The sequence below is a fragment of the Lepisosteus platostomus genome, chromosome 26 (assembly GCF_059453375.1).
Source record: "Lepisosteus platostomus isolate fLepPlt1 chromosome 26, fLepPlt1.hap1, whole genome shotgun sequence".
In the NCBI taxonomy this organism is placed as follows: Eukaryota; Metazoa; Chordata; class Actinopteri; order Semionotiformes; family Lepisosteidae; genus Lepisosteus; species Lepisosteus platostomus.
The window spans coordinates 6356006-6644363 of record NC_142636.1 but is presented as its reverse complement, the minus strand read 5'-3'; the positions used below and the strand labels follow the sequence as shown (position 1 = coordinate 6644363).

Sequence of the window (288358 nt, the reverse complement as noted above, 5' to 3'; positions counted from 1 at the left end):
GAAAGATCATTAAGCTGTCATTCTCCCACCTCTCACATACAGAAAGATTTCCTACAGGATGGCCAGCCTTTGCTTTCATGCCCAGGTGTGTTCATTTCACCCAAACAGCTTCTAACTGAGCAAGAGTAGCAGGGGAAAACGTGTTCATTATTCAAAACAATAATCTCCCAGTGTGTTCAAAATCCATGAACTCAAATACATTACAAAACAAAGTGAAATTATTCCCACCAGAAACTTCATAAAATCCTCACAGCTCCACTTTGCCAGTTTCATCTTAACGTTAACATTAATTCTGATTGTCAACCATCGACAGCACTCTCACCTTTAGGTGTAAAAACAGACATCCCATGTTCAGCTGAAAGGCCAGTGAATTTATGTCCATTTTGGAGTCTGACAGTTCAGCCCAATCCTACATCCTGTAGGGAGACCGAGTATCTGAACACTTCTAAATCAGGATAAAAGAGGAGCTTTTACCCTTTTTATCCTGATATTTTATTAATATCACAAGGGAAAGACATACTTAAGGAAAGTAACACGAGGCACTTGTTAAAACCACTGGGGCAGAAGTTGAAAAAGCATTTACTTCTGTGTTTGTGTAGTTGTGTGTTTAGACCATTTCTTTTCCCCCACATTTTAACTGTTGATGTGCCCATTCTTGGTCTGTGTAGAGGTCATCATTGCTGCCTGACAGCACTGGGGCCCTGGGTTCAATCCCTGGGGTGCTGTCTGCAGGTAGCTTGTATGTTCTCCCCGTGTTTGCTTGGGTTCCCTCTAGGTGCTCCAGTTTCCTAACACAGTCCTGTGCTGGTGGGTTAATTGGCTTCTGGGTAAAGTGGCCCTGGTGTGGGTGTGTCTGTGTGTGTCCTTCGATAGACTGGTGTCTCATCCAGGGTGTGTCCTGCCTAGTGCCAATTGTTTGCCAGGAGTAGGTTCTGGCTCCCCTGTGACCCTGAATTGGAAGAAGTAGTGAGATGATACTGTAGACAGACGGATGAACTCAATTAAACTCCAACTGGATCTCCAGGACCGAGCCTGGGATCCCATGAGATCAAACTGAGAAACGCCGGGTGGTGCTGTAGTCTGGATTGCTCTGAAGTCTGACACAGTGCTCCTAAAAACGTACCTTTAACTGTCCCCCTCTATGGGTGACAGGGCCTTCTCCTGTTATGCCCCTAAGCTCTGGAACTCTCTCCCCAAGGATATCAGAGAGTCACCTTCTCTAAACTCCTTCAAATCCAGACTCACGACCTTCTTCTTTAGGAGAGCCTTTTCTGAACTGGTTCTGTTCTTTACCCCTGTGCTCCTACTGTACTTAGTACCACCATCTACTGTCTCCTCTGTGTATTCTCATCGTGTTTATCTTGTGTATTTTTTGTTGTTGTTGCTGTTGTCATTCTGTAAAGCGCTTTGAGAAGCCACCTTTAAAGGTGCTATATAAAATTAAGTTCATGATTCATTTTTATTATTAAGTCAATTTATACTTGTGCAGTACTTTTGTACAGGTAGTCCCAGGTGAAGATTGCTCCCAGCCCTCTGTGTCTCAAGGTGTTTTTGTTACCTGCTGTATGTACACAGGTTTTGTGAGTGTCTTGTTAGGGATCTCCCTTAAAAGTAGGTGACAGATGTGCTTTTGGGTGGGACTGTTCTGACTGTTCCTGCTAAATGACCACTCCCAGGTTACTCTCAATCTGCAGGTATGATTTTGCCTTTTGTTTTGGGGTCCACATCCAGCCCAATCTTGTATTTATGAGGTTGTGTGGAGTCTTCGATACCCTTTAAACACTTAAGGAGGTTGTATTCATATGCAGATGTTGCTTCTTAAATAAAGAGGTTTAGTTTGATTAGGTCACATTTCCCTCGTTCAAAAACTGTGACAGGATAGTCAGATGTGTTTTCCTTTTTTAGATGTCTCCAGGAATTCTTGGTCCCATTTTTCTCCCTTTCCTTCCTGTGAGCTCCCATTTGTAGTTTCCCATTTAGTTTTCCAAGTATTTGTTGCATCATGGTCTTCTCTAGTTTAAAAATGCTTTGTTTAAGAGAAGGGACAGTGATTTCATCATTGTGGAGTAATGGGCCAACCCTGGACATTCTCCCCAACCCCCACTCTCCCGGGAAAACCGCTGTCTGATCGGAAGATTGGATGTGACAGGGGCAGAAAGAAAAGTGATTTAATTTTCAGATCATTGCGTTTTTTTTTCCTATGTAAACGGACAGGTCTGACTGCTGACGAATTTAAAAGCTCGTCCCGACCAATTCATGAGTCAGACTCTGCTCCGACAAATCCAAGGCATGTTCACTGCCCGCACTGTCAGAGAATGTTTTACACACCATCTGCAACCCAAAGACCAGAGGCGTAGGTCATTCCAAGCAATTTGCAGGCCTACATTAGGATCTAGCTGCTGTAATCTGGCAAGGGAACAGAAAAGTGTAAAAGCCGAGGTTATTGTCGTAGTTTGACCAAACCTTAATAATGATGGAGAAGAGAGAGTCGAAAAATGAGTTTTACTGAGGTAACCCAGCTGCCTGTGCAGAACGACAACCTTCTGTAAAGGATCCCTAATGAGGAACGAGCCGATAATAATAATAATTGCTTAAGCTTATATAGCGCTTTTCTGGACACTCCACTCAAAGCGCTTTACAGGTAATGGGGATCCCCTCCACCACCACCAGTGTGCAGCCCCACCTGGATGATGTGATGGCAGCCATAGTGCGCCAGAACGCTCAACACACACCAGCTCTCAGTGGGGAGGAGAGCAGAGTAATGAAGCCAGTTCAGAGATGGGGATTATTAGGAGGCCATGATTTGGTAAGGGCCAATGGGAAATTTGGCCAAGACGCCGGGGTTACACCCCTACTCTTTTCGAGAAGCGCCCTGGGATTTTTAATGACCACAGAGAGTCGTTGATGACTGCTGCTTTTAAAGAAAACACCATTACTAACACTAGTAACATTCCTACTCGCAAGCTTTTCTTTAACACTTTTTTTTCCAGCTGCCCACAATGCGAACACGTATTCACTCCCGCACGTGTGCTGGAACCTCTCGTCCTCTCCTCACCCATTCAGGATTCAGGATCCAGTGCCCACAGGGAATTCACCCTGCTCTTCCGGACACACGCCAGGCCCGCCGTGACCCCACTCTGCCCTTTGCTGTCGGAACTCCTCGCGGATCCCAGCTCTTCCATATTGATCCCTGCTTTTTTCGAACAATTCTTTAATCGTATTGTCCCTTGCATGCACTAAAACTCAGTTGTTCAACTTCAACTCGGGGTCCAGAGCTTATTTGTTTGTTACAACAGGCTGGAGTAGAGTTCTCTGCCCTGGGCCTCTCTCTCTCACCCATTTCGAACTGCCGCCAACAGCACTGGGAGCCATCAGCCTGGGCTGCTCAGTGTTGCTGCCTTGCCCAGGACCTCTCCCAGAACCCCGCCGGGCAGCTTGGACTTCCATGCGTCTCCCAGCACTCCCAGGGCAGCTACAGCTGACAGAGAGAGTTCGGGCGGGGCGGTGAAACAGAGGGACTCACAGCTCCCGCCCAGAAGGACAGCAGCTCACAGTAGCTGCGGGCACCAGCTGACACCCTGTCAGAGTGGTAAGTATATGTAAGTAGGCACGCAAGTGAGTGAAAATCGGATGAACCTCCCCCCCGAACGTGTGTCTAAGACAAAAGTCTGGGAATTATAATTCTCAAATCTCAGTAGTAAAACTCAGTCTCAGTAGTTTCTTTCCAGTGTCCTGTGATATCAAGTGAGGGTGGGGAACTGGAGAAACCAGAGCAAGTTTCAACACCTGTTGCTCTAGTTACAGTGAAAAATGTTGTAAATCAACTTGACTTCCAGATGTTACTTCTTAACACAGATAAATAGGATAGTATTTTGCCTTCACTCCACGTGTAGTTTGGACCACAGTGTCTGACTTTTTTTGTGGGAGACACAGTTTTAGTTTAGTACTGTTTTATGTATGTTTGATTTTACACCCAGCAAACTGGAGATCTCCAGCAGCTAATTTTATGTCTCAACAGAATACAGCAGCTCCTGTACTACTCAGGATCACCTCTTTAGAGAGTTTTGAGTCTGTCTCGCTCCGGAGTGACCCGCTGCAGGCACACACAAAGACGAACCTGGTCAAAGGTGGCTAGTGACATGACCCAAGCTTGTCAGGGTCATTCTCATGACATGTGAGCGACAGAGGTCAACCTACACTAAGAATGCCATTACTGGTTGAGCAGGTCCGCATCCCCGAAAGGGCATTTTTCAAGCCAGATTAAAAGCTTTCCTCTCAATTCACATTCTCTGGTATTGAAAAGAAAGAATTTTAAACCTTCAGATCTGACTCCAGTCACTCACGGTGGCTATGCACGTCTAAGAGAAGCAGACAAGACCTAATGATGAATACTGTACATTCCCTGTTTTAATGATTTAATAGTTCTGCTCTTCTTTTTTTTTTCTTAAAGACATTTGTTAAAAATTGCTGTCTGTACAGGTAGCATGCTTCAGACCCAGATGTTAGTAAAAACAACATTTCAGATGAACATGTTTAATGTTTTGAGCTAGTTCTGATAGTTTTCCTTCTAAAGCCCATCGAAGCCTTTAGAATGTGACCCTTTGACACCTTGTGGTAGCACCATGGCATCATCCATTACCTGTCCACCCCATCTGGATACCTGTGACTTTTAACCCCGGTTCTCTCCCGGCTGCTCAGTCCATGCTGGAGGTCAACAGCCCCTCAGGCAGAGAGATCACAGAGGGCAAGGAGAACTGCATTGCTGCTTGGAAATGACAATGCAACTCGAACGGCTCTTTTCTCTGGTTCTCCCTTTCAGTTTGCCACCTGAACCTTGATGTGGTCTGTCCAAACTGTTTGTAGACTCACGTTAGACCAGTCTTTGCTGCTAGTGGGGGTATCTAAATCTACTCTGAACAAACTGCAGTATGTCCAGAATTCAGCAGCCCGAATCCTGTCCAGGTCTAGTGCAAGTGTTCACATTACTCCTATCCTGGAGTCCTTGCACTGGCTTCTGGTCAAATTCCGTGTAGACTTTAAAATCCTCATGCTCACTGTCACACAATGGCCTGAGCAAGGCCAAAGTAGATCCGTTTTTTCCAAACTGGCTCCGCCGCAAAAGCACCCAAGAAACAAGTGCAGTCTATTACCAGTGCTCCCAGTCCCCAACAACCCCACAACCCCACAACCCACAACCCACAACCCACAACCAACTCTTGAGCTGATGAGCCAGCTTAAATTGCTTGTAAGCCCCTCCCCCTCTGGAGCAAACCATTTCTCTACTTCAAAGTGTTTTTTCCCCTTTCCATAAATAACCTTTGAGAACTGACTCACCCCAGAAGTACTGACACCAAACAAACAGTGAGTAACATCCATTTTGAAAGCGCTCTCCATTCACACCACAATACTCACTCATACCTGTGTTTAAGTATTTGAATGTATGTGAAATTAGGTATGTTTATGTACGTGAATGTATATGAAATTAAGTAATAGCAGTTACTAGTCAAGCCCTGCGTGTGCACCCTCAGGAACTTATCTAGCAACCACTCAATGGAAGGTGTATGAATGTTGTATTTTCTGTGCTATCTGTACCCCGTGACAGACTCCTCTGTCACACTCACCTATACGGCTCTGCATGTCTTGGCACCTCAGTACCTGTCTGAACTATTATTACCCTACTCCCCACTTCGCAACCTTCGCTCTTCTAATTCTGGTCTCCTCACTGTCCCCCAAGCCCGTCTACATTGTATGGGTGACGGGGCCTTCTCCTGTTATGCCCCCAAGCTCTGGAACTCTCTCCCCAAGGATATCAGAGAGTCACCTTCTCTAAACTCCTTCAAATCCAGACTCAAAACCTTCTTCTTCAGAAAAGCCTTTACTGAACTGTTCCATTCTTCACCCGTCTGCTTTTCTTAGTACCACCATCCACGGTCTCCTCTGTATATTGTAATTGTCTTTTCATTTTACTTATTGTTCTTATCATCCGTAAAGCGCTTTGAGAAGCCACCTTTAAAGGCGCTATATCAAATAAAGTTTATTATTATTATAGTGCTCTGAGATGAAATGCAGAAAGAGAACACTTTATAGCTTGGGTAGAGTGAAAAGTCGGCGACTGTGTAGTTCTTTAAGACTGCTGTTAGAGATGATTTCTTGTAGAAGCTCTCAGGTTAAAGATTATCTTACCTATTAGGTCTTTCCTTCCAATAATCTGTTTTTCTAATTACTTTTGCCATGAGCCAGAACTGCATTTGTGAATAAATACAACTCTAAACACGGCAGATACTATCACGCGCTACAAGGGTGTGTCCTTCATGAGATTTCTATTAATCAAGCAACATCACAGGTGAGGGAAATTCTGTCCATCTGGACCTCCAAGTCAACTTGCCAGTGTTGAGTTTCTCATAGGAAGCTTCTCAGAATCCAAGCACCGACATTGGTGATTGTTCTGTGATTGATCAGACCCTAATTGCTAGCAGTCTTTCATCTTATACAAAGGACGAAGGTGGAAGACCAATGGTACAAACACTTGTTAGAAAAGCTTTCAGCTCTGTAAGTGACACCAAGAAGTGCTACTTTGAAAATATTGCACAAATCAAGGGTCTTCATTGTGATGCCTTGTGGATATGAAAATGATTTGGTGGACCAGATAAATGTGAAGTCTGTGCTACTTTTAAGTATGTCTTGTTAAGATAAGTTTGGCTGCCCACAGGTGTGCTTGAATTTAATCTCTCTGTGGGTAGCAGCTGGCATACAACACACAGAAGGAACGAGACGTACAGTAATTCCATCTCTCTGGCTAAATGAACACCTTGGCAGAGCAGAGGCTCTGTGGCTAAGGCTCTGTGCCTGTGGCTGGGAGGTTGCTGGTTCAAATCCGGCGGCCGGCAGAGGAATCCTCCTCCGTTGGGCCCCTGAGCAAGGCCCTTAACCCCAGCTGCTCCAGGGGCGCCGTATAAATGGCTGACCCTGCGCTCTGACCCCCAGCTTCTCTCCCTGTCTGTGGGTCTCATGGAGAGCAAGTTGGGGTATGCGAAAAGACAAATTCCTAATACATGAAACTGTATTTGGCCAATAAAGTGATCTGATCTTAAGAGGGGAAAAGAATATTTGAATGTAAAGAATGGTATGATGGGAGGATTAAGGTGGACATTGTGAAACTCCAAAACAAGGGTAGATTCAGCACAGAAAGGGGGATGGTTTTTCACAGCCTTGGACTTGAGTCGAGAATCACAGTATATGGGAAAAGTTCCACATTCTACTCAAGTGGAGAAACACAGCCAAAAGGTTAAAGTGGGGGACCACGCCCCCTCAGCTGAGGTGAGGCCCCCTGTGTGAGGTGGCCCTGCTCTTAGGTGTGTGAAAAAGACAAATTCCTCATACAAGTAGTTACATATGGCCACGTGAGTCGAGAATCACAGTATATGGTAAAAGTTCCACATTTGACTCAAGTGGCGAAACACAGCCAAAGATAAGTGATCTTATCTCATCTTTGTCCCCTTGACACTGTCCTGCTCTCTGCTGTGGACTGCCTGGGCCAGCCATTCACCCCCTTGAAATTCTTCCCGAAAACACCAATACCACCAACAACTCAACTACCTTCTTCAATAGCTATTTGTTTCCTAGTTGTGACACCCAATACCAATTATCATGGCCCATGGTCCAAACATCCGGGGTCACTGCTTCGCACATCGGGAAACAAAGAAGAGGTTCGTTTACAATTTTCAACGACCAATTACCCCCATTGAGATGCCCGGCGGACAACAGCGCAGGTGAGAAGTTGGGCAACACTTCCATGTCGTCATCTGGCAGCTTCACAATAAGTTACTGTGCGTTTGCTGAGAAAGAGCTGCGCTCTCAGAGACCACAGCTGCCAAAGGCTTTGATCTGTGACAAAAAGCACAAGGTCCCTGGCACAGAACAATCTCAGATACAAATGCAGCGCCCATATAAGAATTTGTGTGTGCAAATCTTAAATTTACTGTGCCTTTCCCATGGTTGTGATATGCTTTTGTGCACAGCTATGACATCCCATGTTGTGTACCACTCTTTGTCAGGCAGTGTGACACTTTGGCATGATTTCCCTGCACTGTTCTAGAGACAGTGGCCTTTTGAATGGATATCTCTGTAACCTTTTATAGATCACCATGGAAAAACTTTGTTGTGCAGTGCTAGCTAGTGCCTTTGTTGAATGAACAAAGCCACAAAAACTTTCTCTCACAAAAGCAGTTTCAAGGAGAAGCTGCTGTCATTGACGTTGTCCATTCTGTAGACTAACAGACTCCAGAAAATCAATAGCTATTTGTTTTTTAATGATGGTTGTCTGTCTCTGTGTTATTGTGGCATTACACTGTGCTGTCCTTGTGTCCACATACAAGGGAAACCCCCTGACTTACAGGAAGTTATTGTTAGATTGATAGCAACACACATGGAGCACAACATCAAGAGTACAGATTTAAGCAGAAAGCAGACTCAGACACAACAATTCTTAATCTAAAAGCTCAGCTTAGTGTATAATAAAGGGCTTCAAGCGCATGACCATGCAGAATAATGACATATTGTCATATTGTCTCTAGATGTCTCTGAGACTACATGGGCAATGATGACCAATATTCCTAAATATATTCACTCACAAGATTTACATTATACCTAGTCAGTGCTTCATATCGATCTGTTGATATTGAGAAGGGAGAATTACAATATGAAGTGATCCCCTTAAAGACAAGTGATTCTGCTTTTGAGGACAGATAAACACCATTTTAAGGTCCAGGCTATGACCACTCATGAACAATTGAACCATTGCTGCCCTACTCAATCTGAGCTAACACACTCTCTGGCTAAAATATTGGGTATCCCAACCAAACAATAGGTTGGACCCCTGCATTCAGCAAGGCCAGATGCAGTATAACAGGGCTTCTGGAATATTTCCAACCCCACTCTGTTGGCAGGCTCATGTTGAGTGATGAAGGTAAATTCCTATATGAGTGAACTCTGCACCAGCTCCACAGTGACTGAGGTCTAATTTTCTGCTGTTCAAGCTTGTCTCTGATAGAGAGTGCACACTTGAATGAGACGTCCCCACAACATTGAATGTGAAATAAAAAATGTTTTGCAACATCCAAACAAAGTCCAAACTCGACAAATGCAGCTTTTGTCAACAAAAAGTATCAAACTGCTGAATAGTCATTCAGCTATTTTATACTGTACATTTTTTAAGTCTAAATCCCCTCAACTTCGAAGGACTTTAACTTCCTGCTTTTCTTTCAGACCGATGATCCCCTGCAAACAGAGATCTTTCCGTCCCACTGCCTTCTTCACAACTTTGTCACTGGAAAATCGTTTTTTTTACCACGAAGGGCTAGGCGTGAGACAAAAGCTACAATGCCCTGTAGCTCTCTGCACATTGAATTTGACATCCATGCATTTCAACTTCGATCTGCTGAGCACAAACAGAAGGGCTTGGAAGACACTTGTCAATGTAAACACATGCAAACAACAGTAGAATTGAAATCATATATACTCATACCTGAGAGCTGGTGTGTGGGGAGTGTACTGGTGCATCATCCAGGTGGGGCTGCACACTGGTGGTGGTGGAGGGGATCCCCATTACCTGCAAAGCACTTTGAGTGGAGTGTCCAGAAAAGCACTATATAAGTGAAAGGATTGTTATTATTATTATTAGACCTCTGATTGTGATCACTCTTTATTTTAAAAGCCCAAATCAAATGCACTTTAATGAAATGGTTTATACAAAGTAATATCTGGTAGCATGTATCATACTGTACATTGCTTCACCCTAAAAAGGCATTGAGTCAGTAAGATTATATAGTTTGTAATGCTGTTTATACATTACTTAGCAGAGGCTCTGAGCCTGCAGACACAACTGTATCTCCTACCATTTCTATCAGGACCCTGTAATACAGTATTTGAAAACTGGCCACCACAGACCCCTCACCCGCACAAAGACTGAGGGCACAGAGAATGGCCTGGAATCAGAATGTGATAGAAATTCTGGAATGTTTTACCAGCTGTAAATAACAGATGATACAATAAAATAGGCCTTAACATAAGAAGACACTCGGAAAAAGTATAAACCATCATTTTATCAATCAAATGTAGTAGAGATTGGTGACTGTTACAAATGATATTTACCTTAGGATGCTAAGGTGACACAGACTAATTGCAGCACAGTGATAGTTTTGAACTGAATACCCCAAATTTTGACATAGTAATGGTTCCCAGGCCCTACGAGAGGGGGGGCCAGCAGGCCATTTGGCCTCACCTCACACAGGGGGCCTCACCTCAGCTGAGGGGGCGCGGTCCCCCACTTTAACCCTTTGGCTGTGTTTCTCCACTTGAGTCAAATGTGGAACTTTTCCCATATACTGTGATTCTCGACTCGAGTCCAAGGCTGTGAAAAAACGCTCCCCTTTCAGTGCTGAATCTACCCTTCTTTAGGAGTTTCACGATTACCGCCTTAATCCTCCCATTCCCTCTTCCCAAACCATGAGGGGGCCTCACAATGTGAAATGGCTCCGGGCCTCATCTGAGCTCTCGGAGGGCCTGAGGGCTCCACGCGCTGTACCTCCCCGGCTTCTCGTCCTGTGGTGCCACTGAACCCTGACTGAACACCACAGACGCGTGGAGGAAGAATTTTAGGAAATGTGACCTCTTTATCGGGATGTAATATGGGATCGTATCGCTCTGTAGGCTCAAGCACAGAAGGTGTCGAAGGACAAACTGTCAGACATTCATATACAGGGTCTTTGAGAAAAGGCTATTTTCTATTTATCTTATTCACAGAGTTGGTCAGCACAGGACGTGCTGGGTCACAATGGAACATCTTAGGCGTTATTTCTTGTCCCCGCCAAGTCAAACAGTTTGACGATTTGAATTCACAATCTGAGGTCCTAGTGCTTTCAGAACAGCAGATCTGAGACAATGTGGGCACACACTGCCCTGGTTTCTCTACTGTGCGGCTCTAACGTCACTGTTTTTCATGGACGAACTGACAGACAAGCGAAGATTGGTATGGCAATGATTTCAAAATCTGAAAAGCAGAGAGCCTGCAGTCAGAGTGGACACTGGAAGGACTGTTACATGCGAGAATGCAGAACTTGAAAACACAATTGACACTGATCAGTGAACAGTGATCGGTATACCAAGTAGTTTCTTTATATATAAGCACCCCCAATCCAGTGCATACTTAAAGGCCCTGTTACTAAGTCATATGCAAAGAGTTGTGTTTAATTTTTTATGGTGGGGCATTGCATGGAAGCTACTAAGATTACTACAAATAAAAATAACAAGTGCAGTTTAGTGTTCATGTGGTTCAGCAATGAGACCTTCAGTCATTTGCTATACTGAATGGCTCTGTGATTCTTGATGTGGCTGCTGGGTGTAATTAGTCTTGTTCGAACAGCTAAATGTAGCAAAACATTGTTAATATTAATGCTATGTGACTCACCAGATTCACATGAACTTTCTCCCACATTAATATTGATCATGTTGCTGTGTATCGTAAGCAGCTCCTCATTAAGCATTTATAGGGAGATAGTACAGAAGGCAGTCAGCATGCAGAAAGTCCCCACTGCACACCAGTGCTAGTATGAGCTGGGATGAGATTGATTCCTACAAACTCTGGATTGCTATTATTTTGTTGTTTTTACAGTAGGGCATGAGCAAACGTTAGTGCAGTGGTATTTTAAGAACACTGAACCCCTCAGTTTTTCTCTCTCCATCTCTCCCTATGACGGAGTGCATTTCTAAAACAAGAAACAAGGTTTTCATCCAATTTCTGGTAACTTTGTTTTCAGCACTCCTCAAGTGAAAAAACCTTAGAATAAACTCCTCATGTTCCGCTAATGACCACTAGTAACCTACCTTGTGCAGAAGTACAGAGTACTCAAGGAAGTACATCCAGAACTGTGGAGCTCCTACTTACACAGCAGGTGAAGGCTGTCTGGAACAAGCTGGGCAGCTGTATTTGTTGGAGCTTTTCCCTGGAATCTTTTAGGAAAATGCTCATTCTGATCCTTGGATAATTAGGCTGCTAGAGCCCAAAACACCTGGTCTTATTTGTAAGCTCTTATGTTCTTAGTGAACTATATGTCAGAAAAGAGAATTAAGAGTCATTGCATGTCAGTTAAGCAGACATGATGTCTGCTTAGACATCTTAAAAAGTGTCTCTGAGCAGAAAACTCACAGTGGGATCGACTTTATTACCATTTTCTGTAGCATTTCATCTGACACCAGATGACACCACTGGTGACACCACAGACACCATTTGTAGCATGGTGCCAGAAGAAAGGATTGTGCCGAGCTCTATTCATGCTGCTGTTGGCTACTGTATGTAAAGTGTCAGTATTGCAGTGAGAACCTCGCACCTCAGCTTTCCACATTTTTGTGAAAAATTGTGTTTCGAGTCCCCTCTCAGCTGGTCGTTAACCACTCGAAAGTTCTTTCATTTCATTTTTCTTTATGAATACATGACCAAAACCCTTTCCAAACCTTAGCAAAACCTTTGAAAAAAAACTTATATCTGATCGAGAAAGATAACAATTATCTTGGAAACCTTCAGTGCTTGATACGTTACCCCCTTTCATGATGATCTTTTGAGATTTTCAGATGGTACGCGGGATGTGTAGTGCCCAGTCTGAGCCCAGTCGTTTCACTTCATCGTCTTTGCCAGGTCGTCTTAATGGGGTTTAAAAATGAACAGTATTTATGAACGCATTTCAGCCCCAGAAACCCCCAAGAGAAACCCAGAAAGAGGCAACAGCTCTGGTTGACTATGGAATAACTCAAGTGAGCAACAGGACTGGCAGAATGGAGCCATGGGCTTATTTACTTTAGTCTGATAAATAATTCATTTTTAACTATGTGTTAGCCTAAAATCTAGAATTCTGAGGCATATTTTATCCAGCTCTATTCCCAATAACATACAATACACTCGTGTGAGTGGGCAGGCTGTAATCAACCACAGCAGCCCACTGAGCCAGACATCACCCTGGTTTCCATGGTGTCATGTCAGAAACGTGGTGTGAACAGAAATCACACAACTCCTCTCCTCCCTCCCCCGGAGAGCTGGACAGTCCATCACAGGGCCTAAGCTCAGTCCCTGGGGAACTATCTGTGTGGAGTTTGTATGTTATCCCTGCATCCATGAAGGTTTCCTCCGGGTACTCCAGTTTTCCCCCTCAGTCCAAAGATAGGTTTAGTGGTTTCTGTATAAAGAAAATGGCCCTGGTGTGAGTGTGTGCGTGTCTGAGTTTGTATCTGCCTGCCCTGCGATGGACTGGCGTCCTGTCCAGGGCGTATCCTGCCTGTTGCTCTTTGCTTGCTGGGATTGGGCTCCGGCTCCCTCCTGACCCTGTACTAGATAGAGTAGGTTAAATAATGCATGGGTGAATAGAACAAACTGTTATACATGGGAAGTTGTGCCTTTCCTATGCTTTGAGACTAGAATATAAAGTGTAGTAAGTAAAGCCCAGATATTAGCCTAGAGACTTAGGCAAGAACAGATCCTGGTTTTCAGAGTGTTTCAGAGGTGGACTAGAACAACCGGGATAAAGTGCCTTGCTTGAGGGTACAACAGCAGTAACCACAGTCAAAATGTGGAATCCACCATCTTTCATTTATGAGTCCAGAACCCAAGTCATTGCTCTGAGCTGCACATTTCAAACAAGAGTTGAGGACTCAGAGGGAAAATGTCAGCACAGATGGCTCTCCTGCAGTGGGACTCTGAGATAGGTGCAACACTGGGCAAAGAGGCAAAGTACTGTGCTAACTCTGACGCTGACTAACCTTGAACAGCCACAGGGGTCGCTGCTGAGCTCTGAAACGACCAAACGGCTGGAACCTGCAGCAAGCTAATACAAGTGCAGCTCTGTGAAGGTGTCCTGGTTGCGTAACGACTTCCAGAATCTCAGGCTCATAAATACACTGCAGTTCTGTAGCAGTAGCAACAGCTGAGGTGCTATTGCATTAACTTCACAACATTTCGTCTGTGTCGTACTAACCTGGTTCTCAGACATGCAGGTGAGTTCAGTATATCCCTCCATTGTCCCAAATCATTGTCTAACAAGGCTCAGGGTGAGGGATCTCAAACAAAGCAATACTCTTCTTCAATGTATCTCAGGATGAAGGAGTGAGAGGTTAATATGTCCCAAAATCAGAGAAGCGTCTTCATTAACACACAAAGGCATGATCTTCAGTCACTAGCACGCCCTACCCTACACTTTCAAGAATGAAGGGCACCATTATGCATTTTCTATTACATAACTATCTCTTCATAGATATTCGAAGGATTCAATTGGTTGATTTTAGTATTTATAATTCTTTGATTGCCTGTATAATTGAATCTGATAGAATATCAAATCTGATCAGTAATTTCAAACGATATGTTTTTGCTCTTGACTCATATTTGCTTTCAGGGAATAAGTCTTATGACATTTACTGGAAGCTGGTAGCTAGTTTGAAGTGCTTTATTGGAAATCATTCCTCTGTAAATGTAAATGTTGATGAGGCCATGTGTAATTAGCATGTTCCGGTACTGGTTGTTTTCTCTCTATTTAATACACGCTCAGGGACCCCCGCTGGAGATTATCTTAGGGCCATTACTGGGCACAATGTCTTTGAGTCATGTCAATGTTAAAGAACTATACACTGCCCCTGTCTAACAAAATAAATCTGATCTACTCTGCCAAAACTGATCTTTTCATGGGAAATTTATAAATATTCCATCTCAGATCCAGATCCAGGAAAATTTGCTCTAACAAATACCTAAAAATGCAATACATTTGAAATAGTGGTGGCTCCCTTCACCCTCTAAAATAGCCGAAATCTGCTGAATTTTGGGGCTCCCAGGGTTATGTGATGGGTAAAGCTGCTCGCTTTGAGGGCATGTTGATTCTGGGACATGACTCTACGTCAGCTGTGAGATAGATTCCCAGACTAGAGACTCACAATGTTACAAAACGTCTTTCAGGGCCCTATGCAGACAGCACAATCCGGAAGGGAGTGAACAGACACGGGGAGGAGACAAGGAACTGGGCTGGTAGACGAACAGGGGGGTGTGATGAAGGTGTTTGGGGGGGGGTTGGTCCAGGCAAACAGTCAGAAGGGAGTCCGAAGGGAAATCCAGTACAGGCAGAAGTCCAGAGCCGGATGATCAATCCAAGACGAACAAGACAAAGTTAAAAGCCGGAGTGGGATCCGGCGAGGGGTCAGGGAGAAAAAGGGGGAACGGGACCAGGCGCTCCAGGTCCCGGACTCGGCTGGTTCAGGACGGCGAAAGGAGGCGAAAGGAGGCCAATGCCCTTGAGCCGCAGGCGTAGGGCGTAGGGCGTAGGGCGTAGGGCGTAGGGCAGGCCTCCAGGCGTCTGTGTTCCAATGCAGAGCCCAGAACAGAGTGAGCGTCTGGCTTTAGTAGGGAGGCTCGGACAGGGAGCAGGTGCACAAAATCAACTAAAATGTGAACGAGCCAGAGCCCCCTTAATGGGGAGGGATTACAATCGTGACACGCGATAGGTAGAGTCCGGGTTAGTCGCCCAGAGTTCTCCCAGCTCTCACTGGGGTGACCCCTGCACGTCAGGCGGCATAGACTGAGATGAGTTATATCTCACGACATCCGTTCCCTCACTGCTGAGCCAGGAGCAGAGCAGACACAGGAAGTAAATACGCCACACAACAAGACACACCAGATGGACATGAACAATCACAGGGAACTAGGAAAAGGACAGAAGTAGAATGCCCTCTAGGAGTACAGGGCGTGTCAGCAGGGGAGAGGAGAAGCCACCCAGACTGTTTTCCGTGATCCGAAGTCGAAGTCAAGTCAATATCCAAGCCCGAGAACGATAGTGCACAAGGGGGAGTCTACTGACCAAAGCTCTTCTCGGGACCCGAATCCTGAGCACTGGAAAGCTGTTGAAGTGTGCTTAAGCAGTCTGGTCCCGGGAGGTGTGGTAGAAAGAGGGAGCAGGAGATTGGTTAATTAGTTGTGCCTTGTTAGATTGGTCAGGCTGGAGGACCGTCTTTGATCTCATGACACTGCAGCGGCCTGAGCTCCTGCAGAGTACTGTTAGTGGAAGACGGGCTGCTCCTCTGATCGGCGCTCAGCCTCCTGCCAGCTGCAGCAGAGCTGATGGGAAGAGACATCAGGGGAATGAGTCTCCACATCCTCATTCTCCCCCTGCAGAGCATGAGCTGCTGGGAGCCAAGGCAACTGCCGATCCCTAGAATGGGTGGGCACAAGATGAGAACTCGTTATTGAGACAGAAATAGTGTTCTCCTGTGACGGATCTTGATCAGAGAGCTGGAGACTGGAGCAGCAGATGCAAATACTGTATATGAAAAGCGATCATTTAGTCCAAATAAGAGCACAGGGAATGAAGAAGAGGGATACTCAATGAGAAAGGCTCAAAACCACTGCACTGTTCTACGTTTCAAAACGAGTGTGTGACACTAATGCTAGAAACTTTTACCATGCGGGATCATGACATTTTCATGATGTGACAGGAAAAGAGAAAGAACACATCATAAATTGAGACATTACAATTTTCGACAAGCTATTCCTTCATGCAAAACATTCAGTTCTGACTCCAGAAAGGATATCTGAGGCCTGTCACTGGAGATAGAGTGCTGGAAAACCTGGCCCCTAAGGGATTAGAGTCAACCTCAATTCAATTTGATGTCTCCTTTATTGATTCTTGCCTGTTGTTGTATGCCCCAGAGGCTCAGCGGCTCATCCTTGTGACTGATGTTCACGGTGAAGAAGCAAGTCCAGCTCTTTTTACCAGGCCTGGGTGTGCGGATGTGAGCCTCAGAGGAGCCTCACCCCCTTCAGCTGGCTGAGAGGGAGAATCATGTATCAGGCAGGAGGAGGAGTGAGGAGCATGGTGCTTCTGCATCAAGGGTATCACTGTGATTGTGTGTTGCCTGAGGAGAGCTACGGATGTGTTTGCTTCCACTTTAAATTTTTTAACATGTTTGAGTAACCCCTACAAACAAGCTTCTAACAACAGTTTTTGTCCTTAACACACAATCTTCTCTTTTCTTAACCTTGCGGGAATGGTTGTATAGGGGTATTGCACCTATTGTATCATGGAAATCAAGCTGCATCCATAGGAAATGTGGAAGTTCTGTCACAAAGCGTCGATCAGGACCCTATGCAGACGGTAGAATACGGAAGGAAGTGAAACAGACACAGGGAGAAGACGACTGGGAACTGGGCAGGTTGACGAACGGGGGGGCAGATCCATCCAGGACAAAGAGAAGTGCAAGAGTCCAGAGCCGAGGTGATCCATCCAGGACAGACAAGACAAGGTTTAAAACCGGAGCAGGATCTGGTGCAGGGACGGGGAATAAACGTGGGTTAACGGGGCCAGGCGCTCCGAGCCCCGGACCCAGATGGTCAGGATACCGTGGTGAAGTAGGCAGGCTTCCAGGCGTCCATCTTTCTGAGCCCAGAACTGTAGGAACCTAAATAGGGAGGGGCTGGATAGGAGGCAGGTGCACAAAATCAACTAAAATGGAAAAGGCCGGAGCGCCCTTAAGAGGAGGGACTTACGATCGTGACAAGTTTGGCCAAACAAACTAGTAGTGAATGCAGCCAGTTACTGTGTTTTAATGGTGGGTTTACACTTGTAGGTACTTCCCAGTTCATACGGATGCTGAATATCCTACAGTAACATGGAGAGCAAGACTGATTGTAATACTGCCAGGACTGTTCACAGATCCCTTGTACATAAGTTAAGAACTAATTCCATGGCAGATCAAATCTGCAGATCTACCTGTTCTCCAACGTTCAAACAGCAAATGATCTCGACAATAAAGCACAAACTAGACAAAGCAGCTTATAATCAGGAGTCAAAGATAAAGCTTCAGTATCTCTCTTGATTAAAAGTTTGAAACATGTTTTGTAGCTGTAATTTAGTTGAAGTCTGAGTGTCCTGCTAAAATACATAGAATCTGTGGCAGAGATCTGGGCAATTGAAAGAGAGGTTACATTAGGACTGAATAAAAACTTGAGTCCCCAATAGTTCGTAAAGACTGCAGTTGCCATCTGCCTCTGTCTCAGGCACTGCTGTACACTGTGTACACAAACTGCTCTATTGCGTATCCGTCTGACAAGTGACCTTCTGAGATGTTGCTGCCATAGAAAGTGCAAGGAAGAGTTCCTACAATTACTCCAGGTCTAAATGCAACATAATACACACACAAAAAGATCTTTAAAGTAAGAGGAGTTCACAACTTGATGCAGGATTTCGGAAATTTGAAAGACATTGACAAACTCTCCCTGATGGACTGCAAGAGAACGAGAGCACAGCTGGAACACAGAGAGCAAGCAGCAGCTACCCAGGGTGGTGGGTGTCACGAACAAACTGCCAGACTAGGTTACTTGGGAACCTTTGAGAAATGGCTGGATGAGCTACCCGGATCAATAAACAAATTACTACCAGACGGCCACCAGGGGTCAGATGGCCGTCCCTCGGCTGTCTGCTTTCTAATGCTCTCACGGAAAGAGACGAGAGGACGGCCAGCTTGGCTGGAGTGGGCAGGATGTGGGAGTCAGGGGCGAGACTGGGCTCTGATTCTCTCAGCCTCTGCCCAGGCTGAGTCCTGGACTGAGGCTGGTGACCAGGACACTTGCACTGTACTTCACACCAATAAGACACTCAGACTTTATGGAGCAGGACTAGATTCTTAAACTATTGGTGGTACAATGAACTGGCACCTCAACAGCATTTTACTGTATAACATTGATTACAGAAGCATCTTTCTGTAATGTGGTGTTTTTACTGAGAATTCACAAGCTTGTTATGGAATATGACTTTTTTTCGCTTAACCACTTTATCGTGGGTTGGCATGGTGGCACAGTGGGCAGCTTTGCTGCCTCACAGCACTGGGACCCTGGGTTCAATTCCAGACCTGGAGATCTATCTGTGTGGAGTTTGCATGTTCTCCCCTTATTCTTCTGAGTTTCCTCCTGGTGTACCAGTTTCCTCTCACGGTCCAAAGACATGCTGGGAGGTTGATGGGCTTCAAGAAGCATTAGCCCTGGTGTGTGTCTGTGTGTGCCCTGTGATGGACTGTATTGTATAAGGTGGTCAGAAATGGATGGATATTAACCAGCTGGTCATCAGCTTTGTTGGCTTTTCACTAGGTTATAACATACCCTCAGCTTCAATGGAACACTCTAGCCAAATAATTAAAGTTTAAAATCTCATGCCCCTGTGCAGTATGAACATTATTTTATATATACTGAACTTTGCCGACATATTGTATATTGACTAATTGTGTCTACCATACTAAAATAAAGTTTGCAGATTTAATAAAAATATGGGGGACTGTAAATGCAACAGGCTTGGCAAGGGACTTTGACAAAATCAATTGGATGAGGAAGATACTGTGTAAATATAAAGTTAAGGTTACTAAGTGTAAAGGGATCCACATCGATGGTAGGAACATGAGGTACACAAATTACCTGAGTGACTCAGAGCTGCAGGAAGATACAGATTAAGGAGTTAATATCGATTCTTCTACCGTGTGTGCTCATCAAGTCAATAGGGGGGAGCAATAAAAAGACCATTGTTTGCATTTATAGCAGTTTCCTTGTGAAATTTCATTGAAGAGAAGTTACACTCAAGCTGTAGAACTCTTTAGTAAGACCTCAGTGTGAATATAGCTTGCAGCTTTGGTCACCATGCCACGTAAAGCACTTCAGAGCATCAGAAAGAGTTGAAATGACATGTCCTTCATTTGGAAAAATAACATTTCGGGGTCACAGTATCGTGCCACGCGGTGATTTCCGTGGGGCCCGAACGAATGTCTTTCTGCACGCAGGACTGTGTTTACTGCGTGGGAAGGACAGAGCAACAGCTGCTCATCGCAAAGTATCTCTCCTCTGGCCTCCACGATGGGACAGCAGCCTGGCTGAGGGGGTCTTCAGGCTGCACACGAACAGCTGAGCTACTGCAATTCATCCCACCATGCCAGTCTTACATTTTCTATCTTTGCAAGAGGCAAGAAATGATGAGGTTACTAGTAATTCGAGAAAAGGTTTATGAACTGCATAGATTTCATAGAATTGTCCCTCTTCTCACATATTTTAGACCTAAAGCTTCATGAAAGCCTTAATAAAAGATAACCTAATTAGACATATAACACAAAGACATAGGATATACTTAGTTTATTCAATTAAAAATCTATCCAACAGTGTTCAAGTATGTGAACCCTTTAGATACAGTGACTGGTGATTCAGCAGGAAGTCCAGGAAAATTAGACAATACCCGTAACCATGACACATGCCCCCAATCCACTGTAGTAAAATATAGTGAACGCATGTAAAGACACAGTAAAGCACAGCAGCACCAAGTGCAAAAATACTACAATCAATTTCCCAAGGAAACGAGGAGAAGGAAAGACACACTCATGGAAAAGAAGGAAGATAACATGAAAAATAGAGGTACTATTGCAAAAGAGGAATAAGCACCAGAAACAGAGCTTGATTTCAAAGAATCAGCCAAGAGCTCCTGGAGAAACAACACGGTTCTTATTCAAGCGGTTTCTGAATCACGAGAGCTGTGCGGGGTGAATTGAGCCACGCTACACTCACAGCTGCTACAGCACACAGCCACAGCGCAATAAAACTTGCATGAGCAGAGGATGCTACTCCAGTGTTGAGTGAATTCCATTTATAGGTGCCAAAGCCGTGTTTCGGCTGAAGCCTGGAGGCTCAGTATTGCACAAGTGTGAGAAGCCTGAAGCAACACAAAAAAATAAAAGAGACATCATGCTCGACCAGCCAAGATTTTTGCTCCTAATCTCCTGCTTTCTTCTGTTTCCTTCAGTTTGTTGTGATATCTTGTTTTTTTAGGTCAGAAGGAATGTGGGCAAGCACTCTTGAATAAGGGGGATTTTTATTTAGCTTTTCTTTTAAAATAGCGTGCACAACTGCAACTTGTGGTGCTTTAGTTAAGATGCTTATAACATCACTTTTTCAAATCGAATCAAAGTTTATTTATCAAATGCATAACAATATGGCATGCAGCAGTAGTTGCTGGCAATGAAATGTCTTTACTTGCATTAGGAATTATCTTTTCACATACCACAGCTTGCTCTCCATGAGACACACAGACAGGGAGAGAGCCTGGGGTCAGAGTGCAGGGTTGGCCATTGTACAGCACCCCTGGAGCAGCTGGGGTTAAGGGCCTTGCTCAGGAGCCCAACAGAGTAGGATTCCTCTGCTGGCTGCGGGATTTGAACCGGCAACCTTCCAGCCACAGGTGCAGATCCTGAGCCACAGAGCCACCACTCCACCCCTTGTTAGCTTATTAACCCTTTACAATTTCTTGCATTAGGAATGATCTTTTCGCATACCCCAGCTTGCTCTCCATGAGACACACAGACACACAGATAGGGAGAGAGCCATGGAGCCTAACCTCTTTCAGTCGAGCTCTGGAGATCAACTCCACACTCCCAGCTGAGGCAGCCTGCAGGTGTACGAGTATTGTATAATAGTGTACAATTCTTCTATAACGGGTACACACACAGGTTCATTAACTTACGGAACAACAAGTACTGAAAGCCTTGTGTGAAAGAACAAATTTTATTTTATGCATTTTGAACCATCTTCCAACGAAAAGAGGGGAAGAACAAAACCAATAAAGATCAAAACTAAGAACAAAACATTTCAACAGAAAACAGTAGGGCCCTTTCCTTTCTTTCTCCCGATGGCTTGCAATCCCGAGTCCAGATTTATCTGTTTTAGTAACACTGTAGTGCAATGTCGTGATAGTTTGGAAACGGTTTTCTAGATAGCAAAATAACATAGCTTCACAATACCTAGAATACAGCAGGTGGACGATTCCTATAGAAAATTCTCCAGGTTTATGCAGGGCTTTTATCTCTAGAAAAGAACACTTTCCCTAGGTGTCTATCTGTGAATGATATGGGTCAGTGGCGCCATCAGTCAGTCTGAATGATTATTGTCATTGTCTGAACTGGCAGAAGGAGCTTCATGTTTAAACTGTTATGTCCAGCCTCTGCACAGATAAGTGTTGATGCAGGCTTTCTAACAATGCTGATTACATGGTATTGTCTTTGGCTGACCTGCATCAGTGGTTCTCACTCAGTCATCGAATGCTGTCACGCACACATGGTCCACCCTGGTTTTTTGGGTCCTGTCCAAGTAAGGTCCAACCATCCTTCACTCACGGGTCATGGACTGTGAGGGCAACAACACCCTTGTGGAAACAATGCCAGCATTTCCAGTCTGCGCTTTTTTGGGGGCCAGCAGGGGCTTTTCATCAGCAAACCCCCAGGTGCCAGTCTGTAGAGGACTGCAGTGTGAGTAAAGAAAGCCAGTGACAGCAGATAGCCATACGCCTTTACACTGATAGTGGCAACAGAAGCAGGAGTTCCATTTCCTAGGGTCTCCATGCCCATTCCAAGTCCTGCCATCCCCACTCCAGCAGTCCAAGGTCTTTGCATAACAGGTTCACTGCACAGGGTTAGGAGCGCATGCAGAGCCCAGGAAACTTGCAGATGTCTCTTTCTTGGAGCTCTGAGTGTCCAGACTGACTGGTTAGCCCTCTGTTTGTCTGAAGCATGGACACGCATGGCTCTTTGCACTGTGCCACGGCTCCAGCCCTGCTCTACAGCCCTTCTCAGGGCTGTCATGTCATGCAGGATCTTCAGCGGTGGGAGAGGTGGGGCCTGATGACCACCACATGGGGGATCTTGAACCCCTGTGTCAAAGCCAGCGCTGTAGCTGCACACACTGCTTCCACAGAATGAAGTGGGAGTCCGCAGGCACGTATGTCAGTGCTGCTGTAGCAGGGGGCTGGGGGGGGGAGGGGGGGGCTGGCAGTGGCGTCAGTGTTGGGGGGGTGGGGTGGGGGTGTGGTGTCGTCAAGGCCCGTTTTCGTTGTAGTGGAGGGAGAGGCCCCGGTCCCTCTGCACGGGCATGTAGGGCCAGTTGTAGCTGGACCCCGACAGCAGCATGTCCCGCAGCAGCGTCTCGATGGGCGTCTTGCCCACCAGGCGCACGAAGAAGAGCTGCTCGATGACGGGCGAGGAGACGATGCGCAGGGAGGGCAGCCGCAGGAGCAGCCTGCCGAAGCGGTTGGGCTGGCTGGGGTACTGGTTGCGGACGTACTCCTCCAGGGCGCACTGCGACTTCTCCTGGATGCTCTCCACGTGGGCCACGTCGGACAGACCCATGGCGTCTGGAAGCACAGAGGCAGAGGGAACAGACCGGGTTACAGCAGCAGGTCTCCACCCTGTCACTACAGCCAGACTCGCAGGTATTCCCCTGAGCCCAGTCTGGGTCTGATGATCAAACGTCAGCACCTGTTTGAGAACCTCCCTGGGATCTGAGCTTCAGCTGCATTGCACTTGTACAGGAGCGCATTGGTGCCCTGTGTCATAGGACCTGTGGACTGTGGAACACTAAGCATTGGTGGTGGTGGAGGGGAGTCCCCATTACCTGTAAAGCGCTTTGAGTGGAGTGGCCAGAAAAGCGCTATATAAGTGTAAGGAATTATTAATTATTATTATTAAACGTTGGTATTTAAGAAACCATGAGGAAGACAAACCCACAGGCAATGACAATACACACCAGGGGGCGCTATACTGGCTCATTGTAATAACCCTTGGTGGTCGTTAGTTACATTGATAGCCCCCGAGATGTTCATGAACACATGTTCCTGGGGGCACCATTTCTGTGCTTATTGTTCTGCTGTTAGCAGATTACATCAGACAGTTGTTTAAAAGAGCAGCGAACTTCACAGGCATCCCACAGCTCCTGAAAATTGAGAAGGGCGATCTCGGATTCCCCGATTATAAGCGCGAGGGGTCAGTCAGGGTCATTCCAGCCACCTGGGAGAGCTAGAGGAAACTGGAACCCCCCTGCTGAACCAAGAATGCTGATTATGGGAGTATTCAAGACTGTGTCATTGCCATCTGTGTCTGCGCGTCATTGGTTAGTCGACTGCTAAGAGCTCGGACAGCTAGTGTCAACAGTTTGGGACACAACCCGGGGATAGATTGAACCGAGTGGTGTTTGGAAGATGTTCTGACAGCTGTACAACAGCAGTGGGCTAATTCTGAAACCAAGGACAGAGGGCAGAAATTTACAAAATGGACCGAGGGAGGGTTGACGCTTGCCGGTAGACATACTTTCCACTCTCTCAGCCCTTACCTCCCCCTTGTCTGTTGTAGGAAGCAGGTCAGTTAAGGAATCAGCAATGACAAGGCCCTCTGAAGGGAGGAGAGAGACCTGCAGCCCTTTTTCTCCCACAAGTTTCCATAAAAAAATATATTTTTTTTGGAAAGAATACAAGTCTGTTCGGGTCTGTCAGGTCAGGTACAAGTCTGTTCAGGGTGACGCCATGTGCTGCCTCCCAGTGTCTCACACTGGGGCCCTGGGCTCAATTCTGGACCTGCGGTGCTGTCTGTGTGGAGTTTGCATGTTCTCCTCTGTGTTCTCGTGGGTTTCCTCCAGGTACTCTGGTTTCCGCCCACAGTCCACAGACATGCTGGTGGCTTAATGGGCTTCTGGGAAAACTGGGCCTGGTGTGAGTGTGTGTTTCAGTGTGCGTGGGTCCTGTGATGGACGGGCATCCTGTCTAGGAAGTACCCAGCCTTGTGTGTGTAAGATCAGGCTCCCCCATGACCCTAAATTGGAAGAAATGTCCAGAAAATGGATGGATGGCTGGATAAGAAGAAAGCAGGGGTGTCATCAATGTCTGGGCTCCTTGACCCGGGCTGGGAGTGGGGATAGTGGATTAGGCGGGGTGGGGAGCGTGCTGAGAGGGAAAGTGTCTGTCTGACCCTGTTAGCTCACGCTGGCTAGCCCCAGCAGGGCTCTGCGGTGCACTGGAGCGGAGGTGAAGAAGATAGGCAGATCAGCTAGCTGCCCCTGGCTACAGGGGTTATGTAGGTCAGGGCAAGAGCTGGAGAATCCTGGTAGCTATTCCTCGTCATGTATAATTCAGACATCGTGGGGGGGCCAAGGAGGGGGCTGTGCGAAGGGGAGGGGGGTGTGAGCAGGGAGGAGGCTGCTGCTGGTTTCTATAATGGATAGCAGGGTGAAGAGAGAAACAAGAGCCGAAACGCATTCAGCAGTCCATTTGGAAGAGTGCAGGCTTCAGCAAGCACAGGCAAAACGTTTCTGACAAACAAAGGAAAAGAGGGATTAACCAGAAAAGCAGAGAATCAACCGTGTTGGACACCCCACGAATCTGGGTCTGCCTCCACAAGAGAAACCACTCTCGGGCTTTTCTGCACATTTCCTCTTAACTATTTCATTTACGGCTGTCTCCTCTAGCCTTGCGCTGCTCCAGAGAGCTGTCTTCAGAACAGTCTGTGGTGCAAATACCTGCAATTTACATTTTAAAGTCATGCCTCTACAGTTTTTTTAAAGCACTGCAAGGTTAAGATATTCATTATATTCAATTAACAGCACATAACACTCGCTGCTAAGTTTAAAACATAGTGCAGATTATAGAACCAATTTGTAGTTGGTATTTCTTTTCCCTCCTGTTTTGCACTTCACTGCTCTGATGTTTTCAGGAATTCCAGGGGTTAGTTTCCCCGATTTCCAGCAGCACAAGACGCAGATTCTGGTGTAAAAGCCACCTCCACATGTTGGGCACATACTTGACGCCTTACTGTTAGGAACAGCAGACGTTGGAGGCTCCCAAAATATTTAAATGATCCATATCTGGTCATTTTCAGCTTCAGCACTACAATTCATACAAGCTTGTACACCAGAACAAGAGTCCCCGAGCCTGAAAAACGTAAAATGAGTCACTAAAGTAAAGCTGTAGCGAATGACTGGATTCCATGTGAGCAGTTTTATTGATTCTGTCTCTCACCCCTCTTCCTTGCTATCCTAATGCACCGTTCGACAGCTAACTGCAGAGCCTTAATACACATCCGCACTACGCACTTTTCACATAGTCTACAGGTTTTATTTTCCTTTTGGTCTCACTGCTCCATATTTATTTCTTTTCCCACAACATATTTGCTGTTCCTGCCGTTTCCGTTGTGTGGTGTTTGTCTGTTGTACTGTGTGCGTCCTGAGAGACCAGCGGGGTTGAGAATTCCACTGTACGTGTTACACATGGCAATAAACTACTCTCCTCTCTACTCTACTCATTCCGTCAGCATCTGCTTCTGAAAAAGGCCGAATCCTACAGGGTGGATGTGAGAGAGAGGCAGGAGGAAGATCGGTGAAGCACAGGCTTCAGTGTGCAATGGCTTCGCATCAAATTGCGCAGATACCCTTCCAGCCATGCCCTTACTTTCAGATTTTTGTTGTTCAATAATGCATCTGTAATAATGCATTGTTAAATAATGCATTGTTAAATAATGCATTTCTGTAGCTCTCTAGAATTAGTTTGACTATTGTCTCCTTTTGCCCATAGCTTTTCCATACCCATGCTGCATTGCAACGAGAGTGCAGGTGCCAAGCCCTATTTCCCACAATGCTGTAGGACCATCCTTCCTCCCCCTCACAGAAGGAGCTTACCGGAAGTGAAGAGCACGATGGCCTTCAGGCAGGAGTACTCGGCCGTGTCCACCTGGAGGGCTTTCAGCTTCTCCACCTGCTCCTGGAAGACGCGGATGTGGTCCATGAAGGCCACCACGCGCTCCGCTGACATGGGCGAGGCGTGCAGGCCAGCTGCCGCCAGCAGGGGCGCCACGTGGAGGGGCATGGAGCACTGGGCCGCGTTGAGCACGAAGAGCTCGCTCCAGGACATCCGCAGCAGGGACACCTGCACACAGGAGAGATTGCAAGATGGGGTTCTACAATCTTCCCTTGTTGTGTTGTGCCACACACATGCTCGCTCTCTAAGCCATCGGTGCAGACGGTGATACAGCAGGGTTCCTACCACCCACTGCTGAAGTTCAGTAGCTATTTGGATGCAAGTGAAAAAGTTTACTCTCTATTGGAAGAGACAGGAATAATGCAGTTATTGCTCATTGTTCCTCAATGAACAGAAGACCTCAAGTAAGCACACGGTGCTGATCCTGCAGCTGGATGATAGAAAACCATGGATTTAGCAGTACTGCTGCTGCACAAGGGTCCGATGCTCACTGCCAGCTGGAGTCACTCTGAACATACAACCCACCCTTCTAGACCTGATTTATAATATGTGTTAAGAGATCACTTTATTGGCCATATACAATTGCTTGTATTGGGAATTTGTCTTTTCGCATACCCCAGCTTGCCCTCCATGAGAGAGGCATACAAAGAAGGAAGCTTGGGTTCAGAGTGCAGGGCCAGCCATTGTACAGCACCCCTGGAGCAATTGGGGTTAAGGGTCTTGCTCAGGGGCCCAACGGAGTAGGATTCCTCTGCCAGCCATGGGATTCGAACCAACAACCTTCCAGCCACAGGCGCAGACCCTTAGCCACAGTGCCATCACCCTGCCTGTATACAGTATATTACAATTTGAATAGGGCTATGGGCTTTTTTGACTTTGAAGTCAGCAATACTACCCCTATTTGGTTTTTTGCTCGCCTAAGTATAGGATCAGTCCTTAATCTCAGTTTAACTACTGAGACCTCAATGCCAGGACAAGGTAGAAAAGGAAAGGGCCTTGCTTTTCTTCATATGTCAAACCTCTTTGCCATTTTGCATGCTGGGAAAAGAAAAATCACGCTCACAGCAGGGCTAGCACTGCTTCAAGGAAAGTATGACATACTGCAAGCTCACCAGGGCACAGCAGTTTGGAGAGTCACTGTTGTAGGACAAGTCAAAGATATCCTGATCAGCTGGACCCTACTCAAGCAACAGGTGCATTCCTCAGTGGCCGGTTCCAAATTCAAATTTAATTTGATTGGAAAGCACGTGAAGACACTCCCATGGCAGTGGACAACTCTGCCACACCCAAAGACTGGGTCCCTGTGACAGAGTGCTGCACAGCTTTCAGTGGGAGTGACATCACTCCTGGAACTCGCTCAGCGCGCTGAGCCCGGTGACACGCGCACAGACAGGATGTGGCTCTATTTTTAAACAAGTATGAGCCGCAACTAAAGTAGCCAGACGGTGACGGGAAAGCAGTCTGTGTTTTCTTTCAGGACTGCAGGGGTTAAAAGAATCCTGTCCTCACCAGGCGCCTGCTGTTTTTTTATTTCTCAGCAAAAGGCTTTACAGCTTGAACTCAGATCAAAATAACATTCGCGTTCATCTTTCATTTTGACAATCACATGAATTCTTTTTTACTTCGGTACCTATTGACACTACGCCAGCATATGTGGGAGGTTACATATGGGAAGATAATTATTTAGCAAAAACACAACACGTGAACAGCTTTAAAAATCCACATGAAAAGACTGCTTTATCTTCTTTCACAGAATGAAATCAGGGTGGAATAATAATAATAACATCACTTTATTAACCCTTTACAATTTCTTGCATTAGGATATGTCTTTTCGCATACCCCAGCTTGCTCTCCATGAGACACACAGACAGGGAGAGAGAAGCTGGGGGTCAGAGCGCAGGGTTGGCCATTGTACAGCACCCCTGGAGCAGCTGGGGTTAAGGGCCTTGCTCAGGGGCTCAACAGAGTAGGATTCCTCTGCCAGCTGCGGGATTTGAACCGGCAACCTTCCAGCCACAGGCACAGATCCTTAGCCGCAGAGCCACCCCAATGAGGAACAAGGTCAGAAATGGAACCGAGGAATTCTCTTAGACTGCTCTGCCTGTGCCTTAAGAGGAAAGCTAAGGGCTCTGTGTGGTTTCATTGCAAATGTAGGCGTGGTTGGCAGCATTTCTGGAAAAACAGAGCTGATGGCAGTACGTGGGGGAAGGTGCTGGCCAGGGAAAGAGTGGCGGAGGGTGGCGGTCTAGGGCTCACCTGGTCTATGAGCTGCAGGTCGGGAAAGAAGGGAATGTTCTTGGCCCACTCCACGGCGCTGAAGAGCAGGCGGGCGGCCAGCTCGCAGATGTTCTCGATGCCCATCAGGTTGTTGGACTGCATGCACTGGGCCCCGTAGCGAGAGGTGGGATAGGGCTCGGCGCGCAGCAGCAGGGAGATGAAGCCGGACATGTAGGGCTGGCTGTTGTAGGAGTCCCCGCCGTTGGTCAGGTACTGGCCCGGGCTGGACTGGGAGCTGGACATGCGGCCCCGCTGGACAGCTGGGAGACAAAACAAGCAGAAATGTGGAGAGAGGATTTTAAAAGAGGCCGGCACAACAGAGAGCCCTGCTTTCAATGCCTGGGGCGCTATTTGTGTGGAGTGTGCATGCTTCTTTAGGCACCAAGTTTATAGAGACCAGATCACTTTATTGATCATATACAATCTCTTGCATTAGGAATTTGTTGTTTCACAGACCCCAGCTTGCTCTCCATGAGACACACAGACAGGGAGAGAAGCTGGGGGTCAGAGCACAGGGTCAGCCATTTATACGGCGCCCCTGGAGCAGTTGGGGTTAAGGGCCTTGCTCAAAATTGAAACAATAACACATGTTTTCTGGGAATGTGTAATAGCGAAACGTGTCTGGTGTAAATGTCAACAAATTTTCTGGAGTGTACAACTACAGTTTTGGTTAACCTGTGAGAAAGGTCTGTTAGCATGGAAGAGTACAGAACAAAGAGCAACAGTGGATTGGCTGTTAATCAGTGTTATTAAACATTTTTTGTGGTCCGCTAGGTGCGCCCAAATTAAAGATAATATGAAAAGAAGAGATCAAGACATGTATTGGAGAATTTGCAATGAATTAAAAGTACGAATTAAAAGAGACATCTTAAGATGTAAGTTCCACGCAGCAAGAGCTCTAGTTTCTGATTCGGGTGTACATTGATTTTCTTGCTTGTATTCTGTATAATGATTTCGGTGTATGATTTGGTTTTGTATTTTCATAATAAAACAAAAAAAGGGCCTTGTTCAGGATCCCAACGGAGCAGGATTCCTCTACTGGCTGCGGGATTTGAACCAGCAACCTCCTGAGCCACAGAGCCACCGCACTGCCCATATTGTGTGTTCGTTTTATTGGGAAACTTTTGCAATATAAATATTGTCACACCAAATCCTGCGAAGTTTTCATGTCTTTTTATGTTGTATTGGTGAAAATGCTTGCCCGCTTGCCTTGTCAGATCAATGATTCATCTACAAGCACCACTTGTCTTTGACCTGTGTGTCACAGACGTCTGGAACACAGGCAGGAGTGGTAACAGTGCTTGTCTTTTAGCAGACTGTGCATTAGCAACTGCTGCCACAGAGACTTTTACATTAAGATCTCAGCTCTTCCTCACCCCAGTGTTGGGGGCACCAGGAAATCCAGGAACTAATTAGGAAAACCAGTGAGACAGCAGTCATGGCAGAACTGGGAGCGTGCAAAGCAATTGCATCACTGGAGCAGTGGTGAACACTGCTGTCTCACAGCTTGGGGGGCCCTGGGTTCAAATCCTGCTATTTGAGTGCAGTGTTTACAGTATGTTCTCCTTGTGTTTATGTGGGTTTCCTCTGGGTGCTACAGCTCCCTCCCACAGTCCCAAGACATACTGGTAATTGGATTCTGAGAAGATTGTCCCAGGTGTGAGTGTGGCTGTGTGCTTGTGTGTGTCTGGCCTTCAATGGACTGGCGTCCCCTCCAGGGTGTACCCTGCCTTGCACCTGTTGCTTGCTGGGTAGGTTCCTGCTCCCCAGTGACCCTGAATTAAAGTGAACATAAAGTGTTTAGAAAACTGGATGCACGGTTTCTAAAAGACAACCTCTGCAATTCCATCAGGAAAGGAAAGCGACTGAGGGTGACGGTTTAATTTTTCAAGCTAAATGACTTAAATCCAAAAAGGAACCTCAAATTTTAATTGTTAATCTCCCAATATTTATTCACTTGCATTATTGTGTCCTTGTGTAGTTTTCCAGTTTTGTTTTGGCCTACCCATGTTGCACAAAGCAGCTTAACACCCAGAGGTCAACATCGCAGTTCTTAAGAAAGTTGATTATTACATTTTTACATTATTTAACACTTGAGGTGATTCCTGTGGAAGATGCTATAGCCTGCCAGGTCCTGGTTTGACCGGCTTCTGTTCTTCGACCAAAAGCAATGTAATGAGGCAAACCGAACAGGAGGAAAAATAACAAGAGCTCATCCAGCACAAGAATGCCCAGAACAAAACAGACAAAATCAAAGATGGTGAAGTAGGTTTACTGCTTTCTTCCTCCTACTGTACCAGCACTGACCTCTTCAATTGCTGTGCAGAAGAGCCAGCCCATGAATGAATAATGACTACTACCAGGCATCACACATTTCCCTTTCTCTGCTACAGATGGTGTTGGATGGAGGAGTGGGCACAATCTGAATCCTTTCTAGTATGACCTGGGAGCAAATACATTTGGAACTAAAGCTTACCTGCTTAATAAACTAGGATTATTAACCTTCTGGAATGACAGCAGTTCAACAACACTGGGCCAGGGTAAGCTGCCTCTAGTGGCTCCAGTGCTATCAAGATGTCAACTTCCATCCTGGGGCTACAGCTTGCTGTCCTTAGAGTCAGGCTTCAGATTGACATTAGATACCATAGAAAGGAACATGGCTGGAATCTCTCTAGCGGTATGAGTGATTTCAAACCTTAATCTTGAAAGCTAATGCATTGTACTTACAGCAGCAGATGGGTATAACCGGTCCTTAATATAAGTCAAATAGTTAATTAATTACTGAACTGAACTATTCATTTGGATAAAAATGAAAAACAAATATATTAATCAGAGATCCCAGCAAAGTCTAAAGTTTACCAGGTGTAAAGGGGTTCATAAATTATACTGTAACTCCCATAAACGTAATTCATTCTTCAGGACATAAAGTAAAAAGATGTTCTTTAGAAATAGTGCTATATTTTCGACTAAAGATTCAGAAATCACAATAAGGGAGATTTTTATTTCATGGTTGGCAGTTAATGCATGGAATAGCTTGTTAGGGAACAAGTAAAGGTTTCTTCCACGCTGAAAAGATAAGAAAAGAAGCACACTGTTTCGGCTGTGGAGCCTTCTTCAGGCGTTAGTGAATTTAGAACTGCAGTAAACTACAGTAAACAAATAACTGTAGAGCGGAGTATGTTATGTTGTATACATGGTTAAATATTTTTTCAGATGATCTTGTACAAACGCCCTGCATTTTACTGACACACATTTACTGCACTGTAGTTCCATTTATTTCTATCTTCTAACCTCTTCATCCAGTTCAGGGTCGCGGGGGAGCTGGAGCCTATCCCAGCAAGCAATGGGCACAAAGCAGGCAAATACTGGAATAAAGCCTAAAAAGCATCTAAAAAATGTCTAAAGAGGCTGATATGCCACTCTTGCGCCTTTACTCCAGAAGAGTCTGTATTGAAATTGCCCGCTGCAGGGACGGAGCTGGCTCTGAATAGCGCTCGTCTGCTCCTGCCCGCCACGCCCACTTCCATCTCAGAGACCAGCATGCTCGGTGCCTGTACGTGGGTGTGCGTTCTTCTTGCTTCTTCCTTCCGCGGGGACACTCATGCAATCGGCCTCTTCCAGCTCCACCCCTGACCTGAAGCACCAATCGTTAAATAACACATCTCCAGACAACCTCCCCGGCTTGCTTTTGTGCCGGAACTGTTTTCCTTCCTTTCCCTGCTACGGCTTTCTTTTTGCCCTTCATCTGAGAACAGTTCTATTTTTGTGCAGGTACGAACCGCAGAGCGAGCTGATGTGCCCTTCAGTCAGTAGGGAATTTGACAAAACACCCTAATGATCCCCGCCTTCGACAGCAGTTGAATCCCCTGGCTGCGACATTAAATTGTTGGAGAACAATGCACATCTGCTGAGGACAACACACAGGGCGATAAAAGAGAACAGCTGATTAAACACCACTGAGTCCTCCAATATGCCTCCTGTCGCCTTGCTGCCAGAAGCAACAAGCCAGCACAGTCTAAGCCCCTCTAATAGGAGACATTAGCAGAACTGACAGATACCAAAAGGTTGCAGCAGAAAGTTGAAAGAGTGGCACAATTACAGCATCCCTGCAGGGCTGGATGGATCGACGTGGCTACAGGAGTTGTGGGGTGGGGGTAGGGAATTAAACAGGAATCGTCTGAACAGGAGACCTGGAGCATATTCACCACTGTAAATTAATTCGCCCTTTTATTCAGAAAGCCCCCGTCCCTTGAGTGCTCCCTGAATAAAGCTAATGGCTTTCTCTTTGCACGTGTCTGTATTCTATACACTGCGCACTTGACTACCTGCCCTGGCCGGGCAGTCAGATGAGCTCCAAGACAAATGCAGACATATAAAACGACCATGTTAATGCCCACTTTTCAACAGGGATGGAGTCCTGCAGGGTCTGCTGCTGCTGGTCAATCGGTACCTAGTGATACTGCGATTCAGATCAGAGACGGAAAGGAAACCCAGGGCACTGGCAGGGGTCTGAGAGCTCCAGCTGACTGCTCCTGCTTTCCGGAAACATTAAGAAATATTACAGCTGGTAACTTAACACGGCAGTCCAAGAATTCAACCTGAGCTCTTGCGGAATATCTCTCGCGACTTAGGCATCTCTTAACATGCACAGGCAAGTTGTCACCCACACCCACAAACAGCATCTAAAGCATCCAGCTCTCAGTCCGGAGCATCAGAGTGAGGCAAAGGTTACTTTGGAAGTATTTCTCAATTCCGGTGGTCATATAGAGACCAAACTGGCTAGAGAGGTTATAGGTTCTTAGCACAGGAGAAAAGTATTATCTAAAGCTGAGATCCGGAAAATAAAAACTTCAGAACATAAGAAAGGCTACGAAGGAGAAGTCATTCAGCAGCAATAGTTAGCTTTCTTAGCAATAGGCTTCAACAGTATGGCTGGGTAGCTTGTTCCAAAGTCCCACAACTTTCTGGGGAAAGAAATACCTCCTGTTGTCTGTTTTAAGTGCATTTCCACCTAGTTTCCTCAAATTCCATGTGATTTCCAAAATCTGAAATTGTGACACAATATCCCTTTTAGCAGACTGTAGCTTGTAGCTTGATCCTGTCCGATCTCAAAATGAGCAATGTTGAGCCTGGTCAGTAATAGCACTAAGTATTAAGTTGCTGCCAGTAGGTGGTGGTGTTGGGCCTGCAGACAGCACCCTGCTTTCTGACCAGAACTGTCATTCTGGTACCACAGTGCTTTCGTTGAACAAGATGTTAAACTTAGGTCCGGAATTCACTGTATTTGGTCATCATGATGCCTTGTCACTGTTCCTAAGAGCAGGAATCTCGATGAAATGAAATGATTAAATTCAATGCTCTCTCTTAATAACGGGGAGTGGTGAGTTCTCTGCTCTCCCCCTGACCTGCTCTGCAGTGTGGCTGTCACCAAGAGGCACCGCAGTGAGCCCCCCATGTACAGTGTTTGGAGATTCTATTCAGCCTGGATAATATATATATTATATTAGAACAGATTACTGTGCCTTTGTAGTGATGTGAAAAAGAAACTTCTGACATGCACTTGTCACAAGCCTAACTCTAAGATACCGCATTTTTCAAGGAATATAAAAGTTGAAGCAATGTTCCTCCCGACTGATTGATAATGGTTGTTTTTCTTTTAATATTTTCTGAATAAAAGGACCCAAAAAACGTTATTCTTGGTAATGAGCCCTTACTATTACGCTCTTACAATTATCCTATACATCCACTAACAGACAGCTATTCAGCCAAATCTCTTTAAAATCCACACCATTCTAGCCTATAAAAAAACAAGTAATGGGTTTATTCCCTGCTGAAAAGAGAAGAAAGAAAACACAACGTTTCAGCTGTGGAGCCTTTTTCAGGTGTGAAGGTTTTCTTTCTTTATAGCACAGAATTAACCTCTTACTTGTTCCTTTGCAGACTACGCATGCTGACCCAGCTCCCCACCTGGACCAATTCTAGCTTATAATGTTGGAAAGTTAAAATGGAGGTCTAGGTGAACTTCAGGGCTATGAGTCAGTATTGGTTCAACTTGGTGTACATTTTTCATAGCATTTGTGTGACAACTGGGATTACTGTACTGACTGCTACACAATCTGGTGCTCAGATACTACACAGTAGCTAATATTAATGGCCACGCCGCAGTGCGTACATCACTACCCAAACGCAATCTAAAATTGCAGTATAAACTGAGATTCATGGGTCATACTGACTACAACAGACACAGACCCCCAATTTAAAAGTTTTCATCTGTCTTCTCCGCTGACAATGTTAGTTACGGGTTAGGGAAAGAGACAAGAAGGCAAAGACAAGCAGAGCCTGGCAGACAGAGTGTGTCAAGTGGGGCTGTTTCCTGAAGGGGAGCCCAGTTCATGCCAGACATGTGCAAGGGGGGTCAATCTAGTGCTGCTGATTAACGCTGACTTTCGGACTGTGGAAGGAAACTCATGCAAACTCCAGTGAGCACTTTATAAACTGAAGCTCCACTTAACAGTACATGACATGAGAGTAATCCATGTCATGTACGGCTAAATAAGGAGCAAAAAAAAAAGGCCAAGAGAATAATAGGAATATTACATCACAAATAATGAAAGGTTTTTTACCGCACAAAATGCTAGAATTAAGGCCAAAATAAATTACACCCAGAATAATAAGAGGAAACGTCTAGATGATGAAAGGGAAACAGCTGATGTATGGCAGTAATATTTCACTCAGGTGCTTACCAGGGGAGACTTCAACAACAGCCCTGAGGCTGAGGAAGGACAAAGTTCAGTATGAGACGGTCTTAGCGCAGACGTGGCAGATACTGTACTCTCAGCCCTTCACATAAACACCTCACCGGGCTTCAGTCACTTTCCTTAAGGAAACAAGAGGCCTAACAGAACTCTTGGAACAGTTTCTCAAGTCTCAAGCAGAGCAGTGGCTCTGTGGCTCAGGATCTGCGCCTGTGGCTGGAAGGTTGCCGGTTCAAATCCCACAGCCAGCAGAGGAATCCTACTCCGTTGGGCTCCTGAGCAAGGCCCTGAACCCCAACTGCTCCAGGGGTGCCGTATAAATGGCTGACCCTGCGCTCTGACCCCAAGCCTCTCTCCCTGTCTGTGTGTCTCATGGAGAGCAAGCTGGGGTCTGCGAAAAGATAATTCCTAATGCAAGAAATTGTAAAGGGTTAATAAAGTGCTGTTAGTTAAAAAGTCAGTCTAATACCTACCACTTGCAAAATCGCTCATGTAGTGCCTGTCCATAAAAATAGTGACAAAACTGAATCATGTAATTATATTAAAAAAACAACAGTCATTCTTACTTCTATAACACGTAAGGTTAGGGAATCAACAATTCAGGGGGTCATGGAGCCAGCGAGAAATGTAGGGTACACCCTGGACAGGACACCAGCAACTGTGAGACACAGACTCTCAGAAGCCAAATACCCTGCCAGTAGGATGCCCCGCCACTCTCTGCCAGTATGTCTTTGGACTGTGGGAGGAAACCAGATCGCTAGCAGTAAACCCACACAAACGCAGGGAGAACATACAAACTCCACACAGACAGCACCCCAGAGCTCGAATTGAGAACAGGGATCCTAATCTCAGTGGATATGAAGCATGAATTACAGGAGGTCTCCACAAGAGTGGCCTTAATGTGATTATAAACGTCTGCACTGGAGTATCGGGGGAAAAAAACTTCAGCTACAATCTCTTTTTATTTTCTGCCAAGATTCACCGTGTTCTTTGCGTTAATGAGTTATGAACTACTCCCAGCGGGTCGTGACTCCAGAAGGAGCATGAAAAGCCAACGACTTTTCTTTAAAGCGATGAAATTGTTATTTTCGAGGACCAACCGCAGCGTGCGTGTCGCGCAGGAGTACAACGGGAAAAGTAAAACGTCGAAGTTAAGCGATCTCAGGTTTCCAAGTAGAGAAAGACGTTATATAAATCTGGAGCGGCCAGGGAGGAAATTCGGAAATTAGCCGCTTGTACGACGTGTTCCTTAGAACGCTGATGAAGATGGAAAAGGGACTTTTTTGTACCTACTGAAAAAGTCTTCAGATTACTCGGCGCGTACAATTCCTCAACCTTTCTAGTTAAAAAAAGCGTTAAGTCTGCAAGCCTTACACGTAAATCTATTGCAAATCTGATTTTTAAACCTCTCTCCTCCTTGCAGTTTTCCAAAATGTACAAAACGGAAAATGAGACACTCCTAAAATTCAACTTGCCTTTAATGGATGGGTGTTTTTTTTTGTACACAAACCCATTTGAATGCACTTTAAAGTGAAATAACGCTGAAGGCCCAGATCTGAGGCAAACCAATCCCCACATCCACAACACGGGCAGTCGGCAGATGGCTCGCTTCCTAGCCCGTATGCCCAGACCGCACCATTGTCGAGGAGAAACCATAACTTCGTCACACGCGGAGATTAACACTTGACAATCGGCGCCATCAGTGTCGATCAAAAAACCCGCCTGCGCCCCTGACACATGATGGTTAACTGTCGCTTCGGGCGCTCTGCCCAAAGCGTTTCATTATTAATGTCGCGTCCATTGACCTACATTTCTCAGCGCTGGAGCCGGGACGCTGGGAGCACGAGCGAGGCGCGTGTGCGAGGGCGGCCGGGCGGTCTCAGTGCACCGGCAAGACACGAATAAACCATTCAAAAACGGCGGCTTTCGTGCCTGTGAGGGTCGATCTTTCTTCCCCTTCAGATTGCAAGATAAAGGTCCCGCGCACACTAACTGGCTAACTCGAAGGACTCGCCCTTCGAAATGTCTTCCCAAATATCTTCCGCCGCCGACAGACATTACGTTTCTAAAACAAAAAAAGTCTAACGTTCAACCAAACCCACGTGGAATTTTAAGAATCGTTTTTTTCCCCTCTTCTCTTTTCTTTTGTATCCAGTGTTGAAATGATTAGAACCGTTTTCACGAAATAAATATGTTTTCGTTCTTTCGCAATTGTGTACGTGACAAAAAAAAGCTGCCTTTTGTTGGGGTTTTTGTAGTCTACGGGACACTTCAACCTCCTCCAATTCACAGACAGACAGGAAGATGCATAGTAGAGGGACAGATCCAGACGCGATACACAAAAGGATGGGCAAAACTTGGAGAGGCGATGCTATCGTTTCCCTGAAATCTTTCTTGCAGAAGTCAGCGGATCTGTCAGGGGGGCTGGCCATTGCGCCCTCAGTCTTTGTCCGGTGGTCGCCGGGAGAAGGCGGCCTTTTGTCCGGAATTAAAGTAAACAATAGAAACCCGCACAAAACCCTCCACAAAAACAAACTTGTTGCAAACAGGACGAGTTTGACGTGGACCGAATTACAGAGAAGAGGGAAAATTCAGGAAAGAAATTTGTTAATCACGATTTTTTTTTTTGCGGTAAACCATTTTAAGGTTCACGGCTTCAGACTCCCACACAATTTCTAGTCTGGGTCAGAAATCTCTCACCCGGTATCCTATGTCATATGACATCGTTTTCAAAGGTCTGTTCTCATGTATATCTGGTCTCAAATACACAGGATCAAGCGATGTTGAAATATGTCAACGTAGTCCGTAGGTGAGCCTGCTGCTAAGACCAACTAAGTCTTGAAAAACTTTCACGTGTGACAATAGTATATAAACCAAGCCTGTGGCTCACGGCTCGTAATACCTGACAGAGGAATTTCGCCAGGGAAATGCTGTCACCTAAAAAGAAGGATGCATTACTGTGATGCAACAATAGCCGCCTGTAACTGGCCGTAAACCCTCAGAATTTTATCAATCGCGTTTGCACGGAGAGCTGAGAATCGAAAACGCTCCATTTGGCCACTAGAGGTGTCGTAGGCTGAAGCGACATAGACGAAATCTCCTACACCGCGCGCCCTTCGTCTTTGTTGTGCTGTCTGACAAACGCGACAGTCGAATACTTGCAAAATATGAAGTCGCTGAATCAATAATAAACAATACATGCCTCTGGTGAAATCGGATACTGTCAAACAACAAAGTCTTTTTTCCTAGTTTTTGTTTTCCTTAAGGATATTTAAAGCCAAACGTATTTTTTTAAATGACAGATATTACTAATATTTCACATACGATTACAATGGACTTAATGCGGTCTCAACGGAGCCTTCAACAAAACATAAGAACATAAGAAATATTTGGAAAGACAGGAGCCTCACTTGATCATTAGTAACTGAGCGATCTGAGAGTTCCGTCCAGCCATAACTTAGGTCGACTAATTCAAATAAATCTGATCATTCTCCACGGATCACTTCAAACATAAAGTTTGCTAATGGTGGTTTTAAAAGCGGACTTAAAATTTCCCCTTCTACTGTACTAACGTACCAAAAAAGAGACTGCAGTAATCAATAACTGCAGAGTCATCATTTAATAATACTATCCAATCTGGGGATCAATAAGAAATGCTAACATTGCTAACAGGACTGACAAGAAATCCAGGAAATTGTACTTGTTTCTACTTTTTTTTAAAATAATGGATTGTTTTGTACACTAGATTACCAGAAAACATTACTTTTCATCTTAAATGAGTAACAGTTAATGCTTAGTCTTCTGTATGGATTCAGAGCTGGTTAAAGCAGAGGGGAAGGGAGATCATGACCCTGTTAAAGATACTCTCATCACAACTGTCGCGTTAAGTGTTAGGAGATCTTGAACAGGTGAGTTTCACTAAAGTGTGGTCATGCTGCACATATTTGAACTGTTCTGAATACGTTGAAACACAAATCTGGATCATCCATCCAATTCCTAACTGCATCATCCAGTCCAGGGCTGTGGGGGAGCTGGAGTCTATCCCAGCAAGCAACAGGCGCTAGGTGGGGTACACCTCGGGTGGGACACCAGTCCATCGCAGGGCACAGACACACACACACTCACACACTCACTCACTCACACCAGGGCCAATTAAGCCACCTGTATGTCTCCAACTGTGAGAGGAAACCCATGTGAACATGGTGAGAACATGCAGACTCCACCCAGACAGCGCCCCAGGTATGGAAGAGAGCCCAGGGCCCCAGCACTTCGAGGCAGCAATGCTAATCACTGCAGCCACCCTGCTGCCCCAATCTGGACCATACAATGAAAAATTAAACAGGATATGCAGATGTATGGCGCACAACAGGAATGGATAGCAAGCAGTGCAGGGATTGCTCGTGGGGGACAGACTGAGGGTCCGGTCCTGGTGTGTCTGCAGGTTTTAATTCTGGCTCATCCCTTCACCACTCCAATTAGCCACTTATGGGCCTAATTGGGCTCATTTAGCAGCTTCACAAGCTCTTCACATGCTGCAGCTTTACAGAGAGAAAACCTACAGGCACACCAGCCAAGAAGACCCCAGACTGGACAGTCCTACTGTAGAGACTACATCCTACTTTCACTGACTGCAGATGTATCTGTAGATCCTGTGCTGTTTTTGCAGTAGGTGGCTTTCCACCATTTTATTTTGTTTTGGGTGTGTGCATATATACATACCTCAGCACATCGCTGCTCGGAGACACCCATTCTCTTGCAGGACTGGAGCGGACTGGTTTCCCATTGCCAAACTCCTCCACAGTGTCCTGTTACCGACATACTGCCAACTAGCGGACGAATTAGGCGTTACAATCCTCAAGACCTCTCTGTGGCAATACTCTGGACTGTATTCTTAATGTTGTAGCAAAAGCAATGCTGGATTAATAATGCGCAGGGAGACTGGCATGTAAGTAATTTAGTGCCAAGAACAGCGAACCTACGCATGCCACCGAATCCAGTTCCTCTGCCATACATCGTTTCAATTTATGGGACTCAGATCTTTTTGCATGGTCTCATAATGCAAGAAGGTGCTTTTCTGACTGTTAACAATATGTAAGAATCATCTTTTAAAGATGAGTGGTTCATGTGCCTGACGCGTATTTCGGGTTTCTCGAGTGCGCTTAGTGGGTATGTACCAACCCTGTCACGGAGTGCCTCTCGCTGCGTGTTCTAAAGTCCATTTCAAACCGAACTTTTTCTTCCATTTTTACCGTTTCCTTGGCGTTAAGTATCATCCACACAAATGCAAGGTGACGCACAAATTCCTATTCACTGGATTCACCGGGAAAATCAGCTACCAGCTTCTGTCTCTTGATTAGTTTAATTAGTTTAATGAGCCCAAATATAGAATACAGCGTTGGGCAGACTTTCGGTAAAGTCACATGCTTCAGGGTTGAATTCGAACAAGCTGATAAGCTACGATTGCGTATATTTGGCTCTTTAGCGTTAAAATGTTTCTGAACGATTACCCATGTGGGGTTTATTTTAAGAAAATAGGTATGGCACCGATTACTGGCTTCTTGAAAGCTTTATTCTGTAACTAAGATCAGAACCTAAGCTCTCCTAATCCACTAATTGCTTAATTTTATCATGGATCTACTAAGGTTACTAGACGCTAATGGGAGTAAATGGACGCGTTCCTGTGATGTCTTAGAATAGGTCCATGATTAACGTTTTCACAGAAACATAATCACGTATTGTTTTGAATTACGTCTCAAACAGCACAAACCTACCCTGGGATAATCTCGTTCATTACGGAAAATGGCCCCACTTAAAAAACAACCGAAAGGCTGTGAAAACTGCACATCATCACGAGTTAAAGTCACAGGCTACATCATTTTGAAAAAGACACCGACATTTAAAAAAAAAACAATGAACTATAATCCAATTTATGCTGCATTTTGTTTTTGCTGCACAATTTAGATCTGTAGCTTTCCTCCACAGTCAGTATATAAATAATACTTTTGCATTATAACTGGACAAATCGGTCGTCACATTTCCGTCGTGAAGAGAATTCTCTGCGTGACCTTGTTTAGCCTACAGAAAAAAACTGCTGAAGCAGGGAGCAAACGTTTAGTTGTTACAGTAACGTTTCCTTTCGCTTCATGGGAACCGACATGAGCCAAATGAATAAAGTGGGAAAAGAGTTTATAACGCTGGAGCTTAAAAACGTGTTCACTTTTTTTTTTCACTGCTCATTTTACAGTAATATTCGACATTTCTGAATCGTATTCTATCATGTATCCAGCTTTTCTGTGGTTAATTGGGTTTGTTTTCGGGGATGATGCTTGAGTGGGGAAGAATTGAAACGGCAGTCGCCTTTTGGCGCGATACATTGGGTTTTCTGAATAAGATTACATTAATCTGCTTGTTCTGATAACGCGGTTGCTGAAAAATTAAGTAGGACGGCTTTATGAATTGCTTCAAATGTCAGACTAGATCAACCAGTAGCTCATAAATGGATACTTTCTGTATCTGTAAATTAAAAAAAATACTTTGTTTTTAAAAGCCTTTCAAGTTTTAAACTAAGTCACAATCTATTTTTTTATTATGATAATTTTATTAAGTATGATAATACTGTTCTTAATGTGTTTATCAAATGTGGTGGTAGGTGTCGGCCGATTCCGAATAAAAGTTCCATTATTAAAGGTTTAATAATTTGTAAATACAATAATGGATGTTTGAGGGAGTCTCAATAAAAAGACTCATCTCTTTAAATTTAACAGATAGAACATATTTTCACTCTGCAATTGCATCTTAACGGATACACATACTTCAGCTTTGGCACGCTGTGATGTTACTGATTGAAAATACGTTCGAAAACAGTAATAACGATCCTTACACTTATAGAGCGCTTTTCTGGCCTCTCCATTCAAAGCTCTTTAGAGGTAATGGGGACTCCCCTCCACCACCACCACTCAGCGAATGTCCTTGTTTCTCCAAGTGAAAGGCACCGCATGTCTTTGTTTCTCGAGCAACGTTAATTAAGCAACGAATCGTTTGTTGGTTTCATAACATTGATCTAAATGTTTACTTTTTGCCTGTCGCCATGCTGTTTGAATAACTGTGTCTTTTAGCATAGGAACACATCTTAAAGGAAAGGGCAAAATAATGTCAGAACAGGTGTAGGAATTAACGCATATACAGTTCGTTTTGCCCTGTAACCGGTATTTAAAACATCTGTAGGTTTTGCTGTCTTGTTTAACATGCCGACACATTCGTAATCAATAATCGAGTTTTTTTTAAACACGGATCTGACAATGTTTTATGTTAAAGGTCACAAATGTATCATGCGCCAGGTGTTCCGAGTTTAATCAGTTATAAAATGCCTGAGTGAACGAATTCGCCCTGCAGTATTTTATGTGGGCTTTTAAAACAATCAGATTGCGGTCAACTCTGGCCCATCTCTCCGTAAGCCTTTAAAATCAGCACGGTTACAGGCTGCTTCAGCAGAGACACGGGGAACAGGAATGTTTCAACTGAAAATACTTTTAAATGAGAGAAGGACATGACCGTGATAAAAAAAAAAATGATGGACATCTGCTACTGTATTGTAGATCTTTTTGACATTGTACAGTCGATTTGTTTGACTGTGATGATACATAACCTATGGATTACATGTAACTTTAAGGCGGTAAAATCTCTTAATGTGCCGCGGAAATTCATTCCGCTCTCATCTCAAGTTGATTTTAAGGGAGCAGGACTGCATATAAGGTTTTAATACGTGGTGGAACAAAGAAGGTTTCGACAAAGCCAGAAAGGTAAATTTCAGAAGCCGAAGTAGATCCTTTGCAGTTGATTTTAGTCTGTCTTTAGTTGGGGGGGATGAGTTTAAATTCAACGGATTAATGTCTCCTGCCTAAAACCAGCGGCCCCATTCTGATTGTGGTAGCATCAGGTGAACCTAGTAATTACATACAGTACGTGTAAGACAATGCTGATGTCAAAGACCCTGTTTTCAATGCGTGCATGGAGGACAACGATGTTGTCACACGACGGGTCGTTTTCAACACCCTAACCCCAAGAGCTGTGCTACACTAACCAGCGATTCTCGAACCGGCGCACTCAGTAAACTTTGTTTTTCTTACGTGAGGCACTGTTAAACCTGTTTTAGCTCCAGATCTTCGTAGCCTCTGCTATAGTCCAATGTATTTTTTCCTTATAAAAACAAGTATTGTTTGATTGAAACGAGAAACTGCAGAAGGAGACACCATAGCAGCAGTTCCACGATAGATATGAATGACGGATTATGATGAAATTGGTACTTTAACCATTTCAAATAGAACTGCATGTGTGATCAGCTCCCTGTTTAATTGTTGAGTCAGTCTGGTTTAATAGTCATTTGGGGTCGCGAACGTTTTCTAACTTCTGTGAACTGGGGTAACTAATGAATCAATCTTACAGGTTTCTTTTCAGGTTCGTGGAGTGTCTTACGAGAATGCAGAAGCCATGAATTATGACAATGCATATCTGTGTCCATAATATCCAAGATAATATCCAACAATAACGTATAAAAATACTTTTGTATTGAACACTTGGTTTAGATAGCCTTTTACACTTTCTGTGAACAATACACAAACTTTCTGTCTACTGATAGATGTGCGTCGCCCTTGATAAGACACTTTAAATGATTGTCGGTAACAAACTAAAACAGATTTTAATTTGCAAAGGTTCTTTCGCGCAAATTTCCAACGCAAGACGCTTGACAGTCCAGATAAACGGGAGGGTGTTCAAATTGACGCAAACGGCCTGGTTAAGCGCGACACCGGGAAATCTAAGCCACTTAACCACTCCGTCCTACACACGTGTCGGCACTGTCCCATCTTTTCACACGAATTGCCCAGCCCGTGATCACTCGCAGTACATACAGCAAAGTCGGGCTGCGGAGGAAGAGAACCGCATCATTAATACGAGCACAAAGGGGGCAGATAACGTCCCTCTTGTGGACTGAGCGGCCCGCCGAGAGAAGGCTCAGGCACTGCTAGTGTGCCTTCCTTCTTCGGGGGAAAAAATGTAAATGTAGCTCATATACCCACCACAGGATTCCGACAGGTTTAACGACTACACTTTTTTCGAACTTTTCGGGGGAGGCCCAGACAAAGAGCATTTTTATTCGGTGAAAACGGCAGATACACCAACCTGTGAAAATAGACGAACGTGACCTGATCTCCCAGATTCATAGTCACATTCTTCAAAACTTCATAGCCAATCTTTAAGCTATAGCTGCTTGACTACAGTATTTACCGTGCAGTGTATACGGATATGCTGTTTTAACATTTTCTGATGACTCCAGTCATAAAAAACGTTTTTTCCCCCCAGAACCCCATGCTTGATTTTAAGGTTTAGTCCCGTAGAGTTCTGCGTAGCGCAGATGAACTGTATTCTGTATTGTTTCTACGGGCTATATGCTTAACACGCCACCCTAACGTTTTGTGTTTGTCAGCTAAGTCGATGTAGCAGCGGCAGTAGGAGCAGAGCGGGATGGATTTAGGCGACTGAACTGGTGACCCACCGCGCAGCCCGGACTCACCCTCCCTCCTCATTCCGACTTTCAGGCACTTCTTGAGGCGGCAGTACTGGCACTGGTTGCGGTGGTGCTGGTCGATGGGACAGTCGCGGTTGCCCCGGCAGGTGTAGCTCAGGTTCCGCCTCACCGACCGCTTGAAGAAGCTCTTGCAGCCCTCGCAGGTGAACTGGCCGTAATGCTTGCCGCTCGATTTGTCCCCGCACACCATACAGTCCACGTTGGGGATCTTGTCTCCGTCGGTTCCCGGGGTGGAGCCGGAGGGGGTCCCGGGCGCCTGGATGGGGGTGCCCCCGGGCTCCTGGCTACATATCTGGAGCTGGGTCCCAGGCTCCGCCGAGATGCTTTCTTGCCACTGGTTTACTACCATTGCCATGCTATGCCGCGCTTTAATCTTAAACAGGACACACTCACACACGGACTGGGAAGAGCTCGCGAACCGCGCGGGGGTCTGGGAGGCTCGAAACAGCAGCGCGCGCTCCTCGCTTCATCCAGACAAGAAGCTCGATCTATTATTGATACGAGGGGATCGACTCGATCTTTTTTTTTTTTGCCCTTTTCCAATGTTCGAAGATTCCAGGCCGAATCGTGGGAGGGGAGTCTGGAATCGATACCCTGGCAATCGACTACATATGCTTGTGAGACTTTCTTGCGAGAATCCCGAAGTCAGACACAAAGATACCCTCTAAAACTTTGTCAGCGGTACAACACGTCTCCGATCACAACAGCGGTGTTATAGTTACGTTCTCTCCTACGATAGGCACAGTCGTCTCTGCCCCCTGTCCGTGTCTTAAGTGTGATGACGAGGATATATTTGAAGATTCCATTCCTGTCCCTTTCTTTAGAAGAGCAACATTGCGGGCTGAGGCGGGAGGTTCCCCTTTTTCCGCTGAAAAAGAAGGAGATGTCAGTGAAAATCGCTTTCGTGCATTGTCCGAGAACGAGCTGTGGAGTCGACTGACCGGCGAAGGGAAAACAGCCCACGTATCTGCAAGTCCAGTTCAATAATCACGCGAGCTGGCTGAAAAAAAAAACAGTTCTGGTCTTTCCTTTTCTTGAGAACAACACGACGGCTGCCTGTTGAGGTTCCTAGGCAGCGCCTAGCAATACGCTTAATTGCCGCTCCGACATAAATTCCTTCTCAAACTAATGCACACAAGCTGCAGGAGAGCGTTCCTCGGACAGTCACATGTACGCAAGATGACAGTTCAAACGCGGCTTTCTCTGGACAAGAGGGACCGTCTTACTCTTCAAGAGAAGGAAAAACAAATCCATAAACCAGTGATGTCCCTCGGGTTATTATGGATTTCACGAAGACAGGAAAAAACACAACAAGAAGGGCTACAAGTCAAGAGCACTTCACCCGCTGGCTGTCAGATCTACCACTGATCTGCGCGACCAGAAATCTCCGGAAAGTGACACTGGTCAGCCATGCGTGCGCGCACACCGAGGGACACCTTCCTTATTTGAGCATGCCGCCCATATAAGGACATGCGCTCCTTTCTCAGGGCTCGGGGGTTCCCAAAAATTGCACGCCCGTGATTGGCCGGGAGCACCCACGGAGGCGTGGCTTCTCCCGCCGAGCTCGATAGCGTTGTCCCTTGCCTCCCGTCCATTGGTCAAGACGGGCCATTAGAGTACTTTTAAATGTCCGCTTATTTGCCCGGACGGGTCCTAAAACTTGCAGGGTTCTTTGCTGTCTCCTGATGTCTTTGTCGGACTTCTTCGAAATCTTCGTAATCAAAAGGCATCCCCCGTCTGAGTCACATTAACCACAGGACCAACAAGTTTAATAATAATAATAATAATAATAATAATAATAATAATAATAATAATAATACCGTGCGGTATTATTAACGCTGCTGTTTACAAACAATAGTAAGATTTCTCCTCTCCTGTTCTCTTTCAGTAATGCTATCCTGTCCGCTTAGAAAAGAGAACATACTGCTTTGCTGTTTCCACATATTTTAAATATATATGAATTTGATTAACCTAGGAGGTGGTGTGTGAAAGCCTCTTGTGCCCTGCAGGAATGCGCGACATCGCTAATATAACGTCTTAGAGATACATCGCTCGTCTTTCAGTCAAAGGCATAATGCTTTTTTAAACCGTTTGTAGCACAATGATAACTTAATAGTCTACACTTTCCAGACGCTTCCAAATATGTCCAAACGGCGGCAGAATTTCCCACATTAGCGGTACAGGGTGAGGTCGAAGTTTGTGGAAGAAGTGTTCGCTCGATTGCTCGAACGGCACCATTAGCGCCGAAAGAGCAGCTCTGGCTGAAAGTGTTGGTTTTGGCAGTTTTCAGAGTGCGCGTTAGAAGGCTTTCCAGCAGTACGTGACACCTTTAACTTGTGTAATGACCTCCTCAAAACTGTTGGTTTATGCGCCCGTCTTTTAAACGGACCACGTTTCAGGGATGAGTTCCTTTCCCAGCTTGGGCAAGACTTGATTTACAGCGTTTCGGATTCTCCTTGAAAAGAAGGAACATTCGCAGGGGCGCGGAAAGTCCCGTGCCACATATAGGAAAACCGTGGGTGGGCCTCTCGTGTTCGTCCACGCGTCCTGGAGAATATTTGGGAACAGAACTCTTGCGTTAAAAGAAACGTCAGTGTCGAATTATTAGAAATGATGGCAATCTTATCAAGTGCCATTTAACCCACCGTTATTGAACACAGTACTCGAGTACCCGAATATTTCAACCCAATTTCAAGTGCGGTCAATGTGGTCCGTAGGACGCGGGGTTCTGTCTCCGTTTCCAGATCTACAGCCGATTCGCAAAGTTTTGAAACATACATCCCATGACGTCTCAAAGTCTAACGCTTAAACATATGTTGACCATAAGCACAGAAATGCCACCAAGGTCCTGAGTTATATCAACGGTGTTTTTAGAAATAACACGATCAGTCATAGTAGAAATAATAATGAAACGAACAATACATCAATGTTTGTGAGATATTTCAAGAAACGCAAAGAAGAATTTAATATTTACACACGTGAATCATAGTCTTAGTCCTCAAAATCCAGAGGGAAAAACGAGACGTGCCTGCAGAGTATTCAGAGGTTAAACCAACATTGCAATCGTCAGCCGGTACTTTTCCTAAGGATGGGAAAAGTATCTCTGACAGTCTCACAAGAAGTGGAGCCCTAACGCAGCGCTATTAAATAATAGAGCCAGTCAAAGCGATGTTACAGGCGAGATTTGACAATTACTGTAGGGCGATAAATCTTTCAAGCACCCCTTTATGCAATGCCTCTGGGAGTCCTGCGGTGAGTCCGGGTTATCTAGAACTCCGCCGCTGCACACAGGGAGCGGAGCAGAGCTCGACCTGATTCGTAGGGAAATGTATATTTCCTTCAGAGGTGAGAGGACACCCTGAACTCTTTGCGCGTACACGCGATCATTATTTTTATGATTGCGACGATGATGCGTTTCTATAGCACATCATGAAATAATATTTATTTCTTTGACGTTCTTTGGATTATTAGAGGATAACACGGACCTGTGCCAGGCATTTAACGCCCAAATGCCTAAATAATTACCAAGATTTATCACCCGAACGGAAACGTCATTTATTTCATGTTGCATTCTCCCAGTCTTTTAAATGAAACTAAGTTTTAAAACTAAAATCGTGTAAACGTCACCCATAAATGTAACGGTTGTGTTTGCAGGGTTTGTGGTTTTTTTTAAATACGGTTAAAAGCGATTTGAATAAGTATAGTTACAAGAAGAAACCCAAGATCCCCACAGCTCCTTAATTGGCTAAAGGCCTCTGCTAGCGGACACGTTTCCGGACTCAGGGCTAGCAGTAAGACTTTAACCCTCCCAGATGGTCTCTACATCACCGTAGGCCAAAAACCAGATTTTAAATGGTACATAAACAACGGCGGATGAAAATCCCATTAAACCGTTCAATCTTTCAGAGTGGGCCACTCATTTTCACTGGTTTAATCCGGATGTAAAAGGAAGATTAAACCTAACTCCGACACCCCTCGATGTCCGTCATAAAGTGGAGCAAAATATGAGGCGTGTAATCCCTTAATTTAATCTGTCTCCCTGCGAGACTGCGAAATATGCGCCCAGTCATTATCCGAACGAAAATGAGGAGAGATTGCGCAATGGTCGTTTCCCGAGTCAGAGCTTCTCCGTCGTAGTTCATATTCATTCGCCGAGTAGTACCTTGAATTGTATGAGGTGTTTATCACCAAGTGATATCGGCATTATACAATTTAACGCCATTTCATTTCTCGGGGTTTGCATGACTCTGCTGTGCGCGTTCTTCATTTCACTCCGTGGGTCAGATCGCAGGTTTGTGTCGAATTAATAACTTCTCGAACCTGATCGCTGGGCGGTGTTTCAGGGAGTATCTGTGATAAAAGAACCACACTCTGTTTATCCACTCCAGGGTTATGGTTAGATGTGCTGACATACCAGGAGGACCAGAAAGCATGCTCCTTTCAGGTTTTGTCAGTAGTCAAATCAAGAACGTGGAGATTAACACCAAGCAAGAACCAGGGATATTTCAACACTGCTGCTCTTACATAGACCTTAAAAATGAACTGCCAAACTGGGTCCCAGCAAATTACAGTGAATCCGTGGGAGAATGGTGGGAAAGTGTAGGAGAATGGTACATTTTCAGGAAAAGCCGCGGCAAAAAAATAAATAAACGGGAAATTAATCTTTTCATTTGGAAAACAGGGAGAAAAGAAAAATCCTAGCAATATCATTTCAAGAATGGGAAATTCCCCCCTCTTCGATTCTCTGCTGGAAAAACGACTTTGCAGAAACACAGGTTGGGTGTAGAGTCTCCACAGCTTCAGGCTAAAAGCTGCCTTTTCAGTGCCTTTTAATTGTTTGCACATGTAACCTTAACTGTTCTCCAAGACGATTCCAATTAGCCTTTCTGAGTGCTGGTAGAGCACCCTGAGGCCAGAAAGACTGACCAGCAACATTCTTGAGAAAGGAAAGGGTGATTAAGTGTCATTCTATCTCTCAACGTGGAGAGGGGCTGGGGAGACCGGCCCTCGTGTGATCGCGTTCAGGCCGGACCTGCCCCAGCAGCGCCCTGGAAGGTGCAAACGGCAACGGGCGCAGTTTGATCCGAGGAGGCAAAGAGGCGCAGGGGAGCGTGCGCTGGGAGAGACGAGAGAACAAAGCAGATGGGTCAGGTTACAAACCAGAGATCGGTGACCTCGTTTCCAAAGCAGAGCGTGTGTAGGCGCCGAGGGCAGGGTGCATTGTGAAGGGAAGGGATCTGCATTTGAAGCAAAAACCGGAATGCTGAAATGGAGCTGAAGAGCGAAACACAGGACCGTGAAGGTGATCTCTTGCAAAACGGGTTGATGAAGAAGCTGACCGGAACGTGCTGCTTAAACTAAAACCAGAAATCGTGATAGGGTCTTGGGAGAACTTGTATCCCACAGTGGATTGGTCCACCACAGTGAAGAGGGACATTAGCCTTGCTCATTTGTTAACATAATGGAGAATTTCTCCACCGCCAGGCCACCAGGACAGGTAGTTAGAATGACTGGAGTACCTTAGCAAGCGCAGAGCGATCTCACTAGACAGGATGTAAGGAGCAAGTGGCAATTCTTTCAGCTGAGTTTCTTCTCCTTACTCAGTCCAATGCAATGTGATAATATAGATCCAGATTAGCCGTGCTGCAGATGAGATGAAATATTCTTGTACAATAGCCTACGTTAAGATAAGATCAGATCACCTTATTGGCCATATACAATTTCTTGTATTAGGAATTTGTCTTTTCACATACCCCAGACAGGGAGAGAAGCTCCCTGTCAGAGCGCAGGGTCAGCCATTTATACAGCACCCCTGGAGCAGTTGGGGTTAAGGGCCTTGCTCAGGGGCCCAATGGAGTAGGATTTATCTGCCGACAATAGGATTCAAACCGGCAACCTTCCAGCCACAGGCGCAGATCCTTAGCCACAGAGCCACCTCACCGCCCTGTAATGTTTTTGACATTATTGCTGACATCACTCTGGGAGAGGACCTGAACTTTGTTCCTGTCCCAGCCTGGGGCTTGTCTTTTCTGCTTCACAATTCCTAAAGGGTCGAGTAGCTCACAGAGCCAGAACTGCAGAACCCGCAGGTGGAGGAGTCGATACCCAAAAGGACTCAGCTGTTTTCCATTTGGTTCCAACACATGTCACAACACAACGTCTGAAAGCCTCCAATTATCTCTGTGCTGAAATATAGATTTTATTGAAGCCACATGTCCTCCACACCCACACCCCAATAAATTAAAACAATGAATTAACAACCACAAACGCTCCTTTGGAAGCAGCCTGGGTTCCTCTGCAGCTCACGGTCAAAAGCAGCCAAATTGTTGCTGCATCTGGGACCCTGGGAGATGGAGCATCCGGAAATCCCCAAAATAACAAGGCGCCTTTCGTGCTGATTATTAATTGCAAATGTTGTCCTCTTACCTCAGGCTGGGCAGCAAAAGGCCAAAAGGTGTTAAGAAAACAGGCAGTTTTTCAAACAGGACAGACAGATGCACGAGGAGTCGAGAAGGTAGATCTCGCAAGGAAACAATATGCTTTCGTTTAATAAAAATGTCAGGAAGTCAGAGGCTGCCACATGTGCAGTTTTCGTTGTGGCCCCATGAACTCTCAGATGTGCACGTTACCTTTAGGAAATAATGACTGAGAGCAAAATAAGAGCAAAACAGGGGTCACTATGTGTTCACTGGCAGCAGCAGCTGGGATAGCTACGTCAAGGGTTGGGACAGGAGTGACACGGTCAGGCCAAGAAAAGAATGGCCACTAGTTCGTGGGTGATTTATTGAGGCTGTGACTTTGCAGGGTTAGCAATGCAGGGGGTATTCTCCAGGGTCTAAATAAGGCCGACTTGAGAAAGGACGCTCTGCACATAAATAACTCTGCCATTCTGCGAGCCTGTGTTGAGAATAGAGGGCTAATTTGGAAGGCGCAGTCCAGCGTTTTATATGAGAAAGGCAGGGTTCCAAGATTTGACACCATTATCTGATAGGATTAAAAAGGTTACAGAGTGCCTCTCGGAAGCTTATGTGCGTGGACCTGCAAATTGCCCCAAACACGCCAAATAAACACAAGGTGGGATTAATGAAATTGTTAATCGGAAAAACAAATGTTTTCAAATCTGTTACGATCCCTACCGTGTATCCTGTGGAACTGCCACTAGAGCTTCTTCTTCTTTGATGTGTATACATTTCAAAATGAACCATCCTGGTCTGAAGATGGAAGTAAACTGGAGCAAAGAGCTTGTATCAATATTAAACTCCTCTGCAGACGATCTTTCCACGCTAGAGGACACACTTGCATTCCAAGGAAATAAATTGGGTTGACTTTGTCAACGACCTTTGAGGATTTTGGATACTAGAATCGGGATCAGGTCCCCCTGTAGTCTTCCTTTTAAAACAAAAAGTTCTGTTCTTTTAGCCTGTCACGCTAGAGGACTGTGTGTCTACAGCTTTTCAGTCCAGCCTGAATCAGCTTGTTATGGGCTTAATTAGAGAAATTTACTAGATTCTCTTAGTTCTTTAGAACTGCTTCTTCACAGAGACTTGGAAAACCGGCAGTCACACTGGCCATCCAGGACCAAGACTGGGGGACAGACAGGTCATAATATAGGTTCAGATATGATCTATGGAGTTACTCCTCAGGGTAATTTTTTGGGGCTGAGGAGCTTATAAGTGAACTTGATGCAAGTGATGAAAATATTGGTAGGCTCCAGAATTCATTAAGACAACCCAGAAGACTATCTTTAAGATCTATAATCGTTCAAAATGGGCATGGGAAGTGGACCTTGCTGTAAGAGGATGGACAAAGTTTTTGATGTTACTCATCAAAAACTATGAGGTAGTGAGAGGTGGTTATAAGCGAGACCCACCTATTAAGGAGCCAGGGAAAATGAGACACACCTGGGCTAATTAGATCCAGTAGTTGGCCTGCAGTGGGCGTGAGATTCCACATGAGAGAGAAGAGCAGACAGGATAGGCTCTGTGTGAAAGTGGCTGCTCCCCTTGAAAAGGGTCTCAGCTTGGTCTAGGCTTCAGCAGAGAACGAAGGAGAGTGAGGGCTCTCAATAACAATAGGCTGAGCTGGCTATAGATCTGTGTGATTCAGCCAGCAGGGACATGTCTGAAAATACACCTTAGGCTGTAGTGAGGGACATCATACCATCATACCACATCATACCATCATACCGTCATTCTGCCAGAAGCCATATCACCCTGCAACTCACAACTGGCAACCCACTGACGCTCAGCAGGTGTGAGCCTGGTCATTACCTGGATGGGAGACCTCCTGGGAAAAACTAAGGTTGCTGCTGGAAGAGGTGTTAGTGGGGCCAGCAGGGGGTGCTCAGCCTGCGGTCCATGTGGGTCCTAATGCCCCAGTATAGTGACGGGCGACACTTTACTGTAAACAGGCGCTGTCCTTCAGATGAGACGTAAAACCGAGGTCCTGACTCTCTGTGGTCATTAAAAATCCCAGGGCGTTTCTCGAAAAGAGTAGGGGTGTAACCCTGGTGTCCTGGCCAAATCTCCCATTGGCCCTTACCAATCATGGCCTCCTAATAATCCCCATCTATGAACTGGCTACATCACTCTGCTCTCCTCCTCACTGAGAGCTGGTGAGTGGTGAGCGTTCTGGCGCACTATGGCTGCTGTTGCATCATCCAGGTGGGGCTGGTGTTTTCCAGGCTCAAGGGAGTTGAAGTGTAGTTGAGGAACAGGGCTGACAGGAGGCTTCTCTCCCCAGTGGAAAGCGGAGGCCATCTAAATAGTGCAGCCGGGCTATTGAGTACTCCTGGTCTCCAACACCAGCAGACAGGTGAGCGAGGTCAACGAACCGTCTGCTGCTGTGTCAAGGGTGCGAGTGCTGAATAATGAAGATTGAGAGGTGCCCCTGCCCACACAGGGTCAGCTGGTAGTGGTAGTAATGAGAAAAGTAATGAGTTAGTAACGTGGGTGATTTGAGAAGAGCATCCACATGGGGAAGACAAGTGAAGAGTAGACAAAACAGTGCAATCACTTCATCTTGACCGATATTACTGAAGAAACCGAAGTGTGATTGGGGGATTGGGTGAGTGAGTCAGTGCCTAATTACTGTAGATGAGTGATCAGTGATTGCCTGTGATGTGGAGGACAGTGCTGTGGAAGTGTAATGAATTTGGCATGTGAATGAGAGCAGACAAGAGCAGCAGAAAGATTTTGAGCGAGTGGAAACGAGAAAAGACCAAAACCACAAGATCATGCAGTCTTCCCTGAGAGGGGAGCACTCACACTGCGAGAAGCCTGGAGGGGATATGACGGACTTCAAATGTAAACAATATATCTCAAGAGATGATGTTTGACAGGGCCAGGATTGTCTGTAAGCATGTCCATGCTTTTTACCAAGACTTAAAATAGTCTATTTTCTAACTGCACCTTCCAATTCAAGGTTGTGGTGGAGTCGGAGCCTATCCCAGCAGGCAATAGACACGTGACAGGGTACATCCTGGATGGGACACCGATCCATCTTAATTTCAATGTAAATAACTTAATTTGGTATTTTTACATTTTTATCTGCTTAAATCAGTGGTTAACCCCCCACACACATTTTATGAGATGAATGACACTTGTAGTGAAAACATTAGAAACTGAATTACCTCAGAGCTCAGCGTTTCTCACGGCAGCTTTTTAATCTGTTCTCGTGAAGATCACATGACTAACAAAAATAGTTCTTTTTACAGTGAGGTAAATTTCTGGAATGTGGTTCTGCATAATAGAATTTATGAAGTCTTTATGCTTTTAATCAGGCGGAGCAATTTGAAAGCAGATGGCGTTCAGGAGTCCCAACAAATTAGCCTTGTCATTATTTAATTTAAAGTGTGTATTTTAAAAGTCAAGAAAAGTAAAGATCTTCAGCATCAAATCTCCCTTGGAAACTCTTCTCCAAAATTAAGATAATCTGTCTATAAGAGACAGTACTGCTCGCTGATGTGGGTGGGGTTTTGTGCTTCTTGTGAGATGTGCTTTTTCACCAGTGTCTCTCAGGTTTATTGATTTTTTTTGGTTGGAAAATCGATGTCTTTTATGAGTTAGATCTTTAACTGGCAGTATTATAATGCACTTTAAATCATAAAAGGTCCTAGTAATCAACCAGTCAAACTGTGTATAACTCCCAGTTGGAATAAAGAACTGGCAAGGAAACAATTCTGTCACAACAGTTAATTTTGGATCTAAGTTGCTGTTCTCCCTGTCAGAAAGAAGAAATTGATTTTCCGGACTCCATTCAAAAAACGTAAGCACAGAAAAGTTAGCAAGTACTAAGTGTGAGGAGGGCAGCTCGCTCGTTTGTTAGTAGCTAATTGATTTCAAGATCTCATCTAGCCATTTGTTCAACGGATCACATCCTCTTACAGTCATCTCTGTTCTGGACTCTAAAGGTTCAGTTCCTTTAGTCGGTCAGAGTAGAGCATTACTTTAAATCTGGGAATGCACTTTATTATCTGGAGGCTCTTTTCTGGCCTAATTCCAGAGCAGCAGTATCATTCTGAAACATGGTGATTGTACTGTGGTGATTGCCTATTTAAAATAAGGTCTTATTTAGTGCATTGTACAATTGTGACATCATAACCCTTGATTTAACTTCCAGATTTTTAAGAAAGTATCCAAATTTTGCATTTGGCTTTATTGCTTTATTGCTTAAGCACAGTGTCTCTCATCATGATTCTTCAGCCTGGTTCATCTGTGTGTGATGCTCTGCACTTGTCTACATTGCATGTCACCTGCCAGGTGCTTGCCACTCTTGAATTTCATATAAATGCTTGTTAACTTCTTTTGCTGTTTCTGTAGTGTTACCTATATTAAATGGGTCAAATTACTGTATGTCACTTATAACGTTTTTTATATCTTTATGTTCTTAGGCTCCCTAAAACAAGAAGCCCTCTAAAACGTATGCAAGGATAACACTCAAGGTTTACAGCTGATGAACGGTTTTTTTTTGTAAGTCACATGATAATGGCAGTATAAGGAGTTTTTTGTTTACATGTGACTTTTTGCTGAATGGCAGAAAAACAACTCTGACGTTTCTAAGAGCGTCGCCAGTTTTGTTACAAATCTGACGTCTGTTAGGTTTTCAGAACCTATTAATTATTAGGACTGTTGCTTAAATAGATACATTTTCATGAGAACAGTATCCACTTGGTGGGATGAGTGATGAGTAAAATTTGTAGGCGGCAAATAGGCACATGTGTATGTCTTAATCAATACATATTCCAATGAATTAACTAGTGACTGTTCCTGTTTCAGATACAAGATAACAAGATGCAAATATTGATGTCCGGAGCTTTATGGTGTGTATTAGCATATGTTCATAGTCTGCCTGTCCTGTGGCCGGCAATCCCAAGATCCACTGCTGGAACCTCGGTTTTATTTGTAAAGACCAGGTTAATCCAGAGTTTCCCGTTTGTAGCCTTTAAAATCCCTGTCTGTCGAACTCCCAATGACAAAATTGGACTAACAGATTACTTAATCGGACATTTTCCAGAATTGTCATTGGCTGGAAAGTTGAAGATAGCAGAAAATGTTGCAGCTAACATGAAATATCAGACAGTTTAAGAGGGCATATCAGTTTAAAATATCCCAGTTAATCCAAATAGTAGTATAGTTCGGGAGCAATGAATAGGTACTGTAAGTAATACATGTGTTAAATTAAGAGACAGTGGATGAAAACCTGTGAGCACTGTGGTCCCAGAGGAGTGTTTTGGGCAGCCCTAGCAAAGGCTGCATGTTTGTGTTCATGTTGTGCTTACGGATTGTGATTGTGCTAGTTTTTATTAAGCCCGGTGATGTGACAGGTACTGCGTGGGCTACTTCCTTCCCAGACCAAGGTTAATTACGAGGTTAAAGACTTCATACCCTGACGTCTTCATCAGAGATTTATCTGTTCCTGAGCTGTCCTTGCTGTGTTGTTTGCTTCAGCTTCTGCCAGTGCTCTGTCTGATTTCTTTATTTATTTGGCTAAAGGGGTCGCAGCCCCTGGCGTGCGCCCTGCAATTGTTCTTCCTGGTCTCGAACATCTTGCTCATTTTTAAAACTGGCTAATGGCAATTTCAACATCATCATCATCATCATCATCATCATCATTTCTGCTTTGATCATGATTTTGCTTCCCAGTCGATTGGAGAGAAAGGATAGGTCTTGCTCCTGAGCACTGTTTCACGGGGCTGGAACTCTTCCTAACTCGGACTCTTTCTCGACCTGTGAATCCCACACTACTTGTTTTAAGATCCTGACCAAAGTCTACTAATCTGTCCCAAGGAGACACCAGATTTGAAAAAAAAGAGTCACTGGATAACAACATTAAGAATAGGGCATTTGTGCAGGGAAAGTGAGCCCTCATCACTGGTACAGTATCTCTTCAGGATATGCTGCTGAATTATTTCACTGTCTGTCTGTCATTCTCAGTCCTTCTGTGCCTCCTTGCTACAAGCAAAACCCGACCACACACGGTGATTCTCACTTTTCTCTGGCTCTTACCTTTCCATGATCACTTAAAACACACCATGACCATCACCCCACAAGGCTGCCCTCTCTTCCTCAACCTTCCTTCTCCCATAGCACGTCTGCAGCACCTATAACCCTGGACAGCAGCTGCAGAACTTAGGGCTGTGGGACCTGTTGTTTCTTCAGCAGTGGAACAGCCTCACTTTTCACTACCTTTCAGGTGACTCTGCCAATATTGACCATTAAGTCCGTCAGGTGACTTAAGCCAACAAAACGACTAATACAGCGCATGCCTCTTCTCCATCTCTATAAGTGTGTGGGCTGAAGTTCTTAAGTGCACAAAGAAGACCAGACTCTTTTGTCTTTGTACATTTTTGCACTTTCTTGCAAAACTATGGTGGCTTTCTGGGCTCTTTCAGGGAGACATGTCCATTTTGTTGTCCAGCTTGCCCCAGAATGCACAGTGCTCAGTTGTCAAGTACCTAGGCGTTGTTACCTCCCATCTACGTCCTCATTAACCAGTGGCTTTTGCGACAGCTGTAACCAGTGTGAGAAGTGTCGGTCAAAATTGAATATAACATACAGTGCTCCTTGTTAAAGGACCCTTTAAAGTCATGGAAGAACAGTGGGCCTATTTTTGGAAGATATACAGAGAATGTTATGTGGTTAGCATGACCCAGCAAGCCTCCTGCCTCAGGGGGGTCATGACCTTTGCCCCAGGAGCCAAAACTAGGAAAAGGGGGGTGTTGGTGGAGCGAGGCTGGCTATATATTTCTCACCAAGCAGGGGGTTCAGTTTCTGCCACTCTGGGAATGTCACGAGAACAAAAAGACAGAGAGAGACAGGGAAAGAGTCAATCCCACTGGCTAAACTTCACAATGTGCTTTTGGTAAAGGACGCTTCTATGTACACAGATATGTAATGTGTCTGTGGCTTTATGATTTGCAAGCTCGCAATATATATTCATTCGAAATCAAATAGTAGTTATATTCATTGCTTGTAAATTAATTCTGATGTGATATGAAGCCTATTTTTATTACATTATTGGATGGTGCCATAAAAGTCACATTTTCACTGACATGCAGAAGAAATGAGCAGAACGATTCTGAAAATCATTTGAATCAGATCAAAATGTTCCTGATTTTTTTTTAAAGTGACCCATAGCAGTTAAATCATTTAGAACTAGGAAGACACAATATCACTGAGGAAAAGAAAAAGGAGTATATCTTTTTTAAAATATATTGTATATAAAGCGGTTTTGGCCATTTAAGCTAAATGAGAAAATAGATTTTGTTTTACTTCTCCCAAAGCAGTAGGTTTGCAGTGGGACAAATATAGATGAAATATTTCTGGTTGTTGTCAGATGTGGAAATGTATTATACTGAATTTAGAGCAAGTTATCCCATCATTCACTTTAGGAATTTATCGATAACAAGTTCTACTTGTTGCATATTAACACTGAATTGTTGAATCCATTTTACATTGGGTATTTCTATTATTACATTATTCTCCAATAAAATTAACTTACAAAATAGTGCCTGGATAGTTGTTCGTAGCATTAAGTTAGCAGTTTGTAACAAAATTGATACTGAATCAATTTTCTGTAAGATCTACGGAATTACACAGCTAGAGACAGAACTACATACAGTAGACTGTGAGCTTTATATGTGAATTCAAACCACACATTTACCAGACATACTCAAAGTCTTACCAGTGAGCACAATTCATTCAGAGTGATACTTTCAAAGCTCTGCCATCAGAAACCAGAAGCCTATGTGCAATAGCTCTTTCAGGGGAGGATATATATGGTCTCTGGTCTTGGAGTAGGTTTCTTTCACATGCTGCTGAATTTTAGGCCATCTCTCATTCTGACAGAAGAACTTAAAATCCAAAAGAGAAAAATGATGTAGGAGGGGCTTTGGAGATATCATGGACAACATACATATGCGTGTATGTTTGAGTCTTTGGTGGTTTGGTAGGGAGTTCCTAAATATTTGCCTCTTTAATATGTCAAATGCCAATGAAAATAAGGTCTTCCTGCTTCCTGCTTCTAGTCTTCCTGCTGAAAACTGGACAAATACAAGATGTAAAATCTCTCTCTGCTCATTCATTTTCTGTGTATCCATTTCAGCTTTCCAGCAATCCCTCGCAGTCTAGAATGATCGTCATCCACAATTATGGAATCTCTAGGTCCAAAAACGGCTGACCAAAGCAATGGGGGATTAACAGGCTCCCTGAGCACCTGGGGAGGTGTTTTTGAGTGGCCTGGCTGGTCCTGGGCTTTTCCTTTGGTCCTTACATTGCAGTGAATGCTTCACGGGAAGAGAATGCAAAGGGAATTGACTTTTTTCATTCCATTCTTCTCAATGGTTGCATGTCAGAAGTTCAAGTGCCTTCGGGTCCCTCAGAGTCAAAAAGTGAAGACCCAAGTCTGTGTCCTTCTTGAGCGTTAAATTGGAACAGGACTGGTCAGTCTCAATCGCTGCTGCCAAAATGTGTTTCTGTCCAGGTGCTACACAGCTTTCTTGTGACTGTGGGAGCTTCTCAAAATTCAAGGAGCTGCTCCTACAACTAGCTGGTCATCAAAGGGCTTGAAGAAAATCCTGAAAGATGCTGTTCATGTGGATGGACAGTTCCCAGTCATGGAAAAGCCACAGTTCAGAGCTTCCACATGGCTCCTGAGACCACTAGATGTAGTACAGATACACTGGGGAAATGCCACTTGTAAACTGTCAGAAAAGAAATAACCTATAAAAATAGCCCTGCCCAGCTACATGAATCAGGCTGTCAAAAACAGACATTTTCCATCACCAATGTGGAACTCAAGCAATAATAACTCAAGCAACTTAATCTTTTAATTGGCTCTGCCTGTTGTATAAATTGTGTTAAAAGTGTGGAATAATCAGACATCCTGCAGATCACTCTGTGCTTCAACTTACAAGCCACTGTTGGTTTGGGTGAGTGTGTGTGGGACAGGACTTTGGTTGTCCCAGGACAGAGTAGGCTTGATGCAGTGTGTCTGTGTCTGTCTCCTTTTCTTTTGAAGGGGCTTCACAGCTCCAATATGTGTATTGAACAAGTCATTGAGCCACATTTCTCACTGGGCTCTAAATATAAGCTATGGCTATAGCATCATCCATTCAGATTTCAGACAAGTGGACCATACACTGGGGAGCTCCATCTGGAGCATTAACAGTTTAGCAGTCTTCCATGAAAAGTAAAACAAAGCAAAATGCTTTTAAAAATACAGCCCAAGCCCCAAAAAAGCAAAGAAAACAGTGGACCAACGTAAAATAATGGTGTTAAATCTGATGATGAGTAGGGTGAACCACATCCTGTCACTTTTTGACCAAAGCATTGAAAGCCAGAAGCAGACAAGGGTAATTAAGATGCCATAAATTGAAGCCCCAAGGCTGTGACGAATTGACTTAAGAAGGCAGAACCCCCACAAACAGCAACTCCTCACGCTCAGAGATGTTTACACCAATTCATACCCCAAACTGATCTTATGCAATCAAGCAATAAATCTTCCGACCGGCCTCTAATAAAGAGCCTTGTGACTTGTCCGGTTCAGCCTCAGAAACAGCTCTCTGACGTCATGGTCAGTTTTTCACAAAGGACTTTGCATTCCGATGGTTCTCTCAGTTCCCCTGTGGATCTTTACCTTCAATCCCTACAAAAACAGCTCATAGGCTGGGACATGCACAGGAACGAGGAAGCCATTTACACCAAGCATTACACTATGCTGTGAAGACTAGTGCTTTTCACTCCAAGCATCGCAGCTTTCGTACCATGCCTGACATTTGTGCCTTGAAGGCTGTCTTCCAGTGGTTGTTCTTCTCTTTGCTGTGATAGTTAGTGGTGTAAAAGGCGCGGGATGGGAAGGGCAACAGATAAGAGAAGAGGCAACGAAAAATGGTCTTCAGAGCTGTGTCAATGTGAGCCACATTTCTAACATGATACTCTCAACCGCAATCGTCACGATCGATTCCCCAGAGGAGCTGAAGACCGGTCTCTCTAAGACACGATGATTTGCTGTTGAGTAAACACTTCAGTTGCATGATTAGTGCTGTGGAATAATTCTACAGAACAGCAGTACAGGCTCACGTCTTCATACTGATCATTCAGGACACACTCCAAAATGCAAAATTAACACCAAAGGGGGACTTCATCTCTCATAGAAAAAGTTAATTTAATGGGGTTCAGGGGGGGAAATTTTTATTCATTTTATAGGATTCAGGCGGGGAAATAAGGCTCTGTATGATTAGTGGTAGAGCTAAGTATTAGGTTTTTGTATGTGCTGTTTGGTCGTTTTTAAAAGGGAGGAGTCTATATAAAGTAGCGCTTTGGAAATGTCATACTTTGCAGTGAAGGAGGTTGGGGAAACACAGAGCTCTCCTCTTTCCATGTCCTTCTCTTCCTGGACATTCCCAGTAGTATGGCTTGGTTCTGAACCACGGATATAGATCTGATTGATCTCATACTAAGCCCATTCCAGAGCCTAAAAGCCATCCAGGCGAACAACTTGCTTAACATGCCTGTTCTCTGCCTTAGCTTAACGTTTGAAAAAATGAGACTCAGAGAGCCGAATTCTCGCAGTTAATATCGTGGACGGTGGTCTTTAACATATTCTGTCCCTCGCTCTCAATCCCCATAAACCTCTGACCACTAGTCGACCTTTGCTCCCCTCCTGTGTCCTGTCTTCCTTCTAGCTCTCCGGCTTCTATGACTGCTGCCGACCAGCCAATGGAAAGCAGCAGCTGGAAAGGTCACAGGGGTCATGACACTGGTAAAGTCATCGGCAGGGTTTTTTAAAGTGGGGCGTCACTTTCCCTTCAGAGACAGAAGTGCCACGCAGCTCCCACCACAGAATGGCCCCACTGTTTTCTGGGCCTGAGCGGAGGGGGGCAGGTCGCCACAGCGTTAATAAAGTGATACCATGTGTCGGCGAGCTCAGGGCAGCTTAAGCACTTTACCAACTGACGTCCCATTTCCACGCAGCGGGAGTTACGGCATGAGCGCTGTTTCCAAACAGGACACCAGAGTCAGTCACCCATGTCGATAAACACTGTGAAGGGACAACGCAGCACCAAGGGGAAGGACTGAGTTCACAGAGTATTACCTGCCCGGTTCACAACATCATTTTATCTCCTGTGGGAACGAAAGGTGAGACTTTAATAAGCCTGGAAAGGGTATTTGTGGAATAATAACACAGGTTTTAATAGAAATTCTGGAGAAAAGTTAGATCCTGATTTCGCACACTTATGCTTGGCTATGTACGGGATGTAAGTCTCGCGCCCGGGACCTCATGTTGCTCGTCTCTCTGGCTCGTACTCCTCTACCCCCTCAGTTGCCAAGGCTGCCTGTGGCTTCTGCCAGGCACGCTACGCCAAACACACTCTGCGTGTCCCGTCTCTCTCTCGCATTCCGATCCAACTGAACTGCGGAAGAGAAAAATATGTCCATCAAGAAACTGGACTGATTTCATTTACGTCTGTGAGCCTCGTTTTGCGAATGAGGTACCAACGTCTGTAACCGTGTGTCTACAGGATCGGCAGTGGGAGTGTGTGGGATCACGTCAGCAGGTCAATTGAGGAGTGGCGTTCCCAGAGCGACTGAAGTTCTCCAACACACAGAGAGAATCATTATTATAAAAATAATAATAATAATAATAATAATAATTATAATAATAGTCATTTGCCAAACCCCTTAGTACCATAAGGTGTCGCGTGAAGCCGGAGCCTACCCGGCAAGCAGTGAGCACAAGGCAGGGTGCACCCTGGAGGGGGCGCCAGTCCATCGCAGGGCAAGTGCACACAGTCACACATGGGGACAGTTTGGAGGCCACGGTAAAGGCCGAGGGGGAAAATTTGGTCTGGACGCCGGGATAACTCCCTACTCTTATCGAGAAATGCCTGGGGATCTTTAATGACCACTGAGAGTCAGGACCTCAGTTTAACATCTCATCAGAAAGACGGATAATAATAATAATAATAATAATAATAATAATAATAATAATCCTTACACTTTCTGGACACTCCATTCAAAGCGCTTTACAGGTAATGGGGATCCCCTCCACCACCACCAGTGTGCAGCCCCACCTGGATGATGCGCCAGTCCGCTCCCCACACACCAGCTCTCAGTGGGGAGGAGAGCAGAGTGATGGAGCCAGTTCAGAGATGGGGGGTTATTAGGAGGCCATGATTGGTAAAGGCCAGGGGGAAATTTAGCCAGGACACAGGGGTAACACCCCTTCTCTTTTTGAGAAACACTCTGGCGTTTTTAATGACCACAGAGAGTCAGTTTTACATCTCATCCAAAGGACAGCACCTTTTTACACTATAGTGTCCCCGTCACTATACTGGGGCAGTAGGACCCACACAGACCACAGGGTGAGCACCCCCTACTGGTCCCACTAACACCTCTTACAGCAGCTTTTCCAGGTACTGACCAGGCTCACTCCTGCTGAGCTCCAGTGGGCTGCCAGTTATGAGTTGCAAGGTGATATAGCTTCTGGCTTAAAATAAGGAAATAAGTTCCATCACATCACGTTGGACACTGTGTTGAGATAGACTATTCCACTACGTTTTCCATTATTTTCCATAAAACTACTTATCTAACCCTGTGTAACCCTGTGTTTGGTGCCCTGTATGACACAAATTCATATTTACACTCTTGTTTTACTGTACTTAGCTATACAAGCACTAAGTAAGCCATGGAGGTAATGTGGATAATTGTGCACTCAGTGGCTTGGCCCTAATTAACCCTAATTAGATGGAGTGATTTGAATTAGTTGCTTTGTTGGCTCAGTTCTCCGGGCTGAGGGAGCAGCAGGCTGGCCGGAGGATTCCCCTCTCGCTCTGAGGGGTGAACCAAGGAGATAGAGCGAGGATGTGCAGATGGGGGGGAGGGGAGGGGACGATGATGGGGGACTGAAGCCAGAGGCCCGGGCAGCAGAGCTGGGCACTACATGCTTTTCAACCTGAGGACAGGGCCCACTGTTTTACACCAAGGGTGCCGGGAGTATGGCTCAAGTTCCCCCGCCAATGGTGTTGAAGCCAGGACCCTGACCTCCGTCAGGAAACAGCTGCATGAGATCCGGGGATCAGTTACCTACTGTCAAATGGGCTAAATGGGGACCTCCTCTCTTCTTTACCCTGTCTTCTGCGCTTTAGATGTGTGATATTTACACGCAGGAGAGTGGAAGGGGGCAAGGTTAGGGGTTTGACCTGCTTCCTAAAACTTCATTGGATGTAAACGTCTGTTAAATATGGCTTGAACTAGTTAGCTGGGCATGGCACGCAAGGGGAGAAAAACGTTTGCTATTGTCACTGTAGTGTATTAATACCAGGTTAATACCGTATTTCATTGCACAATTTTCATTGTTGGAGATGTTCTGGGAAGCAGCTTGAAACCCTTTGATGTGCTCAATCTGCCACGACACCATAAAAGTCTAAAGAAACGAGATTCATTGTGGGTTTCAGCCTTCAGGATGTATACTATACACAGGACTGGAGGTCCAGACAAACTGATTGCACTGGATTGATAATGCTTGAAAAAAGCATTCCTGCATCTGTAGAAAAGTTAATTTTATTATTATTATTATTATTATTATTATTATTATTATTATATAAACACTATTTTTGTGTTTTCTGGTATTTCAGTGCCACTTTATTTAATTTAGGGTTGCAGGGGAGCTGGAGCCTATTGTGGCATGCAACAGGTACAAGGCAGAACACACAGACACACTTGCACCAGGGCCAATTTTATAATAATAATAATAATTGCTTACACTTATATATATATATATTTCTGGACACTCCACTCAAAGCGCGTTACAGGTAATGGGGATCCCCTCCACCACCACCAGTGTGCAGCCCCACCTGGATGATGCGACGGCAGCCATAGAGCGCCAGAACGCTCACCACACACAAGCTATCAGTGGGGAGGAGAGCAGAGTAATGAAGCCGGTTCAGAGATGGGGGTTATTAGGAGGCCATGACTGGTAAAGACCAGGGGGAAATTACACCCATAGTCTTTTCGAGAAACGCCCTGGGAATTCTGATGACCACAAAGAGTCAGGACCTCGGTTTTACGTCTCATCCAAAGGACGGCGCCTGTTTACAGTACAGTGTCCCCGTCACTATACTGGGGCATTAGGATTCACATGGACCGCAGGGTGGGCCCAGAAGCAACTAACCTACCAGCATGTCTTTGGACTGTGGGAGGAAACCCACACAAGCACAAGGAGAACATCCAGACAGAATCCCAGGAATTGATCCCATTGCCCCAGCACTGCATGGCACCAATGCTGACCACTGTGCCACAGTGCTAACCGTGAAGTAACTAATTTAAAATAACTATTATCTATTGAAAATATTCAACAGAGGGTTCATCTTAATTTTTCTTATTTCTAGATGGTGACTTTTGGCAATGGTAGCTCAGACTTACATTCCCAAGAGACGTAGCTCCACCATAGAAAAGCAAAAGAAAATGTTAAGTAGACTCACCAAAACCAAACCCCATGATCTTGTGCCTTTAAAGAAACAATATTATTTCAGGTTTCAGATCAGATTCATAACCTAAAAAGCACAGAGATTTTTCACAGAAACAGGGGAAGATCAGATCTTCACCTCTCCTACTTTCTCTCTCCTACAGTATGTACTGTATATACATCTCGCCTCCTGAGTTTCCCTTCATGCATCTCTCTTGAGCCCCTCCTGCCTCCCCATCTTCAGCCTTGTAGCTGCTCCCCAGCTCATTCCTCACAAAAATGAGGGAGGGGTTTGTCCAGGCATGTCCTCCCAGCTGGTCCCTCAGCTAGACATCTTGTCAAGGAAGCAATGCTGACCACTGGGTTTGCAAAATTAGCATAATTATTTTGTGAGTATTGAAGAAAATTGATTTTATTGTGTCCTTTTGACAGACGTAGGTTTTGATAGCGAGAGAATGAAATAGAGGGAGAACAGAAAGACAGAAAAGGGGAGAGGGAGCTTGAAACAGCCACACAGGAGAGTTTAGACAGTATAGGTCAGAGTTCAGTCCTGCTGTTTGCTTCCTTCATTAGCAATACAATACAAATGCAGGCTTAAATGTTTTTGACAGCAAGAATATGAAAAATCCCCATTTACACACAAACCTAAAAACAGACATCTTCGCGCTGGGAAGAAATTCATCATTTGTTTTGGCTGTGCAGATGACTCAATGAAATAGAAGGAAAACTGGCTGTTTCAGTATATTTTGCTGTCTTAGAGCAGTGTTAGGTTTTTATAAAGACAAAGCCCACAGGAAATAATCAACATGTTTCAGCCTCAAAGAGCTGTCATCGGGATGTTTATGCTGATACATATCTCCTACACATCACCACAATGCTTATTTGCATGTTAAACTCTAAAGAATGTCCCTGGAGGAGTTTGTCACTACACCCCCTAACAGGTTGAAGGAAGAAACCCTGAATGCTTTGGAAAATGCATGCAAGGTAGCTCAGACCAGAGAAGGCAGCGTGTAAGAGATTTTCTAGTGTTCATGGTAAAGCATTCAATACTTCTGCAATATCTGTTAGAGGTTAGATCAAGATTAAAGTAGAGGGAGTAAATGTTTTGTATTGGAAAACGTAAGATCCCATTCTTTTGAGAATTTGGCAAGCACTGGCAAAAGGCAGGATACACCCTGGATGGGGTGACAGCCCATTGCAGGGCAGACAGACACGCACACACTCACGCCAAGGCCAGTTGGCCCACCAGCATGCCTTTGGACTGAGCACCCACAGGAAACCCACACGAGCACAGGGAGAACATGCGAACTTCCCACAGACAGCACCCCAAGAATTGGGCCCCAGACCACAGCACTGGACACCACCATGCCACCTCCTTTTATAATGAATAAAATTAAGTTAATAAAAAAAAACATATTTCGATGTATTTCCTTAGGATACTAAGCGGAAAAGAAAATGTATTGTTTCAAACTCCTTCAAGGAAATGCCAAAAATCAAAGTACTTTTTCAAACCAAAAGTGAACAAATCAAATTCTAAGAGTTTCCTTTTTGACTTATAATAAACATTGGCACCAGGTTGTCTGTCTTTTCTCTTTGCAGGAAAAGACATCCTTCTGGTTCGGTTAATTGATGTGCTTGCTTGGGGCCTTGTTCTTCAAGTGCTCAGACAAGCTGCTGTAATAACAAAAGCGAAGCTGTGAATAAGGTCTACAAGCAGAGCCATACTTGGAATAGTTATGCCATTACATCGTAATCGAAACATGTGAAGAGTAAACGTACTGTATTTCTGCAATGGTTCATGGTGTGAGTGGTTATGTCTTTGACACTAAATTAAATTTAACATGGGGCTATTTACAGAAGGGTAAGTCAAAGACAGTGCATCTTGTGACAGTGCTGTAATAATGAAGCTGCAGTGGAGAGCTGGTCTGTTTTCATTCTCCTTACTTATCTTCCATCTCAGAATTCATGACAGCTCATCAGCAAGCATTCCAGCAAAATACAGCTTCGGCACAATAAACTTTAGTCAGTTTGTTCCCTACTTTTTATGCAACGTCATCCTTTTTATCATGTTGGAGTTTACTCATGCTCTCTGTTTACAGTCCTGGTTATCTAGTTCAGCTGTGAACTGTGATCGTCCAGAAACAGGGCTTTGATGATAATTGTTTCTGGATTAGCTGTTACCTTGATGAAATTGTGCTCTAAGCGAGATTTGTTCCAAGTCAAATAGAGACAATTTTCCAAAAAGATCAGGACCCTCATCACGCTTTCAAGTAAGATCCAAAAATATGGCTTTGTTTTAATGGAGATCAAGGTTACAAAACACAGATCTCAGGAGCAGATCAACGCATTTCTTGTGTGGAAGTTCATTCTGCGATACATTTCAGGGGGGGTGGGTTTTCATAAATGTGCACAAAACTGTAGATGAGGGAGAAACCCACCCCCTATCCAAAGTGTGCACGGATCATCCCCAGCCAGTATTTTTGATCTCAGGCAGACGCCCAGCCCTGAAGCAACCAGACAAATAAAAGGCACAAATTCCTCTCCGCCACATGGCCAGCCCCACGTTCAGGGTGAATTCAGAGATATTGGTTGTTCCGGTGTCTTACCTCTCTGTAAGACAGGCTCACATCAAAAAAGACCGGTTACACGAGTGACACCTGTTTAAGCTGCCAGAGCTCAGACCAGGGAACCTCAGTGAGGCCATGCCGAAGCACTGGGTGCCAAGTTATTGACTCTGCAGAAAAGGTGGAATTTGAAAAAAGCAGGACTTCGATCACTCTGGATATCAAGCGTCCTGATTAAAAGCTACTGCACTGAGACCCAATCTGAACTGACAAGGGAACTGAGGCAAGAAAAGAAAGAGGAAAGCTATTAAGAGACGACGTGAGTGCAGCGCATAGTGTGGATTTGAAAAGTCAGCTCTCTCCCTTCAAACCCCCAATGCAGGTTGTTTTCCAAACGAGCACCTAATTAGCTCTAATTAAGATCAACGAGAGGCACGGTCATTATTACTTGCTAATCCTCAGTTAAGGTAGCTCCCCGCTGAATCTGTCCCTCCCCCTCCCCCCCCCCACCTTGTCCCTAGGCAATGCCCTCCTAACACAAAGGACTCATTGTGTTGCCACATCAAAGGCCATTCTCAATAAACAGCCCTTTCATGACAGGAGGACTAAAGGTCCTAAGTAACCTGCTACCAAATTGCCTGCGTTTAACACAGTAAGTAGGATCAATTTCGAGACGGAGCCTTTTTTACATGTAGCATCATTGCACAAGTCACTCAGCCAGCAGCTCTGTCACCCTGCAGCTCACAGTGGGCAGCCCCCTGAAGCTCAGCAGGTGTGAGCCTGGATGGGGGACTCCTGGGAAAGCTCAGGCTGCTGCTGGAAGAGGTGTTGTGGGACCAGTAGGGGGCGCTCACCCTGCGGTCTGTGTGAGTCCTAAGGCCCCAGTATAGTAACGGGGACACTATACTGTACAAAAGGAGCTGTCTTGCGATGAGATGTGTAAATAATGAGGTCTTGATTCCCTGTAGTCATTAAAAATCCCAGGGTGTTTCTCAATAAAGAGTAGGGGTGTAACCCTGGCATCCTGGCCAAGTCTCCCCCTGTCCTTTACCAATCATGGCCTCCTAATAATCCCCATCTCTGAACTGGCTTGTGGTGAGAGTACTGCTGCATCATCCAGGTGGGGCTGCACACTGGTGGTGGTGGAGGGGATCCCCTTGACCTGTAAGTTTCTTGGAGTAGAGTGTCCAGACAATTTATAAGCCATTATTATTGCTACTACTCCTGATCACCAGGAATAATGGCAATGTGCTCTATGTTGTACATGCTTACATCCCATCTACATTCATAACTACTATAGGTTTTGCATCTTAACATAATGTTGATTCAGTAGGCCCATAATAATAAGAGGAGGAAGAAGATTTTAGGAATTGTTATAATTGTTATGAAATGTTTCATACTTTAAATTTGAATTATGATGTAATCATTGGTGTTGTATGCTATTCTTCAATATATTGTTCTTTTGATTTCTGCCGTGCACAATTCTGTATACATTTTTGTATTACCGGAACAAGTTTAATAACGTTTTTTAGTTAGTTTTAGTGCTTTTGCAAGTTCTATTTTTCATGTGAACATTGTAGTGTGATTGGAATTTTCTTTACATTTCATTCTTTGTCTCTCGTAAAACTGTCACCTGACTGCTAAATACTGTACATGAACATTAAGCTTTGGTTCATATTTTCTAAATGTGTTTGTTACAGGCATGCAATACTACTGTAAATATCACGTGGTGGCTCTGTGGCTAAGGATCTGTGCCTGTGGCTGGAAGGTTGACGCTTCAAAACCTGTTGCCGTTGGGTCCCTGAGCAAGGCCCTTCACCCCAACTGCTCCAGGGGTGCTGTACAATGTCTGACCCTGCACTCTGACCACAGGCTCTCTCCCTGTCTGTGTCTCGTGGAGAGCAAGCTGGGGTATGCAGAAAGATGAATTCCTAATGTAAGAAATTGTATAGGGCTAATAAAGTGATGTTATGTTAAAACAACTTTACACACATCCTTTTATATACTTCTTCAAGGACTGCATAGCTAACATACACTACAACAGAATTCTAGGATTGTTAAGAGATAAGATCAGATGTCATTGATCCCAAAGGGAAATTCTGCTGTTGCTTAATGAACAAGGATTAATCTTCTCAACAATGCCATGATTAGTCAACCCAGATGGGACTTGAACCCACTATCTCCAGCTTCAGAGACTGATGTCTTATCCATTAGGCCACTGGCCTGGTCAAGTAACAAGTGAGGGGATAAATTGCCCTCCTTTTTTACAAAGTTGGAAATGTTTTTCTTATACCAAGGTGCCTGACTCCGTTACCTGCTTCTTTCAAACTTTGCAGCACTTTATTAGAGTTTAATGAGTTTAATAATTAATGAGTCCTTGAGCACTGGTATGGTACCAACAGCCTTTAAAAGGAGCACTCTTACCCCTGTGTCTAAAAGATAAATCTGTCCTGGACAGCCCAAACAATTGCTGCCCTATTCCTATATGCCCTTTCTTTCTATAATTTTAGATGGTGCTGTTGGTATTCAATTAAATAATCATCTCATTGCAAATAGCCTTTTTGAACTCCTCCAATGTTCAGACAATCACACAGCACAAAAACTGCCCTGGTTAAAGTCACTATTGATCTTCTAAAGGCTTCTGTTTCTGGTTCTCTATCTATCCTTATCCTCCTAGACCTCAGTGCTGCTTTTGTCAGTTAACCATGACATCTTACTTTCTCATCTTGAGACTGGGTTTGGAGTTTCTGACATTCTTGTTCAAATCTTATCCTACTGCTCACAGACACTTTCTGTCTCTTTTGGGGGTTTCAGTTCTGATGTTGGGTTTGTTAAGTCTGGGCCTCCTACCAGTCAGCACTAACATGTTCCTACCGGGTCAGTTATTAAAATCACATGAATGATCATTTCTATCCTGATGACACTCAAATCTTTGTCCACACTAAACTGACACTGAAATGGCTGTCTCTTCCTTTTTGTAATTGCATTCCTGACATAAAAAACCTGAATGACTCCACATTTCCTTCATTTAAACTGCAACAAGACTGAAGTCATGTTTCTCAGCACCTCCCATCAACCATGTAAAGCCAGTGCAGTAACCCTGTCTGTGGATGACACTGTACTTGAGTTTCATTCCAAATTGAGGAACTGGAGGTGATATTTGACACAGGCTTGACCTTTAACTCACATGCGCAAAGTATTGTAAAAATAGAATTCTTCCATCTCAAAAATATGGCCAGACTACTTCCTATGTTGTCTGTAGCTGAAAAGCTGGTCAACGCTTTCATCTTCTCCTGAACTGAATATTGTAACGCCCTACTCCCTGAGGTATCTAAATCCACACTGAAAATACTCCAGTATGTCCAGAATTTGGCAGCCAGAATCCTGACCATGTCTAGTGCAAGTGATCACATTACTCGTGTCCTGGAGTCCTTGCACTGGCTTCCTGTCACGTTTCATGTTGACTTCAAAATCCTCATGCTCACCTGCAAGACTCTGCATGGCTTGGCATCTCAGTATCTGTCTGACTTATTATTGTCTTATTTCGCACCTCTCAACCTTTGTTCATCCATCTCTTGTTTGTCCCCCAGGTTTGTCTACATACTGTAATATTGGTGACAGGGCCTCCTCAGATATCAGAGCATCTTCCCTGAGCACTTTCAAATCCAGACTTAATTGATGTCTTAATCTACCCCTTCACATCTACCACTTTCCTGTCATAGTTTAAAAATCATTTAAATCTAATTGATTATTTGTTTAATTCTGGCCTCAGGCACGTCTCTGGGTGGAGTTTGAATGTTCTCCTTGCATTTCCTGTGCAGACTGTGACTTGCAATGATGTCATCCAATCCGTGCTAACTCTCCTGTACATCACGGTGGAGCTTACAGTGTGGCTGTGATTGAATCTCTCTGATAGGTGGGCGTTAGAGGGGCATGGCTTTTTAAAACAGGATCAATCCCTCTTTAAAAATGAGTTTTCAATTTGAGTATCGGATGAAAAGATTAATCCACAAACAATTACCTAACAGCAGTAAATGACATTTCTCGCCATTATCACAAAATATTTTCTATCATGGCAAGTGTACTGCTACAAACTACACAACTGTGAAGTGTGGAGTACTCTACATACCTTTTGGAAGATGCTATGTGCACAGTTCAAAAACAACAAAAAGTCATATTTTCTTTTACGCTTTCCTTTGTAGAGCAGTGGTTAACATTACTGCTTCACAAATCCAAATTTAACATCAAATTTAACTCTCAGTGTACCCTGGTTAATAAATAAGGAATTCTTTTAGGTGAAATGTGATTCCTTACATGAAAGCAACAGATGTTTCAGCAGTTGGGACATGTGGACTTTAAACAAATGGAGCAGAGGATTGCTTGTTTATTTGGTTTTTGTCATGCTGTAAAAAAAAACACATAGACCGATCCCGTCTTTGATACTCTTCGACATAAACGTCAGCACAGCAGTGACTGTCTGGGAGCAAAATGCTTGCGTCAGGATTTGAAAGGGTGAAGCCGCAGTAGGGCTGAAGTGGCTTCGGTGCTAAGTTCTGCAGATACTGCGGTGCTGGAGGTGTGAGGCTCTGTCCTAAAGAAGACACTCGCTCAAATGCACACATGGCCCCTTCCCTGCCTCCCCTCTCCGAGCCTCTGTAACCTGATCTGTTGGCATGCGGCTCCAAATTCTTCTCTCGCCCTAACATTTGACCTTTGAACTTTTTGGCAGCCCGGAGGAGCAAAGATGAAGTGGCCTGCTCTCTTCCTCAAAACACAAAAAAAACTCTGTTCTTGTGACTCCTGTTCCCACTCAGGATGTCACCCTCCCCCCCCAAAAAAAAATGGAAGAAAAAGCAGCACCACCTTTTCGACCTCTCCATTCAGTCCCAGAGGGCTCCGGGGATAATTGCTTGTAATATTTAGTTAATAATCCGGAACGTCAAGGGATTTTCCAGAGATTACATTGCAGAGGCCGATTCAGAATGATGTGGCCATTCTTCAAAGGTGCATTTTGTGGTTTTTACACTTTCCCTATGCTTTGGTCTGCACGCTAAACCAAATGATGATGTTTTTATTTCCCTTTTCCATGATTTAAAAGACAGTTGTGTGATTTGCATTGCCTAAAATGTCAACAGTAATTAGTTCTTTGCCAAACACTGATCAGGGATCAACGTTTCCATCAACAGCAGCTTATAATGGGGCCCAGTGTTGTCTCTTCAGAAAGACAGAGATCAAGGCGGTTCATTATCTTCCCTGACTTGAAGTGGGAATCGTGTCTTTCTGGTTGTTTTTAATTTAAGGGCCTAAAAGCCCATCAAGTGATTTCTTTAAAGATCCCACCCTGTCAGCTTCAAGAATGACATTAGGAAGTTTGTCCACAACCCCTGCTACTCTCTGTGTAAAAGGTATGCCTTCCCCTGCCCGGAATTCTACTCATCTTAAACCCATGCATGTTGCAGGGCCCTCAGATTGTTGTTCCTCAATAAATCTGTGAGATTTTCTCCGTCCCCTTGCATGTTTCATGAATTCAAGTTCATATTTCTAAACAACACTCAGAAAAGACCATAAAACATATTAAAGAAGCAAATGAAGCAGCAGTTTAATTAACATTTAAGATGGGATAAACATGATAAAAAAGAACTGAAGTCTGACGACTTTGATTTATCCAAAGGTACACAATCTCTTCACAAATATCTACCCTGCTTCCCAAAACATCACTGTTCCAAATCCAGCCAGCTCTACTTTTTGGAGCTGAACAACTCAGATCTATCAAGAAATGTCTTTGTGAAGACCTGAAACTGATAAGCAAGACAATATGACAGTATTGCTTTGTTTTAAATTTAGTTTAAGTTCAGGGGAAAAAAATGAAATTAATTCAAATACTCCTGCTAACGATTGTCATGGGGCAAGTTGTAGCCAGACCATAATTTTATGGGGAACGAACCTTCAAGCATTTTTCTGCAGGAGATCAAAGAGTTCACCTGTAGAACAAGCCACACACCCCCTTTTAACGACACAAAGCATCGGAGATGATGTCTGGAAAACAATGGAACGATATCTATATCTCACACCACAAAAGTCATCAGAATGCAGAGTGCTTCAGGAAGGAGAAATTTAAGGCATTTTACTTTTGCTGTGGGTAAGGCATGACAGCGTATTTTTCAGAACGGTGCTAATTGCTCTTTATGATGAATTAGTGTTTTGAAACCGGCCCGGATGTCAGGATAAGAAATAGCCCCTGGACTCTTGCGCATCTGTCCTCTGCCTGAAGAGTCTCTGGTGACATTCCAGCACAGGGTTCAGAGGCAGTTAGCAGTCAGGGGAAAAGAAAGATAGCTTATGAAGCCATCTATCACCGGTGAATAGCACAGTGCCCACGACCAGCCACCCCGCGCTCCAGTGAATGGGAGAGGGCTGGGGGGGGCTGGCCTTTGTTTCCAGTGCTGTGATCTTTCATTCAGGCTCCTGAGAAGTCACCAGGGAAAGTGATTATTAGCCACAGTGCTGGAACTCCCTGACTACACCCCCATCCTCTGCGACCACCTTTTCTCCCTCTCTCTGTCAGGCTACTCCTTCCATTGTCTCTTCTCACCGAAAAACTGTCTCTCTCTCCTTGCCTCTCTCCCTCTTTCCCTTTCTTTTTTCCTCCCTTGGAGTTTTATTCATTCGTTTTGCTTCCAGGGCATAATTTTCTACTTCACATCTCATCGGGGCAGTGAATGATTCAGCACGTTCCACGAAAGCACCAGCATCAAAGTAATGTTTCTCATAGGAGAAGAGCTTAACCAGAAGCTGTCAATGGGCTGGGTCTTCACACAGCCCCCGCTGTAGAAAAAGTCCAGTGTTTCTCATCTGTGATGGCTTCTGAGCCCTTTCCCATCATGCAGTGTGTGCCGCTGGTTCTAATGGCCAGCACATTGAGCCACAAGCACTGGTGTGGACAAGGCAGCCAAGCAGGGAGTCAGGAAGCTTGTGGCAAATAGAGGCTGAACAGGAAGTGAAGCAAATCGATATCCTTCTCTTGGAGCAAAGAAAGACTTCTTCTGAAGTCCAGAGTGTTCTGCTGCCCCGTCAGAGGTGTCCCTTGTGGTTCACTTGTGTTTCGGCTACGATCATGAAAGGTCACTGGAGAGCTTAGGTCAGGTCCCTTTTTGGACTTTTGCCTGGCTTTAGGAATTGACATCTCAGGTTTCCTTGCGAAATAAACCGAAATCTCAATTTGCCTACCAGAAGCTGTTTAAACACCTCAGACCCTCTAAACTGTGGGGATTAAGCCTCTCTTGGTGCTCCTGGAGTTTTCACGGTCCTTCATCAATGGTTTTTCTATTTTGGCCAAAGTTTCTCTTCACGTTTACGCAACATGCAACATGTTGTAATACAACAGTTGTGTATAACTAGTGCCTGAATGTGGGTGGACATCTGGTGTGTGTTGGTATCTCCAGGCATCTCTCACAATCCTAACATGAATTTGATAAACCTAGGACAACCAGCCTATATTCACTTAGGACTCACTGAACATGGTACCCAACAAATCCCACCCATCCATCTGTTTTCTGACTGCTTCATCCAGTTCAGGCGAGCAGCAGGTGGAAGGCAGGATACATCCCGGGCAGGACGCCAGTCCATCACAGAGCAGACAGACAAGGACACACACTCACCTAGGGCCAGTTTTCCCAGAAGCCAATGAACCTACCAGCATATCTTTTGCCAGGGGGAGGAAACCCATGCGAATATGAGGAGAACATATGAACTCCACACAGACAGTAGCCTTGATTTGGAACTGTACCCAGAGTCCCAGCCCCGCAAGGCAGAAATGCTAACCACTGTGCCACCGTGCCACCCACCAGCACATCCCCAAAACACCCTAAACTAATTAATAAGAGGAATAACTAATTCATGTACTCTGCAAAATTATCTAGGTGACTCTTTAAACTATGATCAGGAATATAGATCAACTGAGAGCCTCCTTGTTTCTTACTGTATGTCATAAAATTCATTCAATGAAAAATGAACTCCAAACATTTCAGTTAATCAGCCCCTTTTGAACATGAATTTAAAAAGAAGCACAAATATTGGAATGTCAGTAATTTTAACATTGCCTCCTCATATCCCCAATAAACAACAGAAGGGAATAAATAAACAGCTTTTCATGTTTTAGACCAGAATCTTTTAACTTCTATCAAGGCTAAGTGGTAGATGGGAGTCTAAATATTTAATTGTATTCCTTTCCTTAAAAAGACAGCAAAGAGAAATAATTCAGTATTTGTTTTAAAAATAAATGCCTCTCCACCTTGCAAATGTAAACTCATTCATATCTGCATATGCAGCCTGGATCCATGTCCTACGAGCAGCACAGAGTGACAGTCACCTTCCTTGCCCAGGCAGAACCCGTAAGGTACATGTGTGTCTTCATCTGTGCTGCACAGTGTGTGGGGTTGGTTCCAGACAGCACAGATCTGCCAGTCATCATTTCCAGACATGAATCAAAAATTGTGCCCAGCCATATCAATATTTATAGTGTACTTTTTCCTTTCCAATTGTGACCTGCTGTCCTTGTTGGCAAAAGTATTCTGCTGGGCTGATTCTGCCTCTACCCTTAGAAATGTACTGTAGACACTTGCATCACATCTCCTCTGGATCTCCGAAGAAATTTAGTTCTGGGTTGTAGTTATTCTGTCAATGACAATTCCATGAGAACAGAAATCATTCCAACTGATCTTATTTCAGCACTATATAAGTCTTTAATACTCTATTTGTGGCATGGTGTCCAAAACAGGACACAGTGTTCTAAATGCAGTTTATGTAAATACGTTCAGAAATGAATGGTAATGAAATGCAATCCTTCTTATTTTAAAGGGTTATCGAGTCCCATAACATAAAGTGTTAAATCTTAATTGTAGCCTCTCCTATTTCTTGTTAGCATTAAATTTCTGGCCACACCTCAGAAGCTAAGCAAGCTTGTGCCTGGACAGAACGGGATTGGGAGGAGTTTTGGATGGGTCAGCAATTGGTGTCACTATCCTACCCCGGCGTCCTGGCCAAATTTCCCCATCGGCCCTTACCAATCATGGCCTCCCCATCTATGAATTGGCTTCATTACTCTGCTCTCCTCCCCACTGATAGCTGATGTGTGGGGAGCGTTCTGGCGCACTATGGCTGCCGTCGCATCATCCAGGTGGGGCTGCACACTGGTGGTGGTGGAGGGGATCCCCATTACCTGTAAAGCGCTTTGAGTGGAGTGTCCAGAAAAGCGCTATATAAGTGTAAGCAATTATTATTATTAATTATTATTATTAATTATTACATGGACCAGACTTTCTGTGTCTTAGTGTGATGATGAAGGACATGGTGGTAGAGGTGCATCAGATGAGAAGTTCAAAAGTCCTAACTACATGGTCATTATAGATCCCTTGACAGTATTCCTAACAGTAGGGGTGTTAACGAAGGGGTGTTAACCCAGTACAATCTGGTCTTTCTTACATTCCTTCTTAATTCGACAGGTGGAGCAGTTTCTTACTTCTCTACCTGCTGGACTGTGCAGATGGGGGGGGGGGCACCCAGGTCACACTTCAGCAGTGGGTGAAGTAGGTGAATGATGGAGCAGGTCCCCTCCAGCATGTAAACATCTCTGGGATCCTTTTGGAATGAGAAGGATCAGGGAAAGATCCAGTGACTCAAGCACTTGTGCATCTGCCTGGAGAGCTGATGATAGTGTGGAGCTGTGGTCCTGGAGGAGCTGGTCAGTGAGAAAGCAGGAGAAGAAGAAGAGGACTGGAAAGCAAAAGTGTTCCCTGGTGAGATACAGCCCCCCCGCCTTCGGTTTCTCTCTGTTGTCCCTCACTGGGCCCCACCCCCAGTTCCCAATCCATGTTGTTTGAAGCACTAAGGAGTCACTCCTCCCCACTGCCCAGGGACAATGGCTCCCCCAGTGAGCGTCCTCTTCATTTAGCCTTCAGAGTGACAGGTCTCATCCCCTCGCTTGTTAAACTGGGGAAGAGGGAGACCCACCCTCCCCCAGATCCCCGCATCTCTGCCCATCTTCTCCAGCTGTGTCCTCCCCAGAATCCAGCCCGGTCTCTTCTCTCTCCAGAGCTCCCCAAGAGCCGCGCTGGTGGAATGCTGTCAGTCACGGCTGGCACATTCCAAACATCCTTGCGCCCGGCACACCCCATGGAGTCTTTCTGGAATCCGGCTGAAATCCGCACCGAGCCCCAGAGCTGCCCCAAATCCACCGGCTCCCAGCCCTCTGCACCCTCCAGGGGATCTTTAAAGAAAGGAGGAAAGATCTGAAAATTGTAAAGATGAACAGTGAGGATTCCTCACATTTTATTCTGTCTTGACTAAAAAAAAGATCAGATTCTCTGAATGATGCTCTTTATAGGCCTATTTTGTTGTATAATAATATTTGCAATAATGTGTCATTCAGCAGATTTTCTTTTCAAAATAGACCGACAGAGACTGGAGGAATGAATGACAGATCAGCTTAAAGTCTTATCTCAGGCAGCTAGCTGCTGGTATAGCAGTAAGACTTTAGTTTGTTGCTCACGGGAAGGACAGGACACAGGTGGTTCAGCAAATTGCTCACAGTGTCTTCCAGGGAGCCATCAGGAGAGCTGGAATTAAACCAGAAACATCCTGGTAACAGGAATACTGCCCGGTCTTTTCTGTTGTATGTACGGATGAGTGCATTCTGAACAGATCCATCTGGCTGTCTCTCCTTGGACTGCTATTTGTCCAATAAGAATTCTAAACTAAGGAGAGTTTAGCAAACATTTAGGAGAAGTCAATGAAATTCCCAAAGATTCAGCTAAAATTCAAAGTCATGTCAAAAAAAGTTGCAGATGGGGTTTCACGAAGACAACTGGAGGAATATTGCTTGTGAAACAGCAAAAACATCAACTTTGAATACCCAGTGGGAACCGCTGAGCTGGTAGTGGCCATGACGTTCAGTTCAGTGCAATGAAATGCTTGTTTGCATGTGTGCTCCAGTACAAAGAAATTAAGGAAACACCAAAAACATAAACACAGAGGCACAGCAGCAACAACAGGTTAAATACCATACAGCTTAAAAAAAAAGGCACTTACTAATTGTAGACAATGGGGCTAAGCAACAATAAGAGAGGAATTTTTAGAGGCGCCTGTGGGGAGGAAACCACAGCAACCAGAGAAAACCTACATGCATGTGGGGAGAACATGCAAACTCCACACGAGTTGACCCCAGACAGAATCGAATTTCCAGGAGCTGCGACGCAGTAACAGCCAAGGCACCATGCTGCCATCTTGCAGAATTTAAAATCAGCATTTTGACAGAATATCTGTTCTGACAGCACTTACAGTTGATCTGTCTATGTGCAGATCCTCTTTAAATGTTTAATACCTTATTGCAACATGGTGTGCAGTGGCACAGTGGGGCACTGCTGCCTCATGTACCAGGACACCGGATGTGATTCCAGGCGTGTTTCCTTCTCGGGGGGGAGTTTGCATGTTCTCTCGGTGCTCAAACGCATTAGGGCTCCAAACTCCTTTTCTCTTCCCTTTTTATTGTAGTGTCTGAAGAGTGACTTAGTTGTCCACTTTTTTTTCAGAACTTTCACCTAAAGCATTTTGATTTCACATGCACGATCGGGATCATAGCATCAGCAAGACTCTTGCAATGAATTTGCACATAATTTGACAGGCCGTCCATCATAACTACAACAACAAAAATAATAATGACAAAAATCACAATAACTTATATCATTTACTGTGCATTACTTAATTTAAGCTAGTAATGAAATTATTATGCTGTATTACATATTAGCTGTTACATTATTATTATTTCAGTGGCATGTCGTCAAAGAGCACCCTGTTGCCTTCGGAAGATGAAGCACTTTTAATTACAGCGAAGACAAAATGAGCAAAGGTGGGACATCAGACAGACCCCCCCCCCCAGCAGGGTGGGCCTGAGAGCTGCCCTGGCCTGTCACGGGCTTGGCTGGGGGGCGATTCGCTGGATTTGTGAGTCCCAGCCTTGCTGTCTCCAAGCTCACATTTTACCCTGGGGCAGAGGGGCTGCTGTAGTGGTCGGGGGTGGGGTGGGGGGGGGTCGATTTTACGGTTGACCTTCTCTTCACGCGTGGGTGAGTCCTTTGCCCCAGTCAATTTCCCTGACCCACTTGACACGCTGGCCACCACCCCTCCCTCTCTCTCTCCGGCGCGTCCGGGGGGCTTGCTGGCATGTGGGGCTGAGATGGCAGAGGCTGAAACGATTGACACTGAGACACTGCAGAGCAGCTGCAGGAATCGGCATGGATTCAGCTGGTCCTCGCAGAGAGAGACCAGTCTTCAGTCTTCTTCACCTGGAGAGAGAGAGTGTTTGAGGAGCAAGTCTCAGGTCTTGGAGCCAATCACGTGCACGACTGTCTTTAATTAAAATACCTGTCATTACTTGAATGCATTTCTGGAATACCCTGACTTATAAACAGGAAAATCAAATCCCAGGCCTTTCCAGGCAGGTAGTTTGGAACTTTCTAAAGACCTCATTTCCATTAATAGATAGATGTGCGGGACTCTACAAATTTATCTTTAAATTGAATTTTAAATCTCAACTTACAGCACAGAATCTGAGAAAGCACTCAGGAGCGGCCTCGTTAAACAGCAACATTTAAAGACACCTTCGGACAAAGGTGTCTTTGGCACAAGATCAGACGGCCGCAAAAAAAAATGCCTTTTCTCCTTCTTCTTCACCCTTCGAGCTGAACTTAATGTCCCCTCGCAAAAACATCCAAACAAATCTGGTCAGTGGGAAGTGGAATGCCCCCACACATTATGGTTTTCTCATTCGGCAGTTGCTTTGAAAGCTAACCTTTAACCGGAGTGGTTCATCGGCATGATGGATTGAAGTCTAAACAAAAAAGCCGTGCGGAACATGTTGAAGATCACACCGCGTAAGAAACCTGACAGAGTTTCTTAGTCAGGTAACAGAGCTATCTTAGCTTTACTGCAGGACCAGCCTGATGCTGTGCAGTGTTGCGCCGTTCTGCTCTCACAAGGAGGGTTTCTTAGCGTGGGCTGGTATGAAATAATTCATGGGTCACTTTCTTTGTCTCCTCGGCAGTTTCTTCCTGCTCTGACCTTAGGGGAACTGAGAGCCTGGGTCTGCTGGAATGCTCTCTCCTAGCTCAAATGCGTAAAGAGCCCTGACAGTCAGGAGAGATACATCACAGCCAACAGATGTGGGACGTTTTCTGGTTAGATGAGCCCAAACAAAGAGCTGTGTGTGTGTGTGTGTGCGCGCATGTGTGTCTGAAACAGGCAGGCTCACAACCCGAGTGGGACCTTAGGAAGGGTCTGTGTGTGTGTGTGGGTGTGGGCGGGGGAGGGGGCGGCAGAGGAGGGAATTGTGTCTGTTTTGTAAACAGGCGAAAGCTGATCGGCACATCTCCCTTGCGAAAGCGTTGGAGAGGAAAAAAGGAGGAGAGAGAGAAAGGAAGCAGATTTCCCCCAGTTTTCCAGGAGCACTCAAGCGCGGGACCTGGGAGGCTTTTAAAGAAAGGAGAAGAAAGGCCAGGTTAGGCTCTTCTGCTCCCAAAAAGAAGGAATTTCACAAAGGCCGGTAGAATAGGTGGGGGTGTCAGGAGATACCGTTCTGTTGAATATTTCTACTCAGAGGAGGTTTCTCCATGACGAACTTTCAAGAAAGAGCAAAAGTAACAGCATTTTAGGTAGATCTGTCCCATATCCTAATTTAAGCTAAAACAAAAATGTGGTAACATCTGATTCTGGCCTTTTGGGAATCGTGTTTCAGCAATTTCCTTTCGGTTCACTGCGTTTTCTACCACCCGAAATGTGACAGCTGCAGGAAATGAAATTTTTTTAAAAGAATTCGACACTAATAATGAAACTATCTTTAAAAGGGAACAAAAATACTAGGCAAAGCGTAATTTTAAGACGCGACTGAATATTCTTTTTTAACAGTTCTCTGAATTAAGCCCTTGTAAGAAGCTTAGCCATGCCTGTTTCTAAAATCAATCATTTCACCCTCTTTCAAAGGAAGAGTGAATTTTCAAACCTTGGTAACAAGCTATTTCTCTGTTTTTTTCCCCTCCAATCAAAATGAAGCAGAACCATCCATCTACTTTCTAACTACTTTATCCAGTACAGGGCTGCTGGGGGGCTGGAGCCTATCCCAGCAGGCAGTGGGCACAAGGCGGATACATCCCAGAGGCCAGTTCATCACAGGGCACACGCAGACACAGACACCAGTTTTCACGGACGCTAATTAACCCACCAGCATTTCTATGGACTGTGGGAGGAAGAACATGCAAACGCCCCCCAGACAACACCCCAGGTCCAGAGTTGAACCCAGGACTGGTAACCACTGCTGTCCTGTGTGCTCTATTATTTACCAAATTTAAGTTATTCTTTCCTACCTAAATGTGCTCATTTAAGGATTCCAATTGCTTTTCTAAAGGTTCGTTACTGAGAGTGTATGTGCATTCCTGCCTTGCATGTTAGTTAGGGGACAGTGGCTGGTCACGATGCCGATGTGTTTTGAGGTTTGAATGATAGACAGTAAGAAAAACAGATATTATAATTCGTTTTGAACAATTCCCTAGCTTTCCTTTTCCTGCCTCTGTTGAGTGAGCACGACTAGAGATAAAAAAGGCTAATCTCTGTTCTATCCGTCTGAAGAGAACACTCCCTGGTCACTTCTGCAGGGCAGAGAATGTCAAGCATTTCAGCAAGCTGGGGCACAGAAGGCAGGCAGTGCTGGAATGGACTGCACTCAAAACATAGCTTTTGTCACGTAGAAGTCTCGCCCAGCAAGAAGAAACCTTTTCAGCTGGTTAGTCCACTTCTGTCTTTATAACTGATGTCAAATTAACTGGCCGCCTGGACAGCCCCTGTGTGCTGGGATGGTATGCTTTGATCACAGTGGAACTCATATGAACTTTATCTTTATAAACGCAGGGTGGTTAGTACAGCTTTTCTGTGCTTTCTTATAGTTTCAACGGGTCTTCACTGTGCCTTACCATACTGAAATCATGGTAGAAGTGCCACAATACGATCACAAATTTACCTGTCTTAATTGGAATAAGGGAGAAACATCCATTACAGGTGTGGTGGAGAGATGGCACAGGTGAGACAAATTATTTGAATGTTTTTCCTTAATTGGAAACAATGAAGAATTGCCATTAGATTCCCTAAAAGTGATAGTCAGAAACCTGATGTATTGCCTTTTGCCATAGTTCCACACACTGTGGGCACCCTAGATAAGTGCCATCTTGATTTTTGTAGACAGGATAGATGGGTCAGGATCTTGTTGTCATGTTGTTGTTGTCATGGGGTGTCTTTAGATGCCATTGTGGGAATGAAAATGAAAAAAGGGGAAGGGCTTTTGCTCGGGAACCGCAGAGTCAGCACACAAGGTCTTTGAGGCGGTGGTAAGCTGCAGGTAAAAATGTTAATTGGTGCTGTTAGAAGCTTGTTGACCAGCAGACAGTCGGGCAGTTGACAAGACAGCACAGCTAGAGGGGGGATAGGACCCCAGCCGGGTCCAAGCCCTGACAGAGAGGCTGGCAAGCTCAAACATGACCTCAGACCAGGTGTGTGTCGGCGGCCCGGTGCATTTTCTTAGCGTATTTTCTTTTTTTTCTCTCCTCCTTTCTTCCATCCCCTTTTTCTCTCCATTCCCTTTCCTTCTGCACCTGCCTTTTGCCCTCCCCAGCTCTTTCCCACAGCCTCTCTCATCTGCCCTTCCCTCCGGGTGGCTGTGCTGTGGTTACTCCCTCGCTTGCTCTCTGCTTGCTAGTCCATCTGCCCTGCTTTCACTCCCCCTGTTCTACAACTCTTCCACACAATCTCTTGTTTTTCCAGGTGGAGCCTTAATTATTTAGGCTAACTGGACCCTTTAAATTAACTGTTTGCCTAACCAGCGCTTTTCAAAAACTTTAATTTAAACAAGGACGGGGGGTTGAAAAATAAACTGAATTTTGCGGGAGCTCTGTCTTTCCAAAGTGCCCGGTTTCAGGACTCCCCTAGTTTATTTTACAAAGCTCCTGGCCCAGACTGATTATAAACCTTACTTCAGAGAGAATTGACTTCAGGTAGGAGTGAGAGGTTTCTGTCAAACAGCAGGCCTCCATCAAGCACTGAGTTTGTTATTCGTGATTGGAGAAGTGGGTCAATGTTTTGGTTTCAGCCTAGCCCAGGTGTCATGAATTTCACTTACCCAAGCAGGACCCAAGATATTTTATTACAACGTTGATGGTATGTAGTGGAGCTAGTTTGGGTGATGGTGACGTCTTCACCCTCCCAGCATGTAGCAGGGACCTCAGCCGCCTGGGCTGAGCAAGGTCTCCTTTAGCTCGTTCGTCTGGTTCCCTGTGGCGTTACGCCAGAGACCCAGGTTCGCGCCCCAGGTGTTGTGGGACGAACCAGTGGGGTGGAGAGGCAGAGGGCATGAGCCCGCACGTGACCACGACGGTCACAAGTATGTGCAGCGTAGTTCCCGCAGGACTTTGGACAACATTAGTTCATCACTGCTAACAAGTTGTTCATGCCAACAGCTCAGTGAAGGTGTGGGGACAGACTACAGCAGCTGCCTGCTCCTCAGCTCATAAATTGAGGGACTGGCCCTGCGTGAGCCATCAGCTACGTGAGAAATTGAGATGCCCCCCTTTCCTGCCATCATCTTCAGTCTACCTCCAGTACATACAGTCTTATGGCCCTGAGGTGAGTTTCAGGCCCCAGCTGACTCATGGCACTCCAGAACCTACACTTTACCCATCAGCCAGTGTCTGCCAGTTCCAGCCCTCCAGTTTGTAGCAGCCACATAAGCAGTGTGATGAAGGAGCAGATTGTGGGTGGGATGAAAAGCTCTGTCTGTCCCTGAGGCCCAGAGCTGGAGTTCACTTTAACAAGCCATTACGTACTGTATCTATATCTAATGTTATTGTGTGAGGGATTTCCCTCCACGCATTAGAAACGGTCTGTCAGAAATATGTAATTGATTTCCAGAAAACACAAGGATCACATTTATTCCCACCCCTGCCTTCTCCCTGAAATAACATCCAACAAAACAAATCTCTAGTACCATTCTGCCCTTTGGAAGGGCAATGGAATGGAGCCATATGCAGGCCTACAGTAGCAGCATCCTTATGGAGAAGGTCAGAGAGCTCTCCAAAGACATCACGCAACTGCTCATTGACCTCCACAAGCTGGAGGATAAAAGAATCTACAAAAAGCTGAAACTACCATTTTCTACCCGTGTCCGTTAGTAATACATTGTAAGCAACTAGAATAGTGACCACCCCACCCTGTCACTATTGCATTGTGTTACTGTCACAAAGCGGCTTGAAAGGAATCTGTAAATCTAGGCAGCAGAAGGAGATCTCCGGTATGAACCAGGACTTCTAGGATACAAAGTGTCAAAAACAACCGTTATAGTAACCTGCATGAATGTAGCACATCATGGTCGAGTTACAAGCATAGTATCCTCTACACAAGGAAGAAACCCTTTTTCTCTGGTTGACATGAATTTGCCAGACTGCATCTGAGCAACAGCAGAACCAGACTTGGAAACTGAGCTTTCTGTGTGATGATTGGAGTTAAAAAGGAGAAACACTGACCTGCCCACTGTGGAATATGGTAAGGGATCTATCATGTGTTGAGTGTTTCTATGTTGTGCCACTTTCTAGATATAAGAACTAATGACTGTGACAAGTGGAAGTGTGGGGTGGGTTTCCAAGTGCCTCCCACTTAACAAAGTTTGCCAGGTTACAGTGGTCTGCCAGGAATCTGTGAGTTGGTAGGTTTAGCAGGGAGGGTTATATCACATGGGTGACACAGTGGTTAGCATTGTTGCTTCGCTGCTTTCCAGACATGGGGTGTGATCTTTGTGGAATTGGTATATTATTCCTGTGTTCATGTGGGTTTACCCTAAGTGCTCCAGTTTCCTCCCACAGTCTAAAGACTTTCCGGTAGGTTAATAAGCTGCTGGGAGAACTGGCCCTGGTGTGAGTGTGTGTGTCTGTGTTTGTCTGCCCTGGGATGGACTCTCCTGGGGCCCTTTGCTTACTGGGATGGGTTCCAGATGGGCTTAGTGGGGCCAGCAGGGGGTGCTCACTCTGCAGTCTGTGTGAGTCCTAATGCCCCAGTATAGTGACAGGGACACTATACTGTAAAAAGGCGATGTCCTGCAGATGAGATGTAAAACTGAGGTCCTGTCTCTCTGTGGTTATTAAAAATCCCAGGGTGTTTCTGAAAAAGATTAGGAGTGTTACCCTGGTGTCCTGGCCAAATTTCCTCCTGGCCTTTACCAATCATGGCCTCCTAATAATCCCCATCTCTGAACTGGCTTCATCACTTATAGCTGGTGTGTGGTAAGTGTTCTGGCCCATTCTGGTTGCTGTCACATCATTCAGGTGGGGCGGCACACTGGTGCTGATGGAGGGGATCCCCATGACCTGTAGGCACTTTGAGTGGAGTGTCCAGAAAAGCGCTGTAGACGTGTGATGAATTATTATTATTATTATTATCCACACAGTGGACTTGTCCAGCCACAGCTGTCCTCATCAATCCCTTGTTCAGATGTGAGTGGTAGCAGCTGTTAGCAGACTTGATTAAGATTCCCCCAGGTTCATTCCAGCCCACAAGAACATCATTAAAACTGCATAATGTGTCGTTCTTAAAAAATTGCACTGTAATATTGATAGCATTGCATGGAGCAATTTCATATTTGTCATAAAGAATTCATGTAAGTCCAGTTCACATTAATTCACACCACTGTATTGTGTCAAATTCTTTTGCATTGTGTGGTATTGATTTTAGTGATAAGATCTGTGGGCTTCTGACACTGAAGGGGGCTTTTGGCCGTTCCTACAGGGACAATTGCTCCTGGTTCTCATGACAGGTTCAGTCTCTGAACAGCCTTCTTGACTTTAATCCACAGGTGTTCAAGTGGATTGAGGTCTGGAGATGATAGGGTGAGTGGAAAACATTTGTTTTGTGAGCAGGTGATTGTTAATGTGTCGAATTGGATGTTGCTCTGATTATTCTCATACTGGACTGTCCTTTTCTGGCCCGACCAGAAGGAACCTGGTGTTTGATCCCAATGTTATGTTGTACATGTCCGAGTTCCCACTATCTTCACAAGGGCTACAGGACCCTTACATGCTAAATGTTTAGGTAACAAAAATAGTTGAATTAAAGGGATGAAGAGAAATGAACAGAGACAGTCAGAAAGGTAATGTAACCAGGCAGCCTGATATAGACAGACATAGTTAGAAAGGCAGATAGATACATGTAGTCTTTTTCAATAATTCTGTATCTCAGACATCACCCGACAGATGGTTACAGATGTTTATGGTTAACAGATGGATATTTCTCATTTTGTTAAGTCTACATTGCTAGACTACAACAGACGTTTTAGACTCCCTCAATGTGGACTTAACAAAATGAGGAGTTCTTTCATCCCATGCTCAATCAACTAATGAGTTCACAACAAAGGCATGATGGTTTATGGACAAGTGCAGTCAGTGGATTATGTGCGAAAATGAAGGGGGTGATGTGATTGAGAAGGGCTTAATCTAACTGTGGATGGAGCACAATTACAGGCTCTGGTCAGGATCTGTAAGGATTCCAGCAGGCGTGGTAGAAATCATGGTGTCTGGGTGGATGTCTGTTATGTAATATTTATTTTTAGTGAAACATTTACCTGTACTGTTTTGTATGCTTTTGTAAGCTTTTGTGTGGGTAAAAAATAGGCGGTTTGATGGATAACAAATCTCTAAGAAGTATTATCGTATCATATCCTGTAGTTATACTGGCAATTCTTTTATATAATCCAACCCCCTGAAGATACTTATTGGCGCTCTGCTTCTGTATTTCAAACACAGGACTAGAGAGAACATAAGACAGGTTACAAACAGGAGCAGGAAATACCCAGACCATTTGCGAGCTAGTTGCTTATTGATCCCAATACTTGATCCAGCCCTTCCTTGAAAAAACTCAAGTATTGGCTTCAACTTTAATCACAAGCAAGAGAAGCATGAGTGTCCAACAGCAAATACACTGCATGTGTGATATCAGTTCATTCACAAAAGTCTCTTAACTCCAACTGGCATGCTCATGCCAGCTAACCTGAGTAAGCATTCAATAAACTGGGTAGAACTGTAGGTTTATTCAGATTGAGCTGCACATAACTTACGAATAAAGTGCATTTTTGTACAACTCAAATACATGCCAATTTAGTCCTGCGTGTGGAAAAATCAATAGGCAATAGGCGAGGGGAGAGAGGGGGTGAAAATGGACAATGATCCAAGCACGGATGAGCTTCTCCAGGAATTTCTTTAGAACTAACTGACTCAGCTGGAGAGCAACAGGCGTGATGAGGGCCTGGTGTGAATTCGCACACTAGCCCATTTGGTGTAGCTCAGCTTGGAGGCAAAGTCTCTCAGCTGACCAGTCTGTTTCAAAATCATAAATTACCTTTTCAACCCCCCTCAGCTTCCGGGAACACATGAGGCTGATCACAGGAACACACGCTCCCTCATAGGATCCCATTTGGAATCGGGAAGAAATGACTATTCCTGATGCTCCGAGTGACCCCCAGCTGTTTCAGGAATCGTGTTTCGGGAACCTGTCGAATTTGGCAAGTTTCATGCTGCTACTAGAGATCAAGTGAGGAATAAATCCATGATGTCAGTAAGTCACAGGTGGAGGTATATCTGACCAATGATATTGCTTAACTGTCAGAAGCTAAGGTCATTTAAAATCACAAAATAAATGGTCTTCACTCAACCATAGTTACTGTGTTGTTGAAAATATACATAATCATACATTTCATCAACAAAGCTGAATTCACAGAGGCTGTGTTACTGTTGTCAGCCTCTGTGAATGTCTGGCTTTTTTGTTGGCCTGTAAATGTGGTTAGGAAAGATGCATTGGGGAGACAGAGTCACAAAGAAATCTAGGGAAATGAAATTCACACTTGCTCAAGATCATCGCATGTGATGTGATTTATTTAAAGTACTTTAAGCCAGTTGTGATTTAGCTCATTTTCTGAAATTAAACTCTCTTCCTAACTGTCCTGGGAAACATCACGCAAAGTGGCATGACTAGCGCCTTTTCTCCATGAGCGGACAATGTGCTGTAAGAGCAGGTAAAATTCATATTGGCCTCCCAGTGCTGGGGTCCTGGGTTCGATTCTGTCCGTGAGACTTTTGCATGCTGCCCCACTGGATTTTCACAGTGTGCTACAGGTTTTGTCCCACCTCACAAAACCATGAATGTTGGGATTGATTACTGTAAATTACTCCCTGGGATTTGATCCTGGTCCCTATCCTGGTTCTGTTCAAATCCGACTTGGATAAGCCATATTGCAGTCACACACAGTGCACACATCAGTCTTTCCTGCTTCACAGGAATGACTTCCAATTTCTAATTTCCAAGGGAATTTGGGCATTTATGTACAGTACAGTGCTATATTATATACTGTATATGATATACACAAATATATAAATTAATTCTTCATATACATTTATACAAATATAACATGATAGGTTAGCATTGGGAAAGGGAAACAACAGTGTTCTTCTTTCCAAAGAATAAGTCATTTCCTTCTAATCTAAGTGTTCCAAATTAACATCCTGAGAGGGTGGCATAGTGGCTCAGTGGTCAGCAATGCTGCCTTATAGAGCTGAGATCTTGGGTTTAATTCCAGCCTTGGAGTGCTATCCTTGCGAAGTTTGTGTGTTCTCCACATGTTTGCACAGGATTTTCCAGGTGCTCTGGTTTCCTCCCACAGTCCAAAGACATACCAGTAGGCTAATTGGCTTCTGGAAAAGCTGGTCCTGGCGTGAGTGTGTCTGTGTGTGCCCTGTAGTGGACTGGCATCAAACTCAGGGTGAATTCTTGAGCTCAATGCCTGGGCTCCAGCTGCCCGAGGACCCTGTATTGGATGGACCATTTAGAAAATGGGTGAATGATGTGTGGTATTTACAGATGTGCTGTATAAATTCATTCTTTATATAGATGTATTCATATAAAACAGAGAGGGTAAATCTTTTAGATACACTATGTTGACACATACTTGTGTTTTACACATAAGAAAATAAATGAGGTTAGGGCTCAATTAGAATGAAAGAATGTGTCTTCTCAAGTATCCTCACAGCATTGTCCACGGTACCTCAGTAAGTCAGAGCATGTTTGTCTTCACAGAGTTATATAGACAAGGCCTGGGGCAGAGAGGCTCTAAAACCCCTCTTCTGGTGTGCTGAGGTGGAGGGGCCAGGCTAACTGCTTCATTACGACCAGACAGGAGTCCCAGTGTCGCAGAGGAGCCACAGAGCCTGGTGCTGCTACTGCTGTTCTCAGACCACCTCTGTGGTGTGGTGGCTGTGTGGCTAAGGATCTGCGCCTGTGGCTGGAAGGTTGCCGGTTCGAATTCTGCGGCCGGCAGAGGAATCGTACTCTGTTGGGCCCCTGAGCAAGGCCCTTAACCCCAACTGCTCCAGGGGCGCAGTATAAATGGCTGACCCTGCGCAATGACCCCCAAAGCTTCTCTCTCTGTCTGAGTGTCTCATGGAGAGCATGTTGGGGTATGTGAAAAGACAAATTCCTAATACAAAAAATTGTATATGGGTAATAAAGTGATCTCTCAGCCACATTATCCCATTGAAGAACACAAGAGCTATCTTGCACGTTTGGTTGCTAGCTGGTCAGAGATTCCGTTAGGCTAGCAAGCCTCAAACACTTTCCTCCTCTGTCTATAAAGCTTGACCTTCTCTTCCATTCTGCAGACAACATGGTGAAGTGGGTGTGTCTCTGCTCCTCCACCTGGAGGTCTGTGGCTTCAGACAAAACTGTTGAACCCTTGATTGAGACCAGCCACCTGTACGAATGGGAACCAGTGTTTATAAGGGGGTAATCCCCACAACGGACTGGTGCCCCGTGCCCCTGGGGGTTGGGGGGAGGGTTGGACACTTTTTGATCCCATTAACACCATGGAAACCATGGAAACCGTGATGAGATCTGGCCCATCGGGTTATTGTGGCTCAGTTATGGAACTGAAATACCAACTCCTCCATTCTACTTTTAAAAAGATTTGGGTGGGTTTTTTAGACAAATAAATCCCACCAGAAGGAGAAACACTTCCTCTTTAGATTAATTTAGCACATCCAGGGGCCCAGGAGAGAGACATTTGCTTTCTTTAATAACATTTGTCACGGTATCCATTAAGACTTGGGTTGGGGAAGGAGAAGAAAGGGAAAGAATGTCTTTTCTACTTTCAAAGAGAATTATCTCACACATCCAGGTTAAAAAATAGCTCAGTAAACAAAGTTGGGACAGAAAGGAGCAGGGGGTGGTTCCCTTTCATTACATTTGATCTCTTTGTGTTTCCTTTTCAAATTAAATTACCAGTGAAGACAACAGGCACCCCTCCTCCAAAATGTGAAATATCAGGGAATTTGTCGGAGGTCCGCTGCAGCGTTCTGTGATGAAAGTGCTGCTCTATCTCCCAGGTGCTCGGAAGGTTAGAGGAACCTCTCTCTGTCGTGCGACACCTTCGATACATTCAGTCCCTTTAACCCCAGCAACCCTCAGCTGACCCTCAGCACACACGAATCGGAAAAGCAGATCTGACAACTGAGAACAGTGCGCAGCTCGTTTACGAGGAAAGAAGGCATTGCATTTGTCTGTCTGGAGTCCAGTGCCAAGGGCCAGCCTCCTGCAGGTTTCACAGGTGCTTATCAGTTAACAATGGCAAACACCACTTAACAACACAGGTGATCTGACTTCATTTCCAAATAACTACTTCAGCGGGCGAGATTAAGATCAAAGGGAGAAGGCAGACTCCAGAACCCTGCCCATCCTGGCTTTAAAGTAACTTTTGCTCCTGGGTTCTCCATCTGCAAGTGTGATGGTTTGAAGTGTAGAGATCTATTAATAATAATAATAAACTTTATTTTATATAGCGCCTTTAAAGGTGGCTTCTCAAAGCGCTTTACAGGATGACAACAACAATAAATAAAAAGAATACACAAGATAAAACACAATTACAATATATAGAGGAGACTGTGGATGGTGGTACTAAGTTCAGTAAAGGCTTTTCTGAAGAAGAGGGTTTTGAGTCTGGATTTGAAGGAGTTTAGAGAAGGTGACTCTCTGATATCCTTGGGGAGAGAGTTCCAGAGCTTGGGGGCATAACAGGACAAGGCCCTGTCACCCATACAATGTAGACAGGCTTGGGGGACAGTAAAGAGAGCAGAATTAGAAGAGCGAAGGTTGCGAGGTGGGGAGTAGGGCGATAATAATTCAGACAGGTACTGAGGTGCCAAGCCATGCAGAGCCTTATAGGTGAGCATGAGGATTTTAAAGTCTACACGGAATTTGACCGGAAGCCAGTGCAAGGACTCCAGGACAGGAGTAATGTGAACACTTGCACTAGACCTGGTCAGGATTCTGGCTGCTGAATTTTGGACATAAAGTATTAAATAAAAATTAAAACACATGCGCGGAGGAAAAGGTTTTTCCAAAACGAACTTCACTCAGGACCCGAAAGAGGCGATAGGAGCAGGAGCTCCACAACCAGAGTTAAACCCCAGCTTGCAGAAGTAGTTGGCACAAGACGGCAGTCGCAGTCATGTTACAGCTGTGCGGCACACTGCTGAGTCATTCTGTAGAGTCTCCCACACAGGGGATCTTTCTAAAAATGGCCAGAGCTGGATTCGGAGTCAAAAATGGGACAGGGAGGGGGGTCTGCCTCCCCCCCCCCTCTGCCCAACTCTTCACTTTTCTGTGCGTTTGTGCATTTGTGTTTCAGCAAGATGGACAAACAGACCGAGCGACTCCTGGCTCCTCTCTCAGCGCGGGCTGAATCATCACTGCACATGAGGGAAGGGGGAGGTGGAGGGGGGTTGTTTTGTTGACATCCAGCTGTACTTTCTCTTCCCAAAAACCAGGGTTGTTTTCCTAACTGGGGGAAGAGTGTTTGTGCCCGGGCCAAGAACAACACGGCACTGGGTCACAGATCTCACAGATCAGATCGTTCTCTCGTTTCACTCTCCCCTCTCGCTCTCACTCCTGCGCTCGGGAGGGATCATGTCCTCTTCCTCTAACTTCCCATTTTCTCCTCCCCATTTCCCCTTCACATAAATTCATTACATTCTCCCAGTTTTGTCTTTTTGGAGGTGAACAACCCACTCTTTCAAAGACTGACCTGCATTCCAGCACTTACTTCGGGGTTTAGTTTTAGTTATTTAATTAATCAAAAATAGCCATTAGTCTGGGTCTATCTACAGTTTACAATTCAGTCCTTCGGCTGCCTTATATTCTCTGATGACACTGCCTGTTTCTGATGAAGAATAAAAGGGATAATGACGAAAAAGGCTTCCGAGAAACAGTAAAGAGACACTGTGGCTGAGGGGACATTAAAATTGTACTTCTATGTGCAGGATCCTATTTCAAATCTGCTGTCTTCGTAATAGATTTGTTGGGCAGGACTGGCTCCAACACCAAACATCTGACTCAAAGTAAACAGATTAAAGCAATTTTTTATGTTTATTTAATCTGTGACTACAGAGTTCGTTAACATTCACTAAGCAATTACTACTGTCATCTATAATCTTTAAGATAGCAGAAAGTCCCACTTCTCTCTTGGGCTTCAAAGATGCAGAAGACGCCACCCTGTATTGGGGAAGAAAACGATATAATTATATAAAATGCATTTTTTGTCATTTCAAGCTAGTACATCACTAATCTACAATGTAATCAAAGTGTTTCTGTGGTCTAGTGAATCTTGCCTGGCTCTATTAGCTATTATTTCACTTCATATTAAAGGTAGAATATTTCGCCTGTAGAACCCGATTCAGCTACCTGGAATGTTTGGTTTGTGCAGTCATGAATTACAATGTATAGAAAGAGACTTGGCTATAAGTGCATATTTTTCTGAGTCCGTTTCCGATTTAAATGTTTTATACAGCTTACGTACAAGTTACAGCTAAACACGGTGAGTGACAAAGGGCAAGTGTAAATGAAGACGCATTGTGGACGATACCAAAGAAGCCCAGTTTAACCTTTTTTAAATTGTGCACTGGGTGGAACCTAAACATGGGTGTACAGCAAATACTACACATTTTTGTTAACACGGAACTGATATCTGTAAAATATCGACTAGAAAACCAGAGGACACAAATGGAAACTAAGAGCAAACACATTTAAAACTGGAAACAGGTTACACTTCTTTACACAAAGAGGTGTGGAAGCATGGAACAAGCTCCTTAGCCATATTGTTTGAGCTTACACACTGGCTTCTTTAAAGAAACAGCTGGATGGCATCCCTGAATTATTATTTTTAACTCCTAATAATTGCTGAGTTTGATCAATCAGTCAACTAAGACATTTTTTTTCCAAATTAAGGTCTATCACTCTGAACTCTGAAGTTCTAACAGATTTTCACAAATCTGTTTCATATTTATTTCACAGTAATTATTGTTTCACAATAATATGCCATTGTATTTTACCATGAATTCTGTGATCTTTACAATCCAGAAAGGTTGGAAATAGGTTAAAATGCTAAATGCCCCTGAACTCCATTTATGTAGGTCACTGAAAAAAAAGTAGGGCATCTTAGAATGTCTGCATTTTGCTAAGGTGCTACGTCATTTCTAAAAGAATCAGGAAAAGGTAGAGAATTTGACAGTCACACAAAATGTACAGTATGTATTCAAATAAATAATTTGCTATACAGATGGATAATTTGATATTCAAACAAAAAGGATATCTCAAGCCATAGAATCCTCCTTTAAGTTAGGCAAAATCATTTACTGCCAATTCTCCAGCATAAACTGGTTTCATTAAAATAAGCCCTTATACCCAGTGCCCTCTCACTGGTGTTACAATGAGAGAGAACATATTTTACAGAGATTTCCTGAAGTCACAGGGATTTCAATTTTTTTTACAAATCAGTTTACTTGGGCCCATCTTGTTTGATTGCTCATTCAGTGAATGTTACATTTTCATCCATCCAGTTTTGAAAAATGACCAGAGATGGGGCTTCAACCCCACGGCCTGTATCAGACACTCACCACGCCTTAAAAAAGACGATTTTTTTTTCTCCATTCTAAATTAATTCCCTTTTATTTTCAGATTGTGGGTTAATGTCCTTGATTTCACTGAGCGTGAAATTGTTTCCTGGATTTCTGTTGTCTGTACCCTTTAGGGTCATGTATAATTCAATCAAATGTCCTCATTTGTTTGACTATGAAGATATTTTAACACCCTTAACCTGCTACCTTGTCTGAGACCAGGAATCTTCTTTCCAAATGTTTCTCAAGGCTATAATATCCTTTTGATATTGTGATACTGAAACTGTATTCTTGGTGGTCATGGCTCTATCTGTTTAATACTGTTTAATACTGTAACGCATACGGCTGACATTACTGGTTGTGCGAGTCAGCTTACCTGTGTGGTGATGTCACCGCCCTTCCGTGTGAATAGCAGGGACCTCAGCCGGCAGGCTGGGGGGAGATCTCCCTTTAGCTCAGCTGGCTGGGTCCCTGTTGAGTGATGCCTGAGGCCCGGGTACGAGCCGCAGCGGTGGGGGGGCCAACCTGAGGCAGGATCGGCGAGGACACATACCCACAAGAACTCGAAAGCACTACAATACCATTGCTACTCCAGTTCTTCTGTTGGTCACTTCCCCTGTTTTTGTACCATACAAAAATTTAGTTTGCTTAATGTGTCACGGGGCAGAGCAGTGGCTCTGTGGCAAAGGCTCTGCGCCTGTGGCTGGAAGGTTGCTGGTTCAAATCCTGCAGCCAGCAGAGGAATCCTTCTCTGTTGGGCCCCTGAGCAAGGCCCTGAACCCCCACTGCTCTAGGGGTGCTGTACAATGGCTGACCCTGTGCTCTGACCCCATGCTCTCTCCCTGTCTGTGTGTCTCATGGAGAACAAGCTGGGGTATGTGAGAAGACAAATTCCTAAATGCAAGAAATTAATAATAATTTCTTACACTTATATAGCACTTTTCTGGTCACTCCACTCAAAGCGCTTTACAGGTAATGGGGTCTCCCCTCCACCACCACCAATGTGCAGCATCCACCTGGATGATGTGTTTGTATAGGATTAATAAAGTGATGTTATTACTATTATCAGAATTTTGCTATAAATCAGGAAAAGCCATGGGCCCTCAACAGATCCCTGTAGCACACTGCTAACATCTATCTAATTAGGAGGTGATGACCCTCTCGTCAATCAATGCGCACACATTATCTTGTATAATTACTGCCTTTAATTTGATCATCAACCTTTTATGAGGGACCAACCCAAAAGCTTTCTGAAAATGTAAATGTACCACAGTGTCTCTTTAGCTGTATCTGCTGTCCTTGTTGACTATTCAAAGAATTCAGGGACGTTAGTCCAACTAAGACTTTATGTTTTGACGATTTTTTTATTCTTGGTAAACCTTTGCCTTTAACAGAGGTTATACTGATGGGTCTGTAGTTTCCTGGTTCAGTCCCTGTTTTGAGAAACTGGCCTCTTTCACATTTTAGGTACTCTAGAAGTAACTTTAGTTACCTCTGTAATTCTCCAATCTGTAAATATTGAATGAGAGTCGAAATATACAGTATTTATGAATACCATTCCTCCTCATTTCCTTGAGTACGACTGAGAAAATACCACCAGGATCTGGTGATTTATTTTTTAACTGTTGGAAAACACTTGTGTAAAATATATTTAGCATGTTTACTATATCTTTATGGTCTTTCATTATTAATCCCTTTATATCTCCTAATTGTACTATCGCTTTTACAGCTCCTGTACTGTTGTAGTAAATGTTGTAAAACTTTTTAGTCCCATGTGATTTTAATTTCTGTCTGTTCTTTCATTGCATTAACAAATCTGTTGGTTCTTTTAGCGATTGACGTTGGAGGCGAATGATTGAACTTCCTGGACGCTCTACTCTTCCGAACACGGTGGTGGCAGCTGGACTACTGGACGGCTAGCAGGTCTCCAGTATGTTGTAAAATGTTCTATTCATGAAGAAATGACGTGAACAATTAAGGACCCCTATCGTTAAAACTTGTCTTGCAGGGCCCCCGTGTGGTAACACTTGGAAACGGTACACATTTTGAGATTCCCTGGAGCTATAATGTATTTGCGGTGTATCACGGACACAATATAGAAGACCAGTTCCCTTTAATCAAGCTCTGGCACTTCCCTGAATCTCTCTTAATATTAAGGATTTCGGAAAACTTACAAGACCAGGCAAGTCAATATTATTATTTAACAATATATCTTATGCAACGAAACATTAGCACTCTCATCGTAGTAGCAAGGCATTTATCAAGTATCTCCGTGTAGAAAAAATACCCTACGGTATCAAACAATTCTTAATGTGTGAATTGTTTTTGCATATGGTTAAAATGTCGCCACGATAGACCTATTTATGAAAAAAGTCACCGATTCGACAGATGAAATGCACTACCGCTGGCCCCATCCCAGCTGCGATCGCAGCAATAACATTAATCGCAATCAAACGTCTTCCTGGAGGCGTACTTCTTGTATTTTACAATATTTTTACAATAAACCTGGCAACAAAAGAAATTACTCAATAGCTGCTTTCATTCACCTATTACAACCCGATCCGCACTTACTTTGTGCATTGCATTTTGGGTTATGTAGTATTTCGCTGAAAATATTTCCTTCGATGTGCGATACGGACTACGACAGATCAAACTACAAATCCCAGCATATACCGCGCGGGTTCTTCCTGTCACGTGTGCCCTGCTTCAGGACTGCGAGGACAGTGTCGGTGAGTAGGTCGTGAGGTATTTTGTGTTTGGAAAACAATCTAATAGGCGTGAATACGGGTAGGTTATAATTGTTGTCCTTTAGCTGCGAGTATTTTTTTTATTAATATCTGTGGGTTTTCACTGTTAGTGTAGTAGGTAAGCTTCTATATTTTTTATTTCGTAATGAATCCGTCACAACGAAATTGTTTATTGGCAAGGGCGAGTAATATATTTCTTATCATTATTGCAATGTACGTGTATTATATAAATTGTTACGGAATTCTACACATTATATCACCGAATATCTAGTCACTGTATACGACTGCAATCTTGTGAAAAGTGTTTATACTTGATAAAAGCAACAGCTACTGACTGTACGCAAGTCCTACTGTCCATTTCAAATGTAGCCACGGGCGCGCACCCCTGTGCGCTAAGGGATTAATTTCTAATAAGGGAAATACAGTTTACATCGGTAGGTGCCGCCGGCTACGGTTACATTAATTGTCAAATGGTGTTTCTTCCACAACCTCAAGCTTAGCAAAGTGAATGATACACTTTTTTTGACAGCGTATAAGTAAACTCCTTACACTTACATAGCACTTTTCTGGACACTCCACTCAAAGTACTTCACAGGTCATGGGGATCCCCTCCCCCACCACCAGTGTGCAGCCCCACCTGGATGATGCTCCAGTCCGCTCCCCACACACCAGCTCTCAGTGGGGAGGAGAGCAGAGTGATGAAGCCAGTTCAGAGATGGGGATTATTAGGAGGCCATGATTGGTAAAGGCCAGGGGGAAATTTGTCCAGGACAATGACCACAGAGAGGGAAAATGTCAGTTTTACATCTCATCCGAAGGACGGAGCCTTTTTACAGTATATTGTCTCCGTCACTGTACTGGGGCATTAGGTACCACATAGACCACAGGGTGAGCACCCTCTACTGGTGTGCAGGGTGAGCGCCCCCTGTTGGCCCCACCAACACCTTTTCCAGCAGCAACCTTAGCTTTCCCAGGAGTCTCCCATCTAGAGAGAGAGATTTACCTCTCTTATTTGACATGAGTAAAGGAAATATCAGTTTTCAATGAAGAATGGGGGGAAGAAATCAACAAGTGACTGCTTTTCAAAAGCAGGCACTACACATGTATGTTTGCATTGCCACTGGGGATTTAAAGATCCAGCAGAGCTGGGCCCTGGATTCAATTCCAGACCTGGGCTGCTGTCTGTGTGGAGTTTGCAGGTGCTCCAGTTTCCTCCCACAGTCCAAAGACGTACTGGTGGGTTAAATGGCTTCTGTGAAATTCAGCCCTGTGTGTAGACTGGTGTCCGTTGCTTGCCAGGACAAACTTCGGCTCCCCCAAGACCCTGTATTGGATAAAGTAGTTAGAAAACAGATTTGAAGGGGAACTGCAACTATTTTCATATTCCAGGGTGAAAACGAATCAGCATTGATGAGTGAATTTTAAAGCTCAGGAAAAGTCAAATGTAAGTTGTAAAACCCGATTTAAATCAGAAAATAATAATACATTTCAAGGTATGCGTCATGTCATATTCCGTGATTCAGAGTGAGGCAACAGAACTTCCAGTGAAGCCAGGCAGGCTTGTTAATACATCTCTTTTAATCCAGTAGAAATCCCTTGACTTCAAGACACTTTTACCAACAAATACTAATTTGTGAACTCTTTACATTGATCATGACAGTGACTAGCGAGCAGGAAGGGCTGCTTCACGTCACAATTCGTGGGAACCTGAATGCGAGTTTGCAACAGCGTGGGGACTTACAGTACTTCCACAAAGTTCACTAGTTTGTGCTTAATTCAAAATTTGGAAATTGTTTCTATAATGTCAGTGGATTTATTTTGTTACTGAGATTTAATAAGTGGTTGAGGATTTGGGACTGCAGATCCCCTTTAAAGATCCCTGTTTTCCTGGACCAGGTCCGGCTCATCCCCGGTCTCAATGCTGAAAGATACGAGGGCTGCGACAGCTCTTGGGGTGGAAGTGCCTGACCTGCTTGTTCTCCCCGATTTCCAGCCTCCGGTGTCCGGGCCCATGTTGCTGAGGATTCTCAGAACGAGCGGCCCCTTCGTGTCCACGATTGCCCCCTTCCGCCCCGTGACCGGCCAGCCGCCCCAGATGGACCCCAGCCGCCCCGTGGAGAGCGCCATCCGGGCCAAGCTGAGCCGGGCCCTGGCGCCCGCCCACCTGGAGGTCCGGAACGAGAGCCACCTCCACGCCGTGCCCCCCGGCTCCGAGTCCCACTTCCGCGTGCTGGTGGTGAGCGAGCGCTTCGGGGGGCTGCCCCTGCTGCAGCGCCACCGCCTGGTCAACGAGGCCCTGCGGGACGAGCTGGCCACCTCCGTCCACGCCCTGGCCATCCAGGCCAAGACCCCAGCTCAGTGGGAGAGCGACCCCCGGCTGGCCAGGAGCCCCCCCTGCCTGGGCGGATCCAAGAACGAGGGCAGCGCCGCGCACAAGCTGTCCGGCCGGGACTGACCACCGGCTACTGACGCCACCCTCAGTCCACGGGGACGGGGACCCCAACTTCCTGTTATGAAGTAAATAAAACTGCACTTGGCATTTGGATCTCATTTTTAACTTGTATTGACTTAAGTGTTTCCATGATATTAAAAGTAACTTGTTTATTTTAACACCTCTTAGTTGTAAACTGTAAAACCATCCAGCCCTTAAAAATTCTGGTTAATGGGTTGCTTGTGTGATCATATCTTCCCAGGATCTTATAGAGATGGGAGTCACACCCCACAAGCCAGTGGATTTTTCTTTTAGATACCCATTTGTCAGTGAACCTCTGGCACAAGGGGTTATTGCTTGACAGAGCCACGTCATTGACGAGACACTTGAGGAAGCAGAGGTGCAGTTGATTCCAGCAGGAAACTTACTCCTTGCCTTGTCAAAGTGATTTTTTTCTTGCCAAGAAAAAACAAGCCTGTCCATTTCCTTGTCATCTCACAAAGATGTTCTCATTGCATTGACCTGTCAAAAAGGCGCTTCAGTATGAACAGTATGGACCAGTAGTTGCTAATGTTGAGTTGGATTATTTCTCATTTTTCGTTGGGACGTTTTCTGTATTCAACAGTTGTGGAGCAGCTTGTGTCTCTGCGAAATGGCTTCTTTTTAAAGAGAAAAATCCTGTTAAGAGGCACAAGGATTCTACTTGGATTTTAAAAAGTCCACATCTTATTGACATATCCAGTTATTAATGTTAAACCCCTTTTTAGGAGACCTGACCCTTTCTGATGAGCCCTTCAACTTTGTCTCTCTGGATTTTGCTTTGGAAAATGCAGGCTCCTCTTCAAGTTAAGTTACAGATCGGCAACAAGCTACCAAACAGGCTTTCTCTTGTTTGTGTTTCTTCTAGATTTCTGTTTTGAAAGACCCAATTTCCCAGTCTAGGTCTTACATAAGCTTCGTCTGTGAGTCGAAATTAATTTTCAGCATTGTATCTTATAGCGAGTAATTTCATCCTTTGACCAGATGCATAAAACACTTTAACTTACACACTTAACTTCAGTGACCTTTGAGTTTCAGGGTTTTGGACAAAGCACCTGAACACATATAGATTAATGTGCTTTGTATAATGAGAAAAATACTGTATACATGTTCAATAATGCAGATTTTTTTTTTCAACCAGGAGATTTTCTTTGATCTGTTCCAAAGCATTTATAAGCCTCAAAGGAACAGGTAACGGGTTTGTTCCAGGCTGAAAAGAAAACAAAGGAAACAACGTTTCGGCTGTGGAGCCTTCTTCAGGTGTGAGCAACCTTCTTCTTCAGCTGTGGAGAAGGCTCCACAGCTGAAACGTTGTGTCCTTTCTTCTCTGTTCAGCAGGGAATAAGCACATTACCTGTTCCTTTGCAACCTCCGGATGCTGATGCAGCTCCCCATCTGAACTATTTATAAGCCTCTGCTTATCAACTCCTTTTTAAAGCATCTGATGGGATAATGAATGTTCTTTATCCTCTTTATTGTTTTTGCTTTACTGTTTTATTTACTATGTACTGTGTTCTGTAGTAAAGCCAGCTCCTTACTGTTATAATCGGGTTCGTTAACGATGAGTCACTTCGAGCACGTTGTGCCTAAGCCGTGTGGTGGCTTAGATCAGAAGGGTCTGGTAGTTTCAGTGTCAAAGTCTGGAGGCTTAAAATGAAGATGGATACAAGCTTGATTTAGAGTGTATACTTCTAAAACTACAACACATACATGAGGCAGTATTCTTATCATATGGAAATGTCAAGAGTAATATATGATTTTGATGAGTTGAAATTAATTATTTCATGAAAACTGGCTAGTGGTCACATTTTGACAAGACTCTGAAATCTGTAAGGGTCACAATCTTAAGTACTTTTATATTTCAGATGTGAAAAATCCTGTATAAAAGTAAGTAAGATTCCAAAACAATGAAATTGGTTGGTTTTTTCCAGCTGTGTGCTGAGCTATGAAGTATGCAGAGTGCTGTATTGGTGGGCAGTTGCAATAGCATGGGGATACAGCTTTTGTACTCTGTCTCTGCCGACATACAATCAAAGAACATTTTTTGCAAATATGCAAAGCTTAAGACTGCCTGGCTTCCTCTGCTGCAGGCTTAGTTGAGTTCAATTCAGATACAAAATACCACAAACGGCTTCTCCAGTTTGCAAAAGCTGCATACTAGTTTTCCATCAGTGGTTATTCTTGCTGTGCTTCAGCGTGATCCTCAGCACCTCCTCCAAGCATCAGCAAATTCTGCTACCCCACAAATCTTGACCCCAGTCACAGGGGAACTCAACATGACTGGACATCTTTGTAACAGGCACACAGACAGCATGTGCCCCATTACGCTCCCTTGGAAAGAATACAGCCAAAGAATCACGTAAGCAGCTGAATTCTAAAACTTTGAGCACAGATGTGTGTGAAACCCAGAAATCACATTGTGCCAGCCACTGACAAATCTGCCCTACCTCCTTCATAGTGATCATCAGTAATGCTAGTGATGGGCAGACATCAGCCCTGGAATCTTATTCACAAATTTCACAAATTCCGAATTAAGCACAAAATTGTGAACTTTGTGGAAGTACTGCAGAGTCCATGCTGAAAAGAAGAGAGACAACAGAGGTGAAGAAGGCTCCACAGCTGAAATGTTATGTCTCTTTTCTTTTCAGCATGGACTCTGCAGTACTTCCACGAAGTTCACAATTTTGTGCTTAATAAACTTTTACTTGTTCCTTTGCAGGCTGCGTCAGCTACTTGTACCATATACTCACCATGTTGTCGCAAACCCCGGTCTCTCCACGGGCGAGAGAGAGAGATCGTGAGCATTGTGACGTGAAGCAGCCCTTCCTGCTCACTAGTCACTGTGATGACTAAGTCATGCAACGTACAAGCGACTAAGTTCAGGTTGTGCAGCAGACATTTCACCGCAGAAATGTTCCACTGTAATCTGCAAGTGAATAGTATTGGTCGGCACAACTGTTTCCAAATGAAGAGCAATATTTAACAGTCTTCACAAGCCTGCCTGTTCACAATGTAACAGGGCCCCTTATCACCAGCATGGCGCTGCCAAACCTGGAAATCTTTTGTGATGTCAATTGGAGCTATAACACGTTACTGTATACATTTTATATTCATTGGGTTTTGAAATGTACCCATCAATGTTGATTCAATAAAAATGATGTTGCAGCTCCCTTTTAACAGCCTTCAGAGCTGTTAGACGCAGAACTCACTGGGATGCGGTTCTCATTGATCTCTGACGATGTCAGCAGCCATATCACCCTGCAACTCACAACTGGCAACCCACTGAAGCTCAGCAGGTGTGAGCCTGGTCAGTACCTGGATGGGAGACCTCCTGGGAAAAACTAAGGTTGCTGCTGGAAGAGGTGTTAGTGGGGCCAGCAGGGGGCGCTCACCCTGCGGTCCATGTGGGTCCTAATGCCCCAGTATAGTGATGGGGACACTATACTGTAAACAGACGCCGTCCTTCGGATGAGATGTCAAACCGAGGTCCTGACTCTCTGTGGTTATTAAAAATCCCAGGGCGTTTCTCGAAAAGAGTAGGGGTGTAACCCCGGCATCCTGGCCAAATATCCCATTGGCCCTTACCAATCATGGCCTCCTAATAATCCCCATCTATGAATTGGCTTCATTACTCTGCTCTCCTCCCCACTGATAGCTGGTGTGTGGTGAGCGTTCTGGCGCACTATGGCTGCCGTCGCATCATCCAAGTGGGGCTGCACACTGGTGGTGGTGGAGGGGATCCCCATTACCTGTAAAGCGCTTTGAGTGGAGTGTCCAGAAAAGCGCTATATAAGTGTAAGCAATTATTATAGTTATTATGATGTGAATGCCAAACAACCGCAAGAAAACTGGAAATGCTCTTGTAGGGAAAACAAGTCATACTTTCTTACCCAGTCTTATTTAAGTAAGTTTATTCATTTTAACCCATTGTAGCACTGGGAAGTGCAACGGCAGATTCCAGCATCAAAGAAAACAATCTCACACAAACCTCAAGACGGCACCATGACGGTGTTACACTGAAATCTTCTCCATATCTAGTTGTAGTTATTGATTTTATTCACTTTTTTAAATTGTCATTTACAAAACACACAAAAGAAAGACAACATACAATAGTGTCCATTCATTAAGGATTTTTTGTTACTCATTTTTTTTCACATATTTATACTTGTACATACAAACACCTACAGATCTACGACACAGTACAATGATAACGTTTCATTTTTTTTTTAGTCACATTTAAATAATGGCAAGGTTTTTCGACAGAAGCTAAAATAGACCCAGGAGACTCTTTAGGTAAAAGACCTGATGCAGGGGCTGGTAAGTTTCTCTGTGTGCTTTACTCAAGTTTTCTAAAAGGCAGTGCTGAGCCAACAAAATTATCTGTCGATTATTGCTTCGATTACACGAGATCCATGATTTCACTCAGTTCGTAAATCTTTTTTACAGAAAAAAAGAAAAATAATTGATAAGGGTGAAGGATCTTAGACGTTACTTGGTTTACACTTGCCTAACAAAAATGCAATATTTTAGAATATAGAACAATTAAAAAAAAAACTGCATTGATTTCAAAAGACCAGTGTCTTCACTGGACATAATTTATGCTCAGGGTATTCTGCGGCACGTTTGAAAATTGCAGGTTTATTTACACCTTCGTTATTAAAAAAATTAATCTATGAATATCAAAATAAAACATTTAGTACTTCTAAAATCCATTGGTACAGTCCTATAAGATTGGGTCAATTTGCTACTCATTACAAAGCAAATAAAATGGCCTTTCTCTCCTTTTCGGGTTACGATCTTTCTAATTTTCTTCTGATATGTATAACCCTCTTTAGTTCCACGATAAAAATGAACTCTCATGTCAAATAAAGACCTGATTTCTCGTTATCTTCCAGCACAGCAGATGTGCACATGCAGTTGTGATGCCTTGGTAGTTCACTGTGTATTAAAGGATCTTTTTTTTTTGGTTAATTGCTTAAATTGCACGTCATGCTACTCAACCACCTACAAAGATGTCCAAATAGATCAGGGAATGCTACTAAAACTATTTTCCATGTCATATAAAAACACATTTAAGAAATGAATAGCCTTCTAGGTAGTTTAATCGATCCCTGCTGGAAGAGAATTGTCTTTTTTTTTTACCAAAACAAATCCGCAGTTTTCAAGAATGTATACAGAGGCCAGCATGGTCTGTTCCTTAACACCTTTGCTGGTTTATGATCTAAGACACAAGTTTTATAGCTTTTATTTAAAGCCATAAAAGTCTACTCCCCTATAATGTGCTGTATGCATCAAACAGAACTAAATGTGTGGTCCTCTGAAATAAACCAAGGGCTGGTGTAGAGATGTGTGTTTCCTAAGCTACCTGGAACACCAGCTTCCTTTAACATTTTGCTTAAGGAGAAAACAAAATACAAAAAAATAAATGCCCCATACACCAGATCTTGTCATGAAAAGAGTACCCTAGGCCACTTTCTAAGTTACCAAAAAAAGAACATCAAATGTTGTCTACAGCTATTGCATTAATTTCCTTTTTTAAATATATCTGCTTATTTCTTTCTTTCAGTTTTTATTTTACCGGAGGAGAGAACAGAACCCAGGAAAGTAGAAAAATATTTGGCAATTAACAACAAGTGATGTCAAACACGCACACACACACTGATTGTCACCACACTGTCTGTGACAAGCCTGATCCGACATGACGTTTCTCCTGCGGGTTTTCCAAGTGGCTGGTGCACACTTGTGTGTTTGTGTGTCAGGAAACACAGGGACGGAAAATTAAGGGCACGATGGTGACAGCAGTGGAGATTGGGCCTGGCCTTCCCTCATCCTAAGGAACTAAAATCCAATAGGAATCCCAGATTTCCTGGTCGTATCCATGGAATTTCTAATGACGTGGGTCACAAGGAAGGATCTGGCCTGTTTAGCCTATCGTCTGCTCTATCAGGTGATGCCTGGAAGGTTACTGGAAGGGTCAGATTTTGGGTCCCTTCCAGACCTGCAGTCAGTTTCTTAAAAAATAAAGATAAACTTTTAAAAAATTCCATGTCTCAAAAACTGATGTCTTTGCCACAGCTGCACATCAAGAATAATCAAGATGGCTCTTAAAAATCCTTATAAATTATAAATCCTTTGCATTTTGCCTTCTGTTATTGTCATGAAACCCTTTCATGATTTCAAACATAACTTCTAGTCCAGGGTTGTTGAGATGCCACCAGTTGAGAAGTTAAGCCCTTTCAGAAAGTGCCTAAAAACAGTCTAAAAATACTCCATAGGCAGCGAAAGGTATTGGCATTTTCTGACAAAACACGTTTCCTTCAAAATGACATTACTGTAGCATGAATTAGGCATGTATTTGCCATAAAAAAGTACAGTATGATTCACCTGCATATAGTTTTACACAAATTTAGCAAAAGAATCAGTCCACTTCTTTAAACTGTCATGGTTTTAAAGGAAAAATGAGACAGTGATCAGTAATTCCAGTCCCTTCCCCTGGGAGTCTCAGTGGTGGAGATTTGTGTGTGCCTGGTGTAGGTGTTTGTCACTGCAGGTACATCTGGCTGCGTTTGTGCTTGACTGTTGTGGACTTCACACCCTTTCAGGACACAGTGCCTGATGAATGTCACAGTTTTTCAGTGCCAAGTTTCAAAACGGTCTAGGTTTCCCACACAGAACGGAGAGTTTTTGCCAGACACTCGAGAGAGACCATCCTTTCTCCTAAAGCAGGATAAGGATTGTTGTTTTCAGTCCTCGAGCCCTAAAGGTTCCACCACACTGGACAAAGAGACATTGAGCAATGTCCCCAAAGCGTCAGTCAGCATGGGACGTGACTCATAGCCATGCCCATTTCTAGATCACACAAGCCTGCTACACGGCTTGGTTCCACAGGCCACAAGACTTATCTGCAGTTTCTTGTTGCATCATAATGTGTTGGAGTGGTTATGGAGTTCTATTTTCTGTGTAATCGTCCAATCTACAATAGTACAAAGGAGAAGGTACGTTTAAAATAAAAGTATAAAGTAGAGTATAAAACGCCTATAAGAAAAAAAACTATTGCAAAGCGCTGTTCAGATAAAACTCAGCACACTTGTGATCTAAAAAGATCTAGCTCACATATATGTTCGATCTCAACATTATTACACAGTATTAATCATTTATAACTAAACCATCCTATAAATTAAACTAAGAACCCCCTCCCCCCCGTTTAATCTGACACATGCAATCTTTATTGGGTTAAGTGTCAGCTTCACGTCGCGGTGTGAAAAGTGTCTAACCTTGCCTTAGCCAGTTTCTTTACACTGGCGTGGTAAAAAAAAATAGAGACAGGTTCGACTGTATTGTAGTGCAGCGAGTGTTCCTCAAAGCAGGGCTCACTGCTGGTGAATGTGCCCATCGCACAGCTGTCACTTCTGAAATTTTGCTCACGTCCAGTGAAGCAGCATCTTCATTCCATTTATTCTGAGACTTGTGACCGATATCACCACTTTCTTGGCTAAAGCCAAGACACCGACACCTTAATCTGAGTACTATGATGTTTAAATGTTCAATGTTCTCTCCCCAGGAACTATGCATTAAAGTAATGGCAGTATTGATTTCTCCCTAAGGCAGTTTCTAACACCTGTGCTTCCTGTTGAGTTGTACTTTTCTAGCTTAATAAAGTTTCATGGCTGCTATCCTTAAGAATAGTGATCATATAATAGAGTTGATGTGATTTTGTCACATTAATTTCATACTTGTTCTGTGGATTCCTCAGGACAGCCTTTCTCATTCCTACAGCGAATCCTTACAGCTGGAATGAAGAACATTGAGAGGAGGGGGTTATTGGCCTTGCAGATTCTGTGTGAAAGGAGCTACTGTAGATTCAGGCCAGGAATTCTCATTCTCGATATAGGCTTCACCCCACAGTGCGCCAATGGGTGCCACAAGCTGGCTTTTCCTTTGCTGTCTCACTGTTGCAGCACAAGACTGCAGCCACCGAGGGTTGAGGGAAAATGATTTAGACTCTCACAATACACTGGAAATGAGTGGCCAGGCAGAGCCTGAACGACACTTTTATTGTGGTGTTTGTCTATTATGTTTAACATGCGGTACTTTACGCTATAGTTTGTGGTAGTATGGAACAAGCTAGCTAGCCTCCCTGTTGAAACTAATACCCTGGCATCTTTCAAGACTACTGGAGAACAAGTGCCCTCAGCCAGAAAAGGCAGTAGCAATATGCAGAAGTAAAAAGAGCCCAAGAAAGTGGTAGATTTTGTACCTCTCTAGTAGAGAGAGTGGCATAATGTCATCTGTGCTCTTCTGCCTGTGTGCTTGTATGAATGTGCACCAGCCACAAAAGCAACTCCCGCGCACTGAGGGAACTAAAAACGCCCAAAGTTAACCAAAAGTCACCAATGTTTTCTATTTACAGATTCGAAGCTCAGAATGAAAACAAAAAGAAATAAGGCTTCTATGGCCGGCTGCTTTCACTGACGCTGCGACAGTTCAGATCTGCGACAGAGCCTGCGCAGATAAAGACTTCGATGGCTTTCAGAACGGACGCTCGTGTAGAGACCCTTCGACTCAGGGTCCAGCAATGTCTGAATTTCACTGGCCGGCTTGGTTAAGGGCACCCTGAGCCAGTATCGGCCCCGCTGGTCCCAATGTGTGCCCAAGGGAATCCTTTCCAGCTGACTGATACCAGTTACAAAATGGGTTGTAAAAGAGATTCAAAGATGTGTATCTCTTGATCGACTTACAGTAATTATTTAATTACTATGACCCTCTTATATGAACGTGCATTAAGTCCAGCGTGAGAAAGCAGTAGTTTGCTTGCCCTTTTACCTCAACATCAAAACTAAATTGTGGCCCAGCTGTCTCACATGACATTACACAATCCCCACATAATCTATGTTATTTGACCTTTTGGGAAGCTAAGGCAGTGATAGTGCTGCACTCAGCTCACCTGTGATTTATCTGATGGTGCGAGACTGAGATTACTCTACAAAGAGAGACACAGCTAGGTTCGGGCCCTGCACGCCCCTTTCAGAGGAAAGTGAACACAGAAATGCAGTATAGAATCTAGTTCTCCACACACACACACATATGCACATAGTTCAGGCTCTCTGTTTTCTTGGCAAACCACATGAACAGTGACGAGAAAGCAGGTAAAAGGAAACACTGCGTGTCAATAAAACAGGCTTTTTACACTTGTACATTTCACCCACCTTCAAACAAAATAAAAAACGCAATGTATATATACATTTTATGGAAAACTATTTAAGACTACTGTCTTGCTACTGTGAGCCAAAAGTGGACGTTCGGTTTTGTTCAATATTTCCCTTTTTTAACAGCTAATACAAGTTTATACACGGACTTTTGTATCACACCTAAATCAAACTTATGTCCTTAATAAGCTTTGTATTTATATATATATTTTACATTATCTGCTAAGAAAAAGATAGTCTTGCTCCCGAGTTGTCAGAACGGCCTTGTGCTTTAATGTCTCCCTCCGGATTTTATTTCTTTGTTTCTGTTTTTCGGCGTCTCCGCGACGAGATTGCTGATTGAGTGTCAGTAAAAGACGGAATGTGGTTTTAGAAAAATCATGGCGACGCAGACCTGCTAAGAGGAGACAGGGGCAAGCCGGGAGGGGCAGGACAGGTCCCGAGAGACCGATTAGACTCAGCGAGTCGCGGTAGTGCCACGCACAGCAATACATGGGACAGAGACATACTGCTGTCTGGGTTCTGCGCTGGGCTCTGTTATGCGATGAAGATGAACTGCACGACGTCGGAGGAGCTCCTGAACGACCCGAGGCAGGGACGACTTTCTAATTTTGCACAGCCGGTGGGTGAACTGCGTGAATCATGTGCTGTACAACGTGACTCTTCCGTAACATCTTTAACAAGGGTTGAAAGACGTCCCGCACGAGACAGAGCAACGCCGGACCGCAGCCACGACTGGCATCAGACAGCAGGGGGAGCCACCAGGTAAAGGCTGCACATAAACCTGCACTGGGGGACTCTTCTTTCAGTGCTAGGGGAACTGGAATTAGGGCCTTCAAAGACACATTTCATCAGATACACTTGGAGCGCTCTGGTTTAATGCTGCCTGGTTTGATTGTATGCTAGTTTCCTCAGAGACGGAAAGCCCCAGTCTCGAACCTTGAGGCCATAAAATTAATCCACAGATTGCAGAGGGGGACCTTGAAACCTAGGCCTCCACAATGTATCCATGGAGACAGGTTTGACATGGGAGTGAGGCCCTGGCCCAGCACTCGCCTGTACAGGACATGCCTGATCAGTAGGCCACCCCAAACCCCAACAGGGACAGAACTAGCTACTGACATGCGACAAACGCTGAGCCAGAACGCCCTCTCCGAACAGCAGGAAATGGGCTCCAAACACTGCTCTTTCCAACAAGTTCCAAACATACTAGAGCTAAACGTATCCTATTTAATTTATCAGTGACTGGGCTCAGCTTGCACCTCGATGGATCCTGCCGGGTTTATAGCAGCCTAGACCTTGCCTGACTCCCTGGTGGTGTTCTAGCATTTTCTCTTCGGTGGGAATGTGTTCTTTTCCTGTGACCTGGCGCCCTTTAACTCAAAAGACAGGACATAGCTCAGAATGACGAAAAGGTCATTTAGTCCTCGTACCATGGCTTTCTAATGCATGTTTTACCTGGTTTGATCAGCAATCGTTTAATTGGCTGCACTCGATCATGATAATGCCAAGTTGTCCTTGGAACAATATTTACGATCCTTGTGAATAGATCCTAATATGGCCGATCATGGAGTCCGGAATGTCTGTAGTTGTAGCCCAGAACAGAGAACATTCAGTCAGACCACAAGGGAGAAGACCAAAGTGATGGTACTGTATACTGTGCAGGAGGACTGAGCTGTGCTTACTGAGCACAGTAAACCCACTGTTGGTCTTCCTCAGTGTCGCCAACAAATATGACAAATGACAAATATGATGTGTGTTTGTCATTGTGTTGTGTTTGACTGTGCCGTAAAACAAATTCCCCCTAGGGGACAGGAAAGCTTGAATTGAACTGAATTAAAATTGAATCGATTGGTCCAGTCACCAGACTGGCGGTACAAGATGCTGAGCTCTTGTTGGCATTGCAGCCACACTCAGCCCAGGACAGGCCGAGTCTGGAGAGAGCTGGAGAGGAGGTGTTCTCGGCAGTGTAAACAGGATTCAGAAAGACTCCTCGAAGCTCAGCGGAAGGAGGACCAAGTCTCCTCTCATCATTCTGAGAGCCACTGTCTCCCCGTCTTAAAGTGAAAGCCCAAGGGAGGGAGACCAGTGACTCGGGATCGACTTTTCATTAAAAATGTTTACACCAGTCCTGCTGCTACGTTCTGTGCTAAACTGGTAAGAATGTTTTGATTTTCATTTACAGAGATGAGATAGATTTCTGTCTATTTAAAGCACGGACTGTTCTCCGGGTACAGTACAATACTCTTTCAAATACAGTTAGCCATTGATTTTGGAGAGTTTTAAGGCATTTTTTTTCTGGCCTTCGAAACAAACCAAACTTCAACTCTTCTGCTTTTTTCCTTCTCAATCTGAACCATGTGGGAAAAGGAACAGGCTGTGGTGAAAGCCCTCTTAACATCGCGGCGCCACAATGTCGGTTAATATTGAACGTTTCTGTCGGGGGGGGGCTTGCAGTTAATTTCGGCTGAGGGCTAACATCAATCGTGTCCATTTCGGCAGACGGGGTCAAGACTGATCTGTCTTGACCCAGAACTGGGCAGCACGAGTCTAAGAGATGACTGGACTTTTCAAGTGGCTCCCACAGCAGCTGGCTGGGCCGGCTCAGGGAGGAGGGAAAGAGCTGTACACAGATGGGTCACTACCAGGCTTCCCACCTTGGCCCCATAATGCCTCAGGACACGTCATGAGATGGTGTTCACACTGGTCTGTAAACTAGCTCCCCAGCAACATCGCCCTCTGCTGTCGAAAACATGGCAGTGCAGGAGGTGTTTGTTCTAAGACCTAAGGGTGCTTTCAAGCTACAGAGAGGGGGCAATTAAACTAACCAAGAGGCTTCTCTAATGTAGAGGTTTTGCACAGGAAGACTAAAACTCTGTGACGAATGTGCTACTGATCTGTCTTGTCTTAATATAGCATGTTTCCAAAGGAGGTGGCCCAATCTCGCTGATTACCCTCCTAGTAACAAGTACTGTATTCGAAACCCAATAAATTGCTCGCGTGGTGTAGAAATGGTATTATTTAGTACGATTTAAACTGGCCCAGACCTTTTTGCAGACAATACCTAAATAGCTCATGTAGTAAAATATTGATCCTAATTCAGTTAGCTATGCAATTGACGTCAACATATTAAGCTGCTTTTTGAAACACCCTTAAACTCAAAGAGCACACAAAGGTTAAAACAAAAGGGAAATGTAGCTTTAGCGGCTGCATCCAGGTGTCCCGAGGTTATGGCGCCCTGGTGGGTAACTCTAGTCACAGTGTCGCCTCCTTGGCTCCACACCGCCCTCTGGTGGCGGCGCCGGGCTACTGCAGCACCTGCCCTCGCGTCTCGGGGAGCTTGAGCGCCAGGAAGCTGCCGGCGGCCAGGGCGCCCGAGGCGAACATGATGGGCACGGCCTTGGTAATGCCCACGAAGGACGTGAAGATGCTGATGCCCAAGACGGCCGCGAGTTTGCACAGCGCATTAAGGAACCCAAATGCCGTGGTTCTAAAAAAAAAAAATATATGAATAACAAAACGATGAGTTGAATTTTCTAATGTCGGTCTATCGGTTAACCGACATGCAAGCCTGAGAGGAGTTAAATCTGACTAACCCGTTGCTTCGTGGCATTTATAGTATCTTTGTCATACATTTATTTAATTGCCGTTATTTAATTGTAAATAATTCTATCAACTATAACAACTACGCTATTGTAACTGCCAGATCCAGAGTCCTTTCAAGAAAAAAAAAAACATGTCGTTGCGCATGTTCAAAACATGGTCACTCATTGAAGAGTTGAGATTTCCTTTTAAACCACTGTGGCTTTGGGCTCTACAGCACCAGGAGTGAAGAATAACAGTACTTCAACTCCCACGCAGACCAACGTGCAGGAGGCCAGAGTTTCCACTTGGTGGCACTGTGCTCCTGCAAATGACGTCTTTCCGGCTAAACAATCCGGTCACACTGAGAATCTGGCAGAACAGCGTGACGTGAACAGAGAGCAAGCACGTTTCTAAATCTTTCTTAGATGATCAACCAAAATCTAAGGACTCTTCTAGTTCACATGACACAAGTATGGAATTCTTTGTCGTTCGGAAAGACCTCGGTTAATAATAGATTAACTATATTAATATATTATGACTTCAAGATCAATTGTGCTTTACATTGCTTTATATAGAGTATGCTCTATATGTATATACAGTATTACACTGCTTTACATACCACTGACTGAAAAGTAAACACATAGCTGAGTATTTCCTTGAAGAGTGTTTGGAATCAGTGGCTTAAAAAAACAAAACCAGCTCTATCGGCCTTTTCCCTCACAGAACAGCATGATGTCTTAAAATATTGAATTACTTGGGCTTTTCTGTGAATCCACCTGCTGTGTTGACACCATAATTATATGTTGAATAATATTACAACAGCAGTGTAATGATAGTTGTGATTTGTCATGGCTTTCCCTAATTCAACGGCCCAGTACAGCTGGGGAGCAGTCGACTGCTGCACCTATATTCTCCAGAGGAAGAGCCCAGTGCTGCAGCCCCGCAGGAGGGCCAGCACTGGTCACTGGTGTGCCGGTGTCTGGCCTCACTGTGAGCAGGGCACTGGGACAGGAGTACTAGGCAGGAGTACTGGGGCATTGGGCAGGAGCACTGGGCCCAATGCCCCAGTACTGGGGCAGGAGCACTGGGGCACTGGGCAGGAGCACTGGGGCACTGGGCAGGAGTACAGGGCAGGAGCATTGGGGCACAGGGGTAGTAGCACTGGGGCAGCAGTATAGGGATGGAGCACTGGGGCACTGGGCAGGAGCACTGGGGCAGAAGTACGGAGCAGGAGCACTGGGGCACAGGGGTAGTAGCACTGGGGCAGGAGTATAGGGATGGAGCACTGGGGCACTGGGCAGGAGCACTGGGCAGAAGTATGGGGCAGGAGCACTGGGGCACTGGGGCAGGGGCACTGGGGCAGGAGCACTGGGGCACTGGGGCAGGAGCACTGGGGCAGAAGTACGGGGCAGGAGCACTGGGGCAGGAGTACTGGGGCACTGGGCAGGAGCACTGGGGCAGAAGTACGGAGCAGGAGCACTGGGGCACGGGGCAGGAGCACTGGGGCAGGAGCACTGGGGCACTGGGCAGGAGCACTGGGGCAGAAGTACGGAGCAGGAGCACTGGGGCACAGGGGTAGTAGCACTGGGGCAGGAGTATAGGGATGGAGCACTGGGGCACTGGGCAGGAGCACTGGGCAGAAGTATGGGGCAGGAGCACTGGGGCACTGGGGCAGGGGCACTGGGGCAGGAGCACTGGGGCACTGGGGCAGGAGCACTGGGGCAGAAGTACGGGGCAGGAGCACTGGGGCAGGAGCACTGGGGCACTGGGCAGGAGCACTGGGGCAGAAGTAAGGGGAAGGAGCACTGGGGCACTGGGGCAGGAGCACTGGGGCACTGGGGCAGGAGCACTGGGGCAGAAGTAAGGGGAAGGAGCACTGGGGCACGGGGCAGGAGCACTGGGGCACTGGGGCACTGGGCAGGAGCAGTGCTCTACACTGGCAGCAGCTAGTGTCGGAAACAGTTGGCCAATGACGCTGCCCAGACTCCAACACCTGCTAATGTCCTCTCCAGTTTGTCACGTTCTGTCAGGATATGTGTGGAAACCATATGCATGGGAATTAAAGGCCAAGGCCAAAGGGTTAATTAATTAGGAGTCAACTACCACATGGCCTCCTCTCATCGGTAACCCTAGTTTCATCTGTGGATGTTTCCCTTCAATCAGGGCACCACAGATGACAACAGTAGAGACCATGAGCCACTCCAGTGACCTGGCACACCAGCGTGGCTCTTACCTTTTATCTGAGGGGTACAGCTCGACAGTCAGCACGTCTAGGGCATTCCAGGATGCAATACTGATCCCCCCGAAGAGGCAGAGGAGAGCGATCATGGCTGACTCGTTACTGCCGAACCACAGGAAGAAACAGCTGATGCAGGACATGACACTGGAGCCCGCTGTGGAGAGAACACACAGCAGGAGGACTGCAGTTAGAGACAACCTGGACGGGACGCAAGGCGGACAGACATTCACACCAGGGCCAATATACCCATCAGCATGCCTTTGGACTGTGGGAGGAAACCGGAAACCTAGAGGAAACCCACACGAACACAGGGAGAACATGCAGACTCCACACAGACAGTATCCCCAGGTCTGGAATTGATCCCAGGGCCCAGCGCTGAGAGGTAGGAATGCTGACCCCTGCGTCAAACAGTAACTAGTCTGTAAAGACAACATTACCAATGCTAATGGACAATGATGATTCATTCCTGATGATGGAATGATGTGGGATGTGGTGTTTTTGTGTGTTTTTAATTAATGAAATGTGATTGCTGCTTTCATACTGGACGCTCTTTGTCATGAGCAAAGACCTAGTCCCCTTCCTGGTTCCTGGAGGGTACTACTTCCCCATTTTCAAACAGAAAATGAATCATGTTTAATAACATTAAGAAGGCCATTTTAAGGGGAAGTATTTCTGAAGTGTTTGCTTCTTCAGGCATGCTGCAGATGTTGACCAGAGTGAAGAAACTGTACAGAAGGAGGGGAACTGCATGTTAGGCAGCACAGACTACAAAAGACAGGTCAGAGGTCAGGCAGGGGACGTCTCACCCAGCATGCGCAAGCGGCCGATCTTGTCCATGAGCAGGGCAGAGACGATGTTGCCAGGCAGCACTGCCAGCGTGCCCAGGAAGCTGACAAAGTAGATCATGTAGGCGTTGTTGTCATCGCTGAAGTCCAGCATGCAGCCCTCCTTGTTGTGCAGAAAGGTGCTGTTCAGGAGCCGGCTGTTCACAAACCTGTACTTGAAGAGATCTGGCGGAGGGAATCACAGAGAGGGCTCTCCGTGAGAGGGCACAAAAGGAATTCTAGAAACTGGGGAAAAAAAGCACTATTGTGGGAGAAAGACATCTCTCCTCCAAATGAAATAAGTCCAATTTCAAGCATGCATTTTAGAAAGCAATACTGTTTTTTTTTTTGCTTTCAATGTCAAAAAAGTTCCTGGAGGACTGGAGAATTTAAAGTACTCGAAAAACAGAACTCTAATTTGTGTCTGTGTTTCTGAGAGATTTTAAGAATGGAACTGCAGTTTTGTGCATGAGTCTGTGTGTAGCAGCTGCATGTCTTGTAGGTGTCTCTTCTTTCCTGCTCCTTAGTTAGAAAAAAGGGCACTGCTGCTCAACATTCTGATTCAAATTCACACTGCCCTGTGAGGCGTCCAAATTTCAGCCTGCACCAGGACTTTGGTTCATTGCAAGTTTGTATAATAACATAGCTAAAAAACCTTATTAGAATGCTTTTTCCCCATTTACTCATGATATTTTGCTCATATAAAGTATACGCATCCTTAACAGCTAACTGCAATTCCTCAGACTCAATGCACATCTGCACGTTTTGCATGGTCTACCGTGGTTTTTTTTTCAGTACTACATATTTATTGTTCTGTTGTTATTATTTTTTCTGTTTCTAACAGTGTAGACAGTACCTTGTAACGTACTGTCGACACTGTGTGGTGTTGTCTGTTGTAGGGTGTCTGTCCCAAAATAAGAATTCCAATGTATCTGTACATATGGCAGTAAACTGCTCTACTATTTTTATATATAGTATCTACTTGCTATGTAAGGCGATGGAGGCCGATACACAGACATGGTTCTGCCGCCAGTGAACAAACTGACCACTTGACCCCTCTTTCCTCCTGTTAGGGCTCTGGCTGCCCCATCCTTCACACCTAAACCCCCATCTCCACCCCCCCTCACCAGTGTTGTAGAAGAGTGTGTTGATGAAGGTGCAGTTTCTGAAGAAAGTGTTGCTGGAGGTGATGTCCTCAAAGTAGCACTCTTCAAACAGAGAGTCCTCAAACACCATGGACTTCATCTTCATGTTGATGAACCTGTGGGGACAGAGGAGGGGGAACATGCAAACATTGCTGGCAGCCGAATCTAATCCAGTCATTTGGACTGGGTGGTTTGTTCCCAGCAGCTACAGCTCTTTATATATATAAAAAACCTTCCTACCTTCAGTCCAGAAGGAATCACCTCTTAATTTCCACCTGTGTCCTAAGATCTACATTTCATTGCTGATATTCATGTGTTCCCTTGGACTGTCTTATTCACCTTTGACATTCTGGAATACTGCGTATTCTCTTTGGATCATTACTAAAGATGTATTTCTTCAATGCATTATTACAGTATGTACCGTATAGTAGACTATAGAGGTCCAGGCACAAGAATGTCCTCTGTCCTTTCATCATGAATCGATACTACTTGTTATACTACTTGGTGTATGAATGCTGAACAAAATTAGAAAATACATTACTGATAAGTAATTAAATTTTAGTTAAAAGAAGGGGGCAGTGGATTTAACTGTACCAAATGCAGAATGTCAGTGCTTTTTTTCCACGATTGTATTCTACAAGGGCATCAACCTCTTATTCTTCTATAGCTTGAAAAACACTGGAGCCCCAAAGACCAATTAGATAAACAAGTTGAGCAAACAAGGTAATCTAGTGGTCACTTTGGGCCCTGGAGGAACAAACTCTAACACCCTGAGCAAGAATCTGAAGGAGTCTGAGAAGCAATGTTTTCTTGCCCACATGAAAAAGATAGTGAAGACTCCCAGATGGCTCAACCAGTTAAAGCCCTAAGGCTCAGATGTCACTGGTTCAAGCTTGACAGTATTCGGTGACCAGAAGACTCCGAGCATCAGCACACAATGTGCAGAGCACCGCCAGAGCAGGTGTGGGCATTGGTCACCCAGGGTCTCCTGGCTCCCAGAAAAACAGCAATGCAGTGACACCCAGCCTCCTCCAGGTGGCACTAGCCCACCAGGAGGGCAATCTGAAGCCGGCAGTGTGTCTGTAGACTCTTAGACATACGCAGAGTTGTAAAACAATATACAACAAGATAGGAGCAGTGATAGTAACAGGGCAGCTGTCATCGGGGGGGAGTTTGGTTGATTGATTTGGCATCTGGAGAACTATGTAGGGGTGAACTTATGGAGGTGGGGTTATTAAAGAGACTGGGTGATATGTGCAAGAGGTGTATGAACGAGCAGGTGACGCTGATGCTGATTAGCAGTCTCCTCTCGTCTCAAGAATGATGGAGTGAGCACCGGCTTCCAGGCATGTTGATGAAAGAGTCTCACTATGCCAAGCCGACAGTTCGGTTAAAAAAACGGCACGTGTGTGTCCCAGCTGGGACAGCAACAACCACAATGAACAAAAAAAAATCAAAAGATAAAAATACTATAATTTGCAGACAAGGTACAGTAACATAAAAACATAGTAGTAATCATAGGCTTTTACGCCTTAGTTAGCTCAATATTCCTCGAGCTCTCCTCCCTGAGTCACTATTACTGACTGCCTAAACATTTCCCAGCATCCCTTTATATACCTTTGGGCCATACCATTACCACAATGGAATAACATGAATCATAAAATAGGCCAATATCAAACATACATTGACTATCTATTAATAATACTGTAACGCAACGGGGGCTCAGGCGGGCGCCCTTGCCGCATTAGGTCGGCCCCATCCCGACTGAGGCTCGAACCCGGGACTCCCGCGTCTCTCTGCACCGACCTAGCCCCGTGAGCTAAAGAGAGATCTCTGTACAGCCCAGTAGCTGTAGTTTGCTATCACAGGGAAGGGCGTTGACGTCACCTGCTCTGGTACGCTGGCTCTTACACAGTGCCTGTCGGCCGTAAGCGTTACAATACACTAGCATTATAGTGTAATACAAACATTTATGAAATCCCTCAAAATCAATATAAAATTTTAAGTGTCATGTTATATGCCCCCCTCCTCTGTTTGCATTGGTATATTCCCATTCCCATCTCCACAGGCGTATAAGAGGCGGTTGCCTTGCCCTCTTGGTGCTGCACTGTAACAGGGTGTCACTGAAGGCTGGGTGTCTGCTCCTGGACTGAGAGCGCTCTGGGTTGTAGATTAGACACTACAGGTTAGAGGGGACATTGGGACCAAAGAAGGAAGCCCAGCCACAGGTCAGCAAAAGTACAATTCTCACAACAGGGAAGCACAAGACACGGACTGGAAGTGGCCGGGAAAGGCTTGTCATGGTGTTTCGAGTTTACAGGACGAACCAGAGGGGGCCGGCGACGCGCCACTGCTCACTCACTTGTTGTTAAAGAACTCTCCATTGCGGTGGATCTGGTTCTCCAGAGTGAAGTTGAAGGTGAAGTGCTCCACCTTCTCCCTGCTGAAGAGCTTGGTGCGCATGGCGTAGTCCTGCTTCTGCATGTACTTGATCATGTCTGGAAACCACACTGTCAGACCGTAGTAGCTGAGCGGGGGAGCGGAGGAGAGGCAGGCGAGGGAGAGGCAGAGGGAGACACCATCAGGGAACAGAGGGAGATAGAAGTGAGAGAAAGGGACAAAACGAAAATGGGAAATCAGATTTCTAGTTCAGCTGTGAAGAGTATGTCTCCTGCATCACCACAAACAACATTTCTTTGTTAAAAAAGGGATGGTGGCAAATTCTAACGAAGCAGACATTGAGAAGCATTTTCTCTGTAAAAAAGAGTAAAAAAAATAGATTGTATCTCATTGTTAAAGGATTTGGTGAAAAGCAAAGAAGTTCTGTTGGGAATAAATATCAATAGTTGACAGTCCAACAACTATAAGACATCAGGAGCCATGATGAAGGTGAAATGTAGTCTGTGAAATCCTTTAAAGACAAGCCTCACAATCTCAGAAAACTACAATCATACCAGCTATCTGACTGGTGGCCTGGTGGAGCTATTTATTCTACCGATGTAGGTAATTAGCAAATGAAATATTCTTAATTAACTTTGCAAGCTTTGAGGGAACCTCATTACCGGCAATGCAATTTTCCACCCACACATCTGCACGACGTCCATTCCTATACAATAGAGTCATTAACACAACTCCCATCCTTTTCAGGAGACTGTGTGGCTCGAATTATTCTTGAAAATCATTGCTTGCACAACCTGTAATCAATAATTACTAGTAAGATTGTTTCTCCTACATTGGTACTGTTGGTAACTGCTAGCCTGCTGTCAGTATTCATGCCAGTTCAAAGCATGTCCATAGCAGAGCACAGTGGCTCATCTGACCAGAGCTCATCCTGATTGGCGTTGTGCTTAGCCAGCTGCTCCCCCTCTGATCTCCACCTATCCATCTCCAAACGGGATGCCAGCCCCTCGCAGGGAGGAACGCCCAGCCGTGCAGGGGCCCCTGGGTGCCTCACTCAAGGTGTGACAGCAGTGTCTGCAGTGGGGACTCGAACCCACAACCCATAACCCATATAATAACCCATATGGGTTATTAGACCCATAATCATAACCATGAGGTTAGAGTAGTCTTACCCCCTACTCTGTGCCACTCCCTTTTATGGACGTTCAGTATAAATACGGGTAGGTTTGTGTCTTCTGCGGATTGTCTGTCAGTCAAATCAAAGAAGCAAGAACCTCAAATGATACGTGAACATGGCTTCTAAGATGAGGCACACAGTAAGGACAACTATCCTCTCCTTTAAACGGGCTTCAGTATGTTGGATACCAACTGAACAACAAGGAGGCTGTTAAAAATTCCGCATCCCAAGCTGGACTTCCCACCTTTTCCTTCTCTCCCAGGTTATACAGGGTCAGCACCAGTCCAGTACCAGTCCAGTACTGGTCACTGGAGATGTGAAAAGCATCTTGCAGCAGGCAGAATCAAAGAGCTCGATGAGAAGTAATCTTGCCATCACTGGATGGTGTCTGGGCTGTGTCATAAGATGGTGACCAGGATAATGCTACTACAACTGGCCAGTTGGGGCTGTGTGGGGTTGGTTTCGCCAGGAGATTCTCGATTTTTTAAGCCAAAACTGCCTGTGGGCCGGTGGTGTTGTCTGTGAGCGATGTGCCGATTATGAGCTTGCTTCCAAGCAACCTGCAAGCAGACTGTGGGATTCAGAGGTTGAAAAAGCCAGAGAGCCCTGACAAGCACTTTTCCAAAGGACAATGTTCACGGCTCTCATTCTCTCCCGCTAGCGTGAGCGTTCGTAGCTGCTGGTTCCAAACTGGACAGCAACAAAGAAATGTAATTGGTGTTTCCAACTGGGACGTGTAGTAACTGTCCTTTCCAAAATGGCCTTGCTACCTGCCTACAAGCCATGGAGCTGGGTTCCACTATAAAGTTGTATTCCAATTAACAGTTGCATTTTGCTTCTCAGAAACTGTAGCACAAGGATCCAGGGCTCTCTTTTAAAGGGGAACTGCAGCACTATTTTCATATTTCAGGGTTAGAAAAAATCAGCGTTTCAAACCATAACATAAGTAAAATGCAGACAGCAACATGTAAAAACTCCTATCTACATCACCAAATAGATGCCATTTCCAGATATGCGCAGCACCATATTCATAAACGAGGCAAAAAAGTGAGATGAAGTTTTAACATTGTAAACAAGCAGGATTGCACATATATCTCTTTTAATCCAATAGAAATACTGCACTCGATTTCAAGACAGCTGCCAACAAATACAATTTACTTGCTAACTCTGCCTGCAGATCACGTTGGAGTATTTCTGTGTGAAATGTCTGCTGCACGACCTGTACGTATTCACTTGTACATCGCACTACATGAGTCATTGCAGTGACTAGTGAGCAGGAAGGACTGTGAGGCTTCACATCACAAATCGTGGGAACTCTCGCTCTCGCCCGTGGTGAGGCCAGGGGTTTGCAGGGGTTATTAATCTTAATAACAAAAGAAATTCAACATTTTACAAATTTTGTAACCAGTGGTTTGAGACAACATGGCGACTTACAGAACTTTCACAAAGTTCCCGATTTTGTATAATTTTGAATTGAGCACAAAATCGTGAACTTTGTGAAAGTTCTGTAAGTCGCCATGTTGTCTCAAACCACTGGTTACAAAATTTGTAAAATGTTGAATTTCTTTTGTTATTAAGATTAAATAACTGGTTTGAGAATTTGGAACTGCAGTTCCCCTTTAAGATAACACAAAATGATCTTGCATCATCAGGTTGAAGTTTAATCAATTAATGTCCTCATAAAATCTACTATAAAGCAGATGAACACTCTTAAGTGGGTGCAGACACAGCTCTGCTGCTGTCCGGGCTGCCTAGGCTTCCACAGGTTTCAGTTCTCCTGGGAGAACCTGGGCATCAGCCAACTTGCTGTGGCATAAGTGAGAGATGCTCCACCAATGGGCACAAACTCGCCTAACAGGCGCTGTGGAGCTCAGTGAATGACAATGTTCCTGAGAGATGGGCATTTTGGAGCAGCGTGTGATTCTGAATTGGGTGGGTAAACAATAAAAACAGACATTTCAATTCAAAATAAAAAAACTATTAAATGCTGGGTGGAGAATTTCACATTGTATAGAGAAGCGGTTTTTCATCACTCTCACCTAAAGGACATAGTGAACCACACAGCCATCATCATCAGAGTGGTGCGGCGGTACTCTGGTGAGAAGCAAGCCAGGAAATTCCCCCAGACCTACCAGAGATGGAGACATATGGAAGGGTTTATGAAGACAGCTGAGCACTCAGCCCACCAGTCTTACTTTTTCCTCTACACCGGATGAAGCGAACCACAATGCTTCAGGCGTTAGACGTGATCGGTTTGTAAAGCCCTGGAAAACGGTGCATTTTCAAGCACTTTAGCAAAGAAATTTATGTCAGAAGAGACCATCACTAGTCCAGTTGTTGTTCAATGTTTAAGTGATCATGTCAGTACTGTACTGATGTTCCATGTCTGTATTAAAATTAGGGTAAATTTAAACCACAGAACATGTTGGTATGCAACAAGTTATTTTATCTTAGGATTTTTTAAGATCCTGGCATATCAGTTTTTGCAATGTCGTTCAGCTGTTCTTTGCATTAATGAGCATTTTATAGAACTGGATGGGCATCTACCTTAACAAGTTCCCTAACAAGCACAGCTGTAAAGGAAAATCTTAATCAAGCCATCCAGCTCTTCATCTCTCCACTGATTTATCCAACAAAACAAGAAATTGTACTGTTGATTATATTGGCTAACGTTTCACTCACTAAAGGATCGAACCTAAAGTGTGACTCACTAGGAATAGCTACACCCAATAATCAAGCGTATTGAAGGGATTGCGGACTGCGTTAGTCCCAGTAAATTGAATTCAACCTGCGTGGCTGAAGGCCAGCCTCCTGGCTAAAGCACGAGGGGGCCGAGACCCCCTGCTGAGGGAGGGGTGACCAAGGGGCAGCTGCAGAGGTGGCGGTGGGCTGGGAAGGAGAGAAGGGGATCACGTCCCGTATTTATAATGTTTTAGGAGAGGAAATGACTTCGGGAGTGATTGCTAATTACTGACAGCTGAGGAGGACTGAAATTGGCTGTTGTCATCTCTCCCAAGCTTTCTTCATACAATCCATTAAAACATTAAGACCCACATCTGATTAAAAGAGAAGATTAAATAGAAGAGATAAAGCAAGGACCCAGCCAGAGATTACATGAAAGATGGTGAACTTTCAACATCCCCACAGTAATAGAACAAACACACAAGCACAACGGACCTTCCATTAAAAAACACGCAATTATAGTCGTTAAGAAGATTCCAATTCCTTTTGTCAAATGGTAAGGACAGTATTGGAAGATGTCTTCATAAAATCGGGAGATCACTGTTGTCTTCATAAAATAAAGTGTAAATAATTATGATGGAGGCAAACAAAGTGCTCTGGGCTCCTCTGGCTGATGTGCCAATCTAACTTGTGACCACGGTGGTGGGCACACTAGGGTCTGATTATCAAAATCCCCAGTTAGGCACACTGTGACATACTAAAGGGCATCATCTGAATACCTAGTATAAGATAAGATCACTTTAGTAGCCCCTATACAATTTCTTGCATTAGGAATTTGTATTTTTTCACATAACCCAGCTTGCTCTCCATGAGACACACAGACAGGGAGAGAAGCTGGGGGTCAGAGCGCAGGGTCAGCCATTGTACAGCACCCCTGGAGCAGTTGGGGTTAAGGGCCTTGCTCAAGGATTTCTCTGCCGGCTGCAGGATATGAACAGGCAACCTTCCAGACACAGGCGCATATCCTTAGCCACAAAGCCACCATTACAGTACACCATACAACATTAAAGACATTGGCTATGAAAAGCAATGCCTTCTCTGCCTGTGGAGCAGGGGCTCCAGGTTGGAGTCCCTTCTGCAGATTAAGGTCCTTGATTAATCAGTGACTGATGAGCTCCGATGAGCCTCACGTGGTACCTGGTGGAAGAGACTGGTAAGGCGCATTCTCCAGCGCCGGTGCCAGGCGCCGGTATCTGCCCCGATCTCCACCAGCTCGTCCAGCTGCTTCACCGTCTTGATGTTGGTCACCTGGGCACAGTGGACAAGGATGTGAAATAACAGGGCACTTTAACGTCTTTTACTTTTTTAATAGTTCTGTAATGTCTTAATAAATTGAAGCGCCTGGATTTACAATCAAACACATAAACCAGAAGGCACAAACAGAAGCTATGGGTCCATGCATTTTAATACTTCACATATTTCTTTACACAAAGGGTTGTGGGTGTCTGGAACACTGATGCCCTGCTCAATTAGCCTCCTGCTTGTGACCTATGTTATATTGGTCTGGAAGACTGACACTGGCACACCAAGGCCCTTCTACTGAAAATGGAGAGCAAGAGAGGGGACATCTTGAAACCATCCTGAACAGATGTCCCACTTTGGTGGTAGAATATTTATCAGGACGTTCCATCCATTCATTTCCAAACTGTTTTATTCAATTCAGGGTTCAGGGGGAACTGGAGGCTATCCCAGCAAGTCACAGGCTCAAGGCAGGATACACTCTGGACACCAGTCCATTGCAGGGCAGACCGACACACAGACATGCACTCACACTAGAAGCCAATTAACCCACCAGCATATCTTTGGACTGTGGGAGGAAAGCGGAGCACCTGGAGGAAACCCACACAAACACAGGGAGAGCATACAGACTCCACACAGACAGCAGCCCAGGAATTGCACCCAGGGTGACCACAGCATTAAGTGTTAATTGTGAACACTTAAAATTACAAGGAAATTGACTTAATCTTTGGAAAGAAGAACACTTTTTGTTGTTTCTCTTTCCAGATCTGAGAAATAAAAAATGATAGATCCAGAAGGTGACAAACCTTGCTGTTTTTAAATGAGCTAGAGCATGTTTCACATGTAGCCAAACTGTTCACAAGAACTGTGATAAGCAGGACTCTTGCCAGCGTTTTGCTACACGCTTGGCTGCCTGATTAATGACTTGGAATCGGCTCCTAAGACCAGTGAAGAGCACCAGCAATGATCTAGAATCAGTTATTATAGGTAAGGAGACAGCTGCGGTGAAAATAATGTCCACGTTCTGTCTTTTGTAAAACACCGCTTTGTCTTGGAAACTTGTTCTCTTGTCACCTCAATAAAATTGCACTTGCAGCAGTTAGTTTTACGGCCCATTCCCTCATTTGTCTACCCTCGTGGGGCCTGACTGCTGCTATGTACAGTGCTGGAAAGTGATATATAGAACCTGTCGGCAGTATAACAGCAATGAAAAGATGTGTTTTGGAAACAACCCAATCAAAACAAGTCATTCCTTAGGTGCAAGGCTCTGGTTCTGTTGCAAAATCACTTCAATAGTGTTTCATTTTTAAAAAAGCACAGCTTTAATCCTAGAGGTATTTCTGGTGTCATGTGTCATGTTTGTAAAGGGCCATACTGCATATAAAACTGAGGGCATTTTCCTTCCTCGTTATAATTAATTGGTCAACTGCGGAATAACGTGAGATTAGCAGAGAGCTCCCTGACATGGGGAATCTCCACACTTGAGAGCACAGGCCCTGTCTGCATTAGACACTTGAAGTACGTAACTTCTTACTTACAGAATTTGGATTTTCCCCTTTTCCCGCTGTGCCACAGCTTTAAACTCAAGGAACATTTAAGTGCTTTAGGGAACATTTAAGGGGTTTCACATAAGATGTTTTATGCAATTGGCCACCAGGTGAATATCATTACCATGATATGGGTCAGACTAACTCTACACTATGCAACTTGTTGTGTCATCATCATCATCATCACCATCTTCATTTCTTGTGACTCCAATTGTCCCTGTTCATGTCACTCCAGTGGATTTGCAGATTTCATTTTCTTATTCCAGTTTCATTGTCTCCAGATGAAAGCTTCCATTTTCCATCACTGTCCTGGTTTTATTATGGACAAGTAACAGGTTTATTCCATGCTGAAACACCCGAAGAAGGCTCCTCAGCCAAAACGTTGTGTTTTCTCTCTCTTTTCAGCATGGAATAAACCTTTTACTTGTTCCTTTGCAGCCTACGCATGCTGACGCAGCTCCCCACCTGACCTACTTCAACTTGTTTTATTATGGCTTATTTACAGAAAAAATAACTTTCCTTTATTATTCACTGTATGGAAATGCATTTAAAACCAAGAACTGGAGGTGCTTCTTTATCCAAAAGGTGGTGGAAGAATGGAATGAGCTACCCAGCCACTTTGTTGAAGCCAGTTCTTTCAAAAAACAACTGGATGAGATCCTCAGATCAACTGGCTATTAACAATCAAACAAACTAATTCGGCCGAATGACCCCCTCTCATTTGTGATCGTTCTTATGTCCCTGTGATTTGCATGATGTGAAACAGAACTTTATCTGCTCTCTGCAAATTACTTCCCTTCCTTGTGGCTGTATAAAACACCTAAAGTATTCAATATCTCAAGAGCACAATATGGATTTGTATTTGTCAACATCATTGTGCTCATCTGCGCTATGCCCATATGTTTTGTAAAGAAAAATCTAAAGGAACTTATTTGTACTTATAAAGTGTAAGGTATTTTAAAAGACTAATAACAGTGTTCCAAATCACTATTGACCTGAGTGATATCATCCTTGGAGCTCACAGGTTGGCCCATGTTAGCAGATACTGCATCTCTCATGTCCACACTACTCCCTGACATTGATCAAGCAATTGTGTTTCGTGTGGCGTTCTGACTATAACTGAGGGTCTGCTGGGATTGAGAGGGATCAGAATGTACTCTAGTTTGAAGAGCGTGGTTTGGTGAGAGCTCACTGTGTGTTTACATGTGTGATTCTGCTGCTTAACTTGTAGGCAGCAAAGAGAACGTTATATCTCAGAGGACCCACAGGACCTGACATCTGTGGGGAAAAGGACGTGCACTAACGCCTGGTTCAATTCATTTTTTTTCGTCAGCGCAACTAGCATTTCAGGATGTCAAGATTTGTTTTTCAAAAATAAATTTAAAAATTACTGTACAGTAGAATTTTGGCATTTGTCTCCAGGAGAATTCATTTTTTATTTACTGGGCAAAATAAAAATGGCTCATATTTCATGAAGATAATTTTTGGTGGGGAGAATTTTTATTTGCACCGGGCAATAAAAATAATAAAACAGAGGGTTTAAAACAATCCAGAGTGTGAGCAGTACTGCAGTATAAATTCCAGAGGTTTAACTCTGGTCTACAAGGAACAGACAGGTAGCAAAAAACAACAGGCAACTCCTGATGCTTTTGTCAAGAAGAAGATGACAAATCGCCAGTTTAATGTAGGAGCTATATCAAAGAAGGACAAGGGAACTAGTTCATTCTGAAACAATTTGTGGTAAATCAAGCTTTACTCGAATACCTGCATTTATTATTTGTATTAGCAATAAAAATAAATATGAAGTAAATCATCATTATTAACTAAAATAAATACATTCATGAAATATGATATTTATAATTGGAATATTGTAATATTTAGCAAATATAAGCACGATTTAAATGTCATTTTTGTATTTAAACCATTTTTAATTATTGAATTTAATAATAAACTGAGCCCTATTGAGTATATGTTATAAGGCATTTTTGAGCACAAATGTGGTTAGGGCAAAGACCTTCTGGAATGCGTGCTTTGCACTGAATGAGGCACTACTGTACTGTATGAAGTTTATGTTCCTACTCAGTGTAATTCATCTCTTCATTTTCAGTATTGCAATTAAGGACAGCTTCACAAAACATCAGCATTATGGGGCAATTTAAGGAAAGGTTTAATAGTATTAAATAATTTATCTAAAGAACTTGAGTGACACATCTCTTAAACATTTAAGTGTATAAAATCTTATGAGACAAAAACATTAGTTTAGGGGGATTGTATTTTTATCTCCACATTGTACGCATGCATTTTAGATATATACTGTAGTATGTTTGATAATTCTGCAGTTAGTCAAGACCACAGATTTGTTTGCAAAGGCTGGGGTGATTATTTAATATGGCGTAATAGCAGCATAACAGCGTCAAACGATACGGAGCTTTGAACTGTATGAAGCGTTATAACCTTCAGATCTTGAAACCCGAAGCAGCTACCCCCTACAAACACCTAGTTGATGCACATAATACATCTCTCTCATCCTAGCGTTAATCCCGCATCAACAGGGTCCGCTTGTCGGCACGCCCGTCTCCATTTGGTGGTTTGAACCAAATCTTTGAGCTGACGTTGCCATTAAATGCGACCGAGAATACTCCAACTGGCATCGCTCCGCCTGCCGTCGGAGGGGGGGAGGAGAACAAAGTAATGTAGCCAATTCATAGATGGGGTTATTAGGAGGCCATGACTGGTAAGGGCCAATTGGAAATTTGTCCAGGACGCCGGGGTTACACCCCTGCTCTTTTCGAGAAACACCCTGGGATTTTTAATGACCACAGAGAGTCAGAACCTCGGGTTTTACGTCTCATCCGAAAGAGGGGATGCACAAAATACATATTCTACAGAATTCAGAGTCCAAAAACATCATTGATCCCTGTGATTACCTTGAAGGCAGCTGGAGTGTTTCTGGGGTCCGGTGCCTTTGTAAAATGAGCCCTGCATAGCCTTGCTTGAACGCTCTGAGCTCTTACCACCTGAGGGACATTTTTCATCTGTTAGCTTCTGAAGCCGAAAGCAGGGGGAGGTCAGACTTACGGAGAAGACTCTCTCGGGATAGCCCTTGGCTCGCATGTTGGTGTCGTGGACTTGTTTCAGGACCATCCAGGCCTCATCGTGTTTCCCGTTCTGTTGGAGAGAGACAGACAGCCGGACCTGGTTAGCACAAACGCCTGCAGACTGCAGAAACACACGTGTGCTCGCTCTAACGACATACAAATATTACATCCCAATGAAAGCACGAGGAATGCTTCCATTATGTTCTGTCTCACCTGTTGCCTAAACCCAAAGGAAAAGAGCCATTGCCTGCTTTTAGTTTGCATCCAGCTCCCAGCAACCGAACATCACTAATAATTTGTGACGAACTTTTCATTTACATTTATAAAGCTGTGTACAGTGTCTGGCAAAAATACTCAGAGCCTTTGTAATGTGTCCCGTTTTGTAAAATTACAAAATGATGCATTCATATTTTTAACATCAACTTTTTTTTCAACGCTGGAGCCCTGGGTTCAATTCCTGGGGTGCTGTCTGTGTGGTGTTTATATGTTCTGCCCTTGTTCACATGTGTTTCCTCCCCCCGTCCAAAGACATGCTGGTGAGTTCAACAGTTTTGTTTAAATTTGGCCCTGTGTGAGTGCGTATGCCCCATGATAGACTGGTGTCCTGCCCAGGACGTGTCCTGCCTTGCACTCAAAGCTCCTGGGAGAGGCTCTGGGCCACCTTGACCCTGAATTAGACAGGCAATTACTGAAAGTGATGATGATGATGATGATGATATTTTATTCAAAACCTGAATGCTAAAACTGAAGGCGTCTAATGGTACATTAAAGTAAATGTCAGCAAAAACAAAAGAGAAAAAACTGAAATATGTGGATTGGATAAGTTTTCAGACCCATGAACTCAATATCGGGTGGAAGACCCTCTAGCAGTAATTACAACTGCAATTTGTAAATTATCTACCAATTTTTGCACACCAGCTTGGAGGAATTTGCGCTCATTTTCCTTGCATTCTTTCATTTATTCAAGCATTCCTAAGTTGGTTAGGAATCACTTACGGACGGTAGTATTCAAGTCCTGCCATAAACTGACAAATTTTCAGGAATTTCAATTTTCAATTTTCAAGTTTCAATTTTCAGGAATTTGCCTGGGCTACTGAAATAAAAAGCAACTCCAGTGTGCTTTGGCTTTGTGCTTTGGGTCACTGCTCTATTGAAAGGTGAGGTTTTGTCTCAGTCTGAAGCAGGTTTTACTCTAACACTGGATTGAACAGTGCTCTGTTCTGTCTATATCTCCATCAGTTTGACAGCTTCCCAGTCCATGCTGAAAAGAGGCAGAACTATAACATGACTGAGTGATGCACTGTGGTGGATTTGTGTCAGATGTGACACTTTGAATTTACACCACCAAGTTCCAATTTGTTGCTTGTCTGACAACAAAATCATTTGCGTTTACAGTATATTTGCAGCATGACATTGGTGCTTTATTGTAAACCCCACGCAAGAGTTTGCAACAAAGCCATTCAAGCTCTCCTTGTGGAGATTGTTTTAGGCAAGAACCTTGTCTTACATCTCAGCTCTTGAGTTAAGCGACTCTTTCAAAGTCAATATGAGCATCCTAGATGAATATCTCACCAATTTCCTCCTTGCCTGGCCACTCAGTTTGGAGGTAGCCTTATTTAGGCAGTGTATGGGTGATATAATCCACATTCCACTTCTTAATGACCATCTTTGCAGTAATCAAAGAATTATTCAGTGAATTTGATTTTTGTTATATAATCCTCCTGATCTGTGCTTCTCTATAACTTCATCTCTGAGTTGTTTTGAAAGCTCTGTAGTCTTTGCTTGAAATTCACTACCTGATTGAGGGACTGTATAGATCACTCCCTATCTCAAACTGCTTAAGAGATAAAAATACCTATGGAAGCTGAAATAAAACATAATTGCAGATTTTATGAAGAGTTTGGTTAAGAGCTCAGCTGCATCTATCAATAGGACCTGTATGGTTCAATATATTTACACAGCAATTCTATATAATTACTTTTGTTCTAGATTATTTTACTGTAACTAAAAAAGGCAGTTCTACAGGATCTAGTGTGGAGAGAAATGAATTAATCCCGAGGTATCTTCTAGTCATACTCAAGAAAGTGAGAGAGGTTATTCATCAGCCCTTATTTAGGATATTTCAACTCTAATTTAGAAGGACCTGTACATACAGGTCGCAGAACTGGACATCTCCAAACACCAACTTTTAAAAAAGGAAAGAGAAATCCACCAGGAAACTATAGTTTGGAAATGAGAGCTAAATTATAAGAGTACTTAGAAAGAAGAAGAGCGAGACAACTAACAGATTTTGAAAGTAAAGTCCTGCTTAATTAAAGTTTGAATTCTTCAGTCAAGCAACAAAGATAGCAGATGCGACTATTTAGACTTCCAGAGAGCTTTCAGGTTTCATCAGGTCCCTCGTAAAAAGTAGATTCTCTAATTAAAAGCGATAATAATACAAGGAAATAAGTGCACATGGTTTGAGGAGAGGTTAACAAACAAAAGACAGTCTTCTAACTTCTAATTCGACAGATGACAGCGGTGATGGGCACACTACTCCTGATTTATAGTTCTTTAAGTTGTGATATAGCAAGCAAACTAAATCTGCATAAGATACATGCAGCAGCAAGGGAAGGAAGGAAAAATTTGTCAAAACAGATTTAGACTAATTAATGAATTGGGGACATACTGTACTTGGCAAATTATATTTAACATTGGGAAGCAGAAAAAGTGATCCGCGCTGGTAGTAGGAATAGACACTAAACATACTAAACATTTTATTGTATTTTGAAAAAATTTAAAGCACGGCAGCAAGACCCCACTTTACACAATATTGTGTTGAGTTTTGGTTACCACATCACAGAAGGACTAGTAATAAGATCTCCTCTCTGGGGAACATCAGATATGAACATCAGATACGACTACAAGAGCTGAATGGCTTTAGTCTGATATGATTGAGAGGAAATTGGATTCAGGTATATAAGATCCTACAGGATATAGATGTTTAACCCAGGGGATTATGTCCCATTCAGTAGCAATCAATAGTAAAACAAAGACATGGGGTGGAACAGATAATGATCAACTCAATGCAGACTATGTCAAGAACCAGAAATGCCACCCAGGACTCAAGCGCTCAAGTGGAAACTCTCTGCATTACAGATTGAAAACAGAAGCCAATTCTTTGCAACAACGATGGGAAAGGTCTAGAACAAACCACACTGTCTATAGAAAATCCCCCGAATTGCTTAGAAATACCAGGACCAGCTTCACAGATCAATAATCTGAATTAGATTCTACAAACTAAATGAGGAAGATGAGCCATCTGGCGTCCTCTTGTTTCTGATGTTCTCTGTGTCCTTGTAAGATGGAATACTATGAAGGGTCTGCAATGCTGCAGGGATGGAGCAGGGACAAATTCGAAACGGAAGTTGTTCACTCACCTCCAAAAAGAATCTGGGGCTCTCTGGCATGGTAGTGAGGGCGGCGATGGCGAAGACAGAGGGGAAGGCACAGACCAGCACGAAGACCCGCCAGCTGTGGAACTGGTAAGCTGAGCCCATCTGGAAACTCCAGCCTGGCGGAGGGCAAGAGGGCGGGGCGAGAGAGCGAGGAAAGTAAGGAGAAGGCACGGGGAGATTGAGGGGAGGAAAGGAGAGAAAGGGAGAAGAGAAGGAGCGAGGAGAGAAATCGAAGTGGATCAGCAGGATCATTCATTAGACCGCTTGCTGGCTGCACACAAATGTAATATTTCTGGTGGCTGGAGAACGGGCAATGAAGACAAATTCTGACTTCCATAACTCAATTTTACAGTCATTGTGGATCCAGGAAGGTTTCCGTTCCAAGCACTCGTAGAGGTATATCTTCATTCTCAGAGCGGACGAGAAGAGATTCACTTTGCTGCTTTCCAACAGGAAATGGCCACATAGCTTCTCTGAAGCTGTGGTTACAGGTCACACAGACCGGGGTTTTCTCTCGAAAAGGATATTAAAAACAGAAGGTGAATGAAATACATTCCGAATTTGATCTGAATATTGGAGCTGATGCCGTTAATGTTGGGGAAGCTTATGGCATTAGGTTTGTCCCAGGCAACAACTCACCTGAGTGTGTATTATCTGAGTATAATACAGATATGAGCCTGAGGCGTTTAGAATTGTTCAGCAATATGGTGGACTGATCAGGGAGCAACAGTTGTAACTAGCAGGCTGTGGGCTTGATCCCTTTGGGGGGCACTTGGCTGTCCCTTGAGAAAGGTTCTTTCTCTTTCTCACGTTGCTTCAGTAAAACCCTTTTCCATCTTCCCCCAGGTTTGGACAAAGGTGTCAACTGAAATAATTCTCAAGTTCTCTTCCCAACGGTAGAGCGCGCTGTCCAGGAGGAGTGGGATCCTGGACAGGTTTCACAGAAATCTGAACACGAAGCTAATTCTGGGTTGAACAAACTGAGGAGCCAGTCGACACTCCCAGGCCAACCCCGTGAACGCAGAGGGCAACAGCCGTGAGCAGATCTGAGCCTCGGAGTTGCTCTACGAGGCTAAAGGCCCCTGAGAATTTTACAGGGGGACAAGGCGGGGGAGGTGGATTAACGCCAGGTGAAATTCACACAGAGGGAAGAATGTCTCACCATAGTGGGGGATGATGGCCCAGGCCATGGCAGACGCGTAGATGCCCCCGATCATCCAGAACATGCACAGCCAGCTGAGGTGCTCCCCTCTCTTCTCCTGGGCCAGGAACTCCGAGTAGTAGGAGAACACGATGGGAATAGAGCCTCCGATCCTGCAGGAGAGACACGGACCTCTCGTTCGTCCACCTTGTCATGCGTTTCATCTTTTAGTGCTCTGCTCGCTCAACAGGACACGTTCGGCCCCCGGCTGCCATCACCCCCCCCCCCGGGCACTGAACCCAGCAGGCCCCGGCCGAGAGAGAGTCCCTTACCCGACCCCGGAGAGCAGGCGGCAGAGCAGGAAGGTGCTGTAGCCCTGGACGAAGGACGAGAAGAAGGCGAAGACACTGTTGATGGAGAGGGAGATGAGCAGACACTGCCGGCGCCCGATCCTGTCCGCCAGGCCGCCCCACAGGAAGGCTCCCACCATCATTCCCAGATAGACGATCAGCCCTGGGTTGGCACACAGACATCGCCTTCAGCCAAGGACCAAAAACACGCTAACTGACCCAAATATCACAACCCCCCACTCCAGCAAGTGGATTGTCTCAGTCTAGACAAAGCATGACTGGTGTTGAATTTCCAGCCAAAGTCAAAGATCTCCATCCTGGAAGGTGTAGATCACTGTGTCATGTCACACACCATTAACCAACATTCTTTCCCAACTGTCCTTACTGTTCACAAAGGCCACAATGTTGTCCAATGAGGGGTACCTAATATTTTGGCCTCTGAGTGTAGAAATATATGCGATGGCAGATACAAACGCTAGAGACACTGGAGGCTGGGGTATTAAAATACTGTGTTTCAGATCAGGGGATCTTCAGTACATCTTAATAACCACTGCCACTTATTTAGAAAATCTGTCTCTCCTGACATGAGGATCCAGTGTATGGGACGTCACTAGATAATATATTTACATAGCTGTGCCTTTATCTAGCTTGATAATAACTGCCTGGTTTGACAGGAGGGCCATTCGGGATCATCAGACTAGAACACTTCAGAATTTTATAGAGATGGCCTGTAGCTACTGTAGGTGCACCTAGGTAGACAAAATATAAGGATGAAAAGCAGTTTAATAGGGATTATTTTAAGCAACAGAGCACGAGACAGGTGTGTGTGAATTACAACAAACCATCCAAAATGAGCACTGGATTCTTCCCGAAACCTCTGTACAGAGCACTGAAGGAACTTTTACTATGTTCATAGAAAGAAGAAGTATTTTAAGATATTTGTCTTTTAAGATTTTGTCTTTTGTAAATCCTCCAGTCAGGATGCATTATGGTGTGTGACTGAAAGTCAGTTCCTTGATCACAGAGACGTCAAGGTCTGAGTGTTTTAGGTTGTTCAAGGCCAGGTGTCAAGGGGGAAAAAGACTGAATAAGAACTGTATGACTCACCCCTTCTGTAAACAGCTGAAAGGGTTTGTGTTTTGTGTGCTGGTGCTGCTGTACAATATTTATCTTTGAAAATGGCACCTGTTTATTTTTCGACCACCAGATGATTCACCGAAAATTAAGAGTAGTCATTTTGCCAAGACCTTGTTTACCATTACCTGAAAATTGGGTGTATGATTATTTATTATTGATTCATTTGCTTCCAGGTGGGGAAATATTTATCATTGGTCATAAATCATATCGTCAAAGGGCACACAAAAATGAAAAATGAAAAATGAACCCAGGCACACAAGCATATTAAGGGCATATAAAGGATGCACTGATTTATATAGTCTGCACAGGGGTATCGAGAACAAACTGACATATTTGTGGAGAAGAAGCAAATCGAGAATAATCTGGAACAAGTGAACCATTTCTCTCAGACTTTTAAGATGTGTTCAAGACACCCACAAGCCCTGCTAGGCTGTGCCTTGCCAGCACTGGGTTTGGGGATCCCTTTCTATGACGATACCCTGGCCGCAGGAAGTTCTAGGGTTCTAGTTTGTGATGCAGTTTAGCTCCTAATTGCCTAGTCTAACTGATTGTTTAATTAGACTACTTCCTGCATTCTGTGCCTAGTTTCAAAACTACAGTAGTGGTTTATAAAGCCAACGTCCTGTACTAAAATAAGCTGTCTAAAGTACTTCTTCTAGCCGAAGTCCCCGGAACAAGGACTGAGAGCTCATCTTGTGTTTGTAGGATCTAGCGTTTAAAAATGTCTGTGATTGAAATGTGTGTCTGCAAGGCTCACACAATCCAAGGACTCATCCGGTGACCAGAGCAGCAAAAAACAAGGGCGATTCACATCCTGCATTTCCTGACATTTCCTAATAGTCAGGACTATTGCTGCACCTTTCACCATTTTCAAATGAGACCACATGAGGCGACATCATCTGTGGAATGGGCTACCTCAAATCCCGGAATATTGTCCACCGCCGTCTGTGTGTGTGGGTGATCTAGAAGACCATGCCTGTGGCCTCTCTTGATGGAATGTTTTCCTTTTGCAATGCGTGATTGAAAGGAAGCACTAATTGATTGAAAGGGACAGTCAGTGTGATCTCTCTTGTGATGAATTTGGAGTTCACAGTTAGTGAGATATCAAGTGATTAATACTTAAGGTGTGCCAGAGAATCACCCACAATCCTCACTACTTATTGTACTGGCCATAGGTTGATTAAAAAAAAATAGATAACCAGTAAAATCCAAAAACACATGCTGATTGCATTTTCATTTAAAGGTTTTGTTGACAAAGTCCCTGTTTATTGCTCTTATAGGATGGTACAGTCCTTTCCAAAGCTTAAGAGCTCAGCTTTTGTGAAGTACAGAGAGTCTGCTGTAGAACAAAGTAGGATCTGTTGGATGACAGTGCTGCAGTGGTGAGTTTCCCAGAGGCAGCCATCAGAGCAGGACACTCAAGTCACCTTCTTCAACAATAGGACTCGGGAGGCAGAAGAAAGGGAGATGATAAAAAGGCCAGATAAGCCTCCCATCTCTGCAATGCAGACTTCATTCACATGCCTCAGACTGCGCAGTCACACGGTAAAGAACCTTGACAACGTCATATCGATGGATACCGAGCGACCGTCACAGTTCTTGCGCAGTGCAGACCTCTGCTCTGCATTCTCCAAGTTCTAATCCTGCAACAATATGAAGCCTAGTTTCCACAACTAGGCACAAAAGGGAGAAGAATATTCGTTTTCTATATCATCACCAATTTGTGCTAGATTTGTGCCAGGAAATGGGGTTTCAGTGGCTTTCAGAAAGTAGTGAGGGAACTCTAGCTGATCCCATCTTTCCAACACTGTAAACGTGCTCCTGTGCCAACCTATGCCAACCTGCAGGGCCGTTCAGCACTTGGCACGCAAGCTCCTGGCTGGCAAGAGAGGCAGCCCCAGTTGGAGAAGTTGCACATCTTGCATTAACATCACGGCAAGCTTGGGGCAAGGTGTAGGAGCTGCTGTTGGCCAGAAAACCACGAGAGCCCAGGCTGACTGATCTGTCACGACCATGGACAGAAATCTGTGTCGGGTCTTGTAATAGACCCTATATGATGCAGTAAGAGCTGGAGGAAACAGGAGGCATTGTATGGGAGAACACACAGGGGTTTAATAGTGCACAAAATAAGAGTGACAGTCCGTGAGAAAGTGAACAGGGGAGAATGGCATCCAATTCCAAACAGGTCCAAAGGCAGGGCAGAGCTCAGTCCTGGAGTCCATTAACAAGTTATCCATCCTGGGATGCGACAAGGTTAAAATCCCCGTGAAGGGGGAAAACACGAACACGGGCAAAACATGGAGGTCCAAGGGTGACGGGGCGAGGTCCTCCAGACGGGAGGTGTCGGGAATGAGGCCTATGCCCTCAGGAGACGGACGTAGGGTTTCCTGGTGCGAGGCGGGCCTCGTGACATCTTTACCCTAATGATGAGCCCCGAGGACTGGAGGAGCTAGTCTTTAAATATGACGCATAACAGGGCACACCTGGGGAGTTTAGCAACAATCACAGGACCAATAGTGGAGTATTGGAGTAACCCTCTAGGGGAGGGACGTTGGGCGAGCACTGTCTCAGCAGTGGTCTGCCACTTGGGGATTCCCAGTCAAAGCCAACTACTGCTACTACTTTTACTGGTGGAATCCTCTCTTCTACATCAGCCTCCTAGGCCTCTACCTGTTACTAGGGCGTCCAGTAATACATGACACCCATAGCTCCGAAGACCTTCTTACTGTTATAAATGGGAAGTCAAAGGTAGCGTCTGGTCCAGATTCATACCAAATCTGTTCGGCTGTTGTCAAACAGCCTGTTGTTCTTTAGGGACCAGCAGATCTGTAAACACCGCCTGTTGGTCTCTTCAGCTCCACACTTCCACATGGCGCTCTGTGCCAGGGTGTTGTGATGCTATCACAGGGTGGTGGTGAGCACTCCTGCTTCACAGCTCCAGGGTCCTAGGCTTATTTCCAGTTTGGGATTCCTGTCCATGTGGAATGTGCACACTCTCCCTGTGTTTCGCCATCTTCCCTACCTCTCCCAAAGAAACGTAGATTTGTTTTGACTGGTTACTCTAAACTGTCCCTTTCGTAGGTGGGATGGAGGGTTACATTCAAGGAAGGAGTTTATTTCAGTACAACCAGTATCGGTTATACTGGATATAAGACTACAGAGAAAACAGAACCATAGTAGCATGCTGGGATAAATGGCCTCTCATTTGTGTCCTTTCCGATATTAAAACTAAGTGGTTCAGGTATTGTTAGGAAAACCCCATGTAGACTTCTAATTCCGCACAGTGCAGTACACACAGTGTGGCACGCACGTGTATATAAGACTTTGACAAAAGAGCTGGCGTTTTCTACCACTGCCAAGTCATTTCACACATTCAGATTGTCACTGAAACGTACAGGGTGCTGTGCAGCATATGGAGAATTTGTAGCGCATGCTGATCGCTTTGTGAGGATTGCTTTCATAAACACTACCAAATGCCAAGTGATTGTATCACACAGAGTGCTGAAAAATTGTAGCTGGAAGTGAAAAACCAACTACTTCAGTGTGAAGAGTTAATTCCTCGGTTCACACATAGCTGGAAGACAGGGTGGGGTTTTGTCAATTTAGCAGTGTCCTTTGCTTAATAACCTGCCCAGTTCTGGTCTCAGACAGCTTTCTGCCAAGTGACTTTACAAAACAGGTGAAGAGGACAAAGTCGCCAGTGAAGTGCTCCATTGAACTGCCTTTAGACATGAGAACTACAGTAGTGGTGGTCCTGTGGCTCAGGATCTGCGCCTGTGGCTAGAAGGTTGCTGGTTCAAACCCTGTGGCTGGCAGAGGAATCCTACTGCATTGGGCCCCTGAGCAAGGCCCTTAACCCCAACTGCTCCAGGGGTGCTGTATAAATGGCTGACCCTGCGCTCTGACCCCCAGCTTCTCTCCCTGCCTGTGTGTCTCATGGAGATAAAGCTGGGGTCTGCGAAACCAAAATATCCTAATGCAAGAAATTGTATATGGCCAATAAAGTCATCTTATCTTATCTTATGTGAGCTGAAGACCTGCCGGACTACAGCGTGTCCTGTGAGGGACCAGCGTCCTGTCCAGCGCAGGGCGCGTTCCGGTTTGTGCCTGATAGATGCCGAGATAGACTCCAGCAACCCCACGACCCTGAATTGGATGAAGAGGTTAGAAGATGGACGGACGGAAAACGACTGCAGTTTACTCTGTAAATCCACCAAAAACCAGAGATAAGATATCGAACGGCCTAACCAACCCCCTTCCATCCATTCTCGAACCGCTTCGTTTAAATGCAGGCTTGCAGTGCAGCCAGAGCCTATCCCAGCAAACCCTCGCCGACAGATTAGATCTAAAACACGTTGCAGAAGAGGCTCTGTGTCTTGTGTTTGGGTTTACAGGCTCAAGCAAGCTGTCAGCGAATGTGCCCTTTTGAAATTTTCTTGCTAGTAAGTGTCCCAAGCTAAAATGTCCATAACATTTCCTGTCTGTATTCCAGGGTCGTGCCAGACTGCCGATTGGCAGGAGATGGAATGGGATGCTCCAAGAATAGCGGCCCAGGAGAGATCTCCAGACAGCAGGGCCGACAGTGTAGCAGTTAACAGAAGACTATGCAAGGGGCCTGTGAGCTTCAGCGAAGTGACAGAACTGATGCCTCAGGGCAGGCAGGGCTGTGGACCGACAGGAGAGGGGAGGGGCTGCCCCCCCTTTCTGCAAGAATGCGTCAAAGCACTGCACGCTGACTGTCAGAAACAAGAGGCAGAGGCACAGACACCGCCTGCCCGAATCTGCAGAGGATATTTTGGTTATGATTCTTCTTTTGCTGCTATCAATGCTGTGTGAAAACTTCCATTTTTAATTCTCTCCTCTCTCTCTTTCTCTCTCTGTCACGCTCTTGCTCTGAATTTCTCTCCCTCACTCCCTTTCTCACATTTTTCTCGGCTGCTGTCTGCCAGCTCCTCTCTGACTCGTTTGGTCTCGTCCTCTCCTCAATTCTGTCCACAGCTGCTCCACTGGCGGGGATGGGAGCTGCAGGTCCTGCTGCGGGGAATTCAGGGCGAAACAGCAGGAATACAGTGCCCTAAAATAGTCTTTTTCTGTCTCTTGCATATGTAAATATTTCCCTACTTGTTCATCACTTTCTTTCCTTTTTTAGTGTTATGAAATTGCAACCATTTCCTAGAGGAAAAATAAACAGTAGAACGGACTGTGACAAGCGAGCTGCATTCTGTTTTAAAATCCACAAGCATCTGTTAAGGCTACGACAGACCATCTACTAAAGAATGCAAAAAGCAAATGACTGTACAGGGAGAGCAGCACTAGGACGTGGAAATACAAAAAAAAGATTTTAAAAAATTTGAACTCTCCCTGTCTCTCACTCTCCCTGTTTTTCTTTCACGGTCTCTTGTTTCTCTCTCCCAGTCGCCCCCTCTCTCTCTCTCTCTCTCTCGCTGTCTCTCTCTCCCTCCCCCCTCTCCATCTCTCTTCTCCCGTCTCTCACTCTTCTATTTCAAGACTCTCGAATGTGAGTCATGGCACAACAGCTGAAATCACGTACAGCTCAGCTACGCACAAAGAGAGTTTGTTCACACTGTAATTGTGATCTCCATTATAAGTGACTATAAAAATATATAAACATGGTATTAAAGATATTACAAACAGGTAGAAAAATGAGTAAGGTTAGGGATATGGTTCAGTCTATGGTCAGGACTACATTAGCATTTTTATTAGTAACATCCCATTATTTTACAGTAGAAGTGATTATCAAATCCTTTATAAAATGTTTCCAAATGCCATACAATCCATAGTGTGACTGAGAAGGCTCAGTCCTTTCAATATACTGCACTTCATTCCTCTCATGTGCCCAGAAATAGTGATGACGATAAAGCTCAGCCCATTGCTTTGGTTGTGTTCATTTGTTGTGCACTTGAAACACTGCAAATCTTGGAAAACCGTAAAGCAGATCAAGCTATTGGTTGTCTTATTTTCATTCTATAGAAATGTCTCAAAATATAATATGAAACTGTTAACGTTTAACATAATGTGAATGTCAATGTCTTGTAATATACGTGTTGGGCGGCACTGGGGTGCAGTAGTCAACACAGGGCCCTGGGTTCAATGGAGTTTGTATGTTCTCCCTGTGTACAGTATGTGTGGGTTTCTTCTAGATTCCTGCCACAAGCCAGAGACATGCTGGTGGGCTAGCTGGCCCTGGAGCGAGTGGGTACAGTCTACAGTATATGTAAATATTTTATGACATGTCTTTGTTGTAAATGTCTGTAAAATGTCTGTAGAGTTTATTTGACTTTTATTTTTTGTTTTGTTTCATGTGAATTTTTATTTGCTTTGGCAACCCTGATTGTACCCATCGGTCATGCTAATAAAGCACCTTGAATTGAATTGAATTGAATTGTGTGCTTATTTGTGTGTGCCCTGCAATGGACTGGTGTCCTGTCCAGGGTGTACCCCACCTTGTATCCATTGCTTGCTGGGATAGGCTCTGGCTCCCCAGTGACCCTCAATTGTGGATAGAGAGTGGACAGAAAAGGGATGGTTGAATATAACTGTTAATTTGTTCATTATAACCAAATAACACCTCTCTTTTATGAAATGTTGATACAGATTCATGCAACTTAGGACGAAGCATTTCTTTGAGGTGCCAAGAAGAGCTTGCATCTCTGGGATGCAGGTTTGGGATCTGGATAAAGGTACACTTCTCCAATTTTTGCATTTGCATTCTAGAGTTTCAGGGAGCAGACTCACTCTCCTCTCTCTCCTCTGTGCTACATTTGGTCCATATTTCAGGGGACACGTGTGGACTTAAGAAGGCTTTGATTCTGGAAATCCCAATCACTGTAAGTAATTTTTAAAGAATAATTGGTCCAAGTCAAACACTTAATAGGAAAAAAAGAAGCTTGTTTGAGATGGAATGGCTCATTTGAAAATCAAAAGCAGTGTCAGTGTTCATGTAGGCTGGGACTGTACTGAGCCCCAGAACCCAGCTGCACAGCATACATAATGAGGGCACTCTAGCATGAATCAGATGTGTTGCATAACAGGGTCTGACATCACAGCTGGAGAGCTCTGCTTGCTAGAGACCAAGAATAAGAGAACTGAGCCATGACAAAGCATGGATCACTGGCGTTGGTGCTGATGTCACAGACAAAACCCCAAACGTGCACAGAAACCCCCCAGTGGATTTATTCAGAATGAACAGTTGACCACCAGCCGGAGGGAACGGTTGAAAATTAAATTGAAGTGCATTTAAAACAGAGAACAAACTGTACACAAGGGGTGGGGGTGTGTGGAACAAGCTAGCATGTTGATAACGTCAGTATCCTGATTTCTTTCAGCAAACAGCTGAAATCAATTAGCTTTTAACTACCAAATGGGCAAAATGGGTAGAATGTCCTCTTCTGTTCTGATGAAACCTGAGAATCCCACTCATATACATGCATTCACAAACTGGCACAGTACACTAAAACACACTATCTCCATGTGTCTGCTAAAACACCCTGCAGGATGACCTGTATACACAATTCCAGTGCTAATTCTAATCTGAGTGGAAGCCTTTCAGATTGTTAAATCACATATCTAGGCATCACTGTGTGTTTAGTATCCAGAATGCTTACAATTGAAAAATAATTGCACTGCATTTGATCAGTCAAAGGGTGCACTTTGTGCATTTTTATTTTGTGCATTCATTACTTTTTGTGATCTGCAATGCAGAGTTTAAAAAGTATAAATTGAACGTAATGAGGCAAAACACATCAGATGTATTTAGACATTAAAAAGTCCAGTTCTTCTGAAGTCAAAAGCAGTCTGCAGTTAAGAGCTTCATCACGCTCAAGAGAAATGTGTTGCTTCAGAAAAGAATTATTCACAATATACTGTATGGTCTTAGCACACCATTACATGGTGCCTGTCAAACCTCTGGGTACAGATCCTCCCTTTCCCAAGTCACAGTGAAACAGTCTCCACCTTTGTCTGGTACCTACTGACCACTTGGCACTGCTACTCTTGTGTTCAACACTAGTGAACTGAATTCAGTTGTCTTTTCCCTTCTTCTCACTGTATTTCTGCTGGGCACCCAGAATAATGTAGCACCATACGTTAATACTTCCTCATCCATACCATTCTCATTGGCACCCATCCAGCTGAATTACGTCATTAAGTGCGAATGAAGGAACCATGTGACCTTTTTGAACTGGAGTGATCCATCACTATCATCTCTATCTATATATAATATTACAGCCCTAAAACTGCTATTTTTTAGAAGTTATAGCAAAATTATAGCACAGACTATGTTTTCTGACAGCAGTGAGAATGCAATATGCCCTGAAAACAAAGGTTTAAGAAATGACAGGATGAGAATCTCACATAATTTGTCAACCAAATAAGTTACAATATACATGCCAAATGGCCACCTTTACAAGTAACGGAGACATACAGGGTATACATTAAGATGTATTGAGATTCAGAAGGCTTTTGATGCTGTTCCTTAACAGAGAGGACAGTTAAGGGGTGGAAGCGCAAATGAGGGTGATGTAATTAGTGGAGTAACACAGGGAGGGGTCTGTACTAGGACTTCTGCCTTTCTTCATTTATATCAGTGATGTAGACTCTGCTCTAGTTAGTAAGCTAGCCAGGTCTCAGGTCTGCAAATGATACAAAATTGCAGGAGCAGCCAATGAAATTGAAAAAATCATGTGCGGCTGATTTGAGATCAAATTCAAGACTAATCAAGACTAAGGGAAAAAGACAAATCCACTTGCCAAAAAAGTCAATTCATTTGTCCTAGATATCCAAGTTGTCAGCTTTTCAGTACATTGCTCAGTGCTAACACTTCATTTTTGGAACACTCTTCCTTAATAATACATTAGAGAATCTTTCCTTCTTTAGTTTCTCAGCTATACAGTTATACATGGCTGTATTGTACTTCTTCATATGTGCAATTTATGTAAAGTGCCTTGAGAATGCAATGGGGTTGAAGGGCACTATATTAAAATAACATTGATTGATTGCTTCAATTACTGACTAACTGGTTGATTGAATGATTGACTGGTTGATTGATTGAATTAATTAATTAATGACTGGTTGATCGATTGAATTAATAACTGGTTGATCGATTGAATGAATGACTGGTTGATTGAATGATTGAATGAATTAATGACTGATTGATTGAATGAATGACTGGCCGATTGGTTGATTGAATGAATGAATGACTGGTTGACTGATTGACGGATTAATTGATTGACTGATTGGTTAATTGAATGAATGAATGAATGACTGGTTGATTAATTGATGGATTGATTGCTGATCGACTACTCACCTAGCATTCCCTTGTTGGGCTCGGAGAGACACATGTCCTTCTCGGCGCTGGGCAGCACAAAGCCCACCACAAAGATCTCCACTCCGTCCGCCATCAGCGCCAGCCCCAGCACGAAGTAGAGCGTCCACTGGAAGCGGCCGTGCCCACACTCCTGCAGGATGGTCTCATACTGCTGCGCCAGCTCCTCCCGGTCCTTGCGCCTCTCGCCAGCCAGCTCCCCGAAATCCCGGAACTGGGCACCCGTCGCCGCCAAGCCCTCGGCCTGAGGCCCCCCCAGGCCGTCCGGCTTCCCCGACTCTGCCCGCGGGATGCCCTGGTACTCGCCCTCGTAGATCTCGTCGTCCTCGTCGTGGCCCTCGGTGGAGTCGCTGTTCGCCCCCTCGTCCTCGTTGTGCCGGCTGTCGCTGCGGTAGTAGCCGTCCTGGGGCTGGGGGTAGTCGTCGTCATCGTCTTCCTCAAAGCGGGAATAGGAGCGCTTCGTGTACTCGTCCGCCACCTTGTCCACGCTCCGGCCCACCTTCTTGGCCGCCTGCCGTTTCACCTCCTTGGCGATGTCCTTGGCACCTCGGATGAAGGCTGTTCGGTCTCTATACCCATCATCCATGCTGGCAAAAATAGCGGGGCAACAAAACGCACCTGGAAATTCTTGACCTTTTTCAGGGAAGCCCAAAAGGCATGCAGATAGTCAGAAGGGATCTTCCTGGAAGTCTCCTCTTCTAGCAAGAGCCGATGTGCGCTAGTGGGTTCAGCACCACGGACAGCTCCCTCTCCCCAGTCAGCACCAGGAACGGCGGACAGCACCTTTGCCAAGCTGAGATTCTGGTGGGGAGGGAAGAAAAGATCAGGTCTTTGTTACACAGAAGAAACACGGTTGTAAAATGTTTTTTTTAAAAACAAAAGACAACCTACTTTGTTGGCTCTGATGTAAGAAACACATTCTGCATCTTTATTCATTCAAAAACGCAACTGATCGGCATCAGATTTGGATCACAGATGCAGATGGACAGGGGAAAGGCTTTCTAAAACACATTTTCTAGATCCATTTAGGTGCTTTCGTACAGCATGTGTGCATTCTGGGGGGAAACATCCCATATTTGGAAATTTTTGACTAATATTTTTAAAGTTCTAGAAAATGTATAATGTACTGTATAGCAATACAATTCAGTTTATGGAAAGACATTTCCAGATCATATGCTGGTTCTGGATTTTTTCCTACTTAAATACTAACAGGGCAGAGGTATGTGCGCTTTAGGGTAGATGTGTTTTTTTGGGAATGTATTTTTTTTCATAGTCCTACTATTGTTATCTGTCAACCAAATGTGCAATGTAGATGAGCACTGTAATAACAGCCACATACAAGAGTTAATCTTAATTTTTTTCTTTCTATCTGATGAATACGAGCAGAATTCTTGTTCTGAAGTTGCAGTCTTTGTAAAGCTGTGTGTGAATTATATTTCAGTTTTTTCCTAATGTGAATATGAATCAAACAGCTGCTTATTAATATTGTATTTTCTGTATGTGTGTTTTTACCAACACCAAAATGATCCTCTTAGTGGCATTAGGAGAAAATGGGTTTTACAAAAAAAATTTTGGGATACTGTATTGGCATACACATGACAGCTGCATGTATTTTTATTCATATCACTATTGTAAGTCACATTTCATTTCCTGTAGAACACCTGGTACCTCAGATAGCATATTAATAAACGCAGGATTCATATTTTAGATAAATATATTTGTTCCTGACAACTCATGTTAAATTTAGAAGCATGAGAAACTGTTTTAAGTTTGGAATGACTGTCATATGATATCCTACCAGGAGGCAGAATTAAATCAAATTCTCTGTGTATGATTACACAGACTCTTGAAAGTAATTCAATCCTTGTCTGCATTCTGCGCCATTCTCTATTGATGATTCTGCTTACATTGTGAAGCGACATGTCATCTTATACATGAAATAAAAATAAGCACTGAACAGATATCTCAAGACTATGAGTCGTGTGGAGGACGCACAGTGGTTTTACAAGCTGCACTAGAACCTTGATAGAGTTTTGAGTGTTAGGATCCTGTAGATGTTAGTGACATCTTTAAATTAGCACCCGATTACAACCTGGAAAAGACTTTGATTTATTTTTCCCTTAATTGGTTCAATGAAGTCATTTAAGGTCTGAAAACCACACAAACGCCTTGCACTAGAGTCAGTACAACACTAAATGACCTTCCAATATTAACTTCCTTGCTTGTCACGCTCGAAAAACCCCTCCTCCAAAGGAGGCTCCGGCTCTTCCTTGTTCTATACTCATCCCCTGCACCTGCCTCCGGTTCCAGCCTCCCGTGCTATAAAAACCAGACGTTCCTGCCAATCTGGGCTCAGCTTTGGAAGATGGACGCCTGGAAGCCCGCCTACCCGCGAGTCCAGGAGCGACTCGACGGCATCGGCTTCTACAGCGTCCTGACCTTCTGGGTCAGGGACTGGGAGCGTCTTGTCCCGTTACCCCCTTTTATTCCTCCGACCCTCCGTTGGATCCCGCTCCAGCTTTTAACTCTGTTTGTCTGTCAGGATGGTCCTGATGGACCCGGTCTTGGACATTTGCTACACTCTCGGATTTGCCTCGGATTTAATCGGACTGTTTGCCTCGGCCACACCTCCCCCGAACACCAGCACACTGTGGACACGCCCCCTGTTTTCCTTCCAGTCCCTTTGCATGCTTTTTCCCCGTGTTTTCCTCACTACCCCCCAGATTGTGCTGTCTGCATAGGGTCCTGAAAGAATGCTACGTGACATTGCTCTTGGCTAAAAGACCCTTTCCAGGACTTTTGAAATAATTCTCAAATTTTCTGTTGGAGTGATTTAGTTAATGTATAAAAACACAATGGAAGAACCAAAGAAAAACAAATCAGGGGGAGAATGGGTAACACCAAGCACCTACTTTGAAATCAAATTTGATTTGTGAAGTACAATTTCATGTTTGTGTCTTACGGAATTGTAGACAATATCCAATAAAACACACGCAAAGAACAAGCTTAAGCAATTAAAAACAAGTAATGAAAGATTTAAAAAAAACAATTATTCAAATGCTGAAGCATAAAAATCAATTTTTTTATGTTTTAATATACAAGGCTTCAGACACTCGAGAAGAGATCTGAGAGACCACAGAGTGACTTCAGGGTTCGACACACACAGCAGAGAGGCACCAGCAGGGAGCGTCGGGCTGCCAGAGATGCAAAGGAGGGAAATGTCGTGTAAAACACTGCAATGCAGGAATTAAAAATCAAATGGAAAAAGTGCAGGTGGATTACATTGCTAGCCGGTCGACCAGATTCTCTGTGACTCCCTATAATATACAGTACCTAGGCAACACTTCACCATTTAACTCATCGCATGCCATATTCTGCAGTTACTTGAAACTTGTGAGTTAATAATCTTAATTAACAGGTCTACACCTTTGACCTTATAGGTGCAAGAAGACCGAGTGAAATGCTTGAAGACCATTCTGTCTCCTGTAGCACCCTCATTTGGAAGGGTCTTCCTTTAAAGATACAGAGATGTGAATACAGATGTGATATTGTATTAATGTGAGGTACTAATGAAGGATGAAGTATACTTGTATGGAGTTGTCAGCTAAATGAATACATAAAAATCTTTGGAATAATCATAATCCTAATGCTGAAGCAGGCAGGAAATATGGCTCCCATCGGTGTCCCGTCTATAGTTTGGAGTTTTTTTTTTTTTTTTCAAAAAAAGGGATTAAAAAAGGGGCAGAGTGGTGGCTCTGTGGCTAAGGAGCTGTGCCTGTGCCTGGAAGGTTGCCAGTTCAAATCCCACAGCTGGCAGAGGAATCCTACTCCGTTGGGCCCCTGAGCAAGGCCCTTCACCCCAGCTACTCCAGGGGTGCTGTGCAATGGCTGACCCTGCGCTCTGACCCCCAGCTTCTCTCCCTGTCTGTGTGTCTCATGGAGAGCAAGCTGGGGTCTGCAAAAAGACGAGTTCCTCATGCAAGAAATTGTATATGGCCAATAAAGTGATCTGACCTTATCTTATAAAGCGGTTCCTTCAATATCATGGAAGACGGTAGACCTCCTGTGCAAAAAACGTACACCTTGACTTGTGACCCAGCGAGGCAGCAGAAATAGCAAGTTGCCGGACTGCTGGTACATGACTCCAGGGACACGCCTGGCAGCAGCTCCAGCCACAGGGCTGTGATCACACAACCAGCCTGACAGCTGCAGACAGGGTGAGCTGCCGCCTGCTACAAACATGCTCCCCCCTGTCTTTTCCAGACCTATTTCTACAAACGTGCGGAGAAACGAGCAAGGCTGATATATACAGTATACTGTATGTCTGGGGAGAGAGAGACATAATGGGATGGAAAATAAAATGCCGGGAAGTCTGCGAATGAAATGAAGTCTTATTGATCTGTTTCTTATTTGGAAAAGCAGGCCGAGGCCGTTGTCACATTCCCTATCATGCTGGGACAAGTCTGTTGTAACACAGTTTAAGAATAAAGCACTTCCACCCTACGTTAACAGTTGTTTTATTTTATTACCATAAAGAGTCACAGAAGTCATATAATGAGGTAAAAATGACTCATGTACAGCATCTGCCAACCTAATCAACTGCGCAATGAGTTAACCTGTTGTACGTTTCATTTGTGTTTTATTCTCTTTAGAAACACGTGAGTTTGTGATTAACCCTCTTTTTGTGGACAGAGGTTTATTTGAATGTTTCTTTAAGTCCATGCAGTAGTGAGTGCTGCAGAGCAGCAGTCAGCCTGCTCAATCTGTTACTAAGCCCTCCAGGTATCTGGGGTCGGTTCAGATGCTGGGGCTGGAGATAAGAGTCCAATTATATAACAGTTGAAGCCAGTACGTGTTTTGCATTTCCACTGGCATTCACATTTGGAAACTCTACGCAGACAATCAGGGAAGCCTCAAATAATATCCTGCAGAGAGAATCAGAATAATAGAATCAGAATCTCACAGGTGCAGAATGGAGTGTCTGTATATCTGTCTGTGTCTATGTATATCTGTCTGTGTATATATACAGTATTTCTAATGATGTCATGCTTTCTGAAATCATTCAAGAAATACCTGGATGAGATCCTTTGATCAATAAGCTACCAGCAACCAAATGAGCATGAAATGTTGAATGGCCTCCTCTTACATGACATTTCTTGTAGGAACAATTAGTTCATGTTTAAAACATTCATAATCCTCTTGTTTGCAGCTTTGCTTATTCCTTGGAAGGACCTATTTTACAGGATTAATCACTGCCATTTATACATGAACTTGTACCTGAGATGTATTTTAAGGAGGCACACCTTCTCACACAGAGAGTTATAGGTGTGTGTAACAAGCACTAGGAACACTGTGCTAAAGCTGACTCCATGGAACCCTTTAATAAACAGTTTCATTGAATAATTTGAGTCTTAAAAGAGAAGGCTATGAGGGGGCTTAATTAAAGAATTCAAATACCTCAATGGCACTGACATAAAGATTTCAGAATCAACAGTGAATCTCTAACCACATACATCTTGTTGAATGTTTGTTTCAAGACACAACTATCTGATATTCTTAAAACACAGTGCTAGTAAAAAAACAATTAAGCTATATTGGCTGAATTATCCCTTCTCATTTGTAACGTTTTGTTCTTAAGGCTTCTTGGATCATCACTACTAGCTAATGGCAAATAAAATTATCTTGTTCCCACTCCTACTGTCTGACACTTTTCAGGATCTGGCTGATGCTTAAGCCTGAACTGGCTTAAAACAATCGATTGGCATGAACTGACTGATCTCCTTATGCGACACAGCAGGTGGGTTGTGACGGATCCCCCTGCAGGTAATACTGTACTAATAAGTATGGCAAACAGCAAATTTTGTTGTTTCAAATGCACCTCTCTTCTGTTTCTCTTAACCGGTTTCAAAATTGGGCCCCTTGCTCTCTTGAAAATAAATCAGGGGATTCTTATTATTCATATAAACAGGACCTCAGTTTTACATCGTGCTAGTGTCACACCTCACACTCTCCCTCGCAAACGCCGTTACATTCCCAAACCCACTGCTTCACAATCTCATTCCTAATTGAACCCATCACATTCCCACGTGCACCAGAGTCCACAAATTCTCACTCCCAGACCAATTATCCAACCACGTCCCTTTTCCTTCAGCATTCCTTCACACACGCCAACCCATCCTCACTATTGAGAAGCCTCCTGTGTGAGTGTGTGAGTCCCAGCCCCTGGATGATGTATTTTGGATTGTTCCTGTGCTACTCTGCATTCTGTGGGATTCATGGTTACACATAAGGATCCTCCAATTCCACCGATCGGTTCCCTGACAGAATACTGAGCCAACATCAGGACGCCGCGGGTGGCAGTCCGGCAGCCCGGGACTCCATCTGGTTTTGTTTTTGTTTTAGGGCATCAGAGCTGCCCCGGAAAGGAGGGAGGGACTGTCATGATTCTGATCCCTCCCCCTGAAGGGTGCTCCGGCTCTTTCACATTTTGCCTGATCTCCTGCACCTCCCTCCTGTTCCAGTCTCCCCTTTAAAAGCCAGACGCTCCCATGATTCTTGGCTCGGTTTTGGAAGATGGATGCCACAAGGCTTGCCTATTTTCCGGGTTGTCCGAAGGCAAGCCTTTTCCCTGGCATCCTGACCATCTGCGTCTGGGGCTTGGAGCAACTGGCCCCATTACCCTCTTTTTATTCCCCTGACCCTTCGCTAGATCCCACTCCGGTTTTTAACTTCGTTTGTCTTTGTCAAGAATGGACCACATGGCTCTGGGTTTTTGCCTCCCTATGGATTTCCCTATGAACACCCTTTGGACTGTTTGCCTGGAGCACCCCCCCGAGCACCTTCGTCACGCCCCCCTGTTCGTCTACCAGCCCTGTTCCTCGGCTCTTCCTCGTGTCTCTTCACTCCCTTCTGGATTGTGCTGTCTGCATAGGGTCCTGAAAGATGCTATGTGACAGCTAGCTTCTACACACAAATACAAACAGCTGATCTGGTTATGAAAAATGATTTTGTCTAGTAATAAAATTAACAAGCCATCAGTGAACTTTGAATGTCTTGTCTTTAAATATTCCAATACTACTACCATCTAAACCCAAAGAATGTCAAACTCCATTCCTCAGAAGTTACAGGGTCTCCCACCAATGAACTCATTATATTCAACATGGTGAAAATCATTCTCAGATCTTTAGCAATGAACTGCAGTATTTATTTCATTACCAAAAGACAAAACTGAAACACCCCTTTCCGAGTTGCTAAGCAGAATTGTGTTTGAGTGGTAAATAGTCCCACTAATAATTTAACATCACTGTAAAATAGCAGCTCATGTCTGTTATCCTTGAAGACTATCGCCCATCACTTCACTTGGAGTGCTGAAATAAAAACACACAACTCCTCCCAGGGACCGGCTGTTATTAAACCCCGCTGATACAAATGGTAGTTTGACAGTTTCCAGTCCCTGAAATAATTCAGTCTAATGAGTCCTGGCCTCTTTTCTGGGTGAGGAATTCACACCTCCCTCCCAGCCTGTCCTCTAAGAGCTGCATGTGGAGTATTTGGTATTCAGGCAGAGTCCTCATCAGCTCTGCTAACCTGTCTTCGCAAAGAGCTGTTAACCTTTCAGCTCCAAGCAACTCTCCCGGGACAACATGCCCTCAAAATGTCTCTGTAAAAAAAAAACAGACAGCTCAGAAATCTATCAATCGCTTTCTTTTTACTGCGTCTCAACCCTGAAGCAAAGCTGGGGCTTTCATGTTTGGTTTTGGCTGTGTGCCTCTGTCTACGTTGACAACTCAGGTTCGTTTCCTCTCGTGGGCAGTGCTCGGCGCTTTCTGAATTTTATTCCAGCTATAGCTTTCCACAATCATATGGCTCTAAATATCTGTCTAAACATCTGATGTTCTTTTAAGGAAAAGTTCAAGGATACACTCGACTCATTACTTATAAAACACAGTGCAGGGACATCCAGAGAGGACTGAGAGTCCTGGAGCTCACAGTCTGTTCCAGAAGAGCAGATAAAACACCACCTGTACAGGATGTTAGGTCAGCATAGAGAGATACACAGCGACAGTAGGAGAACAACAATTAACTTATTTCACATGTCTTTGGAAGGTGGGAGGACACCAGAACATTTGAAAAAAAAACACAAGAACACAGGGAGAAAGGAAGAACCACTTCACTAACTGGTGGGCCATCCAAGACTAATGCAAGGACAGTCCCATGTGCAAACATGTACTGTACAGGGAAATACTTTTATACCTCTTACCACCACGCAGAGGTTTCATTTCATTCATTACCCGCAGCCATGTCACCCTGCAACTCAACACTGGCCCACTGGAGCTCAGCAGGTGTGAGCCTGGTCAGTACCTGGAGGGGAGACCTGCTGGGAAAAACTAAGGCTGCTGCTGGAAGAGGTGTTAGTGGGGCCAGCAGGGGGCGCTCACCCTGCAGTCCGTGTGGGTCCTAATGCCCCAGTATAGTGACGGGGACGCTATACTGTAAACAGGCGCCGTCCTTCGAATGAGATGTAAAACCGAGGTCCTGACTTTCTGTGGTCATTAAAAACACCAGGGTGTTTCTCGAAAAGAGTAGGGGTGTTACCCCGGTGTCCTGGCTAAATTTCCCCCTGTCCTTTACCAATCATGGCCTCCTAACAATCCCCATCTCTTAATTGGCTTCATCACCCTGCTCTCCTCCCCACTGAGAGCTGATCTGTGGGGAGCGTTCTGGCGCACTATGGCTGCTGTCGCATCATCCAGGTGGGGCTGCACACTGGTGGTGGTGGAGGGGATCCCCATTACCTGTAAAGCACTTTCAGTGGAGTGTCCAGAAAAGCGCTATATAAGTGTAAGCAATTATTATTATAGGCTTTACAAGCTTTATATAGGTGAACACATACTGTAGGCCTTTATATGCAAATCCAGGGTGCTTGATATCTCACGGCTATTATCCAATGTAACTACATGTTGTGGAGATTTTAGAATATTTTAGCCATTTGAAAAATAATGATTATTTTATACTTTTTTGCTTCACTAGGAGAATTTCAGCTTCTAAAACAGATTTAAGTTTTTGTCCTCAGATAGACAAGTGTGAACTCCACTTGCACACTGTATCTGAGTATGTCTATTGAAGTCAACGCTCTGAGCACATTCCTATCAGTTACCTACTAGTCACCACAGGTGCACAACCGTTCCATTGTTATGATGTTCACACCTTGATGGACTTGCTCTTGCTGTGCTAGTCAAACAGAACGAGAATGATCAAAATGCTGGCATCGGAAATTTATTTCTGTTTCACATCCTCCCTATTTGAAATCAATAGTTGTGAATCAATTAGGCTCAGGCCTACTCCAGCACAGAGGGAGTGAAGACTCTTCCCAGTGTACGACACACTTGGAGCCACATCAAGCAGAAGGCATCGACTGGAGCAGTAAGGCATCTTCTGCTGGCCGGTTAGGGACATGGGCCAGTCTCCCACTGGTAATGCCTGGATGGGCACACTTAACCAGCACTCAAAGCCACACTTTAAGTGCTTGAGTTACTCAGCAGTCTCCAAAGGACTGAAAATAGTTTGAATACATGAGAAGGAGTGTTATGTGCTGTATATAAACTAGCAAACATACAGTGCCGTGCATATTCAACGCTGTGACGTTTCCACTTATTCACATGGTGTTGCTGTCTGAGCTGGCCATCAGCACACTTTCAAGCAGGAGTTTATATTCAGAACGAACACGATGCACTTCAAAGTGATAAAGCCGCAAAATTAGGTTGTATGCAAAATAAGTCGCATTTTCAAAGAACACGAGGAGACCGAAGTGGTAATCAAGCAAATGAATCCGAGCAAATGCACCTGTCCCTCTGCATCCCCTCTGTCGGATTTCACATTTCAGACATCAGCCTGATTGACAGGCAGACAAGATGGCGGACAAGGAGAATTGCCGAGGCTCCACCTTTGATCGCTCGAAAACGGGCTGAGAAATTGCTGTGTAATTGGCTTGATGAAACTGGACGCTAATAGAAGTGGGTCTTCTAAAAATAAAGACCTTGAGGGCTACACGGACAGCTTCTGCGGAGTTATGAGTGAACACGAGCGGACAGCTATACACTCACACCAGGACACACTGACACGGGTTCGAGTGAGTCTGACGAGGGCACAGCCAGGAAAGCTGTGTCAGCAGCTATGCGCTGTTCGAAAAGGTAACTTCAGCCAGCAGCATATGTCATCCTATAACTCACCACTGACAGCCCAATGAAGCTCAGCAGGTGTGAGCCTGGATGGGAGACTCCTGGGAAAAACTAAGGTTGCTGCTGGAAGAGGTGTTAGTGGGGCCAGCAGGGGTGGCCCCTGCAGTTTGTGTGGGTCCTAACACCCCCCAGTACAGTGACGGGGACACTATAGTGACAAAAGGATCTGTCCTTCGGATGAGACATAAAACCAAGGTCCTGAATCTCTCTCTGGGATTCAAAATCCCAGGGCATCTCTCCAAAAGAGTAGGGGTGTTACCCCGGTGTCCTGGCCAAATTTCCCCCTGGCCTTTACCAATCATGGCCTCCTAATAATCTCCATCTCTGAACTGGCTCCATCACTCTGCTCTCCTCCCCACTGAGAGCTGGTGTGTGGGGAGCGGACTGGCGCATCATCCAGGTGGGGATACACACTGGTGGTGGTGGAGGGGATCCCCATTATCTGTAAAGCGCTTTGAGTGGTGTGTCCAGAAAAGCGCTAAATAAGTGTAAGCGATTATAATTATTAATATCTGACAAATTGCAGAAACTGTATTTGCTGCAGAAAGTTGTCAGTGACGTTGGCAAATTACGAGAGGCAATGACCCTCAATAATACTCTAACTGAAGACCTTCGGGAAGAGAACAAAACACCAAGCGGGAAAGTCGCTGCGCTCATCAAAACGACAGAAAAATGAGCCCTGGACATCCGGTGTGGGAGCATGAGGACAAATAGCATTATAAGGGGGGGTGAAGGAAAATGAGAAAGAGCTGCCAACGGAGGAGAGGGTGAAAGCATTTGTGACAGATGAGGCTCAGGTAGGTGGTATTCAGGAGGTTCTCATGATAGGCAAAGGAGGAGTGCAGGACCTTCACAAACAGCTCAACCACGGCCCACAGCAGCATGGCTCTCGCGTTCTGAAACATGATGGGGATGGAGAAGGAGAGGGAGATAAAAGGGTTTTTCTTAACTATCGGTTTCCCCAGGAGATAGCAGCGAGGAGAAAGAAGCTGTAGTCGTGAAAGTGCATGCGAGAGCAGGGCATTCATGTCTGTCTTGTAGTAAATAAATTATACCTTAATGCCGGGCTCTTCCGAGACTCCAAAATTACAACTTGCTTGTGAGGAAAACTAATTTACCTCAGGTTATCCTGTCACCACTCCTAAGGCTGCTAAAAAACAAGTCCATGTGGAGATGACTAGTTCATTTAACCCTTTTTCACTTTGCCCTCATGTCCGTTCATTTTTTTCCCTCCAGTTATTCATGTCTTGCTTTGGTTTAGTGTGAGAGAGAAAAATGGTCCCCTGTGGTAAGGGCCACAGTGAAAGGTCCGAGAGGGGATACTGGTGGGGACGGGGGACGAGGAATTTGCAGGGCACACTCTGGGTGAGAGGGATAATAGCTATTGTTACAATGGTTACTCTGCGATGAGCAGTCTCTTCCTTTCCTATTTATAACTGGGATTTAAAGATGCACGATTGTATTAACGTTGTGACAGGGAATGTCAAAAGCGCCAACGATACACCTAAATGCTAGAAGATTCTTAATCACTTAAAGAGGCTTAAAGCACAAGCGACTTTTCTGCAAGAACCCCATTTAAAATCTTTAGACATTCACTGTATCTCCCCGATTGGTTTGGTCATGTTTTCAGCTCAGGTAATTCATCGGAGAGAAGGGGGGTCGCCATTTTAATTCATAAATAGGTGCCATTTGTGCTAGAGAATAAAACCGAGGCTCAAAATGGTAGATTTACTTCTTAAGCGGTAGATGGAACTCACATTTAGTCATGCTTGTCAATATACTTCATATGGCTCTAATTTAGATAACTCGGTATTTATTACAGCAACAGAAGCCAGACTCATATATTTTAAAAACACCTCTATAATTCTTGGAGGACCCTTTAACCTGGGTATGAACCCTAATATAGATAAATCAGGAAAGCTGCTGACTCAGTAAGGACTCAATAACTCAATAAGTTGATTAACACACATATTAACTTAACAGATATATGGAGAACCATTCATCCTAAAGAGAGGGACTATATATATATAATAATTTTTTTCTCTAATATACATAAATCCTTTTCTAGATTAGATTATTTCTTTATTACACATAATATCTTATACTATTTTTCCACCCTACTGTTATCTTGGGACATAGCCCCCTACAATTAAAATTCACTCCACCTGGCACACAAATGTTAAGGGGGAGATGGAAATCAACAAGTCATTGTTACAGGATGAGTGCAGATCAATGCAAACTCCGTTCACCGATGGAAGACCCTCAAGTGTTGTCGAAGGGGGGAATTTAGTAGAGTAGCCAGTTACAACAAAAAGCAAAGAGAAATAAAGGAATCAGTACTGCTGTCTCAAAGCCTTACAGCCAAAGATGTCTCAAAGTTTTAATGATCGAGATTGGAGTACTCTGATTTCTTGCCAGCTAAGTTATAATGATTTGTTGAAAGCCAAAAACAGAGCCCAGCTTAGGCATGGTCAAGAATGAGAAAAGGCAGAGAAGACTGAGGAAAGACCTGGCGCACAATAATATGTGCAGTATTAGCAAGGCGGGTGGGTCGACCAGCAAAGATCAGAAGGAAATAAAAGTGTTTTTAAGTTATTATTAAAAATTAGATACAGGCACATCCAAAGACTGAAGTATATTAGGTGATATCCACATCATCCTCATATAAATATTTTGAAACTCTTCACACAAGAAAGGAATATTCTTGAAGATACTACTTTTAATAGAGATAATTGCCTGTTTTTCTTTTAATAAATTGCCTGGACCAGACGTCTCCACTGCTGCATTTTATCAAACGTTCCAGCTTCAACTTAGTCCTCTTCTGTTGCAGGCATTTAATAACAAATGGTCAACAGGTACTCCATCTTTATCATTCAGGGAATCCTTAATAAAATTAATACATAAAATGGGCAAACATCCCTTGTTATGTGGTAGCTATCGTCCAATTATTTTAATGAACATGGACAATAAGATTCTGGCAAAGATATTGGCAACCAAAACTAACACATCGAGATCAAAGAGGATTTATCAACACAAGAAAATTCCATAATCTGATACTTAATGGTAAATTTATTAAGTCATTGTCTGCTGTATGCACAGTTCATGCAGAAAAAGCTCGATAGAACTGAATGGAGCTACCTTTTTAATATACTGGAGTAGTATGGTTATCATCCTAATTTTATTAAATTGATTCAAATTTTATATAGAAGGCCATGACAATGGCACTGACAATGATTAATAACTGCTCATCAAGTTCTTTTCATTTTAATTGGGGTATTAAATAGGGGTGTCCCCTCTCACCTTTGCTTTTCAGTTTAGCCACAGAGCCCTTATTTTGAAAGATTATAGAGCATCGGGACAGGTTTAGGGTATAGAGGTATATCAGAAAAATGACAACATTTGATTTTATGTGTATGACGTAATATCACATCTTCCAGATATAAATAAGTCCTTTTTTAGAGGCAATTGAGATATTAAAAGTTTTGGCAAACTATCTGGATATAAGGTAAATTTGGGATAAGTCAGAATTTCTTCCTCTTAATTTTTCACATTTCAATAGTAGGTTTTGAATATTCAGTGCAACTGAAAATGAGATATGCTACCTCCGGTTGTGAATAAAATCTAATCTTCTGGGAATCTGGATGGTGCAAAGAACAGGTGAATCCTAGTAGAAAAAACCTAGAGGCAGGCAAGAAGAGTGCCAAAAATTCACATTTCAGTGAGACCCACAGACGTGGTCTGGCTTGGTCTGACAGAGATTGAGCTGTTTAGTCCAAATCATACTTGAATCCAGTAGATTTAAAAGCAACATTTTAAGATTGCAGTCTTCCAACAATCCACAAAGAACTAGGGCAATATTGCCAGCAGAATGGGTAAGGGTTATGAACTCCCACTGGATGGATCTGGTAGAGATGTATCCAAAAAACAATTATTGCTATCAAAGTTGTTTCCACCAAGTACAAATTTATGTTAATTCGTTGACACTTATGCAAAGAGTAAAATTAAATGAGCACATTTTCTTTTTTCTTGCCACCTAATCCCCTTCACCTATAGCTGTGCTCAGGATGATCAGTACAGTTTTGTGACATTCAGTTTTGAATTTTGAAAAAAGTTTAGTCGAAAACAAAATTGTAAACATTACTTGCCATTCATCAAAATGATGTTATAGGTGGGACTTTAGAAAGGCACTGTAAAAGAGTATTGTTATGTGTCAAGAGTATAAAAATGTTTAACTTCACCTCACAGCATTCATTCTTTAAGGGAAGACAATGAGTTTTCTCTGTAGCATTTCCTCAACTTCTCTTTTTAAGAACATGCAGTTACAAATGAGAGGTGGTCCATGTAGATTGGTAGTTTGTAGATAACTGATCATCCAGTCATGTCTTGAAAGTAACCATGTTATTCTTATTGTATTTGTGCCTATCTAGTATTCACAGAACTGAGTTATTTTTTCAGGATCTAAAGAAAGCAGATCACTAATACTCACAATATCTGTGCCTAATAATAATTAATAATTAATTGCTTACACTTATATAGCACTTTTTTGGACACTCCACTCAAAGTGCTTTACAGGTAATGGGGACTCCCCTACACCACCACCAGTGTGTACCCCCACCTGGATGATGCGATGGCAGCCATAGTGCGCCAGAACGCTCCCCACACATCAGCTCTCAGTGTGGAGGAGAGCAGAGTAATGAAGCCCATTCACAGATGAGGATTATTATGAGGCGATGATTGGTAAGGGCCAATGGGAAATTTGTCCAGGACGCCGGCGTTACACCCCTACTCTTTTTGAGAAACATCCTGGGATTTTTAATGACCACAGAGAGTCAGGACCTCGGTTTTACGCCTCATCCGAAGGACAGTGCCTGTGTCCCCATCACTATACTGGGGCATGAGGACCCACATAGACTGCAGGGTGGGCGCCCCCTGCTGGCCCCACTAACACTAACTCTTCCAGCAGCAACCTTAGTTTTTCCCAGGAGTCTCCCATCCAGGTACTGACCAGGCTCACACCTGCTGAGCTTCAGTGGGGCTGCCAGCTGGGAGTTGCAGAGTGATATGGCTGCTGGCCACTAGAATAGAACTATTCTTCAAATGCCTAATTCTTCTTGTCTAATAGCGCCACTTGCCTCATTCACATATTTTGTTATGATTTCTGTTTTAACTCCCGCATATATATGGCAGTACATCTTCAAATACATCATACAAGTCTAGCGCTCAACTAATACAGGCTGCAAAGGCCCAGAAGTCTAATTTTCTCACACTCACAAGTACTGTGTTATGGAAAAATGGGGATGTTTATAGCCTGGTACCACAGAAAAGAACTAGGAATGATGCGTTAGCTTAATTTTACATTTTTAATGCAATTAGTTAACTTAGGATCATTTGAAATATTAATTGAATGGTACTGTTTTTGCACAAAGAAATAGTATATACTGTATATAGTACTATATTTGAAGAATAGTACTGGATAATACAGAGTCAACAGGACTATGTCAAAACCAATTATGAAATAAGGCACAATGTGCAGTTAAAGAAAACAGGATGCTTTTCATTACACAAAGGGTTGTGGGTGTCTGGAACAAGTCTGGAAGCAGCCACTTTACTTAAGGTCCCTGGAGCCATTTAGCTGGATGAACAGACCGATGAACTAATAACTATCAAAGGGCTGAACTCCATTCCTTTGCAGTTGTTCTTATGTCATTCACCGTCCTACACATTCTCCTCGCTGTGGCTTCAGCTCTGAGTGCTTAGTCACAAGCCTCCTCAGAGCCCTCGGGGCACCCTGGCTCCCCCACTTTCCTGTGTTATAAGCAAGGCATAACGGAGCAGCTGGCACTCGGAGGGCATTACTAAGTTTTAGCATCTGGAAAAGAGTTTTGGGTTTCCGAAGGTCATGGTTTTAAAGGTCATTTAGACCTCCAAACCTGTAACCTGCAACCTGACACACGACACACTGCTGCAGCTGAGGCCTCGCTTTAAAATAGGTGAAGGAGATGCATGGAGGGATACACAGAGAGTCAATCATTTAACATCGCAGAATTTAAATCGCAGTTTCCTGTTAACATCAGTCTTTCGGCCGGGACGTTAGAGGGGATAGGTTGGGCACAGACAGTGAGGCTGGACAGCTGTAGGGAGAAGCTGGTTGTCTTTCCAAAGGGATGTGTCGAGCCTCCACCCTGGAATACTCTCTGAGGAGTGGGTTTGCTCCATGTTCTGAAAGGCAAGACCAGGACAGTCTCCCCATCGAGTTCACCCCAAAAGGTAGGAGTTCCAGTCTTTCTCTGTGGCTGGAATACAAGTGTAGCTCTCAAATGCAACCTGTGTCAGAGTCCACTAAGCTGGGTAGCCCGCCAGCAATCTACGAACACTGATAAAGTAGCAGCTGACCTGGCTGCTGCTGAGTCAGGGTCAAAAGAACCAAGAACCAAGTCTTTAACCATGGTGTTGATTCAAAGGGCTCCTTCTGAGACTGCCTGATGGAACTCTCAAACCATTGAACTTCAAATAACCAAAACTGCATTTCTGTTGAAATGCTTCATCACATCTGTGGCCTTTCTTAAGCTGTTAACAAAGCTCAAGAACAGGGAAATTCAGGAGGACTCAGGGCCCAGAACTGAGAACTTCCTCTTCTGGAAAGAGTATTTGTTAACTACAGATCAGTTCACAATGACCGTGGCAACCCGGCTTCCTTAAAAGGTCGCCTATTCAACTACAACACCATCCAGGCATCCAAACTAAGCCTTGCTTAGTTTATGGTACTCAACTAGGTCAGAACTCAGTGTGGTCTAGTCTGCTGTTAGCCTCCACTTTGAAACAAACAGACAACTCCCTAAGTGCATGTAGTCTTTATTTAGCAGAAAAATTGATTGTAATTCCGTTAAACCCTGTGTGATACTGCTCCAGCACTCATTTGCTAATGATAAAAGACTTAATTACATACTGTAACTTCATTCCATTTTAATGGATTGAGATGACGCCAAAGGGAGCTCTCAACTCAAAGCTTGGTAAAAGTTGCTTTTATGCAATGGCAGTAGGGTTTCTAATTAACTCCACATGGTCTTTTTTCATCAAAGGTGATCCATCCACTTTAACCTCATGTGTGGGGAACAGTCTACAGTTCTAAGACTATAACCAGGATGAGAGGAGTTTTCTACAAGGCACTTTGGATTTGGAGCTACAAAGGCTGTTGTTCACAGTTTCTGTTTTGTTTCTCACACATCTATACTGACAAAAGGCATTAGTGAAAGTGTTTGAGAACACAATTTTTTAAAAATATTTTCCTTAAAGGTGTGGTTACAACTAATCCTCTAAAAATACACATGGTATTTTGTGACCTTTCGGTTGCTGTTTAATTACATAAAAGATGACCATTACAATACTTTCCCTTACATCTTCAAAATTCCAGTTTGTGCAGTTTGTACTGTCTTAACTACAAACTTCATCAGTCATTACTGTAATGCTACAGTGAAACAATCTAAAAGATTTTCTCAGGACATTGAAAACACATTTTTTTAAACAACAAATGTATTAAAGATCCATACTGACAAGAGGTCAGTTGTCAACAACAAAAACAAACAAACAGATAAACTGAAACATTGCTACAGTACATGCCATGAACCATTTTCTAAAGAAATGGCGCCACAAGACCCCAGAAAATCATCGGATATTTGCTGCGTCAAAAAGCAGCACTGCGGTATTGAGGAGCATTTCAGCAGTATTTGTTAATTACAGTGACTATAATCTCCTGCATTTGAATTTTCGGTTTTGACTATCAGTTTATTGCAGACCAATTGCTGAGTTCGGATTTGTTATCAGCTGGGTAGCAGAGTCCCATAGCTCCAGTCTGTCAATGCAAGAATTTCCTTAGCTGTTTTTATAATCCCACTTGTAATGTGTACATTGAGATAAGCCTGCAGAAAGGCCTCCCTTAGCAACAGTGTGCAGAAGCCTTCTCTAGCAACCAGCAGGGCAGTGGCCTTACTTATCAACCAGTCAGGGCTATAATATCAACAATCCTTCACTGGAAAATAATAGATGCTCATAAATAGAACAGTTCACTTCCTGAATCAAGTCTGAATTATTTTCATAGAACAGCAGTGATTATGGCAAAATACTAAATCTACTGAAGGATTACTTGTAAAACGACACAATACAAAAAAATCATCTCTGCATCTTCAATGTGCTGAAACTGAAAAAAACGTCTTAAAGGTAATTGTGTAACAGGAATTCAGTTATCTTGTTTGAGAGCTGTTGAACTGAGAATAGTTTCCTAGTTTAACCTGTTAATTAATTTATGGATCTCACAGCTGCATTTTCTCATATGGGATGAATCTGATTTCAGACCAAATATTTAAAAGGACTGCTCATAATTTACTTTGTGTACTGATGTACAGTGCTTACAGTTGCAAGAAAAGGTTTGTGAACCCTTTGGAATTTCTTGTGCTCAGGGCATGGTTCACATGAACAGCTCTCTCTTGAGAAGACCAGATGCTGTCAGTAACCAATCTTTGTGTGCCTTTTTTATAGGGCAGGGCACCTCCAATCCACACCTCCAATCTCATCTCATTGATTGGAAGACCTGACTCCAGTTAGCTTTGGGAGAAGTCATTAGCCTAGAAGTTCTCATACTTTTTCCAACTTAGACTGTGAATGTTTAAATGATGTGTTTAGTACTGACAAGAAGTACAATGCTTTGTGTTATTAGTTTAAGCACATTGTGTTTGTGTATTATAGTGACTTAGTTGAAGATCAGACCACATTTGTATGAGTAATTAATGCAGAAATCCAGGTAATTCCAAAGGGTTCACAAACTTTTTCTTGCAACTGTATGTTAAGTGACATTTATTATGCTCAAACCTGTACAAGACTGTAATACACTCCACTGGCCACTTTATTAGGTACACCTATCTTTTCCTGGGTAGGACCCCCTTTTGCGTCCAGAACAGTCTGAATTCTTCGCAGCACGGATTCAACAAGGTGCTGGAAACATTCCTTAGGGATTTTGGTCCATGCCGACTCGATATCAGTTCCTGCAGATTTTTGGCCACACATTCATGCTGCGTGCTTTTTATATTGAGTTGTAGCCACATGATTCGCTGTTTGTAGCTAGTTGCGTTAATAAAGTGGCCACTGAGTATATCTCCCACTACTTCACATGAAAGGAAAGCTTTTATAAGCAGTGCTTTTCTTACTTCCCTCAGCCATGGAGACACAGACCCTTCTGTTTCTGTCCCTTCACAGCTCAAAATGCAAGAAAGATATCGAAGGCCAAAATCATGCATAGGCTCCCCCAGCTGTTACACAATGGATGAATCTGTTTCTTAATCCTAACAGTTCACCGATACTGCTTTTCATACTATCCCTCGGAATGTGTGCGTCAGACTGTCAGCTTCCCCTTTACCTTGAACTCCTGAGGGAAGCTCCAGAGCCGAAAACCTTGCGTATTCGACTCTCTTTTTTCTGTGTGGAAGGACCCTTTACTTTCTGCTTGCACGTCAAAGGCAACTGAAAGACAGAAGCCAAAATTAAACCAATGAGGCGGAAGAGCAAGACATGCTGCACTTAAGAGCCAAAATAAAAGAATCGCATGAAAAAACATGAAAGTGGACACACACGTGAAGTGTTACGAACATTTAAATACAGGCCTTAGGCACTCACACTCACTGATCCCACAGATAAACCAAGCATCCCACAGATAAGCAGACAGCAGCCAGTGATCTCCTTGCTCCTTATTATGCAAATCAGAAACTGTTTGAACAGAGGAGACAGAAACAATCTGGCAGTCAGCTTTCTGGATGGGACTTTTTCTTCTCTCTCCTAGATAACACATCTTGAAAAATTGGTTCCGGTAAGACACAATGCTTATAAGCAAGAATAACATCTGGGGCACATCAGAAAGCAGAGATAAGCTGTTTTTTTCACTGCCTCTCTGAGCGCAAAGAGGATGGATGAGCTGGCTAATGGAGAGATTAATACTGGGTCTGTGTTAGTGGGGTTAGGGCATAAAACTGAGGCAATCCGAGCAATTTGAAAATGAGCTTCGTCTTCAAAAGAAGGCAAATTCAAGAGGTTCAGATGACAATTGCAAGCAGATGGAAGAGGGGCAGCATACGTATGTGCCACTGATCTCTAGGGATTCTTCCCAAATAGGAAAAAAAAGAGAAAACAGATTGGGCTATTAGTTCACAGCTGATTATGTCATTACCCTGGCTGGGTTCTGGCCAAAACCAGCCACGCTGCCAAGCCCTGCTGACAAACTCAACCGCAGTCAAACCGAGAGGGAATTAGCAACTGCAGACTCATGTGATGCCACACACTTAAAAACTTTTAGATTCGTCCTATTGCATTACGTTGCAATAGCAAAATAATAGACAATGTCCTTAAGAGAGGGTTGGGCCAGCGGTGGTTACAGTCATAATGCTTGGCAACACCACTTTCACTAGATGTCCTTGGAGATTTGGGACCACTTACTAGCCTTTCCAAAACACGTCAAATCTAATGACGGTCTCTTTAGCAACCCACTGAAGCTCAGCAGGTGTGAGCCTGGTCAGTACCTGGATGGGAGACTCCTGGGAAAAACTGAGGTTGCTGCTGGAAGAGGTGTTAGTGGGGCCAGCAGGGGGTGCTCACCCTGCGGTCCATGTGGGTCCTAATGCCCCAGTATAGTGACGGGGACGCTATACTGTAAACAGGCACCGTCCTTCGGATGTTTCTCAAAAAGAGTAGGGGTGTAACCTCGGCTTCCTGGGCAAATTTCCCATCGGCCCTTACCAATCATGGCCTCCTAATAATCCCCATCTATGTATTGGCTTCATCACTCTGCTCTCCTCCCCCACTGATAGCTGATGTGTGGTGAGCATTCTGGTGCACTATGGCTGCCGTCGCATCATCCAGGTGGGGATACACACTGGTGGTGGTGATGGAGGGGATCCCCATTACCTGTAAAGCGCTTTGAGTGGAGTGTCCAGAAAAAGTGTAAGCAATTATTAATTATTATTATTATTTTGTTAAGTTAATTTTTGCATGCTGAATAATGCTCCGAGTCAATGCATTAGCCAAGTCTGCTGTAACCTTAAGTGTTGCACCAGAGGCGTGGGCTGCAGCAAACTTGTGGTCCATCAGTCATCTTTCCCAAAACACAGCATGCTTTCCAGTCTTTACTTTTTTAAATCATGGAGCATACAACACATTAGGTCATTCCTTCTGCTCCAGACAGAATATGTCACTCCAATGAAACCCAGCATTCGACAGGGCAGCCTAGTGCAAATGACCATTATCATTGCCATTGTCTTTGGCATCAGTATGATAATGATGGTGATGGGAGATTTGACATTGTGGGTCTATGAGCAAACTGAAAATGACTTTTAGAATAGATAATAAAATGGTAGGATCTTAAATATGTCAAGCAAGTTGACGTCTGTAATCTTAAAGTTTCTTACAAATCTCTCTAGTACTGTAAACCTTAATTACACACAACTGTAGTGAGACTCCTCACTCCTCTTCACTGTTTTCATCCACTTCACCTGTCCCAGCTGTGGCTCATTCTATAACCATCTCTACCCCCTAGCGTCCCTGACCACAACTCCATGTCTGAAACACACTGAAGTTGTACTGACTGTCCCAACCCACTGTCTACCCATTCATATGCAGTTTTGACTAGCTGTTTCCTCTGCCTGCTTCCTCAGACTGGTCTGTTCCTCAGTCCTGGGTCTTGTTGCTATGCAAAGGGCTCTACACACTAAACATCAGATGCATGAAGAAAAGCCATGCTGCAATTTATGGATTTTCCATATGGAATCAGAGAAAACTTGTTAACAAAAAGACCACAAGAAACAACCTGAAATGGCTGTTGTGACACCATGATGAGATAAGCAATGTTGCAGCATTGTTCTGAACAGATGGTGGTGGGTGACTTTGGGTTAGCCTGCACACTAAAATTTTACCCTTGGATTGGAAGAGCTTTTAATGCAACCAACAGCACCTCCAGCAAATTGAGGCATTCACCAGTTAAGAGAAACACAACTACAAAGCCACATATCCTGAAAAGGCAGTATTGAAGATTGGGTTTTAAAAGTAGCTATTTAAGTGCCATATCTCCAATGTGATCTTTGGATATCTGAAGCTGTTATACTTACCTAACTCCCAGCCATCTGTGTGTGCCTCTTCCTTCTGCTGGTTAAGAATGTAACTGTTCTTAACAATTAAAGGGCTAAAAACTAGTCCAAGACATCCCGGAATTATTGATTACTAGTTCGGAATCATGTATCACCTGCATCATAGAATAGATGTTTCCTATTTCTATACACACACACAGGATGAACTGGAGTACACATTCTCCCAAAATAATCAGGAAACCCGAACTGCAGGTGCTCTATGGAAAGAGAGAACTTTTACCATTCATCTCAATACAGTGTCAGGCTCAACTAGTAAAAATACAAAAATATAGACAGCAACTCTGGCCACAGTCCTCTGTAATGAGCCTGAGGCAGGAACACGCAGGTTGGGCAATAGCCTCACCACTGCAGGGACTGCACAGCTTCTCTGGGTGAGACGCTCCAGGTCATCGTCACTTCGTCCACTGGGTCAATACCACTGTGGCCGCGGAGTACTAATTATGGTCCTCACGTAATTGGAAGACATAATTGGAAGGGTACGAAACAGCTTTTTGTTTCTTATCTAAGAATCACTTGTGTTGCTCAAGAAAAAGTCTCTTTCCCGTGAGAAAGATGTCGGGGATAAAAAAAACAAAACAGTATACTGTAGTTTTACATGTTACATTTGCCATATCACCCTGCAGCTCTCAGCTGGCAGCCCCACTGAAGCTCAGCAGGGTTGAGCCTGACCAGTACCTGGATGGGAGACCTACTGGGAAGCTACAATTGCTGCTGGAAGAGGTGTTAGTGGGACCAGGGGGGGGCGCTCACCCTGCGGTCTGTGTGGGTCCTAATGCCCCAGTATAGTGGCGGGGACATTATAGTGTGGGCGCCGTCTTCCGGATCTGACGTTAAACCAAGGTCCTGACTCTCAGTGGTCATTAAAGATCTTGTAATGTCCGGAGAGAAAAAGGTGGAACACTGGGCAAAGACAGGTAAGGAGAAAACAGGGAGTACTTATCCAAAGCCGTAGTCCTTAACCGGTGCAAGCCGTCAGCCAGAATATCAGAAGAGCAACAGTACAAGGACGCAATCCGAAGTCATAGTTCTAATATAGATCAGGACGTTTAGCCAGTAGGTTAGCAGGGGAATCGCACAGAGACGCAGGGAAGACACGAGAGAGAGAGCTCTGCTCATTTACCCAATGCTAAGTGCTGTGATGAGGGTTAAGAGTCCCTCAGTATTCTGGGGTTCCAGGGGTGTGGTAGTGATCGGGGAGTGTGATTGGGTCATTAGTCCAGACAGCACCGTTTGCGGTAATTAGCAGGTGCTTGATTATAATTGTTGGGAACTTTGTCAGACTACCGGCGACTTTATTGTGATTAGACTGAGCTGTGACATTTCTCGATAAGAGTAGGGAGTTATCTTGGTGTCTGGGCCAAATTTCTCCTCTCGGCCTTTACCGTGGCCTCCAAACTGTCCCCATGTGTGACTGGCTTTCACTTGCCCTGTGATGGACTGGCGCTCCCTCCAGGGTGCACCCTGCCTTGTGCTCGCTGCTTGCTGGGTAGGCTCCGGCTTCACGTGACACCGTGTGGTACACAGCGGTGTGGTACACAGCGGTCTGGTACATGACATGACATGACATGTTGCACTTGGTGTTGGGTTTGACAGATTGTCAGGCTTTGCCCATTGCAGTCACAGTCCAATTGTCATCAGGTCTTACAGGAACACCCAAAATGAAATATTAATCAAGGTCTTAACAGCAAAGACAAAGTACCTGCCTAATTAATTGAAGTGCTTTTCGTGAGAGGTTCACACAAAATTCACACAAATCACACAAAAGTGATTTTCCAGAAAAAATACTTCAGCGAAAGACCCCTCCATGTGATTTCTCCTTTAAAAAAATTGAAGGAAAGGCATTTTGAGGCATTTTTTCTTTAAAAAGTGAAAGGAAAAAACATTTCAATTCCAGTTCCTAAGACACCACAGGCAGCCAAGTGGAGATGTAGAGCCAGAGATGACTCCTGTGGCTAGCCATATTCACAATGTTCCACCATGTCATTAACTCACACTGTACTTTAAGCAAACGGCTCTTAAAAAGTGTCTATTGAACAACATTAATAATGCTTCAGCCCACTTATCTGTCAAGCTTTAACTGCGCATCGAGGTGCACTTCTGAATTCCCCATGTGCACCTTCAGCCACCTCTGTGGACTACAGCTTGGCTTCATGGTAGATTCAAATTGAAATCCGCAGGCTCTCCCTCTGTGGGGGAGTGAATTTAATACAAAAACGGTCTGACAAGTGCAGGCCTGAACGGTCAGAGCTTGTTCGACTTTTCATTGATAAAAGCCCTCCCACCCCCAAACGCATGTATTGCATAACAACAGTTCCCAAGGAAAACACCGGTGACACATTCACTTTGAGCGTCCTCTGGGAGGACACAGACTGCGGAGGCTGTGTGCAGCTGAGCGGAGCATGATGGAGAGCAGGGGCGCTGGATGACCAAGAGAGAGGCTGGATACAGGGCAGGGGACAGAGGAGAGAAAGAAAAATAATTGCAACCGTTTATGAGGGCATTTTGTCCAGAGCAATGGGCTCCCATCGACAACTGCTTGTTTTCAATGGCTGCGAGCCGTTGCATGGAGAATCCCCATCACTGTCCGTGGTTTGTTCTTCTGTCAGGTTCCCCTGGGGGGGATACTGGTATGGAAAGTACCTGCAGGATTTTCACCCAGCTAGACTGGCTTTGTGGGGCTTTGTGAGGCTGTACCCTGTGCGTTTGACCTCCTTGCCTCTAGATGGCGACAACCAAAAGACTCGGGACAAACAAGCCTGAGAATGAGAGCAAGTCTCGGTATTGCCCTGCTCATTTCAAGATGCCGCCCGGGCTAGAGTGCACCAGCATGCACCCCTGACTTAGCTCCGTCGGGCTCAGAAATCAGAAACACATCAGATGTACTCATAGTGCACAAACAGGACTTCCGTGTGTCACCTGAGTTACGCCTGGGCATAAAACTTAACTTAAAACTAACTTTGTCAGCAACCATATCATCCTGCAGCTCACAGCAGGCAGCCCCACTGGAGCTCAGCAGGTGTGAGTCTGGTCAGTACCTGGATGGGAGACTCCTGGGAAAGCAATGGCTGCTGCTGGAAGAGGTGTTAGTGGGGGCCAGCAGGGGGCGCTCACCCTGCAGTCTGTGTGGGTCCTAATGCCCCAGTATAGTGACGGGGACACTAGACTGTAAAAAGGGCGCCATCCTTTGGATGAGTTGTAAAACTGAGGTCCTGACTCTCTGTGGTCATTAAAAAATCCCAGGGTGTTTCTCGAAAAGATTAGTAATTTTTATTATTAAGATGCAACTGATCTCTCTGTTTAAACACTTAAATTCCTACAGCTGCAGCAGACACACGGAGATTAGTGGAAACAAATGGTGACAGTCATCCTTGTAATGAGTTCAGGTTCTGATTGTCAGAAGCTGTTTTTCACCTGTCAGCGAGTGCTTCGGAGCTTGCAAATGAATGCAAAGGCAGAAAATCAGATCTTGGATTTGACAAGCTGTCTGTCTTAAACAGGCATGCACACTCATGAAGGTGCCTTGCATTTGCCAGGTCTAAAAGCATGAGCACTGGAAGCCATTACATGTGAGCTAAATGCACACAAGATATACCAGATGGAAAAAAAAATATTACCTTTATTAATGTCTGACTTGAGGTGTATGTCCAATTTCTTAGACTTGGACATACATCCTGCTCTCACTAGTGCCACAATGCTATACCCGATCACATTCCCCAGGCACTTGTTCTCAGCAGCACATTGCCAGCAGCCATATCACTCTGCAACTCACAGCTGGCAGCCCGCTGAAACTCAGCAGGTGTGAGCCTGGTCAGTACCTGGATGAGAGCCCTCCTGAGAAAAACTAAGGTTGCTGCTGGAAGAGGTGTTAGTGGGGCCAGCAGGGGGCGCTGTGGTCCATGTGGGTCCTAATGCCCCAGTATAGTGACGGGGACACTATACTGTAAAAAGGCGCCGTCCTTCGGATGAGATGTCAAACCGAGGTCCTGACTCTCTGTGGTCATTAAAAATCCCAGGGTGTTGGCCCTTATCAGTCATGGCCTCCTAATAATCCCCCTCTATGAACTGGCTTCATTACTCTGCTCTCCTCCCCACTGAGAGCTGGTGTGTGGTGAGCGTTCTGGCGCACTATGGCTGCCGTCGCATCATCCAGGTGGGGCTGCACACTGGTGGTGGTGGAGGGGATCCCCATTACCTGTAAAGCGCTTTGAGTGGAGTGTCCAGAAAACCGCTATATAAGTGTAAGGAATTATTATTATTATTATTATTATTATTATTATTGCTGCCTCACAGCTGACCATGTGCATAAGTAATAATCAGATTCTCAGCTCTTTGGCTCTCAATTCAATTGATTTTTATATAGCACCTTTCACCACAAGGTTGCCCCAAGGCGCTTAACAATGCAAGTGACCATACATTTTGTAAATACAGAACACAAGACCAGAAGAAAACGGAGGAGAGGAACCAAACACTCCTTAGTAAGGAAAAGAAAAACCTCTGGGAGTCCTAGGTCAACTGGTTGCCCAACCCCTTTGGGCATGCTAACATTATACAATTAAAAAAAGGAATACATGAATAAGGGTATTCATCCATCCATATATCCATCCATCCATCCATCATGTCTTCTGTGTGTCAGTACTCCATGCAGATCTCTGTAGACCAGTAAATTCCTCCTAAACGATAGCTATATCCACGATGTCCCTCTTGGATCCATGGCAGTGATGCAGCATCCAACTCAGATGGTCCCCAGCCTGGGCGCCATCCTTACATGCGGGGAGGAGAATAGGATAGTCTGGTCAGAACAGATGTATCTACCTGGTGGGCCCACACAGAGACACACAATGGAAGGGACAGCAGCACCAGCAGCCGTGGTTGTAGCGAGCTATAATGTAAGCTTTAGTGCTTACATTAGCACTTTCCATCCTCCGGAGTGACTCACATCTCAAACACACCGAGACTGTTGATACTCCCCCTCTGACACAAAAACAGAAAATTGTCGCTGGGCAAACAGAACAGAGAGGCCACACAGCCAGAGTCAAAGCTGCTCTCCATGGAATATCAGAAGTCACGATACAAACACAGACCCAAAACTTCCTTAGAGTTTTAAAGAGGTACTTGACATCTAATGTCCCACATTTCTGTTCTGTTTAAAGCTGTTATCAGCTGTCTTTAAAGGGCTTACAGTCACCCACACACAAACATTAAATACTGTAACTTCAGTACATACAGTACTAGACTTTCTGTCTGAAAACCACTGTTACTTTTGTTTAATTTATCAATGTGCAAATTAATCTGCCTTACGAGCTTCACTGCAAGGATGCCTCACAGCTGTCAGTGTTGTCAGTGACGTTACGGGCGCTGATATCCAGCAGTCACGATTCCCAATTTCTGACAGAAAGCCCCGCAGATAAATATTCATTGCAGATGCGGCAACAGTTGACAAATAAATGCCAGGGTACCGCAATTCCAGACGGACTGTCACACATGTGCTCGTCTCTGTTTCCTTTTCTGTACATCTGAACGGCAGTCAAGAGACACAGCTGTTACCAAACGACAGCTCACACGAAAGGCCTGAACGCAACTCAAACACAGTACCAACCTGACATTTCCATGATCACTGCTGAAAGGAAGGGGGCCTGGGTGAGAGCTGCATCTCCCCAATTTCACTCTGGTGGTCAGTACTGCAGGAAGTCTAGCTTTTGTTAGTGATGCTAATAGAGGGATTTTCAGAGTAAAATGGCTGGAAACGGAGTTTCAATGTTCTCCCTGGGTTTGCAAGGATTTCCTCTGGTTTCCTCCCACAGGCCAAAGACATGCTGGTGGGTTAATCGGCTTCTGGGAAAACTGGCCCTGGTGTGGGTGTCTCTGTCTGTATCTGTCCCGAGACGGACTGGCATCCTGCCCAGGATGTACCCTGATTTGCGCCCATTGCATGGAGAGATACTCCCCTGTGACCCTGAACTGGAAAGAGCAGTTAGATCATGGATGGATGGACAACGTCTTCATTTCCCGTACACTGGTATGCGAGAGGTCATATCGACCGAGCCAACCTGCTTCATAATGCAGAAACCACAGCACTGCAGCAGCTATCTGACCTCCAGCCCTGCCCCGAGGCAGAATGGGCAGGGCTGGAAGGTGTACTAAGTATTGGACACCAGCAGCAGCACGCTCATTAACCAGATGTGGGATTAAAGGGGACGTGTTCAGTAGTTGTTTGGCACTTTCTTCAGTGGTTGTTCAGAACCTTGTCTGGTGCTTCCTGAATTGTTCATGAACACCAATTCTCAACGTAAAAAACAAATTCCAATAAAGATAAAAAGAACAATGCATTTCACTTTACAAATCTTCGCAGAAATATGTATACAGTATATATTACATTGCGATGAGGAGGCACTGAGCCCACTCTGTCTTCGAGGGTGCCGGCCAGTCTGTCTGTCTGTCTGGACAGTGGCCTGGAGACCACCCAGGGGTGCCTCTTCGCTACAACAGCTCGGCTCACAGAAGCAAAGTGACAAGGCTTGACCACAGCCACCTAACCCTTCACCGTTCACGTGAGCGACGCGCGTCACTGAACACACAGAAATGAGAAAGTGGAGAAACAAGAGGAGCCCTTTTAGCCCGAATGGTCTTGAGGAGGTTATTGATTTCAGGAGGTTCTCGGTTTTAAAAAACACACTTCCTCCTAGTTTCTATTTCTGTGCTCTGGTTCCTGTTCCCTTGTTGATTCTGAAGAACTCCGTAAGGTTCATTTTCACAATGCCCTTGAGGGGTCTGAATGCGACAGGCTCCCAGCTTCATTTTTTGCAGTCTGTTACACTTCTGTATGACCATGTTCCCTTGTATCCTTGCAGTTCTCCAATAACTACATCGTCCCAGTTAGAGGCTTCACTTCTCTGTTCTCTGTTTAGTAACCAATTCTCAATCCAAACCCTCACAGTTTCTCGAATGCCTAAAACGTGCAACGTGAGAATTGTCTATTAGGGAACATCACATTCTGAAAATCTAAATGCACCATATCGTATGCCAATGTGCATCCTTGACTGTTTATCCTTTAATGCTAACATGTTGGTCAGGCAAGACCTAACTTTCCTAAATCCAGAATATATCCTAGGATATTACTGTATTTCCATATAGGAGATCCTCTATTTAATTGTTTCCATTACTCTACACGTAATAGAAGTCAAACCTACAGGTTTAGGAGTAGCTGGTCCAGTTTTGTCACCCTTTTTATGGATGGGCACTACATACACTACACAACCGCACTACATCCGCAGTTCTCCAGTCCCTGGGTACGAGCCCTGTCTTAATGGTCTGCTGGAAGAGTTGTGTTGCTGGCTTCTGAATAACATCTCTCTTTGATCTAGATCTAGAATTGTTCTACAATGCCCACTCTAAATGAAGCCTCACTCGTGCATTTCACAACTTTAACACCCTTGATTTACATCTTTTAAACCAAATATGCTCATTTCACCACCCATGCTTTGGATGGACATCCAATGTTGTTGAATTGTAAATGTATGCACATTTTAAAACGAACGCTTGTAATCACATCTTGGATGTTCAAACAGAACAATTTTAAGGGTCAAAGAGGGTCAAAGGGCTAAAGCATTCTGATTGAGGGGGTATTCACCCACTTTACTTTGGCAAACCTGAATTTGATCCAGAGCACAAATGTGTTAATGAGCCACCCAGTCAACCGTGTGGCCTTTGTCTACGTGCGTTAGATCATGGTTGACATAAATTCAGAATAAATACAGCCGTCTCTGTAAGATCCCTCAGCCAGGTAGAGAATTTCAAGCAAAAAGTCAACCCTGTTGACCAAGGAGATTCCAAAAAAACTCAGGAACAGAGCTGTAGAAAGGCATAGATCAGGAGAAGAGTATAAAAACACAAAGACCCTGAATATATATTTGACCGTGGTGAAGTCCATCATGAAGAAATGGGGAGTGTAATTGTGTCACCTAGACGCTAGCTCCAAACTGAGCACCCGGACCAGTAGGAGACTGGTCAGAGGGACCACTGGTGACTCTGAAAGAGTTATGGAGTTCGACGGCTGACATAGGAGAAAATGTCCACAAGTCAATAACATCCCCGTCTCTGCATAAAGCTTACCTGTCTGGCTGGCACGAAGCAGGTTGCTGCCAAAAAAATACAAATCTGTGTACAACGAAAATTTCAAGTGACATTGCTCGCCCAGTCTTGAAGTCTTATCTAATTCCTATCATCTTCCTTGTTAAAATCTAAATAAACCATAACATATGCCCTGTTTTTATCCATTACAGCTGTAGCGTATTCAAAATCTCATGAAGAGGTTTTATAACCAAGACCTGCCTTTTCTGAATCCCTCCTGATTACTGCCCAGAATCTTGCTGCCAAATGATCTTTCTGTTTGTAAGTTGTTTTTGTCACCTCTGCTCCAGTTTTGTCTCTCTTTGCTGCTTTTCCAGGCAAGGGGTATTATACCAGCCTTTTTACATTTCCAAGATTTACCACTGGATGACGCATAAATAATAATAATAATAATAATAATAATAATAATAATAATAATTAATAACTGTTTACACTTATATAGCACTTTTCTGGACACTCCACTCAAAGCGCCTTACAGGTTATGGGTATCCCCTCCACCACCACCAGTGTGCAGCCCCACCTGGATGATGCGACGGCAGCCATAGTGCGCCAGAACGCTCCCCACACACCAGCTCTCAGTGGGGAAGAGAGCAGAGTGATGAAGCCAGTTCAGAGATGGGGATTATTCTGGGGCCATGATTGGGAAAGGCCAGGGGGAAATTTGGCCAGGACACAGGGGTAACACCCCTACTCTTTTTGAGAAACACCCTGGGATTTTTAACGACAGCAGAGAGTCAGGACCTTGGTTTTACGTCTCATCCGAAGGACGGCGCCTGTTTACAGTATAGTGTCCCTGTCACTATACTGGGACATTAGGACCCACACAGACCACAGGGTGAGCGCCCCCTGCTGACCCCACTAACACCTCTTCCAGCAGCAACCTTAGTTTTTCCCAGCAGGTCTCCCATGCAGGTACTGACCAGGCTCACACCTGCTGAGTTTCATTTGGCTGCCAGTTGTGAGTTGCAGGGTGATATGGCTGCTGGATGGATGGATAGCAAAAATGGAGAGCAAAAAGCCTGAAATAATCACGGATCAGGCCTCCCTGCATCCCTGTGTCTGCATTATCCTCCGGTTCTCATTTCCCGCACAAATGAAAAGGATAAAATAAAGAAAATTATCCATCCAATTAAGTGCTTAATGAAATCAGTCACACTTAAGCGCAGGTGCACAACCCAAGACCTTGTGGCTCTCTGGACTTGAGAATCCTTGATGGAAATTGGCAAAAGGATTAATAAAGAAGGTCAGAGCACTGTGTGTCACACGCAGTTCCTGCAGGACTCACTAGGAAGTAGATAGCCGTATTAATATAAGTGACAGCTTGAAATAGGAAGCCCTAGCAACTTGGGGTGTATATCCAGTATTTCTGGTCTTTAAACAAACTGTTAACGTTAAATGATTGGAACAACTCAGAACAGCAGGGTAATGTTCTCAGACTTTTTTCTGACATTTTCATTATATTCAGTTTCAAGTGGTTCTTTATCCTGTATACTATAGTTTAAACTGCTTAATATACAGCACTAACACAGATTCAGGTCATTAGAAGCACAGTGCATGAAAAAAGAGCAGCACAGCTGTCACACTCACTTACAGGAGTACAGCGCAAGGACAACCTTTCTTATGGCAATACAACGAGTCCATTAGGAATAACTGCAATTGAAAAGCACACCGATATTGAAAATGAAGGCACAGGCAGTGAATTTAATTTCCTAATGAATACATCTCCAACTGGTGTCTCCCCATGCAAGTGATATCTGACTGGTTTAAAGGCATTTTTATCATAATTAACAATCATAATTGCTTACACTTATATAGTGCTTTTCTGGACACTCCACTCAAAGCACTTTACAGGTAATGGGGATCCCCTCCACCACCACCAGTGTGCAGCCCCACCTGGATGATGCACCAATCCGCTCCCCCACACCAGCTCTCAGTGGGGAGGAGAGCAGAGTGATGAAGCCAGTTCAGAGACGCAGATTATTAGGAGGCCATGATTGGTCAGGGGCAATGGGAAATTTGGCCAGGACACTGGGGTAACACCCCTACTCTTTTCGAGAAACGCCCTGGGATTTTTAATGACCACAGAGAGTCAGGACCTCAGTTTTACGTCTCATCCGAAGGTCGATGCCTGTTTTACAGTATAGTGTCCCCCATCACTATACTGGGGCATTAGGACCCACATGGACTGGAGGCTTAGCGCCCCCTGCTGGCCCCACTAACACCTCTTCCAGCAGCAACCTCAGCTTTCCCAGGAGGTCTCCCATCCAAGTACTGGTCAGGCTCAGCCCTGCTGAGCTTCAGTGGGCTGCCAGCTGTGAGAGGCAGGGTGATATTTTAAGAGGGAATATTTGAGAGTTATCTGTGCCTCATGTCCTGAGCCATCACTCATGACATGAGTCACACACTGACATTGTCAGCCCATGAAGCAAAGAATTGGGCAGAAGAAACGATGAGGAGATTCAACTGTGGAGATTGCAGTGGGGTCTTGTGTACAATTTTACCATTCTTCCCGGAAAGGATCACTTGTTACATATAGCACTGAGCAGCAAACGAAACACTATTTAATGATGTTTTTGGAAATTAAAGTACAACTAGTTCTCAATTTAACAGGAAACGTATTCCTGAGAAATACACCAATTTAAAAATAGAAAAAGCCTAATTTCCCCATGAGGATGTGTGTAAACAGAAGAGATGCCATCTAAATTCACTCCCAACCGTGGGGTTGAACTCCCAAAGAAATGTTATTACATATATTTAATTATTTAATATATGATCTTTATATAGTTTTACTACGAGTCATTTTTATACTAAATGCTCGTGGGAACTACGCAGAAGAGCAATTAGTGGTGAATAGTCAACCAAGAGCATGGTCTGTGAGCCCATTCATACACCTGCACTGCTCAGCTATCTTCAGTCCTCTTGCTCTCCTTTTAAATGGTATTTTTTGTGAAGTCTCACATGTAACATTGCAAAGACTTTCTTCTTGGTGGGGTTTCAGCTGAACTTTAATTGCAGATGGTCTTATTTGTTTTATTTATTGAAAGTTAAAGTTGATTCCATCTTTCTAAAATGGTTTTAAATAAGTGAAGTTCCATTCACAAATTATGTGGATTTACTTTGTTTCAGGGCTTGATAGATTGCTGAACATAGTTACAAGCATAATTCAATTACCGGCCATGCCTGCTCAATAAAAATGTCTGTGTGCCAAGGACAAAAGAGATTAAGTCCCTTTCCTGATGATAACTGTTGTTCTTTGCAGTTCTAAGTGATACAGTATGTTTCCTTCGACACACAGTAATAATCAGTATGTGTTTTTTAATTTTGTACAGTTTCCTGTCCTTTGCATGCATAGGAGCTGAAAACAATGCACTACCACTTGTGACAGTAAACCAGTTTGTTATTTTAATAGACTATATCTTTTTCTTCTAAACAAGATTCATTGTCAACACCGTGAAGAGTGACTTAATATAAAGGGTTTAGTTGTGAAAGTTTTAAGTGTTATCCTTTTAACCACTGTCCGACTTAACAGAATGCTTAATTACACTCAAAACAAAGACCTCCAGTGACGACTTACATAGGATGAGAACTTAATTACAAGCAGTCGCAGAAAACAAAGGAGCTCAAAATGAAAGAAACAGATTCCTTCCTTAAATGTTTAGGAAACTAATCAAATAGTTTGCACAAGCCCTGCATACCATTAGAATCTGATTTTGTCCAGTACGTACAGTACAGCCTCAGCTTGCAAGCTCTCCAATCAGCTCCATTAGAGAACGACTAACGCCTCACTTATTTAACTGATAATTAGAACAATTAATATAGCAACTAACAAAGGAGCTGGTTGCATCAAAGCACTGCAAATGAGCATAAAGGAAGTGTTGCATGTTGACTGTCACGATCGCTACTCCTCCTCTTAAGGGCGCTCCAGCCCTTCCTTGTTCTGCCCCATTACCCGCACCTGTTCCTGATTTCAGTTCCTCCTTAAAAGCTTCATTGAATTCCGTTTAGTGAGAGCTCGCTGCGTCTGGCTCCGTTATGGTTTTAGCTTTCTGTTCCTGATCCCCCTCCCCCCGCCGGTCCGGACCTGGTTCCTGGTTTTTAATCCCCGGATGAATCACCTGGCCTTGGACTTATGCTCCTGTTTCGGTTTCCCGTTTGGAATTCAGCATGGATCGTTTGCCTCGGACGCCTCACTTCCCCTGGACACCTGCACACCTAGGACACACCCCCCTGTCTCCATTCCGTTTTCCTGCATGACTTTTTCCTAGTGTTTCCTCACTTATCCGGATTGTGTCGTCTGCATAGGGCCCAGAAAGAACTGTTCAGGACACTATCATTCACACAGAATATATAGAGTATATACCTATTCAACCTGAACTTTAATCTTTAACTGCCCTCGCTAGCTTCTGCAAGCAGGCGTTCCTAAGATTGCACGTACAGAACAGATGGCGTTCTGCTGCATGGCGGAGAAATATAAATTGGCAATCTCTATTTAAAAAGAGATCTGTGCCATACTCTAAACAGGATGGCAATAGCACTGTCGGATGTCGGAAGGGACAAACCGTGGAGAGGCAGGAGAGCAGAAAAAGACCCTAAGCGAAGTGGCGAGACGGGAAGTTAGCCCGAGCTTGGCAGTGCAAAGAGTTCTGGAGTGCCTCCTACTGTACTCTGTCCTGTCCCTAGTTTCCTGTGCTTTGCTGTCCTTCCGGTCTCTCTCTCCCTGGGGCTATATATTTCCGGGTCACTCATTCAACTTCGCTCAGCATTGTCCTGAGACCCGCCTAGCAACCAGGTCGCCCCACGTCCGCTACCTGAGGGCGTAGGTTTCTATGCGACTCCTGAACTGCTGAGCCCGGGCTAATCCCCCATTCTGCCGCTACGCATAGGGTCTTTTTCCGCTCTCCTGCCTCTCCACGGTTCGTCCCTTCCAACATCCATGACAGAACCAGCCAATTGAAGGCCACTCACCAACGTTACCACACCGTGCAGGTCCCAACCGCTCCTCCTGCACGAATCTGAGGGACCCGAATGCCGAATAAAAACCGCCCAACCCCAGCAGGGCTCAGCCACCGGTGCCCTGCTGCTTGAGAACCGCTAGCGGATGACATAATCCAGGTTTGAACAGGGTCCGCCTGGACTGCAGGACTCAACCGGCACTCTCACTCAGCGTCTCAAGGAATGGGCCGCGCCGCCGCTCGAGACGCGCAAACACACTTCTGCACATGAATAGACCCCGTCTTGCTCAGACAGCAAAGAGGTCGCAATCCTTCTCAAGCGAAGATTGCAAAGCAGCGACAATTTACAAACCACCCCCGTTGTTGGCGTCTCTTATCACCCTGCCTGTTAAATCAAAAGGCAGCTCCGCAGCACCAGGCATATCTGTCGCCAGCTCGCTCCCTAGAGTCTCCAGTCTGAAGATACAGATGAGACAATCCGCAGAAATTATGTGTGTCAAATGCCCTCTTCGCTCACTCAGCAAAAACTGCCTCTTCTTGGTCCCTTGAGATCCACAATTAAAGGTGTCAGTAACCTCCTTTTGCAACCCTATCCTTGGTTTTGAATACCTTAAGGCATTTGTCTGTGTGCAACTTCTTTTTATGCATCTGAAAATGAGCATCGTCTGAACTGCTTTAATGAAAGTGACACACTTCAGCACCTACCACGTTTGCAGTACCTTGCAGACTTAATACTTTCAAGCGTATTTTAAAGAAGTACCCTAATAATAATAATAATCCTTACACTATCATAGTGCTTTTCTGGACACTCCACTCAAAGCGCTTTCCAGGTAATGGGGATCCCCTCCACCACCACCAGTGTGCAGCCCCACCTGGATGATGCGCCAGTCCGCTCCCCACACACCAGCTCTCAGTGGGGAGGAGAGCAGAGTGATGAAGCAATTTCAGAGATGGGGGCCATGATTGGTAAAGGCCAGGAGGAAATTTGAGCAGGACACCAGGGTAACCCTATTCTAATCTAGGCCCCTTCACCACTAGATAAATCATGGACAAATATATCTGGGAAACTGAAAAAAAGGCATTTTCAAGTCATGTTGTTGACTTCATGGGGGGTTTAAGAAGCAACATTAAGCCTACCATGTTTTAAAAATCTGCAGTCCATTTCACCTTTACTTATTTTTAACCTTTTTATCCCTCAACAGGGTGCCTTTAGAGCTGCCAGAGCACAACCTGTACACAAGAAACATTTTCATACTGTTCCAAAAAAAGTACATTTGGCAATTTACTTGATTTGTTTATTTGAATCAAAAAAATCAATTGAATGAATCAATTAATTAATCAAATAAATGTAAAGCTCAGAACACGTTTAAGGCTCATCTCATCTGTGAAATTTCCTACAGTAGTTTGTGAGCTCTATGTAGCATTAACATTTATAAAAGAAATCAAGTAGTCAGCTATTGTTTAGAGATTTTCATCTTCAGCTCAGATAGTTTGACTTGTGTAATTAATTATTCAGAATTACTGAAGCACAATTAGCACATACAGTAGCAGTTTAACCTACAAATATTGTCAAAATCAGTACAACGTCCTTTAGTGTCAGTTTATTTATTGCCTTATTGTAACTTGTGAAAAATAAAAAATAAAGACTAATTAATTGACTGATTCATCAATTAAGTTGATTGAAATCAGAGCCTTATAGGGGAATCCCTGGATTGTCCTACTGTATGTACAGAGGTCCATACAGCCTGCTGGTCCCAGGTTCCAATCCAGGCTGTGCCTCCCTCAGTAAATTGGTCCATTAGTGTTGGGTCATCAGGGGTATCACTGGGAACCTGGGAAGTTAATGACTGTGTAGTGTTTAAACCAGGGGTATCCAATTCTAGTCCTTTATTATTCATCAGCTCTTAATGGTGTAAATAAACTCTTTATTGGCTTCTGTGGACCACTTTATTGGCTTCTCTCAGCTCCTAAGCTTTAAAGAGCCTTAAAAAACATGCGAATACACCAGCCCTCCTAGGCCAGGACTGGACACCTAACCTTGAACCTCCGCCCTCAGCTGCAAGAGATCGGACTGGCCAACTGGCAAAGATCAGCTGATGGTTCTGTTCATTGAAACCGGGCGCAAATCTATAAGACGCTTGCTTTTGAACTGACCAATACAAGAAAATACTGAAAACACACTGCTTGAATCACCAATCAGGACGCAAGAGCTTTTCCCTATTTGATGTCAGAGGAGGTTTAAATAGTCACTGGTAGTGAGGTATCCAATTTTAAAGCCGAGTACAGAACAACATGAAAAACCACCACTGATCGCCGTTACAGTCCTGACACTGAAAAACATCCAGGAGGGTCTTCAAGGACACGGGGCCAGGCTGCTGCAAGAACAGATCTGTCAAAAGACAAATTCCCTTGACTGAATAGTGTCCTGCACAAACATCAAGCCCCCAAGTGCAGCTCAAACCAAATAAAGGAATCACGAGGATTTATTGCCGATTGTGAAACATCTCAGCTGTACAGCAGTTGCCCATTCCTCACCACCTATCAAAATGAAGAGCAGCGTTCGTCTTGCTCAGTGCAGTTAGCAGCAGCTGTCACGATTTCAGGTGATTTTCTGGGACTGGGTAACACCCAGGACACCACAACCCTGGCAGAAACTGCACAGATCTTAGTCTCCACTAACGCTATCCATCCATCTATCCATCCTCTACCTGCTTCTTCCAATTCAGGGCGGTGCGGCAGCCGGAGCCTATCCCAGCAGTCACCAGGCCCAGGGCAGGGTACACCCTGGGCGGGACGCCAGTCCTGTTCTTAAACCCTTTTTAAAACATTTTTAAAATGTTCTGCACTGTTTCTCCACAACAACTGCCTGTCCCTATTCTACAAACTATCCAAATAAACACCTTTAATAGTATTCTACTAATATTATGAACCTTTCCCCAGGCAGATAAAATTAATCCCCCGGACTATTTTCATTGTAATCTATTGTAATCTATCTATATTTTCATTTGCAGAAAAATAAATGTCATCATGCCAAGTGAAGTGCTTTTGTCCTGCAGCCCAGTTCTGGGGAAAGAAATGACCACACTGTTCACACATCTGAGTCCATAGGGCTCCAGCCCAGCACTTCACATCCGTGCCTCAAAATCATTTCACTTTCTCACATTTTATAGGTGTCTACAATTCAAAGTCCAGGAAAAAAGACCAGCCGCTCAAAACACCCTCCCTCTGTCATTCATTTGATCCATATTAGAATAAGTGGGCTTTGCCCCAGCAGTTAGAATCACTGTCCCCCCAAAATTTCACTTTTTCATGATGGAATCAGGCATCCTGAATTCCAGTCCAATAGTTTAGTACCTATTAGGAAATTGTGAAATGGTTTTGTGTCACTGATTGTAAATGCTGGGGCAAAGCCCTCAGAACTCACATTAAACTGTAATATATTTACCCTGGAATTGTGCCCAAGGAGAATAGCTATTTATTTTCATGACAGACATGTTACCTGCTAGTGTGGTAACCGTGTGGAGAAGGAACCACTACAGAAATAATAATAACAGACAGGAAGTCTTATTGTTTTAAAATACTCAAATCTGTTCAGTGTTCAATTGCGTTCCGGCGTTCCAGTGCGCCGGGTTTTACGCAGTCCCGTTTTATACACACGTCGGCTATTCCCAAAATAACCCTCCCACGATTCTTTCCTTTTCTCCCAAGTTCCCTTCCACAGATGAATTTCTAACTGATCGATTAATGATCACTTCAGTAATATTCCAAAATTCCTACAATTCTCTTTGTATGGAGTCACTTTTAGTCTCGACGTCGGAATCCCTACATTTGTCCATTTTTGGACAGTTTCTCAAAACGCCAGTTGTAGCATCTGTCGTTGACAAGGGTTAAACGTTTTGATGATCGAGATCATCATTCCAAACGACAGCTTACCAGCATTACAATAAGAATCGAAAGGCTGTACTGCACCTGGCTGATGCCTGTTTGATTCGCAGACCCAGAGATATGGGGTGAAAGCGCAGCCATACAGCGTATTACACATCATCATCCAATAAACACTTGTATGTGACATGGTTTCTAAAGACAAGGTCGACATAGCAGAACTAACGCGCTGTCACAAACGGCAAAAACAGAACCATTTGGGGATGTACTTAGACTAACGGAGCCTTCACACTAAGTCCACAGAAGACGAGCCCTGCGTGACTTCCTCCAAGGTCATATCGTCCCCTTGAGAGAGGAAGATAAATTATTTGGATATATATATAACTCGTTCACCTTATCCTCTCTCTTAAGGTTCATCTGTCGTCTTAAAAAAAAGCAGCACTGCCAAGTATGAAAATCACATCACCTTGGAATCCATAGTAGGCAAGGTCACAACGTATCTGTCAGCGAATTAATCACTACAGCGTTTTTTTTTTTTTTAAAATGCACTTTACCGTTCACGTTCACCCCAACCCCCACACTTCCACGCATTCCACTCGCGAGGGGGCGAGGCGGGGGTCTCCGGAATAAATTTACACGTTTTTAATCAGCACAGATTCGCTCTCCGTCTCCAGGAAAATATGCGAGACATACAACTTCTTCTTCAGTCATTCCTTCAGCCCAAAACATATTTTTCGTTTTCTTGAACACCATTAGCCGTCAAACACCATTCGTTCTCGGCACAGGCGAGACAGCTGTCATTAACCATCACTGGGCAATCGCCGCTTGATTTAAGTCAAATTAAATTGGAACCAACGAACGGATTGACTTTTCATTTTTAAACTGCGTTATTTCCCCCCCGACAAACAATATAATTAAAATCACAAATCTCCAAATATCCACGTTGACAAATACATGTTTATACCATTGCTGCGGTCGCTAAAAATAACCCTAGCAGTGTGATTCGTGTTATCACGCAGGAGTGACTCTCAGCTTTTGCAATTTTAATGACACGCCAAGAAATGTGCATGCCCTTTTAGAAAATAAAATCAGATATTGCCCCCAGCGATACACAGACCCATCCTTGAACATGACATTTTAAATATTGTTTGCGAAATGCTGATTATCCCTGTTATGGTAGAACAGCAAGGTGAATCTGCATGAGAAATGTATTGAACAATTCTGTCTATGGCTCTTAGATGCAAACGTTTCTTAAGCACGTTTTTAACCGGGTGGGAAAAAATACTGGATACAGAGGGCGAGGTTATTATTCCTAACATCAGCTTTACAAAGGTCACGATTATTACGGTTAAACGGAGAATGAACGTCACCTTCGTTCTTCGTCCCAAAAGCTGAAATAACGAAGCAAACACAGCGTCCTTTACCTTTTCCTGCCGACGCTTATCGGTCTCGAAGCCCCAGGTCGCTGCAGCCCTTGTCCCTGAAGCAGCGGCGAGTAGGATGCTGTCGTCTCTCCTCCCTGACGCTCGGCGCACAGCGGAGACTGGGAAGGATGCGAGAGGTACCGGAGTCCCGCTCCCCCCCCCCGGCCTCACTCCAGAAGGGGCGCACCACTCGCCGGCTCCGGTGGGGGCGTGCAGGGTCCGCGGGAGAGGACGGAGGGAGATCTGGGGGGATGTCACTTGTTACTAGCCGGCAGTGCGTTGCGTTTTCAGTTTTGAGAAGAAAGCTTTCGCGACTCCCTTTCCGTTAGAAGCTTCCCTCCGAGAGCACGCCACCCCCTTTTCCGAGCTACTTAGTAGGCTCTGCATAACAGTTGTAAGACGGGTTTCGGAGCTGTGTGCCTTCGGCAGGTCATTGCGTCAGTAAAATGCTGTATGTGATGCATATATCTATACATACATGGGGTTGCCCTAAATATTAATATATACTCAAATATTATATAAAGATTATACAGTACGTTCACACGCCTTACCCAGAAACATTAAATCTTAAGTAATATAAATCCATATTGTACACCACAAATTGCTGCCTACCCTTTATTAAGGAAATATTGAAATATCATTTTTATATGTTATTATTATAATTAGTAGTTCAGGTGGGTAGCTGCGTCAGTATGCGTAGGCTGAAAAGGAACAAGTAATAGGTTTATTCCATGCTGAAAAAAAGAAGAAAGAAAAAGTATTTTATTTCTTATTTTTTTCAGCATGGAATAAACCTATGACTTATTATTGTAATTAGTGCTGCTGTTAATTTTTTCTCTGTGTGTGTCTACAGTACTGTATCTATACCAGTGGCTAAACCCCAGCACCCAAAAAAGGTACTAATGTGTAAAATGTATACAAATATCATGCACATAAGTACTGTACTGTTTTGAGGTAAGAAGAAAAATATGTTTTTTTTGTAGCTGCAATAAGATGGAAAACAAATAAATACCTTTTTTATCAAATGTTATTTGAACGCAACAGTTCAGCACATATCTAAACCGTTATCAAACATGCTTGTGTACACTCTGTACTGTGTTATGTTACAGCACACCAAAGTGAATGCTCAACTATAATCACACTGGGGGGATTTAATTACAATACAGTATATAATACAGACCAAAATCCCTAAGGAATGTTTCCAGCACCTTGTTGAATCCGTTCAGCTAATAATTCAGGCTTTTCTGGAGGCAAAGGGGGGTCCTACCTGATACTAGGTAGGTGTACCTAATAAAGTGGCCACTGAGTGTATGTTCACATACAGTACTAAGAAAGAAAGATAAATAAAGAAATGTCACTGTCTTACCACGATAGCTTACGTGATTCAGAACCAGTCCATCTCTCCACCCATCATCTATCCAGGACTGGGTCATAGGAGGAGGTGGAGCTTAACCAGGCAAGACGCAGGCATGAGGCAGGCTACACCCTGGACAGGACGTCAGTCCATCACAGGACACACACAGACACTCACAGCATGGCCAGGTGTCACAGCAGCTGATTAACCTACCAGTATGTCTTTGGACCGGAGGAGGAAACCACCAGGATACGCAGGGAGAACATACAGACTCCACACAGATAGTACCGCACGGGGCCCAAGCACTGCGAGGCAGCAATGCTGACCACTGCACTGCTGTGTCGCCCTCAGAACCAGTCTTTATGTAAATTTCTAATAGGGTTCATAGCAACCAGTTCCATGTCTCCTGAAATGATGTATGAATTCAACAACAATGAGCAATTAAAGTACAGGGAATTTTGAAAAAGTAAGTGAACCTTGTTTCACTATCTCAACTGAGAAAATAATTAGAATCAAGTGTTTACATAGTTCGAGACACCTTAGTAGTTTATATGAGGTATTGGAAACATTGTGAGTCTGATCTCCCACATACAGGTGTGTGGGAACAAGTCATGATCTAAACAAATCTCTGAAGACCTCAGAGAAAGAGTGATTGATGCTCATCAGTCCAGAAAGAGCTACAACAGGTGGCCATATTCACCATCAATCTGCTATCAGTATAATAATAGAAAAAATTCAAGACCATAGTCTCTCTATCCAGATGTCACAAAACATCTTTCATAACAACATCACTTTATTAGCCCTATACAATTTCTTGCATTAGGAATTCATCTTTTCACATACCCCAGCTTGCTCTCCATGAGACACAGACAGGGAGAGAGGCTAGGGGTCAGAGTGCAGGGTCAGCCATTCTACAGCGCCCCTAGAGCAGCTGGGGTTCAGGTCCTTGCTCAGGGGCCCAACAGAGTAGGATTCCTCTGCCAGCTGCAGGATTTGAACCAGCAACCTTCCAGCCACAGGCCCAGATCCTTAGCCACAGAGCCACCACTCTGGAGCCTATGCAGATAGCAGAATCCGGAAGGGAGTGAACAGACACGGGGAGGAAACGAGAAACTGGGCTGGTATGTGAACAGGGGGGCATGGACCAGGCAAACAACTCCGAAGGGTGTTCGTAGGGAAACCTGTGGGGAGGCAAATGTCCAGAGCAGGGTGGTCCATCCTTGACAAAGACAAACGAAGTTAAAAGCCGGAGCGGGACCCGGCAAAGGGTCGGGGGGAATAAAAAGGGGTTAACGGGGCCGGGTGCTCCAGCCCCGGACCCAGAAGGTCAGGACACCGTGGTGAAGCCGATGCCGTCGAGTCGCTCCTGGACTTGTGGGTAGGCGGGCTTCCAGGCGTCCATCTTCCAAAGCTGAGCCCAGAGTGGCAGGAACTGGCTCTTATAGGATGGGGGCTGGAACCGGAGGCAGGTGCAGGAGATCAGGTCAACAAGGAAGAGCTGGAGCATCCTTAAGAGGAGAGGTTTATGAGCATGACACCAGGAGCATTGGTCCCACTAAACTCATCATCCAGGGGGTTCCAACAGCAGGCCACTCTCACCCTGGCTAAAGTGACTGCTCGTGACTCAACTATCAGAAAACGACTGAACAAGAGGGTGTTCGTGGAAAGATAGCAAGGAGAAAACCACTGCTTTCCAAAAAGAACATTGCTGCTCAGCTGAAGTTCTCCAGAGATGTACTTGATCCAGAAGGCTTCTGTAACAACGGTTTCTGGACAGAGGAGTCCAGAAAGGTAGGTAGGACTCTTCAGCCTCAGTGAGAAATGTCTTGTTTGGTACAAACCAAACCCTGCTCCCAACAGAAGACACTCGATTGTCTAGCATGCTGCTGGGAGTGTGAGGCGTGGGGCTGATTTGCTGCCACTGGACCTGGACAGCTTTCTGTCATCGAAACAACCCTGAATCCAGCTCTTCATTGTATCAGAATTCTACAGGAGAATGTCAGACTGTTTGTTTGCGATCTGAAGCTGAATCGGTGAGTCTTACAGCAAGACAATGATCCTAAACTTACAAACAGATCTACAATGGCGGCAGAAGAAGTAATTCGATCTTCTGGAACGGCCAAGTCAAAGTCCAGTCCTAACCCCCATTAAAATGTTTCAGCAGCACCTGAAGCAAGCTGTGCATGCAAGGCAGACCTACGATGTCCGAAGGAGGTCTGTAAGCAGGAATGGGCCAAAAGTCCTCTGAACCGATGTGAGAGACCAATCAACAGTTAAAGGAAACATTTAGTTGCAGTCATGGCTGCTCAAGGGGCAGCCACCAGTTAAAATCAAATCTGAATCTGAAGCTTCACACACTTTGTCACACATGGATGTCGAATGTTGTATCACTGGAGGATAACTACATTTTGAAAGAGTATCATATGCCTCATCAGGTTACTTTCATGGTTTAACTGAAGTTCGGGAGGGATAGCAATGACAAGTCAATCTCACACAGCTGTACCAAATCACCGTCATCACCAAACTAGCTACAGTATATAAACTGAACTTCAAGCCTCCCTTTACATTCACCTCCTGCAGCCCATCTCCACCTGCCCCTTGGTTCACGAATGGGCTTTACAGTAAGTCAGGAGGCTGCCCATTAACCAAGCCAGTTAAGCCAGTTGAGCCAAACATTTCTCAGCATGTGTTCCAGACATTCACGAAACATTCAATGTTGACTAAGATCTAATAAAATGTTAGGTTTCTAATAGGTGAAAATCTGAAAGGGACAGGAGTGGAGTGGTGGCTCTGTGGCTAAGGATCAGTGCCTGTAGCTGGAAGGTTGCCAGTTCAAATCCTGCAGCTGGCAGAGGAATCCTACTCTGTTTGGCCCCTGAGCAAGGTCCTTAACCCCCAACTGCTCCAGGGGTGCTGTACAATGGCTGACCCTGTGTTCTGACCCCAAGCTTCTCTCTCCCTGTGTCTGTGTCTCATGGAGAGCAAGCTGGGGTATGTGAAAAGATTAATTCTTAATGCAAGAAATTGTATAGGGCTAGTTATGTTATATCAGTCTTGTTCTGAGTAACATCTAGTTGTGAACTACTCTCAAAAACTGTTTAGACCAACTCTACACACACAATTATGACAATATAGTGTGCATTCTGGCTTTGTAAGACGGGGAGGAAAACTGATGTTGTGCATGAGATTGAAATTATTTTAAAACATTTTCTAAACAAAAGCCTTTCTTCAGACTGAAAACTAAACAAAGCACCAAATTGTGTCACTTTGTAAAAACTGTTAGTCGATGTTGCCATGGTGTTTTTACCATGATTTAGATTCGTGTGGGGGAAAAAAAGCTTTTTTTTGTTGTTTTGCAAACAGCATATGCTCAGTTTCACATGCTGCTTCTGCATGACCGGAGAAGCAGAGGTGTAAATTTGAATGTTTTATAAATGTTACACAAAGCAGCTGAGATGTAGTTTTCAGTTTTCGTTTGTGCAGGAAAGCCAGATACACTGAGCATCAGAAGAAACGCCGCTCTATTTATGCATGTAAGGTTTTTAGAAAAAGAGAATATACAGTACAGCTTTTGCACACTGACTACATTTCTTTGGCAACGTTTGTATTCATTGACCATTCATGACTGAATGTGAGACGTGAGTAATTTTGATATTGATATTGATGGGGCGATTTAATCTACTGACCATCCAGCCTGGAGAAACTCAAGAAAGGAAATACACAAAGGAATAAATGTGCTCCACATAGCAAGAGCACAACACCCTGGTGTTATGAGTATGCAGGAGGCTTGGCTGGGCTCACCAACAGTGTAGCCAAGTCCTTGTCAGCAGTAAATCAAGGTTTTGTGTAGAAAACCCTGATGGATATAATCTAGAATGATACACTAATTGCTATAATAATAATAATAATTAATAATTGCTTACACTTATATAGCGCTTTTCTGGACACTCCACTCAAAGCGCTTTACAGGTAATGGGGATCCCCTCCACCACCACCAGTGTGCAGCCCCACCTGGATGATGCGACGGCAGCCATAGTGCGCCAGAACGCTCAACACACACCAGCTCTCAGTGGGGAGGAGAGCAGAGTAATGAAGCCAATTCATAGAGGGGGATTATTAGGAGGCCATGACTGGTAAGGGCCAATGGGAAATTTGGCCAGGATGCCAGGGTTACACCCCTACTCTTTTCGAGAAACGCCCTGGGATTTTTAATGACCACAGTCAGGACCTCTGTTTTACGTCTCATCCGAAGGACGGCGCCTGTTTACAGTATAGTGTCCCCATCACTATACTGGGGCATTAGGACCCACATGGACCACAGGGTGAGCGCCCCCTGCTGGCCCCACTAACACCTCTTCCAGCAGCAGCCTTGGGGGAGGTCTCCCATCCAGGTACTGACCAGGCGCACTCCTGCTAAGCTTCAGTGGGTTGTCAGTGGTGAGTTGCAGGGTGATATGGCTGCTTGTGGACAACACGCGCGTCAATGGAGAGGTACAAGTGTGATGATGTGGGACGAAGTGTCTAGTTGTTGCAGAAATGCACCTGTAGTGCTGGCAGCATGGCACCACACTGACCAGGTGCTGGGACCTGCCCGTCCCAGGACTTCGCCTGTCCTTGTGCTGCTTGTGTCAGAACAGTTTTCTCATGAGATGCGTTTGTGACAGGTAAGAGGTCTCTCCCCGCTGAGCATCTGTGGAAGGAATTGGAACTTGTGGCATGAGGGACGCGTGCTTGTCCAAGCTCAGAGGTACGAGACAGAATCCCACAACACATCATTTTTCTGATAATTAGGTGAATCTGTTGCAATTTGAAGTTATGTTTTCCGCAATGTTTTACATTACATCCATGATACACAAAGACGTTATACGGGACATGTAGTTATTTTGCATGACAAAAAACTTTCTTCTCTTTTCCCACATTTTGTTCTTGTAAAATGCATTTCGACCACGACAATTATTATACTGGGCTATTTCAAGTCTTAACATTTTGCCTTGCTGTGTTCTTTTTAATTTTTTCCTTTTTATTTACAGACACCTTTTATGACACCCTCCTCAAATGTAATTCACTAGTGGAGAAAATACTAATACGTTGTTAGAACAAATGGGAGATGCTCATATTATATACATTGTTACTCCTGTTTGGAAGATATTTGCACAACGGTGTATAGATGTGCACTATAAATCTACAGTATTTAATTTAATATGCTAAATTAAAGAGCTTCTTAAGCAAACAGGCCACTTGTCTCCAAGACAAACAAGACACCCAAGCCCTGGCTAATTCATACTCCCTTACACACATCCCCCAACCTCCCCCCCTCCTCGGCAGCCCCTGTCGCCATGCCAACTGTGGGCCCCTCCCTTCAGTGACATCATCAGGCTAGCTGCTGAACTAGCCAGGAGGAGGGACGGAGAGATTGTGTGTGAATCACCCGTCACATATGGGGCATTTTTGCGTACTGATAATAACAAAAGCAGGCAGCTCTCCCCCTCTCAGAATTCACTGATGTGCTGTGGCCAGCTCAATGAGCTCCAATTGCCCACTTCAAACATCTACAGTAGGCGTGGGCGAGCATTGCTCCTTAGGATAGACACGGCTCAGATTAGAATACATCATGTGAACTTGCCTGTGCCTTCACTTAATTATATATATATACTTCTGGGTTATTCATTTTTTTTTACAGCAGCTGTTCTCTGTGGTGCATAACTGCTCTAGAAAAACAGCACGTGAAAAATAATTCAGGAACATAAAAAGGTGATGGATGGGGGGGGCAATTTTGTAGCACAGAAAGAAATCTAAAAAGGGGGCGTATTTCATATTGAAGCCTAACCCTGACTCAAATATGGAACCATTTGTGTAAAGGAAAAAAATGCACATCAGTCTTAAATGCACAAACCGCTTTCCAGCTTGCATTCTCTTTTTTGCTGCACTGTTGAGCTTGAAGAAGCTGACTTTGTCAATGCCCCTCTCAAACAGAATTCATCATAATAATTGCTCACACTTATGACACGCTTTACAGGTAACAGGGATCCCCCTCCACCGCCACCAGTGTGCAGCCCCGACTGAAACATAAAAGCAAGTCCAAGTGAGGTCTGCCACATTGCCAAGCTGCGTTACAAAATACAGCTGCCATTTCTTGTGTTATAGGCGAGCGACTGCAGGACAAAGGGGTCAGGGTCTGCTTAAAGTAATCAACCATTCGATACTGGTGCGAGGCAGGAGAGGCGGTGCGTGTTTCTGAACAGAAATATGGGTCATGAGAGCTCCAATTATCACGCGCGACAGTGCTAATATCGCTGCATACATTAACAGCCCTGAGCAAGTCTAAAATCAGAGCTGGTGACTCACCTCCTCACACCATATTCCCCGAATCAAATACCGCACTTCAGTTTCCTGCTCAGAAACAACAAGGTTTCCTTACATCTCCCGTTTCGTGCCAAGACCATCTGTGAATCCAGCAAAGCTCATTACAGAGCAGAAGGAGAAGGAAAACATTTACCATTATCAGATCAATATGAAACTTGGTCTCTCTGTGATGTTTAGACTATTCCTACCCAGTCAGAAATATAGCAACGGGCTTCAACATAATACAAACTTAAGACAGTAGCGCAGATATGTGCGAAGGTTCTTGTCAGATGCAAATTTACGCTTGTTCTTGTTACTCCTTATATTTTGTATGAACATTTTGTCTTCTATACACAGTGGGTGTAGAATGTATTAACCCATCTTGGTCCTCGGCCACATTTTGTGTTACAACCTCAAATCACAACACCTTTGAACAGGATTTTTATTGTTAACAAAACATACTTAATCTTTAGACAGGGCAATAGTCATATTTATTGTAAAATATTATGAAAAACAGAAAAGTGAAAAATCCAGCTTGGATAAACATCAAGTCCGGACTTGACTGGGCCACTCAAGTGTTGCTTTGGCTTTGTGTTAGTTGTCATTGTCCTGTTGAAATGTGGATCGCTGTGCCAGTTTCATAAATTAAGATTTTTTTTAGTGGTTTTATTTTTAAATAATTTATTTTTGAGCTCCAAATGTTTGAACACGGTGATATTGTAGACACTCTTGTATAGATCAAAATGGGAAAACAATATGTGGGTCAATACTTTCTACACCCACTGTAGCTTCGGAGTTGTTTACTGATCCTGGAGTCTATTAAATGGCTTTTTAAAAGATTCTTCAGTCTGGGACTTTTACAAGCTGATGGTGATTAAAATAAGATGACTCTGTAATCAAATAATGTACTTTTGTATTCTCATTGCACTCCTACGCATTACGTATATAGCCCAGGGGCTTTGTGACAAAAAGAATATTATCCACAGATGCTTACTTGGTTTGCTTTTTCTGTATTGTACTCACAGGGACTACTACAGTTAGACAAAATAATCTACAGTATAGTCATAAAATATTCCTTTCAAGACAGCTGACTGAAATGAGGTCCAAATTTGTTCAAAACAGATTATTATTGTAGAAATTATTATTACTGTACGAATCAACCAAAGGATGCTTCTTTGGCAAAGACAGTACAAATTCTCCAAATCTCATAGGACATACATAAGTCATCGAAACCACCATGACCTCCGTGGCCCATTTCCAGTTTTTGCTAGAAATAGCTTAAATTTGCTCATTTTCAGAGCCATTTCCCTGCTGAATGACAGCTGCACTTTGCATTTGAACCAATTCAGGCCTGCCTTTGAATGCCCGATGCCTTCAGGAGAGAGAAAAGTCAAACTCAGTCCAGCAAACACATTCACTCCTTCGGCCTGCTGCTGTGGTGTCATTTCCCAGCACTCTCAAAGGGCTTCATCCTGCTGGAGACCAGAGGCCAGCCTGGGCTGGGTACCCACTGTAGTAACAGGTCTCACAGTGGTGGTCTGATTCTACTAAGAGCTCTCCCCCTCCCTGCAGCAGGAGAGCAGGGGACTGGAGGTGTGCATGTATGACACATGCCACACACACTATATCAATGTCCATCAAACGAACTGAAAAACAAAAACACTGGCATATTTTTCTGTGGCCTTTATAGCGGTTTTAGGTCGTAGAAAAGTTCAGAAATCCTGAAACCTGAGAATTCCTATCCTAGTCCCTTTCTAGAGCTCTGAACAGGGGAAGAGCACAGCTGCAAGTCAGCCTAGTTCCAATCTCATCCGCCTCCCAGTAGTTCTGAGTATCAGGTGCTGTTTACTACAATTAGAAAGCTACATATATAACCCTTTATATCACAGGTAGCCATGACTATATGTAGATGAAGCTAAGTCCTTGCTTTAAACTAAATCCTGTGCTTTGCCTGAAGCCAGCTGTTTTCTCTCTTTCACAAGCGTGTAGATGCATGTCTTTTTCTGTGAAAACCACACAGGTTTGCAGTGCTGGAGCCCTGGACCTAGGGCGCTGTCTGCGTGGAGTTTGTGTGTTCTCCCTGGGTTTGTGTGGGTTTCCTCTGTGTGCACTTTTACTGCCACAGTCGAAAAGGAAACTAGTAGGTTAATTGGCTTCTGGGAAAATGGTCTTTGGTGTGAGTGTGTGTCTGTGTGTCCTGCGATGGACAGGGTTCAGTTGCTTGCTGGGATAGACCTCTCCCCCCTGAGCCAGAACTGGAAGAAGCAGTGGGAAAAAGGATGGATGGATATTTAGTTACACTGAAGGAACACAACCAATTGGAACAGCTTCACAGCAGTTTTAGTTAATACATCCTTTTATACGAGTGATGCTGGTACTGTACCTTAATCATGTCACAGGACATACACTCTGTACAGGTCAATTTGAATAAAAGAAACTACGTTTTGAAAGCCACAATGCATCAAACATCCTGATAATGAGACAGAAAAAAAACTTAGCAGGAGATTAATCTTTGCCAAGGTGAGAGAAAAACTGCTAGGATACCCATTTCCTGATATTCTTGGTCAATATGGGAAAGGCACTAGAGTCTGCAATTTTCTGGTACTAGGATTCATTCTGCACCCCAGGTGGAAAATACTACTGGATGGGGCCCTCAAGAGCCATTTGTTAACATTTTTTTCTAATACAGAAATATCTTGACTACATTATTACTGCATTACAGGGCCTGACTGGGGGAAATTTCAGGAAAACAGTAAGAGATCAACTCAACATGTACAGCTCCTTAAAATAATTTCAATTGCTTGAATTCACTGACATCCATCAAGAAGAAACAGCCAAGAGGAAAGATGTATGGAAACCTGTAAGGCACTGGACTGAACGAGCACAGAAGTGCAGATTACTGTATTCCATCCTGTATTCCCTCTAGAAGACTATTAAAGCAACAGTTTAATACCATAACCTACTATAAATATTCTCTTTCTCCCTGCTGTACAGAGCCCTTATTATAATGCCTGTAGGTGTAAAGGCTTTTAACCACAAAATGATCACCTAGTCAAATAAGGGTTAAATTGGTAAATGTAGCATTCAATTTGCCTACAACATACACAGTATAAATACCATTCTTCTGTATGACCCTTAACTCTTTGGCAAAAAAAGCAGAGCTACTAGTCTCATGCACTTCTCTGTGCCGTTTGTGCGTACTTCTGCCTGGCCTAGATATTGTGTTAATGCCTAATGCAGTAAGGGAGGGCTTGGTAAATATGAACAGGCTATGAACACATCATTAAAGCCAATTTTTCAAGCACTTGTTGTTCTGAACCACGTACAACCATGAAATCTTTCCCTGCTGCTTTTTGTCTTCAGTTCAGAGCAGTTGCTGAAATTGGTAGCATGTGTATTTTAAAGATATGGTAGTTTTGTACTATATTTGTGAGCACACAACTATTTTAAAACAGAATGCTTCATCTGGGGAAACCAATGAAAGGCCAAGGTGTCTTCTCTCTTCCTGGAGTGTCCCTGAGTGATATTTAACCCAGCTTGAACCCTTTCCTCCGGGACCTTCTGTGCAGATGAGTCAGGAAAAAAACACCTTCAAAAATGCTTAATTATCTGAAAATAGACTCATTTCAGTTGAACCCTTAATCCAAGATTTGAAAATCGAAGCTAGAACTGATTAATCGGAATACATTTTTTCAGGAGTCAAGAGTATAAGTGAAATTACTTGCACTATAAACTGAAATCAAGTGTGTGTACAGATCCCAGCAGAAAAAAAAATTAAAAAAACAACTTTACCTGGAAAGAGTATTGTATTCTGCACAGTGCCCTGTTGTCAGGTTGCAAACCTCTTCTTAATTTCTAACAAAAAGCAGAAACCTCCCCAATTAATCACTCCTAACACCCAGTGAACTAGCTTTTCAATAAATGGAATTAACCAATTGCTTTGTGCAGCTCATCAGTTTATGCAGTGCTTAGTACCTATCATTCAGAAATCCTTCAAAACCATAGTTTAACCTTAGCAATACACTCCCCACTCGATAATGTAAGAGTTTGCTTTCTTTGCAAGGGCTGCTGTGGCTCTAAACTCACTTGAGACCTTTAGCAACGCCCCCTCATGCACATCTCCAGAAACCCTCAAACACGAAGACCACGGGTTGGACCTAGAGGTCTGCACGGGCATGAAACTGGAGCCCGTACCCGAGACCCTGAGACCCGACTGAGCCCGAATGGTACTGTCAAATTTGAAACCCAAATCCAACCACGAACCCGGTCACTCTCTTTTCCTCTCGGAGCAGGTATACACAAACGTGCACACACAGAGATGGTTTCTGACAGACGCGGTTTTACAATGTTTCTCTCGGCTGCTATGCGCTTGGTGTCGATAAGACAGAAAATGCCGGGCACTGAGAAAAACTGGTACTCAGGTCGTAATGCTGCCATAACGAAGCCGTCCCTGACTCATTTGGCATTTTGAGTAGTTCTCCCTTTGTCAATTTTCGTTTTATTTCATCCATAGCAAACAGTTAATCTGTTACACACATACGAGAGAGAGAACGAGCAGGCGCGCAAAATGTGTTCCGAATTTCTTCTAATAAAAAATAAATCTGATACATAAAATAATAGGAATTCATTTTCACTTATTAGAAAAACCCGAACCCGCCCCGAGCCCGAAGTTGTACGTGCAAAAACCCACCCGAACCTGGCCCGGTTGATACTTTATCGAGCCCCGTCGGGCTCGGGTCAGGTAGCAGACCTCCAGTCGGATCTCCAACTGCACTTTAATTGCGTGAGTCGCCCAGTCGTATTAAAAACTTTATTCCTTGTAAATCAGAAGATCTGGACATTCCAATAAAAAGGACGCAGTACAGAAAGCAGTTCTTGTTGATCCCGAACCGAGAGCAGAAATAAAACGGCGCAGCAGGAGAGGGAGGAGGCTGCCCTGGACTTGAAGGCAGCGGGGGAGCAGGCCGAGGTCTAGGGAGGCATCGGTCCTCTCATGGGGCCCCTGGGCGGGGCGGGCGGCCGGTTGTTGGGGCGCGGGGGCATGTGGGGGCCTCTCTGGAAGCCGAAGGGAGGGGGCCGGGGGGGCCCGCTGCCGTAGCCGGGGGGGGGCATGGGAGGCGGGGGTCCCCTCATCCCTGGGGGGTGCATGGGCCCCGGATGTCCTGCGAGGGAGAAGACAAGACGCGCGGCGGTCAGCACAGACTCGGGAAACGGCTGGCAAGGGCTTCAGGCGTCCTGACCCTGTTTCTCTGGCGTCTCCCGCTGTAATGCTTCCACCTGCAAATATCCCAAGTCAACTGTCTGGCTGCAGTCGGGGGTCTGAAACCCACCGCCTGTCTATGAGGTCCCCTTCTCACTGCCTCATTTCAGCCCCGTTTCTCTACTCTCTGCCCTGCTGTCCTGCTGTCCTTGAGCACTGGAGTGGTACCAACAGCCTTAAAAACAGCTGCTGCTACCCCCAAGACAAAAAAACAAATATGGCTCCGGACAACCTAAAAAACTGTCGCCCTATCTCCAACCTGTATCGTGCTGTTACAATTTCTTCAATAACCATCCCATTGAAAATGTCATCTTCGAACCCTTGCGATCTGGATTCAGACCGTTACTGCGGCAGGGCATAAGTCAATAAGGATCTTCTACTGGCTTCTGATTCCGGTTCTCTATCTATCCTTATTCTGCAAGACCTCAGTGCTGCTTTTGACACTGTTGACCGTAAACCTTCGCACTGTGAGACTGTGTTTGGAGTTTCTGACATTGTTCTTAACTGGTTCAACTCTAACCTCACTGAGTGCCATCACTTTGTCTCTCTTGGAGCTTTAAGATATGTAGTTGGGTTCACTAAGTCTGGATGAGCTTCTTCATTGAGTTCCTCAGGGCTCGATACTGGCCCCCTACTATTCAGCATTTATATCTTCCCACCTGGTCAGCTATTAGGATGACATGGTCTAAATGATCATTTCTGTGCTGATAATACTAAAATCTACATCCACACTAAACCTGACACCGACGTTGCTGTCTCTGTACTCTCTAAGTGCGTCCCTGACATAAGAACTTGAATGACTCAAAATTTCCTCCAATTAAACTGCCTCTCAGCACCTCCCATCGACCATGTAAAGCCAATTAAGTAACAGTATGTCCAGAATTCGGCAGCCAGAATCCTGTCCAGGTCTAGTGCAAGTGATCACATTACTCCTATCCTGGAGTCCTTGTACTGGCTTCCTGTCAGGTTTTGTGTCGACTTCAAAATCATGCTCACCTATAAGGCTCTGTATGGCTTGGCACCTCAGTACCTGTCTGAGCTACTATCGTCCTACACCCCACCTCACAGCCTTCGCTCTTCTATCTCTGGTCTCTTATCTGTCCCCCAAGCCCCTCTACACTCTGTGGGTGGACAGGGCCTTCTCCTGTTATGCTCCAAAGCTCTGCAACTCTATCCCCAAGGACATCAGAGAGTCGCCTTCCCTGAGCTCCTTCAGATTAAGACTCAAAACCTTCTTCTCCAGAAGGGCGTTTATTTAACTGGCTGTGTCTGCTGCCCCTTTGCTTTCCTACTGTATTCCAAATCCTCACTGTAACTGTGCAATTCTGTTCCTACTCTCATTGTGTGCTTGTTTTTCGTGCTGTAAAGTGCTTTGAGAAGCCATTTTATAGGCACTTAATATAAAATTTATCATTTGGCGCACAAAGCCAAGGAGCAAAGTGTCATGCAAGGAAATTACTGAATGGAACAAAGAATGAATCAGAGCAAAACCAACACTCTATACTGACTTCACCGCACTTGATCGCAGGTCTACGTTAAGCCCATAATTCGGTCTTTTTCTAGAACAGCCTGGCATGATCATCATTTTCACTGGAGCTTACCTTAGTCTCTTCGGGTTTGCGACTAAACTGGAGAACAGTCAGGCCATTTAGAATAAATCCTGAATCCTGGAAGTCTCAGTTCAATATGGCATTCTGACGTTGCTCCGACACCAGGGGGCGCCACTTACCCATGGGTGGGCCGAAGGGTCCGCGATGGGGCATGCCCATGTGAGGGTGTCCGTGGTGCGGCATGCCAGGCGGGGGCGGTGGCCGCGGGTGTCCCTGTCCTCCGGTGCCCGGCGGGCCAGGAGGAGGCGGGACCATGCCAGGGGGTCCAGGCGGGGGCATTGGCATCTGGGGCATCCCTGAATCCCAAAACAGAGAGGAACACGGCTACAGACCAGCTCACAGACTTGCGGGAATCACAGCGTACTGTGCGCTCACTGGCGTCAGTCAAGACTGGGCCCATCAGTTCCCCACAGCGTCAGTGTCTCTGCCTCCACAGCGGGTGCCCATCACTGCTCACACAATTCACCGCCTGTCTGGACTATAAGATGGCTTGGATCAAGGTGGAAGATAAATTAGAATAATGATTAAGTCAGCTGTGAGAGAAACGACACTGCGGCCTGCGAGTCTGCTTTCTGATTCATATTCTTCACACTGAAAAATGCATAAGCTGAAAAGGAAGCAACAGACTCAATTTGTAATTCCGTTTTAGACAGATTGCTTTCCAATTTAGTTGAGGTTTCCATTGTTCAGATCAGGTTCAAGAGTACAGGCGCAAACCCCATTTCTGACTGCCAGGAAAACTGCGGTGTGCTAACATCGGTTAATATTTACTACACTAGAGCAGCAGATCCTACTCAACTTCAATATTATAAAATACAGTATCTGTGTGGTGCCAATAGTGGGGTTCACCCACTTCAGAGAAATGCTTGACAATTGTTTTAAAAGCGACAGGATTGGTCCACCCAGACACTAAATTGATCAGCACATAAGTAAGTGCAACCAAAATGCTGCTGTTTACTGCAATCTGATTATTAGATCTAATTAAACTGGTCTCAGGAAATTGGTCTCATTTTCTCAGAATCATTTTAAATCTTGAAGGTAAAAATAATGGTTTCAAATCAAATTCATGACCAGAATGGAGGGAAACGTGCTTTTAAACAAGCCTATTATTTCCCATGCTTGCCAGTCACCGTGTTATTTGCATCATAATAAAATCCAGTTCAACGGCACGAACAGCCACCTTCTCTGCACTCCGCTACAATGCTTTCAAACGGGTCAGCTGTGTTGTGAAGTAAAACACGGAAATAAATGTGCCATTTATGTTATGTAACGCCAGCCTTGTTCTACTCGAATTCCCACACTGCAAAACACAATTCGTCTTTTCAAAATCAAGCTGTAAAACTGCTTCTAAATGTTGCCATGTATTTTAATAACCCTGTATCGCCGAGTATCGACAGCCCAAGTTTTAAAAACGCACGATAAACAATTGTCAGAAATTGCCCACGAAGTCACTATCCTATACTAAATAACCAGCAACCTGGTTTTTATTAAAAACGGGTGACGTCTTCAATAGGAACGGAAACCCAATGGCATGAAATAAACAATGCCGATCTACCTGTAGAAGATGCAATTTTGTGTCTCCGTTTCCAAAAAGTATTTTCCCAATGACATAAAACACATTTAAGATTTTCATAGAACTGCACTGTGATTGCTTGCATCTCTACAGGGAGATACAGAAAACCCGCCAGATTTCAGACCCCAAACTGTGGAGTTGGGAACTGCTGACCTTTTGTCAGTATTTTAACTGGACATTCACACTTTCCAGGCATGCTGTATCGACTTAGATCCAGTCTGTATTTGATCAATCACACTCGCTTTACCAAAGGTTTTCTAATCATGAACGTGGCAGATCGTTCCAGGTAACCTTGACAAACCTAGAGCACTAAACCAAGGCGTGCCCAATACGAAATGTCCAAAAAGACATTTGGACAAGGGGCTCAACTGGAAGTCCACTAGGACTATCCTAACATTTCAGGAACCCCTGGCAATAAAGTTAAAAACGAGAATGAATGAGACACACTGCAGTGTGGGACACACACCCAGTGTATGCAAAGAGTGAATGAATGATCTGGAATGGAACAAGTAAAGGTTTATTCCCTGCTGGAAAGAGAAGAAACAACGTTTTCGGCTGGGAGAAGACGTGTCACACCTGAAGGAGGCCCCACAGCAGAAACGTTGTTTCTTTTCTTCTCTTTCCAGCAGGGAATAAACCTTTACTTGTTCCTTTGCAGCCTACGCGTGCTGACGCAGCCCCCTACTTCAGCTATCGGGAACTCCTTCTTCACAGCTGAATGATGGTTCTCTGTGCAGGGAGCCCGCTCACTGGGCTGGCACAGAACCAGGACTGATGCCACCGGCCGCTGCGGCACACCTCCCTCCACCCGGACAGGGCTCCCGAGCGCGCACGCCTGCCCCGTTCGCCTCGTCCGCAGGTCACAGGAGAAACCCCCCGCACCCCGACTCACCTGGAGGGGGAATGGCCCCGGGCGGGAAGGGCGGGGGTCCGGGAGGGGGTCCCGATCCTGGGGCGCCTCCTGTCGGGGGTCCCGGTGTTCCCGAGGATGGGGGCATCGGAGGCGGGGGAAGGCCAGGAGGCATTCCGGGGGGCATGGAGCCGGGGGGCGGCACTGGAGGCGGAAAGGCGCCTGGGGGGGGGATCCCTGCAAAACAGGCAGAGAGAGTGGTGAGGAGGAGGGGGGGGGGACGACACACAGCTCCTGCAGGACCACCGGAGACCAGAGCTCCCGCCTGGACAGCAACACTGAGAGGGCAGGAGCAGGAGAGAAACAGACCTGAAGCATCCAATTTCAACGGCAGACATAAAACATTTGTGAGAATGCCCAAAAAAAATCGAAACGATCCGACGCAAAAAAACAACATGCAAAAAATACATTAGAGAGTCAGCTTGAGCCAGACGTGAGCAGGGTGACACAGGGGATAGCATACAGCACCACGGAGACGCAGATGAACAGAAAACAAACTTCACCAAGTGGAATGCTACAGGACCCTAAAAAGAGGGTTAACATTCACACAGGTTAGGTGTTTAAAACCCTCGCAGGAGCTGAAATTTTCGATTAACCCCCCCCGAGGCTTATAATAAATCCCCTTACTGAGTTTTCCCATAAGGTATCAACTAAATAAGAGGGCAAATGCCATAAAACGTATATGTCACGCTTCCAAAAAACGACGTTTCACACTGATCAGAAATCCAATGAGAATGAACAGTTAAACTCCCAGAAGCACTGTTCTGCCCACACCATCAAGCCGACAGGGGAGGGGATATGTTCTGATCCCATGGCCACAGAGGCGAAGAAAACCGACAATGAGCAGGGCTGGACACAGGCCGGAACACGTCTACAATTCAGACGAAACTGGCTTATTCTTTAAGCAAATGCCCCCAGGATTTCATGCGGTGATGGACTGAGTGGTGCTGCTTCTGTGGAGTCATTTGTCACAGATAAATCCAGGCACGCTGCACTAGTCTGCAGACCCCAGGCCATCACACAGCAAGAACAAGAACCACTTCATTAAGTCACATAAGAAGGCCTGGGACACAACGCACATCCTTCTAGGCTGGTCTCAGAAGACTTTGGACCTATGGGCAGATGGTAGGATGAGGCTCGCTGGCTAGCGTGGAGACTCCAGCTTCACCCGGCACATGAGATTTAAAGTTCGCCTCACTGCTCCAGCGAACAAAACTGATTTTTCCACTTTGCGACCCAACCTTACCCAGGAAATCCAAATTCACGAATAACTGAACCCCAGGAATGTTGAAACCTAACAGTACACACTGAGTATCGGACAGGGCGAGAGATAAGGGGACACAGCCTAGGACAGGCTGTGCTCCCAGTGCCAGCGGGGAGTAACAGAGACAGAGGTGCACTTCCTACTGAGAGAAATACTCTGGGATTAGACAAACATTCTTCCTTCAGATATCAAACCTAATACCACAATCCCTGCACCTGCTAGAATCGGAACAGCCTGTAGTCCTACTGGGGGAGGAAACCCTACAGAGCTGGAAGACCAGTATGTGATCTCCTGTCACAGCCTGAGGAACAGGCGGTGAGCCTTTTTATATGATGTAAATGCCAAGTGTATCAGCTCTGGCAACAGTGCAATCCATGGTCATGTCATTAAAGCCCTTTGAGAAGAGTAAAACAAGAAGAGAGACGACAACAGAATGAGACAGGACAGAATGGCAACACCGTCATCCTTGGAGCATTTCAAGATGTAAACGTGACACTACCTCTACAAGACCACAAGATCCGACTGTGGAAGCCCACCGGCACTGACCTGGGTGGTGGACGCCGGGCCCCAGGGCGGTGAGGACCGGCGTGGGGGCGGAGGGGGGCGGGGGCGCGTCGGCGAAGAGCTGGTGGGGCCGGTCGGCCTGGGAGAGGGGGTTCTGGGCAGCCAGGAGGCGCTCGGCGGCCGAGCCGTGCCGCTCGCCCTTGGAGTCCTTCTTGAAGGCGTAGGAGACGGTGATGGGCCGGTTGCAGAGGTACTGGCCGTTCATGGCCTCGATGGCGGCGTCGGAGGCGTCGAAGCTGGCGAAGTTGATGAAGGCGTAGCCCTTGGAGTTGCCCGTGTCCGGGTCGCGCATGATCTTGGGCGTCTGGAGGATGACCCCGAAGGCGCTGAAGGTGTCGTACAAGAGCTTCTCGTCTATCTCGGGGTCCAGGTTGCCGATGAAGATGTTGGCACCCACGTCCAGGTTCTTGTTGTGCGCGGAGGCCTTGTTGACGCGGATGGGCTTCCCGTACAGCTTGATCATGTTCATGATCTTGATGGCGTAGTCCGCATCCTCCTCGCTGAGGAACTCCACGAAGCCGTAGCCTTGGGAGAGGGGGACAGGTGGTTTTCAAGGGCTGGACAGCTCAGCCTTTGTACAGATCTTCTCTGGCAAGGACTTAAAACTGCAAATTCCTAACAATGGCAGGACGGGTGGATTACTGTTAGTTCTCAGTGCTGTTCTAGGATGAGCTCTGTATGTTTGGATCATAGGTGTAAGGTACCCCAGCGTGTCTCAGTGACCTCTAGGCAGCTAGAATAACGTACTCTAAGATCACCGATCAGCAGCGAAGTAAAACGATCTGAAATAAGGGTTTATTACTGAAAATGAGCACACAACCGGCAGAGATGTTTAAACCTATGAAAGCAGATATGGGATTTTTGCAGACTGAAGACAGCTTACGTCTTAGTTCAGGTGGGGAGCTGCTTCAGCATGCGCAGGCTGCAAAGGAACAAGTAATAGGTTGATTCCCTGCTGAAAAGAGAAGAAAGAAAACACAACGTTTCAGCCGAAACATTGTGTTTTCTTTTCAGCATGAAATAAACCTATTACTTGTTCCTTTGCAGCCTACGTCTTAGCCATTTTATGCACTGGTCTACAAAAACATCTGCAACAGAAGAACACCTACTACGAAATCATGCTAATGTTAACTGGAGGTTGTCACAAGTTACTGTGTACTTTTACGGTGGTTTGAAATGCCGTCATCAATGAGGATTCTTTCTAACCCCCAAATATAAAAATAGCACTGCCGTTCCCCTTTAAAGCATCTGACACACCTGTGCGAAGGACCAATATATTTTAGGGCTTTCGCCCAGAAATCGTAAGTGAAAAGGCTGTCACGGGTGTGTCCGAGAGCAGCACTCTTCCCCCTCGACCAGAAAGGCGCACACCACTGTTGTGGGAAGACAAAAACCAGTCCTGTCGAGCAGGCCAGACGGCAGACAGGTCTGGCAGTGGGGGCGTGTGGCCTGGTCACGCTCTCACTGGGCACAGCGTCTACATCCTGGCCCTCTCCACACTCTGGGCCCCGGGGGGCTCCCACTCCCCCTCTCTCCTAGCTCACCCTGGTGCTGTCCGGTCACTCTGTCCTTGGGCATGTGGGTGTTGACCACCGGCCCGGCCTGCAGGAACAGCTCCCACAGCAAGGGCTCGGACACCTTCTCGTCCAGACCTCCCACGTACACTGTGGCATCTGGGGAGAGGAGATAAAAGAGAGATCCAGTTTTCACTAACAACATCTTGCCCAAAGATGATAAAGCCACCCACTCACTGATGGACAGAATGGAAGGAGATGAGAAGACCAAATTATTACACGTTTAACATATACAAGTACGCCTGTGCTGTATAACACTGCTTGTAACCAGGGTGTGGAACAGAAACTCTATAGCAATAGAGGTATACGTGTCACGTAATGGTGTACAGGTTATATGGAGGAAATACTTAAATAATCAAATATGAATACCTAGACTGAAAAAGCACCAAAATGATTTCATAATATGTCACAAGAGACTTCTACTGTTTTGAATATCACACTCAGCTGATGTTTATCTAACAAGCAAGTCAACAACAGAATCTATTTAGATCTATCAAAGTTTTGTTTGGTTGAATAATTTGAATTTCAATCAATACCACTGTCTTGTTTTCTGCTGTTTACACATGTGAACTGAAGTGTAGAAAGACAATGCACTCGTCCTCACTGAAAGAGAGGCGCCATTTATATTCAAATGTCTTTCTCTAGAAACAGTTCTTTGGGACTGGGGGGAGGTCATGTGATTTGACTGGTTTTGTAGGGGTTACAGTGGGGAGGTGAGTTAGCGTGCAGCCTGTGAAAAGACCCAGGAGGAATGCTGACTGATAGCTCTGTGTAACATAGAAGGAGAAATTGAATAGAAAGAGATTGTTGCCAGGCACTCCAAATCTCAGATGAGTTCTTCTTTCCAAAGCTCTCTTCTAAAATGGTGGAAACAGAGCAGGAAGTTGAAAAAGGACAATCTTACTACATGCTCAGGAAAGAGAAGCTCTGCTGCGCTTTCAGCTTCTTTCAATTCATACATCTTTTTTTATCAGTGACAATCATGATGTCTGAATACCTCACTAGGTATTTTTAGCAAATGGCTGATCAGGTCCCCAGCACTAAGAATTTTTACACTGTGTGGCAGTACCAATATTTCGAGGATAATCAGCTACTGCTCATATTTATGGAGCAGTTCAGGTGGGGAGCTGCATCGTCATGCATAGGCTACAAAGGAACAAGTTTAAGGTTTATTCCCTGCTGAAAAGAGGAGAAAGAAAACAACGTTTCGGCAATGGAGCCTTCTTCAGGTGTGAGAATATTTATGGAATTACATTTGTACAGCTGGATCAATATGTATGTACAGACACAATATGTACAGCTACAGACTGTATGACCCTCTACCATCTGGAAAACGGTACCGGAGCATTCGGGCCCGGACTTCCAGACTCAGAGACAGTTTTGACCCCCGCACTATCAAACTGTTAAACTCCCAGCCCCTCTCACCTCTCACCTACGATCTGAACCTCACAGTGCCTTCTTTCTTACCAAAGACTCAAACACACACTGAAATCTACCTCTACCTCACAGGTCAAAAAGCTCTCTCCCCATAATTTCTATCCTTTATGTCATTCTGTTGATGCATGTTTTTGCACATCTGATGTTGTTTTTGCACATTACCTGTTACCTTTTTGTTGTTTTGCACACAGCCTGTTGTCTCTGTCTTTCTTTTGTTATACAATTGTATTGTTGTTGTTGTTGTTTTTCTTTGCACTACTTATCGTCCGAGAGCTAGCTAAATAGCATTTCGTTATACCATATACCTGTATATGAGTATAATGACAATAAACTTGAACTTGACTTGATGCATCACTAACACTTTAAATACAGACGTGTATAAAAATGTAATGTGCAGCACCTGTACAATAAAAAAGTATACAGGTCTAACATCTAAGGTGCAATGTATTCCATACTATGTAGAAAGAATGAAAAGGGGGCAGAGACACATTTTATCACAAATAGCCTTGAATTAAAGCCTCAAATATAACAACATGCTGATCCGACCACCCATGTCCCCATTTTAATAGATATAAGTGCATTAAAAAGTATGTCAGCATTTTTAAAGGTGAAAATTGAAAATAACATAAGCAAAAGCCTTTAAGGTGAAATGGAGAGTAATGTTAACCTTGAACGCCATGTGGCTACAGGGTTTCCAGTAGGTTTATATGCAGCGCGTGATATGAAACGTCAAACAGGTGCTAATGTGATGCTTGTGAAAACAATTTTACATGACAAGTGCTATCCGGGTTACACAGATTCGACTCTGGGGAGCAAAGCAAAGAGCGAAACTTTAAAAGATATTTGCCTTGAGCAAAAAACATTCATGTCTAAAGTAAGCAGATCCAAGGGGAGAATGGGATAGTTTAATTCACAGCAGATCTCACTCAGGTACTCCCCAAGGAAGCAATAAGCAGCAGGTCCCAGGCTCAGGAATTTAAAAGGACTGGCTCAAGTCTGATGTTAATTACTATTAGCAAAGAAGAGCTTTGAGTGCTGAAGGTACTATGTACTATCTTCGGGGTGTCACAGAGACAGGTGTTATACTATTAACAAGTCTCTTCGCCAGGCACTCCAAGAAGGGATGACACCCAAATTAACGGAAACAAAATCAACTGTCTATGTCGTATCATCTATAAAAGGGTGACAAAACCAAAAATATAACAGTTCAATCCTTCTTCTTTCTATTACAAGCACTGTAAGGGTATTGAAACAACAGTTAAAGTACTTTTCTATCTAGATATAATCTATATGGAAAAGGGATCCCTGTGGACAATCAGCATGGATTTTAAACAGGTAGGTCACGCTTAACTATCTTGAATAAGGTAGGACTTCACAGGTCCTAGAATAAGTAACAGCCGTAACAGACACACAGAAAGACATTTGAATCGTTTCAGATGGGTTTTGATAAAGCTCTTCATAAAAGATTAATTCTCAAATTTCAAGCGGTGAGATTCAAAGGAAATGCACAGACCTGGACTCAGAACTGGTCAATGGATGGGAAACAGCAAACAGCAGAGGCCCACATAAGGAATGACTGCCCCAACTGGAGAGACGTAATGAGTGGGGTACCACCAGGATCTGTATTAGGACCACTCTTCTGCTTTGTATATCAATGATTGAGAGCAGGGGGTGGAAGTGCATTATATAATGGGGAAGGGGCACTTTTTGAGAGTGGAGTTACTTAGCCTACACCACAGTGTCTTTCAAGAAACAGCTGGATGAGACCTCCAGATCAAATATGACAAACCAAAGACAGGAGGGGTCGAAAAACCCTTGTGGGAGTGGAAATGGGTTTTAAAACCCAGTTCAAAACAAAATATTCTTTGGCCGCCACCACTCAGAGCGACTGTGGCCTCCCACATCCAGGGAAAGGAGACACTGCAAGAAGCAGGAGCCGCTGTTTCATCCGCAGCTGGAATACAAGACCAACACACGGCGACCACCGTGCGTTTCTCCTTTCAACACGAGCTCTTAGACGCAGTTCATTTAAAACTACCGCCCAAACCTTTTGGATATTGGACCTGCGCTACAAGAACATACTGGGTCCCCCCAAACGAACTTGATCCACCGAGACGGAACAGTGCTCTGACGACCCAAAATGACGGGGAGAAAAAATATGTTGTCCAGGGAGGACTTGGGTTATGTATTCAAGAGGCGGTGTTGGTTGAGACTTTCATTTCGGGGATTTTGCAATTCAAAACTCTCGCTGTGACAACTTCCCACGTTCATACAGCCAGATTAGCGAGAGGACTCGCATAACTAACAGACAGAGCGGGAAACCAGACCAGGACAGCAGATCAGATCTGACTACAGGAAGGGGAACACTGCGGGCATCTTCTCCTCCTCTCAACACGAGACACCTTTTAACGCTCCCAAGAAAACAGTCGCAGACTTTTCGCCCGTTAGCAGATAAAACGCCTTCTTCCCCCTCTTTAAGCGCCTAACCACAGCGAAAGGAACACTGTAAACAACATTCCTCGCCAGAACGTCTCCACGCCAAAAATACAGAAATGGGACAACCAGGATTTTAAAATAGATGATCTAAGAGAAAGTATTACCTCCCTCTTAAAAAGCCTCCAATCTGCAATCAAGCAATGCATATCCGTGATCCAAAATGTGTTCAATATGATGCTCACTGGATGATGAGAAGTATAATAATTTCTCATTACTACACGATTACAACATTAGACAGGATATCAAACTTTTTAATCCTATAATTCATTGTTCCATTTTAAAACCGAATGGCATGCACACGAAGGACTCCAGCTGGACCGACAACACATCGCCCTTCAACCCTAGTTTCACACAACTCTATTTCCTTTGCTACCTTCTGTTACACTCGCATCCCTTCACCTCCGAGTTACAACATCGTTGAAGGAGTTTCACAGTTTTACCTTGATTTCTTTCAGAGATCGGTCCCGCCGCCATATCGAAGCTTGCGTGCTTGCACGCATCCGACGGAAGTATCCCCCCTTCTCGCCAGGCCAGCACTTCCGCAAAGCGGCGTCACGCCGTCTCTCTTAGCGCCATCTAGCGTTCGGAGGAACGAAGGAAAAGTTTGTTAACAGGGAGGCGAATTAAAATCCTGTAATTTAACTCCGTAAACCTCAAATTGACCCATCCGCGTTCTGAATGGATCAGTAAAAAGACGTGCAAAATTCGCAAACAAAATCCGGTACTAAACGGCTTGCTTTATTTTCATTCCTATTTCTCACAGTTCGTTAGTGTATTAAATAAATACGGAGATAGAAAACCGGTTTGTGAGGTACGCAATATTTGTGATACACAACCACAGATGTTTATCCAAAGGAAGGGCATGTAGACATTGAGGGTTTTCTGGATTTGTGACATTGCGCGTCGTAAGGTCTCCTATGTGTCTCTATTCAATCTCCCCCCAAAGTATTTTTGGTCTAGTATGCTTGAGATAAATGTATTTATCTTCGAAATGTACAATAAAAGTATATGCCAATCATTTAAAAATTATTACAAGCACCTGCTTCTTTGGTTAAAGAAAGCTAAACCATGCTGATATGCTGACTATTCTCATGCAGGTTTTCATCTTTGCTGTGTGCCCTGTCTTGCTCACACCAGAAGAAGGCTTCACAGCCTAAACATAGTGTTTTCTCTTTTCAGTATGGAATAAACCTCTTACTTGTTCCTTTGTACACCATGCTGGTGATCCCTGTTAAGCACGATCCGACCGTCAGTGGCTGCTAATGTCGTGAGTTTATATATTCAAAAGACAGAATGAGTTGTTAGTTCAATTTTCTCCGTGCTGTGAAACTGCAAGAGCTGATTATAATACTGAACAGGGTAATGTGGCAACATTCTGTGCCAGCAGAGTCCCACTACACAACGAGTGGAGAAGCAAGAAAACGGCTTCACAAATTCGATACGCAGGGAAATTTACGTAGGTAACATTGTTGAAGCCCAGAGTGGGCTTTGGACAGGACATGGTGTTGACAGCCCTACTCTTTTGAAAAGTGCCACAAGATCGTTAATGATCAAGCAGTCAAGACCCCAGCTTAACTCTTATCTGAAGGACGACACCTCCTGCAAGCACAGACCCCTGGTCATTTTACTGCTGCAGGGGTTGGACATTCTCCACCAGAGGAAAGTGCGCCACCTACTGGTTCCAGAGCGCTTTCCAGTGAAGTGTTATTCTTGTATTTGAGAGTTACACAGTTACAGCTTACTTGATTCATTTTCAAGAGATGTTCGTTTTCTTGTTCAGTTCATACCAAGGCATGAAACAATTTACCCTTGGCGAGCTTCAGCACTCCCGTGAGTTGTGCTGAAGTAAACAGGTAATTTCATGTGAACATCCCCAGGTCCATCTCATCTCATCTCATATTGCTGAAGCTGAGTCTGTGGGACCTTTCAAGATGCCGTTGCTGTGGATCAGTTAGCTATTGGCAGCCTTGTGATCACGGTGGTTCCAAAGTTTCCTTTTTTGTAACGTTACCTCTTTGTGTTGCATTCAGACACAGGGCGAGGTACCAAAAAATGCCCAGCTCATTTAATGTGTACAGATGTAAGTTGCTTCGGATCAAAGCATTAGCTGAATGAATTCATGTTAATACTCATGTTAGTGTTTGTAGGTAACCTGCAGTGGGACTAAGGAGGCTGCTGTTCTTTGGCAGCATGGTGGTGCACTGGTTAGCATTGCTGCCTTATAGCTCTGTGGCCCAGGGTTCAATTCCAGGCCTGGTGTGCAGTCTGTGGGGAGTTTGTATGTTCTTTCTATATTTGCATGGGTTTCCTCTGGGTGCTCTGGTATCCTCACAGTCCAAAAAATAGAGTGGAGGTTTCTCTTGATTCTAGTGTCTCTAAAACCTGTGTCCTGTATTTTGCTTTCACCATGTTCTGATTAAACTACACATTTGATGTATTCTCAGATAGCTTGCCATGAAACTTTATTGGCCATATACAATTTCTTTTAGTAGGAATTTGTCTTTTCGCAGACCCCAGCTTGCTCTCCATGGGCCACACATGGGGGGAGAGAAGCTGGGGGTCAGAGTGCAGGGTCAGCCATTTATACAGCACCCCTGGAGCAGTTGGGGTTAAGGAACTTGCTCAGGGGCCCAACAGAGTAGGATTCCTCTGTCAGCCACGGGATATGAACCAGCAACCTCCCAGCCACAGGTGCAGATCCTAATCCACAGAGACACCACACTGTAATAATGAATAAATACATACATTTGGATAAAAACTCTAAGGTAGTTAATACAGCACAGTATAACAACCTATAACAGGGAGAAACAAAAAAAATGCTTTGATAATAATAGTCCAGTGGAGAAACAATTTTGTGGCACAAAGCGTTTTTTCTAAGATGTGTTATTTTAACATAACCTTTTGTCAACAAACATTAGTGCTGCTTTTGTTTGACTTTAAAGCTTATTTGTCTCCTGCTCTAAACACCTTATCGTCATAGAAGCTTAACAAGTTTAAGGCGTATCTGGGCTCCAAAGCAGACAAAGGCGACTTCTATTTAAGGAGCCAAAAATGGCTTCCAGGCGTTCCAAGCATAACCTGTCCGTGGGTGTACTGGCCTGACTGGATTCCAGCAGAGCAGCTCCTGGCAACCAGTCCTGCATCTGCTGGCCATGACCGGTCAGAACCACGGATAAATCAGAAATTGAGGAGTCAAAAAACGAAAGCAAATGTATTTGCGCAAAAATGGAATGCGCTCTAACCCTAACTAGGGCTCATAGTGTCCTTATTTGCCGAAGACTCAAAGATCAGTCACCTGCTTTAGTTTTGGGGCTTCGTGTTAAGAGTACTATTAAGGTTAGGCTTGTGAAGGTGTGTGAGGCAGTGGCAAAATCGTAAAACCTGTCCCAAGTGCTGTGTTTAAGCTTGAGCGTAGCCCTGAACACCACCGCTTACGCAGGGTAATAAGAAAAGATGAAGACTTCGACAAGCTTGTTTTGCCGGTTAAACCACTTTTTCGGCTCAGGGCGATTCAGATTTCTCATCGGAGATTTCACCAAAAATTACGTCTATTGATTTTCCAAGCAAGTCTGGGGATGTTTGTGTTGTTCTCGGAGCAGACAAGGTTGAATTCTGTGGCAACGTACTTTTGCGGCACCAAACAAAGGCACCGGGGGTCATTTTCATCATTTCACAGCCCACGCTCGGGAATTTCATCAGAAGCACTCGGTTTGTTTTCGTTTCCTTCTTGGGAAAAAGGCGCTACCGCCTGGGATAGGTGTTGCGCCTCTCCGCTTCCAAGATGCGCCGAGAGTTTTCTCTGAGCCCCCAGCGTCCCCGCGGAAGGAGGCGATGGACCTGCTGATCAGAATCCTGTCGGCGCTGCACCTCGACTGTATTAAAGGGGTCATACCGACCGGCTCTCCGCAGAGGTGTGTGAAAACGGCCACTTGCCAACTTCTGGCCCTTCTGCTACAGCCGCTGCTGTTTCTGCTGCTTGTACTAACAGTTCTGCCTCTTCTACTAATAACACGGAGAAAATATCGGAGAAATGGTTTATTTTGATACTTGGCCCTCGGGCTATGCTGAAGTAATACACTGGTGTTTTCTGGACCTGGCAGAGTCATATGAGTTCATACACGTGCTCATACACCAATACATATTCAAGTATATGTCTAGTACAAGTAACATGGCAAAAAAAAAAAAGGCGATTTCCAGTTTAATCGCATTTTTTGTAGTTATGCAGAACAGGAGGAAATCGAAATCCACTTCTTAATGTCAGAAAGGTATTTATAATAGTGACATGTATTTGAACCCAGTTTAACAACTATGGTAACTAAGATATCCGTCAACGGTCACCTCCATAATGTACTTTTAAAGTGGAAAAAGACCCAAGCAAGTTCATTTCAAAATATCTCTTTCTATATTTCTGTTGCTAACATTCCGCCGATCAATGTGTCGTCGCAGTAGAGGAAGTTCGATTTAGAATTTGTATAGAAATCCTTCACATCTTTTCATTAGGCTGCCTTTAAAAAATATATATATATATTATTTTACTTTAGAGGGAATTTTTCAAGTCTCTTCCAAGTTCGTTTTTATCACACTTAATTCTCTGGTGCTAAAAACTAAAGGCTACGAGGTAACTCAAGGCTACAACTTAAGGCTAAATTGTGTTAAATCACTTTCTGTTCCTTCTATGGATAATTGATTTTCTTCGGAAATAGTATAAACATAAACGAAATGTAATTATTCTCAACGTCCTGAAGTAGATCTCAGTTTGGGCGTAGCCTCCATCCTCTGTGGACTGTGGCAGACGCCTGCTCCAGACCCGGCCAGGGTCATTAACGTTTAAATGAAGCTTTAATGGACTGTGGCCAGCACCCTAGAGTCGGCACCGCCCCTTTAGTAAATTGGGATTTTTAACGTCCCAGGTGCAAAATGCCGATTTAGAACTCTGGCCACCTACTGTCCCAGGATTCGCATCCTTGTCTCATTTCTCTGGGCTCTGGAATCCCACCTGATGATGGTGAAACAGATGTGTTAAAATCGCCATTTTCCATTTCCTCCAGAAATACCCATACACTGTAACGTTTCTTGCACATGTCAGATTCGTACAGGTGCCAACTTTCCAGACTTAAAGGAGCATCTTAAAATACTGCCATTAACAAGTCATTTGTCTGGCCACAATTATCTTCATTTATGGTAAGAAATGGTCAAGCATGGGAGCATGATAGAAATAATGTAATTTATCATATAATACATTTGTATAATACAAGTTTCTGACAGCCTTTCCCATTCATTTAACCTTCCACAAGGTTTAGCACTGGGTCAGCAGGCAGGTTCTGTCATTAACATTTAACACCATAAAAGAAACATTTTATCCAGATACAAACACAGGCCCTTTGTTTGCAAGGGTGGGACACCAGGAAGATTTTTTTAGGGTCTCAGTGCATAAGGGGGTTTCCAATCAAGGACCTGAAGGGTCAATGACTCTGGAGGGTTTCTGCAAAGTGGGGTACGTCTTGGACAAAGGGTCAGCCCATAGCAGGGCATCTACAGACATAAACACACAGATTCACGCCAGGGACAGAGGCCAATTAACCTACCAGCATGGTTTTGGATTGTGAGAGGAAACTGGAGCACCCAAACAAAACCCATGCAGACATGGAGAGAACATGCAAACTCCACACAGACAGCATCCCAGGTTCAGAATTGACCCCGGGCCCCAGCACTGCGAGGCAGCAACGCTGACCACTGCGCTATGATCCTGCCCCCCCCTTTTTTTAAATTGTCCCGGATGAGAAATTAGCTTTGCAGGCAGGTTAAAAAAAACACAATACATCGTGCATTTACCACAACACACATCCACCAAGAAATAAAAAAAAAGACCAAGTCTGAAACTTTAAATAAAGTGCACAGTCCAAAGCAGAAACATAAAGACGTTGGGGCGTCGATGAGTGAAATTGATCTTTAGGTTCATAGATGATGAAAATAAAATCTTAGCAATCAAATCTAGCAATTTTCCTCCCCACTGAGAGCTGATGTGTGGGGAGCGTTCTGGCGCACTATGGCTGCCGTTGCATCATCCAGGTGGGGCTGCACACTGGTGGAGGTGGAGGGGATCCCCATTACCTGTAAAGCGCTTTGAGTGGAGTGTGCAGAAAAAGCGCTATATAAGTGTAAGCAATTATTTTTATTATTGTTGTTATTATTATTATTATTATTATTCCATGACTTGAGCAGGTGAAATTGAGCAGGTGAAGTCGTGGGGATAAAGGATAGCATCGTTCTTTTGCGCTGGAGTCCGGGTGATGGGGTGGAGCAGTGGCTCTGTGGCTCAGGATCTGCACCTGTGGCTGGAAGGTTGCTGGTTCAAATCCTGCAGCCGGCAGAGGAATCCTACTCCGTTAGGCTCCTGAGTAAGGCCCTTAACCCCAGCTGCTCCAGGGGTGCTGTACAATGACTGACCTGTGCTCTGACCCCATGCTCTCTCCCTGTCTGTGTGTCTCATGGAGAACAAGCTGGGGTCTGTGAAAAGACAAATTCCTAATGCAAGAAACTGTAAAGGGTTAATAAAGTAATGTTGTTATTATTATTATTATTATTATTAAATTGGTGCTCTGGTGGGAGGAGCTCAGATTAACATCACTAATTAAGCCATCAGGCACTTTTCTGACTGAAAAGACGGAGCCAGTCAGATGAGGTCCGCTGGCTTAAAAGGGCATCGTGTTTGTGTCCACTCTTCCTGGCAGGCCGGAGATGCAGCGGGCCCCGATGCAGGTCCGGGGGGCCCGGCCGCGCGCCAGCTCCAGCGGCGCCAGCGCCCCCAGCCCGGCCGCGTCCCACTGCCAGTCCTGCATCAGCTTCGACAAGCGGCTGAAGAGGCTGTCCTGCGGGCACACCTTCTGCTGCGCCTGCTCGGACCGGATCGTCAACGAGGCCTTCCAGGACATCGAGGGCCTGTCCGACTTCCCCTGCCCCATGTGCAGGTCCATCTGCCGCCTCAACGGCCTCGACTTCGGCATGCCGCCACCGCCGCCCCCCACCGCGGCCCCCGCCGAGGACAGGCCTGAGGAGAGCTCCCGGTAATCCCAGCGGGGGCTCTTAAACAGCAGGGAGTCTGTTCTGGAAAGAGCATCCAGTGAAGAGGTTTGTCCAGGTCTCTTCTAAATGCTTCTTCCAAGTCAGGGGTGTGGGAGAGCTGAAGTCTGTCCCAGCCAGGAACAGGCGGGATCGTCTGGAATTAATGTAAGGATACTTCTGAACCCTGATCGGAAAGCCCTACGTTAGCTAAGGTCATTTTATGATCAAATTGAATATCAGTGTTGGACTTTTAGAAGGTTGTGTTTGAAATATCCATGCAGAACCTCTAGGACAGGGGTGTCCAGTCCTGGTCCCGGAGGGCCAGTGTTTCTGTGTGCATTCCCATTCAACACTTAACAGCTTAAACCAGCTGGTTACTGGCTTAACTGGACCACTTTAACAACTTCTCACAGCTCTTCAGATGGTGGAAAGACACTGGCCTCCCTCGTGGATGAGAATCGGACACCTGCCTCAGGCTCACGGACGCCTCCTGGACCAGGACTGGACACCCCTGCTGCAGACACAGCGCCCCCTCCTGGACCAGGACTGGATACTCCTGCTGCAGACACAGCGCCCCCTCCTGGACCAGGACTGGACACCCCCGCTGCAGACACACCGCCCCCTCCTGGACCAGGACTGGACACCCCTGCTGCAGACACACTGACCCCTCCTGGACCAGGACTGGACACCCCTGCTGCAGACACACTGACCCCTCCTGGACCAGGACTGGACACCCCTGCTGCAGACACACTGACCCCTCCTGGACCAGGACTGGACACCCCTGCTGCAGACACAGCGCCCCCTCCTGGACCAGGACTGGATACTCCTGCTCTATGATTGTAGTCATCTTGGATTAGGATCTGTTGTCCAATAGACCACTTACTTTTGTGTAAAGACACTCTTTATGGACTAGGTAATGAACCTTAGCATAAACATAATGAATCTGTCTTACTGAAATGACACCATTGGATCTCAACACATCTGAGGCAGTATTAAGCAAAGACTGGACTGATGGAGCACTGTGGCATAGTGGATGTCTTGAAAAACAGCTGTGGGCTCCAGATGGGTTTGTGTGGTAAAAGCCTTCAACCTGACTTCAGGATTCAACCCCTTAAATTAGAATCATACCGCAGGATGGAGTCCCGACTCCGTTAAATTAAATCTACCACATAAAATCGCTGCCCGTGAGATTCCAGTGGCTTGAAGGGTGTGGAGACAGCAGCAGGGGTAGCAGTCTACAGTGAAAACAGGAGCCTCTCCTCTCCTCCAGCTGGGGAAGATGTGATCTTTCTCTCGTGTCGTCCTGCAGTCTGAATATAAACAGTCTGCTCCCCCACGCATGTCTCAGGACGGCCAGTTGCCAGGACAGTACTACTGGAACTAACTGCTGTTTGATCAAAATAAGTTATAAATGGGGGGCAATGATTGTACATAAAGAAAGAGGGAGGAAGGAATTAGGCATTTGAACCATTGGGCAAACATTTTGTTAACTGGTGGCCAAAAAATGAGATGCAAACCAGTTATTGAGCACCAATGTTTAGTTGCAAAGCTTCTTGGAAACCAATATGCCAAAATAGCTCATTTGGACTGTTGTCCAGACTGTCAATACCCCATGTCACAATGGACTGGCTAAAAGACAGGTCAAGTGTGGTGCTAGTGGGTCTCCATACCATAGATGGGCACGGAAAAACAAGACTCCTTCTACACAAGAGGATATTCACAAATTGCAGACTCCTGGGTGTTGTATTCAAGCATCTGAAAGTCAAATATGTTGTCCTATTACACACGGCTTACACTCCCAATCCCCTGCTTTTGTTATAATTTATTTCTTACTTCAAACCATTGTATGCAACGTTGGCCCCTGCCGCTGTCCTGACTCTGAAGGTTTTGAACCTCAGCTGGTTCAGAACAGGGTGCAGTGGTTGTTAGATTGTTGTCCTTCAAACACTGGGACGTAGCCTCTCTCGATCCAGCTAGTGACCCGAGTGAGGTGATGACTAGTTTGCTTAGCAAAGACGTGAGCCTGCTTGGTTCCTGATGTGATGGAGTGGCCTGTTCTGGACCTGGATAATCAGCATTGCATGGAACGTGACCATTGTTCAAGTTCCTGCTATTACCTCTCTGAATTCTCTGAAGAAGACCATCTAGATTAGAAGTTCATGCCTCCAGTCCTTAAATCCTTAGAGAACTAGAATCTAGAATCTTGCAGGCTTCCAGCGTCTTTAAGTTAGAACTCTATGGAGAAGAATTTAAATGACCCTGTTATGTTTAATATTTATCAGATACTAAACCTCTTGTTATCTAAAAAGACACAGAAAATCACACCAGAATTCCAGACCCTCCAGACAAGAGCCAGGAGCTCCTGATAAAAATAATTAAGGGCTAGGGGGGCCAACAGTTTGCAAGAACTGTATCAGAAAAGCCATATTATTTCCCTAGACAAGGAAGAGGTTCCTGCCTCTTGAGGATGAAGGTTAGAGGACAGCTGGCAGAGCGAGGCAGGCTGAGAACTTTACCCACAGCCACTGTCACGTGGAGAGACACATTTCCACAGCTATTCCATCGGATCAGGCAGAGATTTAGAAAAAAGGGATGTTAGGAATGTTGTGGCTTTAATACAGATAGAAACAACAAGGTTGTTTCGTCTACTGTCTTGGGAGAGTGAGTTTAAAGAGCCAAATTCCTATATCAAACACCACTTTGATTTTGCATGATCATGCATTTTTTTCATGAAAATCCAAAAGAATCGTATTTATAAAGCTGACAACATGTGAGGAGCAGCACAATCTAGAGTACCTGACTGCACATCATTGACTGTAAGCAGATCTCCTGAACCAACCTTGTCAGAAAGAGGTACAGTACAGAGTACAGTACGTTCTGCATGTTTATGATGAATAACTGGAACTTTCAGCCAATGTTGGTGATTTGAGATATTGTCCCAAGATGGTCTCAGTTTTTTACTAGAACTGTATCAAAAATGTTTCCTTCAAAAGTATTAACACCTGTGTAATAAAACCTGTTAACTGATACATCTTCAATAAAGGATCTAGGTGTATACAGTGTATTTAATTTTAGAAAACAATAGAAGTCTTTCTTCTTATTACCTTGGGGGTGTTTCAAACCATTATTTTACAAACGGTTACAGACAGTGGGATCAAATGAGAGAGTTATTATAACTAGATACACATGCAAACACTTTGTCTGTCACTTAACACTTAACTTAAGTGAAATGCAAGATGAGATTCCCTGCCTATAATTCCTAAATTTTTCAATCCGCATGTTGATTTCTGTAATGATCGCTGATAATGGCAAAACGATATTGTAAACCCACATGCTACTGGTTTTATATAGTAGGTTGCAGGTAGACCCGACTAAACCTTAATCGATTAATTGCACTTTTGTTTATTAAATAAGGCATTACAAAAATGTCATATATCCAAATGTGTCTTCCCACGCTGTATGTCGCAGATCTTAACACTTCACATGTTGAAAGCTGTGTGGAGGAGCTGTAGTCTGCTTCAGGGAAATAACTCAACAGTAATAAGCCTGGCAAGATAAGTGCACATTGTCTAATTTGATTTCTGCATGTCTGTGCTGCATATGTTCTACAGCTCTATTTAAACACATTGTTCTAGGTCATGCAAAATGAACCTTCCCATGCCATGTTTCATGAATTCAGAATAATATGAGTATGGAATTCTCCTTGCTGATAGGCACTTTGGAATTGGAAGTGAAAAAATCTGAAATATTAACGTCATAAGTTATTTCACATAAATATCACAAACGGAAATGTTTCCATCCAAAATAAAAACTAGAATATTATCTTTATCTAGCCATTAAGTTTTATTTTTAATCAGCTATGGCTTTATGCAGGTTATGGGTTGCCCTGACCAAAACCAATTGTATTTTTACAGTGTGCCTGCAGGCTAAACCGAGCAATGTGGGGGGAAATGAAAATATTCAAAAGTAAAATCATATGGATATGAAGGGATGATTAGTTATGAAAAAGTTGGCATGGCTGGGTTAATTAAGACAAAACAAAAAAGAAAACCCGGGAGGCCTGCTGCCAGGAAGTAGGGGGGAAGTAAATCAGTGTTGCACCATAACATTTAAACCCCTTCATGCACAACGCTGAAATTCTTCCCCAAGTTGCCCAAGTTCCCCAGCTGTGGAGCTGGTATATTAGTTTACAATGGCAAGACCCTTAAGCAAGACCCTTGAGAATCATGTAAGTGTATAAAGCTGTATGCAATCAGTGAGACATTACATAACAAAAGAGCAGAACCTCCAGTACACCAGTGAAACTCCAGGAGCGAATAAAAGCATTGAACTCCACAATACCCAACAAATGCAGCCACTGGCCAAAATATTCCGAACGCCCCAGTCAAATGAATGAACCCTCTTAGTGACGGGCAATGGGCTGTCTTGAGACTGACTTCCATCCCCTTTTCAACCAGATAAAATCTCACTGATCTCAATCGCACTAAAAACTAGAGAAGCTGGTGGCACGTAGCTCACTCCCACACACCCACCATCACGGCCTCAGCCGTAGTTGGTCCTGCTCGAACGATGGGATGGGACTGGGTTGGAAATACTTCAAAACCTTGTAGAAACTGCCATTTGAGCTGTTGACGCTCCTTGCTGAAACCCGTGGTGCTTTTTCAGTGTAGGCTTCTAATATCGAGGCCAGTATGCATACTTTAAATCTTTTATTTATTCAACATGAATCCACATCATGTGCATGGAACATCTTCCCCACACTGGGCATCATTTTATTGTGTTGCTTAAAAAATACCAAAGCTGATTTTAAGATCGAAGCCAGATGACCATGTGGAAGAAATTTATTATCAGAGAAGCAAACAATTATCAGAAAAGGCTACATTTAGATTCTGTACCATCTAAAACACAGATGCATCTATACATGTACGAACAAAAAATAACATTAATATTCATTACTGACAGTTAGCATCATCAGAAACAGATCTTTTCAATTAAATTACAGTTAGAACCTGTGAACTAAATCATGTGCTTACAGAAAGACTTTAAAACACTGTATTTAATATGAACAAAATCTTGGTCCAATTACCTCTGTACGGCTTACTGAAAGTCTTGGCCTCTTTAAGAAATGGAGTTCTCTTCCAAGATGAAGCAGTAAGCACAAACTTCAGAATTGGCACTTCTTAAGTGTATTGGGGTGCAATAGGGGAGTATTGTTCACCATGTGTACGTAGTAATTATTACAGTTAGCAAACTTATCTTATATGTACATATGCTTAGTTTAATTCATAATCAAATGAAACTACTGCTTAAAGTGACATATGAACAAATCTGGCAGCCGAAGTTCCTTACAAATACTGCACAGAAGCCATACAATAAATATCTGGACATTTTCCATAACGTAAAAACTGGTGAAAAATAAAACCAACACCTCCCTCAAAGAATGCTGGCAGAAAAATGACTGTTTGACAGATGTTCTCAGAGACAGAACTTTGACCTTAAAAGGTAAATCTTTGAAACACTGAACATCTTCAGGATCCTCTCAAGCAAGTATCTAAACAAATATAGTGTATATACTATTCTTTTGTTAACTGGTGCTTCAGATCTAGATTTATGGATTTGCTTAAAAAGATGTACTTAACAGAAGCCCCTCGGTGGAGAATACAGTTTGCCTTTGGGGGAAAACCTGCAAGTACCAGTAGTTACAGTTCCTGTACAACTGTACAACCGTTCCTCAATCCGCCACATTGCAGTGACCCCAGTGGTTTGCCAGCTGTTATCTGATCAGTAAAAGCCACATCAGGTACCAGTGAGATCCCTGCTCTCAGTGTGTTAGCTCTGCTGCTGATGTGGAGTAGACTGACAGTGTGTAGGTCAGAGGTAGCACATACGTTGGCTTCCATACTCTTGTGCTGGTACGAATGTTTTAACACTGAGCCTAAACTGCTGATTCTAACACGTACTGTACGGTTTTAATGGTAATTCTCGGCAAACAACTCTTACTTGAAATGCGAAGAGGCAATCAAAATCCATGTTCTTCTTGGATTCCAGTCATTTGACAGTATTTCTGCAAGAGAAGACTTGCTTCACCTGAAGAAGGAAAGTTTACTTACACGAATGCTTTGTCTATTTTCCAAACTTGTGTCACAGAAACACAAGGGGGAACTGTAAACATCATGTAAACCGACAATGAAAAAAAACTGATCTGAGGGTCTTTTCTGATTCTGAAGTAAGCCTTAAGTCATAAAAGACATCTTGCTACACGTAGACCACACCCATTTGATCAGGAGTTACTAACATTTTATTTGGTGAGTGTATAATAATGTATGATACTGTCTTTATTACAGTCCTTTGTTAATATGCAGGACTCACATACAGCTTCACCAACACACCATAATACAATCCCACCGTACAGAGCAGTCTCAGCCTCACCTAACCTAGGGAAGACTGCGGTATGATGGCTTACACATTGCACTGCCATTCTGTCAATCCATGGGTGATCATCGGCGAAGCTATAAGCCACTGCGTTAATGAATACAGCTCCCCCTGATCAACCAAATGTCTGTAACTCCAGCAAACGTAGCCTGAATCCACCTTTTATTTTCGTTTCTTCTACTTCCTGACTATGAAGCTGAGCCCAGTTTAGCCACAAATACGTTTCTGAAACGAGCCAAGCACAAATGAAAACGTACCTCGCAATGTCTTTATCACGGCCCAGAAACGCAGAGTCTATGTTTCTCACACACACCGCTAATGGTACATGAACAGGACTCAGAGCGACTGGAAAGATCTCAAGCCCTTTCAGTTCATATTATTGCTTTTGTACAGAAGGTAAGAAATGTCACAGTTCGGGCCACACACTGGTACGGCAATTCAACTGATTTATACCAGCCCCTGGAGAAGGACTGCAGCAGCTGCACTCGGATACAGCGCAGGCGGGGAACAACCGATAAATAAGTGCCACTGAGTCTTATTGCTGTAGGTACCCCTCTTGCACAGAAGCGCAGGTATGTGCTGTACAGATGCAGGGGTTTGTGCTTTGGTGAGTCTGGGTCTTGCTTCAGGGTTGGGAGTTGTCCATCTGAACCTGGAACCAGGTCTTACTTTACTCCATCCTGCACGAGCGACGCTGTGACAGTAACAGGGCAGCAGCCCGAAGGCCGGCGTGGTCCGCCCTCACGAGTACAGGGAGTGGTCGCTGTTCCTGGGCTTCCTGGCCGTAGGAGGAGGCGCATAGCGCTGCTCTGCCGCGCCCAAGCCCCCATTGGCGACGCCAGGGTGGGAAAACAGGAATGTGCGCTTGCTGTCCCTGCTGGGGCGCGGGTGGATCAACGGGGGCGCAGGGTTACACCTGGGGTCCCCGGGGCCCGGCGCCCGGTGGCCAGAGAAAAGAAAAGTGCAGTTGTTGGACCCCCGATGAAGACCGGGGCTGGGGTCCGGTCTGCGGGTGTCCACCCTCTTGCCCGGCCGGTCCAGCCTGCGGACGCCAGCCGCTCGATTCAGCTGCTCTTGTAGCTGCTGGACTTCGGTAGCCAGCTGGTCAACCGGGTGGCCGGAGGGAGTGGGCTGGCGAGCCTGCGACACAGACCAGACACGTCGTGGGATTACAGAGCCGTTACAAGGTTTTCCTTTAAAACATCTGCTATAGATTCCTGTTCTACAGCTACCCTTTTCAGCTTAAGCACATTATTTAAACATTAATACTTCAATAAATGTCCATTATATTAAGTGACATTCACAAAAACGTTACGCGGAGGCTGCATTTCTGAAGGATTTATAATTCTGTCAATTCAACAGAAAAATCAGGATTCGTGCTAACCAAATATACAATTCTGCATAAAGTCTTAGTGACACATTCCACTGACCGTTGGTCTGTAAAGGCCAGAGATTATAATGGCATAAACACGGTTTCGGACACCAAAATTATCCTGAAACTAGGATCACACCTCCCTCTTCTCTCAACAACAGAGTTGTTTCCATCTAATCCTCTCTATTCATTTGCAGGTTTTGACTTCACTGCTCTCTTTCAGTTCTTCCAGTGTTGATACTCCTTCATCCCTGCTCCCTGCCTGCTCTTAACTAACCTGCCTTTTGTTCTCCTTTTTTTATGTGCCGGATTCCCTCTCTCCCTCACACCCGAAGAACGCTCCACCACAGCCCAAACGTTGCGTCTCTTTTCTTCTCTTTTCAGCAGGGAATAAACCTTTACTTGTTCCTTTGCAGCCTACGCATGCTGACCCAGCTACCTGAAATTGTTCAGAACAGTACTGCCCCATTTGTATGTACAATTCACTTTGATTTACGTCTGCGATTCCCTATTGTTCTGTCATATTTTCAACATCTAAAACTAGGGTCGTACCATTAATCACCCCAGCAGATGATAAGGGGCGTGCATGACTGAACTCAAGACTGGGTGTTCCTGTAAATCATGGTATAGCCACAGTAAAAACATGAAAACAAGGTAAAAGTATTGGACTTAGCCGAACATAAGTAAAACTAAGGTATTTTTCTGTAAAAACAAAGCATCGTAAACACGAAAATGCCAGGACGAGCTTTTAAAACGCAGAAGCTTAATAAGAAAGACCCAGCAGATCGCACCTGTGCCTGCAGCGCCCCCCGGAGGTAGCAAGCCCTCCAGACCTGCACGCAGGGCCCCAGCAGGAGGGGCAGCAGGGGCCCCTGGCCGGGCCCGGGCTCGGGCTTGGCCCAGGGCTTCAGCAGGCTCTCCGAGGAGGGGGCCCGGCGGTGGCTCTTCCGGGAGGCCCCGGGCCCCCCGCCGCCGCGCCAGGGCAGGAGGTGGGAAGGCGAGGTGAGGGAGCCCCTGGACAGCAGGAAGACGGAGCCCTGTCCCGCACAGCCCCCCTCGCTGGGCTGCGGAGAGAACCGGCTTTGCTTTAAACAATGAAAAATGTTTCATTTTCCAGAAAAAAAGGCTGAGCCACAAGCATCTAATTATATCCCGTTAAAATACAGCTTCCAAACAGAACCAGAATAGCTCAAATGTCATATTAAACTACGGGTGGGGAAGCACACCAGCTGTGTGATTCCTTGTTTGTTTTTTTCTATAATTCAGAATCCATTCTACTTTCCTGCCAGTTTACCTACTTTCATGTCTCTGAATTTAAATTGGGCCAATTTGGTCTTTTCACTTTTCTTAATTCCCTCCACACCTCCTACTCCCTTATTCTTTCAATTCACCAGGTCTCTCCTTCTCTAAGACATCTCTTTCTCACAGTTCCCACAGCACACATCTCCAGCACCTTTCTGCTCTTTGTCTGGATGGAAGGGACAGGGACAGAAAAGTTCTTTTTTTAAATGAGGTTATAGCCACAGGAACTGGAATCGCCAAAGCTGTGTTTTTCACACTCCGGATCGCGGCTCTAGAGCCCGTGGCCGCCCACGGGAGAATGAGGAAGTGTAGGCAGACTCCTCCGGCCCCGCCCACCTCTGAGCCAATCGCCTTTCAACAGCTCACAGGCAGGACCGTCCTGATTGGAGGAGAGGACGATCGGATCACTGGGCAACTGCCGTCAGCTACTGCCCTGACCCTGATTTAAACCCCAGATCCCAGAGCTCAATCTAAGTGCAGACAAGCGCCTTCACTGACTGAGTCACTAGAGAGGCCCCAGAAAGGGTCTGTTCACCCCCGTCCAACCATCCCTCTTATTCCCTCTGGAGCCTATCCCAGCAAGCAGCAGGCACAAGGTAGGATTCATCCTGTACAGGATGCCAGTCCATTGCAGGGGACTTTTCAGCTCAATATACAGGGTTAGTCAAAATGCTGTCGACAACTTTGACAGTTTATTACAAATTAATTACATGGGTTACTGTGACAGACGAAAGCATAAATCTCACAGTTTCTGACGGTTACCTTACAATCCTTCGATATGGGCCTCACGTGTGACCCTGCACACATCCATGCCGTAATCAAATTCCTGCCTCCCTTTCACCAGCATATTGCTGTCAATCTGGTCGAGAGCTGCAGCGATACGCCCTATGAGTAGGGGAGGCACAAACACACAATCTCTCACAAAACCCCATGGATAAAAATCTCATCTAAGGGGGTGAGGTCAGGTGTTTTTCATTGTAATTGTCGACAACATTTTGACTAACCCTGTATACATGTATATTCACAAAGACCCAATATATCTAGCCCTCATCAAGACCTGTTAAACGTGAAAACAACTCAATTATTAACAGGGTCAATGATTTAAACACAGATGAACCACACAAGCAGGGGCATGGTTCCCGCTTACCCGCTGAGGCGAGGGGTGTCTGAGGCTGCCGTTCGGGACCGCCCCGGGGCGCGGCAGGGAGCCGACGGGGTGACGGAATCGCGCCAGTCTGGGGGGGCCGTACTGGAGCTCCCAGTCCCACACGCTGGGCAGCAGGGGGTCGGCGGACTCCGGAGAGGGCTCCCGCCAGCCCTTGACTGGAGTGTAGCTCTGAGAGAGATGCTGAGGAAGAGGACAAGGAGCTGACCTCTCCACACACAGCTGCGGGGTCACTTGGCAGCTAGCTCACACAAGGGTCTTTATCTTCCTGATGAGAGCTGCATAAAAATGAGCTCAAATTTACTGTTCTTTAGACTTTTACAGTCTGAATGCAGCTACAAGTCAAGTGCTCCAATAAATGAGTTACATATTCCTTTAAAATAAGCACAAATGGAAGTGCTGACATCATGATTTAATGGCTAAAAATATGAGGCCCTTGTCTGGGTGTGTTTTCTCAGTTTCAGCTGAAGGTTTATAGAGGCCGGAGTAAGTTTAGAGGGAATTCATAAAACTGTCTTCCAATACCTCCTGCAGATCGGATAGGACATTGTGTGTGTATGTGTGTGTTTGTGCACGCATGGGGGAGTGTGTGTATGTGAGTGTGTGTGCAAGAGAGTGTGTGAGTGTGTGTGTATGTGCTTGTGTGTGCAGGTATGAGTGTGAGTGTGCAGGTGAGCGTGTGTGTGTGTGTGTGGGGGGGTAAGTGTGTGAGTGTGTGTGTGCAGGTGAGTATGCAAGTGAGTGTGTGTGAGTGTGCAGGTGTGTGTGTGTGTGTGAGTGTGCAGGTGTGTGAGTGTGCAAGTGAGTGTGTGTGAGTGTGCAAGTGAGTGTGTGTGTGAGTGTGCAGGTGTGTGAGTGTGCAAGTGAGTGTGTGTGAGTGTGCAAGTGAGTGTGTGTGTGTGCAGGTGAGTGTGTGTGAGTGTGCAGGTGAGCGTGTGTGTGAGTGTGCAGGTGTGTGTGTGAGTGTGTGTGTGTGAGTGTGCAAGTGAGTGTGTGTGTGAGTGTGTGTGTGAGTGTGCAGGTGTGTGTGTGAGTGTGTGTGTGTGAGTGTGCAAGTGAGTGTGTGTGAGTGTGCAGGTGTGTGTGTGAGTGTGTGTGTGAGTGTGCAGGTGTGTGTGTGAGTGTGTGTGTGTGAGTGTGCAAGTGAGTGTGTGTGTGTGTGCAGGTGAGTGTGTGTGTGTGCAGGTGAGTGTGTGTGTGAGTGTGCAGGTGAGCGTGTGTGTGAGTGTGCAGGTGAGCGTGTGTGTGTGTGCAGGTGAGTGTGCAGGTGAGTGTGTGAGTGTGTGTGTGTGCAGGCGAGTGTGCAGGTGAGTGTGTGAGTGTGTGTGTGCAGGTGAGTGTGTGTGTGTGCAGGTGAGTGTGCAGGTGAGTGTGTGTGTATGTACGTGTGTACGTGTGCGCGGGTGGTCACCTGACTGCGGCGGCTCCTCTCTCGCTGGCAGTTGGACAGGAAGGTGGTGAACAGGGGCAGGTGGGCGCTGTCGTGCAGAGCCAGCAGGTAGTCGCCCGTGAACTCGAAGTGGGACGAGTACTGTGCCCACAGCTGCCACACACAGTCCAGAAACAGCAGGAAGACCGGAGACTGGGCAGCAAACAACACACAAAGCTAGCGCACTTGTGCACATTGAGTTTTTGACTAACTGAACTGGTAAAGAATGTAGAGACCCCAGTAAACTCTCTCAGGCCACGCACGGCTGACTTGAGGACAAAATCCCATTATGTTTCTTTGGCCAGAACAATCCCAAATCTCAATCCTATGGAAAACCAGAGGAACCAGAGGGGCGCACAGTTCAGTCGGACTCATTGTTTCGTCTTCCATAACGTCTAGTGAAGGAGTTTTTGTTGAAGAATGGGCCCAGGCCAGACTGGAAATGCTCTGTTTGAGCCACTTACTGCAAGACGTTTGCTGCTGCCAGAAGCCTGGCACAAGGTTCAGTGGCGCTTCTTGAAGGTTTGAAAGAGATACCGCTCACTAAATACTAATACAACATCTATTCTGTCTTCCTCAGCTGCTGTCTGATGGGTATCAAATGCATTATTCTGGGTGACCAATGTGCGAATGAACTGTAGTATGGACAGTTGGACCCCAGTTTTAAACTGTTGTCACAACAGCTTCTCCAAGCCTGAACTGAGCACCAAAATCATTCCCATGATGCAGTGTCACAAAAGCACAGTGAACGCATGTTGAAACCACACCAAAGCATGGCACAGCCACAGCACAGCTGGGAAAATCCCAAATTCTCGGTACTGTAAACTCCCATCAGCAGTATGCCATAGCACTATTCATCATATCTATAAAGCTAAACCCTGTCTGGGGCCTAAACCGCCATACTGTAACTAAAAGAAGGAATGAGAGGGGTCTTTCACCTCTTCTTTGTCACTGTCTTTCTGGTAGTTGAAGCGACTCAGAAACCGGTGGCCAGCCACGACCCACTCCTTCTGGACCAGACTCTGGAAGCCCAGCAGGGTCCGGGAATGCGGATCGCACATCAGCTGGACAAGACTGGACACTACGCAGTTCAGGTCCCGGTCATCCGGCTCTGGGGACATAGAGGAGTGCCTCTGGTCACACGAATGTGTGCTCCAACGTACTGGATAACACGTTCAGAATCAATACCAGTTATCACTGAGTGCGCAAGGTGTCTGCCGTCATGAAAAACACAAGAAAAAGAAGGCACGGTCCAAAATAGAGAGAAGAAAACCAGAAAAGGTTTGATCTTATTTAACATCACTTTATTAACCCTTAACAATTTCTTGCATTAGGAATTATCTTTTCACATACCCCAGCTTGCTCTCCATGAGACACACAGACAGGGAGAAAAGCATGGGGTCAGAGCACAGGGTCAGCCATTGTACAGCGCCCCTGGAGCAGTTGGGGTTAAGGGCCTTGCTCAGGGGCCCAATGGAGTAGGATTCCTCTGCCAGCTGCAGGATTTGAACCGGCAACCTTCCAGCCACAGGTGCAGATCCTGAGCCACAGAGCCACCACTCCGCCCGAGGTAATGCACCGTTCCCGGAGGCACTGCAATACCGGGCCGATGCGTGGCGAGGATGGCGCAAGCTCCTGATCCAGCTCCCTGTTCCAAAAATCCGTTTAATATGTGGTCCCCCGATGGGGGACGTATCAGATATTAAACTGATAAGAACAGAAACTACACTTGATCTTAGCCTGTTACGCATTCCACTCGTGCCTCTGTTCCTTCTTGCATTCCCACGCGCACACCCTGTAGAACAAGCTCACGCCGCAAGTAAACGCCAATCACCTTTCTCTCCCGTCTCTATTTTAGTTCCCCTTTTTCCTCACTTCCCCGCTCACTATTGCGGATTCTCTTCAAGCTCCCTAGTGCGCGTTTATCTCTTGCTTTTCTCCGGTTTTTGATCTCCTTGCCTGCTTCTCGTTTTCGATTTCGCCTTGTGATTTGGATTGCTGCTTCCTCGTTATACTTCCGTGTTTTGACCTACTCGCCTGCTTCCTGGATTCGATTTCGCCTTGTGTTTTTGGATTGTTGCTTCCTCGTTGTCTCTCTGTGTTCAGACCTACTCACCTGCCTTCTGGTTTTCGTTTTTGCCTAGCGATTGAGCTTAGTGTCTTTCTCTTAGTCTTGAGTCCTGCATAGGATCCTATTTCCCTATCAGCCCAACTCTTACATAGCCAAAAGGCCGAAAAGCGATCTTTCATTGCCTCTCTGGACAGCTTTAAATTTGAAGATCAAAGATTTGGTATACCTAACGTAATCTAAACCAAGACAGCTGACTCAATACACACTTTGCAGGCATGCATTCTGAAGCATGTCTTCTGTTTCTAATTCTAAACGGTACTGATCAGGCTGGCCACTTTTTGATATGGTTATAGGAGGAATAACATACATAGGATGAAACACTGGCAACCTAACTATTGCACAGCACAGTGCCATACCATTCACTACAACAGGGCTGTGTCTTTAAGGCTCTTTAAACTGCTTCTTTTTAATAACAGGCTGGTTACTAAAGAGCTACAAAAATACATAGATGAGCAAATATAATAACCTCCTATTGTGCATTGTTTCCCAGTTAATTGTAGAGTCTGACAATAAGTTATAAATAGTGAAAATTTGTTTTGAGACAGCAAATAGAATTAATCCGGCCTCCAAAGTTAAAGCCAGGCTGGCTTTCCAACATGAAGGCATAAAAAATACATGGACTACAGTGCCATCTACTGGTGAGTACTGGAATGTTTCCTGAAATCCTGACTGGTTAAATGCGACTTGTTAGAAATGTCTTAAACTGCACCTGTGACAAATGCAGCTTGTCAGCCTTGAGGCCTGAAATTTCTCACTATTGCTGCACTGCCGGATATCCTGTATTTTATATGAATTATTCCTCTTGCTTCAAGTCCAGAATTATGAGTGGTTTTTTCTTTATCTAATCACATAATCTTACTCCGTAAGATCACTTCTTTAGCCCTATACAATTTCTTGCATTAGGAATTTGTCTTTTCGCATACCCCAGCTTGCTCTCCATGAGACACACAGACAGGGAGAGAAGCTGGGGGTCAGGGCGCAGGGTCAGCCATTTATACAGCACCCCTGGAGCAGTTGGGGTTAAGGGCCTTGCTCAGGGGCCCAACAGAGTAGGATTCCTCTGCCAGCCGCCGGATTTGAACCGGCAACCTTCCAGCCACAGACGCAGAGCCACCACAGCCACAGAGCCACCACAGCACCCTGATGTAGCTTACTTTGCTGTTATTCACATATACTGTATGGTAGTGTACTTTATTATGTATTTTAATAGTTTAAATGTACCCTTAACTGCACTGGATCATTTTAAGTATATATATATGGGTAATTTCACTTGGTTACAGTTATCTGTAAAATCCGGATACTTCCATTGTACAAACTGTGATCATTATTATGATCACGATCGTAAAAATTCCCTCCCCCTCTGTTGTGTTCAGAACGTTTTACTCCACATTAACACAAGTCATGTTCACATACAGTATATCACCACATTCTTCGGTTTTTCCTCTCAGATGCTGTTCCCTGGGTTCACAGATCATAACGACTCTCTCTCTTACCTTGGAGGATAACAGTCAGATGGCCGTCTCTCAGAAGACAGGCAACCTCTGTGGATTTCCTCAGACAGGCCCTGGGCACAGAGAGTCCCATTAATTCCCTACCTTGGAGTCAGAGTTAGTCATTGCAACTCTGCTCTGCAGTTCTTCACCATGGAACACAAGTCACTTTGCATTGATTTTTATAGTTAATTTCCCAGCCTTTGAAATGAAAGCTCTCGGCTCAGTGGTGCATTTTTAGAGGTTTGGAAACCACAATTATTGCTCCCCCTTTTGCAGTGTTACAATGATCCACCCACCCATTTTCTACCCATCTCGTCCCATTTGAGGTCACGATGGGAGCCAGAGTCTAGCCCAGCAAACAACAGGCGCAAGGCAGGGTACGCCCTGGGCAGGATGCCAGTCTATCACAGGATAGACACACACTCACACCTCGGGGGCAGTTTTTCTAGGAGCCAATTAACTTGCCAGGATGTCTCTGGTCTGTGGGAGGAAACCGGAGCACCTGGAGGAACCCACGCAAACCTGTGGAGAACATGCAAACTCCACCCAGACAGCACCCCCTGTCCAGAATTGAACCCAGGGCCCCAGCGCTGCAAGACAGCAATGTTCACCACCCTGCCACCCACTACATGGCTCAGTAAATTGTTCCCACAAAACATAATGTTAATGTGTTACATTTTAATTCTAAACAACTCCTTTTCAGAATTAACATTGTATTTGTGCAGAAATCATCATAATACGATATCATCCTTTCAGTTTGTGTCTTTAAAGATGTCAGACTAAACCTGTTACCTATCCAACACATCTGTTTGCCTTTTAATTTTGTTTTTCCAACACAGAAAGCTTTTGTTTAGTTAAAGGTTCTTACCGCAGCTGGGATGGTTTAAAACTTAGGCAACCTTAATATATTCAGGAAATGTGACCGTCATATTTCATGACCATTTTTTTTCAATAATGTAACAGAGTGTTTCAGATTGACTAAAGTTTTGCTCCTGATTTGAGGAAATACAATTATGCTGTGGTTGTCTTCAGAATGAAGCCATTTAATGAGGAAAAGAGTTTAACAATGAACAGTTTGCAAAAGCATTAGAGAAAACGTTAGTCAGCTCAACGAAATAATACATTTTAAAATATGTTTTATTATCCTGATGTCTGTGCATCTACAAAAAACAACCTTCGAGTTGTGTATCCAGTAAGTGTATCCAGTTTGCAGTAAATTAAACTCTGTTCTATTTTCTTATAATATTCCAGCAAACTGCAGGTCTCTTTGGAAACACAGCAACGAGCCAGGCAGATCAATAACACGGATGTGACTTCACAGGGATGCTGGAAAGAATGGCTCATCAATCAGTCTAGAACTCTACCCATGATGTTGTTCTGGTATAACATTACCAAAGAAGTTCCAGAAAGTCTTAAATAATAATAATTAATAATAATAATAATTGCTTACACTTATATAGTGCTTTTCTGGACACTCCACTCAAAGCGCTTTACAGGTAATGGGGATTCCCTCCACCACCACCAGTGTGCAGCCCCACCTGGATGATGCGACGGCAGCCATAGTGCACCAGAACACTCCCCACACATCAGCTCTCAGTGGGGAGGAGAGGAGAGTGATGAAGCCAATTCATAGATGGGGATTATTAGGAGGCCATGATTGGTAAGGGCCAATGGGAAATTTGGCCAGGACGCCGGGGTTACACCTGTTTACAGTATAGTGTCCCCGTCACCATAATGGGGCATTAGGACCCACATAGACCGCAGGGTGAGCGCCCCCTGCTCAACAGAAGGCTGATGGTTCAGCCTTCCCAGAACAAGTGTTGTGAGAACTGCTAGAGAAACACAAGCCTAGGGGTCAGAATGCAAAGAAGACAGATTAGAGGAAGAGAAACGAACAGTTGGATCTGTCGGTGTTTAGAACCAATTGAGGGCAATACGGTGCCACAGTGTTGCTTCTTCACTTCCTTACAGCACTTGGCTCCTGGGATTGATTCTATAACTGGGCACTTTCTGTATGGAGTTTACATGTTCTCTGCATGTTCCGTGAGTTTTCAGCAGGGTGCTCCGGTTTGCTCCCACCTTCTGGAAGGCTTTACGCTGGCTAGGTTAACTGCAGTGACTCAATTTCAGCTTTGAACCTGTTTCCCCTGCAATGGCTTTGCACCCTGTGATTCTGGGAGAGGTTCCAGGTAGCTGCGATACCTACCAGGATCAAGTTGCCTCCTTATAATGGATGGAACCTAATCAAAGCCAGTTACACAAAGAAAATATTTTCAACATTAGAATGACCTGTAATTCTAGGTTGACCTAAAAGACACATCAGACAGAAGAAAACTGGATGTTACCCAAAGTCCTTCCAAAAAGAGATTTCTGGACTAACTGAGCAGCTGAGCAAGAGAAGGGACTCCTGACATTCGCACCCTTTCCCGTGTTGTAAAGACTGTGATCTTACTTGATGTGATCCAGCCAGTGTGTGCCCTCCAGCGCAGACAGCCATTTCTCATCAGGCACCGTGATGGACGCGGAAATATCTGGAGCCAGGAGAAAGAGCAGGGAGTCAGTTTGACGAAGTCTGGGATTGTCATGAGGATGAGCCCGGAAGGGATTCTAGGCCTAATTATAACAGAGTTGCTGTTTTGAGGGGGGATGTTGAAAACAGGTGGAGACCAGCACTGGAGCAGTACCCAACTATACACACAAAGCTTTCCATGTTGACGTCCGACTTTGGGTTCATATGTTAAAAAATAATCAGATTCAAATCTGAACATATAAACAAAAACAGAAGTCTGACAAATATAACACCGTAGGAAAAAGCCAGATTTTTTTTTTTGTGGGGAAAAGTCGATGATCATAGTGGCTTCCTTCTTCATTAAACATACGGAATATTGTAATGACAGTCAACACTGTCAATCAAAAACATATTTAACCAGTTAATCTGGGTACTTTTGCATACTAAGAATCCAACGGTCCTCTTGTGCTACATCAAAAATGCTCAGTTCCTCAAACTGGGCCTTAAACAAAAGCAGACCCCGAGCTGAGTTTGAAAACCAAAAGAAAAATATTTATTTATTTCAACAGAAATATAAAACATCCATTTTTTTAACGGGTTTTTCTTCAAAGTTTCAGTCACACTTGAAATGTATTTCTCATGTTCAAATCTCTTGAACAAATATCGCCGGCAGGTTAGGATTCCATATTCAATTAAGAATATAAATAGAAAATGGCCAAAGCAGAAACAGCTGGGACACTCACAGTGGGGTAGAAAACGGACAGCAGCAATGAGAAACGATGAGAAAACCAAACTTCGCAAACTCATGTCAAAGTGCCTGAAACTGGCACTTGCCATGCAACTGAGGTACCAGCTATGGCGCCTACCTCCAAGGCAGAGAGCTCGGAGCCGGGTGTGTGCCAGCTGGACGTCCAGGGGCACGGGCATGTCCTCGCCCAGGTCCACCACCACACACTGCTGCTGCCTGCCGAACAGCATGGCCTCCAGGTTCCTAAGGCCGGGCACAGAAATGGCAAAACAGGAAAGAGGGATGAGCACCTGACCTCTGTTTATACCCCTCTGCAGTGTACAGACAGAGCGGAGTCAGTTTCACGAGTCCTGGATGTGAGAGCGCACATTACAAAGGCTCGGAGTGAAACTACAAGCTACTGAGTCACAGAAACAGCGGGAACTCTGCTTTTCCATGTCATCCGGCAGGACAGAGCACAAGGAAGAAGGGTGACCCATGCAGAACCAGGAATCTCTTGTACAAGGTCCTGCACCATAACCACTGCACCACCCAGCCTCCTGTTTTCAGTCACATACGTCTCACATGCATTCTGCACTAGGACAATAATCTGAAGAGCAGTTTATTCCAGGGTAATTAGGGTTAGACTGTAATTGTATTAAATAAAGGACAGTCGGGAACTCTCAGGTAACAGTAATAATAATAATAATCGCTTACACTTATATAGCGCTTTTCTGGACACTCCACTCAAAGCGCTTTATAGGTAATGGGGATCCCTTCCACCACCACCAGTGTGTACCCCCACCTGGATGATGCGACAGCAGCCATAGTGCGCTATAAAATTTGATTTTATATTATAAAATCAATTTATAGGGGTTACACCCCTACTCTTTTCGAGAAACGCCCTGGGATTCTTTTTAATAACAAAAGAGAGTCAGGACCTCAGTTTTACGTCTCATCCGAAGGACGGCGCCTATTTACAGTATAGTGTCCCCGTCACTACGCTGGGGCATTAGGACCCACATGGACCAAAGGGTAAGCGCCCCCTGCTGGCCCCACTAACACCTCTTCCAGCAGCAACCTTAGTTGCATAAGGTAGCGAGTAACAAGTTACATAAGGTAAGGTTATACAGAAAATGCAAGATAAAGCTCATACAATAAATTGCATAGCGAAGCAAAAAGACTCTGTGAGATACAGTTTCAGCAGGCCCAGGTACAGTAAATAAGGTGAAGGATTATAATGCACTGTGCTGCAGTAGCTGGTATACATTGCAACAGCACCCGTAAAAGATAAACAGGGGTTTGTAGCGTGAGATTCGCCATTTGTGTGTGGGATCTAATAGTACAATGGAGGTGATCATAAATTGAGGTTTCAGGGCAGGGAAGCCGAGCTCAAGATGTAGAGGCATAGTCCAAAAAGGATAGCCTCTAGACCCGCAGTGAACTCCTCTTTCAGAAACAGAAAAGGCCACATTTGTCTCTAAGAGTACCTCAGCTTTAGGAGGGATTTCTATCAATTTATTGTGGGACAGCAGTACTGGACTTATTTCAGTCATAGTAACATTTACATTCATTCCTCCACTTTGCAATTTGAAGCAGTTTCACAGAACCAAATTCACACAAATTTTGGACTATCTAACTGTTAATTTAGGTAAGTGAGTCTCTAAATCTTACTGGTTCTGTGATGAGAGTCCTATAAGCACCAGTAGCACCAGTATACAGGGTTGATTCATATCATTCGAGGACGCTTTCAGCCACAACACTCTGTTTTGACTTTCTCCACTTTTCAGCGTGGAATTACAGTGCCCCCTTTTGATGAATGACAAATGATACATACACATGTTTTGTAAATATTTTAATCACAACTCTAAATTCTTAACTGAGCATTTTTGGGGGGTTAGTCTTTGGGTTGGAAGAAGATAATTGGCACCAAAAACAAGTATATGCATTCACCCTCTTGAACACCTTATTTAAAAGGAAACAAATTTGACAACAGATACAGCTATTGAGTTGTTTTTTTTTTTCGCATGAGTTTAGCTAATCTTTTTATCTATTCTTTTCAAACTTGCTCCAGCTCTGTCAGATTTGTTTCGACAGTAATGTTTAGGTCTTGCCACATATTTTGTTGAATCGAAGTCAGAGCTTTGCTGGGCTGCTCAAGCACTGTCTTATTGTTAAGTCACTCCAGTGTCGCCTTAATCTTGTGTTTTGGATCACTGTCCTGCTGAAAGATGAAGTTTCATCCTAGTATTAAGTGTTTAGCAGACTGCAGTGTGTTTTCTGCTATAGCACGTCCACAATTTGCTCCAAACATTTCCCCCTCGGTCCAGACAGGCTTCCCTGTCCCTGCTGCCCAATACCATACAGTAATGCTGCCACTACCTTGCTTGACAGTAAGGAAGGAGTTGATTGGGTGATTGCTGTGTTGAGTTTGAGCCAGACTATTTGCATGCACACCCAAAAGTTCACATTTTTGTCTTGTCTGACCACACAACACTTTGCCACGTTTCCAGTATTGCTTAATACTTTGTTTCAAACTCCATGCAGAATTTGTGGCTCAGGATCTGCACCTGTGGCTGGAAGGTTGCCAGTTCAAATCCCACAGCTGGCAAAGGAATCCTACTCCATTGGGCCCCTGAGCAAGGCCCTTAACCCCAACTGCTCCAAGGGTGCTATATAAATGGTGGTCTGACTCCAAGCTTCTCTCTCTGTCTGTGTGTCTCATGGAGAGCAAGCTGGGGTCTGAGAAAAGACAAATTCCTAATGCAAGAAATTGTATATGGCCAATAAAATGATCTTATCTTATCTCTTAATTTAGTAAGACTTAGTTCTCACTTTAAAATGCCTGGCAATGGTCATAAACAGGCAACTTGAGTGTTTGAGTAGACATTGCACAGCCCAGTTGTAGGAGAGATGAGGAGTTACCTGGGTGAAACACAGATTTTGTAGACTTTTCTTAGTATTATTCCAGCCACTGTTCATCTCCCATCACCTCACATTCATTTAACAGATCTACAAAATGTCTGTATTGTCCGAATCTGTGCCCTACATTTATATTTCATAAAACTGATAAAACCTAAAAACAAAGCAAGCTATGTAAAAAAGTGAAATACAGAAACGTGATACAAAGGTTTGGGAAGCATGAGCAATCTGTCACCATGAAGTCTCTAGCAAAATACTGTGAGTAATAGCAAGCAAACCACAAGTTTGATAAGTTCTGCCAAAACAAACTAAATGCATTCTGGAGTCCCATATTCAGAGACTCTGCTTTACTGGACAATGAAGACACCACACAGACCTTCAGGAGCACAACTACAGGAACGCGTTTTTCTTAACTCCTTCTTCCAGTGGATGAAGCCATTATTCACAGGAAGACATGCTTTCTTATTGTGTTACATCAAGGTGTAATTTCAAGTTATTTAAGAAACAAACGGGAAACATCCACCTTAACACTAAAAAAAGAAATCGGTTAAATTAATAATTTAATCAGCAATTTATGATCAGCTGAAAAATTTGTAACGTCCGTTGGGAGACTTTAAAATTAATGGCATTGCAAAGGCTGCGTGAGAATGAAAGAGCTGAAGATAGCTGCTCAGTTCAGATGTGTTTGTGGGCACCTGACTCCTGCCTTTTCTACACTGTTCACCAGCCATCACTAGAGCAGTCTTCTCTTCAGCATCCCCTTATTAACTAAAAATAATTCATAGTAGGCTGGCATGGTATTGGCAATGGTAAGCATTTCTGCTTCACAGCTCTGTGAGGCTCTGGGTTCAATTCTCATGCTGCAATCTGTGTGGAGTTTGTATGCTCTGCTAGTGTTTGGCTGTGTTTCCTCTGGGTGACCTGGTTTCCTCTCACAGTCCAAAGACATACTAGTAGGATAACTGGCTTCTGGGAAAACTGGCCCTGGTGTGAGTGTGCGTGTGTGTCTATATGTGCTCAGTGATGGCCTGCTGCACCTTGCCTCGTGCCCATTGCTTGCTGGGATAGGCTCTGGCTCCCCCGCAACCCTGAATCGGATAAAGCAGTTAGGGAATGGATGGGTGGGTTAGTTTGGGTTGTGGCAGCAACTTGCATAATCATGGATGACCTGTTAGATTTCATACTCTTTTCACATTAACCATGAGATGAATTCAGGGCTTTGATATTCCCACAAACCATCTACGAGCCAAGTACTGTACTTGATTTCCTTGGTTTGCAAACTGCTCATGGCTTCTGCCGGCTGGGAGCCGACAGAGACTCCTAACCCTTCCTTAGTCCTGGATGCCCCACGACCCACCTGATGTCATCCTTCTCGTGGTAGATGTTGTTCTGGAAGCTGGCCATCCGGAGCAGGTCGCTGCCCAAAGGGTGGTGCCAACACCAGCGCTGTCAGAGAGATGCCAGTTTATTCTACTTGAAACGGAGCCATAAAAATGAAACAGGTCAAGTGCACTGCAGCCTACAGATACTGTACATTTACAGCCGCCACCACTTCAGCCTGTACTACTTTTAGTTGCAAATCCTGAGTGGATCTAGAACTCCGAATTTGAAGCCTGAAGAAATTTTAGTGAATGTTATTTGTTAAACGCAAAATCAAAGTAAATTTCTTAAATTACCAGAACAGTGAAGAACAGGAAGTTAATATCGAAATACAGTATTTCCACTTTTTGAAAATACTTAGCTCGGCCATACTAAGATAACAGTTTTGACTAAGACAATATGTAAACAAACATCCAGCACAGAGCAAGCACGAACCCAACAGTCTTCCATTCAAGATGGAAGGGCCATTTAAATACATGAATCCATTCACAGTTAGCGAACAAACACCACTCACAGGAATCCTGCCTTCACTGAAGTGAGCAAATGTTTTTTTGAGCTCTGTGTCCAGGATCTTTTGCGGGACAACATTAAACCTTGGCAGACTGATTTGGAAAGAAAAAAGGAAAGAAAAATGAAACATTGTGGTACATGCAATGAGGACATTGTAACCTGGTGTGCAGCACATGACACAACACAACACCGAGGACAGAGGTGACAAACACACCAAACTCTGTGAGCTTGGACTTGAGCAGAAATCCATGCAAAAGACTGGCATTTACACTGTAGATGTCAATTTTAAGTCCCCAAAGGACTGTGGTTATATAGGACCTAAGCCTGCTAAGCCTGCCTTAAAAGTTGCACTGTTTCAAGTGCACATCTGTGTGCAAGGAGGCTGACTAGTCTTTCGGTTTCAAGAAGAATGATGCAAATCATTTTGCACAGCAACATGACTGTAATCAGGTTTATCTGACCTGCAGGCTCTTGTCCAAACTATCCTGATGAAGCAGAAAAATCAACTCAAAATCCTTACATACCTTTACTTTCACTCCATGTGTGGATCTGTGCAGTTTTCCCATAAATAACAAGCAGAGAGCAATAACAAGAACCTGGTGACTGGCTGTCTTACAAGGGCCTGCAGCTAAGAAAATGTATTTTCGTCCCTGAATCAAGTGAATGGAATTTCCTTAGTTCTGCTTCCAAGCGAAAAACACAGCTGCTGGGGAGGACTGGCTCTGAAAGGTCAAAGGTCAAAAGGACATGCCTGGTAGCCATTTCGAAGCGGTCATTCACGGCAGTGACCCTCCAGCTGGTGGCACCCGTCCTCTCCAGCTCTCTCTCCCAGTCCCGAGCTCCCTCGAACCAGTTCATCTGGGGGTCTCTCTGGCGGTTACTGAGGAACTGCTTCATCTCTGTGAGACAACAGCATGAGTGAAGTTGTCTGCACCCTGTACCTCAAATAAGCCATCATTCCTGTCACTGGCTGAACACCTGGCTCCATGATCTCCAGAGGACTGCAGAATCAAAGACAGGTCTGCTCAGCTTGCAAACCCTCCACTCCACTACACAACTGTGGAACAAGAGTTCCTTGATTATTTAATTGACCATAAGAAGGATTTATAAAGCAATAAAGGAGCTGGTTACTTTGAAGTACTGCAATGGAGCAGAATGGAAGGGCCACAAATTCAGTAGCGCTAATCTAAGACAAGGAGGATCAGCTTTCCCTTTCAGGAGAGAAGATTCATCTTACTTGCAGTCCTGGTCACAAAGAAAGCAGAACATCAGAACAAGAGAAAGGTAACAAACCAGTAGATCATTGATCCAAGGATCACATCTAGCTGTTTCCCTGACTTCATCCACAGGGCTGGATAGCTTGTTCCATACTACTGCAACCCTTTGGGTAAAGAAGTTATTCTTGCTTTAAAAAGCACTTCCGTGTAGTTTCCACTTGGTTTGTGTTTCACTGTGTAATTCTGAAGAAGTCCACTGGGTGGACTTTGTTAATGGCTTTAGGGGTTTTGAATACATCACATTGCTTAATAGTCTTCTCTTCTTCTCTTTTCAAAAGGTTCCGATCTTTTGACCATCTGTGCAGGACATTCCTTTAAATCCTCTACGCCCCCTGATTCCAGAGCAGCAATTCTTTTCTATAAAGTTGTAACTAAAATTGTACATAATATTTAATTTGACTCTTTTTACTACAGGTATAAAGCTTTACATTTTGTTTGCATTTTTTATTGTTTCAGCATATTTCAAATCTCTCTCATAAGAAGGCTCTTCTAGCTCAGCGTTTCCCATTTTGCATTTATCGTTTATGAATCTCTTTTGTTTTGAACAGAAGAGACTACAAGGAACTTGACACAAGTATTTAACATCCAGAGAGCTATTAACAAAGTCATCCTCCTTCGAGACTACGTCAGGGCCAGCACTGTACCTATGACCCAAGGACAGGGCTGGAAACTAAGTGGAGGCACTTTAGAGCTGAAATCAGGAATCATGTGTCTGAAAAACTGCCCTGGGGTCCTGAACAAAGTGCCTACCTAAGTGTAGAGGCAGATTCCCTGGGGCTGCTCATGCAAGGCAAGAGCCTTGGACCAAGGAGCTACTGCTGGAAGAGGTGTTAGTGGGGCCAGCAGGGGGCGCTCACCCTGCGGCCCATGTGGGTCCTAATGCCCCAGTATAGTGACGGAGACACTATATTGTAAACAGGCGCCGTCCTCCAGATGAGACGTAAAACTGAGGTCCTGACTCTATGTGGTCATTAAAAATCCCAGGGCGTTTCTCGAAAAGAGTAGGGCTGTAACCCCGGCGTCCTGGTCAAATTTCCCATCGGCCCTTACCAATCGTGGCCTCCTAATAATCCCCATCTATGAATTGGCTACATTACTCTGCTCTCCTCCCCACTGAGAGCTGGTGTGTGGGGAGCGTTCTGGTGCACTATGGCTGCCGTCGCATCATCCAGGTGGGGCTGCACATTGGTGGTGGTGGAGGGGATCCCCATTACCTGTAAAGTGCTTTGAGTGGAGTGTCCAGAAAAGTGCTATATAATGTGAAAGCAATTATTATTATTATTATTATTATTATTATTATTATTATTACTAGCAAACAGATGAACAAGATGGGGCAAATGGTCTTCTCCTGTTTGTAACTTTATTGCAGAATTTTCACTTTCTAATCCCCTGTATGTTTGGCAACGATCTAGCAATGAGGATGTGCTTTATATCAAGGAGACTGGAAGGGCCAAATCCTGAGAGGTCCTCGATGGATTAGGATAACAAATGACAGTCTGGACACCCAGTGATGCATGTTGGCCAAAATAAACCTGGAGCTCACTGAGATACGAAGGTGCAAAGTTGTGTTAAAACTGGGATCAGTCCTTCTGTTCTCTGGAAGCCAGTGAAGGGAGACCACCAATAGTGTCAGTTGGACTAGATCAAGCTAGAGGATTCTGAATCTGCAGGACTTGCTGCTGTCATATGCAGAAGACCCAGTGAGCACAACCATCAAAAGAACTGCTGTAATCGGTTCACGATGAAACAAAGCATTAAATAACTGAAGACATGCGAATGCCAGTGCTGTTCAGTGTCCTTCTTGTTCTAAAGCACAAAAACAGCATTCATGTCTGAAATGAATACAAAGAAACTAGAAAAAAGATCAGCCAACAAGACATGAAAAAGAAACAAAAGAAATCCAGCCCCAGGCAGAAGATAGTAACGCAGTCTCAGGGACAGACGTTTTTCTCTGCGTTCAAGGTAAAGACCCCTTGATTCCTCACTGACCACACTCACTATGGACACGATCATCTATAGGTGGATGGAGCTGACTGATTGATTTTCCTTGTTTTTGATGTGTCCACAAGGCTTGGGAACACAGGCGAAACAGAGCCTGTGGCCTCCTTCGCTACAGTAAAGCTCTGGACATCTATCCGTGCGTTGGTGGCCGTGCAAGAGGGCGCACATGACGGCCTCTGGCCTGGGTGACTTACCCACACTGCCCAGGGCTGCGGTCTGGAACAGGAAGAGGGCACCAGGCTTCAGAGGCTGGTAGGTCTTTGCAATGGCACACGTTATCTGTGTTGGAGAGGACAGAAGAACAGATTAAACACAATGGCACGTGGGCGTGGTCTCTGGAAATCAGCCCCCTGAAGGACAGGCACTCGCTGAGCTTTGGCCTTCTCTCATTTTGCAAATATAGCTTTCTGAACAATGTTTTTCAAATTCTTGGTAAAATGTATTTGGGATCTTTGTCTCCTTAGAACATAAAATTCTGCCTCATCATTTTTTCTAGCAGTGGAATCCAACAGATATACATTTTTTTATTGATTTTGTACTTAACAACACCATTCTCTGATCTCTGAGCCTGTGCTCTTTTTCTTCTTTTTGCAGTTTTATTTTCCTGTAAAGCAGTATAGACTAAAATAGTGGGTAACATGCACTAATAATTATAATAATTGCTTACACTTATATAGCGCTTTTCTGGACACTCCACTCAAAGTGCTTTACAGATAATGGGGACTCCCCTCCACCACCACCAGTGTGCAGCCCCACCTGGATGATGCGACGGCAGCCATAGTGCACCAGAACGCTCAACACACACCAGCTCTCAGTGGGGAGGAGAACAGAGTGATGAAGCCAATTCATAGAGGGGGATTATTAGGAGGCCACGATTGATAAAGGCCAATGGGAAATTTGGCCAGGATGCCGGGGTTACACCCCTACTCTTTTCGAGAAACATCCTGGGATTTTTAATGACCACAGAGTCAGGACCTCGGTTTTACGTCTCATCCAGAGGACGGCACCTGTTTACAGTATAGTGTCCCCGTCACTACACTGGGGCATTAGGACCCACATGGACCGCAGGGTGAGCGCCCCCTGCTGGCCCCACTAACACCTCTTCCATCAGCAACCTTAGTTTTTCCCAGGAGGTCTCCCATCCAGGTACTGACCAGGCTCACACCTGCTGAGCTTCAGTGGACTGACAGTTGTGAGTTGCAGGGTGATATGGCTGCTGGCCGCTAGTCCATGAACTGTCACCTTTTAAGTTAGATGATGATCCGAAGACTTGTGAAGCCTCCACAGTTGGTCACACAATCAGTCTACCAATTACTTCACTGTTTCAATCACTGTTATGGGATTTGATGTTTTATAAGAGTGGTATGATTTAATCTGTCCCAGCAGGACATCCTGGCTTGTTGCTATTGTTGCTTTTAGAATACTTTAAATAAAGTTTTATTTGCAATGTTAGAAAAATGGGAGTTCAATCAAGGTCAGCAAGTTTAATGCCATGATATAAAACAATATAACAATTATAATATAACATACTACATATAACAAAATATAATAGGATGAAGAACCTCATGAGCTTTGAAAAGAGAAGAGTTTGAAGATTTATACCATCATATAAAACCTTAGGTATCAATGACGACAACAAAAGAGGACTGAATCAGAACCAATTGTTAAACAAGCACCTGATGACACGAGTGGACACTAGGGAGTAAAGATATATCAGAAAAGAGAACACACTGATCTGCAAAGGACTGTAGGTGTCTGCAACAAGCCATCCGGCTTGTTGAAGCAGATTTCCTCAAGAGCTGGTTGGACAAGTCCTTTATATCAATTTGCTGCTGTCAATTAAATGGGAAATGTGAGCCAAAACGTCACCTGCAAATTGCAACCTATCTTATGATTCTACTGTACTTTCTCATAATCCTAAACTTGGATTCCAACCATACTTTCAGTACTTTAGTAACAGTAGGACTGGAAATCGAAATGCCTCCAGATAACTTTGATTAAAATCCTTCCTTTCTCAAAACATTTGAGTGAAAAAATGAACCTTTAATTGCTTAGTTGGTGTGAGTTCCTCTTGTGTGCCAATTGCTTAGAAATCAAATCAACTTAAATTACTCATTAAATCAAATCATATTACTCATTTGCAGAACAATACACATGCTTGAGGTGCCTCCGTTTAACATTTTCTACACATACAAATGAGACCAAAGTTATTTCACTTCTGTCTATTTACCAACAGGCACAAATGTCAGAGGTGTCCACTCGTATGCAGGTGTGCACTTGATTGTGATATCCATGGCCACATTCGGATGTTTGTCACATTTCACTGTACAAATCTGCACAGGTTTCATGCAGTTGTTGGAAAGGGACAACACAAGGGACAAAATGCACCCTCTATGTTAGGAGGCATTAGTAGAATAGATGTATCCAGTGATGTCATCTGATGTCAGCTATATCAGAACACAAGAACAACCGAAACATTGTTCTTCAGGAATGCCAGTGCCTGTCACTGGCCTGACTCCAGAGGGCGGATCTGAGGTCCGAACTCACCTCTGTTGCTTGGGTTTCAGGCGTCAGGCGGTCGAACTGGAAGCGGATCACTCGCAGATCCCGGCAGTACAGGATCAGCTCCTCGGGAATGAACTTGAGAGAGGAGTTGGGAGTCACAATCTTTGTTCTGGAGGGCCCCACTGGAATAAACAAGACATGTGCTTTAGCCTAACAAAATAAACCCATTGTTACGTCCCAGTGTGTGGTCTATGTGTGTTTTTGCTATGTTCCACACTGCTGACCTTTGATTGTTCTCCCTCCCCCATTGGCCCACCATTACACCACTGTTTCCATATGACATCATCATCAATCAGCTTCTCAGCCAATCAGACTGCATCTTATACAGTATAAAACATGGGGGCTTTCAGAAGGAAGAGGCCTTTCATTTGACTTTGGTCCCGCTCGGCTTTGGTTATCGCTTCGCTTTTGGTTTTTGCTTTGGCTTTGTTGGTTTGTTGTTTTGCTTTGCGTGTGTGGATTTTCGTATAGCTTCGGCTTTGTACTTTCGTTTGTTTGTGTTTATCCTTGTTTCGCCATTACCTTGCCCTAACGTGTTCAGCCTTTGTGTTCTTAGTACCCTGCTCCTGTTGATTACTCTTGTTTTCCCTTATTTGTATTCCTAGTTCACTTGTGTATTTGTGTGAACTTTTGTGTATAAGGTTAGCTTAGGTTGTTGGGTACATTCTAAACACTTAGTTGATTTTGTATTAGTCACTAGTTTAGTACGGGTGACTGCCGTTTGTCTTGTATTGTTTTGGGTAGTCAGTGGAGGTTAGCTAGGGTGTTGAAGACGCCGAAGACCGTGTGTTTCGGGTTTTCTTTTGTAGTCAGATTAGCTTTCCCTCACGTTCCTAGCCAGCTCCATTTTGTTTGTTATTTTCTTTTCTTTGGCACCACTGTAGTTCCTTACACTAGTGTTATTGTGTCTTATTTCATACCAGTCACTTTTTCAACTTATAATTAATCACCTTTGCATCAACCCATGTTATCAAGCTTCGTAACCCCTCACTAGAACCCACCTGCTTCCAAAAATTATCCTAAATGTTACACCCCTCTACCCCTAGACACTTGGGGGCGTAACACCCATCCTTACAGCTGACCTCTTCAAGCGCATGATGACCTTCACTTTCAATTCTAATTCATTATTAGCTGAGAACAGCTGTTAAGTCCTTTACACTAAGAGTTGCAGGTGCAGTTTCCTTTGCTACTTTTGTAGTCACTCTTGCGACTTATGTCCCATTGGTTATACAAGGGACACTCCAATGACAATATCTTGCAGTACTTCAGCAGCTCATCTGTCCTAGTAACTGTACGCTTACTGACTATGATGAAGCCCTGTTGTGATGAGTACAGCTCTCACTACCCTTGTGGGGACTCACACCCGGTTGCTCGTGGGCTATGCGCTCCTGGGATCACCAACCCCAGACAGCGGATAACTATGCCACACTGAAAGGCTGGGTCGTCTGCACTGTCTAGATTTCGGGGGCGGGGGTCACTTCTGGACTCGCTCAGTGCTCTGAGAGCCCTGTTACATTTGTCACATTGTGGGCCAGACTGACTGGAACCAGCCTGAACAGTAGAAATGGGGCTTTCAAGCTTTTCTAACTATGGGATACCCTTTTAGAAAAAAGCTGATCTCAGTGTGAAAAAATGAACACTATAAGTTTTCAAAAATGTAACTGTAAGTGTTTAATAAAGAATTTTACTTCTGTTAGTACTTCCTATGCCAGCAGCCATTTCATCCTGCAGCTCATAGCTCACTGAAGCTCAGCAGGTGTGAGTCTGGTCAGTACCTGGAGGGGGGACTCCTGGGAAAGCTGAGGCTGCTGCTGGAAGAGGTGTTAGTGGGGCCAGCAGGGGGCGCTCACCCAGCAGTCTCTGTGGGTTCTAATGCCTCAGTGTAGTGACAGGGACACTATACTGTAAAAAGTATATTTACAGTGGACGAGATGTAAAACTGAGGTACTGACTGTCTGTGGTCATTAAAAAAATAGTAGGGGTGTCCTACCAAATTTCCCCCTGGCCTTTACCCATCACAGCCTCCTAATAATCCCCCTCTCTGAACTGGCTCCATCACTCTGTTGTCCTCCCCACTGAGAGCTGGTGTGTGGGGAGTGTACTGGCACATCATCCAGGTGGGGCTGCATACTGCTGGTGGTGGAGGGGATCCCCCATGACCTGTAAAGACCTCTGAGTGGAGTGTCCAGAAAAGCGCTATATAAGTATAAGGAATTAGCATTAATATCAGTATCATCTCTGCTATGTCTATATCAGTTCTGGATCTGCTGCTTTTAGAACCACTACTGGCTAAGGAAACATGAAGAGAACCCACAGAAAAAACGTACATTCTTCTATTCCTCTACAGACTGCCACTTACAAGAGCTGACCAGAATGAATCTGCACATTTTCCCCACTGTCCAGTCACACATTTGACTTGCTTTCACGAGGCTTCAGTTCCACCTCACTCATTTACATTATGTCTTTACCACAGTAAACATTTCCTTTACTGCCGTATTAAGGGATAATAGCAGTACATGAAAATAAAAATTAAAACAGGCCAGTCCATTGACAAAGTAGTGCTCATAAAGCCTCACAAGGGAACCAAGCACTGTGTCAGGCATCAGGAAAGAATTCCCTGTTTTATTGAGCTACTGTTTAGAGGAAAGAGGAAGATTCCCAAAGAAAATCTACAAGGAAAATAAACACAGTAAAGACATGAGTACCCAAGGGAAAAACAAAACATCAAAAGGCAAGTCACACCTAAATGCTGGAGTGTAAGAAGCACAATCCCAGACAGAAGGTGACAGATCAGCTGGTGACTATGATGTAATTGGAATCACAGAGGAATGGTTGTTGAATGAAGAGAGTGGTGGCGATGAAGCAGCTTTCCAGGGTGAAAGGAAAGATGGAAGACGGGCAAGAGTTGTACAATACATTAATAAAAGCACCACAGGTAAACCTGGAGAATATTCCTCTAAATGAAATCCAAGAAGTCCTGCTGTTCGAAAGCACAGTGAAACGTTACAGCCTCTGAAAGTTTCCAGTTTGTCTGGGGTATAAAAGGAGACATTCAGGAGTGTCATCTTGGTTAAGGCTAGAGGCATCGCTGAAGACTGCAGGCCAAGGCTCATCACTTCCACAAGCTGTGGGATTGGTCTTTAAGAAGCTCAATTTCTTGACCGTTTTCCACTATAGTGGACCCATTAGTTCGAAATAGTTAGAAAACTGGTATAATCCCACTCTAGCAAAAAGAGTTAAAACTGTATGTCAGTCCTAGACAAGGGCTTTGGGAAGCAAGAACTGGAGATCTTCATGACAGACCAGCATTTTTAGGACACTGTTGTACTGTGGCATTTGAGGGTCAATCAGAAACACACTGAGAGCTGTCCTGAACTTACATCTGAAACTACATCTGAATGACAACTGAAACAATGGTCAAATGACTTGGACAAGCTCATCAGCATTGCGTTTGGAGGAAAAAAGATGATGTTCACATTAAACAATACTCATGCCCACTGTGAAGTACACTGGTATTGAAGGTTGGGAGTCTGTGATGTTCTGGGGTTGGTTTGCATCTATGGCTCCAGCAGCCCTTGTTAATACAGGGGAAATCACTGAACTCTAACAGGTACCAAACACTTGGTTCCCTCTGCTCTGCCAAGAGGCCCAAGCGTCCATTACAGTGCAACTCTTATTACAGAAGGATTCACCAAATACAGACTACAAGAGTGTGTATAAACCTCTTCTGTACTTTAATTATGACAAAGTAAAACAACATAGTGGAAACTTTTAAGCCAGACGCATCATCCAATCTGGACATCTTTGTTTCACGATACTCTGTTTCTATTTCATCAGTGTTATGAATAAACTGGGGGCCACTGGATATGCAATCAGTTATTTTCTATTTCTGATTAATATAGGAGGATCTGTACAATCTTGTTTTCACTTTGACAGTATTTTCTGTTGGTCAAGAGCAAATAATCCCAGTTAAATTATAATTTTGTATTGTAACACAGTAAAATGTGATAAAAGTTCAAGTAGGGTTATTGCTGCTGTAATACCACAGGAACTGAATCCAGGGTCAAAAGTCAAGGATCAAAGTTAACTACTGTCACCCTGCTGCCATAATACTATATATATTATATTATACTAAACTATTATACTATATTATATACTATATATATATTACTACTGTATATAGTAGTTCAGGTGGGTAGCTACGTCAGCATGCGTAGGCTGCAAAGGAACAAGTAATTTATTCCATGCTGAAAAAAAGAAGAAAGAGAACACAACGTTTCGGCTGTGGAGCCTTCTTCAGGTACTACTGTATATATATTTCTCTACTAATCTATTCTATATTCTCTATTATTGGGAGAAACCAATTAAAATGTCAGTAGGAGAAACTGAAATAATTGACATGGGGAATTATTACAAAGTACTTATCCCTTTAAATATAGCTTCGCCCAATTCTGTTAATCTAGTGTTAAAACACTAAACTCTACAAATTACAAAATTAAGCAAGCTTTTCCCTTGTGTGTTCCAACTCATCCATATGCAAAGTTCCAGAGTCCATTTAACTAAATTTGTCCTGCATTTCACTTGTTAATAAATGTATATGGACCTGTGCAATTGTTTTTACAAGCTGCAGAACAACATGTCCCCTCAGTATTCTTGCCAACAAAACAGAGATGTAGTGTACAATAATCAAAACTGCAATATTTCACACAATTATGGTTAATAAAAGAAAAACACAGTCCTATTCGCAAAGGACAAAACGTTTCGCTAAGCTTAGATCTAGTGAAGACACAATGTTTTGTCAATTAGCATCTTATGGTGGAGTAAGTAATTATACTGATGGAAAAAAGAACGCAACATTTTCTGGAATGAGAATACTATAGTTATAGCTTATGTTCTCATGACACACAAAGTTGTCAATGTGTTTTAAGCCCTCTGACCAGCAATACAGCTTGTGCAGTGAGGCATTGCAACTTGCCAGTCACACAAAAGCTTGTTAGGTGCACTTTTACCCAACGAGGTCCAGGTGGAACAATGCCTGATCATGTCACCTTTAAAAAGGCCTTAATTCAAAGCTTAGGTCAATGCAAGAAAAAGGCCACACTTAGTCAGTTTGCTGTGCAGTCCATAATGCCTCGAATGTCATCAGAAGCAAAGGAGAGGGCCATTGGCATGCTGCAGGCAGGCCTGTCATGTGCCAGCGTTGCCAGACACTATGGAGTGAGCCGCTCCACTGTGTCCCAACAGAGAAGGTTTCAGCAGACCGGCAGGACAGATGACCGTCCAAGATCCGGTCACCCTCGAGTGACCACACCAGAGCAGGACCGACACATCAGACTGGTCCATCTGAGAGATCATTTCAGATCTGCCCCCGTACTCCTGCTGAAGCTGACAGCAGACACAATGCCCGCACCAGTGACAGGACAGTGAGGCTCCATGCTGCTGGCCTTAGAGCAAGGCGACCTGTCAGAGGCCCTCTGCTCACACTGCCTAGACACCACACACGACTGGTTTGGGCCAGACAGAGGCTGCGATGGACTCGTCAGCAGTGGCATCAGGTCCTCTTCACAGACGAGTCACTCTTCAGCCTTTTCTATGCAGACGGGAGGGCCAGAGTGTGGAGGAGGTGTTGCGTTCCTCTTTCCCATCAGTATATAAACACCAATATAATAAATAATACACAATATACTAACAAACAAAAGAGTGGGACATCACGTAGATTATAGACCAGAGTAAAGGTGTGGTTTTAGAGGAGTCTCACCAGCCACTACTTTCTCTATGGATGCCAGGGCTATGTCATGTTCTCCAAGGAGCACAGGATCGGAGCTGTCCTGAAGAGGGAGAGAGATACAGGCTTAAACAGCGAGCAGGAGGAAGCATATCAGGGGGATTTCTGAAAGATACAGTATGCCTGGCACAGGAGAAAATTCTGTGTGGATGGAGTTCAGCATAAATCACTTTGAACAGACTCAGGAAAACTAGGTTACTGGATTCTCCTTTGGAGCTTTCTCCAGAAATCAGGTTTTTAAAGGATTTTTTAAACTTGGGTTTCTGATCAAGATATGAGGGCATGTGAATTATACTGTATGTAATTGTTCTAAATGTTACATTATGCTATCATCATAGGAGGTTTCAACTAAAACATAGCAGATGGGCTTCAGTGATATCACTGTATAAAAATTAAGTCTAAAAATGGAGATGCATTACCACACGGCATAGTGTGTTTCCTCCCAGCCTATATCTAATGAGCTTTTTGCTCATGGACATGCTTGATCAAACATGTCCAAATACTTAGAGTGTACGGCTCTTTCGCAGACATCAGCATACTGATCATTTGCAATGAATTTCAGAAATAAAATATTCACGTTGCTTATTAATATCAGCGTATAACACCTGCTTTTGTAGCTGTCTGTGTTTCTACACCACGGGTCTTTTGTCCAGGTTGGAGAAGGGAGAGTAACAGTAATAAGCTCTGTACGGACAGGTCTCTGGTTTTCTACTTAGTTCGCCTGTGTTAGCCACTTCTACATTTCATTAGGTCTATTCCTAATAATCCCTAGTATTCAAGAGATCATCTGGGGAGCCAATTAGGTAATTAGTTGACCTAAGATGATCTGTATAAAATATTTGGGGTAAGTGCAATGAAGAATCACACACAGGTTGGTGTACATAAGGTGCCAGCACAAAAAGCGATGGTAATCTAAAGTCAAAAACTGAGAATAAGAACTACAGTACAGGGCAAGACAAGATGTCACAAAGGGATATACCAGACGATGTGCAGTAAGTGAGCTGCAGTGGGGCTCTTCCACTCACCTCAGCCACCCGGCTGTCCTCGGGCAGGAATGCCACTCTGAAGTGGGTGCAGAAGAGTGTGCCCACCAGACTGCTGTCCCCACCTGCCTCCCACAGCTTCTTCTTCACCAGCACTGCCCTCTGCAGCACGCACTCCCCTGGGCAGCAAGAAACAGGGAGGGCACGGAGCACAGTTTCTTCATTATTCATTATTCGGAGTAATGAAGCCAATTCAAAGAGGGGGATTATTAGGAAGCCATGACTGGTAAGGGCCAGGGGGAAATTTGCCCAGGACACCAGGGTTACACCCCTACTCTTTTTGAGAAACGCCCTGGGATTTTTAATGACCACAGAGAGTCAGGACCTCGGTTTTACGTCTCATCCGAAGGACGGCACCTGCTTACAGTATAGTGTCCCCGTCACTATACTGGGGCATTAGGACCCACATGGACCACAGGGTGAGCGCCCCCTGCTGGCCCCACGAACACCTCTTCCAGCGGCTTAAACTTCTACACCTCAAAATACTGCAGAAGGCATATTATATACCCTGCACATGTGCTGCAGATGTCACAAACAGGATGTTTCTTCCATATGATGTGAAGCTGCCAAATGGAGTGAATTTTGAACTTATTTTGAAGCTATTTCAACTTGTATTGAAGTCCAGCTTCACCCCCAACAGTAGCTGTATAGCTAGTGAGTTGTGTGAGTTACATTCTCCTAGACTGCATTTGCTATAATCTTAGCACAAAAACACCATAATTTGCTCATGTTGTGAACCTCCTATATTGGTTTGAAGCAAAAAGATAAATATGTGAATATTTAAAATTCTTAAAGGCAATGACAAAGTTGGCTCAGTGGACTTCTTCAGATTCAACATGGAAACACAAACCAAAGCACTGCAGTGGAAATTACTTGTAAGGGCATTTGAAACGGAGAAGAGGAATCATATCTGTACACAACAAGTTGCAGGAGTGTGGAGTAAACCGTCCAATCGTATTGGACATGTTGATTTGTTGTTAAGGCAGATACCCTGGCTTTCTTCAAGAAAATACTAGATGAGACCGCTGTTTTTGCTTGTCTTGGGCTGGACTGCTGTAACACATCAATTTCCCTACGGGATTAATAAAGTATTATCTATCTATTGTTGACTGATTCCATGTACTGTAGTTGATTTGCGTAGCTCTTTTGCTTCTGTAAAAAGACTTCAAAGCAGAAAGGAAGAAAAAAAAATATAACCACAGAGAACCAGAGATTCTGTCTTCTCATTTCACTTGCTCTTGTTTGTTTTTGGACAGTAACAGTAATTGTTGTTTGGAAAAACATTTTCCAAATTCTCAGAATTCCACTCGAAGTGTAGCTCTTCCTGCTAATTCAGTTGCTGCATACCTCCTTTCAGAACAGACCAGAACAAAATAAACACATAAAAGAAAGGAAAATGAAAAGTCCACAAAGACTTGTGCTTTGTCAATTGTGTCCCAGCTAAACAAAGGGCCTGCGCCAGTTAGGCCACGTTTCCATAGCGACAGATGCCTGAATTCTGTGCTGTGAGAAAAAAAGAGGGCCTTTTGTCCCAAAACAGAAGCTTGTTAGAGATCAGCCATGCAAAGCAAAAATTCCCCAAAATAAAATAAAAATAAAAGGCTGTTATAAACAAAACAACATCTGACAGCCATGTGTCTCCCTGTGGTTATTTTGTAATCATAAATGGCTGAAATCCCCATCTTTGTGATGCAAGTTTCTCAGAGCTTCCCAGATGGTCAGCATTCCAACGCTCAGCTCTCTTCAGGCACAGCGAGGGACAGGGTCCGGTCCGGCGAAAGTCCGATTCGGAACTGCGCACGTTCAGGGTTCTGTCCTCATAATCTCGTTTGCATCTGGTATTCGCTTCAGGTGATAAAAAGGTGTCAAATATATGGAGGCATTCAACTGGCAGAATTAGCTGGACTGATTTTTGGTGTAGCCAACTGGAGTGGAGCAAATTTTTCATTTGGGATTAAAAAAAAGGATTGAATAGCTGTCCTGTCTTTTCAGAAAGCCAAAGTGAAACCAGTAGCTAAATCAAAAACCACCCATAAAATTGGGAGGTACAGTAACTGTTTACACAGAGAGTGGTGGATGTCTGGAACAAACTATGCAGGTGTGTGACGGAGGTGGACTCTCTGGGAGCTTACAGGCAGGGATTTCACTGCACAACACTCGTGGGGTGGCAGGGGTATGGATCACTACTGCTTTCCCAGAGGCCTGTGATGAGCTCTGAGTACTCAAGCCTGTGAGAATAAGACTGAGGGTCAGTATCTCCCTCCCAGTCAATGTTTTATATTTCACTTGATTCCCTCTGTGACTTGTGGTTTCCGAATGATGCCTGATTCTTGAAGACTGGTAGTGTACTGTAGCGATTTCGGGTTCGGCGAGGACGGACACAGTGACTCAGACTTCGTGGAGTAAAAAAAAGGGCGCTTTATTTATTTCGGCACAATTAGCCAGCCAGCACTCCCGCACCCCCAGCCAAGAGAGAGAGAGAGAGAGAGAGAGAGAGAGTTCCCACACCTGCCAAAACCACAACAGGTCACGATCCTACTGGGAGAGGGAGGAGGGAACTCAGTTGATCTGGCAGCCCAGTATGTGATCTCCTGTCACAGCCTGAGGAACAGTGAGTCCGTCTCCCAATAATGCTCCAGCCGCCTACAGTATATGTCAATATTTTATAATATGTCTTTGTTGTAAATGTCTGTAACATGTCTGTAGATTTGATTTTACTTCTATTTTTTGTTTTGTTCCATGTTAATTTTATTATTTTTATTTGCTTTGGCAACACTGATTGTACCCATCGGTCATGCTAATAAAGCACCTTGAATTGAATTGAATTGAATTGAGAGAGAGAGAGAGAGAGAAACACACAGGGGTCTATTCGGGTAGTTACACAGGGATGGGGTGGCAATAGGGTACAAGTAAAATAGGGGTGAAAACCAGGGAACTATTTAAGCTAATCCGGGCGATCTCACCAGACAGTACAGCGCTACAGTACTTAGTGTGGCTTCTTATTGCCTTTTTCCACTTGGGAGTCTGAAATGTGTTTGGAAGGATATTTTTGCATTCAAAACTTGTTATACGTCTGCTTGCCCCAATAGGTCTGCGGTTTTCTAGGGACTGCGTGGGTGTCATATCTGTGTTGGGCTGTAACAGGCAATTCTAAATTAGCGGAAATAGAAAAAAAAATAGATGGTGATTCTAAATTTGTACAGATAACATAGACACTTCCTGCTCGGTCCATGAATTAGCATAGAAAACCACAGTCTAAACAGTAAGGCCTCAGAGCCAAGCGCACACAACACATGCAATCACGTCACCTACAATGAGAACTCAAATCACAAGGAAAGGTATAAATGAACAAAATGGCACTAAACACGCCCTTAGACCACCGACTGCCAGTATCTGAACTGGCTGCGATTTCTGTTTGACTGTGAAACACAGCCAAGTATCAGCAAGCTTCTGTGAAATGCCCTTTGAAGAAAGCCCTTGTGATTTGTGCAAGGCTATAAATAGAGCTAATCACTAAAGTACTAAAGTGAACATTGTTATATATAAATCACATTGCAACAGGAAGGGCTCCAATTTAAAGCATTGTACCTCCTAGTTTTTAATGTCCCAAAAAAGGCTTTCATTGTTTGTAGACTGAAACACTAGTTAGAAAATGTCAATGACTCCAAGAGACACTGTATCTTACATTCTATAATTAGTTTACAATTATGGTATTTTTTACATTCTCCTGTTATGAATACCTGATGTGAATTCTGTTCATTGTAAGTCCTAAATCTCCTCTTAACTTCCCCTTGGTCCCAGAGAGGCAAAAGAGATTTTGCTTTGTTAGATGACTTGTCAGTGTAGCTACAGCAGAAGAGGCCCTTCTACAGAGCCATAGTCTTGCACATTTCAGAGACATCTAGAAATCAATAATGACTCTAAACCAGGAAACAGTGGTCATTTTGACCAGTTGAGATAGTAAATAAAAATGAATTCAGTAAAATACACTGAGAACAAAAATTAAAGAAGTATATTAACATCACACAGACTAAAGGGCTTAGTTCTTTCCTAATTTAAAGGTGGTGATAAATGCCCACAGCTGATAAATTTGTGCAAGTTTGACTTGCACTACTTGTACCCTGAAAGAAAATAGGAACAATAGTTCTTGCCTTACAAACTTCGAGGGCAACCTCAGTGTCACACGATTCACATGAAATCAATCACACCTTCACTTAAATTACACATGAACACATTTGTCAAAAATTGGTATAGGTGGGTTATGTACATTAGACCTTTAAGGTCTACTGAAACTACAATTAAGAATGTATGTCTACATAATTTTCCCCCTCCTTATAAATCATAAAAATGTAAGTACAGTACCTTCCTTATTTTGAATGTATATAGTTCAGTTATAAGTAAAATTGTAAAATATTAAGGTAACAGATATGCATAGACTACATTTTCATGTGTGATGTATATTGGTAAATTCTTATTATAAAAGTTGTGTAATGTCAACTGTATTTAAAATTGTGTTATCTGTTTCTCTAAAATAAAAAGTTTTTTTAAAAAAAAGAAATCAATCACACCTAAATTTTCATCTCCTTTGTTAGTCACTTGTTCAATATCCCAGGAGCTCAACATCCATACTGAAGAGACACCTTATTCTACAGGTGACAGTGCAAACTCCCCTCTGTTATCAGCATTTCTGGGGGTTGTGCAAACACGGTGGTTTCACTTCTATGAAAGGGAGGATCAAAGGTTGTCCTGCTATTTTCCTGTCAGATCCACACTGACCTTCTCGAATGACTTATATTCTGTGCCTTGCAAAAAAACCTTGTAATAGAAGTTATGACAGAAATAAAATAAATACTCTTGTAGAACACAACAAACACACTGCCTGAATATTTGCAAGTATGCATCTTACTCTATTACTCTACATTAATTGCTCCTAAGGCGACACAAAACTGCAATAATGCAGGGAAGCCTAAAACACATGCAGGCTGGAAAAATGCTGAGGTCAAGGAATTGTACTAGAATACCGTGTCCAGTTTTGGACACTATTTTGTCCAAAGAGATGAAAAGGTGTTGTTGTTCCTGAGAGAGTTTAAAGGAAAGGCAGCACAAGAATTCCTGATTGAAGGGGGAAGGAGTATAAACAAGCTGGTATTTTCACATGTGCTTTGGTTTTGAACTATCCAAAAAATAAACTTGATCCTTTAGTCGGGAGCTGTGAGGCAGTTGCTAGGACACTTTGGAACTGTAACTTTCAGATAGCCAGAGGCACAGAACATTTAAAACAAAAATCAGAAAGCTTCTCCTTTATGCCTCCCTTGGGCACTTGCTGTTCTTTTCTGAAACAACAGCAGTCTGTCTCTGAACACAAAATAGGCAATATGCGCTGTGAGAGACTTCATGTCCAGCACGGCCGCACAGGGTGAAGAGAAGCCTACTGGGGGCAGGGGTGACAGCTGGTCAGCAGGAGCCAGTGCCTCACCCTGTGACTGAACAACAAACCCAGGAAGGACCAAGCAGACTGGCTTTGGAGATGTGGTAGGAGACCCTGGTTCAAATCAGTCCCACTTCTGTTAGTTTATGATGGAATTCCTGAATTGTAATTTTTCAGTTCTGTTGTGTTTCCCCACTAAGTTAACTAAAATACCCTTTTCACTATGCCTTTGGTACACTATCACCATGCCTACTGTATCACAACACTAGCCTTCTGCATATGTTTTAAATGTGATGGGGCTCCACAAGTACAGGACCTTGCTCCGAGTGCCAGCTGTACCCTGTGATCCAAGCCTGGTCTTGCTATTAGTCAAATGCACCGGTGTGCAATGATCCAAGAGGAACGGCGTTCAGCAGCCAGAGTTCCCTCAGCTTTCAGTGCAGCAGGTACTCCTGTCAGTCACCTCTGAGAGAGACCCTGCAGAGCTAACAGCATGGCAAACGACTGACACAGCTGGGTCTGCGTCCTCCGTCCAAATGAAACTTTAGTGGCGTCATTAAAGATTGCGTTTGGTGGGCTTGAAATAGATTTATTTTATAAATCATACGATAAAATGGCAAAGCATTGTATTATTGTAGTCAGGTGTGCTAAACCATTGCACTGACATGGTCAAGCCATGGGAAGGCAGAACTTTAGACTGAGGAAAGAGTCCGCAGCTCCTTGCTGTAACACCTGGATGCTGACCCCGGAGCCACCAGGGGTGGGACCATTCAGTCAGTCACCACCAGGCCCAGAGCAGCGCCCTCTTGTGTCTGTCTTCACACCTGCAGCACCAGCACAAACTGGATCTCCCCTCCCACTGGCACAGGGGCAACGATTTCATTCACCACTCAAATCATGACAAAAACACCACGAATGACAAGACTGTCCGGGGGATTGTGTGCCTGTCAAGGACGGGATTCCATTCTCTGAAAAACACACTGGCCATTTCAAAGCGTGTTTTAATTGTCTCTCTCAGCCTGTCTGTAAATCAGTGACTTCAGAGTGTCATTAACTATGCTTGTCTTATTTTTTTAAAGAGCAAAGTGCCTTTTTACGACAGAACAGTAATCAGCCACTTCAGAGCAGTACAAAGCAGCCATAAAAGAAAATTGAATATACTTTTCCATGTCTGAGTCAAGTTTGAATTAAGGGGCGTGTACGGGTGGGGTTTTGTGCATGAGTCTGGCTGACAGATGAGGCAGCTGGGTATGATAAGAGCTTGGCAGAAAATGTGAAGGGCGGAGAGATGGAGAGAAAGGTACTGTAGACAGGAAGATAGTGAGAAATAAAGACGAGGCAGCGAACACGGGACAGGGAGGAGAGAGGGAGAGAGGGAGAGATGAGAAAAAGGACAAGAAGATAGGGTATAAAAGAGAAGAGAGAGACAGGAGGAATGGGAAAGAGCTTGATTTTCCCAGAGAGGTGTTGCAACAATCAGGGCAATAAGGAATGCAGGAGGTCAGTCTGGCTAGGATGCGCTTCTTTCTTGCCAACATTCCTCGCTAAGTCCCTGGAACACCCGAGTGCTGAGACAGCTTTTGGTGTTGGTCTCCTATAGCAAGTGAACAAAGCGTGAAACAATACATAGCCAGCTGTTACCAACACTAACCAGACCTGTTCCAGCACCCTTTAGAACAGCACATCGCGTTGTGGTGCCAAAACCTCAGAGCCAAGAAGGGGCTGTTTTTGTGTTGAGTAGAGGACTGAAGCTGCCCTCACTGACAACACGAATCACAGAGTAGTTCGAGTAGGGGGCTGTGTCAGCATGCGTAGGCTGCAAAGGAACGAGTAAAGGTTTATTCCCTGCTGGAAAGAGAAGAAAAGAAACACAATGTTTCAGCTGTGGAGCCTCCTTCGGGGGTGAGAAAGAGACTCTTCCTCTTTCTCACACCAGAAGAAGGCTCCACAGCCGAAACATTCTGTCTCTTTTCTTCTCTTTCCAGCACAGAATAAATATTTACTTGACTTGTTCCTTTGAGTCCCAGAGAGCCACGTCAGTGCCAGGAAGACCCAGACCAAATGACAACAAACTGACCCTTAATGGCAAAGGAACTGTTGCGGGACTAGAATGGCATCAGGAAAGATTAGGTAGGCGTAATGCTTGTGCTCTGTTATTTAGTTCAGTGACACTTCAAACAAGAATCTACATTCTCTGCCAATCCACATGGGACCAGGCCAGTTGAGTGTAGCTACAGCAGGACGGAGCGCTTGAGATGTCAGGTGTTTCAGGAGGACCTAGGTCTCGAAGTGTGAGCTGAACTCACACCGGTGAATGGTGGAAGCAGCACTCTCAAGAGAGTTCAGACCTGCTGTGGTGACATGGGGGTCTGATAGTTGACTGGGGTGTTGACTGGCATCCTGGGACGGCGGAGTGAAGCTGGGGACTGACTGAGGACCATCACACCACAAGCTCATGACTACAAGGAAGCGTGCTTTCACCATATTAACTTTGCACTGTTTTTGTCCTGTTTCTATACTTTTTTCTGTTTGTGTATCTGCACAGTTTTTGACAATTTTGCACTGGCACCATACTGTTGTTTATTGTTATTGTATTTTTGTCTATTGTCTTGTCTGCTGTTCTATATATATTGTAACGCTTACGGCCGACAAGCAGTGTGTGTAAGAGCCGGCGTACCAGAGCGGGTGACGTCACCGCCCTTCCCTGTGATAGCAGGACCACAGCTACTGGGCTGTGGAGAGATCTCTCTTTAGCTCACGGGGCTAGGTCGCTGCAGAGAGACACGGAAGTCCCGGGTTCGAGCCACCTATACTTTGGGCCGACCAGATGCGGCAAGGGCGCCCGCCTGAGCCCCCGTTGCGTTACATTGGTGTCAGAGCGGGGTGGGATAGCCCTTCGCCGGGGACGGCGATTTAAGCGGGGGAGAGTGTAACGCTTACGGCCGACAAGCAGTGTGTGTAAGAGCCGGCGTACCAGAGCGGGTGACGTCACCGCCCTTCCCTGTGATAGCAGGACCACAGCTACTGGGCTGTGGAGAGATCTCTCTTTAGCTCACGGGGCTAGGTCGCTGCAGAGAGACACGGAAGTCCCGGGTTCGAGCCACCTATACTTTGGGCCGACCAGATGCGGCAAGGGCGCCTGCCTGAGCCCCCGTTGCGTTACAATATACTGCACCTGGGAGACTAATGAGAAACACTTTTCACGATACTATGCACCCGTGTAAGTATAATGACAAATAAAGTTGATTGATTGAAAAACTGAAGAAGACTGGGTCTAAAAGGGGATGTATTGCGTGATGATGATTAGATAAAAGGCTGAAAGTTATATAACTTTATCACAGCTGATGTTAGAGCAGTAACTCTCACAAATAGTCAGCAGCCATATCACCCTGCAGCTCACCACTGGCTGCCCACTGAAGCTCAGCAGGTGTGAGCCTGGTCAGTACCTGGATGGGAGACCTCCTGGGAAAAACTAAGGTTGCTGCTGAAGAGGTGTTAGTGGGGCCAGCAGGGGGCCTATGGTCTGTGTGGGTCCTAATGCCCCAGTATAGTGATGGGGACACTATACTGTAAGCAGACGCCGAGTGTCCAGAAAACCGCTATATAAGTGTAAGCAATTATTATTATTATTATTATTGCTGCCTCACAGCTGACCACGTGGATCAGTGATAATCAGATTCTCAGCTCTTTGGCTCTCAATTCAATTGATTTTTATATAGCACCTTTCACCACAAGGTTGCCCCAAGGCGCTTAACAATGCAAGTGACCATACATGTTGTGAATCCAGAACAGAAGACCAGAAGACAACGGAGGAGAGGAACCAAAAACAAGGTGCTGTCCTTCGGATGAGACGTAAAACTGAGAACCTGACTCACTGTGGTCATTAAAAATCCCAGGGCGTTTCTCGAAAAGAGTAGGAATGTTACCCTGGCATCCTGGCCAAATTTCCCCCTGGCCTTTACCAGTCATGGCTTCCTAATAATCCCCATCTCTGAACTGGCTTCATCACTCTGCTCTCCTCCCCACTGAGAGCTGGTATCTGTAAAGCGCTTTTACTGGAGTATCCAGAGAAGCGCTATATAAGTGTAAGAAATTAATTAATATAAAAACTCACCAGGCAAACATCTCAGGCCAAACATATCTCTGCTTCGACTGTTCAGGCTGCTGGAGCTCAAGATTTTGTCCTGCAGAGACATGAAAGGAAACAACTTCAATCACCCAGCTTTCACACCCCAAGAAGATTTAGTACAGAGCCCAGGATCTCCGTTATAACCTTGGGGTCAAAGATCCATGCATGGCATTAAACACCCAGTTGCCAAATGCCTTAATATCTTCCACATGTTCTGAGGGCCATGATCTTAGTCCACCACTACACAGGCCAAAGAACTGAGGTCTATTCTTCTTCCTCATCCCTCCATCGTGTTTAATGTGGAAAACTAAAATATTGCTCACTCCTTGGTATTGGTAACAGATTTGGTATGAATACAATTAAACAGGAGTCTCAACAGCTTTCCTGTCTTTTAGATAGATAGATACTTTATTGATCCCGTGAGGGAAATTGCAGTGCAACAGCAGCTTAACACACACAACACAGGAACAGTGTAACGAATTATATAATAATAGTACAATACATGCAATACAATACAAGACTTACTCACAGTCCGGACACACAAAGAACAAACTAGAACAGAACAGTACACAGAAAAATCGTATCACACATATGAATATAAATATAGATATGGATGTAAATATAGATATAAATGTGTTGCACAGGTCCCTGGCATATATTGCACAAAAAATGGTTGTAAACGGGAAAAAGAAAAAGAAAGAGAACAGATGTAGCAGTAGATGTGTAGATGCGTTTAGTCCAGAAACAGGTCACTGTCAATGTTGTCTCTGCCCAGACGCAAGGTGGATGCGTTGTACAGTCTTATGGCAGAAGGCAAGAATGACCTCCTGTAGCGCTCCCTGTCGCACCGTGGATGTATCAGTCTATTCCTGAACGTGCTCTTCATTTCTACAAGCCTGTCATAGAGGGGATGGGAGACGTTGTCCATGATGGCCTCTAGTTTGGACACCTTCTCCTCTCAGCCACTACCTCCAGGGGGTCCAGGTCAGGCCCAATGACAGAGCTTGCTCTCCTGATGAGCTTGTTCAGCCTATTAGAATCCACTGCTCTAATCCCAGAGCCCCAGCACACCACTGCGTAGAAAATGGCACTTGCTACCACCGACTGATAGAACATTTTCTATCACCTTTTAACAAAGGTTCTATCATTTGGGTTTCATCAGCATCATTAGGCATTAACCCAAAACCACAGACTCCTTGAAGAATTAAGATGGTCCCAACCAGCAACTGAGATGTCAGCTAGAAACAAGCTCTCCAGCACTGAGGTTGGAGACCCCTCCTCTACAAGACAACTAAGAGATTCTATTCTTTATCGACTGGAAGATAAAGAGACAGGGAAGCACAGTGGTGCAGTGGTTAACATTGCTGTCTCTTAGCACCAGGGCCCTGGTTTTAATTCCTAGGCTGTATCTGTGGGGAGTTTGCATGTTCTCCCAGTGATTGTGTAGGTTTCCCTAGGTGCTCCGGTTTCCTCCCACAGCCCAAAGACATACTGGTAGGTAACTGGCCTGGTATGTGTCTGTGCGTGTGCCCTGCAATGGACTGGCATTCTGTCCAGGGTGTACCCTGTCTTGCGCCTGTTGCTTGCTGGGATAGGCTCTGGCTGGACTGCATCCCTGTACTGGAAAACGGACAGCTGGATAAAGAGACGCTGATTCAGAACTGCTATGATCTGGCTGGCGGTAAGACACAGAGACCACTAATCTTGAGTAGCACTCCCTCCTCCAGGCCACTTCATGCAAAAACATCCAATTAATCCAGTAAATGAGAACCCCCTAATGCAAATACAAATGTACTAGGAAGATCAAGTCAACCCACAGGCCAAAACTACTAATCCAGCCCACCTAGTTTTCAAATACCTTTGTGATATGGGTAACAGGACATAAGGAGTAAACGGCATATTTCACCTTTTTGTCAACAAAACTGTAATAACAGGACTGTCCTAGCGGAGGAAGGTGATGAAGGTCTATCTCATGCTTCTCAGCCCAATCTATCAATAAAAGAGCCTTGGGATATTTTGGTCAGCGGGTGGATGATGTAATAACATATATAATTATAAACGCTTTTCACGATGGCAGTAAGCTCTGATTTGACCCTCAGTTGGATCTATAAATGCCTCCGGTTTGGGTCTGCCACACCTCCACGCAGACGCGCACAGAACTATGTTTTCCTTCTGCGACTTTTCTGTCTTTCGCTGCCTGAATTCCTCGCAGACCAGGCAGCCACCCTGGCAGCTGTTTTACACATTGCAAGTAATCAAGCCCTGCTGTTGCTCTTTCATCGTCAAACTATTATTTCATCCCACAAACTCGTGATTCCCGAGCAATGCTTCACACACGTGGGCCAAGTTATACTGAAGAGGGGAAAAAGCTTTCCATTGGAGCGGAATAGGGTGGCTGGTCTTTATAACTAGTTTTTATATTTGGGTCGGGAGAGCTGAAGAATTCAAGGGGAGGGAGGCCAGGGCTAAACAATTTAATAAACTATAGCATAACCAAGCTAGAAAACTGCAGAGATGCGTCTTACCATTGTAAGTGGGCTAGATGAGCTGAATAGCTCCCTCTTGGTTCAAGTGTTCTTATGTTACATTTGTGCTTCTTATGTTATTAAGAAAAAATAACGACGACAACAGACCATTCAGCACATCCATTCATTTTCTAACTGCTTCTTCCAATTCAGGGCTGTGGGGGGGTCAGAGCCTATCCCAGCATGCAACAGGAGCAATGCTGCGGCAGGTGTGACAGTGCGGGGAGGGCGGAGCCGCCGCGAGCACAGGTCAAAAGTCAACGCCCTTGTGAGGTCAGCAGGGCCTGAAAATAACACAAAAGGGCAAAAAGAAAGGGGTACCGCTGTGCCTCGGGACCTCCGGGCTGGGCTCACCCTATTTAACAGGGTCCAGCCTGGGCAAAAGAAGAACCGCTCGCACAGAGGGGACCAGACTGGACCGACCCTGTTCAGAGGGGTCCAGTCTGGAAGAGCAGGGCGCGTGAGGCCAAAAGAGAACAAGAACTGAGTGTGTGAGAAAGGGTGTGTGTGTGCCTGCCCTGTGAGGATACGTGATGGGACAGGCAAAAGCAAAAAGTTAACCTTACGTGGGTGCAGTCCCCTCCGGGACAGCAGGTGTAAACTCCCCCTTGCGGGGATGTCCCTGCTGGTCCCCTTGGGGGGTGTACAGTGTGTCTTTATAGGACCTACCCCAGCTGGGGCTAATCTAGAAGCCCAGGGCCAATATTTCCAGAAGTCTATTAACCTGCCAGTACATTTTTGGTCTGTGGGAGGAACCGGAGATCACAAGGAAACGCACACAAACACGGGAGAACATGCAAACTCCACACAGCACTCCAGGACTGAACCCAGGGCCCAGCACTGCCAGACAGCAATGCTCACCACTGCACCACCATGTGTTTTTCCTTTGTTTTTTAGAGTCTGTCAGAGCATCTGGGTTGTGTTAATACCCTCCCATGTGTAAAACATGCTTTCCAATACTGGTCTAAAACTGGCTTTCAACACATTTTCAGTTATACTCAGGAACACAACCCAGACAATCAAGGAGAGCAGCTCCTTGAATATGATCAAAGAAAATGATCAACCCTTTCTCCATGATCACTTACACTAATTCTAGGCTTTCGACCAGGTTTGGGGGAAATCTATGTTGTACTAAGATATAACAAAATGACAAGACTTCACCGAGTTTTCTGTCTCACGAGCCCAATCTTCACAAGAAGCCACAGTAAATTCTTAAGTACCTAACAAGACTTGTATAGTTCACAAAGACAATTCTCAGGATTAGTTGATTTTTACTTTTTTTAAAGATTTTCATTTCTTTCCCTTCCAATTCGGGATCGCCCACTGTTGCTGTATGCTTCCGCTCCCAGTCCTGTAGTATAAGAAGAAGGACAGAGGGCAGACATGCTCCCCTGAGCAAGACGTTCATCTCTTCCCAGGATACCCCTGCAGCGCCCGACAGGACAGCTGGCTCCAATGAGAGGAGCAGTGTGTCACTGATGGCCTGCGAGGCCAACGACGAGAGAGACCCCACCTGCTTAATCCAAACCCCCTCTCGCAATGCTCCTCCTATTGGGGGTAGCCAGTGACATGACCCAGACTCAAACTCATCATGTCAGTATTACAGAGCTCTGAGTGACCACCATTACTACTGAGTGAACTACCAACAATTACCATTACTACTGAGCAAACTACCAATAATTACCATTACTACTGAGCAAACTACCAATAACTACCATTACTACTGAGCAAACTACCAATAATTACCAATACTACTGAGCGACCCACCAATAATAACCATTACTACTGAGCGAACCACCAATAATAACCATTACTACTGAGCAAACTACCAATAATAACCATTACTACAGGGCGAACTACCAATAATAACCATTACTACTGAGCAAACTACCAATAACTACCATTACTACTGAGCAAACTACCAATAATTACCAATACTACTAAGTGACCCACCAATAATAACCATTACTACTGAGCAAACTACCAATAATAACCATTACTACAGGGCGAACTACCAATAATAACCATTACTACTGAGCAAACTACCAATAATTACCATTACTACTGAGCAAACTACCAATAATAACCATTACTACAGGCCGAACTACCAATAATAACCATTACTACTGAGCAAACTACCAATAATTACCATTACTACTGAGTGAACCACCAATAATAACCATTACTACAGGGCGAACTACAAATAATAACCATTACCATAATAACCAATAATAACCCTGCACATTGGTGGTGGTGGAGGGGATCCCCATTACCTGTAAAGCGCTTTGAGTGGAGTGTCCAGAAAAGCGCTATATAAGTGTAAGCAATTATTATAGTTATTATTATTATTATTATTATTATTATTATTATTATTATTATTGTTATTACTACTGAGTGAACTACCAATAATAACCATTACTACTGAGTGAATAGGTCAGAAGCTTTGTGTGATCTCTACACATTTCGCTTTCTATAGTTTGTAAAACTGGAACACCAGAAAAATACCAGTGCTCAAAATGGTTGGCTCACATGGACGGATTAAAAACAATGAATAGTTTTGACTCGGAGAAGTTTATGGAAACTCCAGTCTAGGTAATTCCCTGCTTTAAGTGGGATGGACCAACAGAATGCGCATCAGAGAGGACGGACGAGTGATGTGAGGCAAACAGCCCCCTGTGGTTTGAAAAAGGTGTCTGTGTCTACTTGTGGAGGCATGATATGGGCCCAGGTAGTACAGTACTCAAGTAATCAGAACATTACATACAGATGTTATAATACATCTCCCACTTAGTACAGAAAGCAGGTCTAGAAAAAAAAACTTAATTAGATCCAAATGTGTATTTTAAAAACCTACAAATAAAATATTCAAATGCAAATAAAATAAATGGCAGGAGTGAACTGGAGGACTGTAAATGTTATTGCTTTTAGCACGCTCGGCTTTGATTTGAATTGTGGGAGGAAGGGGTTGAGGAAATAGTCAGAGAAGAGAGCATCCAAAGTTCTTTTCCAGACGACACACTTCCGTTTGATCATCGAAGACCGGGCCCTGGGCGACTCAGACAATCTGTGGGAGGATTTCTCCTCGAGAAAACGGATGTCTCATCTGTAGACATGAGCCTGGCACACACTGCGCCCTTACAGACTCCAACGCATCAGGAACAGTGGCGTCTGCACTGGCCAGAGACACGAACGATGATGGACAGATTACTGGCAAGCCTGCATTTTGCATCTGCTTTCCCAATTTCAACATCATAACTCTGTGGCCTCCTCATATTTCTTTCTGCCCGAAGGGATAGACACTCTTCCATTTTGCGCAGACGGTACGATTCTTGAACAAATATTATTTTCCCATAGATTAAGTCATCCTGACTCGGGATCGCCATCCATCTATTTTAGAAAGTTTAATCTTATGCCCAATGTATCTCAGTGCACTGTACGCAGATCTAAACCTCAAAGCAACCGTTAAAAAGCACAAGATCAATACAGCAAATCAGTATTCATGAATAATTTTAGAAATGCAGAAAACTAATTGAAAATTGATTTATGAAGGTACTTCTATTTGAGCCACACACATACAGTAGCATCATACTGGTTTCTTCATCAGAGAGCACAGGCCTCCCCCTGTACAGGATGCCAGTCCATCACAGGAGCAGCAGTGCTGGTTCCTATTTATACTACTGGGTGGACTGGAGCCACTGGGTTAAAGTACCTCGCTCCAGGTACAGTCTCTGTAACAGTAACAGTCTCTGTTACGTCTCTGAAAAGGTAAGATTTTCCAGCCCTCATCCTCCCAGTCGGTGTGACTTTCTAAATGGAAGACTGGAAAATGAGGAACAAGATTCTGCAGTATCATGATTGCCAGGTTGTTCAATTCTTTAGCAGCGCTTAGTTTAGATCCATTTTGCTCTGTCACTTGTCAGCTTTCATACAAACATTATGAGCTGGCTTTGTATTTCTTGACATTTACACTTTTGCTGGGAAGAAATATTAAGGAAATGTTCAACTTTTAAATTTAAATTGTTATACCAGCCGAGTCACATCACCTGTAACGTGCCAATTTTTGTGGACCAATCAGAGGATGCAGAGCTCGTCCATTTACAGTGCTATGTGGATTGATTGTAAAAGCATTCTCAAATCATTTAATTTATTTGGGAGATGTGCCTTTTTAGTCTAAGAGCCTACAGTTGTTATTGAGCACTCAGGTCTGCTCAAAACTCTTTCATTTCAGAAAGACATTTTAAATTGCTAAGAGGTCACATTCTACATAAACACATTTTAAAAATTGGCAGATTAAAAGTTAGTGTTCTGTTGCTGTATTTTTTTTGCAAAAGACAAAAGAGGACAAAGGTTTTTCTCAAGCCGTAAGAAATGTTTCTGTGATATTTAAGACATGCATTTCCAAGAGATGTTAGCCACAATGGGTGCAAATCTCGTATGTATGCTAATGACTAATTTGTCGACATCAATGTTCCTTAGCCCAGAATGCACATTAAGATCAGGTTGTGATAAATCAGAACCTGAAATGACAGACCTAGGAATCGTCAACTTGATCACTCGGATAACCAAGACAACAGACCCAGGAAAGCTCGGCTATTTCACACAGATAACCATGGGTCTGGGAATTCCCAGAATTCTTGTTTTCCTCTCGTCTGTGTCCAGTGGTCAAATGTTATGATATTATTAACTCCTGTAGAAATTGGTGAAATACTCTGTGGCCGACTGCTTGTAGCCTTTCTAATGTTTTTATGTTGCTAATGTGGCCTTGGCTAGGGCAGATTTTCAATCTATACAGATTGAATAGGCACGCATTTAAAGCGCAGGTCAAAAATTAAATGAAGACTGATCTGCTTCTGTCTGTCAAAACAACACTAATCCCCATCTCTGAACTGGCTTCATCACTCTGCTCTCCTCCCCACTGAGAGCTGGTGTGTGGGGAGCGTTCTGGTGCACTATGGCTGCCGTCGCATCATCCAGGTGGGGCTGCACACTGGTGGAGGTGGAGGGGATCCCCATTACCTGTAAAGCTCTTTGAGTGGAGTGTCCAGAAAAGCACTATATAAGTATAAGCAATTATTATTATTAACAAAAGATACCCCAAGTGTCTTCACTTCACACTTTCAAATACGCACAGTATGACCAATGTTATTCTAATCTCCACAAGACAGCGTGATGACTGGAGGAACTTAAGATTCCTGAGCCCAATGAGAACTTACCCTCTGAAGATCAGACCAAAACAAGGTTCAAAACAATAGGAAGCCATAAGGCCATCCAGCCCACGTGGTATTGAGCCGATAGTGGCAACACCTTTCACAATGTCATGCAGCTGTTTCCTGAAGGAAACCAGCGCAGCGGATTCAACGACACGGACGGACCGCTTGTTCCACACTCCCACCACCCTGAGGGAAAAGGAGTCCCTCCAGCTCCGGGGTTTGAAAGTGGTTTCTCTGCTTCGTGCTTAACGGCTCACTCGGAAATTCTCAGCACAGACAGCAAGTGCGGGGGAGAGGGCAGACAAAAAAACAGAAACAGGGAGAAAAAAGGAACAGAGAGGAGAGAAGCAAAACAGAGGAGAGAGGAGGGATGCCATGTGGAAAAAAAATTAAGAAACGGACACACAGAAAAAGCAACACTCGCAGCTAAGGTATTAAGAAAGGGAAAGAAACTTCAGTTCTCCAAGAGCCAGTTTTTTTCTGAAAGCAGTAGCCAAGACTCACTCAGTTTTCCATTGGTCATTCCTCTCCCCCCTTGGCCCAGACCACTGAGCGCTGAGCTGTGCACTGTGAGGCTGAGGGCACGGCGGCAGATACTGTCTCTCCCCTGAAGAGGGGGTGGTCACGGCTCTGTTTTACACAGTGATGGTCGCAGTCACCCCATTTCCTGTGATAGACCCCCTAGTCCTGGAGATAACTCTGCTATCTGCTGCATTACTCTCATACTGAATTCCTCGCTGGCGATGTTGGTCTGTTTCTGTCATACTTTTGTGTGGGACCCTGCCGTAAAGCACATTTCCCCCAGGTTACAATAAAGCCGGAATTAAATGGAATGGAAGTGGAATAATGTCCCAAAGTTTTGAGAAGAGAGAGGAAAGTTTGGGTTGTAAGTTACTGACACGAGCATATAAGCCAAAACATAGCCTTCACCATTGAACCTTCCTACTCCCTACTAATAATTATAATAATAATTATAATAATTGCTTACACTTATAAAGAGCTTTTCTGGACACTCCACTCAAAGAGCTTTACAGGTAATGGGGATCCCCTCCATCACCACCACCAGTGTGCAGCCCCACCTGGATGATGCGACGGCAGCCATAGTGCACCAGAACGCTCTCCACACACCAGCTCAGTGGGGAGGAGAGCAGAGTGATGAAGCCAGTTCAGAGATGGGGATTATTAGCAGGCCATGATTAGTAAGGGCCAATGGGAAATCTGGCTACCTTACTACCTTGTCAATTCTCAGCCATCCATATTACAATATTCTAGTTGTCACATCACTCTTATCCTTTCCTGTACAGGTAACCACCCGTGGGTGCAGAATCATCGCTCAAACATGGAGCCGTCACCAGCTGTGTTGGCAGATGTGTGGCAGGACCCAGCATGCAGTCTGCTGCCTCTCGGGCACTTCTTTTTACAGCTCACACAAGCGGCAGAAGACTCCTCTACATCAAATCACCAGCCTCCCGTCTTGGGAGACTTGACAGTTACTTGGAGCTCTAGAGAATGATATAAACAGAGCAGTCTCATCTTATGCTATGGTACTTCTTCCACAAAGACCGCTGACAAAAGATCATTGGGTCAGCCGAAAATCAAGTCCAGATTTAAACTAGTCTGGCTAAATGGCAATCATAGGTACATCAAGTGAGTAAATTACAAACAGGCCAATACCAGAAGATCATGGAAATCTGGGCCGGATGAGGGTCACATCCATTTTAAAAAGGGGGCTTGATTTCACCTGGGCTGTGACATCTGCAGAGCGACAGGAGCTTTGGGAAAGAAAATCAGCTGAAGATGACACTACGCCCTCATGCTTGGCTATCTACTGTACTTCCCAGGTCCTGACCTTCTGATGTATCTTCCTGATTTCTTTCTTGGACCTTTACAACAAAGCCTTTCTGTCTGCATTTGCGTTCCCTTGAGGCTTGAAAGTCTGTAAATATTTAGACAGGACTGGTGCACTTTCCTCTTAGGTACAGAGCGGAGCTGGAGCTGTGCAAACAAGTCCAGCAGTTTCAAAGGTCGGCTGCTGTTTGTCCTGCGCAGCACCTCTTTACCGCTTGACTGCTTCATAGCTGGGCGCCATCTCGCTTGGCAACGAGCAGGAGCCCGGATCAGCCGAACCCGAAGCAGAGGAGAAGCCTGACGGCGGAGCTCTCCTCGGGGAGAAGCTGAGTAGGCAGAATCTCTCTGCCCAAGAAGAGAACACTTTCAGGTCAGCAGTTCAAAAGCTGTTTCAAACAATGATGAGAATGAAGTTTCCATCAAGACGAGCTAAAAAAGGCTTTGATTTCTGAAAAAAAACACACATCTGGAGGTGACCTAAAAGCGGCTGTATGGGTTTCACTCACAGAAGAGGAACACAGAACCTCTAGTTCGCCTCCCTAAAATGATCGCTAAAATTGAAAGAAAGACCACGTTCATCGCCAAGAGTCTGTAATAGATGAAAGTTTATCACAGCACAAGGAAATACAGTTCAGCTTCTTTACATAAGCAGCTGGACCAACAGTTGGGTGCTTTGTTCTTACGAGACAGTTCTGAAGTGCTGTAACTCATTTTATAATAATAATAATAATAATAATAATAATAATAATAATAAACTTTATTTTATATAGCGCCTTTAAAGGTGGCTTCTCAAAGGGCTTTACAGGATGACAATAACAATAAATAAGAAGACTACACAAGATAAGACACAATTACAATATACAGAGGAGACCGGGGATGGTGGTACTAAGAAGAGCAAAAGGGGTGAAGAATGGAACCAGTTCAGTAAAGGCTTTTCTGAAGAAGAGGGTTTTGAGTCTGGATTTGAAGGAGTTTAGAGAAGGTGATTCTCTGATATCCTTGGGCAAAGAGTTCCAGAGCTTGGGGACATAACAGGAGAAGGCCCTGTCGCCCATACAATGTAGACGGGCTTGGGGGACAGTAAGGAGGGCAGAATTTGAAGAGCAGAGGTTGCGAGGTGGGAAGTAGAGTTATATTAGTTCAGACAGGTACTGAGGTGCCAAGCCATGAAGAGCCTTATAGGTGAGCATGAGGATTTTAAAGTCTACACGGAATTTGACCGGAAGCCAGTGCAAGGACTCCAGGACAGAAGTAATGTGAACACTTGCACTAGACCTGGTCAGGATTCTGGCTGCTGAATTTTGGACATACTGCAGTTTGCTCAGAGAAGATTTTGATACCCCTGCGAGTAGAGCATTACAGTAGTCAATTCGAGAGAATACAAATGTGTTGATCAGCTTTTCAACCACAGTTAATTTTGCTCTGTAATGACATGTGCTCACCTTCTATCAAAGAAATGGCAAAAATATTCCAAACGCAAGCTCTGCTAGTTCATATCAAAGGCTCACTCCCCATAATTTCTATCCCTTTATTTTATTCTGTTGATGCATATTTTTGCACATAACCTGTTACCTTTTTGTTGTTTTGCACATTGCCTGTTGTTGTTTTTTGCACACTGCCTGTTGTCTCTGTCTTTCTTTTGCTACACAATTGTATTGTTGTTGTTGTTGTTGTTGTTTTTTCTCTTTGTACTACTTATGTCCAAGAGCTAGCTAAATAGCATTTCGTTATACCATATATCATGTATATGAGTGTAATGACAATAAACTTGAACTTGAACTTGAACTTGAACTTAAGGGTACTTACTCAGAGCACAGGCTGAGCCCCAAGGACAGAAGGTCATTGGTTCCAGCCCTGGCTACTGTATGTCCTCAGAGCTCTGCTAAGGTTGGACGGGCGTGCTCAAGGCAGGATATTGTGACATAATGTAATAATAATAATAATAATAATAATAATGTTGCTTTATCAGCCCTATACAATTTCTTGCATTAGGAATTCATCTTTTCACAGACCCCAGCTTGCTCTCCAGGAGACACACAGACAGGGAGAGAAGCTGGGGGTCAGAGCGCAGGGTCAGCCATTGTACAGGACCCCTGGAGCAGCGGGGGTTAAGGGCCTTGCTCAGGGGCCCAACGGAGTAGGATTCCTCTGCCAGCTACAGGATTTGAACCAGCAACCTTCCAGCCCCAGGCACAGATCCTTAGCCACAGAGCCACCACGGGCAGCAGCAGCTGCTCCTGGGCCTGGGCAGTTATCCAAGAGACAGCACTGCCACTGCCTCTCTTGACACCAGCCTCTTGAGTGGAGGGACACTGCCAGATGCAGAGTGTGACGAACAGCTGACGGCTCAGGCACGCGCGTCTTTCCAAAGGAAAGCTGGCCTTGTCCTCCGTAGAGCTGAGCTGCTCATTTATTTGGGATTGCAAAATCAGGGAGCGATGGATGTCACTCTACGGCCAAAATATTAGCAACCCCAGGTCAAATGAACAGACTGGGTGGTGGGCAATGTGTGGTTAAGTTTGAGGAGCATGAGATAGACTTCTGTCACCTTGTGTGGACAGAATGATCCCTAGATCCTGAAAAATCCCTACTGAAAAATGATGGATCCTACACACCTTTATCCCTAATCCCTACCTCAGCTGAAGGCAGTGCTGCTATCTGAAGGACAAGCCACTGGACAAGGAAGAAAAATACTTGTATTTTGAAAAATAGATTTTTACATGCCGCTACAGGAAACTACAGAAGAGTAACCAATGAATGTTAAATTCATTGCAGGGAAGTCTTCTAATTTACATTTGAATGGACATCAGGACATCAGTTTCCCTTTGATGTATCAGTTGCGTGCCCCAGAAACTGGTGTGTGTTAACTCACAGTTAACACTCACTTTTGTCTAACTTGTGATGACACAAAAAGCCTCTTCAGCAGCAATCAAATATATATTTTTCATGATTTTCACTTCTAGAATCCTATTCTGTGGAAGTTATTCTGAGATCAGTCACTCATAACAGAGCAGCTGATTATTCTGGCTAACTGAGCTTTTTAAAAAAACAGACTTCTTTAAGACTTCTGGTTAAAGTGGGAGTTTTCTTCTGTAATAAAATGACATACTCATCTTATGATTATACCGTAATGGATGACCTCTCCAGCTGTGCTATGTCTCTTAATGGCATTTACAGTTGTAAGGTGTCACACACATTTCACCCTTTGCCCATTTAACATTTTCACGATTATATCAAACCTAGTCACACAAGGGTCAAAATATCACTATACGCTGCACAGTGTTGCAGGGTTACAGTCAAGAGAGAGAAGCTGATTATGATCTGTGTACAAAAACATGAAAATCTTTACATGTTTCGACACAACAACATTTAAAGGCATTTGGACTCAAGGAAATAAGCTATTTAGCTTTGTTCCTGAGTCTCTAAGGAAGGGGTGTGTAATGTTCCAAGGCAATCCACAGTTTAATCTGCAAGAATCATCTAAATATAAAGGAAGTCGCTCATTGCCACACTGTGACTCTCCGACTTTCCTGGGCCTGGTGATAGTGTAATGTCACACAGCCAGACTGCCTACAACCACAATGAGCAACAAGCGCTTTCCCAGAAACCACAGCATCACCACACAGTGGCTTACATTTTGAAAGCAAAATAAAAGTACATGACAGACAAGTAATGTTTTCTCAATTTTTCCAGTAATGTACAATATAGCCCAATGCGGCCTAAAATGGCTTCTCATTAAAGCTTTTAGCTGGAGGAATCAGTCTTCTAAATGCTAGATCATAAAATGCCCACGTCTCTAAATGCAGCAGCTTGCCGACTTGAATAGACTCCCTCTTTTCTAATCTATGACCAACAGCAGCATTTTCTTTTGACAAAGTTAAACCTTTACGACATTAGTTAATGTTTTAGCATTTATAGTCAATCCACCTTAAACCCTAAAGGTGAACGATGCATCCCTGACTTCTACAGCTGGGTCACTTGTGACAGGGGCAGCACAAAGTCTACACATGCTGTGCATGGCTTCAGTTTCTCAGAACACTTATTTTCTAAGGGTGCAGGCCAAAGGGTTGGTGGCAGGTGGGGATTTTTGAACCAAGAACCTCCTGGTAAAAGGTCTTCACCCCTGTGCAATCTGCTGTGCACACCACAGCAGATTGCACAGGCAGCAGTCTAATAAACCTTCTGCAACTCCAGAATGACTCCACAATTCAGCTTCGGATAGGGCTGCAATCAGACTTCAGCACATCAAGGTCCTTGCATAAATAAAACTCCATCTTCATACGTTCATGCAGATGCTAAATTAAGATGCATTTCATGTCATTGTAGACTGAAAACTGTCCAGTGCAAAGAATCCTGGATAGTCCTGACATTGTCTATGGTACATGAATACATTTCTGATTATTAAGGACCACAGGGAGCCTCATGCTTAAAGGAGAGCTGCAATCCCAATTTCCCGGACCGGTTCTTAAAGCTCAGTAACAAAATAAATTCACTGACAGCACAGAAACAAGAGTTCCCATGATAATGTTTACACTGTTGCTGTTATGTGCTACCAAGTGAAAAGTCAATATTTCAGATCTGCAAAATGTCCTTTCCCCTCTTTTCAGGTGTTTCAGTTCTTGTAATTTTTGCCCATAGATCATTGGTCCCTTAGGAATAAGTCTCTAAACTTCTCTTCAAGCAGTGATAAGTAACTAATTGATCTTTAATGTAATTAGTTGAAATTCGTTAATTATAGTGGTCTGTAAGCCTTAAGAAGTAAAGTGTACACAAACCCGAAGAGTTATTTTTTTTATTGGCTCTTACTTGCAGTTTCGTGTTTACAAATAAGTTTTATATGTATTCTTAAGTGTATTTTAAAACGAGTGAATTCGCTAATGTAGTCCCACCACTTTCGATAGTGGACGCCACCTTGTAGCCCACTAGCTTAAACCAGCACGTCATGTTATTTGGTTTTGAGCACACTGTTGTTAATTACTTTACCTTGTGAAATATTGCTTCTAATTCATCTTCTGCACAGAGGGATCACTGTGTAAAAAGATGCAGGTTTTCTGACGCTGGCACAGAAGGACCTCCAGTCCCATCACAGAGCTGCAGCACTGGCCAAGTCAAGACTTGAGGCTCAGAGTGGGCACCTCAACACCATCTGCTCTCTGCCCACGTCAACAGGAGATGGTACCAGGGCAGGACCCTCTCAGCCCACTGCTTCCCATTAGTCAACATACATTCATGTGCTTACCGGACACACATGCAGGTGTAGCGGCAATGCTTGTTAATAAGACAGAATTAAGTGTTGCTGTGCTTTCCCAAATGAGGCCCCATCTCTCTCTTCATCTCTGAGGTGCAGCAACGGAGAAGAATTCATGCAGGCTGATTTAAAGATGTTTTCTTTTGATAAGGGACAGCTCCCAAATGGGGATGCACTTAGCTAAGCCTGGCTATCATGATCAATGGTCATCCATTGGCGCCTATCTGTCTAGGGAGTGCCAGATGGACATCTGGACTGCATTCCTAGGTGTCAGGAGTAAGTGACTCATATCTCACCTTGATCAACCAATCAGGGACTGGTAGGGCCGAGTAACACACATGGGACTCTGATGCCCATGAAACTTTCAGCAAATGAACGAGCTGAAGTTCCTCCAGGTAAAAACAGGCAACACAGAGCTCCAGGAGAATTCGAAGGACTTTTCCAGTAGGAGAATTCTAAGGAGAATTCCAAGGGTGCGAGACAATTCCAGGGCAGGACGGCCCAGGAGCAGAAAGGCTCCCAAGGGCAGGACATTCTCGCAGCGTGCCTCCTGACTATCCTGAGACTCCGCCCGGACAACCACGGAACGGCCAGTATGTCCGAGTGCCAGAACTTTCCTTTGTTCTAAGAGTCTAGAGCGGAGGTTGCCAGAGAGTAACCAGAGGATCCACCCGAGGTTAGCATCAGCAGCAAGCCTCGTGAACAGGTCAGAACTGTGGACAGCTGAATCACTATTCAGAACTAGTGCTTCATCAGGAACGAACCGGTCCTCTTCCTGACCTGCTGGGACCCACAGTCATCTTTTCTCCTGTGCACAAACTTCGCTAGTTAAAGCCAACACTAACTAGCCGGTCAGTGAGCATCAGCAGCGCACCGTCGCAAACCGCACAGCACAGCCTGGCACGGAGCCAGAGAGCCCGCAGGAGATCTGAATCCCCAGAGATTGGATGAGTATTCAACTTCACTGCATTACAGCTCGAGAATTCAATTGTTATCCCAACCAGTTGATATCAATTTAATTCCTAAGAGTTATGTACTTGTTTTGAGTATCCAATGTAGAAGTTATAACCAAGTTAATTTACGAAACGGTCTAAATGAATGATATACTGAACGTATGTTCTTTTGATATATGTAACTCTTCGTAACTGATTAAATATATACCTTTTGTATTCTGATAACCCTCTCGATAAGATCTGTTAGGTTGACATGCATATTCTATGTATTAATAAATGTATCCTCGTGTATTAGTACCTGTGTGTGTGCGTTGTTTGAGTTATATCGCATGGTTGGATTCTAAGGCCATTAAAAGAATCAATTTAGTGATTTACTGCTACAATTAATAATTATCCCAGTAAATGCCCAAACCCTACAGAACTGGTGCCTCGTGAGAGTACACTACACAGGCATGCCAATAAAGCCCTTGGAACTGGAATGTCCAGGGTGATTTCCAATACAGGAAATTAGTACAATATAGGAGTACAATGCAAGTGATGCACAAACAAAATATAAAAGCAATAACTGCATAGCAGACAGTGTTGATAAAGAGAATTAATGTAAATTAAGGATCAGGATCAGGATCAGGATCTGCGCCTGTGGCTGGAAGGTTGCTGGTTCAAATCCTGCAGCTGGCAGAGGAATCCTACTCCACTGGGCTCCTGAGCAAGACCCTGAACCCCAGCTGCTCCAGGGGTGCTGTATAAATGTCTGACCCTGCGCTCTGACCCCAAGCCTCTCTCCCTGTCTGTGTGTTTAATGGAGAGCAAACTGGGGTATGCGAAAACAGAAATTCCTAATGCAAGAAACTGTATATGGCCAATAAAATGATCTCATCTTATCTTATTTAGTTGTAGCAAGTCTTCAAATGTGCTTTGAACCAAAAAGCCCAAAACATCAATACCGAAATTGGTTAATTCTGACGACAGAGCAAAACTGTAAGATAGAAAACTAAAGGCAAATATTTTTACCTTTAATGATGTTGTCATTTACACATATTTATACATACATTTGAATCATCAAAGTGAAGAAATTTCCTTCACAAACCTAGCCCAGAACGGAACATACCAGCCAAGATCGGAACTGGTAGTTATTCGCGTGCTGTGTTCTCATTTTCAAACAGAAAATACATGAGAAATTATTACTAGCGCTACCCCAAGGAATAGTTAAAGAAAGGGAAATGAATTTTCGAATGAGTACGATTTTTATTTTTACTCCGATGAGTCAATTCCTAAAATTACTTTGCAGTTCTGGATCTTTCGGATGCATTGCCCCCTTGTATTTCGGGCGGTTGCCACGGTTACCCCACGATGTTGTACACACATCCAGCCGGCCGTCCGTGCCCGAACATTACACTCTGGGAGATCGGATCCTGTCATTTTAGCAGCATAATGGAAAAAAAACCCAAGAAAACATGTATCCAGCTTGGTTGACGTATTTCCATGGGAGTACAACTGTGACGTTTTTGTAGAAATCTGGAGAGAAATATTCTGCACAGGCATTTCCCACTACCGCCAGTAGGCTGTGAGCAACCAGAAGCGTAGGTTAACTCTCGGAATTCAACAAAATCATCTGAATAAAAATAAAAAGCTGGCCTTTTTATTGCGTACTGTGGAAAATAGATTTGTCATTTTGGTCTGTCCCAGAGGAAATGGAATACTTTCATTATAGGAAGTAATGTGTCGTATGAGCGTTTAACCTCCAGCGCTCCAGCTGTGTGAGTCTGTTTTGCTCGGTCGGGATCTGAAAGCTCGATTCACCGGCCACACGAACCGCTTTTAAAGAGGTCGAGTGGAGGCGTAGACATTGCACTTGAATTCAAGCTCCGATGAGAGAATTTAAAAATATGTAGTGAAGTGGCGATACAGCCCACTGCAGCGTATTTATGCATGCATGTCTCATTTTGTCATGCGGTGCGCAGAAACAACTTCTGAGATGTTAATCATACCCAGAATAAATAATGTGTCACTCGCCCAGTGTATCGCTAGATTGTGCGAGCGATTTGTCCCCTGTACGGGAGGACTCCCATCATACAACTTCTAACCCTGTGGCAGTCATAACACGTAAACCCGCTTAATGTGTAACTTTTGAGTCACTGTTTTGGAATCACCATAGATAAGCAAACAAATAAATGATGTTTTGCCACCTTTGTTTGTTCTATAAATGACACAGCATCTTAGTTTATCCGAGGACCTCACTGAAGGCAACCACAAACCTTGTTAAGTGAGGTAGATTGATGGCATTGAATACTTTTTTACTTGAATTGCAGATAATTATCTCCATTAGCAATGCTGGTTCTAATCTTGGGTAGACAAAACTACATATATGGGGAAAATATTGTATTTGACAATGAGGGTGTAGAGAGCTCATAAGCACACCGCTCAGATCACTTATTATGGAAGGCTCATGCATTCCAACAGATTTAAAGCGCATACAGTGGCGATATCATTCAAATCATTCATCATTCCAAGCATAGCCATGCTTCATATTTATTCAGTTTTTTTGTGTGTTTTACAACAGCTCAAGCGACTTGGCGCTACCGTTGCCAACTGCCAAGTACACTGGAGACCGTAATGAGGGTGTAAACCTCAAGAATATCCATTGAAGAGTACTTCATAGGCATTTCTAAAATCAGATATCACTCTGAATTACTTGATGGTCTGTAAGTATAACTTACACAGTTACAGTTGGTCTGGAAGTGCATCTTAATAATCTTAATAATAACCTTTTCACTATTATATTTGTCTCCCTAACCATCACTTTTTCCCCATTTAAAAGTAATAACTCATTTAGAGTAAGTTTCAAGTTTCAGGAACTTCTGCCAGAAAGCTACTGAAAAATAAATCACTCTTGTTTTTGAAGTAGAATTTAGACCACAGTTCTCCAAAAAGCTCCAATGATCTGGTGTCTGAAAACACACCTCACAGTAGGAAAATGTGTGGAAATGGTTTCGTCAAGGGGGTGTCGCTGAGCTCTTCAGTTTTTGAACGGCATCGGATAGCTATGCAGCACAAATCATGAGGTTTCAGTGATTATACAGTAACAATAACTAGAGAATTTCAAAGTTTTTAAAGAGAATCCAATCTATTTAAAAACAACCAGCAACACAGACGTGAAAACATTAAATTCAGCGCAATCTGCTTTCCCCGTGTGAAGGCCAGTAGCCCTTCTGTTACACAGTAAATCATGTTTTTAATTCGCCTGTTCACCTCATACAATGGGTCCGTTTGTTTAAAAAGCACAAAGACGCTTTCTGGAATGCTAGATCACTTCAGTGAGACCTACAGCCATCAAGGTCCTCAAGATTTAAAAATAAAACAGAAGGGGGTAATTGAATAATATCCATGATAGTTTAGACCTCTTTCAAAAATATAACATTCTCACTTCAACTTCGGAGCAATAGTGCCGTTAATGGCAGACTGCCTGCCCCTCACAGAAGACCTCTGAAAATGCCTCATGGAGCAGGAGTTGAAGGGTCTCGGGTTTGTGCAATTAATCGACAGGGTTTAAGCGACAAGCGAGAAGACCTGCATTTAGCTCATGCTCGCTGTAAACTGCACAAGCACATAATGACGGTACCTTGAAATCCGGAACGATCTGCTTGATTTTGAATGAGGTCTTGGATGCCGTTAGCATAATGCCTCTTCTCTCTAGCGCTTTTTAGACCTGGAATCAAGACGGTCCGCTTTGCCAGCCGTTCGCACTCAAGGAAGGGAAATTCAGGACGTGTTTTTAGTCCGCTCCATGCTATCCGGGAACGTCCAAGTTGGTCACTTCGTGTCAAGAGCGGACACATCACTTGAACACCTCGGTCGTGCCTTCTCTCTTTCACGCAAGACTGCATCCATTTCGCAGTTTCCCCGTTATCCCGCTGGCGAATTTTTAGATAAGGAAAAAGCCGCAGTTTGTCGAATAACAACGGTTACTCCATCCCTCGTCGACACGCCGCGAAGCAATGTGCTGTGAAGCACAGAATAAGGCATATGATGAACCTTCTCCAGCTCCGACTGCTCTGGTTGTGTTTACCTCCTCGCCATAGTGAAACTGACACTCTATTTCTAACAGAGCAGAAGACAGACAATTCTGGCTCCGCGTCTTAAAGGGCCAGCAGGTCTGTTTCTTCTTCTAAGAAAACTACAAATCCTTGCCCCCAGGGTTAAACGTTTGCCTCGCAAACCGCTACACTTCTTGAACGCGATTCCTCCTGGAGTTTATGAGCTATCTCTAAAGAATGTATGTATTGTAGAGCTCACTCTCACACACATAAGCCGTTTGGCCCCGAATACACATAGATTCTTAACCTACCAATTCGTGAAATTGAAAGACAAGTTTAGGGTTTTAGAGTGCGAGTCTGAAGAATATAAAACACAGAATAAGAGAAAATAACAGGTTTGTATTGGACGTTAAGTCGCTGTTATAAACTTTGTAAGTGCCTGGCACTTGAATCACATATGCATGTATTAAAATATTTCTGGAATGACGAGATCAAAGAAACCAGATCAAAGCCCAAAGAAGAGATCAGCTGCCTTTCGAGCTAAACAGAATACAACCTGCAGTTAAGTCTCTCTGTAAACCTGGTTTCTACAAAATGAATGGGAGCCTATTTCCCTATTTCAAAGATGCATTTTCTAACCAGAAGAGGCTGTTTTTAAACCAAGGGATTCTTTACTTAGGAAATCAAAGTTCCCAACTTACAAAATAGCAAGCTCTCTTAACAAGGTTCAGATGCTTCGCTCCAGTCAGAGGATGTGAAGAAGCAGATCTCTCCTTCAATATTTTTTCCCTTTTCTCCTCCCTCTCTTTCTCTCCTTGTCTCCCTTTTTGGCTCCCTGTTTTATACACTGTTCCTGGACAGTTAATTGACAGTTAATAAATTACCCAGAATTTAATTAACTAAGGCAAGGCGAGGTAAATGTTAAAATTGCTTTGATCACTGAAGCTGGGACCCCTACATCTCAGCAGACATCCCCTTGCTCTGAAGCTGGACATGTTGACACTAGCCAGGTGTTCGCCATTGTATCTAGATTCACTTCAGAACAATCAGAAAGACTACAGGAGAAGGCATCATTGAGCCCATCTTGCTAGCTGCCTGACCAGCAGTGAGTGTGTGTGTGTGAGTGTCTGTGTGTGAGAATTCTGATGATTTGCTGGATAGGGACTAATGGGACAGGAAAGAACAAAAAAGCCTTAGATACCACATTGAAAAAGAAAATAGCTGCAGTAAGGATCAAATTCATTAGGATGTCGAATTCGATTAACCCGTTTTGTAACAACAAAAAACTAAGCTGTTTATAGGAAAGATCTTCTTTCACTTTCTGCCTCACTACTCTGTCACTAGTATATGATCCAATCCCTGGTTTATTTTTGAAATCTGTAGAACTCCACGTTTCTAACACAACCAGAAGAACTCCAGCCAGACCTCCCTGTCCTATACTAGCACTAAAAAGTTGTAAACTCACTTCCTTCTCAGCTCATGACGAAGTTGTGTCAAGCTTCTTTTCTCTTCTAGGCAAAATTCACTTCATTTAATTGTCTGTAACTGGTTGCCACTGCTGTCCAAAACAGTAATTGAAGGTCTTGCAGTTTTAATTATCTGTTTTTCTAAAACCCTGGCAAATAACGCTGTCCACAGGGTGGGGTTTGTTGCACAGTACCCTGCAAACATGTCATTAAAGTTGTCTGTGCCTCCAAGATTGCTTTATAAAATCCAGAAGTCTCCTTAAAAACCGCTGGTTAAAATAGAAAAGAAACCTTTATTTTGGATTTTGATCTTTGTTCTTAAATGTACAAGCCCCACAGCCTGCATACACATCTACAATATGTAGAAACATAGAGTCTACATTACTGTAAGAAAGCATTGTTGCTGTTCAAAACTGTTCTGCAGTGAACTGCCAGTTAAAAGTATAGGGGAAGTCCGTATTCATTCAGTCAAAAAGTACTGGGCTAAAAAAAACTTCACAGGTCGTTGGGCAGCAGTTGTAAAGATTTCACCTTTTTATCTGTTCAGTAACGCACAAGATACTGCACCTTTCCTCGAATTTCTCATTCAAGGCAGCAAGCATTCTCCAGACATGCTGTACGCACTGTGCAGTAGAGATCCATTCCATTACGCCTACATCAGTAGCTGTTGTCTGGTCCCAGAGAATTCAAGGTCTCACCTTTTTAATATATTCATTGATACAGCTATTGACCTTAATCCTCTAGATAAATGTCCCAATTGTCCCTTATATGTAGCATTGAAAAATGAGGGTATACACATGAATGCATTAAAGTATGGTAGGAATTGGTCAATGACCTAGTGTGTCAGCCGATAGACTTGGATTAAGAATTATTTAATTCAATAAAATGAAAAGAGGGTATCATTTCTAAAAAGAAAAGAGGGTATAGATCATGATTACATGCTCAAATTCACTGGTAAATTGTAAGGGCTTTGTGCATTCATGGGGCTCAAAGAAATGTCTGATACTGACTGGCAAAAGAAACTAATTTTCTAATGAAAAAACTACCATATATTGGTGAAATTAACCAAATGGATCTCTTCAGAACCCAATACTGAATCAGGAGCCAGAAAGCACGACTGGAAATTGAGCTCTCAGTCCCTCAGAGGCTGGCCACATTCGCACGAGGAGCTCGACACTGCCCAGGGCTACATGCACCAGATGTTTGACCAGATGTGGTGGGACATAATAATAATAATAATAATAATAATAATAATAATTGCTTACACTTATAAAGCGCTTTTCTGGACACTCCACTCAAAGCGCTTTACAGGTAATGGGGATCCCCTCCACCACCACCAATGTGCAGCGCCACCTGGATGATGCGACGGCAGCCATAGTGCGCCAGAACGCTCCCCACACACCAGCTCTCAGTGGGGAGGAGAGCAGAGTGTTGAAGCCAATTCATAGATGGGGATTATAAGGAGGCCATGATTGGTAAAGGCCAATGGGAAATTTGGCCAGGACACCAGAGTTACACCCCTACTCTTTTCAAGAAACACCCTGGGATTTTTAATGACCACAGAGAGTCAGGACCTCGGTTTTATGTCTCATCCAAAGGACGGCGCCTGTTTACAGTATAGTGTCCCCGTCACTATACTGGGGCATTAGGACCCACACGGACCGCAGGGTGAGCGCCCCCTGCTGGCCCCACAAACACCACGTCCAGCAGCAGCCTTAGTTCTTCCCAGCAGGTCTCTCATCCAGGTACTGACCAGGCTCACACCTGCTGAGCTCCAGTGGGGCTGCCAGCTGGGAGTTGCAGAGTGATGTGGCTGCTGACAGAAGATGCTCTCTGACCCCTCTTCAGAGCTGGGTTATCAGAAGAACTCGAGGATGAGATGGGTGGCTGGCACCTACCTCGGTCTCTTGAGCCCCTGATGACCCAGCAGTCTGGGTCAGAGAGCATCGGAGAGAAAGGCACCTCAAGACCACTGACTCGGATCAAGTATGTCTGCCCATTGCCGCCCAGGTCACCAGAGACCCCATTCCATCAGCACAGGACTCTGAGGAACACTGTAGCTGGGGAAAACCCAGATATTGTCGGAGGAGCATCATCAACAAGGCACTGCCGTTTTATTGGAAGTTCCCTGTGTCACTTCTGAAGCCCATGATGACGGCTATGAGCTTACTTTGGAAATGCCTTTGAGGATTTTGAATACAGTACTCATATCATGTCTCCAAGTCCTCTTCAATGCTCAAGATGGATATTCATTTCTTTAAGACAGTCAGTGTAGAGCACTCCTTTAAGCCCTGGAATCTGGAGTCTGGTTCATCTTGTTGAATAAATTAATTCACAGAATATTTTTTATAATGTGGCAGTCACAATTGTACACGGTATTCTAAATGACAATACAATATTAGTGTATTATACAATTTTAACCAAAGATCCTTGATTAAAATTCTGTTTTTAATACCTCAATCTTTTCATTTGTAACGTCTTTAAGTTCAGCATTTCGCTTTTTGCACATTGAGTTTTTGTTATTGAAAGCCTGAATTTAACATTTGTCTGACATTTGTTTAACACTGCCAGCAGCCATTTCACTCTGCAGCTCCCAGCTCCCACTGAAGCTCAGCAGGTGTGAGCCTAGTCAGTACCTGGATGGGAGACTCCTGGGAAAGCTGAGGCTGCTGCTGGAAGAGGTGTTAGTGGGGCCAGCAGGGGGCGCTCACCCTGCAGTCTCTGTGGGTCCTAATGCTCCAGTATAGTGACGGGGGCACTATACTGTAAAAAAGCGCTGTCCTTCGGCTGAGACATAAAACTGAGGTCCTGACTCTCTGTGATTATTTAAAATCCCAGGGTGTTTCTCAAAAAGAGTAGGGGTGTTATCCCAGGGTCCTGGCTAAATTGGCCTTTACCCATCATGGCATCCTAATAGTCCCCGTCTCTGAACTGGCTTCATCACTCTGCTCTCCTCCCCACTGAGAGCTGGGGTGTGGGGAGCGGACTGGTGCATCATCCAGGTGGGGCTGCACACTGGTGGTGGTGGAGGGGATCCCCATGACCTGTAAAGCACTGTGAGTGGAGAGTCCAGAAAAGCACGACAGAATTGCTAAATCGGGATTATTTATATGAACTAGTGGGAGAGGAAGGTCCTATTAAAGATCCCTGTTTTTGTGGATTGCCAGCAACTTTTAATAAAGTCAGAAAATCTGAATCTACTATCTAAAATATCAATAGATAATCATAAAAATATAATCTGAATCAGTGTCTATTGTATGCTCTGTGTGCATCCATCACTGTTGATGCTTTTTGTTGTTAAGTGCAAGTTAAATTATACAGCATCTTATACGACTCAGTTTCTTTCAGGAAACCAGTGGATGAGTCTTTATATGTTACACATATGCCTACATATACAGTATACAGGATGTCTATTAAATCTCTATATAATAAGCACTACACTGTACAAAAAGAACATTATAATTAATACCACCACCCTCACACTTCCTTTGCAGGTCCAGCACTATGGTGGTTTTTGTCCAACATCTCTTTTGAAAATCACACCATCTGTGTTCATGTAAGGTG

At 44.4% G+C, this 288358-nt stretch overlaps 6 protein-coding genes, 1 long non-coding RNA gene and 1 other non-coding gene across 15 annotated transcripts; 3 read left to right on the top strand and 5 right to left on the bottom strand.

Moving 5' to 3' along the window:
• Window positions 1-20994: 20994 nt before the first annotated feature.
• Window positions 20995-46705, bottom strand: nr2f5 (nuclear receptor subfamily 2, group F, member 5). 2 transcript variants are annotated; one of them, XM_088620424.1, is made up of 4 exons: window positions 45198-46705; window positions 28872-29152; window positions 26537-26783; window positions 20995-23228 (listed from the first exon to the last, which is right to left on the bottom strand). In XM_088620424.1, exons 1-4 carry the CDS (start codon window positions 45583-45585, stop codon window positions 22912-22914), a joined length of 1233 nt encoding a protein of 410 aa, XP_088476550.1. In that variant the 5' UTR covers window positions 45586-46705; the 3' UTR covers window positions 20995-22911. The 2 variants fall into 2 exon arrangements, with proteins under 2 accessions (XP_088476550.1, XP_088476551.1); XM_088620425.1 differs by having other exon boundaries at window positions 45216-46702.
• Window positions 46706-85319: 38614 nt separating this feature from the next.
• LOC148639847 (uncharacterized) lies at window positions 85320-89582 on the top strand. Its single transcript, XR_015930725.1, has 4 exons — window positions 85320-85477; window positions 86291-86392; window positions 87696-87729; window positions 89252-89582. It is a non-coding gene; the product is annotated as an uncharacterized LOC148639847 (long non-coding RNA).
• Window positions 89583-98426: 8844 nt separating this feature from the next.
• bola1 (bolA family member 1) lies at window positions 98427-104257 on the top strand. 4 transcript variants are annotated; one of them, XM_088620259.1, is made up of 2 exons: window positions 98427-98561; window positions 100573-104257. In XM_088620259.1, exons 1-2 carry the CDS (start codon window positions 98457-98459, stop codon window positions 101032-101034), a joined length of 567 nt encoding a protein of 188 aa, XP_088476385.1. In that variant the 5' UTR covers window positions 98427-98456; the 3' UTR covers window positions 101035-104257. The 4 variants fall into 4 exon arrangements, with proteins under 4 accessions (XP_088476385.1, XP_088476386.1, XP_088476388.1 ...); XM_088620260.1 differs by having other exon boundaries at window positions 98525-98619; XM_088620262.1 differs by having other exon boundaries at window positions 98555-98577.
• Window positions 104258-104943: 686 nt separating this feature from the next.
• Window positions 104944-186747, bottom strand: sv2a (synaptic vesicle glycoprotein 2A). 2 transcript variants are annotated; one of them, XM_088620257.1, is made up of 14 exons: window positions 186465-186747; window positions 165307-165410; window positions 145645-146463; window positions 135165-135345; window positions 134854-135005; window positions 133674-133807; window positions 130232-130321; window positions 125505-125615; window positions 123665-123753; window positions 120411-120575; window positions 118031-118164; window positions 116886-117089; window positions 116074-116233; window positions 104944-113745 (listed from the first exon to the last, which is right to left on the bottom strand). In XM_088620257.1, the coding sequence occupies exons 3-14, from the start codon at window positions 146246-146248 to the stop codon at window positions 113562-113564; spliced, it is 2208 nt and encodes a 735-aa protein (XP_088476383.1). In that variant the 5' UTR covers window positions 146249-146463; window positions 165307-165410; window positions 186465-186747; the 3' UTR covers window positions 104944-113561. The 2 variants fall into 2 exon arrangements, with proteins under 2 accessions (XP_088476383.1, XP_088476384.1); XM_088620258.1 differs by lacking the exon at window positions 165307-165410.
• A 12209-nt stretch (window positions 186748-198956) lies between these two features.
• sf3b4 (splicing factor 3b, subunit 4) lies at window positions 198957-211427 on the bottom strand. 2 transcript variants are annotated; one of them, XM_088620574.1, is made up of 6 exons: window positions 211289-211427; window positions 206886-207014; window positions 205324-205866; window positions 203496-203690; window positions 201150-201326; window positions 198957-199322 (listed from the first exon to the last, which is right to left on the bottom strand). In XM_088620574.1, the coding sequence occupies exons 1-6, from the start codon at window positions 211320-211322 to the stop codon at window positions 199132-199134; spliced, it is 1269 nt and encodes a 422-aa protein (XP_088476700.1). In that variant the 5' UTR covers window positions 211323-211427; the 3' UTR covers window positions 198957-199131. The 2 variants fall into 2 exon arrangements, with proteins under 2 accessions (XP_088476700.1, XP_088476701.1); XM_088620575.1 differs by having other exon boundaries at window positions 203496-203675.
• Window positions 211428-213992: 2565 nt separating this feature from the next.
• Window positions 213993-220965, top strand: LOC148639843 (uncharacterized). 2 transcript variants are annotated; one of them, XR_015930692.1, is made up of 3 exons: window positions 213993-214759; window positions 217580-217976; window positions 218324-220965. XR_015930692.1 is itself a non-coding variant. In XM_088621419.1 (2 exons), exons 1-2 carry the CDS (start codon window positions 214680-214682, stop codon window positions 217914-217916), a joined length of 417 nt encoding a protein of 138 aa, XP_088477545.1. In that variant the 5' UTR covers window positions 213993-214679; the 3' UTR covers window positions 217917-220965. The 2 variants fall into 2 exon arrangements, 1 of the variants encoding a protein (XP_088477545.1); XM_088621419.1 differs by having other exon boundaries at window positions 217580-220965.
• Window positions 220966-222604: 1639 nt separating this feature from the next.
• mtmr11 (myotubularin related protein 11) lies at window positions 222605-283406 on the bottom strand. Its single transcript, XM_088621418.1, has 17 exons — window positions 282914-283406; window positions 263496-263565; window positions 253936-254072; window positions 252884-252953; window positions 247108-247247; window positions 244755-244839; window positions 242034-242181; window positions 241287-241374; window positions 240750-240838; window positions 236610-236734; window positions 235687-235765; window positions 233235-233305; window positions 230549-230721; window positions 229593-229763; window positions 228164-228364; window positions 226506-226778; window positions 222605-225482 (listed from the first exon to the last, which is right to left on the bottom strand). Exons 1-17 carry the CDS (start codon window positions 282968-282970, stop codon window positions 225084-225086), a joined length of 2376 nt encoding a protein of 791 aa, XP_088477544.1. The 5' UTR covers window positions 282971-283406; the 3' UTR covers window positions 222605-225083.
• Window positions 231179-231362, bottom strand: LOC148639842 (U2 spliceosomal RNA). The gene has a single exon (XR_015930742.1). It is a non-coding gene; the product is annotated as a U2 spliceosomal RNA (small nuclear RNA).
• Window positions 283407-288358: the final 4952 nt, after the last annotated feature.

Bases quoted from the DNA above. Each gene is read 5' to 3' on its own strand.
- LOC148639843 (XM_088621419.1), top strand. From the start codon at position 214,680: ATGGACCTGCTGATCAGAATCCTGTCGGCGCTGCACCTCGACTGTATT. The intron at 214,760-217,579 runs GTGTGTGAAAAC...TCTTCCTGGCAG, and splicing joins CCGACCGGCTCTCCGCAGAG to GCCGGAGATGCAGCGGGCCC.
- sv2a (XM_088620257.1), bottom strand. From the start codon at position 146,248: ATGGATGATGGGTATAGAGACCGAACAGCCTTCATCCGAGGTGCCAAG. The intron at 135,346-145,644 runs GTGAGTAGTCGA...GTGCCAACCCAG, and splicing joins GCCCAACAAGGGAATGCTAG to GGCTGATCGTCTATCTGGGA. The intron at 120,576-123,664 runs GTGAGAGTGATG...TCCCCCGCTCAG, and splicing joins TGGTTCACTATGTCCTTTAG to CTACTACGGTCTGACAGTGT.
- sf3b4 (XM_088620574.1), bottom strand. From the start codon at position 211,322: ATGGCGGCGGGACCGATCTCTGAAAGAAATCAAG. The intron at 203,691-205,323 runs GTCAGTGCCGGT...CCTGTTTTGCAG, and splicing joins GCCCGGCGTCCACCACCCAG to GGATCCCCCCCCCAGGCGCC. The intron at 201,327-203,495 runs GTGAGTCGGGGT...TTTGGGATTCAG, and splicing joins CGGGGCCATTCCCCCTCCAG to GGATGCCCCAGATGCCAATG.
- mtmr11 (XM_088621418.1), bottom strand. From the start codon at position 282,970: ATGCTAACGGCATCCAAGACCTCATTCAAAATCAAGCAGATCGTTCCG. The intron at 263,566-282,913 runs GTACCGTCATTA...ATGTCTCTGCAG, and splicing joins AGATCGTTCCGGATTTCAAG to GACAAAATCTTGAGCTCCAG. The intron at 230,722-233,234 runs GTAAGAGAGAGA...CTATGTCCCCAG, and splicing joins TCTGACTGTTATCCTCCAAG to AGCCGGATGACCGGGACCTG.
- bola1 (XM_088620259.1), top strand. From the start codon at position 98,457: ATGTGCGATACGGACTACGACAGATCAAACTACAAATCCCAGCATATA. The intron at 98,562-100,572 runs GTGAGTAGGTCG...CCCGATTTCCAG, and splicing joins GGACTGCGAGGACAGTGTCG to CCTCCGGTGTCCGGGCCCAT.
- nr2f5 (XM_088620424.1), bottom strand. From the start codon at position 45,585: ATGGCAATGGTAGTAAACCAGTGGCAAGAAAGCATCTCGGCGGAGCCT. The intron at 26,784-28,871 runs GTGAGCCCTAGA...TCCTGTGTGCAG, and splicing joins ACCTGCAGCTCATAGACCAG to GTGTCCCTGCTGCGGATGTC. The intron at 23,229-26,536 runs GTAAGCTCCTTC...CTGTGCTTCCAG, and splicing joins CATCGTGCTCTTCACTTCCG to ACGCCATGGGTCTGTCCGAC.